The sequence below is a fragment of the Zingiber officinale genome, chromosome 1B, assembly GCF_018446385.1.
Source record: "Zingiber officinale cultivar Zhangliang chromosome 1B, Zo_v1.1, whole genome shotgun sequence".
Taxonomy (NCBI): domain Eukaryota; kingdom Viridiplantae; phylum Streptophyta; class Magnoliopsida; order Zingiberales; family Zingiberaceae; genus Zingiber; species Zingiber officinale.
This window is the reverse complement of record NC_055986.1, coordinates 124,834,954-125,123,311: the sequence shown is the minus strand read 5'-3', so window position 1 is coordinate 125,123,311 and position 288,358 is coordinate 124,834,954. Positions and strand designations below refer to the sequence as shown.

Here is a 288,358-nt window from a genome sequence, read left to right as displayed (position 1 = left end):
TGCAGGTGATGGACGGCTGCGATGAAGCGATGTTGATGTGGCAATCGATTGGGGATGTATTGGATCAATTGGGAGCACTGTTTAAAGCCTGGGCGGAATGTTTTCTCCGTAGATTTTTGCTATCTATTTTCTGCGATTTTCAGTGATTCTTCACGAGCTTTCTCTGATCTACTCACGCTAGTTCTTGAAGGCACTTGGGGAGTTTCTCCAAGGTTCAAGAGGCGACGACAAGCACAAGTAAGCAAGAAGAAGGGTGTATTACATTGTATTTTTGTTTCTTCTTCTTGTGTTCGTGTTTGTGTTTGTGTGTGAGTACTGTACGAGGCTTCTCCGCCTCCGGCTACGACCGAGAAGGAGGTTTTTCATTAGTGGAGTGAGTGTGTCGTGTGGATCCTTGGATTAGTCACCTCTTCTTAAAGTGGATACCAAGTAAATCCGTAGTGTTAGCGTTGTGTGTGTCTTGTGTTTATTTCCGCTGTGCATTATCAAGACGAAGCAACCGACAAGCGCGACAAAATGATATTCACCCCCCCCTCTAGTGGATATCATGGTCCCTACAATTGATATCAGAGCGAGGTCACTCTTCTACGGACTAACTGCCAAGAGAGCAAGAAGTTAGAGGAAGAAGAAGATGGACTTGGGAGGTCCACTTGGATGGGACATCCGAATTCCTCCGCCATACGACAAGGAAGACTTCGCCTTTTGGAGGAATCGGCTGGAGACATAGTTCCAAATGGAGTGGAACCAATGGGTTGTCTTAAATGACCCATTTGAAGCTCCTACGAACAAGAAGGGTAAACGCCTCCGACCTCGGCATTGGACCAAAGAGCAACGAGAGCAATCGGAGGCGGACAAGGAGGTAACGAAAATTTTGCAAAATTTACTACCTTCTAATATTTTGTTGAGTGTAGGTGAAACCACAAATGCAAGTGATCTTTGGAAAAAGATCATTGTCTATCATGAAGACCCTACACAAGCCCAAGGAGTGGAAGAGCCCAAGGAGAAGGGCTCATTGGTCCAAGAAGAGAAGGACCAACCCGATGTTGACACGAGATCAACATCCGAAGAAGAGGAGGAAGAAAAGATGCAATCCGATGTTGACGAGAGGTCAACATTCGAGGAGGAAAAGGAAGAGGTGGAAGAGGAGAGATCTTCCACATCCTCAAGAGATGAAGGAGTGGAAGAGTCCACATCCTCAAGTGAAGAGGAAGAAATAGAAGATGATGTCATCTCTACATTGCAAGAAAAATCAAATGGAGGATCAAGCATCAACCTTACAAGCAAAGGTATAAAGATTTCAATTATTAAAGATAAAAATCATATCATTTGTTTTGAGTGTAGGGAGCATGGGCACTACAAGAGCAAATGCTCCAAATTGGCCAAGAAGAAGGGCCAAGTAATAACAAAGGGCAAAGAAAAGCTCAAGGAGACCAACCCCACAATAAAGTGAAGCAAGGAGCACATTGTGTGCTTCTCTTGCAATCAGAGAGGACATTACCAAAGTCAATATCCTAAAGGGAAGAAGCCAACCAAGGTGATTAGAGGAAGCACAAATCTAGGGGGAGCTTCTAAGAGCAAACCCAAGGTAACCTTTAATAGTGCAATTCCTTTTAGGCATGATAAAATGCATGTTAGAAATAACACTTATCATTTTAATGCAAATTATCATGAAAGTAAGAAGCATGATAGTGTTAAGGGAAAATATATTCCTCCTCATGCTAGAACTACCACACCTAAGGTTAGGAAGGTAAACAAAAATTTAGGCAATAACTCTAAGGATTATAGATATATGCCTAAATATAGAAATGCTCATAGGGGTCAAGAAAAATCTAAATCTATGGATTTAATGATGGAGAACCAAGTCTTGAGATCAAGACTTGATAACTTAGAAAGAACCCTAGCAAAAATGGAAAATATGCTTAAGGGTCAAAATGAGCTTAACCTAGGAAAGTCTAGACAAGAGCCATCCAATGACTATAGAGATTTGGGATACAAACCTAAAGTCAAGAAGGATGTGACTTCCTTTCATAGAGTTTCATATAGCTATGAGACCAACCCTAGATTTAGAGGTCAAGTCAAAGATACTAGGGAAGGAATCTCTAAAGGTTCTTTTGGTAAGACCAATGTGACTAAGACTTTTAAGAAGTCTAACAAAGTCACAAAGAAGGTCACAAGGGAGGTCATCCCTAAAGTTGATCTAGTAAAGGTGACTAAGGCTCCAAAAAGGCCTAATAAAGTCACAAAGAATGTTACAAAGGAAGCAATCCCTAGAGTTGACCTAGTAGAAGTGACCAAGGCTTCTAAGAAGCCTAGAAAGGTCCTTAGGAAGATATCTAGGGAAGTCATCCCTAGTGAGTACCTACAGCATCCAAGAAGCACCGATAGATTTTGGGTTCCTAATAGCATATTCTCTACACCCTAGATGGATTTAGAGAGTGTCAACTCCATTTGGAAAGGTAGTTAATCCAACCTTGGAAAAGTTGACACTTGAGAGCATTTTCAAGGTTATTGTTAACGTTTGAAAAATGAAAAGGATTATACGGGTTACTCTTTGATAGAGTGATATATGTGCCAAAATTTGAAGAGTTGAACTCAATCTAAATTGGCATACTCAAGAAAAGTATAAGAAAATTTGAGTTAGAATTTTGATACTTTCTTAAGGAATTAAGAGAAAACTCATGCTTTAATCAAATGTGATTAAGCCTTGAAGGGCAAAAAGGTGTCAAGTGTGAGGATTTGAAATTAGGTTAAATTGGCACACTTGAGAAGCAAAAGTAATGCCAAATTTGGAATTTGGCATTTTCTTATGGAATTAAGGGAAATATAAACCTTAATCCAAATGGTCACTCTTGAAAAGAGTAACATGTGCCAAATCTTAAGGAATTATGGTTGAATTAAATTGGCACAATTGGAAAAACATAAGAAATATCAAATTGGGGTTTTGGTATTTTCTTAGGGTAATTAAAGAAAAATCTAGGTCCTAATGTAAGATGTTTACTCCGTGGAAGAGTAAAATGTGTCAAACTTTGAGGATTTGAACTTAATTTAAATTGACACATTTAAAAAAGGATAAGAAATGCCAAGTTGAGTTTTGACATTTTCTTAGAAGGTTAAAGGCGAATCTAAGCCTTAATTTGATTTCATTTAATTTTTGAAAGAGTAAAATGTGGCATACTTTGAGGAATTTCTTAATTTCAATCGGCACAAATAGAAAAGGGGGTAAAAGAAATGTCAAGTTAGGTTTTGACATTCCTTCAAGAGATTAGCAATCTAGGCTTAATTTTAAGGTTTTAGCTAAGGTTTAAGGATACTTAGATAGATTATCTAGGTATATTTTATTTATGTTGAAATGTCATGATTGATTGCATATTATATGTCATGACATCATGTGTCGCATTCATTTCTATTATGAAAAATACAAAAATACCATGGCATGTCATACATACATCATGTAGTTATAGAAAATTTTCTTTTGAAAATTATTTTTTTTTGATGTATGTCATGTAACATCATGCATTATGTTAATTTCCTTGTAATTAAGGACAAAAGACATTTATTATAAATGGTAAATATCCCAACAAGTGAGATTATACCAAGTGACATCCTAGGTGGATGATCATAAATTTCATAATGCCTAGATAGATATGCATGATCCCTTAGTTTAGGGTAAAACTTAATATACATCTCACAAAGAACCATAAGGTGACTTGTATGTATTTTAGCACACATTAGATACAAGTGATATGTTAGGATGATGAACAAAACTCAAGATGTTGATTTAGTGCATCTTGTTGAGTTTTAGATTCATCAAAACACATAGTTATGTGTTTTCCAATCATTGGGAAAGCTAATGTACAAGTCATGTGCATTGAGCCCAAAGAAAATGGTTGGATATTGGTTTTGAAAATGATTTTAAAATACTTTTGGAAAACCTTGGTGAAGACTATTTTTTGATAGTGATCATCATTGAATGGTTAGACACAAACTTGAAGAAAACACTAAGGTTTTTTACAAGTTTTCAAATTTGTGTCAATCTTTGAAAATAAGAAGTATTTTCATAGAAAACTATTTTTCCTTGATAAAATATACCCTAAATAATGTCTACATTAATTTTCATGATTTTTAGAACTTTGTAGAATTGTTGGGGAGTTTCTGAATTTCGCTGAAATTGAATTTCAGGAAATCAGAAATCCAATCGATCAGCTGATCGATTGGGATGGGTTCGATCGATCAGTTGATCAATTGGGAAGCCAATCCCCGCGAACAGAAGGTCAGTGAATCGATCAACCGATCGATTGACCCAGAATGGATCGATCAATGTATCGATTCAGAGGAAATGTCTGCGAGCAGTAGCTTGCGGAATCGATCCATGGATCGATTGAAGTGATTTCAATCGATTGAGTCCCAACTTCAATTGATTGGGAAGTCTGATTTTGGCCTGAAAAGCCTGAAAAGCCTGATTTCAGCACTTCAAGTCACTTCGAGTCCCGTTAACCACTCCAAATCCCTTGGAATACATTTGTAAACATTTAGGAGGAGTTTTCTTGATGAAAATAAGTATGGATTGGTTGTGATAAATCAAGGTGAAGTTTAGGATGAGGTTTAGTTTCAATTTCAAATTTTGGAACCTCAAAACTTCAAGTTTTGATTTTTAAGGGTCATTAACCATTTCTAACCTTTTGGAATACATTTGTATACACTTAGGGGGAGTTTCATGATGAAAACAAGTATGGATTGGTTAAGAAAAATCGGAGTGAAGTTTAGGATAAGGTCTAGTTTCAATTCTGAATTGTCGAACCTTAAAATTTCAAGTTTTGGTTTTCAAGGATCATTAACCATTCCTAACCCTTTGGAATACATTTTTATACACTTAGGGGGAGTTTTTAAGATGAAAACAAGCATGGATTGGTTAAGGCGGACTTAAGTGAAGTTTAGGTTGAGGTTTGGTTTTATTATTGAATTTTGAACCTCAAAACTTTGAGTTTTGGTTTTCCTAATTATTTAGGAACCCCAAGTCATTGTTGGTGCAATGATAGAAGTTTGACCATGTTTTTAGGGGGAGTTACTTTTTGAAAACATAAAAATCTTTTCAAAGACCTTGGAAGGGGGTTAAACCTTAGTGATGAATAAATACTCAGGGTCGAGTATTGGGGAGCAATGAAAGATTGGTTATCTTCCTTGCTAGGCTGATAAGTGCTCTCGGATGAGCATTGTGGAGTAGATTACTGCTCAAGGGGGAGCATTGGGTTAATGAAGGGAATCAGACCTTCATTGGTAAAGTGAAAAATGCTCTTGGATGAGCATTGAGAAGAAAATTACTGCTCAAGGGGGAGCACTGAATACAATGAATGAGAGTTTCATTGGGAAGTTGATGCATGCTCTAGGATGAGCATTGTGAAGTGAAGTAGAGCTCAAGGGGGAGCTTTGGAGATAATGAAGAATATGAGATCTTCATTGTGGGGTTGTTAAAAACATGTGAGGTTGTAAACAACAAAGAGTTAACTCTTATGGAGAAGAGTGTATTTTCTTGGTTTGATGTGTGACAAAGGGGAAGAATGGAAGGTTAAGTTAGGCCTTCATCCCAAGAATGGGGAGTTTGCCCTCTAGGAAAGGGAGAGAATGAAGGAAACCTTCATTCATGCCTTGTCATGAAGAGGTTAAAACTATGGGATTTAGCCTTGGCATAAAGAAGAAGTTAAGGCTATGAGATTTAGCCTTGTGATAAAGAAGAAGTCTAGACTATGAGATTTAGCCTAACTTAGAGGTATTGTCAAACATCAAAAAGGGGGAGATTGTTGGGACAATTTCCCTTGGTCAAGTTTGACCAGTTTGACTAAACTTGGGTTGAGTCAAGTTTGAGTCGGGGTTTGAGTTTTGATGTTTGACAATATATGGAGATTGTTAGGGCAATCGTCCGGTTGTGGAGATGGTCAAAGGGTTGACCAGGTAGATAAGAATACAAGTCAAGTGGGTCAAGGTTGATAGGAGACTTGACTGGGAAAGTCCTAATTGGAGGTTAGGCGTATGGAAGTCCTAACTAGAGGTTAGGCGTATGGAAGTCCTAACTAGAGATTAGGCAGTGGTGGAAGTCCTAATTGGAGGTTAGGAAAATTGGAAAGTCCAACTGTGATCTTGGCAAAGGAGAAAGTCCTGGTGAGGAGTCAGACAGTTGGAAAGTCTAAGTGTGATCTTGGCAAAGGAGAAAGTCCTGGTAAGGAGCCAGGTAATTAGAAAGTCCAAGTGTGATCTTGGCAAAGAGTGGAAAGTCCAAGTGTGATCTTGGCAAGTGAAAGTCCTAGTGAGGAGCCAGGCAATTGGAAAGTCCATGTGTGATCTTGGCACAGGTTGTAAGTCCAAGCATATGGTCTTGGCAAGGTAAGTCCTAGTTGGACTTGGCAAGGAGAACTCGATAACTTGGATGAGGCCGAAGGAAGCTCTTGAAGGCAAGGCGTGAAGGATGGGGAGATATCCGAGGGACGCAAGGCTTATGGAGGAGACTAAAAGGCTAGTTTGAGGTTAGTCGAGTGTGGTGGTATAATCTGACAATTAGGATGAGGCCGAAGGAAGCTCCTGAAGGCAATGCGTGAAGGATGGGAGATATCCGAGGGACGCAAGGCTGATGGAGGAGGCTAAAAGGCTAGTTCGAGGTTGGTCGGGTGTGGCCAAATACTAGGCACGGAGACCCAACAGGTCACGGTTGACCGGGAGTTGGGTTGGAGGCTTTGGACTTGAGCTTGAGTCAAGTCCAGGCTGGTCAATCGATTGGGCGATCGATTGAACTAGGGTCTAATCGATCGATTGGTGTGTGCTGCGATTGTGGGAAGGCCCAATCGATCGGTCGATCGATTGGGATGTGAAATCGCGAGCACAGAAGCATTCCCAATCGAGCCATGGATCAATTGGGAGCTGCCCAAACGATTGGTTGATTGATTGGGAAAGGGAGTTCTCGCGCGATCACGAAAACACAGAACGCTTTTGAATCGATCCACCGATTGATTCAAATGTTCCCAATTTATCGGTCGATTGATTGGGATTCGACCGTTGGGCAAGATGCAGGTGATGGACGACTACGATGAAGCGGTGCTGACGTGGCAATCGATTGGGGATGTATTGGATCGATTGGGAGCACTGTTTAAAGCATGGGCGGAGCATTTTCATCGTAGATTTTTGCGATCTATTTTCTACGATTTTCAGCGATTCTTCACAAGCTTTCTCTGATCTACTCACGCCAGTTCTCTAAGGTTCAAGATGCGACGACAAGCACAAGTAAGCAAGAAGAAGGGCATATTACATTGTATTTTTGTTTCTTCATCTTGTGTTCATGTTTGTGTTTGTGTTTGTGTGTGAGTACTGTACGAGGCTTCTCCGCCTCCGGCTGCGACCGAGAAGGAGGTTTTTCATTAGTGGAGTGAGCGTGTCGTGTGGATCCTTGGATTAGTCACCTCTTCTTAAAGTGGATACCAAGTAAATCCGTAGTGTTAGCATTGTGTGTGTCTTGTGTTTATTTCCACTGCGCATTATCAAGACGAAGCAACCGACAAGCACGACGAAATGCTATTCACCCCCCTCCTACTCTAGCGGACATCACGGTCCCTACAATTGGTATCAGAGCGAGGTCGCTCTTCTACGGACTAACCGCCAAGAGAGCAAGAAGCTAGAGGAAGAAGAAGATGGACTTGGGAGGTCCACTTGGATGGGACATCCGGATTCCTCCGCCATACGACAAGGAAGACTTCACCTTTTGGAGGAATCGGCTGGAGACATGGTTCCAAATAGAGTGGAACCAATGGGTTATCTTAAGTGACCCATTTAAAGCTCCTACGGACAAGAAGGGTAAATGCCTTCAACCTCGACATTGGACTGAAAAGCAACGAGAGCAATCGGAGGCGGACAAGGAGATAACGAAAATTTTGCATAATTTACTACCTTCTAATATTTTGTTAAGTGTAGGTGAAACCACAAATGCAAGTGATCTTTGGAAAAAAGATCATTTCCTATCATGAAGACCCTACACAAGTCCAAGGTGTGGAAGAGCCCAAAGAGAATGGCTCATTGGTCCAAGAAGAGAAGGGCCAATCCGATGTTGACACGAGATCAACATCCGAAGAAGATGTTGACTTAGAAGGTACTAAGTTCACTGCCGTTTCCAAAAATGAATTAGGTAATTCTTAATAACTCATCATTGATCTAACCATTTCTATAAGAGTCCTATACTTTCGATTTTCCACACCATTCTTGTTGGGGTGTACCAGGTGCAGTCAGTTAGGATTAAATCTTGTCTTCTGATAAGTGACTCCTAAACTCTCCTAAGAGGTGCTATAAAAGGAAAGATTTAAATTTTAAACTCTCTTTTAAAATCATGGCTTCCACATAAGAAAAGATTTTAAAAAATAAAATCCATTTATTTTATATGGCCGGCCACACCAAGCTTGGGCTCCAAGCTATGACCGGCCACCCTACTTAGCTCAAGCCTTTGGCTTGGCCGGCCCAAGCTTGGGCTCCAAGCTTGCTTGGCTGGCCACCTAAGGGTGGGTAGAAAGTGGGTATTTGGTAGATATAATTCTCTATAAATAAGAGGCTACGATAGGGACCGAGAGGAGGATTTTTGGTTTTGATCTCCCGATGAAATTAAGCTTCTCGTGTTCGCCCCGAACACCCAACTAAATTTCATTAATAATAATTCATATCACTAAAGAATTATTATTGAACTACCACACCAATTTTAAATTATATTTTGGGCTCCTTTTTATCATGAGTGTGTTAATCTCCCTGTGTTTAAGATGTCGAATGCCCACTAATTAAATGAGTTACTGACAACTCACTTTAATTAATATCTTAGTCCAAGAGTAGTACCACTCAACCTTATCGTCATGTCGGACTAAGTCCACCTGCAGGGTTTACATGACAATCCTTATGAGCTCCTCTTGTGGACATTATCAACCTAGATTACTAGGACACAGTTTCCTTCTATAATCAACAACACACACTATAAATAATATCATTTCCCATCTTATCGGGCCTCTTGATTTATCAAACTAAATCTCACCCATTGATAAGTTAAAGAAATAAATACTAGATATATGTGCTTGTTATTATATCAGGATTAAGAGCACACACTTCCACAATAACAAAGGTCTTGCTCTTTTATTCAGTTAGTATAAAAAGAACTTACCTTAAATGGTCCTACTCAATACACTCAGAGTGTACTAGTGTAATTTTATAGTTAAGATAAACTAATACCAAATTATACTATGACTATTCCAATGGTTTGTTCCTTCTCATCTTAGTCGTGAGCTACTGTTTATAATTTATAAGAAATTGATAACATGATCTTTTGTGTGTGACACCACACACCATGTTATCTACAATATAAATTAGTTGAACAACTACACTTAGCATATAAATGTAGATATTTGACCAATGTGATTCTTTATTTATAAAATAAATGTTTATACAAAAGCTATGCTTTTAGTATACACTCTAACATGATTGAGTCATGTGGGTACAATATTGACCTCGAACAAAGAAAGTGGGGGCTCCTATGTTCGGATCAAGAGGACCAAACACCAGGCAGGAAGTCCTAGTAGGTCAGGTGGACTAAGAGGCAGGAAGACCTAGTGGGTCAAGAATCGGACGTGGGAAGCCTATGGTCCTCTGTTTGAGGGAGAATTGTTAGGGTTGCAAGGTTGCAAATATAGTCCCACATTGAAAACACATGGGAAAGATCATGAGTTTATAAGAGAAAAATATCTCCATTGGCATGAGGCATTTTGGGTAGAGTCCAAGAGAAAATCCATGAGGGCTTAGGCCCAAAGTGGAGATATCTAAATTCTTTTCGATCCACTTTTTTTATTATGACAACAAAAGTTCAAAGTTAAGTAAAAACATAGTAAGATCATAGCATACATGCAATATCAAATTGTTCTAGTTATTCAACTTAACTTTTTATTTATTTTTAACTTAACTTTTACTTTTCTAACTCTCCCCATTTGCCATATATCAAAAGTACTAAATATAGAATTGAATAATTAGCTCCCCTGAAGGGCAACTCATACTTGAAATATTAACTTTGATAAAGAAACTTTAGCAAAAATTTTGAATTTTTGAAAATAATTTAGAAAGAAAGTTATATTCACTTAAAGAGTTCTAAAACTTAGTGAAGTACTTTAGCTTTTAAAAGATGTGAAGGAGAAGCCCAAATAAGTACTTTAAAAAGCTTAGCTAGGTATTAAGATTTTTATAATTATATTTTGATAAAATACTCAAAAAAAATTTGATCATAATTTTGACTTTATCATAAATGAGCTTAAAGAAGCTTAAAATTTAGCATTCTAGCTCGAAAAGAAAAATCCCATAAAAACTTTAGTAAAATGTAGTTAAAATAATTTTGTCAAAAAAAATATTTTTAAACTGAGTCAAAATTATTTATTTCAAAAATAAAAAATTTATTTTAACACTAAGTAAAAAAAATTCCAACACTAACTAAAAAATAATTTTTGTTTTTTTAAAAAAAAAATAAGTAAAAAAAAACCAAAATTTCAACACTGAGTAACATAAACGTTTATTTTAAAAACTAAGTCAAAAGAAAATATTAACTTGATTTTTTTTTTAAATCCCTTGTTCACTCCCCTTTGATTAATGCCAAATAATTATGAAAAAGTCCTAGAGTCCAAGCATGAGTAAACAAAACATTTACTTTCAAACAACTATCTAACTTTTAGTTACTAGCTGTTTACCAAGAGGTAGTAGTCTTCACTTGGTTAGTCAAATTAAGTAAATGTTCCAGTTAGTTTGACTAAACATGGATAACTCAATTTGATTGATATAAAGTTTGTATTTATTGCTCAGACTTATGTCAATGCACAGACATAAGCATTCTGAAGTCTAGGCAGTACTCAATACATCTCACACCATTCTAAGTTGTTTCATACACAAGCAAGGAAAACCTAGTGTGCTTGTGAGATGCTCTGGCTGAGAACTAGGGATACATGCTTTCTAGGGAGTAAATGCCTATGCTAAGTCCAAATTTTGAAATACTAACAAACTTGAAATTTTGAAACTATTTTTCCTAGAATTTTAAACTGAATAGACTGAATTAGCAATTTGAGGAAGAATTAAGTAAACTCTATTCTACCAAACACATTCCTATCTGTCTTCTAAGTGCACTGAACTCAAGTTCGGGTAAGGATTTTGTAAAAATATTAGCCAGGTTTGATTTAGACTCAACATAGTTAAGTACAATATAACCCTTAGCTACATGATCCCTTACAAAGTGGTGTTTTACTTCTATGTGTTTAGTCCTTTAGTGGTGAATTGGATTTTTAGTTAAGTTAATTGAACTTATATTATCAATTAAAATTTTTATATTTTTATATTCTAGTTGATAGTCTTTTAAGGTATGCATCATCCATAGTAGTTGAGATGCACATTCTCCTAGGGCTATGTATTCAGCTTCAGTAGTGGATAAAGCAACACAGTGCTTCTTTCTGCTTGACCAACTTACTAGGCACTGACCTAGAAATTGACAACTACCACTTGTGCTTTTTCTATCTAGTTTGCACCCGGTATAGTCTGAGTTAGAATAACCAGTTAGGTCAAAGGTGCAAGTCCTAGGGTACCAAAGTCCTACATTAAGGGTTCCCTTAATATACCTTAGAATTCTCTTAACATTTGTTAGGTGAGACTCTTTTGCATAAGATTGATATCTTACACACATACCTACTGTAAACAAAATATCGGGTCAACTTGCGGTTAGGTAAAGTAGACTTCCAATCACACTTCGATAGTATTTAAAATCTACCGATTTTCCTTCTAAGTCAGAGTCGATTTTAACATTAGTTGCCATTAGAGTATTTATATTTTTTAAATTTTCCATGCCAAATTTCCCGATTAGTTCTTTAGCATATTTAGTTTGAAAAATATATATTTCATCTTTGGTTTGTTTAATTTGTAAACCTAAGAAAACATTGAGTTCCCCCACTAAGCTCATTTCGAATTCACTTTCCATTAATTTGACAAATTCTTTTAAAAATTTAGTGTTTGTCGAACCAAAAATTATGTCGCCTATGTAAATTTGAGCTATAAAGATATCTTTTTCTATGGTTTTTACAAATAAGGTTTGATCTATTTGACCTTGTTTAAATCCTTTAGTTATTAAATAATTTGATAGGCGTTCATACCAAGCCCTAGATGCTTGTTTTAGTCCATATAGGGCATTTTTTAATCTAAAGATATGGTTTGGGTAGTCCAAGTTATCAAATCCTGGGGGTTGACTAACATATACTTCTTCCTTGATAAACCCATTTAAAAAAGAGGATTTTACATCTATTTGGTATAACTTGAATCCTTTATGTGCTACATAGGTCAGTAGCATTCTAATAGATTCAAGTCTATCCATGGGGCATAGGTCTCATCATAGTCTAGCCCTTCTACTTGGCTAAATTCTTTTGCTACTAATCTAGCTTTGTTTCGTACTATTTCGCCCTTATCGACCAATTAATTTCTAAATACTCATTTGGTGTCAACTATGGTTTTATTTATGAGTTTAGGTACTAGTTCCCAGACCTAGTTTCTTTCAAATTGGGCTAACTCCTCTTGCATTGTTAATATCCAGTTTGGGTCTGGTAGGGCTTCTTCTATAGTTTTGGATTCGATTTTAGAAATGAGGGCTATTTGACTTAGGTTTCTATAAGATGACCTAGTCCGAACTCCTAGGGTTGGGTCTCCCAAAATTTGATCAGATGGGTGATTGGTACTTATTCTTGATAATCTTAAATTAGGGTCAATAATTGGTTCTTTTGTTTCTTTAGGTTTAATTTGAATATCTTCATCATCTTCTGTGTTTCTTGAATTAATATTTTCTGTGTTTGGATTAGAATTTTCATTTATTGAGTTAGGTAAGTTATTTTCTTAATCAAAGATCACATTAATTGTTTCTTCAACTTTTAGAGTACTTTTGTTATAAACTCTATAGGCCCTACTAGTTGTGGAATATCCTAAAAAAATTTCTTGAGTTGATTTTGATGTGAATTTACCTAAGTAGTCCTTAGTATTTAGTATATGAACTTTACACCCAAACACATTTAAATAGTTTAAGTTGGGAATTTTATTATAATACATTTCATATGGAGTTTTATTTTGAATTTTATTTATTAAAATTCTATTTTGAATGTAACAGGCTGTATTAATTGCCTCAGCCCAAAATTGATTGTTTAAGTTATATTCATTTAACATGATTCTAGCGGCTTCTTGTACGGTTCTATTTTTGTGCTCTACTAGACCATTTTGTTCAGGGGTTCTAGGGCATGAGTATTTATGTTTATATCCATTAATTTCATAAAATTAAGTAAATTTGATGTTCTCAAATTCTCCCCCATGATCACTTCTAATTCTTTTAATTTTAGTATATTTTTCATTTTCTACTAAGTTACAAAAGGTTTTAAAGATTTCGTAGGTTTCATCTTTAGTTTTCAGAAATTTTACTAAGCAAATCTTGAGTAATCATTAATTATTACTAAGCAATATTGGTTTTTGCTTAGTGAGTTGGCCCCATGTGAGTCAAACAAGTCTAAGTGAAGAAGCTCAAGTATTGAATTAGTCTTATTTAAGTTGGTTAATTTGTGAGTTGACTTGGTTTGTTTATCCTGTTGACACGCATTACAAATTGAATTTTTGGTAAATTTTAATTTGGGCAAACCTCTGACTAAGCCATTTTGACTCATTTTTGAAATGAGTCTAGTATGAGTGCGACCAAGTCTTCTATGCCACAGCTTGGTTTCCTCTTGTTGTGTCAATAGACACTTTAGTGAGGAGGTTGGTAGGTCAATTGTATAGATATTCTTTTTCCTAATTCCCTTAAGTGTGATTTCAAGATTTTCAACGTTTTTAATTAGGCATTCAGATTTTGAAAACGTGACTAAGTACCCTGAGTCACATAACTGACTAATACTTAGTAAGTTAAAATTGAATTGATCAACCAGTAAAACTTTTCGAATATAGAAATCGAAACTCAGGTGGATATTACCTGTTCGGATTACCTTAAGTGTTCCATCATTGTCGAATGCAACTGACCCTAGGTTCTTGAATTTCAACTTAGTAAATTTCAATCTGTCTCCAGTCATGTGCATGGAGCACCCGCTATCTAGCATCCATTGATCCAAATCTTTTTGTTCCTACACAAAGTATTCAATTTGCTTCAATTTGATAGATTCAAGAGATAGTTTGATTGAAATTCACTCCTTAATATCCATCTCACCCAGTCTAGTTTATCAGACATGGTATTCCTATGGGTGATTGTGAGATGATTTTGTGTTTAATTAAGTTAGGTTTAGAATTAGTTACGTTAATTTAGATTGATTGATTTATTAATTAGGTCAATTGATTAAACCTTATTTGTAAAACCCTAGAAAAGACATCTTTATAGCTCAAATTTACATAGACGACATAATTTTTGGTTTGATAAACACTAAATTTTTTAAAGAATTTGTCAAATTAATGGAAAGTGAATTCGATATGAGCCTAGTTGGGGAACTCATGGATCGAAAGCGCTAGAGAGGGGTGGTGAATAGTGCTTGTGGCTTTCACTTTCATTTCAGAATACTATGAGTAAAATACGGCGGAAAATTAAATAATAATTGAAAACACAGACATCAAGATTTACTTGGTCCGGAGCCTGTGGCGACTCCTACTCCAAGGCCCGCGATCGTTGATCACTTTCGGTGGGCAATCACTATAAGCTCGGAAATTCTTTACAATTTCAAGTACAATATTAAAGCAATAATAAAATTTATACCAACAACAAAAATAGTAAACTTGAAGCTTCTGGTCGTCGGCGTCTTGTTACAGTTTTGCCAGATCATCTTTTGAGTAGCACACAGAAGAAGGGTTGTCAAATTGTGTTGTTCTTTAGCTGCTACTCGAGACCTACTTATAAAGCCTGTGGAGGGTGCCTCCAACACCATGGAGGGTGCCCTCAACCCCGCCGATTCCGTAGTGTTGATAAGTCCTGACTTATTCGCCGCTTATCCGTCTGAGGGCGCCTCCAACCACATGGAGGGCGCCCTCCACCTACATCCAGGGTGCCCTCAGCTCCATAGAGGGCGCCCTCTTCCCTGCTGCATGGAGGTGTTCGACTAGTGCACCCGAGGCGCCTCCAAGCTCCATGGAGGGCTCCTCGGGTACTGTTCATCCGAGACTTTACATCTTTTTTGCTCCCTGCAAGATGTGTTAGTCCAAAATACAAAATATATCCTACAAAACAGAGTTAGACATAATACAATAAGGTTAAGATAAATATCTGACAGTCATCAGACTGTCCGGTTCTGACTTTGGATTTCCGTCTAGAAACCCTAGGTCGAATCGACGCCTACTGCTCCCTCACCGGGGAACGCGCCCTCACCTACTCCACTCAGGAGAGTATACCTGTTGCCAGACCAGTCCTCCAGATTGACTGGACTTTTGCTCAGCGCCCGAGCTTTCAGGACTTTCTGCTGGACGTCCGCTCCACGACCCGTACAGTCTTCCACCTGGTTTGCGACACCAAGACTTTCCACCTAGAGTCCTCGACTCTAGGACTTTTGCCCGAAGCCCTCGACACGCCAAGACTTTCCACCTAGGGTTACCACCCCCTAAAACCTAGGGTTACCACCCCCTAGGGTTTTCCACCGCCTAATCACAGCCAGGACTTTTGCCTAAGTACCCTTAGGACTTTTCTGCAAACTCATTCAAACATGTTAGTCCACAAATGACCTTAACTTTGAACCCTTTGCCATTATCAAAACTTAGGTTCAATCGTCGGATGGTTCCTGTACCAACACAATTTTCCTACGTCAAGGTTGATCAGTTTGACTAAACTTGAGTTGACTCAAGCTTGATTCTTGATGTTTGAGTTTTGATGTTTGATCAGTTTGATGTGAATAAGAGTCAAGTATGTCAAGGTTTACCAGATACTTGACTGGGAAGTCCTAACTAGAGGTTATGCAAGGGCAAGACCAACAAAAAGTTGGCAGAAGAAGAAAATCTAAGTGGATCAATATTGACCGACACTTGGTGTGAAAGTCTTAATGAGTGAAGTCAGACAGTTGAAAAGTCCTAATTGTTGGTGCAATATCCCTTAGGTCAAGGTTGACTGAGTTGACCAAGCTTGAGTCTTGGTCATAGTTTCGATGTTTGACAATACATGTAGACACATGGACAATGCAGGTGCAGTTGTTCATATGGGGAGATTCTGATCAGGGACTGATCAGTATGAATGAAGAAGAGTCAAGTAGGTCAAAAGTGACCGGATACCTGACTGGAAAGTCCTAGTGAGTGAAGCTAGGCAGAAGAAAATCCTGGTGAGTGAAGCCAGGTGAAAGTCCTAGTAAGTGAAGCTAGGCAGATGGAAAGTCCAAGTGAGTGAAGCTAGGCAGAAGGAAATCCTGGTGAGTGAAGTCAGGTGAAAGCCCTAGTGAGTGAAGCTAGGCAGATGGAAAACCCTAGTGAGTGAAGCTAGGTGAAAGCCCTGGTGAGTGAAGCCAGGCAAGGGAAAATCCAGATGGATCAAGGATGATCGGACATCTGGTGTTGGGAAGTCCAAGTAGGTCAAAGGATTGACTGGATACTTGGCACGAGGAAATCCAGATGGGTTAAGGTTAACCAGACATCTGGTGGAAGTCCAGGTAAGGTCAAGGGAGTGATCGGATACTTGGCACGAAGAGAAAAGTCCAAGTGGGTCAAAGGGTTTGACCGGACACTTGGTGGGGAGTTCTGGCAGGTCAAGGGAGTGACCAGATGCTAGGTATGATGTACCAACAGGTCAAGGTTGACCGGATGTTGGTTTGAGAGGCTTGGGACTTGGTTTTGGGCAAATACCAGGAGCTGGATCGATCAGTGGATCGATCCAGGCCTTTCCAAGCGAATAGAGAGCCTCTGAATCGATCAGTGGATCGATCCAGAGGTCCCAATCGATCAGCCGATAGATTGGGATGCTGCTGCTTCATGCGATAAGCGCTGGATCGATCCAGGCGTTTTTCCAGAGCACAGAGGTGCTCTGGATCGATCCGTGAATCGATCCAAAGCCTCCCCGATCGATTGGGAGTTTTCGAATCGATCGGGATCCGACCGTTGTGTCGTATTTGAGCTGCAGGCAGGCGTCTCCTTCAACAGTTCTTCTCCGATTCATCTCAGATCTCTCGCCAGCTTCTCCACAACGCTCTCAAAGCTCAGATCGCCAGTTCTTGAAGGATCTTGGAGGTTTTCCAAGTCAAGAGGCGGATCAAAGGCAAGGAGAAAAGTTAGGGTTAGGGTTTTCTACGCTTATTGTAAGTTTGTGCTTGTATTCTTGTATCCCTTCCCTTTCTTTTGTACTGAGAGTCTTGTAGGGCTTCTCCGCCTTCGGTAGTTACCGAAAAGGAGGTTTTAATTAGTGGAGGGTGCGTGAGTAGGTGTGGATCCTTGGACTAGTCACCTCTTGTGAGGTGGATACCAAGTAAACCAACCTTGTTAGCGTTGTGTGATTTGTTTCTGTATTTTCCGCTGCACATCTTCGAAGAAACAAGCAACGACGAGCATCTAGCACGCGACGAGCTATTCACCCCCCCCCCCCTCTAGCTACTTTTCGGTCCCAACACTAATAAATAAAGATAGGCAGATGGAAAATCCTAGTGAGTGAAGCCATGTGAAAAGTCCTAGTGAGTGAAGCTAGGTAGTTAGAAATCCAGGTGAGTGAAGCCAGGTGAAAAATCTTAGTGAGTGAAGTTAAGCAGATGAAAGTCCTGGTAAGTGAAGCCAGGTGAAAAGCCCTAGTGAGTGAAGCTAGGCAGATGAAAATCCTAGTGAGTGGAGCTAGGTGATGAAAAGTCTTGGTGAGTGAAGGTGGATAGTTAAAAATATAGGTGGGTCAAAGGTTGACCAGATACCTAGTGATTGGAAGTTCAAATAAGACAAGGCTAACTAGACAATTGGCACAAGATGGTAAGTCCAAGTGGGTCAAGGCTGATCAAACACTTGGCATGAGGAGAAAAGTGTAAGTGGGTTAAAGGATTGGCAGGACACTTGATGGAGAAGTCCCAGCAGGTTAAGGTTAATCAGATGCTAGGCAATGAGAAGTCCCAACAGGTCACGGTTGACCGAATGTTGGGTGAAGGGAACCCTAGACTAGGGGTGCAAATGAATCGAGCCAGCTTGCGAGCTTTTCGAGTCAACTTGAAAAATATTTGATTCATATTCGAATTTATCAAATTCGAGTCAAACTCGAACATGTTTGAATTTTTTTTCAAGCAAAACTTGAGCCCAAATTATATTGTTTGAATGTTCACAAGCCACTTGCGAGTCTTAATATTTTATTAATATAAGTTAAATATATATTAAATAAATAATGATTTGGTGATGAGGGGGCCACCCAGTGGAGGGTCATTATCATGGTGGAGGTTCAAAGTCAGGGCGGTCAACACCCCGGTATCACCGGGCGGTCGGGCGGCCCACTCGCCCGACTGGGATAGAGAAGGTCCGACCCAACATCATCATAGCTCGGCCACATACCGAGCTTTTGACGCTCAGAGAAGTGTGTTAGTGGAGCACACGCCGAGCGGCCAGCCCCACTCGGAGTCACATCAAACCTTGGAACTAGCCCAGCGGAGCCACGACCGAGCAGATTACATTCAAAGCGGATCTCGAACAGTGGGTGGTTGGCCGAGCGGCCATCCTGCTCGACCCGAGAATGATAGCGTCCGGACAACTGATAGTTGGTCGAACGGCTCACCCACTCAGCTTAGTAACAGACAAAAGGAGGATCTGTGATATCCTTCTGGGAGCCCGTGCCACCGATAGATGGCATGGTCGGAGGCATGGTCAGGCAGTCGATCGTACGACGGAAGCTTCCACTATCACGTCAGAGATATGCTCGGGTCGTTAAGGTATGATGTTAGGAACACTTTCCTGACATGTCTTTTCAGGGGAAGCTTTGAGAAGTGTACATGCCTCGAGGAGTGTGCACGCGCGCTCCCAAAGCCCTATATAAAGGGCCCCAAGCTTCAACGGAGGTATGCTAATTTTTACTGTAGCCACACTGTTACTCTGTTACTCTGCTTCCTTGCTCCCGCATTGACGGTGACTGACTTGAGCATCGGAGGGTCATCGCTAGGGAACTCCTCCTTGGCTCGGCACTGACGTTGCTGTGGTTGCAGGTCTCTCTAGCTCGAAGTCCATGTACGGTCATCATGAGTGCCACGTCCCCTAGCATCCATTGCCTCGACTCTCGGACAAGATTAAATTTGGCGCCGTCTGTGGGAACGCAACCTGCATCCGAGCCGAGAAAATGGAAGACGCTGGACGACTTCATACCGTGGCGCTCACCCCAAGAGAAGCTTGACATGCTCGTATAGGCTCGAGCACAGAAGATAGTCGAGTAATAGCAGTAAAGGGCGCTAGCCGATCGACAGGCACAGCAGGCAACATCGGCATCGATCAAGGGGTCGAGCACCTTATGAGGATCGACTAGAACAACTCTCCATCTGGGGACAAAACAGAGGGTCGACTGGCACCCATGGGGAGGCACCGTCCACCCCAATACCATTCCACCGGGCTCTGTTACAAAAGCCCTCAGAGATCGCGCAGGCGAATCAAGAGAGGGGGTCCTCTTCAGACGAAGCGCCTGTTCGGGACGCACGGAAAGCCAAAACGCCTCGAGGTGACACGCCTCCTGAACGGATCAACCGCCAGATCTCCGAAGCAATATTGCACGATCCATTGCCAAGACACTACGCTCCACTGGTGATCGGAGAGTACAACAGATCGACAGACCCGGATGACCATTTGGGAAAGTTCAACAACGCGGCTACACTTCACCAATACACGGATGGGGTAAAGTACCGGGTCTTCCTCACCACACTCTCTGGATTGGCATAATGCTGGTTCAGGAGACTATTGGACAGATCAATACAAAGTTTCAAGGATTTCCGAATGGCCTTCCTACACCATTTCGCAAGTAGTCGACGCTACCAGAAGACGAGCGTCAGTTTGTTTTCCTTGAAGCAAGGACCAAGAGAGACTCTCCGAGCATACATCCAACGCTTCAACCAGGTAGCTATGGATATCCCCTCAGTCTCATCTGAGACCATGATAAATGCCTTTACACAGAGGCTCGTCAGGGGGATTTCTTTCAGTTGCTTATCAGAAAGTCGCCCCGTGAATACGACCACATGCTCAAAAAGGCTAATGAGTACATAAATGTGGAGGAGGCCTAGGCAACAAGAAGGAAGGAGGCACCAGCCGAACCCTTGGCGCTGACCGAACGCCGACCGCCGAGCAGTCACCAACCATTGAGGGGGCTAAGAGCCGAAGGCCGGCCACATCAGGAAGCAAGGGCGCAAGTCGTGCAGCATGTGGCTTCCGGCCGGCCAAAGACAACGAAAGGCAAGGTATGGACGCCTATATTTTGCTCCTTCCACCAGTCAGTGTCACACAACACACGTGACTGTCGCAGCCTAACGCCGATCACCAGGCCAGCCCCAAAGAGCTATCATTGCCGATCTCCCTCTCCCGACCGATGACACGGGCATCAATCCGTCGGGCAGCGGGAGGATGTAAGAAAATCACCAGAGCGACGACACCATCACCAACAGAGGGAAAGTGTTGATCATCCCCTAGCCTCTCACGAGCAAAACAGGTCATCCACTCGGGAGGAGGAAAACAGAAGCAATGTCGCTCGGGGAGAAATAAACATCATCGTCGGTGGACCGACCAGCGGTGACTCTAACCGAGCCAGGAAGTCATACGCTCGGCTACTGGAGATTCACATCGTAGGCTATAGTCGAGAGAAGGCGAACGGGCTCGAAATCAGCTTTGAACCCCGGGACCTCGAGGGCGTAGAAGTCCTTCACGATGATGCTCTCATCATCCGAGCGGTAATCATAAATTATACCATTCACCGAATTTTCGTTGACACAGGGAGCTCGGTGAACATAATCTTCAAGAAGACTTTCGATCTGCTCCAGATTGACCAAGATGAGTTGCTGCCAATGACGACCCCGCTGTATGGATTCACGGCCAACGAGGTTATGTTGATCTACCAAACTAAGTTGGCCATATCGCTCGGCGAGGAGCCGCTCAAGAGGACCAGGAGCACAAACTTAATGAATTCCGGACAACAGTTTCAACCTACTGCTAGAAGATCAAATTCCCAGTAGACGACCGAGTCGGGGAAGTTAAGGGCAACCAGCTAACCGCTCTGCGTTGCTATGTCGAAATGGTCAAGACCGAAGCCAGGTCCGTTTGGAAGAACTCACGGTTAGAGGTTAGCGCTATTACTGAACAACCTCCTACCCTAGTCTATGAAGAAAAAGAGGAGATTCAAATCCATCCTTACCGAGCAGAGGCAACAACTTTCATAGCGTTTGATCTGGAAGCCAAGCAGAAGGCAGAGTTGATCACCTGTCTACAACAAAACCACGATGTATTCGCGTGGTCAACGCACGAGCTTTCCAGGATTTCCCCGAGCGTCGCACAACACGAACTTCATGTCCAACCGGATGCTCGGCCGATAAAGCAGAGAAAGAGAGACTTGAGCGTCGAACAAAACCTGATTATCCGAGTAGAGATAGAGAAACTGCTGGAAGCTGGCCACATACGGAAAGTTCAATTCCCGAGCTGGCTCGCAAATGTCGTGCTGGTCTCAAAGCCGGACAACAAGTGGCGAGTCTGCATCCACCTCCGGGACCTCAACAAAGCATGCCCAAAGGACTTCTATCCGCTACCACAAATTGATCAGGTGGTAGACTCCACTGCTGGTTGTGAGCTGATATGCATGCTGGACGTGTATCAAGGGTACCACCAAGTGATGCTCGCCCGGGAAGATCAGGAAAAGGTCAGCTTCATTATGGCCGATGGGACGTACTGTTACAATGTCATACCGTTCGGACTGAAGAACGTCGGAGCTACTTATCAGAGGCTGATGAATAAAGTGTTCCAATGGCAGATCGACCATAACATGGAGGTATACGTCGACGACATATTAATCAAATCCCTCCGAATAGCTGACCTATGTACGAATATCAAGGAGACCTGTCAGATACTTATGACATACGAAATCAAGTTGAATTGAAACAAGTGTCTATTCGGCGCAAAGAGCGGGTGATTCCTCCATAACATGGAGGTATACGTCGACAACATATTAATCAAATCCCTCCGAGCAGCTGACCTATGTACGAATATCAAGGAGACCTGCCAGACACTTATGACATACGAAATCAAGTTGAATTGAAATAAGTGTCTATTCGGCGCAAAGAGCGGGCAATTCCTGGGCTACATCGTCACCGAGCCGGGCATCGAGGCAAACCCCAGCAAAGTAAAAGCACTACAAGACATGTCGCCGCCAAGAAATTTGAAGAAAGCCCAATGCCTCACCAATCGGATAACAACATTATCTCAGTTCATCTCCAAAGCATCCAATCAGAGCTTGCCATTTTCAAGATACTGCGTCGAGCCACCAAATTTCAGTGGGATGAGGAGTGCGACCGGGCGTTCGAAGAACTTAAGGAGTACCTCAACTCATTTCCTGTACTAGCTAAGCCAGTTGTCTGTGAGCCCCTCCGAATTTACCTGTCTTCAACCGAGCATGCAGTCGGCTTGGCTCTAGTGAGGCAGAACGGCGAGGAACAGCCGGTGTATTTCCTAAGTCATATATTGAAAGACGTTGAATCCCGCTACACCGGTCTCGAGAAGTTGGCTTACGCGTTCTCCTCAATCCAGAAGCGTTCGGATGGCTAATCAAATGGATGATGGAGCTCAGCGAGTTCGACATACAGTATCAGCCTCGAATGACCATCAAAGCATAGTCCTTGGCAGATTCCGTTACCAAGGTACAAAATCCTGAGCTAGAAGTCGTTTGGAGGATATATGTGGATGGTTCGTCTATTCGGCAGGGGAGCGGGGTCGGCATATTGCTCATCTCCCCCCGAGAGGAGTGGATGCAGTTGTCCGTTCGCTGGACTACAGGGCAACAAACAATGAAGCTGAATACGAGGTGCTCATAGCTGGCCTACAAGCCGCCCAGCATGTCAGAGCCATCAAGGTTCTCATCCACTCGGACTCTCAGTTGGCAACTCAGCAGTTGACCGGGACATTCGAGACAAGTAACGCACGACTCAAGCTTTACGCCGAAGCCTTCAAAAAACTAAAGGCCAACTTTCAGGAGGTCGTCATATAGAAGATCCCCCGGTCGGAGAACCAGGCTATAGATGAGCTGGACAAATTAGCTAGCTCGTTATCGTCGATTGTCATAGCACAGCCGATCGAGCAGGTATCCCTAGTGGCTCATATTGACCAAATAGAGGGGCTTACCTTCCCAAATGATTGGAGGTCGGCATTGACGGAGTTTTTACGGTCGAGAGCTACACCATCCGATCAGGAGGAGGCTCGCTTGTTAAGGAGAAGGGTAGGTCAGTTCGCATTGATCGGGTATCATCTCTACAAGAAGGCCTTCTCTAGGCCTCTACTTAAATGCGTCGGATCAGAGGATGCCAATTACATACTACGGGAGGTACATCGAGGATCCTGCGGAGGACACCTGGGCGGCCGCTCATTGGCAAGAAAGATTCTACTGGCTGAATACTTTTGGCCAACCCTCCAAGAGGATGCCGCCCGGATGGTAGCTACTTGTCTGTCCTTCCAGAAATATCATAGTCTCTCGCACCGACCGACCGAGGAGATGAAGGCGTCAACAGTTTCTTGCCCGCTCGATCAGTGGGGTATGGACATCGTTGGGGCATTCCCCATGGCCACAGGTCAACGAAAGTACCTGTCGTCGCGGTGGATTATTTCTCCAAATGGGTTGAAGCCGAGCCGCTGGTAAGAATAACCAAGTAAATGGTCATGAAGTTCATCTGATAACACATCATCTGTCGGTTTGGCATCCCACGCCGGCTCTTCTCAGATAATGGAAGGCAATTCATCGATCAAAAACTCAGAGAATGGTGCGAAGGATATGGTATTCAGCAAGCATTAACTTCAGTGGCCTACCCTCAGAGCAATGAGCAGACAAAGGTCGCCAACCATGAAATTCTTCGAATCTTGCACGCTCGACTCGACCACGTTGGGGGGAGTTGGGTAGATAAACTACCCAGCGTGTTATGGGGGATCTGCATGACTCCCAAAGAAGGGACCGGGGTGACTCCTTTCCACCTGGTGTATGGCGGTCAAACGGTTGTCCCCGTCGAAGTCAGAGTCGAATCTGATCGGATTCAACACTATAGCGAGGACAACACCGATCAGAGGCTTCTCGAGCTAGACTTAGTGGGCGAAGCTCGCACAAAAGCTGCCAGCCGGCTGATGGCATACCGACAGAGGGTGAAGCAAAGCTACAATCAGAGGGTGATCCCAAGGTCGTTCCAGGTCGGCGACCTGGTATGGAAGAAAGTGAAACCGATCGACGACGTCACCAAATTGGAGGCCCCGTGGGTCAGACCCTTCAAGGTTGTGGAGAAGCTCCGATCAAGCACCTACTACTTGGAAGATGAGCACAGATGACGACTAGAGCGGCCGTGGAGTGCGAACCATCTCTAACCTTACCGAGTGGGGTGAGAGGTGTGTCTTGTAATAGTTAATGTTTTTGCATCCCTGTAATTTTTGCATATAGGGCAAAAGTAAAAAATAAAGGGTTTCAAAGCTCTGTGCCGAGTGACAAGGAAAATCGTCGAGCGATGACGTTAAACGCGTGTCTCTATCGACGGTCGAGCGGCACCCTTAAACCCATGACTTCGTCGAATCGTCGAGCGGCGACGTTAAACGTGTGTCTCCATCGACGGTCGAGCGGCGACCTTAAACCCATGACTTCGTCGAATCGTCGAGCGGCGATGTTAAACACGTGTCTCCATCGACGGTCGAGCGGCGACCTTAAATCCATGACTTTGTCGAATCGTCGAGCGGCGACGTTAAACGCGTGTCTCCATCTATGGTCAAGCGACGACCTTAAACCCATGACTTCGTTGAATTGTCAAGCAGCGACGTTAAACGCGTGTCTCCATCGACGGTCGAGCAGCGACCTTAAACCCATGACTTCGTCGAATCGTCGAGCGACGACGTTAAACACATGTCTCCATCGACGGTCGAGCAGCAACCTTAAACCCAAACCTTAATCAAATCGTCGAGCGGCAGGAGAAGGTATAAACCTTCCTCAAATTCTTTCAATGGCACTTGTATTGCCAAGTGGCCAGCTGCGGAAACACCGCTCAAGCAAGCATCCTCGAAGGTGCTGCCCGTTCGGGGTGATATGCACAAACACCATAGAAGGTTAAGGGCAGTCGTACAAGGAGAATTGTAAAAAAGCAAGTTCTGTTGAACGGGCTAACATTCATTACAAAAACATTGGTGCACCACCGAATGGGCAGACTTACATTCAAAAAGAAAATCTTTTACAGGACGGACGCTCAACCTCACTCTAGGTAATCATAAATGTCATCAGATAGCGAGTCATTTAGCTTGCTGCGATTGATGACGCTGTCCGTCAGCATGGAGGGAAGATGGGCGTCTGCCTTGAGCTGCTGGAGAGTCCCGTCAATAGCCAACTCAAAGATCCGAACGATCCACTAGATGACCTTATTAGTGAATTTGTCCGAGCGAAGGTAAGCCTGCTTTAGTGTTTCAAGCCTGCCCGATTCACCTTCTTGATACGTCGCCAGCTCCAAGCGGGAGGCTTCCAAAGCATCCTCAGCAGCTTTCAGCTCCCCTCGTAAAGAAGCCTCTTCAGCCGAGCAGTAGCTCCGCTCAACGACCAGAAAGTCTTCAACTTTCTTGAGCTTTTGGGTGAGATTCCAAGCCTCCTAGTTTTTCAGCTCCAGATCGGCGATGGCTCAGTTCTTCCTCGCCGTGGCTGACTCGATTTTATTATCAAAAGTGCTAACCTGAGTGTTGAGCCGGCCCAGCATAATTTCTTGGCTAGCAGTCTTCTGCCGCTCGGCCTTGAGGAGCTTGTTGGCCTTCTCCAGGTCGGCTTGCAGTTTGATGACCTCAGTAATAGGCGGCCCTTGGGAGGAGGATGCACCACTCGAGATCTTAATTTTCTTCAGCTCGTCCTCCACAAAAGCGAGCCATTGACACATGGCTACACTTTCCACCAGTACTATAGGAGAACGAAAAAATGTTAACACCGATCAGAGGTAAATCCTGAATGGATAGTAAAATATATACCCCAGTGGACATTTGCAGGTGACTTTTGCTGAGGAGCCCAGGGGGCATCGTCGTGGGTCGTACCCTGGCTTCCTCCCAAATGTCGGCGAGCGGTCCACGGATGAGGATTTTATGCTCGGGAGTGCGAGGTTGGACGCTCGGCTCAAGGTAATCCTCTGTTGGCAAGTGGAGGATCGCCGTCACGGATCGTCGGTCGCTTGGGGCCGATTGGGAAGAAGTTGTTAGGACCTTCGGATAGCGGCTAGAGAGGGGGGTGTGAATAGCCGACCCCAAATTCTCGTTTCTTCCTACAATTTGAGTTAGCGCAGCGGAAATAAAAAGTAGAAACGAAAATGGAGAAGATCAAACCTCAAACGCGACGATATAACGAGGTTCGGAGATGATACTCCTACTCCTCGGCGTGTCCGTAAGGTGGACGAATCCTATCAATCCGTCGGTGGATGAGACCCCGGAAAACCGGCTAATAAAAACTCCTTCTGGGTGGAGAAACCTCGCCACAATCTCTCTTGCAACAGCAAGATCAATGTACAAGAAATACAGCAAGAAGACAAGAACAATATGAATGTAAAAACACTAGTTTGCTTGCCTTCTCATCGACTGGTGATGAAGCAACCACTTCACGTCAACAACAGCAACAACTGATCAGTTGGAGTCCAGCCGAGGGAAGCTCACACGAAGCTTCAGTAATGGAGAGCTCAGCAAAGCTCTGATCGCAAGGAACAAGAAGGAGCAAGAGCAAGAAGAAGTCCAACCTACTGTAGAGGCCCTTGATTTATATGAACCTGCGAAGAAGAAGAAAGAAGAAATCTAGTCGTTGTGTCTCAACGGCTAGACCTGGACCGATCAGGCTCCACCCTGATCGGTCCAGGGTGGATCTGATCGGTCAGGGGACCGATCAGGCCCTACGCTGATCGGTCCCCAGACCGATCCCAACTCTCACAGAGAGTTGGTTGCGATCCCTGATCGGTCTGTGGGTCGATCAGCCTTCTTACTGATCGGTCACCAGACCGATCAGATTACTCACAGAAAGTTTCTGTGTGGTTACTGATCGGTCACCAGATCGATCAGATGACCCAGTGTTTCACTGGATCGGTCAGCAGACCGATCCAATTTCCCAGCCTTAAACCTAAAGCCTTCCTGATCTAGAGAACGAGCTACCGAGCCCTCTCTGACCTAGTCCGGATAACGAGCTACCGAGCCCTCTCCGACTTCCACGTCCGGTCCAGAGAACGAGCTACCGAGCTCTCTCTGACCTAGTCCGGAGAACGAGCTACCGAGCCCTCTCTGACCTAGTCCAGAGAACGAGCTACCGAGCCCTCTCTAACTTCGTCCGGTCCAGAGAACGAGCTACCGAGCCCTCTCTGACCTAGTCCGGAGAACGAGCTACCGAGCCCTCTCCGACTCCATCCAGTTCAGAAAACGAGCTACCGAGCCCTCTCCGACCTCCCATGCCAAGCTTCCATACTTGGACTTTTCCCCGTGCCAAGCTCCCTGCTTGGGCTTTTTTCGTTCCAAGCTCCCTGCTTGGACTTTTCCCTGCTCCATACTTGGACTTTTCCCGAATCAGGTCAACTCAAGTCGGGTCAACCAGATCAACCTTGACCAAAGGTTGCACCCACAATCCCCCAAGTTCCTATTCTTGTCAAACATCAAAATATAACTTCTCCATTCTTGTCAAATATCAAAATATACCTCGAGTCAGGTCAACTCGAGTCGGGTCACTCAGGTCAACCTTGACCTAAAGTTGCACCAACAATCTCCCCCTTTTTGATGTTTGACAAAAACCATAATCAAGTTAGGTTAACCCGATAACCTAACTTAGATTTTCCAATAGTTCTCCAATGCTCTTCCTTGAACATTCCCCCAAACTCTAATGTTCTTCCTTGAACATTCTCTGGACATTCTCCCCCTTTTTGACACACATCAAAGAGAGTGAATCAAGGTCAAGAGTTTCTTCCTAATGAAAGTCTCATACCTTTCATTGAAACCCTTAATTTCCCCCTTGATACTAAAATCAACAATCAACTTAGTGATAATCCCATATCACTCATCATCAGAAATCTTGACGAGTAAAAACTCCCCCTAAAATTCAACTCCTCCTTGACCATTGCACCAACAATGTCTTGGAGAGTTTCAACCCTTTAGAAATCTAAAACACCAACTTCCATAGCTGAAATTTCAGACAACAGTCGAAAATCAGCATTTTGGCACTCTCTGATCGGTCACCAGACCGATCAGGCCTCCACTGGATCGGTCACCAGACCGATCCACACTTCCCTGGATCGGTCCAGTGACCGATCCAGACTTCCCTGGACCGATCAGGATCTTCTTGTTGGAGTGTATACTAAAAGCCTAGATTTTGGTATAAACATTTATCTAGAAATAAGAATCACATTGGTCAAATGTCTACATTTATGATAAATGTAGTTGTTCAATTAATTTATATTGTAGATGACATGGTGTGTGGTGTCACACACAGAAGATCATGTTATCAGTACCTTATAAATTATAAACAGTAGCTCACGACCATGATGGAAAGGAACAAACCATTGGAAGGTCGTAGTGTAATTAGGTATTAGTTTATCTTGACTATATAATTACACTAGTACACTCAGAGTGTATTGAGTAGGACCATTTGAGGTCGTTTCTTTTATACTGACTTTATAAAAAAACAAAGACCTCGGTTATTATGGAAGTGTGTGCTCTTAATCCTAATGTAATAACAAGCACATATATTTGATATTTATTTCTTTAATTTATCAATGGGTGAGATTTAGTTCGTTGAATCAATAAACCCGATAAGTTGGGAAATGGTATCACTTATAGTGTGTGTTGTTGATTATAGAAGGAAACTGTGTCCTAGAGATACTAGGTTGATAATATCCTCAAGAGGAGCTCATAAAGATTGTCATGTTAAACTCTGCAGGTGGACTTAGTCCGACATGATAATAAGGTTGAGTGGTACTACTCTTGGACTTAGATATTAATTAAATGAGTTGTCAGTAACTCACTTAATTAGTGGACATTTGATATCTTAAACACAGGGAGACTAACACACTCATAATAAGAAGGAGCCCAAAAATGTAATTTGGGATTGGTGCGGTAGTTCAATGATAGTTCTCTAGTGGAATGAATTATCATTGATAAAATTAAGTTGTGTGTTCGGGGCGAACACGGGATGCTTAATTTTATCGGGAGACCAAAACCAATTCCTCCTCTCGGTCCCTATCGTAGCCTCTTATTTATAGAGTTCTATACCCACCTATACCCACCTTCTATACCCACTAATAGGGGTCGGCCAAGCTAGCTTGGGATCCAAGCTAGGGCCGACCTAGGTGGCCGGCCCTAGCTTGAACCCAAGCTAGTAGGGCCGACCAAAATAAATTAAAAAGAAATTTAATTTTAATTTTTATTATTATGTGGAAGATATATTTTAAAGAGAATTAAAATTAAAATATCTCTCTTGTAAAAGATCTACAAAAGATTAAAGAAAGAGATTAGATCTCTTTCCTTATTTGTAGATTGGAGAGATGTTTTATTTTTTCTTTAAAAATTATTCACATGTTGATAAAATTAAAATTATAGAAATTTCCTTTTATCAACCATGAAGAGATTTTAAAGAGAAATTTTATTTTTTAAAATTTCCGGAAACAAATTAGGAAGTTTTAATTGTTGATTAAAACTTGTCCTCTTTTGTTTTCCAATAATGTGGCCGGCCACTTGAAATTAATTGGGGAAATTTTATTTTATTTCTCTCAATTAAATCATGTCAAGGAAATTAAGGAAAATTTATTGTAATTAAATTTCCTAATTTGCCTAGGCCAAGGAATATAAAAGAAGGGGTGAGGGTGCCTTCACAAGACACAACTTCTATTGTTTTCTCTCCCTTTTTCCTTGGTGTTGTGGCCGGCCATTACCCTCTCCCTCTCTTCCTCTTGTGGTGGCCGAATACTTCATCTTTCTTGGAGTTCTTGTGGTGGCCGGATACTACTTGGAGAAGAAGAAGAAGAAGGAGAGAAAGCTAGCATCTTTTGGAGCTTGGTTAGTATTTTGATTTTCTTCTTTGGTAAAGTTCTTCCTTTGTGGCCGAACCTTGCTTGGAGGAGAAGAAGGTGGTTGGTGGTTTCTCATCTTGGAGCTTGATCGTTGCCCACACAACGTCCGAGGTTAGAAGAGGAATACGGTAGAAGATCAAGAGGTTTTTCTACAAGGTATAACTAGTAATTTCTATTTCCGCATCATGCTAGTTATTTATGGAAATAATACCAAATACAAGAGGCTTACGTTCTAGTATTTCGAATATGTTTTTCCAAGTTGTGTTCTTTTGTTTCTTTCTTTTCCTTGTGATTTGATTGTTCTCTTTGGTTAACCTAAAGTTATTTTAGGAAATTAAATATTAGCTTTCTATTAAAGGTTTTGTCTAGTCGGTGGTGGTTGCTCCCATATCCAAGAAGGTCATGTGCCTCGCCACGTCAGTACTGGGAACCTTTTATGGAAATTAATATTTAATGGAATTAATAACTTAAGGAGACTTGGGTCGAACGTGTTAAGTTCTGCAGGAGATCCAAGTCAAAACCTAAAAGAACAAATAGATTAAGTTTTGGATCAAACGTGTTAAGTTCCGCAGGAGATCCAAAATTTAATTTAAAAGAACACATGGTAGCTAGGAAAAGGTTCAGATCTTTGTACAAAATTTTTGTACAGTGGAACCTATAGGCTTTCCGAGTAGCACTTCTCTGATCGGTCCATAACTCTCTGATAAGGATTTCTGATTTTTCTCCCGAAATTCAGAAACCCCTAAAAAATTATAGAAAATTCCAAAAATTGTAAAATTTTGAGGATACATTCCTCATAACATATATTATTATAGAAAAATAGTTTTCTATGAAAATAACTTCCATTTTTTAATCTTGATACAAAGTTCGAAATACTTTGAAATAGCTCAAGGTTAATCCATCTTTGTATCAACTTGCTCAATGATGAATGCTATCACTAGAAAAGCTTCATCAAGGTTTTTCAAATCAATTTTGAAATAATTTTAAACCATTCAATTTAGGACCACAATCTTAGGACTAAATGTACATGACTTATACACAAGTTTTCCCTATGATCCTCAATTTCGAATTAGGCTCATCTAGGTACAAGAACTATGCACCTTGATCCTAACTCATCATCCTAATATCTCACACACATCTAAAGTGTATCAAACACATCCAAGTCAATTTTGATGTGAGATATGGGTTTAGGTCATCTTAAGCTAAGTTCTCATGCATTTTCTAAACAACAATTTGATCTCCATATCAAATTATGTTTATATCCTTAAATCAATTTAGTTGATCATGAATGCAAGAGATGATGACATGGCATAAAATAATATCATAAGTGGAAACATGTGCCAATGTCATGATGTCATGTCATCAGGTATGAAACTTAAATAAGGCATGACATATAACTAAACTAAGCATTATCATGACATTTCAAATGATAATAAAATAAATATGATGTCATGACATGGCATATGACAAACAATGTATGGCAAATAACATATAAAGGTATAGAAAATACATAATTCTAGTCTTAGTTGTCATTTTTGATAATTTTGATCATTTTGCCATAAATTCTATATTCATAAATGTAATAGACCTAAAATCATATACTAAAGATTTTTAGATCACTATGTGCCAATTAGATTGACCCTAGAAAACTCCTCAAATGTGGTTGGCACATCCTAATCACCTTAGGAATAATTTTTAATTTCATTTTCAAGGCTTGATTACACCTTGAAAATTCCTAAAATGTCACCTTTTGCCATGAGTAGGTTAACTACCTATCCAATTAAGGTTGGCACACCCTAAACCATCTAGCGTGAAGGAATCACGCTCCTAGGAACCCAATACCTATTTGAGCTCATTGGGTTCACTAAATATTCACTAGGGATGACTTCCCTAGCAACCCTCCTAATGACCCTCCTAGGCTTTAAAGCCTTGGTCATTTGGGACTCATCAAGATCAACTCTAGGGGTGACTCCCCTTGTGACCTTGGTGATGGTCTTCTTAGCCCTAGGTATTGTTCCATAATCGAATGGAACATTATGATAAGCGGGCTTGACCACTTGAGACTTAGGTTTGTGACCCAAACCTCTCATGTCCTTGGCCTTTGATTTTTGACCCTTAGACCCTAGAGTTGACTTCTCCAAATTCTTGAGAGCCTTTTCTAAAGTGTCAAGTCTTGACCTCAAGACTTGATTTTCCTTCTTTAATACCTCAAGCTTTAATTTTCCATTTTTATTTGAGGTATTCCTAGGCATATGTCTAGTTGTTTTGGGATTCCTATCTAGGTTTTTCTTAACCTTAGATGAGTTAACTCTAGGGTTGGCATTTCTATCATTATCCTTATCTAGGCTAACATGTTTGGCACCTAAGCACATGTATCAGTTTCTATGGTTATCATGCTTATCATTATTGACAATTGCAATAAAACTACTAGCATGTGTCTTATTAGACTTGCAAGAATGTGCCTTAAAGGATACCTTAGGGTTTGCCTTAGCTCCCCCCATAGATGTGCTTGGTCTCTTGTCCTTGTGAGGTTGCCTCCCCCTTGGACATTGACTCCTATAATGTCCCCTTTGCTTGCATTGGAAGCACACCACGTGCTCCTTGCCCTTGCGTATCGGGACTCCGGCTTCCTTGACTTTTGGTGCCGGTGGAGTCTTCCTAATCCTCTTTGGACATTTACTTTTATAATGCCCATATTCCCTACACTCAAAGCACATTATATGTGATTTATTCGAAATTAAGTTGCTTGAGTTACCTAGGGTTGAGGATGGATATAAGCTCTCTCCTTCATCCCTTCCGGAGGTAGAGGCTTCTTCTTCTTGCTCCATTCTTGAAGAAGAACTCTCCTCCTCTACTTCCTTAGATGTTGAGTAGCCCTCAACTTCTAATTCCATACCTCCATGATGTGAGCTACTTGGCTCACTTGACTCCTCTTCATGACTTGAATTGGAGCTCTCCTCATGGAACTTAGCCAAGTTGTTCCACAACTCCTTGACATTGTTGTATCTACCTATCTTACACAAGATATCATTAGGTAATGAAAATTCAAAGATTTTCATTACCTCGTCGTTGATTATGGATTGGTGGATTTGTTCCTTCGTCCACTTCTTCTTTTCGAGAGGTTCTCCTTCTTTATCCACCGGAGGAATAAAACCTACTTGTACACAATTCCAATTTACTAGGTTAGTCATAAGAAAATACTTCATTCTTACCTTCCAAAATGCGAAGTCGTCGCGATCGTAGAAGGGTGGAATCGTGACGTCTTCTCCAAGTTGATCCATTCTCTAGCTCGTGCTCCCCCAGGTGTTAATCCGACGAAGAGCGACCTCGCTCTGATACCACTTGTTAGGACCTTCGGATAGCGGCTAGAGAAGGGGGGTGTGAATAGCTTACCCCAAATTCTCGTTTCTTCCTACAATTTGAGTTAGCGCAGCGGAAATAAAAAGTAGAAACGGAAATGGAGAAGATCAAACCTCAAACGCGACGATATAACGAGGTTCGGAGATGATACTCCTACTCCTCGGCGTGTCCGTAAGGTGGACGAATCCTATCAATCCGTCGGTGGATGAGACCTCGGAAAACCGGCTAATAAAAACTCCTTCTGGGTGGAGAAACCTCGCCACAATCTCTCTTGCAACAGCAAGATCAGTGTACAAGAAATACAGCAAGAAGACAAGAATAATATGAATGTAAAAACACTAGTTTGCTTGCCTTCTCGTCGACTGGTGATGAAGTAACCACTTCACGCCAACAACAACAGCAACTGATCAGTTGGAGTCCAGCCGAGGGAAGCTCACACGAAGCTTCAGTAATGGAGAGCTCAGCAAAGCTCTGATCGCAAGGAACAAGAAGGAGCAAGAGCAAGAAGAAGTCCAACCTATTGTAGAGGCCCTTGATTTATATGAACCTGCGAAGAAGAAGAAAGAAGAAATCTAGTCGTTGTGTCTCAACGGCTAGACCTGGACCGATCAGGCTCCACCCTGATCGGTCCAGGGTGGATCTGATCGGTCAAGGGACCGATAAGGCCCTACGCTGATCGGTCCCCAGACCAATCCCAACTCTCACAGAGGGTTGGTTGCGATCCCTGATCGGTCTGTGGGCTGATCAGCCTTCTTACTGATCGGTCACCAGATCGATCAGATTACTCACAGAAAATTTCTGTGTGGTTACTGATCGGTCACCAGATCGATCAGATGACCCAGCGTTTCACTGGATCGGTCAGCAGACCGATCCAGATACCCATAGTGTTACTGGATCGGTCAGTAGACCGATCCAATTTCCCAGCCTTAAACCTAAAGCCTTCCTGATCTAGAGAACGAGCTACCGAGCCCTCTCTGACCTAGTCCGGAGAACGAGCTACCGAGCCCTCTCCGACTTCCACGTCCGGTCCAGAGAACGATCTACCGAGCCCTCTCTGACCTAGTCCGGAGAACGAGCTACCGAGCCCTCTCCAACTTCGTCCGGTCCAGAGAACGAGCTACCGAGCCATCTCTGACCTAGTCCAGAGAACGAGCTACCGAGCCCTCTCTAACTTCGTCCGGTCCAGAGAACGAGCTACCGAGCCCTCTCTAACTTCGTCCGGTCCAGAGAACGAGCTACCGAGCCCTCTCTGACCTAGTCCAGAGAACGAGCTACCGAGCCCTCTCCGACTCCATCCAGTTCAGAGAACGAGCTACCGAGCCCTCTCCGACCTCCCATGCCAAGCTTCCATACTTGGACTTTTCCCCGTGCCAAGCTCCCTGCTTGGACTTTTCCCGTGCCAAGCTCCCTGCTTGGACTTTTCCGTGCCAAGTCTCCATACTTGGACTTTTTCCGTGCCAAGCTCCCTGCTTGGACTTTTCCGTGCCAAGTCTCCATACTTGGACTTTTCCCGAATCAGGTCAACTCAAGTCGGGTCAACCAGATCAACCTTGACCAAAGGTTGCACCCACAATCCCCCAAGTTCCTATTCTTGTCAAACATCAAAATATAACTTCTCCATTCTTGTCAAACATCAAAATATACCTCGAGTCAGGTCAACTCGAGTCGGGTCACCCATGTCAACCTTGACCTAAAGTTGCACCAACAGAAGCCACCGGACCGGAAGGTGGGGTCGTGGGTGCAGGGCGGATACCGGAACGCAAAACCCTTCGTCGGGTTGGGGGCAGAAAGGAGACCGGTTGTGCAACGAGGGTCTCTGGCGGCAGCTCGGCCAGGGACGACGTCCGATCAGATGAAGTGGCCTCCACCGTTGCTGGGATGGCCGCAGGAGACGAAGTGCCAACTCGCTCGACGGCCCTTATAGCCGAGGTGGTGGAACAGGAAGGCTGGTCCACTCGGCATCTCTTGCGCCTAATAAGGGGCTCGCCATCGCCCGAAGATCCGGAGCCCTCAGTCCGGGCGGTAGACTGCGACTCCGGGGTGGGGAGTAGCTCTCCGGCAGCTTCGACGCTAGGCACCCGGTCGGTAGCGCCCTCACCCATAGTGGGCGTCTCCCTTCTCTCGGCAAGCGTGCCTTCATGAGAGCCAACCGACGTTAGACCTCGGCTCGCCAATTCCTTTGCGGCAGCTGCCTCAACCTCGACGTCTTTAATCTTTGAGAAGCCAGCCACCCGCGCTCTCATCATGATTGCGGCTGCGAGAGATAGAAAATAAATCAATTAGACTTAAAAGAAAGGATAAGATAATGGCATACCTAAGTCGCTCGGGAGCTTGGTGCGGAGCGGGCTCAGACCGAAGATGTACATGACACCTTTCAGCAGCAGCTTATGGATATCATATTTTTGACCAGCCAGCATGGAGACAGCATGGAGGTAGTCTGAATGACTCTTGTACTTTAAATCAGGTTGGGGTGGTAGGCTGACCTGCCAGCGGGTTCGGAAGCTAGGCCATTCGGGAAGATGCACAAAGAAGAAATATTCCTTCCAATGTTTAATGGAAGTGGCCATTTTGTCAAAAAAACATTAAGCCGGCCTGAGACTGAAAGAGGAAGGTCCCTAGTTCTAATTGCTTAGGATAATAAAAGTAATGGAAAGCTCGAGGGGTCAAAGGAATGTTGTGCAACCGAAACAGTCCGATGATGCCGCACAACAAGCAAAAAGAATTCGGTACGAGCTGTGGAAGAGGGGCACGGAAGTAATTACAGACTTTGATAATGAAGGGGTGGATAGGGAATCGAAGATCGGCCACAAACTGGTCTCGGAATAGGCATATGGCGCCGATCGCCGGGTTATTGGGTCGATCGGACAAAGAAACCAGAATGATTTCGTGGTCGGAGGGAAGCTCGAAGGCATTTTTGAGGCCCTCAGTGTCGCCCGCGTCGAATCGAGTCTCCGTGGTAGTGTACCAGAGCCCGAGAGCAGGGTCTAACGGCTGTGAAGTGCTAGCCATGGCCAAAATGCGAAGGGAAAAGAGTCCAAGGGAGAGAAAGACGAGTAGAAAACGTAAAGCAAGCACTAGAAGTATTGGGAAGTGAAAAAGATCGGAGGGAGGATTCAGAAAAAAGCTTACAAAAGGAAAATGTCGTCGTCGATGAAATGCAGGAGATCGCCAAAGCATAGAGCACGCACAAAGTTAGCCGTCAAAACTCTCGCAGAAGGCGCAAAGTGGGAGAAGCCGACGTTGTGGCTTTATAAACTTCGGGCTCGGCCGACCGGAGCCGTCCGATCTAAATCACAGGAATCGGAACGCAGATCCAGCCGTAGAATTCAAACCATCAGACATCACATCAACATCTGTCGCTTCAGACATGCGGCAACTACGACGGTGACACGTGGTATTTCCCCATTGGTTCACATTTAATGAGCACCATTAACAGGCGTGGGTGCGTGCTCGGCCTTAATGGGAGTGATTTGCACAAATTCCCAAGAGATTTAGGCAACGTCAACGCTGACCACATGCATTTGAAGACACTGAAGGAGAAAGTCCAAGTACAAACATGCGAAGCGCCGATCGACCTCAAGGATCGATCCTATGGCCGACCGACACTCTTCAGTAGACCGACCGGAGTCCACCCATTATCATGGTCGATCGGCCAACTGAGCTCAGGACTTCTTCTGTCCTGTCAGTCGGACTTACAACCTCCTTCGACTAGACTTGAGGGGGAGACATGTGATGCGGTGATGAGGGGCCCACCCAATGGAGGGTCATTGCCATGGTGGAGGTTCAAAGTCAGGTCAGTCAGCGCCCCGGTATCACGGCCGGTCAGGCAGCCCACTCGCCCGACCGGGACAGAGAAGGTCCGACCCAACATCATCATAGCTCAGCCACATACCGAGCTTATGACACTCAGAGAAGTGTGTCGGTGGAGCACACACCGAGCGGCCAGCCCCGCTCGGAGTCACATCAAACCTCGGAACCAGTCCAGCGAAGCCACGACCGAGCAAATTACATTCAAAGCGGAGCTCTGACAGTGGGTGGTTGGCCGAGCGGTCATCCTGCTCAACCTGAGAACGATAGCGTTCGGACAACTAATGGTTGGACGAACGGCTCACCCGCTCGGCCCAGTAACAGACAAAAGGAGGATCTGTGATATCCTTCTGGGAGCTCGTGCCACCGACAGACAGCATGGTCGGTGGCATAGTCAGGCAGTGGATCGTACGACGAAAGCTTCCACTATCACATTAGATATATGCTCGGCTCGTTAAGGTATGATGTCAAGAACACTTTCCTGACATATCTTCTTAGGGGAAGCTTTGAGAAGCGTGCACACCTTGAGGAGTGTGCATGCGTACCCCCGGAGCCCTATATAAAGGGCCCCACGCTTCAACGGAGGTATATTAATTTTTACTGTAGTCATACTATTACTCTGTTACTCTGCTTCCTTGCTCCCGCATCGTCGATGACTGACTTGAGCATTGGAGGGTCATCACCGAGGAACTCCTCCCTGGCTCGGCACTGACGTTGCTATGGTTGCAGGTCTCTCTAGCTCGAAGTCCACGCACGGTCAACAGGAGTGCCACGTCCCCCAGCATCTATTGCCTCGACTCTCGGACAGGATTAAATAAATTTCAAACCTTTCAAGTAGCTATTTTCAAGCAATAATTCAAATAGTTCACGAACATGCTCGAATATCTTGAGTTGAACTCGAACCCGAGCTCTAATTCGAACTGAACTCGAACAAAAATTTTTGAATTTTTCGAGCTTTAAATCGAGCTCGAACTCAAATATACCTATTTTGAGCCAAATTCGAGCCTTAGATTTTTCTACATATTCGACTCGATTCGATTCGTTTACACCGCTACCCTAAACTTAAGTTTGGAAGTTAGGATTTTGTAATCGATTAGGTTAATCGATTACAACGTGTGTTAAGCGATTAAGATAAAAGGGTAATCACTTAAGCGTAAAGTTGCGAGAAATAGAATGAAGTTAAATCTATTAGAGTAATCGATTCAGCAATCCTTAATTGATTAGGCTAATCGATTAAGGTTATTTCTATGAGAAACAAAATGAAGCTGAATCGATTAGAATAATTGATTCGGCAATCCTTAATCGATTAGGCTAATCGATTAAGGTTGTTTCTGTGAGAAATAGAAGCCATGATAAGCGATTAAACAAGGAGGCTTAATCGCTTACGGACTAATTCTCGCGCGAATAGAAAACTTCCTAATCGATTAGGCTAATCGATTAGGAAGGCTTAATCAATTAGGGTAGTTGATTAAGCTTCAAAAAGTAGTTGTTATGCTGGTTGTTAAAGTGGTAATCGATTAAGGAGATTCTTAATCGATTAAAGCGCCAATGGTAACCCTATAAAAGGGTTTTTTGTGCACTATTTCATCATAACTTTCAATGTTAATTCTTGAGATTTGGGGGAGACAAGTGTTGTTGTATTCCCATTTTCAAGCAACATTCCAAAGCAAGAAGAGTTCAAGCAAATCAAGGTTTAAAGTGCTAAGTCATGTTTCGATTTGTATTTGCATTTGTTTCCTTATTTCGAGTTGTATTTTTATTCTTGAATTTGTACAAGGTTTCTCCATCTCCGAATTATTTTCGAGAAAGACTGTTTTCATAGTGTAGAGGTATGCACTATGTAAATTCTTGAATTAGTCACCTAATTTGAAGTTGATATTAAGTAAATCCTATTTGTTAGTATTAGAGGAGCTTAACTTCGAATATTCCACTTTAAATTATCATCATCGAAATGAGCGAGCTATTCACTTCCCCTTTAACTCCAAAGTATCCCAATAATAAATTGAGGGGGTGTTTGGTTTAGGGGAATAAGAGTGGGGAATGGGAATGAGAATCATTGATTGCCATTGTTAATGTTTGGATTATAGGAATAGGAATACAAATAAGGGAATGAATCCTTGAAATTCGGTAATAACTCATTCTCATGTATCTCCCCTTCAATGAGTCATTATCCTATTTTCATCAATCAAAATATTCCCTTATTCCAAAAATACCCTTGACCTAAAACTAAAATTTTCTCCCTTAATATCAAATATCAAAATATATTTATTTATTTTTTCTTTCATATCACTTCTCTCTCCTTGTTCTCTCTCATCATTTTATCACACACTTTCTCTCTCCTTAATCTCTCCTATCACACTCTCTTTCCTTTTTTTTCTCATTACACTTTCTCTCTCATCATACTTTCTCTCTCCTCAATCTCTCCCATCACACTCTCTTTTCTCTTTTTTTCTCATCACACTTTCTCTCTCCTCAATCTCTCTTGTCACACTCCCTCCTTTTTTTCCTTAACACACTTTCTCTCTCATTATATTTTTCTCTCATCATACTTTCTCTCTCCTCAATCTCTCCCATCACACTCACTGTTCTCTTTTTTTCTCATCATGCTTTCTCTCTCATCATACTTTCTCTCTCCTCAATCTCTCTCATCACACACTCTCTCTTCATTTTTTCTCATTATATTTTCTCTCTCTTCATCCTCTCCCATCATACTTTCTATCACATCATATTTTCTCTCTCATCATGCTCTCTCCTATCACACTCTCTTTTTTCATTTTCTCTCATCACACTTTCTCTCTCTTCATTCTTTCTCATCACACTTTCTCTCTCTTCATTCTTTCTCATCACACTTTCTCTCTCATCATTCTCTTTCATCATATTTTTCTCTCACATTTATCTTTCTCTCACATCTAATTTTTTCTCTTATTTTCCTTTAAGGGTAAAAAAGGAAATTTTGATTTATTCCGATAGAAAAAATGCAACTAACTAAACATTGCTTTTAAGAGTGATATCCATGCTCATACCATTCCTATTCCACAATACATTGATTCTCATTCTGATTCCTATTCTTAGGAAAGAACCAAACACCCCTGAATCATTCAAATATTGCAACTGATATATTATTGAACTATTCTACAGTTGAATTGTTAGTGAATAAAGAAATTGTTCAAAGGCCTCCCGAGAGAGTGGAGAATCGAGCAAGCAACCACAAATAGAAATGACAGAGACAGACCATTATGTTAGACGATGGGAGAGCCAACAATGAATTGATCATTCTTGTCATGTTAAAGTTTTGTGCTACTTTTATGCTATGAGAAGCTCCCTAATGCTATATCTTTAATGTCTCAGCATTCTTCCTAATATATGCTATTTGGTCATGGTTTCTTATTCCTGTGAGGGTGACTTATCACAGTTATGTTCCCTGATGATGACTTCAAATAATGGTTGTTGATTATTTGATTTAGTTTGGACTTTAACCTCAGGTTTCATGTTGTTATGCATTGCATGATCTCAAATTTTATACCTAGATTTGAAGGAAGCTTTAATCCATTGGATTTCATTGTCCTTGATAGTTGACACCAGGAAGTGAGTAAGTCATAATGCATAGGATTTTGGTCTATTGCTCCTGACATGAGATGAAAATTTTATTGAGTGAAAACCTTCCGTGGATTCTTTGCAAGTGGTGGATTAAGTAATATATCTTTTTGATAGAAGACTCGAAAGATAAAATTAGGATATGTTGGTTCTTGTAAAACTTAAGTCGCGTGGATTCTAAAAATTGTATAAGAATTCACATATAGAAATATAAGAATATAAAAGCATGGATCTTCGTTTCATTAATTAAACATGACATTAAAAAAAAATACATAAACATAATAGACAAAAAAAACCTGATTGAAGAGTCATATCCTTGTTTTTAAGGTCGTTGGCATAATTTCTATGGAAGAAGATGCAGCGGAAAGGAAGGTCTTCCAAGGGGCTTAAGGGATGACGGCGCCGTAAAGTTTCTTGTCAATGGGGAATAAGAAACTATGTCAAGATGATCCCCTAAGCTCTTGGGGACCAACCCTATATATAGTAGACTAGGGGTGTCAATTCGGGTGGGTCGGGTCGGGTTGGGTCGGGTTGAGTTTTTTTTTTTTTTTTTAACCCAACCCGAACCCGACCCGAACCCGAGTTCAACCCAAAACACCTCAACCCGAACCCGAACCCGACCAACCCGATCAACCCGAACCCGACCCATATAACCCGAAAATCCGATTCAAAATGACTTTTTGGGGCTATTTTCCCTATAATTCTTCACTTTTATCTCAATACTCCATCATTATCATACAAATATGATATTAATATACATAAAAACATTTATATTTTTAAAATAAAATTTGATTTAACCCCAAAAAGACCCAAAAAACTCTATATTTAAGCCAACCCGGGTCAACCCGGGTCAACCCGAACCCAACCCGACCCAACCCAAAATTTTTTTACTCTTCAACCCTCCAACCCGAACCCGACCCGAACCCGAAAATGCCCAACCCGAACCTGATTTTTTTCGGGTCGACTCGGGTTGGGTCGTCGGGTCAGGTTCATTTTTGACACCCCTATAGTAGACATCTATTATCATCCCATAGATAGTAATAAATACGAGACTATAAATCCATATATATACTGAACATCTATTATCAGCATATAGATGATAATAGATGTGAGACTAAAAGTTCTACACATACAAGGTCTATATCCAACAATCGAACCCAATAAGCCTAAGTTAGATCACTTTAAAGGGTTCAGATCGTATTCACATGTGCAATTTATAAATAAGCCCACCTAATATAAATAATTATATCCAACAATCTCTTACTTGGGCTATATATGAGTTGTATGTGGAATACAAATAAAATTTTAGTTGATATTAAACTTTATGGGTACAAGATACCCCTGCAAACAATCTGGTCCATTAACTTCATTAGTATAGGAATAAAGAGGTCATAGCTACTGTATATGATCATAACAAGCCCCAATAGTAACAATACCAATGTCATTAATGACATATATCAAGATGTAGATGTGTAGAGTGAAAATTACATGAAATGTGATCAGTGCATGCCAATTTTCAACTGGTGTTAAGATGACCTTAAAAGAGATCAGATCATATTTGCAAAATACTTTATACTAAACTGCAATAGCAAATCATGATCTAAACTGTATGATTCCAAAAGAAATCTATATCTTATTTACAAACACCAAATGCTAAATAGCAACAGTAAATAATGATATCATAGTCAAAGTGTTAAATAAACATATAAATTCACATTAATATTTTGAACTTTAAGTACGTACAATAATTAAAATAAATATTTATCTTTATTAATCAACATAGAGCAATAAATACAGGCTCCTACTAGATGAGTTCTTCTTCCATAGGAAGGACTCTCATATCCACAACATGCGCATGAAACCCCTTAGGCACTAAGCCTTTGGTGAGTGGATCGGCCAACATGGAATCTGTGTTGATGTTCTCTACCATAATCTAACAACTCTGAACTCTTTCTTTAACCGCTAGAAACTTGATGTTGATGTGTTTAGATTTCGACGAATTACGGTTGTTCTTGGCATAAAGTTCTACATCTTTATTATCACAGTAAATCCTCAATGACCTGTCAATGCCATCAACGATATGTAATGCTGTGATGAAGTTCTGCAGTCAAATCCCGTGATTGGATACTTCATAGCATGCTATCAACTTTGCCTCTATAGTAGAAGTGGATATTAGCGTCTTCTTGACACTCTTCCAAGATATAGCCCCTCCAGCAAGCATGAAGATATAACTCGAAGTGGACCTCCTGTGATCCAAGCATCCAGCAAAATTAGAGTTTGAATATCCAATCACCTCCAAGTGATCTGATCTCTGATACGTGAGCATATGTTCTTTAGTTCTTTGCAAATACTGCATCACTCTCTTTACCATTTTCCAGTGTGATAGTCCTGAGTTACTAACATATCTGCCTAACATTCCCACTATAAATGCTATATCTGGTCGAGTACAAACTTGTGCATGCATGAGACTTCCCACTGCTGAAGCATATGAGAATTGCTCCATCTCATGTATTTCAATTTTAAGCCTTGGACACTGCTGCAAGATGAACTTGTCACCTCTTGACACAGGTGTGTCACCAGGTGTACAATTCTACATATCATACCTTATAAGCACCTTTTTAATATATGCCTATTGTGAAAGTCCAAGAATGCCTCTTGAACGATCACGATAGATCTGTATGCCTAAAACAAAGGATGCTTCACCAAGATCTTTCATTTCAAAATTACCAGATAGAAATGACTTGGTTCGATGCAGCATAATCTTATTATTGCTCGTAAGCAATATATCGTCCATATACAAAATAAATATAACAAACTTGCTCCCATTGAACTTGACATATATGTTCTCTGGTTGCACCATATATATAGACTCCTCTATGTTTCCATTGAGAAATGTAGTCTTTACATCCATTTGATGTAGCTCCAAATCATAATGAGCTACAAGTGTCATGATTACCCTAAGTAAGTCTTTCGTCGACACAGGTGAGAAAGTCTCCTTGTAAGCAATGTCTTCTTTCTGAGTGAATCCCTTGACAAAAAGACGAGCCTTATACTTTCGACATTGCCCCTTGAATCTTGCTTGATTTTAAATATCCATTTACAGCCAACGAGCTTCTTTCTTTCAGGCAATTCGACAAGTTTCCAAATGTCATTGTCCACCATAGACTTTAACTCTTCTTGCATGACGTTAATCCACCTTCTAGGGTTAGAGCATTATTTGACTTCTTGGAAAGATGTAGGATCACTCTCCAGCCCTATGTCAAAATCATGCTCTTGGAGATAAACATAATCACGAGAATTCGTGGTTCTCCATTCCCTTGTAGATCGCCTTAAAGGCACTTGTGTTTGAGGGGGTTGAGGTACTTGCTCATCAATATGAGGCAATACTTCAATTTCAGTAACAGGTTCGTCCAATTGCATTGGTGATGTCATGGGAATATCTTGGTTCACTATACTCACTGGATGTGTGATACTCATAATGTGTGGTATGGTAACCATACCGTTACTGATCTCACTAGTAGTAACCATAGGAGCATCGCCAATGCTTTCCTCAAAAGATACTTTCCTAATTTTATTACTCCCACTGTCCTCAATGAACTTGACATTTCCCTTTTCGAAGAAGAATCTATTAGAGGGATCATAAAATTTATACCCTCTTGACTTCTCAGAGTATCCTACAAAATTACAACTAACCGTTCTTGAGTCTAGTTTCCTTTCATTAGGCTTGTAAGGCCTAGCTTCAGCTAGACAACCCTAGACGTGTAAGTGTCTAATGCTAGGCTTCTTACCCGTCCACATCTCGAATGGGGTTTTAGTTACTACCATACTAGGTATTCTATTGAGTAGATAAATTATAATCTTGAGTGCTTCACCCCACAAGGATTCTGGTAGAGAAGTGAAAACCATCATACTTCTTACCATGTCTTTTAGGATTCAATTACGATGCTCAGCTACACCATTTTGACTGGGTTTACCAGGCATGGTATACTGAGGCACAATTTCACACTTCGCAAGGTAATCCGCAAAAGGTCTTGGACGTTGTTCACCTAATCCATCATATAACCGTAATATTCACCTCCACGGTCAGATCGGACAACTTTAATTTTCTTACCTAGTTGAAGTTCAACTTCAGCTTTGAAAATTTTGAATATATCCAAAGATTGTGATTTCTTATGAATAAGGTACAGATAGCCAAATCTGGAATAGTCGTCTATGAAGCTAATAAAATATGTGTTTATTCCAAGATGTCTTAGGGAATGGTTTATAAATATCCATGTATTTGATCATGTCTGAAAGCTTAACGCAATGAAGAGATGGAAACGATGGGCGAAGACTTCGGGGGGCAAGTAGATGACGGCTCCGGCGAAAAGGAATCACAATGGATCTGAGAAAACCAAAGCAGATCCCGAAGAAATCTAATCAAAAAATACCTCCCAGCGGTGAGAATAGCAAGTCGAAGCTAGATCGGAGAAGCCCAAAGCCGATTTAGGGAAGACTTTGATGAATTAGAACACCGTGACAAAGAAAACCCAGCTCACGATTCCGACGGATGCTATCACCTCCTGCACACCACGCAGCCAATCAACAAGACGTCAGTGACCTAAGACTGGGGTGGGAATTCCTGGCTAGGCCCTCCAACATTCAAGTTAGTCCCCTCTGTTCCAAGCGAGAAGAAGAAGAAGTATAGTGAATTGGAATGAAACTAGGGTTTCGGTGGTGATGTTGTGCACATACCTAGCCAACGGAGGGGATTCCCCTTTTTATACCACTTCATATAACCTCCGTCGTCATGAAGTGGACCCCGGTTTATTAGAGTTTGTTATGAGATGACATAAGCACCTGCAATAATAGTTTAAGGAATATTTTTTGTACCCCAGATGTACCTTCTTTGTCGTCTAGCACACCTACAAAAGTTTCTAGAAGCTGTTTCCCACCAAATTGCCATATGATTGTATATTATTCATACATCACCGGTATTTGGTTGTTACTGGTTATGTTCATGAGATTTAATGAATGTGAGTGTCTTTATGCCCGACCAGATTTTGCCAAATCGACTTTATACTAATAGCCTCCTAAAGGTGTGTTGGTATATCCGCCCATGATTACACTACCGAGCGAGTTATGTGTATGCTCGTCCGGGCTTATTCTAATGATCGTGTTAAGCCGAGTCTCTTCTAGCGACTTAGGTTCGTATGCCTGCCCGAGATTACACTATCGAGCGAGTTATGTGTATGCTCGTCCAAGCTTCTTCTACCGACCGTGTTAAGACGAGTCTCTTCTAGCGACTTAGGTTCGTATGCCTGCCTGAGATTACACTGCCGAGCGAGTTATGTGTATGCTCGTCCAGGCTTCTTCTATCGACCGTGTTAAGCCAACTCTCTTCTGGCGACTTAGGTTCGTATGCCCGCTCGGTCACTCGAGATTACACTGCCGAGCGAGTTATGTGTATGCTCGTACGGGCTTCTTCTACTGACCATGTTAAGCCGAGTCTCTTCTGGCGACTTAGGTTCGTATGCTTGCTCGGTCGCCCGAGATTACACTACCGAGCGAGTTATGTATACGCTCGACCGGAATTATACTATCGGACGTGTCATGTCTATGTCTGACCGGATGTTTCCGAGCCGAATCCCTTCTAACCGTGTCGGTCCGTATGTCTGCTCGATCACCTGAGCTTATATTACCAAACGAGTCATGTATACGCTCGACCGGGATTCTACTACCGGACGAAATATGCTTGTATCGTGTTGATGCTCGCATGGGTTTCACCTATACAGTCATGTTGGGCCTTATGACAGGCAATCGGTCTTTGCTAGACCGACTATAGAGATTGCTTAGGGATGTACGCCTTTAAACTCAACGGAGCTTTGCTTGATAAGTGCTCATAGGTTTATTGACCCTCTGTTATTTTAACTTGGCCGATATTTTATGCTCGATCATCTTTCTACCACCGAGCGTATCAACACATGCTAATCCTTTGTTTGTTATAATTCGATTTGGCTTATACTCTTGACCAGACCTACATTCTCAGTCGGTATTTCCTGCTCGATCAAGACTTCCTCATTAGGCGTAGGCGCGCTCGCTAGTACTTCACCCATTTGGGTTAGTCTGATCTCATATACCTGTTTATATCATGTGCTCTTGTTATTTTTATCTCGGCTTGTCCAAAGTGGACGACCGAGGTTTGCTTACCGAGTGCATTTGTCTTGACCGAACCTCCTTAATTCCTCTTTCTTCTCCTTATATCTCCTTTTATATTATTACACGGACTCCACTCCTTATAACTCATATCACTACAATGGCTAACCCCCTTATTCCTTTTGTTAGTGGTCTTCCCCTTACACTCTATGCAGACATCAAAGTCTGACATGTCAAGGGAATTGAAAATTCCATATAACATTAACCTTTCTAGGCATTGTTTGGATATATGTCCTAAAAGCCTATACCACAACATGGAAGAATTCTTGTTAGTCAATTTACGTTTCGTACCTATACTATGCATTATCACGTTGTTAACTATAGGAGTAAAGGTGTTTAATTTATATAGCTTATCAACCAAGGAATCATTGTCAACTAACACTGAATTAAAGAAAATACTGAAAATTCTATTTCTAAATGAACAAGAATAACCTGATTTGTCCAAACAAGAAATTAAAATTAAATTCCGTCGAAAAGACGATACAATAAATGTATTTTCTAAATACAGAAAAACATTGGTTCCTAAACAAAGCCTACAAATACCAATCGACTCGACTTTAGCCTTCTTTTCATTTCTTTTATAGATGTATCTTTCACCATCAAGCGGAACTCGGCTCTTGAGACAACCCTGTATAGTGACACTTATGTGAGTAGTAGCACCGGTATCTATCCACAAGTGTTAGTGGGTATAATAGTTAAATTGACTTCCGAACTAACAAAGTTGAGAAGTTTACCTTTCTTTACACGCCAGTTGACGTACTTGAGGTAGTCTTTCTTCATATGATGTTTCTTCTTGCAAAAGAAATAAGTAGATTCCTTATCCTGCTTCTTGTGCTCCTTATGGTCATTGCCTCCAGAATCTGCAGCTTGTTTTCCTTTTCCTTTATTATTGATCCTCTTTCGTTTCTTCCTCGCATTTTGAGAACCAGATGCTAAGTGAGCATGTCTCAATCTTTAGTCTCCCTTTCTCTTGCACACATTGAGCTATGAGCTCATTCAATGTTCACTTTTCCTTTTGAGTTTTATATGATATCTTAAAAGGAGTGAACCGTGCAGGAAGAGACATCAAGATGAAATGCACTAACATACTTTTAGACATATCGAGTTTTAGTGCTTTTAGACTTGTCGCTATATTGGGCATCTCCATAATGTACTCCCTTATGTTTCCTTTACTATTGGACCGCATGGTTACCAACTTTGTAAGAAGTGTGGTAGTCTCGATCTTTTCATTTGAGGTGAATGGGTCTGCTAATTGGTCCAGGAAACTCCTAGCATCTCCTCACTTTGTTATTGAGCCCTTTAGTGGTGCCAATATGAAAAGTTTCATGATACTTAGACACATGCAATTTGATTTCTCCCACAGCTGAAATTCAGCCCTCTGCTCTATAGTGCTAGCACGGGACGATCGCTCCTTAATGCATAGTCTAAGTCCATGCAGCCTAAGACTATGGTTATGTATTCTTTTCATTCAGCAAAATTTGAACCAGTTAGTGTTGAGATGTTATTAATATTGGCAGTTACAGATTGCACTGAAATTAAATAGAGAAATTTATTTAAGCTCACGATTTAACTAAAGCCAAGAACATATAAGTAATATAAAATTATGCAAATAAAATAAAATTTTAAATACATATAAATGGACTCTTTATGAGATACCAAATATAACATAATATGTCTTCCTTTGGATCGACACATTATTTGTTAGCGATACTCTCTAATATAACTCAAACTTTAATTGACTATACAATGTGTCTTCCTTTGGGGTAATCCATTGTGCGCATAATATGATACTTTATATGAATTATATTTTGGTACATAGCTCACAACAACCTTAATCGAGCACATAATATGTCTTCCTTTGGGCCAACATATTTTGTGCATGATCTGAACAAAATAATATCTTGTTCCATAATTGTAAGCTATCTTATACATATATCTGGCATAAAAGTAATCTTTCTTTGGGCAGATTATTTTTAGCATAGATATACGTCTACCAACACAAAATATACTAAATCTGCCTAAGGTGTCTTCCTTTGGGCCGACACAATAGTTCAACTTAGTAGCACATTGTATAAATAGACTCAAGAAAATTTTAGGAACTCAATTCGAATATAAATTACTCAATCAGCTTTAACAGCTTATTAATCGATTGATATCTTATAGTAATTGATTGGTATGATCCAATCGATTATCCCAATCGATTCGAAAACCTATTATATACGACTACATAATTATATATATATATAGAACTCTTCCCTAAGAAACTAAAACTTCTTTTAAATTTTATAATTAAATATTATTATTTAATACTGTTTAGTTCCTTAATCATTACATTAAAATTTATTTAATACATTTTTTTAGACAAAAACATTGTTCAAAACAAACATAACTCTTTCAACATCAACCAGTGCGGAGCAAAAAAAAAAAATACATTAATTTTTTTTCTTTGCACTGTTTATGTTGGAAGTGGTTTTTTTTATTATTATAACTTTAAAAAAAACTTAACATTTTTTTATAACTTACAAAAAAACGTTGTTTTTTTAATGAAACAGCACGAATATTGTTTTTAAAAAAACGATTAATTAAAAAAACAATCCCAATCCATTAAAATCAAACTTAATCGATTAAAATTTACTAATCGTGAGGTTTAAAGTTATTGATAGATTAAAATCTTTAATTGTTTCCGTTCAAAATTTTAGACTTGACAATCGATCACTCGACTATATTAATCGATTAACAGTCATAATTTTACTTAAAATTAGGTTAAACAACGCCAGTTTTCACCGTTCTTCGTGTTCTTCGCTCGAACATAATTTTCTCTTACATGATTTTCGACGATTAAAAATTGTATTATACTAGGAAAATTTAATCTAGTATATAAATAATAAATCGACGAAAAATTTAAACTTTATTGTCATGAAAATGATGAAACAAAAACTTGACTCTAATACTAATTATTGGTTCTTGTAAAACCTAAGCTAAGAACCGTATAAAAATTCATATATCGGAAATACAAGAACATATAAGCATGGATCTTCGTTTCATCAATTAAACACGGCATAAGAAAAATAAATACATAAACATAATAGACAAGGAACCTGATTCAAGAGTCATATCCTTGTCTTTAAGGTCGTCGGCTTGATTTCTGTGGAAGAAAATGCAGCGGAAAGGAAGGTCTTCCAAGGGGCTTAAGGGATGATAACGTCGTAAAGTTTCTTGTCAATGGGGAATAAGAAACTATGTCAAGATGATCCCCTAAGCCCTTAAGGACCAACCCTATATATATTGAATATTTATTATCAGTCCATAGATAATAATAGATACGGAACTATAAGTCCACATATATACTGAATATTTATTATCAACATATAGATAATAATAGATGCGGAACTAAAGGTTCTACACATACAAGATCTATATCCAACAACCGAACCCAATAAGCCTAAGTTAGACCATTTTAAAGGGTTCAGATCGTATTCATATGTGCAACTTATAAATAAATTCACCTAATAGGGATAATTATATCCAAAGGATATACTTAATAATTTTGTCTGTCCTTTAAACAATAAGGACCGGCTTTATGCATATCCTTGATAAAAAAAAACCATTCCTAATCACTTAAAAGTTTATAAACTGATCTTATAATTTACCTTCCTTAATATATTTTGAAATTAAGGAATGAGCCGTAAGGATATTTGATTGTAATTACAACTATAAAAGCCTCCAAATGCAAACCTCCAAGCTTCCTTTGTTCCTCTCACCCCGCAACTTTCTCGCTTTTGCAGTGGTCTTTGCCACTGCTCACGTCCACCAAGGCTCCAGTAAAGAGAGTAGATCCTCTGGACCGCACTTTGCGGTCCAGAGGATGGATCACTCTATTTATTGGTCCATTTGAATGGGCCTCACCTGTTAAATGAACCAATTATCATTTATGGTTCATCCTTTGATCCATAAAGTACAGATCAGAGGATCCCGCCTGCGAGCAAATGTCTCCATATAGCCTTTAATTTCTTTCCTCCTCATATTTTGCACCCTTGCCTTGGATTCTCTACCCTCCCTTTCCCGACATTTTAATCTATTAATGCAGTAGGAGAATCGAAGGACTCGATCCCTATAAATACCAGTACCTGTGAGCTGCGCTAGCTTGAATTCATCACCGGCTGCCTCAAACATGGGGATGGAGAACCATGGCGTCGTCACCCTCAATTCCACCATCGCTCTACTAAGGGAGCGGTTCGAGCAGCTGGAGAGAGTGAGGGAGATGCGAGAAGAGCGGGAGCTGTGCAGATCTCTGACCAGCAAGGGCGGCCAAGTTATTAGCTTGTAGTTGTGGGAGCATCCCAAGTGGCTATTCTCCGGCGCCACGCCATCATGCAGTAGCCATGTGGTCACCACCTTGCTCATTGTTAGCTCGTGGCACCGTAGTAATGGCTCAATGAGCAGCGAAATAGACATCAACACTATAGGATCGTAAAGCGCTAGAGGAGGGTGAATAGTGCTCATGACTAATTCGTTCGTTTTGAGTAAATACGCAGCTGAAAATAAAGATAAACAACCCAAACACCAAGAATTTACTTGGTTCGGAGCCTGTGACGACTCCTACTCCAAGGCCCGCACGTGAAAGTCCTTTTCTATGGGTAATCACTAATTAGTCGGAAAGAGTACAAATATAGTTTTACAAGTAATTTGAAAATTAAAGAATACTGACAACTTTGTATAAGGAAATCTTCAGTAGAATCATCATCGAAGCTTTCGGGCATCGTAGAAGTATTTTATGAGCAGCTCGAAGAAGCGAAAGTTGTTCATGATCTTGTTATGAAGCTCCTGGTCGAAGCCTGCTTTTATAGGTTGTTCCGAGCGCCTAGAACCCCTTCGAGCACCTGGAATACATGGTTCAGCCAATCGACGCGTGCCACAACAACTTGTAAAAAATTTTTGGGTTCCAGGCGCCCAGACCAGTTCAAATACTTTAGAAAACGTTCAAAATATTTTTGAAAAAAGAAGTTCAGTAAACCTTATTTGAAAAAGCAAGTTCAAATACTTTTGAAAATGTTTAAGTTTGTGGGAAAATACTTAACTGTGCTTTTTATCTAAAAACTTTTTTTAAAGGCTAAGTTTTTTTCAAACTAAGTTTTTTTTAAGATAAGTATTTTTCAAGCTAAATAGTTAATTAAGCTTTTATCAAAATATTTTTAAAGTTAAGTACTTAACTAAGCTTTTTATCAAAAAAAAATTTAAAAGCTAAGTACTTAACTAAGTTTTGATAAAGCTAAGTATTTGATAAAGTTTCTTTTTAAAAAAATTCATCTTTTAGGTAAGTATTTTTACAAGTAATTCTTTTTAAAATTAAATTTTTTATCAAAATCTTTTTTAAACCTAAGTGTTTATCAAAATCCTGTTAGAGCTAAGTTTTTCTAACTCTTTTTTTAAAGTAATTATTTTTAAAGTTTAAGTTCAGCTAAGTTTTTATTGAAAAAGCTAAGTATTTTCAAAGCATTTCTAATTTAGTTAGGTGTTTTTCAAAGCAATTATTTTCAAAAGCTAAGTTTTTTTTTCAAAAGTTAAGTCATTTTTAACTCTTAAAAATTAGTTAAGTTTCTTTTTGCTACCTTTCAGGAGAGTTTAAAGTTAAACAGAGTAAATATTTTACTATCTTTATGTAGGGACCGAAAAGTAGCTAGGGGGGTGAATAGTTCGTCGCGTGCTTCGTGGTTGGCATTGCTTGTTTCTTCAAAGATGTGCAGCGGAAATGTACAAGAAACAAAATACAACGCTAACAAAGAGATTTTACTTGGTATCCACCTCACAAGAGGTGACTAATCCAAGGATCCACACACTCACGCACCCTCCACTATGAAACACACTCCTCTACGGTAACTACCGAAGGCGGAGAAGCCTTTACAGACTCTCAATACAAGAAGAAAGGAAAGGATATGAAATACAAGCAAAAGCTTACAATAAACCCTAACCCTAACTTCTCTTCTTGCTTTTGATCTGCCTCTTGACTTGGAAAAACCTCTAAGAATCTTCAAGAACTGGCGATCTGAACTTGAGAGAGAGCTGTGGAGTCGCTGGTGAAGATCGGAGATGAATCGTGTAAGCACTGCTGAAGGAAATGCTCGCCTGCAGCTAAATACGACGCCAACGGTCGGATCCCGATCGATTGGATTGCTCTCAATCGATCGGGGAGGCTTTGGATCGATCAACCGATCGATCCAGAGTGCCTCTGTGCTCTCTGGAATAGCTTGGATCGATCGTCTGATCGATCCAGGGCTTATCGCGCACAAACAGCAGCTCCCAATCGATCCACTGATCGATTGGGACCTCTGGATCGATCCATGGATCGATCCAAAGGGGTTCTGTTCGTGGGGACTCACTCGATCAATCAGCTGATCGATTGGGCATGATCCAATCGATCGGCTGATCGATCCAGATCTGCTGGATCAATCAGCTGATCAATCCAGATCTTGGTTTTTGTCCAAAAACAAGTCCAAAGCCCCCTAAACCAACATCCAGTCAACCGTGACTTGTTGGTACATAAAACCTAGCATCCGGTCACCCTTGACCAGCTATGACTCTCTCACCAAGTGTCTGGTCAATCTCTTTGACCCACTTGGACTTTTCTCCTCTTGCCAAATATCCGGTCAATCCTTTTGACTTACTTGGACTTTCACCAGATGTCTGGTCAACCTTGACCCATCTGGATTTCACCGTGTCTGGCTTCACTCACCAGGATTTCCCTTCTGCCTAGCTTCACTCACTAGGACTTTCACCTGGCTTCACTCACCAGGATTTCCCTTCTGCCTAGCTTCACTCGCTAGGTCTTCTCATCTGCCTGGCTTCACTCACCAGGGTTTCCTTCTGCCTGGCTTCACTCACCAGGACTTTCATCTAGCTTCACTCACTAGGATTTTCAGTCAAGTATCCAGTCAATCTTGACCTACTTGACTCTCCTTCATAATCTCCCCACATGAACAATTGCACCTGCAATTTTCATGTGTTGTCTACACGTATTGTCAAACATCGAAACCAAATCATCAAGACTTGAGCTTGACTCACTTCAAGCCCAGTCAAACAGGTCAACCTTGACCTAGAGAATATTGCACCAACAATCTCTCCCTTTTTGATGTTTGACAATACCACTTGTAAGTTAGACTAATCCCATAGCCTAAACCTCCTTCATGCCACTAGGTAATGAATGCATAAGTTAAACCCTTCATTCTCCTCCTTAGAGGGCAAACTCCCTCTAGGTAATGAAGTCCTAACTTAAACCCTACATTCTCCCCCTATTGGCATACATCAACAACATGCTTCATCCTTGGGCACACATCATAAACATGCCCCCATCTTTGGGCACACATCAACCACAACCTCTCCCCCTGAAGAGTTGCTTATCGTTGTTCACAACTTCACTCGTTGTGATCAACATGATAATAAAGATCTCATACCCTTCATTATCATCAATGCTCACCCTTGAGCATTAACCACTTGAATAACCCAAATGAAGGTCTCATACCCTTCATTTTTTATCAAATGCTCATCCATGAGCAAACTCCACTTAAACAATGAGGATATCCACTCTCTATTAATTTCAATGCCCAACCTTGAGCATTTTCTCTAAAAGAAGGTTAACAACCTCCCAAGGTGTATGAAAAATAATTTTCAGGTCCTTAAAGAGTAACTCCCCCTAAAGACATGGTCGTACCTTCTGTCATTGCACCAACAATGACTTGGAATCCCTAAACCTTTAGGAAACCCAAATTTAGAAGTTTTGAGGTTCAAATATTCAAAATTTGAAGCAAACCTCACCCTAAACTTCAATTTAATCTTCCTCAACTAATCCATTCTTGTTTTCAACATGAAAACACCCTTTATATGTATACAAATATATTTTGAGAGTTTTGGAATGGTTCCCTAGACTAAACTTTGTCCAAAATGCTGAAAATAAGCTTTCCCAGCCAAAATCAGCATCTTCGATCAATTGGAGTTGGGTTCCAATCGATTGAACCCTGCTGAATCGATCCACTGATCGATTTAGTCTTCTTGGATCGATCGGCTAATCGATCCAGAAAGCTTTTGCTCGCGAGAAATTCCTTCTCAATCGATCGGCTGATCGATTGAGGCACTCCAATCGATCCACTGATCGATTGAAGGCCTGAAATTGCTGAAATTCAATTTCAACCAATTTCAGAAACCCCTAGAAAATTCTACAAAATTTAAAAAATCGTGAAAATTTGTGTAGACATTATTTAGGGTATATTTTATCATGGAAAAATAGTTTTATATGAAAATACATCATATTTTTAAAGATTGACACAAACTTGAAAACTTGCATAAACTTTAGTGTTTTCTTCAAGTTTGTGTCTAACTATTCAATGGTGATTACTATCAAAAGATAGCCTTCACCAAGGTTTTCCAAAAATCATTTTAAAAACCTTTTCAAAACCAATATCTCATCATGTTCCTTGGGATTAATGCACATGACTTGTACATTAGCTTTCCCAATGATGGGAAAACACATAACTATGTGTTTTGATGAACTCAAAACTCAAAAGAATGCACTAAATCAACATCTTGAGTTTTGTTCATCATCCTAACATCTCACTCGTATCTAAAGTGCACAAAACACATACAAGTCATCTTATAGGTCTTTGTGAGATGTAAAGTTTGGTTTTGCCCTAATCTAGGGATCATGCATATTTATCTAGACATCTTGTAGATATTGGACATCCACCTAGGATGTCACTTATTGATACACTTGTACCACTTGTTGGTACTTGTTGATAAATGCCATTTGTCTTTAATTTTAAGGAATTAAAAATAATGCATGATAATGTTATGACATACATCAAAATGAAATAGTTTTCAAAAGAAAGATTCCTATAACTACATGATGTATGTATGTCATGACATGGTATTTTTGTGTTTTCATAATAAGGCATGAGTGCAACAATACTCATGATGTCATGGCATATAATGGGCAAACAATCATGGTAAGGTTTAGCATAAATAACATATACCTAGATTATCTATCTAAGTATCTTTAACTTTAGTTAATCCTAAAACTTAAACCCTAGATTGCCCCAAAGTGCTTCAAGAAGGTGCCAAAACCTAAATTGGCATTTCTAATTTTCTTGATTAATTTATGCCAATTGAAATTAAGCATATTCCTCAAGCGTTGGCATATTTCATTTTTCCACAAAAGTAGCACTTTAGATTAAGGCTTAGATTTGCCTTAAATTACTAAGAAAATACTAAAGTCCCAACTTGGTATTTCCTTATGTTTTCCCAATATGTGCCATTTTAAAATAAAATCAATACTTCTCAAATTTTGGCACATTTTACTCTTTCAAAGAGTAAAACATAAATCCATTTCATTTTCAAAGGTTAATAATAACCTAGAGAATGCTCCTTGAGTGTCAATTTCTTCAAGGTTGGGTTAACTACCCTTCTTCTTAGAGTTGACACTCTCTAACCCATCTATGGGGTAGAGAATATGCTCCTAGGAACCCAAAACCTATTGGTGCTCCTTGGATGCTCTAAGTATTCACTAGGGATAACTTCCCTAAATACCTTCCTAGTGACCTTGTTTGGCTTCTTAGAAGCCTTGGTCACCTTTTCTAGGTCAACTCTAGGGATTGCTTCCCTTGTAACCTTGTTTGTGACTTTCTTAGACTTCTTAGAAGTCTTAGTCACGTTTGTCGTTGCAAAGATATTTCTAGAGATAACTTCCCTTGTATCCTTGACTTGACCTCTAGACTTAGGGTTGGTTCCAAAGCTATATGGAACCCTATGGTAAGTAGGTACATCCTTTTTTATTTTAGGTTTGTATCCCAAACCTCTATGGCCCTTGGATGACCCTTGTTGTCCTAAACCTAGATTTTGCTCATTCTGCCTTTTAAGGATATTTTCCATCCTTTTTAGGGTCTTTTCTAGTTTGTCAAGTCTTGACCTCAAGACTTGATTTTCCATCACTAAATCCTTAGTTTTTGGTTTTCCATTAAATCCATGAGCGTTTTTGTTTCTAGGCTTGTAGCTAAAAACCTTAGAGTTCTTGCCTAGACTTTTATCTACATTCCTAGCCCTAGGTGTAGTGATTTTAGCATGAAAAACTACATGATTTTCTTTAACTTTATCATGCCTCCTATTTTCATGGTAAATAGCATTAAAATGATGTAGGTTAGTACTAGCATGCTCTTTATCATAATTTAAAGGGGTAGGCTCAACGAAAGTTACCTTTCTTTTTACCTTGGAGGCTCCCCCTTAACTTGAGCTTCCTCCAAGAGCCTTGACCACCTTCTTCTTCCCCTTAGGGCATTGACTTCGGCAATACCCCTTTTGGTTGCACAAGAAGCACACAATGTGCTCCTTGCTCTTCTTTGTTCTGTGGATGGTCTCCTTGGGCTTCTCCTTGCTCTTTTGTGTCACTTGGCCCTTCTTCTTGGCCAATTTAGGACATTTACTTTTGTAATGCCCTTTTTCCCTACATTCAAAGCATATACTATGGTTTTTATTATTAAATGAACTATTTATACCTTCTTGTGTAGGGGTGGCTTCTTCTCCTTTAGATCCGGATGCTGAGGCTTCTTCTTGATCCGATGATGATTCTCCTCCAATAGATATGTCTTGATGTGTGGAGGTGGAAGCTTCATCATCCTCTTCTTCTTTTGACCCGGATGTAGAAGCTTCTCCTTCTTCTTGATCCGGTGTCACTAAAGATTGCTCCCTCTCAATCCTAGAGGTGGAGGCTTCATCATCTTGTACATGGAACAAGGAGTATGCTCCCTCCTTGTTCCCTTCATTGCATTCCCTCGAAGATGAAGCTTCTTCTTGAACTTCTTCTTCGGAAGTTGACCATCTCTCAACTTCGGAGTCCTCCTCTTGGTCTTGATCCAATGAGTCGCCCTCTTTGGATTCCTCTTGATTCGGTACAGTGGAGGGGATCTCATGGATTGATGTCAATTTACTCCAAAGCTCCTTGGCATCCTTGAACTCTCCAATTTTTCCAAGAATGTGGCTAGGCAATAGATTGACCAAAAGCTTGGTCACTTTATCATTGGCCTCACATCTTTGGATTTGCTCTTGGCTCCAATTGCTTTTCTTAAGAACTTTGCCCTTTGAAGTTCTTGGAGCTTCGAAGTCTTCCATTAGAGCAAACCATTGCTCTATCTCCACCATTAAGAAGTTTTCGATCCTTGATTTTCAAAGATCGAAACTAGTAGATGTGTACGGTGGAGCCACCCTTGTGTCAAATCCAAGTCCATCTTGGAATTGCATCTTGAAGTTGAGCTTCTTGAATTCTTTGACTTTGATGAATTTGCTCAAACTTCTTCACCCTCTAGCTTTTCTTGTTTTGTTTGCCCCTTCCGGCGATGATTCCGGTGAAAAGCGGCCTCGCTCTGATACCACTTGTAGGGACCGAAAAGTAGCTAAAGGGGGGGTGAATAGCTCGTCACGTGCTTCGTGGTTGGCGTTGCTTGTTTCTTCAAAGATGTGCAGCGAAAATGTACAAGAAACAAAATACAACACTAACAAAGAGATTTTACTTGGTATCCACCTCACAAGAGGTGACTAATCCAAGGATCCACACATTCACGCACCCTCCACTATGAAACACACTCCTCTACGGTAACTACTGAAGGCGGAGAAGCCTTTACAGACTCTCAATACAAGAAAAAAGGAAAGGATATGAAATACAAGCAAAAGCTTACAATAAACCCTAACCCTAACTTCTCTTCTTGCTTTTGATCCGCCTCTTGACTTGGAAAAACCTCCAAGAATCTTCAAGAACTGGCGATCTGAACTTGAGAGAGAGCTGTGGAGTCGCTGGTGAAGATCGGAGATGAATCGTGTAAGCACTGCTGAAGGAAACGCTCGCCTGCAGCTAAATACGACGCCAATGGTCGGATCCCGATCGATTGGATTACTCCCAATCGATCGGGGAGGCTTAGGATCGATCAACCGATCGATCCAGAGTGCCTCTGTGCTCTCTGGAATAGCTTGGATCGATCGGCTGATCGATCCAGGGCTTATCGCGCACAAACAGCAGCTCCCAATCGATCCACTGATCGATTGGGACCTCTGGATCGATCCACGGATCGATCCAAAGGGGTTCTGTTCGTGGGGACTCACCCGATCAATCAGCTGATCGATTGGGCATGATCCAATCGATCGGTTGATCGATCCAGATCTGCTGGATCAATTAGCTGATCAATCCAGATCTTGGTTTTTGTCCAAAAATAAGTCCAAAGCCCCCTAAACCAACATCCAGTCAACCGTGACTTGTTGGTACATAAAACCTAGCATCCGGTCACCCTTGACCAGCTAGGACTCTCTCACCAAGTGTCTGGTCAATCCCTTTGACCCACTTGGACTTTTCTCCTCTTGCCAAGTATTCGGTCGTTCCTTTTGACCTACTTGGACTTTCACCAGATGTCTGGTCAACCTTGATCCATCTGGATTTCACCGTGTCTGGCTTCACTCACCAGGACTTCCCTTCTGCCTAGCTTCACTCACTAGGACTTTCACCTGGCTTCACTCACCAGGATTTCCCTTTTGCCTAGCTTCACTCACCAGGACTTTCACCTGGCTTCACTCACCAGGATTTCCCTTCTGCCCAGCTTCACTCACTAAGACTTTTACCTGGCTTCACTCACCAGGATTTCCCTTCTGCCTAGCTTCACTCACTAGGTCTTCTCATTTGCCTGGCTTCACTCACCAGGGTTTCCTTCTGCCTGGCTTCACTCACCAGGACTTTCATCTAGCTTCACTCACTAGGATTTCCAATCAAGTATCCAGTCAACCTTGACCTACTTGACTCTCCTTCACAATCTCCCCACATGAACAATTGCACCTGCAATGTTCATGTGTTGTCTACACGTATTGTCAAACATCGAAACCAAATCATCAAGACTTGAGCTTGACTCACTTCAAGCCCAGTCAAACAGGTCAACCTTGACCTAGGGAATATTGCACCAACACTTTATATATTAAACAAACTTTCTCGCTACTTATTTTATTTTTGATTTATGTCAAAGGAGAATAGAGAAGTTAAAAGTTAAGAGTTAAATATAATTTTTGTGAAAGGGGAGCATAAGGAAGTTTTTTTTTTTTTACAAATTATTATATTTATGCTCATACTAAAATTCCTTTAATTATCGTTATATTTTACTTAACTTTGAACCAAGTTGTCATAATAAAAAAAAGAGGAGATTATTGGTGCGGGAAGCACCAGACGATCGAATATGTGTTTTGATTATGTCAAAGGGGTCAAAGTTAAGTTGTTTTGTGATCTAACAAGGTTGATTTAGCTTGCAAGAAAAGTCCTAAGTGTTCTTAGGCAAAAGTCCTAATGGATTCTAGGCAGGTGGAAAATTCTAGGGGATAGTAACCCTATGTCCTAGGGGGTGGTAACCCTAGGTGATGAAAAGTCCTAGTTGTGGTTAGGTAGGTGGAAAACCCTAGGACTCGATAATCCTAGGTCGTAGGGGGTGGTAACCCTAAGTGGAAAGTCTTGACGGGTCGAGTGCTTCGGGCAAAATCCTAGAGTCAGAGACTCTAGGTTGATATCCTGGTGGTCGTGGACTGGGTGGAAGTCTGGATGGGTTGTGGAGCGGATGTCCAGCATGAAGACCGGAAGCTTCGAGCACTGAGCAAAAGTCCAGTCGGTCTGGAGGATCGGTCTGGCAATAGGTAACTTCTCCTGAGAGGAGTAGGTGAGGGCGCGCTCCCCGAAATGGGAACAGTGTGTCAGTTCGATCTAGAGTTTCGACGAAATTCAAAGTCAGAGACTATCAAATCTCATATTATATAGATTGTTTTATGTCTGGACTAACTTTATTTTGCAGAAAATAAGGGGCTGAAAAAAGTTGGTCCGAGCATTTGGAACTCAAAAATTATCTACAAGATGACGTGGCGTACGTCGATTGACCGAACTACATGTTCCATGTGCTCGAAACAACCTATAAAAATATGCTTCAACCAAGAACTTCATAATAAAATCATAAATAATTTAACTTGGGATCCTTTGGTATAATTAAAATATAAATTTAATCATTTGATGCTTTCCACTAACAGACACTTCTCTTCACCTATAATTATGCTCGTCCCATCAATGGATGTAGTTATGCTCTGTTTTTTAAGTTCTTGCGACTGACTGCAAGGATCTATTGTACTTGACTGATCAATCTTTCCAACTTAGAACGTGGAGAACAAGCGATAAGTGCTCGACGGAGGAAATGGATTTCCTGTCGCCAAAATGAGTAAACGACGGGCACAAAATGAACCGTCGTTTCTATCAGTTAAATCAATGACGCATCTGCCAAGTGTTTTCTGGCGTTTTCTAGATTCAAGCCAAAAATCATCATGCTTCCGCACAATGATTACTGGTATATTTGCCTGGGGCAGGTCTAAAAACAAATGGTTCAGGGTTGATGCATTTATGTCTTTTCGGATGGGTCTAGTGATTAATGTATGAGATGTTATCATAATAAGATCTAGGGTTTGAATCTCAGTAAAGTTGAGGTAAATACCTCCTTTATGTGTTAGTCACTATTCCAAAAACTAGTAGTCGTCCGTGATTTATCTCCTCCGTGTTAGACTTTGGACGAGTTGACGGAGGCGCTAGGAGCGAACATATTTGCCTTTACCACAATGGTTGAATCATTCATAATTACGATCAGATTATAATCGTAATTCAGTTTTAATTAGTTATGATAACTCTCTAAATTTATTTTTTTCATTTAAATTATAATTTAGATCGGAATCAATGATCAAAGGTCGTCGGGAGGTTACTAACGATGGACAAGTAGTTAGATAACTTGATGTCAAGCGGAGGGTGGTCTCTAGATGGCCTCCGATCAATCATCTCAATCCAAATTATAACTTAATAATAAACTCAGAAAAACATCACAATTAATTATAATTTGGTTATAGTTACAATCATAATTACAAATGATTCATGTAATCCTTTTTTTTTTTTTTAATCAAAAGACCTGGGCTCATATTTACTCCAGCTAACGTTCATGCCATCTCTTAAATATATTCCGTCCTCAATTATAATTTATTATAGAATATTTGTAGTGGGTCGAAAAATTAAGATGTTGGACTGTAGAACAGTCCGTCAGTTGCGTTTTCAGACGTTTTAGGATTTACTCTGATCGATTCGAACAAAATCTCTAGATTAACAAACCTAGAATAGCTTTTTTTCCAAATAAAAGGATTTTAAATGACTAATCTCGACCACACTCCTAAAAACATGATCAACATCTTTATCAATCAAAACGAACATGTTTATTTATTTATTTATTTTTCATATAATATATTTTCCATATTAATTTTTTCATTAGAGCACATGCACTTAATAAAAAAAATTAATAAATCCAACCAACTAGCCCTGCTGATTGATCAGTTCCACATAATTTTTCATCAATTGTTAGGATAAATTAAGAAACATTCATAATAGACGATCTAAAAGTCCAACACCCTTTAGTTGCACATCTCATTTAAAAAAAAAATTCTACAAATTAACCATAACTAGAGATTTAATCGTAGATAGCAGGATCATAACTTAGATATCCTATCACTACACTATAATTCCAGGGCTAGGGCACATGCACTTCATAATAAACTTAGTTAGCTTCTTTAATTAGCCCTGGAAGTGATTAGTTTGATCTATGAAATTTTTTCATCAGTCATCATGATAAATCAAGAAGTATTCACAACGGATGATCAAGAAATTCAATATCCTTTGATTATACGTCCCAAGTAATTTTTTTTTACAAATTTATTATAGTTGAATATCCTAAATGATAACTCATAATCCGTGGGCTAGAGTATATGCATTTAATAATCACTATCAAGGTTAGGGATGACAATTTCACCCGAATCCCATGGATAATCTGACATCCGAATATAGAGGAAATTTTTATACCCGATTATAGTAAATGGATATTCGGGTTTGAGAATGAAGGCGGATGTGGTAAAATTCCTACTTATACCCTACCCGATATATATATCATTTTTTATTAAAAATGAAAAAATTTTAACCTATTTTTAATCTTAGAAAAAAAAAGACTTAGTTTGTCTCTGTATCCGATCATTCATACGTATCTCATCTTTTTTTTTTACGGAAAATGTTCATCCGATCAAAGGAGCGCGAATCTGGGAAGAGCTGACAAGTATATTGAAATAATTTTTTTTAAAAAAATGAAAATAATAAGGAGTAATAGGTGATAAATAAGATATGGTCAGATCCGAAATTTCGATGGATATAAAGATAAGTATAAAAGTTAAATACTCAATAAATATAAAAATAAATATAAATATAAATATAATAAATAAAAATAAATATAGAAAATATAAAATTCTACTTAAATTCTATCGATTGTCATCATTCCTATCACGTGGCATATTTATCATATTTATCAAACCCACAATATTCAATCTGTTTGTCGACTTATGAGAGAGCCATGGTTTGGAGATAAGCATGACTCGTCATATAAAATATCTGGAAAATTAAATCATGCATGACGCCATTCAAAATGTCAGTTTATGTATATTATATATAGATTATGCATTATAAGATTTTCCGGTCTGACTTAATTTTATGGAGCTGGAACGGGTTCGTCCGACCCAGTGCTGATTCATCGATCTACCCGTTTTGGATGGTATGTAAGGGCAAAATGGTCAAAGAGCAGCCAGCTGTCTATTTAAGCGAGAGAAGGAGAGCATTCCTGCCGTGTTGGTGTGTCACTGTCCATAGTTGTGGGAAGGGAGCCGTCGAGGCAAGATCACGCCTTTCTCGCGCTCTTCGGAAGAAATGAAGAGAGTTCTTTTTCGGCGATTTTCTTCTTCATCATCTTCTTTTTCCTTGAATTCTAGGAGGGTCTTCTCCCAATCTTCCGCAGTAGCGTCGGCCGATGAGAATGCCGCCGCCGCCGTCCTTGCCAAGATGCCACATTTCGACTACACGCCGCCGCCCTACGATGGTCCGCGGTCTGAGGAGATACTCAGGAAGCGTTCCGAGTTCCTCAGCCCCTCCATGTTCCACTTCTACAAGAAACCCGTGCGTCTTCTCTCTTACCCCTCTTTACCACCTGCGAAGAGCATAGATGGAACGAAATCTTGATCTGTTGCCTGTAAAAAAAAAAGATCGTTTTTTTTGCAATGCGACAAAACTTGATCTGTCGCCAGTTTAAACTGGAAGTGATCTTCTTCTAGTTTGTTTCAAACGAATTGCTAAATTTTTAACAAATTTGTGTTTCCGCAGTTGAACATTGTTGATGGGAAGAAACAATACTTATTTGATGAGGATGGTCGCCGCTATCTGGATGCATTTGGTGGTATCGCTACTGTTTGCTGTGGCCATTGTCACCCTGACGTAATTGAAGCAATAATCAATCAGACAAAACGACTTCAGCACTCTACTGTTCTATATCTAAACAATGCCATTGCAGATTTCGCTGAAGCATTAGCCTCGAAAATGCCTAGGGACCTAAAGGTGCAGTTCTTCTTTTCCTTGGTCATTGATTCTACAAATTTATTCTGTTTCTTTCTCTAATGTGTTTAGATTGAATCCTTGTAACACGGTACAGGTTGTATTTTTCACAAATTCTGGTACCGAAGCAAACGAGTTGGCCATGATGATTGCTCGTCTTTACACTGGTTGCCATGATATTATATCACTCAGAAATGCATACCATGGGAATGCTGCAGGTACAATGGGTGCAACTGCTCAATGCAACTGGAAATTCAATGTTGTTCAGGTACATGTGATGTTCAATATTTAGACTGACTCTATTATCTTTTTTCTCTGATTAAATTTCCTTACTATGCCAATTAATAAATCTGATGACTTAATTATTTATTGTGATTGTAGTAATTTTTGTGTGAATTATAGATTGATAAACTTGTTTTTTAATTTTGTCCAAGCAATCATTGTAAAGAGTGGACATACCAAATTCTTTGACCTTCATTGTTTTTTTTTTCCATTCTGAAACAGTCTTTCATTGCATTGAGAAAATTACTTGTATTGAATTCCAAGTGGCTGTCTAGGATATTTATTGAATCTTGCTTTATTTCAGAGTGGAGTGCACCATGCTTTGAACCCAGATCAATATAGAGGAGTTTTTGGTTCAGATGGAGAAAAATATGCTAAAGATGTTGAAGAGATCATAGACTTTGGTACTTCTGGTAGAGTTGCAGGTTTTATTTCAGAAGCAATACAGGTACTTAGATTATGTTTTTCTTTTACACCACAATCAACTGTGCAGTCTGAGCTCATTTTTTGTGAAGATAGAACATGACTTCAATTACTACATGCTTTCACATAATCTTTCATCTATTCTGACAGTAATTTTTCATTTAGCGAGATGACAAATTCTGCAGCTGAAACTATGTTTTTCACATGGGTTAACATTTAACAGGGAGTAGGTGGAATATTGGAGTTGGCACCTGGCTATTTGCCTTCTGTATATAAAACCATAAAAAAGGCTGGAGGACTTTGTATAGCTGATGAGGTCCAATCAGGATTTGCACGCATAGGAAGTCATTTCTGGGGTTTTGAGGCTCATGGTGTGGTGCCAGACATTGTCACAATGGCCAAGGTTGACTCTTATAGTTACTGTCTGTGAAACTTATTGTTTTGGATTTATTTTTCAAACTTGATTTTGATTCTATCTTCCATATAGTTTCCCTTGGTTTGGTTTGCCTACATGCTATCATGCTGGTTTATTGTTTCAGATCATAAAAAATAAGAAACTTAAGTTGATTTTGGATTTGCTTCATGTGTGCGCGCTTTAGTAAATTTTAGTCCACTTTATGCTCTGAACTATGGCTCATTAAGGACCAAGTAATTGTTTATGAAATTTTGTCAGGGTATTGGAAATGGGATACCCATAGGTGCAGTGGTTACTACTCCAGAGATTGCTCATGTTTTGACTCGCCGATGCTACTTTAATACCTTTGGTGGCAATCCAGTCTGTACAGCAGCTGGTCATGCTGTGCTTAAAGTGCTTGAGAAAGAAAAGCTTCAGGAGAATGCTTTGGTTGTTGGATCTTACTTGAAAGATCAACTCATGGCACTTCAAGAAAAACATGAAAGTAAGTCATTTAATATATATGCATGATATTTGTGATTTAGTGCTTCATAGTGATTTTGGTTCTATGCTACTCTAAGCCACGCCACTAGTTATACATTTAACTGTGCCACATGCAAATTGCAAATAATGAAGAAACAATGGTTTTTAACCAATATACTTATGATGTAGCTTGGAGTTTTCTGGATAAATATTTAGTGGTAGAGTCTAGGAGGGTTTCATGATTGGTTAATTACGGTATGGGTTGACTTTTTGAACTTCTTGAAGTCTTAGTTAATCTTGTTCTCATACAAAGCAAGCCAGACTGGAGTATATAAAAAAGGCCAACCAAGCTAAGGTTTACCGAATCACGGACAAGAAAGGCATAAAAGAATGGCTGTTGTGATTTGATGCATCTATGTTAAGGACTTATTTTTTCAGTTTCCTATTATTCGAGGACAAGGCATTCTTATGGAATGGTGACAATTGAAAATCTGTTTTTGCCATTTATCAAAACGTTATAATTTATCAAAAGGTTGCCATGGTTATGGGCTGACCTGAAATTGACAGACACAATGCCAACGATACATTGCCCTTTGGATCAAATCTACTTAACATGGTTATGTGGTCACCTTAAATGGACAGAAATAAGGCATTTGTTTCCTTTATTATCCTAGTATTTCACAGAGAACCTATTTTTATCTTGATTTCTTTCTCACCCTTCTGTTAGTGTTCTTAGACCTATACTGAACCAACCAATTCGACAAGATCTAATCTGGTCGGTTCATGCTGGAAATTTAAAAGGTTAACCAAATTCAGTCACGAAATGGTTGATACTGGTGAAAACTGATCAAACAGAGATGAACCTGAAAGGATGCTGCTTTTGTATCTGAGAGATGTAAAGAGGATGGCATTTGTTTGGGGATTCCTCTGTTATACTCCTATTTGCGTACACTCGAAAGTCCTTGGTTTATTTTTCCGATGCGGTCATATGATACATTTGTTCAGTTGGTTCTACCTTCTTGTCGTTCTTCATAATTCTCACTGTATTAGTAGGTTTGCGCCAGAGGAAGTTACATCTACGCTCTAGTTTCATTGACACACTGATTGTCTGTTACATTCATGGTTTTTATAATTGTAGTTATTGGCGATGTGAGGGGAAGAGGTCTGATGCTTGGGGTTGAGTTAGTCACTGATCGCCTCAAGAAAACGCCAGCAAAAACTGAAATATTGCATGTGATGGAGTCAATGAAAGGTAAGGAATCCTTCAAACTGCCATTGTAGATGGCATCCTTCTTGTTGGTACATTAACCATTCTCTGTATCTGTACTCGGGTTACTTGTTCTCTGACCAAGTTGGGCATCTTGATAACAGACATGGGTGTGTTGGTCGGAAAGGGCGGCTTTTACGGTAACGTTTTTCGAGTAACACCTCCTCTCTGCTTCTCCAAAGAAGACTCAGGTATGGCTTTTGATGCTAGGCATTCATTTCCGTTCACTCCAATTCTTTTCTTCATTGCCAGTTTTATAGTGACAATGCACATAATCTTATTTGACACAGATTTCTTCGTGGATGTCATGGATATCTCGCTTTCCAAGTTATGAATCCTTTCTTCTGTTCTCACATCTTTCATTGTTCTAATAATATGTGATGGCCAATAAGAGCTGTATGCTCAGTCGGAGAAGATGGGACATCACCTCGTTGCCCCTCGCCTTCGCACGTGTCTAGCCTGTGCGTCCTATTGCCTTAGATTTAGCCGTGCTTCCTGTGTACGCATGGTTGGCAGTACTGGCAAATGTGTTTTGTGACAATGTTGTTTCCCGCCACTTTCACCGCATAACATCACAGAATAGTCGAGTTCCTCATCTAAACTATAAATTCTAAATGCATCAATGTTTAAGGAGTTGGATTCCGTGTTGAACTTTTAATTATTTCGAATGATTTTTGTGAATTTAAAAGTCTAGGGGTATTCAATTTAGATTTTTATAAACTTTATATAAATCTAATGGTATCTGATTTTGTCCGAGAGCGAGTAGACGGATGCTGGGGAGATGACGTTCATGTTGACTGGGTGTCGACCGAAGATAACGTGAATCTCCGACGAGTTGAGCCTGCAACCACAAGTTGTTAGTGTCGAGTCAGGGAGGGGTTCTCCAGTGATGGTCTTTCGACGTTCAAGTCAATCACTGACAGTAGGAGAATGAAGAATGAACTAGAGAAGAAAGGAGCAGCGTAATTGTAGCTACAGTGATCCAAGCATACCTCCGTCGAAGTCTGAGGGTCCTTATATAGGGCTCCCGAGAGGCGCGTGCATGCTTCCCAAGGCGTGCACGCTTCTTAAAGCATATCTGGAAAGAATGTGTCAGAAAAGCGTGTCTGACGTCATATCTTAACAGTCCGGGCATATCCTTGACGTGACAGTGGAAGCTTCCACTGTACGATTCTCTGTCTGACCATGCCGTCGACCACATCGCCTGTCAATGACGCTAATCCCTAAGAGGATATTACCAATTGCTCCCTTTGTCTGTTATTGGGCCGAGCGGGAGAGTTGCTCGCCCAGTCGGTCGTCCGGGCGATGCAACGATCGATCTGAGCGTCCGCTCGGCCGATGAGCTGCTGTCGGCTATACCCCGTTGGAAGAAGAAGTCCTACCTATCGGGTCTGTTAGGATCGGTTGAGCTAGAGGGGGGGGTTGAATGGCTCACTTCTTTTGCTGACCAACTCTGTTTTGCACAGCGGAAATCTGAAGGTAATGCTAACACCGGTATTTACTTGGTATCCACTGTTGGTGCGGGAAGAATTCGACGATCGAACTCGTGTTTTGATAACGGCAAAGAATTCAAAGTTAAGATGTTTTTTAGTCTAACAAGTCTACTTGAGGATTTCAGGAAAGTCCTAGCTGCGGTTAGGCAAAGGGAAAACCCTACGGGGCGGTAACCCTAGGTCATAGGGGATGGTAACCCTATGCGGAAAGTCTTGGCAGGTCGAGGGCTTCAGGCAAAAGTCCTAGGGGGTGGTAACCCTAGGTGAAAAGTCCTGGTGTCGCGAACCAGGTGAAAGACTGGACTAGCCGGGGAAGCGGATGTCCAGCAGAAAGTCCGGAAGCATCGGGTGCTGAGCAAAAGTCCAGTCGATCTGGAGGATCGGCTGGCAACAGGTAAATCTCCTGAGTGGAGTAGGTGAGGACGCGTTCCCCGCAGAAGGAACAGTAGGCGTCGGGTCGACCTAGGGTTTCCGGCTGGAAATCCAAAGTCAGACTCGGACAGTCCGAAGATTGTCGTTTATTCCTTACTATGTTTTATCATATTCTAACACTGTCTTGCAGGGTATTTTGCTCGGACTAACCTTTGTTTGCAGGTGAGGAACCTGCTGGAAAAAGAGTGTCCGGGCGCCCGGGACCAAAGTTTATCCCCTGCGCGACTTCGCCACGTGGAGCATCCTGGTTGGTTGGCCACGTCACACTCCAGGCGCCTGGAAGGGATCCAGGCGCCCAGAACCGCATATAAAAGGAGGGTTGAGGTGCAGCTTTAAACAATAACTTTGAAAAACGATCTTCTGCAACGTGCTGCGAATACGACCATCCTGAAGTGCTGCAAGTACACCCCGACGACCCGGAGCTCAGTCTTTTCGATTCTACATTGTTGTTGGTATATTTTATTATTGTACTTGCAATCTGTAACTATTTAACGGATTTATAGTTGTTGCCCACCGAAAGCGATCAAGGATCGCGGGCCTTCGAGTAGGAGTCGCCTTAGGCTCCGAACGAAGTAACTCCTTCGTGTCTGTGTCTCTTTACTTAATTTCCGCTGCATTAACTCTTACGTTTTACGATTCCGATAATTGAACGATTTTAGCCACGAGCGCTATTCACCCCCCCTCTAGCGCGGTCTCGATCCAACAATTGGTATCAGAGCGGGGTCGTTTTGAATTGGTGCAACCACCTTTCAAAACAAAATTTTTCCGTGGTATTTAAAAAAAAAAAAAAAGGGTCAATTAACATTTAGCTTTATAGCTATATTTTAATTCTTTTATCGAATCGTTTTTTGCTCAAAGTTGGTCAATACCACTTGAGCTCGTTTTTCTGCCTCCAGCATTACTAATCCAAGACTCGGTCTTGGAATAGATCTTCGTGTTTTTGCACTTTTTCAGATCAAAATGTCTCAACAAGAGGGGTTCAGTACTGTTCGTCCCCCACTATTCTCCGGAGATGATTTCGGTTACTGGAAGGGAAGAATGGAGACGTATCTGAAGATTCAGTTCGAAACATGGATGATCATTAAGACGGGACTTCAGCTACCATCCGATGACGACGGCAAACCGACTCCCTGCGAGAAGTGGGACGCCTCTCTAATCAAAAAGGTGGAAGCCGACGCCAAAGCTACCTGCACCCTCCAGTGCGGCCTTACCAAGGAAGAGCTCAACAGGGTCGGCCCATTCACCTCCGCAAAGGAGCTCTGGGAAAAGCTAATCGAACTCCACGAAGGCACTGACGACACCAAGGTAAGTAAAAGAGATCTTCTACTTAATAAGTTATATAATCTAAAAATGCAAGAAGGCGAGACGGGGAGTTCTGTACATGCGAGAATCCAAGACATCCTCAACTCTCTTCACGGAATCGGGCAGAAGATAGAGAATCGGGACGTTATAAGGTATGCTTTAAACTCATTTTCAAGGAATACATTGTGGGCATCAATGGTAGATGCCTACAAAGTCTCTAAGGATTTGTCCTCCTTAAAATTAGACGAATTATTTAGTGAGTTTGAACTCCATGAACAAACTAATGCACAGCCATCCGAGAAAGGGATTGCTTTGGTTGCAGGAACGAGTCGAACACGGGAATCAAGAGGACGGCGAAAAGTTGAATCGGAATCAGAAGACGAACCCGATTCAGAAGATTCAGAAGATGAACTGGCCAGCGAATTTGTTAATCTTGTAAAGAAACTCTACAAGAAGAAGAAGAGCTTCAACAAGAAAGATCTAAAGAAGGCAGTTCAATCCAAGGAGGCTCAACAGAACTCAAAGACAAAGTTCGAAGTCACTTGCTACGGGTGCAACCAAAAGGGGCATATAAAAGCCAACTGCCCCAATCAAAAGGAAGCCAAGAAGCAAAGAAGAAGGAAAGTCCTAAAGGCAACCTGGGACGAATCTTCTTCGGAGGACGAAGACGACGAACTCAACCAAACGAGTTTACTCGCATTGATGGCCCGGGACCAGATCAGCGAATCCGAGAGCGAGTCAGAAGCAGACTCCGAACAAAGCCACGGATCCGCATCCGTTTCCGAAGGGCCAGACTCCGCTGTAAGTATTCCTAGGCTTAATAATTTAGTCAATTATTTACTTCGCAAATTAGCCAAGTCAAATTTGAAAATTAAGTCACTTTTAAAAGAGGTAACCATTCTTAAAGAAGTAACTAAATCAAAACCTTTAACTGAAGATTCAACTCAAGTACAACAACTTGAGAAAGAAAATTTAAATCTGAAAAATCAGTTAAAAGATTTAAAAACTACTTTAGAAAAATTCTCTCTGGGCTCCAAGAATTTGGATCTAATTCTTGGGACACAAAGAGCCGTCTACAATAGAACTGTGCTAGGATATAAAAAGAAATATAAATCTTATTTATCCTTAATAAACAAACAAAGTAGTAAATCAGTCCAAGCATGGGTCCCCAAGTCCAAATTGATCAATCATATTGGACTTGACCAATACTAAGTTCCGAAGGATCAAATATACTACCTCGACAGACCATATCGAGGCCGTGATCCAGGGAAAGCTAAAATGAAAACGATCTTAATTTAAAAATTTGGAATTAAATTAAAAATTAAAAAAAAAATATTTAAAAATTCAAAATTCGAAATTAAAAATCAAATTCAAAATTCAAAATTCAAAATTAAATTAAAAATCTAAAATCAAATTCAAAATTCAAAATTCGAAATTAAATTAAAAATCTAAAATTAAAAAATCAAATTCAAAATCTAAAATTAAAAATCAAATTCAAAATTCAAAATTCAAAATTCAAAATTCAAAATTAAATTAAAAATCTAAAATTAAAAATCAAATTCAAAATTCAAAATTCAAAATTAAATTAAAAATCTAAAATTAAAAATTAAAAAACAAATTCAAAATTCAACAAATCGAAATTGTGAAAAGTAGATAGAGGATCCAAACTAGCTGGCACCTCCAACTGAACTACCCGACAGGGTAACTGAACCTAATTTACCCAGAATGGGTAAAACAAGAGTAGACTACCCGGTAGGGTAATTAAGGATAGATTAAAAAGGGTTGGATTTAACTTGAAAGACAGTACTGGTGAAATTTTTGGATGATAGTACGTTAGGGAAACTTGGGCATCGCATGTCTAGGAAGATATGGCTTCGACCTGGTGCATTTGGCCAAGTGGAACTGACCGAAGCTACCCTTAAATGGATCCTAACTAGTTAGACCAAGGGTTAGTATTAAGTTCAGTGGGTAGGACTATTTGGGAAACCTCGAAGGCATGATTACTTTAATGAGTTCCTTGTGACTCACCATAGCCCAGAAGTTTATCCAAAGAATGCCTACTTGTTAAACCCAAAGCTAAACCTGAATCTAACACAAAGTTAAACTAAACCTGTAAATTGAACCTCAATTCATCTCACATCAATTATAGGATTCCCTGATTGACAATGTAGATCGAGTGAGATGACTAAGGAATAAAATTATCTTTTCAAACAAATTTCAAAATTACTTAAAATTCTTTTCAAAATTAATTTCAAAATTATTTAAAAATCTTTTCAAAATTAATTTCAAAATTAACTTCAAAATTATTTAAAAATCTTTTCAAAATTAATTTCAAAATTATTTAAAAAACTTTTCAAAATCTTTACAAAAATTAATTTCAAAATTATTTAAAAAATCTTTTCAAAATTATTCAAAATTTTTTAAAAATCTTTTCAAAATCAATTTCAAAATTATTTAAAAAACTTTTAAAAATCTTTTCAAAATTATTTAAAAAATCTTTTCAAAATTAACTTCAAAATAATTTAAAAATCTTTTCAAAATTAATTTCAAAATTATTTAAAAATCTTTACAAAAATTAATTTCAAAATTATTTAAAATTTTTTTTCAAAATTATTCAAAATTTTTTAAAAATCTTTTCAAAATTATTTAAAAATCTTTACAAAAATTAATTTCAAAATTATTTAAAAAATCTTTTCAAAATTATTCAAAATTTTTTAAAAAACTTTTCAAAATCAATTTCAAAATTATTTAAAAAACTTTTCAAAATCTTTACAAAAATCAATTTCAAAATTATTTAAAAAATCATTTCAAAATTATTTAAAAATCTTTATAAAAATGAATTTCAAAATTACTTAAAAATCTTTTCAAAAATCAATTTCAAAATTATTTGAAAAACTTAAAATTCAAAATTATTTGAAGACCTTAAATCTCAATCAATAAACATAGTGTCTGCTTCAATCACGCTATCTCCATTAAAAAGAAACCAATTCAACTACTTCATGTGTAGGAATTGGATCAATGGATGTTGGATAGTGGATGCTCCAGACATATGACTGGAGATAAATTGAAGTTTACCAAACTCAAGTACAAGAGTCTAGGATCAGTTGCATTCGGCAACAACGGTAAACTTAAAGTAATCGGAAAAGGTAATATTGAATTTAGTTCCGATTTCATTATTTGAAATGTTTTATTGGTTGAAAATTTTAACTTTAATTTACTAAGTATAAGTCAATTGTGTGACAGCGGATACCTAGTTAATTTCGATAAATCTGGATGTCTAGTTAAAAATATTGAACATCCAGAAATTAAACTTAAGGGACTTAGAAAAAATAACATCTACACAATTGATTTATCAATTTCCTCAATAAAGTGTCTCCTGACACAGCAAGAGGAAACCCAACTGTGGCACAGAAGGCTGGGTCACACACACACAAGACTTATTTCAAAAATGAGTCAAAATGGTCTAGTTAGAGGTTTGCCCAAATTAAAATTTATTGAAAATTCAATCTGTGATGCATGTCAAAAAGGAAAACAAACCAAGTCAACCCACAAGTCAACTAACCTAGAAAGATCCAACACCATACTTGAGCTTCTTCACCTTGATCTATTTGATTCACATGGAGCCAAATCACTAAACAAGAACCAATATTGCTTAGTGATAATTGATGACTACTCTAGGTACACTTGGGTGAAATTTCTAAAAACAAAAGATGAAACCTATGAAATATTTAGTAATTTTTGCAACTTAACGGAAAATGAAAAAGATACTAAAATTAAAAGAATAAGAAGTGATCACGGAGGGGAATTTGAAAATCATAAGTTCACCCAATTTTGTAAAATAAATGGATACCAACATGAATTTTCATGTCCTAGAACCCCCCAACAAAATGGACTAGTGGAACGTAAAAATAGAACTTTACAAGAAGCAGCTAGAACTATGTTAAATGAATATCACTTAAATCATCAATTTTGGGCTGAAGCAATAAATACTGCAAATTACATTCAAAACAGAATTTTAATTAATAAATTTCATAATAAAACAGCATATGAACTCTACTATAATAAAATTCCCAATCTAAACTATCTAAAAGTATTTGGGTGTAAAGTTCACATTTTAAATACTAAAGATTACTTAGGAAAATTTACACCCAAATCTAACCAAGGAATATTCTTAGGATACTCCTCAACCAGTAGAGCCTTTAGAGTATTTAATCAAAATACCTTGAAAGTTGAAGAAACAACTAATGTAATATTTGATGAAGAAAACAATTTACCTAATATAAATGAAAATATTGACACTAATCCTAGAGCAGCAGACGATGATGAAATCCAATCTAACCTTAATGAGTCAGAAGAACCAGTTTCTGACTCACAAATAAGACCAACTAGAATAAGCTCCTCTCACCCACCTGACCAAATTTTGGGTGACCCAAACCTAGGAGTCAGAACTAGATCGTCCTATAGAAACCTTAGTCAGATTGCTCTAATTTCTAAAATTGAACCTAAAACTATAGAAGAAGCCCTGCCTGATCCAGACTGGGTCATTGCGATGCAGGAAGAATTAGCCCAATTTGAAAGAAACCAGGTCTGGGACCTTGTACCTAAACCCATAGATAAATCAATAATAGACACTAAATGGGATTTTAGGAACAAGTTGGATGATCACGGTGATATAGTAAGAAACAAAGCAAGGTTAGTAGCCAAAGGGTTTAGTCAAGTCGAAGGCTTAGACTATGATGAAACTTATGCTCCAGTAGCTAGACTCGAGTCCATTAGGATGTTATTAGCCTATGCAGCCAATAAAGGATTCAAATTGTACCAAATGGACGTTAAGTCAGCCTTTTTAAATGGTTTTATCAAGGAAGAGGTCTACGTAAGCCAACCTCCAGGGTTTGAAGACATGGACTACCCTAATCACGTATTTAAATTAAAAAAGGCACTATATGGACTAAAACAAGCCCCTAGAGCATGGTATGAAAGATTATCTAATTACTTAATATCCAAAGAATTTAACCAAGGACAAATCGATCCTACTTTGTTCGTGAAAACCATAGGAAAAGATATCTTTATAGCCCAGATTTATGTTGACGACATAATCTTTGGTTCAACCAATTCAAAATTCTTAAAAGAATTCGTCAAATTAATGGAAAATGAATTTGAAATGAGTATGGTTGGAGAACTTAATTTCTTCTTAGGTTTACAAATTAAACAAACTAAAGATGGAATCTACATTTATCAAACTAAATATGCTAAAGAGTTAATTAAAAAATTCTGTATGAAAAATTCAAAAATAATAAATACTCCAATGGCAACCAACATAAACATTGACTCTGACCCTGAAGGAAAACCAGTTGACTCAAAATACTATAGAAGTGCCATAGGTAGCTTACTCTATCTAACTGCAAGTCGACCCGACATATTATTTGCAGTAGGTATGTGTGCAAGATACCAATCCTGTGCAAAAGAGTCACACCTAACATATGTTAAAAGAATACTGAGGTATATTAAAGGAACTCTAAATGTAGGACTTTGGTATCCAAGAACTTGCACTTTTGACCTTTATGGCTATTCTGATTCAGACTATGCCGGGTGCAAGCTAGACAGAAAAAGTACAAGTGGTGGCTGCCAGATTCTAGTTGGTCAAGCAGAAAGCAACATTGTGTTGCTCTATCCACTACAGAAGCTGAATACATAGCTTTAGGAGAATGTGCATCTCAATTGTTATGGATGATGCATACACTAAAAGACTATCAACTAGACTATAAAAATACTAAAATCTTTATTGATAATATCAGCTCAATTAATCTGACCAAAAATCCTATACACCACTCTAGGACCAAACACATAGAGGTAAAACACCACTTTGTAAGGGATCATGTAGCTAAAGGTGAAATTGCACTCAACCACGTTGAGTCCAAATCAAACCTAGCTGACATTTTTACAAAACCCTTACCTGAACTTGAGTTCAGTGGACTTAGAAGGCAAATAGGAATGTGTTGGGTAGAATAGATATCTTACTATTATTATTGTGTTTTCAAATTCTAGGAAAAACAGTTTTCAAAACTCCAATTTTACTAGACTTTCAAAAGTTGGGTTTAGTCTAGGATTTCCCCCTAGATATCATGTTCCCCTAGAATTAAGCCAGAGCATCTCACAAAACACCTAGGTTTACCTTGATTGTGATTGAAAAACATAGAATGGTGTGAGATGCATAGGGTATAGCCTGGACTCAAGAATGCTTATATCTGTGTATTAATATGAGTCTGGGCGTTAAATATGCAATAAACATTAATCAAGTTAAAGTTCTCCAGCTCTAGTCAAGTCTATCTGGACCTAAATAACTTAAACTTGACTAACCTAGTAAAAGCTATTGTCCTATAGACAATCAGCAAGTAACTGAAGGTTAGACAGTTGGCAAAAGACACTCAATTTCTATGTTCAAGAATGTTTTGTTCTCTATGGCTTTGATACCTAACATATAAACATGACTTATGCTTGGACTTAAAGACCAACTGAACTTAAATGAATAAACCTGTCCACCTTAACTTCCAAACTCTGTTGAACATTGCTAACTTTAATAATGTACAACCCCTTACACATTGCCCATTTTTTTAATTATGGCAAAGGGGGAGAGTAGCAAAAATATAGTCAATATAAAATTCAAAGTTAAAAATATAAAAAGTTAAAAATTAAGGGGGAGCAAAAGTTAAGGGGGAGCCAAAACTTAAGGGGGAGTATATAGGGCAAAATTTACTTTAGTTACCTTGTTCATCTATACTTAGCAAATTTTGCCTGTGTTTAAAATGACTATCTATTCGCTTGTTTACTTAACTTTGAATTTGTGTTGCCATAATCAAAAAGGGGGAGATTGTTGGTGCGGGAAGAATCCGACGATCGAACTCGTGTTTTGATAACGGCAAAGAATTCAAAGTTAAGATGTTTTTTAGTCTAACAAGTCTACTTGAGGATTTCAGAAAAGTCCTAGCTGCGGTTAGGCAAAGGGAAAACCCTAGGGGGCGGTAACCCTAGGTCATAGGGGATGGTAACCCTATGCGGAAAGTCTTGGCAGGTCGAGGGCTTCAGGCAAAAGTCCTAGGGGGTGGTAACCCTAGGTGAAAAGTCCTGGTGTCGCGAACCAGGTGAAAGACTGGACTAGCCGGGGAAGCGGATGTCCAGCAGAAAGTCCGGAAGTATCGGGTGCTGAGCAAAAGTCCAGTCGATCTGGAGGATCGGCTGGCAACAGGTAAATCTCCTGAGTGGAGTAGGTGAGGACGCGTTCCCCGCAGAGGGAACAGTAGGCGTCAGGTCGACCTAGGGTTTCCGGCTGGAAATCCAAAGTCAGACTCGGACAGTCCGAAGACTGTCGTTTATTCCTTACTATGTTTATCATATTCTAACACTGTCTTGCAGGGTATTTTGCTCGGACTAACCTTTGTTTGCAGGTGAGGAACCTGCTGGAAAAAGAGTGTCCGGCCGCCCGGAATGGATCCGGGCGCCCGGAGTCCGGGCGCCCGGAGGTCCGGGCGCCCGGAACAGGTCCGGGCGCCCGGGACCAAAGTTTATCCCCTGCGCGACTTCGCCACGTGGAGCATCCTGGTTGGTTGGCCACGTCACACTCCAGGCGCCTGAAAGGGATCCAGGCGCCCGGAACCGCATATAAAAGGAGGGTTGAGGTGCAGCTTTAAACAATAACTTTGAAAAACGATCTTCTGCAACGTGCTGCGAATACGACCATCCTGAAGTGCTGCAAGTACACCCCGACGACCCGGAGCTCAGTCTTTTCGATTCTACATTGTTGTTGGTATATTTTATTATTGTAATTGCAATCTGTAACTATTTAACGGATTTATAGTTGTTGCCCACCGAAAGCGATCAAGGATCGCGGGCCTTCGAGTAGGAGTCGCCTTAGGCTCCGAACGAAGTAACTCCTTCGTGTCTGTGTCTCTTTACTTAATTTCCGCTGCATTAACTCTTACGTTTTACGATTCCGATAATCGAACGATTTTAGCCACGAGCGCTATTCACCCCCCCCTCTAGCGCGGTCTCTATCCAACATCCACCTCCTCAAGGAGGTGACTAGTCCAAGGATCCACACCACTCACACTCTTTCACTATCAAAAACCCTCCTTCTCGGAATCACACCGAAGGTGGAGAAACCTTAATAGAAATACAACTCTCCCTTCTCTTCAAAGTAAATATTACAAATACTACAAAGAAGAAGAAGAGAAGGATTACAAGCTTTAACCGGCTTCTTCTTTGCAGGTGAGACTTCAGTACGTAGTGGAGAGGAGCTTGAACCCTTTTCTTTGAATCTTGATCACTTGAGAGCTTTCAAAAGACTTGGAGAGCGATGGAACAGTATAGTTTTCGTTGTATTTTAGTTTTCCAGTTTCTTCCCGTGTTTTAAACGTTGAGAAAACTAGTCGTTTCTCACGCCACCGTCGCCGTGGATCGATTGAGGTTATATCCCAATCGATTCACAAGTATCCGTTGGAAGCCATCGCGTCAAGATCAATGGTGCAGATTCTTTTATTTGACTTGGATCGATTGGGGCAGCGTTTGAATCGATTCAGCCACTTGCTTATGAAATCGCAGCTTCGTGAATCGATCGGCTGATCGATTCAGAACGATTCTGTGCTTCGCACAGAATGTTCATGGATCGATCGGCCGATCGATTCAATCCCTTGAATCGATCGGCTGATCGATTCAGAACGATTCTGTGCTTCACACAGAATGTTCACGGATCGATCGGCCGATCCATTCAGTACCTTGAATCGATCGGCTGATCGATCCAGACGCATTCTGTGCTGCGCAGAACCTTACCAATCGATTGCCTTACCTTCAATTGATCGGCTGATCGATTCAGAGGCAATCTGCCGCACAACTATGTCTAAATCGATTTACCAGTCGATCTCTCACAGTGAGGCTATCACACACATAATCTTGTGACTTGCAGGATCTTCTCTTGCCAAGAATCCGGTCCCCGACCTTCTTGGACTTCTCTTGCCTTGCATCTGGTCTTCTGACCCGCAAGAACTCTTTTTGCCAAGAATCCAGTCCTCGACCTTCTTGGACTTCCCTTGCATCTGGTCTTCTGACCTGCAAGAAACTCCTCCTGCAAACTCACAATGCATGTTAGTTCCACCGTATTAACCTAAACTTAAATAATTGTCAACACATTGAAACTTCCAGGGCATGATTGCACCAACAATCTCCCCCTTTTTGATGTTTGACAATCTATTTAAGTTTAGGCTAGTTTCCAATACAATGATAAATAATGATTGTAGTTTGCTGAAATAATAATTGCATAATTACAGTAAGCTTGATTTTAATTTACTGAGATAAGCATAAGCAATAAGCATGAACTTCAACATAGATCTCCCCCTTTGTCAAAAATCAAAAGCAAATAACTCCCCCTCAATAAGTGCACAAAGCAAATACGATAAATCCGAGGAATGCTCCCCCTAAAACACACATATATCAACAGAACATAACAACACAGAAATGTAGAATCAAAAGGAGAGCTTAGCATAAAAGTATATCATACATTCAAAATGAAAGAGAGTTCACAAAAAAGACTCCAGAACAACCATCCATACAACAAATAAAAACATATCACACAGGAACATAAAACTCGATAAGCTCGTCTCCAGGAGGAGTGGGATCAGGATCAGCAGCTGGAGCGGACGTAGTAGCCGGAGCAGGAACCACCGCAGAGTCAGGATCAGGGGCATCCTCAAGAGGGGGAACAGGGGCGGTGGATGGACCAGACTGAGACGGGTGAACCGTCACCCACGAGCCCACTAAGTCCACTAGTGTATCCAGAGTCCGCTGCATCGAAGTCTGCTGCTGGACCACGGTATCCATCGTGGTACGCAGGCTGGCTACCTCCAGGGTCAGCTCCTCAAGGTGAGTGGAAACCGTCTCCTCAAAAGTCGGAGAAGCTGGCTCGTGGAACTCCTCCTCAGCCTCATCCTCCGCAGGAGCCAAGGCCTGTGCATCCCCCCTATGGCGAGCCCGGGGTCCCTCCCCAAAAGCACGACCATTGATCCATCGAACTCCAGCTGGACCACCAATCAGACCCGACTTCTTGAAAGAGCGGGAAGAAATCCGAGAATAAGCCACCGTCATGTGCTCCAGCCGTCCCCGGGAGACATCTATCTTCTGGGACGCCAGCCAATCTGTGATAAGATGCCCGAAAGGCATATGTATCGTCTGCTGCACAGGCTGGGTAAAATGAATGATGCAATGAAATATGTTCAGAGCGATGTTGATGTCAAGGGAATGACGAATGGCATAGAGAGCAAACATATGAGGTGGTCGTAGAGCGGCTATGGCACGAGAGGCAATGGGGAAAAGACAGTTGATGATCACTTTAAACAAAGCGGCATTTTCAGCCGATAACTCAAGAGAAGAAAACTTAGTGATATGAGCATCTGGCCCATCCGGACGAGGACGACCAAAGAAGAACTGATGCATGGATGCAATGCTAATATGCTCAAAAGGTGGAGGCAGCTCATCGGGAAGATTTGGATAAAAGACAAACTCATTGTTTGAAGGTAGACATTCGAGATAAGATTGAAGAATCTCATAAGAGAAGTCCAGGCTCCGTTTTGCAACACGAGTGCGATAATTTACACCATCTGAAGTGTGTAAATTATTATAGAATTCGGAGACAAGACCTATATTGACGTCCCTCTCACAGGTTAACAAGGAGTCAAGTTTATAATGTTTGAACCTATTATAGGTATCAAAACAAGATGTCCTATAGTATTGCAAATCAACTGATCTAGGGGGTATAAGTTTGAAAGCGTTTTTGGTGAAAGCTTGTTGCATTGCAGCATTTGGAAACCTAGGATCAGTGGGAGGTTGAGGACGTGAGGAAGGTACAGACGATCCTTCGCCCGATTCACGAACCTTCTGTTTCTTTCTGTGGGATAGAAAACAAATGCAAGAGATGCACACGGTTTGACAGTGAACGGGAAGGATAAGCAAAGATTCAAGGGCAATGCAAGTAATGCAATGCATGAGGGATAATGCAATGCACAAAGACACACAAGAAACATATAGATTAGGTCAAAAATAGGAGCAAAAAGAACAACAAGGAGGAGAGCAAAAACTTTACCTAGGGTTAGGGTTTGGAGTCCGCATTTTGTGTGAGGACGCGAAGACGAGGAAAGGAGCTGCCCAGTGCGTCGAGAGAGAACTGGAAGAGAAGTGGAATAACTCCCCTTCGCCGGAGAAGCACGCCGGAGTGACGATCGAGACAGACGAAAACGTCGCCTGGGAAGTCGCCTAGGGCAAGACCGCGTCGAGAGAGAGAAAAAGGAAGAAATAGAATGAGGGGATCGATTCGGATCTAAGGGTTTAAGACGGGTTTTAAGGTCTCGATCGATCGACCGATCGATTGAGAGTAAGTGAATCGATCGGTCGATCGATTCACAATACTTCTGTGAAAATCGAACAAACGGCTGAATCGATCCATAGATCGATTCAGACGCCTTCTGTGGAAAACCGAAAGGGCGTCTCAATCGATCCATTGATCGATCAAGGTGCTCTGAATCGATCCATTGATCGATTCAGATGCCTTCTGTGGAAAACCGAAGAGCGTCTCAATCGATCCATTGATCGATCGAGGTGCTCTGAATCGATCCATTGATCGATTCAGATGCCTTCTGTGGCCAAGTGCGAGCCTCCCAATCAATTGACCAATCGATTGGGAAGCCTGATATTTCTGCACGTCTGAAAAACTTTCAGAACCAAGATTTGGAAAAGCACAACTAATTGTACACTACTTCAAAAATCACGAAATTTCGCATAGACACTATATGTATGTCCCAAATTATAAAAAAAAATAAAGTTTAATAAAAATGAACTCGCCTTAGTGAAAACTTTCACAAAACCACAAATTATTGAAAACTTCAAAGATATGAGGAAGTTTGTATCTACCTGCTTCATAATAATCCCCATCCAATAACACACTTCAACCAAAGTTTCAGAAGTGAGTTGTTATATGGTAAATTGAAAATTTCCAATCATAATCGTAGGGCAACGGGCACATGAGTTGTACACTTGCTTTCCCTATGATTGGACAAATGAATGTTTCATGTGAAAATCATTTTTTCTTGGCCAACTTAATACATCATAACAAGCATTATGACCAAGATAAATGTTCCTAACCTCTCACCCCCATCTAAATCACACAAAGAAGATAACCCTATGTGTTTGTGAGAGGCAAAAATTAAGGTGAAGAACCTAAAATCTTTACCTATAAAGGGACCATGGAGGATCTGATTTAATCAATACAACACATTCCCAATTCTCTTCTAAGAAAGTTAAATTCAACTTCGGGAAGAGGTTTGGTGAAGATATCGGCTAAGTTTGATTTTGATCCAACATAATTTAAAATGATATCACCTCGAGTTACATGATCACGGATAAAATGATGTTTAACCTCTATGTGTTTCGTTCTTGAATGATGAACGAGATTTTTGGTTAAGTTGATTGTACTCACATTATCACAAAGTACTTGAATATTGTTATAGGTAAGTTTATAGTCTTCTAGAGTATGAGTCATCCACAATAATTGTGATACACACTCTCCCATGGCAATATATTCCGCTTCGGTTGTGGAGAGAGCTACATAATGTTGTTTTCTACTTGACCAACTTACTAAAGAGGACCCTAGAAATTGACAGCTACCACTAGTGCTTTTGCGATCCAACTTGCATCCGGCATAATCGGAATCGGTATAGCTCACTAGATCAAAAGTTTCGGTTCTAGGATACCAAAGACCAACATTTTGAGTCCCCTTGAGATAACGAAGAATTCGCTTAACGGCACTCAAATGTGACTCCTTGGCACAAGATTGATACCTAGCACATATACCTACGACGAAAAGTATATCCGGTCTACTAGCCGTGAGATAGAGAAGACTTCCTATAGCACTACGATACACTTTGGAGTCAACTTCTTTCCCCTCAATGTCTTTATCCAACTTAGTATTTGTGGCCATGGGGGTAGATATTTCCTTTGCATTTTCTATTCCAAATTTCTTAAATAGCTCTTTGACATATTTGGATTGATGAATGTAAATGCCTTCTTTTGTTTGCTTAATTTGTAATCCTAGGAAAAATGTCAACTCACCAACCAAACTCATTTCGAATTCACTCTCCATGTGATTAATAAATTCATTTAAAAAGTCTTTATTTGTGGAACCACAAATAATGTCATCTACATATACTTGGGCCACAAACAAATCATTACCATTATTTTTCAAGAATAAAGTAGGATCAATTTTTCCTCTATAAAATCCTTTTGATACTAGAAATGTTGATAATCGGTCATACCAAGCCCGAGGAGCTTGTTTTAGTCCATATAAGGCCTTTTTAAGTTTATATACATGGGTTGGACACTCCAAATTTTCAAATCTCGGTGGTTGCTCAACATGTACTTCTTCTTTTATTACACCATTTAAAAATACTGATTTTACATCCATTTGGTACAATTTGAAGCCCTTGTGGACGGCAAAGGCCAACATCATTATAATTGACTCCAATCTTGCTACAGGTAGCATAAGTTTCATCATAGTCCAACCCTTCTACTTGATTGAAACCCCTAGCAACCAATCTAGCTTTGTTTCTCACCACTATCCCTTTATCATCAAGTTTGTGTTGGTGCAATATCCTTTAGGTCAAGGTTGACTGGTTTGACCAAGCTTGAGTCTTGGTCATAGTTTCGATGTTTGACAATACATGTAGACATATGGACAATGCAGGTGCAGTTGTTCATATGGGGAGATTCTGATCAGGGACTGATCAGTGTGAATGAAGAAGAGTCAAGTAGGTCAAAAGTGACCGGATACCTGACTGGGAAGTCCTAACTGGAAGGTTAGGCAGGTGAAAGTCCTAGTGAGTGAAGCTAGGCAGATGGAAAGTCCTAGTGAGTGAAGCTAGGCAGAAGGAAATCCTGGTGAGTGAAGCCAGGTGAAAGTCCTAGTGAGTGAAGCTAGGCAGATGGAAAACCCTAGTGAGTGAAGCTAGGTGAAAGCCCTAGTGAGTGAAGCCAGGCAAGGGAAAATCCAGATGGATCAAGGATGATCGGACATCTGGTGTTGGGAAGTCCAAGTAGGTCAAAGGATTGACTGGATACTTGGCACGAGGAAATCCAGATGGGTCAAGGTTGACCAGACATCTGGTGGAAGTCCAAGTAGGTCAAGGGAGTGACCGGATACTTGGCACGAAGAGAAAAGTCCAAGTGGGTCAAAGGGATTGACCGGACACTTGGTGGGGAGTTCTGGCAGGTCAAGGGAGTGACCAGATGCTAGGTATGATGTACCAACAGGTCAAGGTTGACCGGATATGGGTTTGAGAGGCTTGGGACTTGGTTTTGGGCAAAAACCAAGAGCTGGATCGATCAGTGGATCGATCCAGGCCTTTTCTAGCGAACAGAGAGCCTCTGAATCGATCAGTGGATAGATCCAGAGGTCCCAATCGATCAGCCGATCGATTGGGACGCTGCTGCTTCGCGCGATAAGCGCTGGATCGATCCGTGGATCGATCCAGGCATTTTTCCATAGCACAGAGGCGCTCTGGATCGATCCGTGAATCGATCCAAAGCCTCCCCGATCGATTGGGAGTTTTCGAATCGATCGGGATCCGACCGTTGCGTCGTATTTGAGCTGCAGGCGGGCGTCTCCTTCAGCATCTCTTCACCGATTCATTTCAGATCTCTCGCCAGCTCCTCCACAGCGCTCTCAAAGCTCAGATCGCCAGTTCTTGAAGGATCTTGGAGGTTTTCCAAGTCAAGAGGCGGATCAAAGCCAAGAAGAGATGTTAGGGTTAGGGTTTTCTGTACTCATTGTAAGCTTTGTGCTTGTATTTTATTTCCCTTTCCTTTCTTCTTGTATTGAGAGTCTTGTAGGGCTTCTCCGCCTTCGGTAGTTACCGAAAAGGAGTGTTTCATAGTGGAGGTGTGTGTGTGTGCGTGGATCCTTGGACTAGTCACCTCTTGTGAGGTGGATACCAAGTAAAATCGCAAGTGTTAGCGTTGTATGTTTTTGTTTATTGTATTTCCGCTGCACATCTTCAAAGAAACAAGCAACGTCAACCACGAAGCACGCGACGAGCTATTCACCCCCCTCTAGCTACTTTTCGGTCCCAACAAGTGGTATCAGAGCGAGGCCGCTCTTCACCGGAATCATCGCCGGAAGGGTCAAGCATAACAAGAAGAGCTAGAGGGTGAAGAAGTTGAAGCAAAATTGTCAAAGTCAAAGAAATTCAAAAGCTCAACTTCTACAATGGAATTCCGAGATGGGCTCGGATTCGACACGAGGGTGGCTCCACCATACACTTCCACGAGCTTCGATTCTTAGAAATCGAGAATCGAAAATTTTCTTATGATGGAGATAGAGCAATGGTTTGCTCTTATGGAAGGCTTCAAGACTCCAACAAATTCAAAGGGCAAAGTTCTCAAGAGGAGTAAGTGGAGCCAAGAGCAAGTTCAAAGATGCGAGGCAAATGACAAAGTGACCAATCTTTTGGTCAATTTATTGCCAAGCACCACTCTTTGCAAAATTGGAGAATTTGAAGATGTAAAGGAATTATGGAGTAAATTGGCCAAGCTTCATGAAGAGATCCCCTCCACTGTACAAGAGCAAGAAGAATCCAGAGAGGGTGACTCCTTGGAGCAAGACCAAGAGGAGGACTCCGAGGTTGAGAGATGCTCAACCTCCGAAGAAGAAGTCCAAGAAGAAGCTTCATCTTCAAGGGAGTGCAATGAAGACAACAAGGAGGGAGCATACTCCTTGTTTCATGTACAAGATGATGAAGTCTCCACCTCTAAGATTGAGGGGGAGCAATATTTGGTGACGCCGGATCAAGAAGAAGGAGAAGCTTATACATCCGGGTCAAATGGAGAAGAGGCTTCCACCTCTACAAGTCAAGCAAAATCTAATGGAGGAGCATCATCATCGGATCAAGAGGAAGCCTCAACCTCCGGATCCAAAGGAGAAAATGTCATCCCTACACAAGAAGGTATAAATGTTTCAATTAAAAATAAAAATCATATAATATGTTTTGAGTGTAGGGAAAGTGGGCACTACAAGAGCAAGTGTCCCAACTTGGCCAAGAAGAAGGGTCAAGTGACACAAAAGGGCAAGGAGAAGCCCAAGGAGACCACCCCCGGGACAAAGAAGAGCAAGGAGCACATTGTGTGCTTCTTGTGTCAACAAAAAGGGCATTACCGAAGTCAATGCCCCAAGGGGAAGAAGATGGTCAAGGCTCAAGGAGGCACTAGTCAAGGGGGAGCCTCCAAGGTAAAGAAGAAGGTAACGTTTATTGAGCCTACCCCTTTACGTTATGGTAAAAAGCATGATAGTTCTAATTTCTATCATTTTAATGCTATTTATCATGAAAATAGGAAGCATGATAGTGTTAAGGAAAAACATATAGCTTTTCATGCTAAAACTACCACACCTAGGGTTAGGAAGGTAGATGAAAATCTAGGTAAGAAAACTAAGGGTTTTAGTTATAAGCCTAGAAATAAAAATGCTCATGGGTTTAATGAAAAACCAAAATCTAAGGATTTAATGGTAGAAAATCAAGCCTTGAGGTCAAGGCTTGATAAAATTGAAAAGACCCTAAAAAGGATGAAAAATATCCTATTAGGGCAAAATGAGCATAACCTAGGTTTAGGGGTACAAAAGTCATCCAATGGCCATAGAGGTTTGGGATACAAACCCAAAGCTAAAAAGGATGTGCCTAGTTATCATAGGGTTCCATATAGTTATAGAACAAGCCCTAAGTCTAGTGGGCAAGCCAAAAATACAAGGGAAGATATCCCTAGAAGTATCTTTGCAACCAAAGTGACTAAGACTTCTAAGAAGTCTAAGAAAGTCACTAACAAGGTCACAAGGAAGGCTATTCTTAGAGTTGACCTAGAAAATGTGACCAAGGCTTCTAAGAAGCCCAACAAGGTCACTAGGAAGGTATCTAGGGAAGTTATCCCTAGTGAGTACCTAGAGCATCCAAGGAGCACCAATAGGTGTTGGGTTCCTAGGAGTATCTTCTCTACCCCATAGATGGGTTAGAGTGTCAACTCCGATTAGAAGGGTAGTTAACCCAACTTTAAGGAAATTGACACTCAAGGAGCATTTTCAAGGTTTTTGTTAACCTTTGAAAATGAAATAGAATTATTATTTACTCTTTGAAAGAGTAAAATGTGCCTAATGGTGGAAAATTTGATTTTATCTTTAATGGCATAAATTGGGAAAACCTAGAGAAATACCAAGTTGGGATTTTTGGTATTCTCTTAGAAATTTAAGGTAATCCGGGCCTTGATTTATGTGTTTACTCTTGAGGAAAAATGGAATATGCCAACGTTTGAGGATATGCTTAATTTTTAAGTGGCATAAACAAATCAAGAGAAATAGAAATGTCAATTTAGGTTTTGACATTTTTTTTTAGCATTTAGGGCAATCTAGGTTTAACATTTTAAGTTAAAACAAGTGGAGATAGCTAAGTGGTTAAGGATACTTAGATAAACAATCTAGGTATATTTTATTTATGCTAAATCTTGCCATGAATGTTTGCCCATCATATGTCATGACATCATGTCTATTTTTGCATTCATGTTTTATTATAAAAAATTCAAAAATACCATGTCATGACATTTATACATCATGTAGTTATAGGATATTTTCTTTTGAAAAATTATTTCCTTTTGATGTATGCCATAACATATTCATGCATTAAGCTTAATTCCTTGTAAGTAAGGACAAATGACATTTAACAATACTTATTAACAAGTGACATCCTAGGTGGATGTCTAATATCTCTAAAATGCCTAGATATATATGCATGATCCCTAGAATAGGGCAAAACCAAAATCTCACATCTCACAAGGACTATAAGGTGACTTGTATGTGTTTTAGTGCACATTAGGTTCAAGTGAGATGTTAGGAAGATGAACAAAACTCAAGATGTTGATTTAGTGCATTCTTTTGAGTTTTAGGTTCATCAAAACACATAGTTATGTGTTTTTCCATCATTGGGAAAGCTAATGTACAAGTCATGTGCATTAAGCCCAAGGAATGTGATGGGATATTGGTTTCGAAAATTATTTTAAAATGCTTTTGGAAAATCTTGGTGAAGGCTATCTTTTGATAGTAATCACCATTGAATAGTTAGACAAAAACTTGAAGAAAACGCTAAAGTTTTTAGCAAGTTTTCAAGCATGTGTCAATCCTTGAAAATATGATGTATTTTCATAGAAAATTATTTTTCCATGATAAAGTATGCCCTAAATAATGTCTACACTAAATTTCATGATTTTTGGATTTTTGTAGAATTTTCTAGGGATTTCTGAAGTTGGCTGAATTTGAAATTCAGCAACTATCAGAGCTCCGATCGATCCATGAATCGATTGGAGTTCCTGAATCGATCAGTGGATCGATTCAGAAGGAAATTCTAGCGAGCAGAAGCTCGCTGGATCGATCAGACGATCGATCTACACATCCTGAATCGATCAGTGGATCGATTCAGAAAGGTTCAATCGATTGGAACCCAACTCCAATCGATCCAAGTTGTTGATTTTGGCTGGGAAGGCCTGATTTCAGCATTTTGAACCTATGTGAGTCTAGGTAACCATTCCAAACCCCTCAAAATACATTTGTATACATAAAAAGGGAGTTTTCATGTTGAAAACAAGGATGTATTGGTTAAGGAAGACTATATTGAAGTTAGGTTGATGTTTGTTTCAAAGTTTTGAATATTTGAACCTCACAACTTCAAAATTTGGGTTTCCTAAAGGTTTAGGGATTCCAAGTCATTGTTGGTGCAATGACAGAAGTTATCACCATGTCTTTAGGGGGAGGGACTTTTTAAAGACATAAACACTATTTTTTTCATGAACCTTGGAAGGTGGTTAACCTTCTTTTCAGAAAATGCTCATGAATGAGCGTTTGAACTTGAAATGGGGAGTGAATATCCTCATTATTTTAAGTAGTATTTCAAATGGTTGAAAAATGCTCAAGGTTGGGCATTTGTCTACTTTGAGGGAGAATGTAGGGAAAATGAAGGGTATGAGACCTTCATTATGATGTTGATCACGACCTTGAGAAACTCTTCAGGGGGAGAGTTTAAAAAGGGATAAAGGTTCAACGAGTGAAGTTGTAACCAATGATGAGTATCTCTTCAGGGGGAGAGATAGTGGTTGTTTGATGTGTGCCAATAGGGGGAGAATGTGTGGTTTAAGTTAGACCTTCATTACCTATGGGGGAGGTCATAGGGGGAGAATGAAGGGAACCAACATTCATACTTTGGCATGAAGAGAGTTAAAGCTGTGGGATTAGCTTAACTCAGAGTAGTCCTAACTTAAAGGTATTGTCAAACATCAAAAAGGGGGAGATTGTTGGTGCAATATCCTTTAGGTCAAGGTTGACTGGTTTGACCAAGCTTGAGTCTTGGCCATAGTTTCGATGTTTGACAATACATGTAGACATATGGACAATGCAGGTGCAGTTGTTCATATGGGGAGATTCTGATCAGGGACTGATCAGTGTGAATGAAGAAGAGTCAAGTAGGTCAAAAGTGACCGGATACCTGACTGGGAAGTCCTAACTGGAAGGTTAGGCAGGTGAAAGTCCTAGTGAGTGAAGCTAGGCAGATGGAAAGGGCAGAAGGAAGTTCTAGTGAGTGAAGCTAGGCAGATGGAAAACCCTAGTGAGTGAAGCTAGGTGAAAGCCCTAGTGAGTGAAGCCAGGCAAGGGAAAATCCAGATGGATCAAGGATGATCGGACATCTGGTGTTGGGAAGTCCAAGTAGGTCAAAGGATTGACTGGATACTTGGCACGAGGAAATCCAGATGGGTCAAGGTTGACCAGACATCTGGTGGAAGTCCAAGTAGGTCAAGGGAGTGACCGGATACTTGGCACGAAGAGAAAAGTCCAAGTGGGTCAAAGGGATTGACCGGACACTTGGTGGGGAGTTCTGGCAGATCAAGGGAGTGACCAGATGCTAGGTATGATGTACCAACAGGTCAAGGTTGACCGGATATGGGTTTGAGGGGCTTGGGACTTGGTTTTGGGCAAAAACCAAGAGCTGGATCGATCAGTGGATCGATCCAGGCCTTTTCTAGCGAACAGAGAGCCTCTGAATCGATCAGTGGATCGATCCAGAGGTCCCAATCGATCAGCCGATCGATTGAGACGCTGCTGCTTCGCGCGATAAGCGCTGGATCGATCCGTGGATCGATCCAGGTGTTTTTCCATAGCACAGAGGCGCTCTGGATCGATCCGTGAATCGATCCAAAGCCTCCCCGATCGATTGGGAGTTTTCGAATCGATCGGGATCCGACCGTTGCGTCGTATTTGAGCTGCAGGCGGGCGTCTCCTTCACCGATTCATTTCAGATCTCTCGCCAGCTCCTCCACAGCGCTCTCAAAGCTCAGATCGCCAGTTCTTGAAGGATCTTGGAGGTTTTCCAAGTCAAGAGGCGGATCAAAGCCAAGAAGAGAAGTTAGGGTTAGGGTTTTCTGTACTCATTGTAAGCTTTGTGCTTGTATTTTGTTTCCCTTTCCTTTCTTCTTGTATTGAGAGTCTTGTAGGGCTTCTCCGCCTTCGGTAGTTACCGAAAAGGAGTGTTTCATAGTGGAGGTGTGTGTGTGTGCGTGGATCCTTGGACTAGTCACCTCTTGTGAGGTGGATACCAAGTAAAATCCCAAGTGTTAGCGTTGTATGTTTTTGTTTCTTGTATTTCCGCTGCACATCTTCAAAGAAACAAGCAACGTCAACCACGAAGCACGCGACGAGCTATTCACCCCCCCCCTCTAGCTACTTTTCGGTCCCAACAGTTTATTCCTAAAAACCCATTTTGTATCAATAATTGATTTGTTGTTGGGCCTAGGAACTAAATCCCAAACTTGACTTCTCTCAAATTGAGATAATTCATCTTGCATTGCTAAAATCCAATCCGGATCAAACAAGGCATCATCAATGGTTTTTGGTTCTATTTGAGATATTAAGGCAACTTGACTTCCTTCATTTCTAAAGTAAGATCGAGTTCTCACTCCTTGAGTAATGTCTCCTACTACTTGATCTAAGGGATGATTTACATGAGTCCTAGTAGGTCTTGAGTCTTGATTTGTTATAATTTCGGGTTCAAGTGGCAAAGGTTCATTTTTCTCACCATCACTTTCTTGATTTTCTTCTCCTTGATGATTTATCTCATTTAGTGTTAGTTTCTCTAACTCAAATTGTAATTCTTCATCGTTTGTTCTTATAGAGTTTAAAGAGGGATTTTCTTCAAATACAACATTTAGTGATTCTTCAACTAGTTTTGATCTTTTGTTGTAAATTCGGTATGTCTTGCTATGACTTGAGTAACCTACAAGAATCACCTCATCCGCCTTAGCGGAAAACTTTCCCAAGTGATCCTTGGTGTTTAGAATATAGACCTTACACCCAAATACTCTAAGATGCTTAATTGTAGGTTGTTTACCAAACCACAATTCATGAGGTGTTTTTCCTAGAAACCTATGTATTAAAGTTCGATTTTGGACATAACAAGTCGTATTAATTGCTTCGGCCCATAGGAAACTATGTAGTGAATATTCATTTAACATGCTCCTAGCGGCCTCTTGTAACACCCTATTTTTCCTCTCAACAACTCCATTTTGTTGAGGTGTTCTAGGGGTTGAAAACTCATGTTTGTAGCCTTTTTCCATACAAAAACTTGTGAATCTATCATTTTCAAACTCACCTCCATGATCACTTCTTATTTTGTTTATCTTATGAGCCTTTTCATTTTCTACTCTATTACAAAACGCAATCAAGGTATCTAGAGTTTGATCCTTATGTTTCAAGAAAAACACCCATGTATATCTAGTGTAATCATCCACAATCACAAAGCAATATCTACTACCATTTAAAGAAATATATTTACTACTATCAAATAAATCCATGTGAATGAGCTCTAAAGCATTTGAAGTACTTACAACATTTTTACCTTTATGAGTAGCTTTGGTTTGCTTACCCATTTGACATGCATCACATATTTTGTCTTTTTGAAACTTCAACTTTGGCAATCCATGCACCAACTCCTTCTTTGAAAGATTTTTGATATTCTTCATGTTGGTGTGAGCGAGTCTCCGGTGCCAAAGTCACGTCTCCTCTTCTTTGGACATGAGACACTTAGAAAACACATTAGTAGCACCAAATAGTTCAACTTGATAAATATTTTCTTTTCTATGGCCTATAAGAACATTGGTGTTTAGTTCACTATGTTTGACTAGACATTGAGATGAGTTGAACTCAACTCTATACCCCGAGTCACATAGTTGACTAACACTCAAAAGATTAAAAGCCATGCCTTTTACTAGTAACACATTTTTTATTACAAATTTCTCGGAAATTCTAATATCTCCAATTCCAATAACTTTTAGCTCACCACTATTACCAAAAGAAACGGTACATTTACTTTTGTGTCTAAATGATGAAAATTTTGATGAGTCTCCCGTCATATGCTTAGAGCATCCACTATCTACGAACCATGTTGTTGGATGCTCCCCCTTTTCGCATGCCTGTTTAAACACGATGAACCAAATATTTTGGTACCCACACTTTGGGTCCGGTAGCATCAATAACAAATTGCTTGGGTACCCAACCTTGAACAACCTTAACCCTTGAAGCATTGTTTCTACTAATTAGGGACATGAATTTAACTTCCTTATCTTGAGATTTAAAACCTAGTCCCGCTTTGTTGTACACGCCTCTTTGAGCTCCTAGAATCATGTCTAAGTATTTTGAGCTTGAAGTAAATTTTACTAGAGCACATCTAAGATCATCAATTTGTGATTTCAATGATACATTTTCTTTTTCAAGATCATCAACATCATTTTTGTCATTTTCATGAAGCATGCAACTTTAACATGGCACAATTTCATTTTTGAGTGATTTCAATTCATTTTGCAATCTTTTAACCTTCCCTTTTGATTTAGCTAGTGCATTGGTTAAGCATGCAATGGTGGCATACATCTTATCAAGCTTGGGAGAAATTACCTCATCATCACTAGATGATGACTCATGAAGACTCCACATCTTCTTCATGACTATCTTCATCTTCACTGTCTTCTACATGACTTAAGGCCATGAGAGCCATGTGCTTTGAGCTCTTCCTTTCATCTTCTTCCGATGAGCTTGATGATGAGTCATCCCATGTGGCTTTCAACGCCTTCTTCTTTTTTTTGATCTTTTCCTCTTGCTTCTTCAATTTTGGACACTCCGTTTTGTAGTGCCCCTTTTTCTTACATTCATAGCAAATTACATCAGTCTTATTCTTAGAATCCACAAGAGATTTACCTTTTCTTTTCTCATCATTGAAGATTTTCTTAACATCCTTCTTGTCAAACTTCCTTGAATGTCTCATCATTCTTCGAACGAAGTTTGCCATTTCACTTGATGATAGCTCTTCATCACTATCACTATCACTATCTTGTTCGGATTCTGAAGATGACTCCTTCTTCTCCTTTTTCTTTTCCTTGTGCTTCTTTTTGCTCTTTTCACCTGCAACCAAGGCTATACCTTTCTCCTTATGGCTTGTGTTAGCTTGCTCATGCAATTCAAGTTCACAAAATAATTCATCCAATTTCACTATTGACAAATCCCTTGAAACCTTATAAGCATCCACCATGGATGACCATAAAGAGTTTCTTGGGAAAGATTTTAAAGCATACCGTATGAGATCTCAGTTCTCCACACTCTCTCCAACTGAATGAAGACCATTTAGGAGTTCCTTGAATCTCTCATGTAGTGAGCTTACCGTTTCTCCATCCTTCATGGTGAAGTTTTGAAGTTGATTTATCAACAAATCCCTCTTTGCAATTCTTGAATCCTTGGTGCCTTCATTTAGTTCAATAAGCTTATCCCACAAATCCTTGGCACTCTTAAAGGGTCCAACTTTGTTGAGTTGTTCCGAGCTTAATCCACATTGAAGAGTCACAATCGCCTTTGCATTTGCTTGAGCCTTCAATTTTTGTTCAGCAGTCCACCTTGATAACTCAAGCATTTTTCCATTTTCAGTTGGCGCCATGAATCCCTCCGTGATTGAGAACCACATATCAATTTCGGTCATGAGATAGTGTTCCATGCGGCTCTTCCAATAAGCAAAATTGCTGCCTTCATAGAATGGTGGTCGTGAAGTACTATGTCCCTCCTTCATTGACATCTTGTAGCTCTTTAACTTGTGCTTTCTTGATGATGAATCCTCAAAAGCAAACCAATGCCCTGCTACCACTTGTTAGGATCGGTTGAGCTAGAGGGGGTGAATGACCAACTTTGTTTTGCACAGCGGAAATCTGAAGGCAATGCTAACACTGGTATTTACTTGGTATCCACCTCCTCAAGGAGGTGACTAGTCCAAGGATCCACACCACTCACACTCTTTCACTATCAAAAACCCTCCTTCTCGGAATCACACCGAAGGTGGAGAAACCTTAACAGAAATACAACTCTCCCTTCTCTTCAAAGTAAATATTACAAACACTACAAAGAAGAAGAAGAGAAGGATTACAAGCTTTAACCGGCTTCTTCTTTGCAGGTGAGACTTCAGTACGCAGTGGAGAGGAGCTTGAACCCTTTTCTTTGAATCTTGATCACTTGAGAGCTTTCAAAAGACTTGGAGAGCAATGAAACAGTATAGTTTTCGTTGTATTTTAGTTTTCCAGTTTCTTCACGTGTTTTAAACGTTGAGAAAACTAGTCGTTTCTCACGCCGCCGTAGCCGTGGATCGATTGAGGTTATATCCCAATCGATTCACAAGTATCCGTTGGAAGCCATTGTGTCAAGATCAACGGTGCAGATTCTTTTATTTGACTTGGATCGATTGGGGCAGCGTTTGAATCGATTCAGCCACTTGCTCAGAACGATTCTGTGCTTTGCACAGAATGTGCCGATCGATTCAATCCCTTGGATCGATCGGCCGATCGATTCAATCCCTTGAATAGATCGGCTGATCGATTCAGAACGATTCTGTGCTTCACACAGAATGTTCACGGATCGATCGGCCGATCGATTCAGTACCTTGAATCGATCGGCTGATCGATCCAGACGCATTCTGTGCTGCGCAGAACCTTACCAATCGATTGCCTTACCTTCAATCGATCGGCTGATCGATTCAGAGGCAATCTGCCGCACAGCTATGTCTGAATCGATTTACCAGTCGATCTCTCACAGTGAGGCTATCACACACATAATCTTGTGACTTGCAGGAGCTTCTCTTGCCAAGAATCCGGTCCCCGACCTTCTTGGACTTCTCTTGCCTTGCATCTGGTCTTCTGACCCGCAAGAACTCTTTTTGCCAAGAATCCAGTCCTCGACCTTCTTGGACTTCCCTTGCATCTGGTCTTCTGACCTGCAAGAAACTCCTCCTGCAAACTCACAATGCATGTTAGTTCCACCGTATTAACCTAAACTTAAATAATTGTCAACACATTGAAACTTTCAGTGCATGATTACACCAACAGGGTCAAGGCTGCATCCACTATTTGGCCGAGCGGGATGGCCGCTCGGCCTTCGTGCCTCCCTGGTTGAGCTTCATGAGCGTCGGAAGCTCGGTGTTTGATCGAGCTGTCGAAGTGTCAGACCGGCCACTCTTCCTGCTGACCATGGAGGTAATTCGCCCGATCGGACGCCCACCTAACATTGACCACTTTGACCTTCTGTCGACCGGACCCTATCTTACCGCTGGATCACCTGCCTCTCCCTCAAGTCTAGTCGAAAGATGCTGGAAGTCCGACTGATTGGACAAGTAGTTTGATGACCAATTGGTCGATCAGCCAATGAGTTGGTTGGATTTTGATCGGCCCGTGTGGGATTGATCTTTATCTGCCGATCGGCGCTTTGAGCCTTTGTACTTGGATTTTTTCCCCATCGCTCTTGGAGGGGTGCGAGTCGGGCGGTCAATGTTGACGCCACCCAAATCTCTTTGGAACACGCGCAAATCATCCCCATTAAGGTCGAGCATGTGTCCACGCCCATTAAATGCTGCCCTGTGGGAGGATGCTACGTGTCGCCGGCGCAGCCGCCGCACGCCCGAGGTGACAGCTACTGATGTGACGTTTGGCGGTTCGAATTCAACGGCTGGATGTGTGCTCCGATACCCGTGCCCTAGATCGGACGGCTCCGGTCGGCTACGACCATCTTTATAAAGCCTCAGCGTCGCCCTTTCTTCCTCTACGTTTTCTTCGTGCTCTTCGACAGTTTGCTCCGACGACTCTCAGCTTCCTCCTTCAGCAGCTTTTCTTTTTGTAAGCCTTTCGACCTTTCCCAATCTCTCCGTTTGTGCGTAGTTTCCATAGCTTTCCTGTTTCCCGTGTCTGCCTAGTTTTTCTCGATCATCTTCTCCGTCGAACCTTTTGCCCTTTTATTTCCCGGCAATGACGAGCTCCTCGCAGCCATCCGATCCCGCTCCCGGTCTCTAGTACGCTACCATGGAGACTCGGTTCGACACGGGCGACGCCGCGAGTCTCATAAACGTCTACGACATCCCCTCTGACCACGAAATAATTTTAGCCTCCTCGTCTGATCGGTCCAATGACCCGCCGATCGACACAGTTTGTTTCTTTCGAGATCAGTTCGTGGTCGGTCTCTGGTTTCCCATCCACCCCTTCATAACCGAAGTCTGCAATTACTTTCGTATCCTGCTCGCCCAGCTCATCCCCAACTTTTTCCGCTTGTTGTGCGGCGTGGTGGTGTTATTCTGAGTGCACAACATCCCACTGACCTCTCAGGTCTTCCACTACTTCTACTATCCGAAGCAGTCCGAGTTGGGCACGTACCTTTTCCAATCTCGGATCGGTCTAGTCTTCTTCGACAAAATGCCCACCTCCAACAAGCACTGGAAGGAGTACTTCTATTTGAGATCTTCTGGACCAAGTGGCAGGTCGGGCTCCCTACTCAACCTGATCTGAAGAAATACAAGATCCGGCTGGATTACCTCCATGCTGCTAATATGCTGGCCGGCCTGAAGTTCGACATCACAAGTTGTTGCCAGAGGGTGTGATGTACGCGTTCAGGCTAAGTCCGATCCGAACGAAGCTCCCGAGCAGCCTAGGTATGAAATTTCTTAATCCTCTTCTCTTAAGTCTAACTGATTCCTTTCTTCTTTTGCAGTCAACATCATGATACGCGCTCGGGCAACCGGGATAATGAAGGCCTAGCAGGCCGAGATTGAAGCAGCCGTAGCCAAGCAGATGGAACGACTTGGCTTGACTCCTGTTGGTTCGCAGGAGGGTACAGTTGGGGAAACCCCAACTGTGGGTGACGGGACAGCTGAGCGGACGCCCAGCGTAGGAGGGGCAGTTGACCCGCGCCCGATCCCAGAAGTGCCATCGGTTGCCCCTGCTGAGGGCTTAGGGTCCTCGGGCGATGATGTGCCGCTCACCCGCAAGAGACGCCGAACAGACGCGCCTTTCCGTTCTGCCACCTCGGCCGTCCAAGCCTCTGCAGGGGGGTACCCCGTCTCCAGCTGCTCCCGTAACAGTGGAGGCCACTTCCTCTAAGCGAACTCCATCTTTGGCTGAGCTGTCGGAGCCGCTCGCTGTTCAGCCGATCACTTCCTTGCCGCCAATTAGGCGGAAGGTAACACGATCCGCTATTCTGTCGGTCCCTCCTGCCTAAGCTTCCGGCCCGTCGGCCTCCGCTCAATCAACGCCGAGAAGGTGATGATCCATCACTGCTACGCTCCGCCTATCGATAGAGGACCTTCTAGCGTCGGGTGACCAGCCCAGCTCTCCCCAGCATCAAGTCTACTGATACGGATATATGAGGAGGGCTCGAAGTGTGATAATAGGGAAGACGAAGGGCATTATTGTCATCTCACTTGCTAAGGGTTTTGAGTATAAGGGGAGCACGGTTCACGCAGAGGGAGAGGGGTCGCCGCTGTGCACAGGAGGGAGCTCCTTTGGTGCGTGTCCGCCATCGCCGGGGAGGAATAGGAGAGGGGTTTTTCCGCCGCCATGATCGCGCGAAAGCCACGACCAGCACCCCATCCTCCACGCCGCCGCCGCCGACTTCTCCTTCCTCACCAGCTAGCAACCTCTCTCTCTCTCTCTCTCTCTCTCTCTCTCTAGCTCACTCCACGCTCTGCTCCGTGGGGAGCTGTAGTCGCCGCCAGGGAGAGCACACCTTCAGTACTACCGCCGTTTCCAGCGGTTGCCGGTACCTCCTGCCGCCACTGCCGCCCTCAGCAGCTGTGGGTTCTGCCAACGGCAGCCACCGCTACCTCCGTTCGCGGTCATAGCCGCAGCGTCCAGCGGCCTTTGCCGCTGCCGAGTCCGGCGGCCATCGTCGCTGTGTATAGCGACCACCGCAGCCCCTCTTGGCGTCTAGCGCTGCCTCTTCTTTTGGTGTCTAGCGCCGCCGCCTCTTCAGGCGTCCAGTTTCGCCGCCTCCGGCGATTACTGTCGCCACCGCCTTAGGCGGCTACTATTTCCAGCGGCCACCGACATTGCCTCCGGTGAGTGTCGCCCCCTGACAACAACCTCCGTCGCCCTCCGGGCAGCCACCGTTCGAGTGCTCAGGTATCGTACTATTTGTCTATTCCGGCCTGCGAGCCGATATGGTGTCCGGCCTTCGAGCCGCTATTGTATTCCGGCCTGCGAGCCGAGGTTGTAGTCGAGGTTGTAATCGGACAGTGCGTCGTCCTGCGAACCTATATCGCGTCCGGCTCAGAGCCACTGGAGACAGCTACTCACCAGGCGGACATTTATCTACTATTCAGAGCCGCGACGACTCGGTCAGCACCACGACCAACTCACTCATCCATCTGAGGGCGCCCCCCTGGGCCAGGGTACGTTCTCGTACTCGGTATCTGTTCATTTTATTGCTATATTATTATGCGGTTACTTATATGTCTGTGGGATTCGCCTCGAGCACCGAGGTACCAGAGACCGGGGGAACCCGGTCGCTGGATACCGGTACAGTTGACCGGAGGAGGACTTCTGACGATCTGGTCAACGTAGAGGACACGTCATAACGGCAGGTTCGTCTTCTCAGTTTCCAGACAGGATCAAATTGGCGCCATCTGTGGGAACGCGCCTGATCTGGAACGTGAAGATGGACGATGCCGGAGAGTTCTGCCATTCTCATGACCCCCGTCAGTTTTCCCGTTATTTATTCTGTCAGTTATATGATTTGCATTAGTTCCTCGGGAGAAGACCCCCGAGCCGATCGGCCGGGTGGATTATATACGAGCCACAGGTTCGATGACGAAGACCCCAGAGTCGATCGGCCGGGTGGATTATATCCGAGCTGCAGGCTCGATGACGAAGACCCCCGAGCCGATCGGCCGGGAGGATTATATCCGAGCTGCAGGCTCGATGACGAAGACCCTCGAGCCGATCGGCCGGACGGATTATATCCGAGCTGCAGGCTCGATGGCGAAGACACCCGAGCCAATAGGTCGGGAGGATTATATACGAGCCCGTGGCTGCCACGGGCTCGATGGCGAAGACCCCCGAGCCGATCGGCCGGGTGGATTATATACGAGCCACAGGCTCGATGACGAAGACCCCCGAGCCGATCGGCCGGGAGGATTATATACGAGCCTGTGGCTGCCACGGGCTCGATGGTGAAGACCCCCGAGCCGATCGGCCGGGAGGATTATATCTGAGCCCAGCGCTCGATGTGAAGGCCCACCGAGCCGATCGGTAGGCGGATTATACGCTCGATGGCGAAGACCCCGAGCCGATCGGCAGGGCGGATTATATACGAGCCACACGCTCGATGGCGAAGACCCCCGACCGTACGGCCGGGGGTATATATAACGAGCCACACGCTCGATGGCGAAGACCCCGGACCGATCGGCCGGAGGTATATTATACGAGCCACACGCTCGATGGCGAAGACCCACGAGCCGATTGGCCGGGCGGATTATATACGAGCCACAGGCTCGATGTAGAAGACCCCCGAGCCGATCGGCCGGGCGAATTATATACGAGCCACACGCTCGATGTAGAAGACCTCCGAGCCGATCGGCCGGGCGGATTATATACGAGCCACAGGCTCGATGTAGAAAACCCCCGAGCCGATCGGCCGGGCGGATTATATACGAGCCACAGGCTCGATGTAGAAGACCCCCGAGCCGATCGGTCGGGCGGATTATATACGTGCCACAGGCTCGCCGAGCCGATCGGCCGGGCGGATTATATACGAGCCACACGCTCGATGGCGAAGACTCCTGAGCCGATCGGCCGGGCGGATTATATACGAGCCACACGCTCGATGGCGAAGACCCCCGAGCCGATCGGCGGGGCGGATTATTTACGAGCCACACGCTCGATGGCAAAGACCCCCGAGCCGATCGGCCGGGTTTGAATTAGCCCTCAGGGCCGTCTAGCCCAGACGTTAAACCGTAGAGTCGAACCGGCGACTATAAAAACCCCGGCCTGAAGACCGTCTAGCCCAGACGTTAAACCGTAGAGTCGAACCGGCGACTATAAAAACCCCGGCTTGAAGACCATCTAGCCTAGACGTTAAACCGTAGAGTCGAACCGACGACTATAAAAACCCCGGCTTGAAGACTGTCTAGCCCAGAAGTTAAACCGTAGAGTCGAACTGGCGACTATAAAACCCTGGCTTGAAGACCGCTGCATGGACTAGTTATCAGATATTCTTTCTCCCCCGTTCGGGGTTGAGCGGTCACCACTGGTCTCGAACCAGCTTTAGATATTCTATCTCTCCCGTTCGGGGTCGAGCGATTATCACTGCCCTCGAGCCAGCTTATCAGCATATAGTATTTCTTATCTCCCCCGATCGGGGTCGAGCTATCTCCGATGGTCGCAAACAAAGAGTATCTCTACGGGTTCCAAACCAGAATATAGGTTATGCGCCCGTTCGGCTCATGACTTTCGCCTCCACGAGCCTTCGATTCACGGGCTACACTTCCGATCGACTCACGAGTGATGCGGTCACTCGGCATCATTCCATTTAGTTCACTCGATTGCTGGGTGGCACCTCACGATCGCCCGTTGACTATTCTTGAGGCTGTGCAGTCAGCACTTTCATAGCTATCCGATCGACATCATTTCGATCGCTCGCACGACAGCGTTCGTCTAGCATCTATCCATCCGATCGGCATCATTTCGATCGCTCGCATGACAACGTTCGTCTAGCATCTATCCATCCGATCGGCATCCTTTCGGTCGCACGCACGACAGCGTTCGTCTAGCATCTATCCATCCGATCGGCATCATTTCGATCGCTCGCACGACAGCGTTCGTCTAGCATCTATCCATCCAATCGGCATCCTTTCGGTCGCACGCACGACAGCGTCCGTCTAGCATCTATCCATCCGATCGACATCATTTCTATCGCTCGCACGACAGCGTCCGTCTAGCATCTATCCATCCGATCGGCATCATTTCGATCGCTCGCACGACAACGTTCGTCTAGCATCTATCCATCCGATCGACAACACTTCGATCGTCCGGTCAATATCTTCGCGGCTACGCACTCGGCATTGGTCCGATTATAGACTTGGTCCGCTCGGTATCGTTACCATCTCCTGCGACACCATTATTATAGCGACCGCTCGCGTGACCTTGTATATTGGGTTCATCGATTTGACTTTGGCATCAAGAGCGGTTGAGCCTTGGTGATGGACTGTCTAGTCAGTCGGACTCGCGCCTCCTTCGACTAGACTTGAAGGGAAGGCTTGTGATACGGATATATGAGGAGGGCTCGAAGTGTGATAATAGGGAAGACGAAGGGCATTATTGTCATCTCACTTGCTAAGGGTTTTGAGTATAAGGGGATCACGGTTCACGCAGAGGGAGAGGGGTCGCCGCTGTGCACAGGAGGGAGCTCCTTTGGTGCGTGCCCGCCATCGCCGGGGAGGAATAGGAGAGGGGTTTTTCCGCCGCCATGATCGCGCGAAAGCCACGACCAGCACCCCATCCTCCACGCCGCCGCCGTCGACTTCTCCTTCCTCACCAGCTAGCAACCTCTCTCTCTCTCTCTCTCTCTCTCTCTAGCTCACTCCACGCTCTGCTCCGTGGGGAGCTGTAGTCGCCACCAGGGAGAGCACACCTTCAGTACTACCGCCGTTTCCAGCGGTTGCCGGTACCTCCTGCCGCCACTGCTGCCCTCAGTAGCTGAGGGTTCTGCCAACGGCAGCCACCGCTACCTCCGTTCGCGGTCATAGCCGCAGCGTCCAGCGGCCTTTGCCGCTGCCGAGTCCGGCGGCCATCGTCGCTGTGTATAGCGACCACCGCAGCCCCTCTTGGCGTCTAGCACTACCTCTTCTTTTGGTGTCTAGCGCCGCCGCCTCTTCAGGCGTCCCGTTTCGCCGCCTCCGGCGATTACTGTCGCCACCGCCTTAGGCGGCTACTATTTCCAGCGGCCACCGGCATTGCCTCCGGTGAGTGTCGCCCCCTGACAACAACCTCCGTCGCCCTCCGGGCAGCCACCGTTCGAGTGCTCAGGTATCGTACTATTTGTCTATTCCGGCCTGCGAGCCGATATGGTGTCCGGCCTTCGAGCCGCTATTGTATTCCGGCCTGCGAGCCGAGGTTGTAGTCGAGGTTGTAATCGGACAGTGCGTCATCCTGCGGACCTATATCGCGTCCGGCTCAGAGCCACTGGAGACAGCTACTCACCAGGCGGACATTTATCTACTATTCAGAGCCGCGACGACTCGGTCAGCACCACGACCAGCTCACTCATCCATCTGAGGGCGCCCCCCTGGGCCAGGGTATGTTCTCGTACTCGGTATCTGTTCATTTTATTGCTATACTATTATGCGGTTACTTATATGTCTGTGGGATTTGCCTCGAGCACCGAGGTACCAGAGACCGGGGGAACCCGGTCGCTGGATACAGGTACAGTTGACCGGAGGAGGACTTCTGACGATCTGGTCAACGTAGAGGACAGTTCACCACCGGGTCAAGAGGATGCGGTCAACCCTCCAGACACGTCATAACGGCAGGTTCGTCTTCTCAGTTTCCAGACAGGATCATCTACATTCGTGGTTGGCTCGCCCGTGTTTGGGAGGAAGAAAGGGCACGAGCGGCGGTGAAGCCCCCTGGCGCTGGCTGATAGTCACCTGGAGATGTCCAGCGGGTAACTATCAACTCATGATTTACCTCTGATCGGCACTAATACTTGTTTGCAGTTCTGGGTGGAGAATATCGTCATGTGCCAGTGATTGGCTTAGGTGGAGGATGAGTTGAAGAAGCTCAAGATTTCCGAAGCTTCCTCCCAGGAGCCGTTGGTCGCTTGCCTGCAGGCCGACCTGAAAAAGACCCAACAACTTCTTGCGGAGGAGTAGCAGAAATCGACCGAGTAAGCTAGTAGGCTTGGCCAGATCGAGGCGCAATTGAAGACCTATGATCATAAACTCGAGTTGGCTACCAAAAGGAAACAACGAGCCATCGCTGACCTGGAGCAGAAAAACCAAGATGCTCGGCAGTTGGCCAAGAAGCTGAAGAAGGTAGAGGACTTCCTGGTTGCCGAGCGGGAGAGCCGCTCGGCTAAGGAGGCGGAGCTTCAGGATCGAGTGAAGCGCCTTGAAGAGGATCTGGGGGCCTCCTGGGCGGCACTGACATCCTATCAGGAGTTCGAACCGGGCCGCTTCGCGGTCTTGAGGCAGCAATACCTCCGCTCAGACTAATTTCTGGAGAAGCCGACCAACCAGATCGTCCACTCGTTCGAGCTAGCCATCGACACTACGCTCATCCAACTGAAGGCGAACAGTCATATTTCTGAAGCTTTGTCCGACAAGGATATCAACCTCGTCCAGCTCCTCGAGTCCATTCCCGACGAAGCTTTTGATTATATTGAGTGAGCGAGGGACTTGTAGAGCGCGTATTTTTGCAAGTTTTGAATGTACTTCTGCCGTTCGACAATGCTTAACCTATTGTCAATGAAATCTCTGTGCTCTTTCTTCATATGTTATCTTTCTGCTAGTATTCGGCTGTGTAATTCTGATCGGCTGTCACTCCCGTACTTTCAATATTGAAAGATTCGCTAGGATCATACCTCCGGGGTTTATAGTCGTCGCTCGACTCTGGGTTTTAACGTCTCTGCTAGACGATCTTCTAAAGCAGGAGTTTAAGATCGCCGTTCGACCGCCGATGGAGATATGAGTTTAATGTCGCCGCTCGACGATTTAGTGCAGACCAAGGTTTAAGGTCGCTGCTCGACCGTCGATGGAGACATGGGGTTAACGTCGCCGCTCGACGATTTGGTGAAGACCGGGGTTTAAGGTCGCTACTCGACCGTCGATGGAGACATGGGTTTAACGTCGCTGCTCAACGATTTGGTACAGACAGGGGTTTAAAGTCGCCGCTCGACCGTCGATGGAGATATGGGTTTAACGTTGCCGCTCAATGATTTGGTTAAAACCGGAGTTTAAGGTTATCGCTTGACCGTCGATGAAGACATGAGTTTAACGTCGTCGCTCAACGATTTGGTGCAGATCGGGGTTTAAAGTCGCCGCTCGACCATCGATGGAGACATGGGTTTAACGTCGTCGCTTGACGATTTAGTGAAGACCGGGGGTTAAGGTCGTTGCTCGACCGTCGATGAAGACATGGGTTTAATGTCGCCGCTCGACGATTTGGTGCAGATCGGGATTTAAGGTTGTCACTCGACCGTCGATGGAGACATGGGTTTAACATCGCCGCTCGACGAGTATTTGGGTAACATTTCATTTATCATTTCAATCCTGCAATCAGAGGGCACAGGAAAAATAGAAGGTACACTTCAATTACATTGGCGCACCTTTCATCCAGCTCGGTACGGCTGGAGGTGGTTTGCGCTCCAAGGACATTCTAGTTGCCGTCCGTCTTCATCTTCTAGGTAGTAGGCGTCCGAGCGAAGCTTCTCCACGACTTTGAATGGTCCGGCCCACGGAGCTTCTAGTTTAATGACATCGCCGACCGACTTCACCTTTTTCCACACGAGGTCGTCGACCTGGAACGACCTCGGGATCACTCGTCGATTGTAGCTCTGCCTCATCCTTTGCCTATAAGCCGTCAGTCGAACGGTTGCTTTGTCATGCGTCTCATCCACAAAGTCCAGCTCCAAAAGCCTCCGCTCGGCGTTGTCTTCGCCGTAGTGCTGTATTCGATTGGACTCGACTCCCACCTCGACCGAGACGACCGCCTCACCGCCGTATACGAGGTGGAATGGGGTTACACACGTGCCTTCCTTAGGGGTCGTTCGGATTGTCCATAACACGCCGGGGAGCTCGTCCACCCAGATCCCTCCGATGTGGTCGATCCGAACTCGCAAAATCTGCAAGATCTCTCGATTGGCGACTTCAGCTTATCCATTGCTCTGAAGGTACGCTACGGAGGTGAAGGCCTACTGGATGCCATACTCCTCACACCACTTTTTGAGTTTCCGTCCGGCGAATTGCCTACCATTGTCTGAGACGTGTCGACGCGGAATGCCGAACCGACAGATGATATACTGCCAGATGAACTTTTGAACCATCTGCTCGGTTATTTTGGCCAACAGCTCGGCTTCGACCCACTTGGAGAAATAGTCCACTACGATGAGCAAGAACTTTCGTTGCCCGGTTGCCATGGGGATGGACCCCACAATATCCATGCCCCATTGGTCGAACAGGCACGACACAGTGGAGACGTTCATCTCTTCGGTAGGCCGGTGGGAAAGGTGGTGATACTTCTGGCAGGATAGACAGTTGGCTACTGTCCAAGCAACATCTTCCTGTAGAGTCGGCCAGAAGTACCCGGCTAGTAGGATCTTTCTTGCTAGCGACCGACCGCCCGGATGGCCTTCACAGGAGCCTTAGTGTACTTATTGCAGTACATAGTCGGCATCCTCTGATCCGACGCATTTAAACAATAGCCTGGAGAAGGCCTTCTTGTAGAGATGGTCCCCGACTAAGGTGAAGCGACCGACCCTTCTTCTCAATAAGAGAGCTTCCTCCGGATCGGAAGGCGAAGCTCCCGATCGTAGAAACTCTATTATAGTTGTTCTCCAATCGCTAGGGAAAGTGAGCCCTTCCATCCGATCGACGTGCGCCACCAAAGATACTTGCTCGATCGGTTGAGTAATGACGATCGGCGAGAGTGAGCTCGCCAATTTGGCCAGCTCGTCCGTCGCTTAGTTCTCCGCTCGGGGGATCTTCTGGATGATTACCTCCTGAAAGTTTGTCTTCAGCTTTTCGAAGGCTTCGGCGTACAACTTGAGCTGCGTGTTACTAATTTCGAATGCTCCAACCAGTTGTTGGGCGGCTAATTGAGAATCAGAGTGGATAAGAACTCTGCCCGCGCCGACGTGCCGAGCAGCTTGTAAGCCAGCTATAAGAGCCTTATACTCAGCTTCATTGTTAGTTGTCCGGTACTCTAGCTGAACGAACAACTGCACCCGCTCTTCTTGTGGGGAGATAAGCATTATGTCGATCCCACTACCCTGTCTGGTGGACGACTCATCCACATATATTTTCCATATTGAGTCGGGCTCAGGGTTTTACACCTCCGTGACAAAATCGGCTAAGGCCTGCGTTTTGATGGTCGTTCGGGGATGATATTGGATATCAAACTCGCTTAGTTCCATTGTCCATTTGATCAGTCGGTCGGATGCCTCTGGGTTAAGCAGGACACTTCCCAGAGGGTTGTTGGTCATCACCACGATAGTGTGAGCGAGGAAATAAGGGTGAAACCTTCGAGCGGCGAGTACCAAGACAAATGCGAGCTTCTCAAGACCGGTGTAGCGAGATTCAGCATCCTTTAATATATGACTCAAGAAGTACACTGGCTATTCTTCGTCGTTCTACCGAACCAGCGCCGAGCCGACAGTGTGCTCGGTCGAAGACAGATAGATCCGAAGCGGTTCACCGGCAGTAGGCTTAGCTAGTACAGATAGTGAGTTCAAATATACTTTGAGTTCCTCGAAGGCCCAATCACACTCCTCGTCCCACTGAAACTTGGTGGCTCGGTGCAGAATTTTGAAGAAGGGAAGACTCCAGTCAGACGACTTGGAGATGAATCGCGACAATATGATGTTATCCGCCCGGTAAGGCGTTGCGCTTCCTTCAAGTTTCTTGGTGGTGGCATATCTTGGAGTGCTTTTACCTTGCTGGGGTTTGCCTCAATGCCCCGCTCGGTGACGATATACCCCAGGAAGTGCCCGCTTTTAGTGCCGAGTAAACACTTCTGAGGATTTAACTTTATTCCGTACGTCCGAAGGGTCTTGCAAGTCTCCTTGATGTCTGCACAGAGATCGACGGCTCGGAGGGATTTAATTAATATGTCGTTGACATATATCTCCATGTTGTGGCTGATTTGCCGCCGGAAGACTTTGTTCATTAGCCGGTGGTAAGTGGCTCCTGCATTCTTCAAGCCGAACGACATTACGTTGTAGCAGTACGTACCATCGGCGGTGATGAAGCTGACTTTCTCTTGGTCTTCACGGGCGAGCGGTACTTGATGATACCCCTGATATGCGTCCAGAATGCATATCAGCTCGCATCCAGCCGTGGAGTCTACCATCTGATCGATCCTGGGCAAGGGATAGAAGTCCTTCGGGCATGCCTTGTTAAGATCCCGAAAGTCGATACAGACTCTCCACTTGTTGCCCAGCTTGGAGACCAACACCACATTGGCGAGCCAGCTCAGAAACTGAACCTCGTGTATATGGCCAGCCTCCAGCAGCTTCTCAATCTCCGCCCGGATGATCGGATTCTGTTTAGTGCTGAAGTCTCTCTTCCTCTACTTCACCGACCGAGCGTCTGGTCGGACGTGAAGTTCATGCTGCGCAACGCTCGGGGAAATGTCAGGCAGCTCATGCGTCGACCATGCAAAAACATCATAATTCTGCTGGAGGCATCTGATCAGCTTGACTTTCTGCTCGGCCTCCAGGTCAGACGCTATGAAGGTCGTTGCCTCTGCTCGGCCCGGATGTATCTGTACTTCTTCTTTCTCCTCATAAACCAAAGTAGGGAGCTTCTCGGTTATGGTGCTTACCTCCATCCGAGGTGTTTTCCGAGTGGACTTTGCCTCGGTCTTGACTATCTTGACATAGCATCTCTGAGCGGCCAGCTGATCTCTCTTTACTTCTCCAACTCGATCTTCTACCAGGAACTTAATCTTCTGGCAGAAGGTTGAAACGACTGCTCAGAATTCATTGAGGGTTGGACGACCCAAAATGACATTGTAGGCTGAGGGGGCATCTACTACGATGAAGTTGGTGGTCCTTGTCCTCCGGAGTGGTTCCTCCTTGAGCGAGATGGCTATCTTGATCTGGCCGATCGGCAAGACTTCATTGTCGGTGAACCCGTATAGAGGGGTCGTCATTGGCAACAGTTCGCCTCTGTTAATTTGGAGCTGGTCGAACGCCTTCTTGAAAATGATGTTGACCGAGCTGCCTGTGTCAACGAATATACGGTGAATAGTGTAATTGGCGATTACCGCTTGAATAATGAGTGCGTCGTCATGCGACACCTCAACTCCCTCGAGATCACGGGAACTGAAGCTGATCTCGGGTTTGCTGGCCTGCTCCCGACTACAGCCCACCGCATGGATTTCTAACCGCCGAGCGTGAAACTTCCTAGCTCGGTTGGAATCTCCGCCGGTCGGCCCGCCAGCTATAATGTTGATCTCCCCTCGGGCAACATTGCTCCTGTTCTCCTCTTCCCGAGCGGACGACCTGTTTCGCTCCTGCCCAGCTCTTGCCGGCTCTGCGCTCCTATGATGGGGCGACCTCGGGGATCACCTTGCTTCTTCTCGTCGCTCGGAACGATGATACTCGTGTCGTCGGTCGGGAGAGGGGGATCGATAACGATAACTCCTAGGCGTCAGTTGGGCGATCGGATTGAACCCGCGGCAGTCGCGGGTGTTATGAGTTGCAGACTGATGGAACGAGCAGAACAAAGGGGTCCATACCTTCCCCTTGGGTCTCGGTCGCTCGGCGACAACATGCTGGACGACATGTGGCCTTGCTTTTTGGTGTGGGCGCACTCCTTCGACTCGTGGTCCTCTTGGCAGCTGCTGGCTGGGCGGCGACCGTCGTTCAGTCGGCGACGATGGTTCGGATGGAGCCTCCTTCCTTCTGGCCATTTGGGCTTCCTTCACGTTTATGTACTCATTGGCCTTTTTCAATATGTGGTTGTAGTCGCAGGGCGACTTCCTAACGAGTGATCGGAAGAAGTCCCCGTCCACGAGCCCTTGCGTGAACGCGTTCATCATGGTCTCGGACGAGACCGAGGGGATATCCATCGCCACTTAATTGAAGCGCTGGATGTAGGCTCGGAGAGTCTCTCTCGACCCTTGCTTCATGGAAAATAGATTGACGCTTGTTTTCTGATAATGTCTGCTACTCGCGAAGTGGTGGAGGAAAGTTATTCGGAAGTCTTTGAAACTTCGGATAGACTCGTCCGACAACCTTCTGAACCACCGTTGAGCCGAGCCGGAGAGCGTAGTGAGGAAAACTCGGCACTTGACTCCATCTGTGTACTGATGCAAAGTTGCGACGTTATCAAACTTACCGAGATGGTCATCCGGGTTGGTCGACCCGTTATATTCTCCAATCGCCAAGGGAGCGTAATGCCTTGGCAGGGGATCTCGCAGGATTGCCTCGGAGAATTGCCGATTAACCCACTCGGCAGAAAGACCAGCTCGGGGCGCTTTGCCCTTTCGCGCATCCCGAATGGGAGCTTCATCTGATGAGGATTCTTGGTCTTGATTTGCTTGCACTATCTCGGAGGACGTTTGAAACAATGCCCGATGAAACGGAATGGGCGCGGGAGGAGCTTCTCCAGAAGTGCCAGTCGACATCTTGTTCTGTCCCCATATGGAGAGTTGCTCCGGTCGGTCTTCTTGCGCCGCTCGACCCCCATAGGTCGACGTTGCTCGTTGCGCTAGCCGATCTGCTAGCGCCTTTTGTTGCTGCTGCTCGACTATTTTTGCCGCTCGTACTTGTATGAGCGCGTCGAGCTCCTCTTGCGTGAGCGTCACGGTGTGGAGGCATCCAGCTTCTTCAATCTTCTCAGCTCGGATTCAGGTGTGTTCCCACAGGCGACGTCAAATTTGATCCTGTCCAAGAGCAAGTAGACGGATGCTAGGGAGACGGCACTCACGTTGACTGGGTGTCGACCGAAGATGATGTGAACCTCCGACGAGCTAAGCCTGCAACCACAAGTCGTTAGTGCCGAGCCAGGGAGGGGTTCCCCGGCGACGGCCCTCCGACGCTCAAGTCAATCACCAACAGTAGGAGAATGAAGAATGAACTAGAGAAGAAAGGAGCAGCGTAACTATAGCTACAGTGATCCAAGCATACCTCCGTCGAAGTCTGAGGGTTCTTATATAGGGCTCCCGAGAGGTGCGTGCACGCTTCCCAAGGCGTACACGCTTCTCAAAGCATACTTGGAAATGATGTGTCAGAAAATCGTGTCTGATGCCATATCTTAACAGCCGGGGCATATCTCTGACATGACAGTGGAAGCTTCCACCATACGATTCACTGTCTGACCATGTCGTCGACCACGCCATCTGTCAATGACGCTGATCCCCAGGAAGATATTACTAACTGCTCTCTTTGTCTGTTATTGGGCCGAGCGGGAGAGTTGCTCGCCCAGTCGGCCGTCTGGGCGATGCAACGCCGGGCCGAGCGTCCGCTCAACCGATGAGCTACTGCCGACTATACCCTGTCAGGCGAAGAAGTCCCGCCTGTCGGGTCAAGGCTGCATCCACTGTTTGGTCGAGCGAGATGGCCGCTTGGCCTTCGTCCCTCCCTGGTTGAGCTTCATGAGCGTCGGAAGCTCGGTATCTGACCGAGCTGTCGAAGTGTTGGACCGGTCACTCTTCCTACTGACCATGGAGGTAATTCGCCCGATCGGACGCCCGCCTAACGTTGACCACTTTGACCTTCTGCTGACCGGACCCTATCTTACCGCCGGATAAGTATCCAAATTTGATTTTTATAAAGTTTTAAAAAGTCATATGGTATTCAAACTCGACTTTTTAAAACTCTATGAAAATCTTTTGGTATCCAAAATTTTAATAGATTTTCATGGATTCTTTTAGAATTCCTTGGATATAAATTTTAACTAATGAGAGCTCTCCAAAAATACTTGGTACAAGTTTAAATATAAAATAAAAAGTCTTCTCCTCACCCTTGAAATTTCTATAGACTTCAAATCATTTTAACTTTTTACGAATAAGTTATTTCTCTTTTCGCTCCTCGATTTTGATTATTTCTTTGAGCCCCGTTCAGAGCCTACCAATACAATAGTACACAGTCCAACTTGACGCATATTCAACAAAGAATTTTCACCACCTTGATCAAATTTAATATTGTTCTCGATGTTATTCCTTCACCACCTTGATCACGTCGGCGGTCTACTATAGAGATTACTTTAGGGGTGTGTTTTACAAAACTAACTATACATGTTTTTTTAACTTTATTATTATTTTTTTTGAATTTTATTATTTTTAGTTTTTTGAATTTTAAGCTTTTCTCTAATTTTTTTTTAAATTTACGTTTTGTTTTTTTTGAAATTTATGTTTTTTTAGTTTAAGTTTTTTTTAAAAGTTTTTTACTTTACGTTTTATGGTTTTTTTAACTTTTACAATTTTTTACTTTAGGTTTTTTTTTTAAGTTTATGCTTTTTTCTTTACATTCTTTTTTTTTTTTTTTTTTTTTAGTTTTTTTTTTTTTTTTTTTTTTTTTTTTTTTTTTTTTTTAGTTTATGTTTTTTTTTAGTTTACCGTTTTTAAATTTTCTTTAATTTTTTTTAAAGTTTACTATCTTTTTTTAAATAAAATTTTTATTATAAAAAGTTTGACTTGTGCCATTTTGATGATTTTTTTTTTTTTTTTTTTTGTTTGTAAAGAGTGTAGTTTTGATGATTTTTTAGTTAAACCAAATAATGAAATTTTATCATCCTATCAGATCAAGTTCATGGTGTCGATTGTTTTGATAAATTATTTGATACTCAAGAATAACAACGAGCAAATGTCAATACATGGAGAGATACAATAGCGAATCAAATGTGGAGCAATGTTTATCATGTTGACAATAACGAAACGAATTTTTCTTTCTCATAAATTCATAAATTTCCATGAAAAAATTTATAAATGTCGGTAAAAATCTTACAAAAAAAGTCTATAGAACTCCATAGAATTGTTTTCACAACTACTCGAGATTCTATACAAGTCAATAAAAATCAATCAACTCCACAAAAATTTATCATAAAAAAAGTCAATGAAAGTCATTCAATCTCTTGATTGAATACACCTCCTAAATTTGACTTATCAAAGCAAATGAGTGTTTGAATCTGACCCGTTTAAATTCAGAATGGGTGAGATATCCAATTAAACGAGATGACTTTGAGTGAATTTATAGATACTAATCCGGTTACGGACAAGGAGTTGAATAAACAAGTTACTATGTAAAGCAAACAATGTATGACAATTCTTGTCTACCATGAAATTTGAATGATGAAGATGAACTTGTCCAATATAATTGAGAGGAAGAATCATTTTTTATTTTTTATTTTTATACTTTTTCATTATCCAACTTCGTTCCAATTGCCAATGAAAATCTCCTTGACCTTGTTCAAGTTTCATCTGTATTCCTTCCTCTACAGCAACTAAAAACAACAATAAAAAAACAAACTTATTGGTTAAGCAAATTAGCCTTAAACATTCGAAGTCAAAGTGTAATTCCATCACAATCCGCAACATGGGCGACTAAGTCGACGCTTTAGAGAATATATATATATTTTTCTTTAAAAAAAGGTTAAATAATAAATTAAGTTTGAAGAAAACACGTGGATTGCATAAAGTCGACTCTTTTTATTGTGAATTAATTAGTAGATGAGCAGAACAGCGCAGCCGACGGCAACAGATAACATTTTAATTGCGGCGTCAAGGGGAAGATCAAATGAGACTTTGCGCTTGATCGGTCCGAAAATGCCAATGGGAACTTTGCGAGGTCGCGTCCACTACCTTCCAATGCCGCGTGCCGACCTTTTCATCCGCCTACGCCTCCTCGTTCCCTTAATTTCTTGCTTGTTTTCGGCGGCATTTTGCGTGTGCTGAATCGAAGGTGAATTTGAAGGTTTTAGCCCTCCTCTTGGATCTCTATTCTTGATCCTCGCGATCTAGTCGGAGGAGCTGCTTAGGGCGAGAAAGAGGCTGAAAAAGGAGCCGCCTTGGATGGATAAGTGGATGCTCTGTGGGATCTCCGTCTTGCTGTTGATTTTTTCGGATTTGGAGCTTTGCACTTCTCTCAATGAAGAAGGTACCTTTTTTTTTTGTTATGTACACTGGCGATTTGGTTCTAAGGTCACTGAGATGGAGTTGAATTCGGAGTTTGCTTCTGTCATTTGATTTTTGAGAAGGTCTTCGCTTGATGATTTGGAACGTGTAGGAAGGGCTCTCCTGGCGTTTAGAAGGAGGATAGAGGCGGATCCTTATGGTGCTTTATCGAATTGGGATGAAGGCGCTTGCGATCCTTGCTTGTGGTTTGGCGTGGAGTGCTCTGATGATGGGGAAGTCGAGGTTTTGTAAGTCACTGGTATTCGTTAGAATAGAATACTTACTCTTACTTTAATTTATGCTGATTTTTCACAATCGTTTCGATGTAGACTAAACATTTTGATGATCCCAGTGAAATGGCTTCTTTCTTTTATGATTAAGAAGTGCATTGATCTACCAACTTGACAATTTTGATGTTGTGTCATCATTCTGAAGGGAGTGTCGTTTTTGCAGGAAACTGAGGGATCTTAATCTCAAGGGGACGCTTGCGCCTGAAATTGGGATGCTCAGCCACATCAGAACAATGTAACAATCTGACAGATACTTTTTGACTCTAGGCTGTCATCACTCCTTCATCTCCTCCTCCTCCTATTATTATTTTTATTCATTGCAATTATTGCTAAATAATGTGCTTACAATCATACTACTTTGCAAGTATTTTCCTATTTATTTTTACTCTATACTACTTGCAGTTTGATGCCTCTTGTGTTAGAAAATTATATCTTGGTAGTCAAACGACTTCTTCTCTAGCAGTATTAACCATATAGACCAAAATATTAAACACAGTCAGTGACGTTAAGTAACCAAGATAGGTGGAAGATTATTGTAGAAGTAATATTTATATGAATTCATTCTGGCAAGTATTGGAGTAAAAATAATTAAAAATCATTTAAAACTCAACCATCTAATTGCAATAGTCTTAGTTAAAGTATAAATTTAAGTAAAAACAATTAAATGAGTAAATTCATCTCAACATATTTTAACAAAAAATGTTGAACCAGGTAACATTGAACTTGGGGCAACTAGCCGGGTCCTACGGAAGTTTCCCACCGGGCACTAGGGTAAATCGGGAAGCGCTCATGACGGTCGGCCTAGAAGCCCAGTTGCGCGCTCCATTTGGAGGAAAAATCCGTACAAATGCGTCGTGGCTAGGGATTGAACCGCGGATGTCTGGGTGACAATTGACGCCCTTCCGCTGCATCGTAGCCCTGGGGGCATCTCAACATATTTTAACACATGTTGTAATGTGTTATCAATAATAGTTTATTGCAATAAAAATTTAATTCAATTGACTATCGAATGAGTATACTTTTATTTTTAGAAGTGGTATATTTTATAACTTATTTCTCTAAAACTTTAATTAAATAATTTTAATCCATATAAACTTAAATTTGGAAGTAAATAAACTAAGTAGATGAAGACTATAGGAGGAAAGCTTATTTGAATTCATCTTGATAAGCTTAGGATTGTATTGGTGCATGCCAAGCGTTGGGACAACACAACATCAAAATTGTACCATTATGATTAGAGATCTAAATTGGCACACCACGCCCATGAAATTTTAAACCTTGGTTGAATTTAACAGGACTATTATTGAATGAGAAGGGTAGTTACCCTCCACATATAGGATCATAGCATGATTACTACTAGAGTAATACTCCTTATTGTGAAAATATATACTCTAACATGTTTTTGAATCTGGAGCTAGATGTTGATTGATGATCATCGATCACACAAAAAGGAAGGTTACATGTGCAAAAATAAAGCATAGTGATCACAACAATTGAGGGGTTTGGATGGTGTGGTGCCTTGGATTCAAGTCAACAATGTGATCCAATCTTCAAAAGAATAGAATTTCCTTAACTTCCCCTGAAACTAAAGATACATAGAATCAAAGTTTGCAAACTAATGGCGATATTATATATGATGAAATAAAGATTATTTTGACCCATTTTTGTAGAATCATAAATCGTAATATAATAGCTAATAGATATTATTTAGACCCTCCGGGCAATAGTGTAGTGGCAAGATGCCTTCTCAGTTTCCAGCATCTAAGGATCCTAACTTCGGTGAATTAACAGATAAATTTTCCTTAATGGGCAGTTAATCTAAGAATGCTGGGCTGATGGACTGTCCTGTTGTGAGTGCTTCCTGATTTACCTAGGTGACCGATGAAAAACTTTCGTGGGGCTAGGTTGGTTATCCCCAGGATTAGTAAGCTGGATACCTAGTGCCAACTTTAAAAAAAATCATAACATATTAACTAACAGGCAAATACTCCATGAAAGGCGTAGAGTATCTTGTAACACTTCCCATATTAGTAAGCCTGATAAACTTCTAATTCATCATTTCATAGTAAATTGCAGCAGATAGCATGTCCTAATTCCTATCATAGTGAAAAAGTTACATGTTTTACATTGTTCACAGAATCACAGGAATAAATTAAAAGTGTATGCGATTAGAGAGAAATCTTGGGATAACCACTAATATAATTGTGCTCTGACATAATGAACTGGTGCTCTATTATGAATTGGTTGTGCTGCATATTAACTGTTTGTTAATCTTTCTAGCAAATTCTGTATTCTTCTTGACTAGTCTTGCTATATTGTGTGGGACTATCTTACTTTCCTAAATTTATAAAACTATCATAGCCTTACACCAAGAAAGTCAGGTCTTAGTTCTCAAATAGTGGCCATTGTTTCATAGTTTCTCCAACTCATCTATTTTCGTGCAGCATTTTACACAACAACTCCTTTTCTGGAGTAATTCCTGGAGAGTTTGGGAGATTGGAGAATTTGGAGTTATTGGATTTGGGTCACAACAATCTTAGTGGGCCACTACCTTCTGAATTTGGAAAAATGTCATCCCTAAAAATTCTGTAAGTTCCAGACTCAACATAATTTACTGTAGTTTTTTTAAAATTATTTTTTGGTAGTAAATCTGTGATCATTACCATGGTGACATACAATTCACTTGAAAACAACATATTTTCTTGTTAGCTATCTGATGGCAACATGGTCTGCAGGATACAAATTGATGAAATGCTGGTCTCATCAAATAGGCAACGAGTTACAAGGTAATACTACTCAACCATAAAATTTGTTATGTAAAGTATGCAACACTAAATTTCATTGTGGCTTATGAATCACTGCTATTGTACTATCTTTGTAAACTAATTCTTGTGCACTTTGCAAGGTTTCTATGTTTCGTGTCTCTTGAGTTTTCTTACATTAACATTTGGGTTAATTGGTAAAGTTAGCTTATCTTTTGTTTTATGTATCTCACACAAACTTTTCTTTTTGAACAGTTCTAACATGTATTTGTTAACCTTGTAATTGATATAGTTCCCCTTTGACTTTCTGTTAACTTTGTTATTTGTTGTCTGAGCTGACCATCAAATGATCCCATGGTTTAATTAGATTATATCCCTGCATCGTTTCACTGTCCTCTAATAGAATAGATCACAAATATTTTCAATTTATGATATTTGTTTTTTAGTCAATTTTTGTTGTTGTAATATAGCATCTATATCCCAATATCCATAGATAAAGCTGATGGTGTATATAGCGTATCACCATAGTGGCAATGCTAGTTTTTTAAAGATTCACTTGCCATTGTTAAGATCTCTTAAAGTTTTATTATTTGCTACCAAATGTTTTCATGATATCAACTATCCCATTGTTCTTGTTTTGTCATTAATTTTGCTGACTACTTTGTTGCCAAGTATGAAATAAACAAATATCCCTTGATCTGCAACACAATGAACATGCTAAACTATTTGCAAGCTGTTTATGGATTTTCTTCTGCAACTAATTTTTCCCAAGAAACAGGATAACATTGGGAACCAAAATTAAAATAATTATGATATGTAAAACAGATGTTCTTAGGTTTAGCTTTTATATTTGGCTTTATGATAGTCATTTGTATTGTTTACAGGAAAATTGAAAATACAACTATGAGGAGGCTTCTTTTTTTCCGTTTTGTATCTTCTTTTTCAAGTCAGAATGCTGCATCACAATCTCAGAATCCACCTGCCTCTCCAAATAGTGATTCTCCTGCACAATCCCCATCATCTCCCTCCCCATCCCCATCCCCATCACAATCAGTATCCCCATCTGCAATACCACTGCTGATTGATCCACCAAATAGCAGCCCACTGCCAGCACTTGCAACTGAAGGTCCAACAAAGCATCGTAATTTGGTTGTTCCTTTAGTAATTGGTGGAATACTACTGTCCATCATTTCCATAGCTACTACATATTTCCTTTGTTATCGTGCCCAGAAGGCTGCCTCTGTGATGCCATGGGCCACTGGATTAAGTGGGAAACTGCAGAAGGCATTTATTACAGGCATGCTTAGTTTGAAAGATTGATATTATTTATTATTATCGTATTGTATTCATAATTATTTGTATTGACGACAGGTGTGCCTTTGCTTAGACGTTCAGAACTTGAAACAGCTTGTGAGCATTTCAGCAACATAATTGGTTCTTTGTCAAATTGTGCATTATGCAAAGGGACACTTTCTAGTGGAACTGAAATAGCAGTGACATCTACTGTTCTCACTTCAGCTGAAAATTGGTCAGACCAAAATGAAATTCACTTTAGGAATAAGGTATCTTCCCATCTTACTTTTCTGATGACAGTCATTTTGTTAGTAACATGTTCCTGAGTAATTCTTTTTGTTCCAGATATCTACGTTGTCAAAAGTGAATCACAAGAACTTCATGAACCTCATTGGTTATTGCAAGGAAGAAGAGCTTTTTACTAGGATGATGGTGTTTGAGTATGCTTCAAATGGGACGCTTTTTGAGCATTTACACAGTGAGTATCAAAATTTACTTTAGTTGATATCTCAATGGTTACACTCTTAACTCCATAAATTGAGTGTAGACTGGTCATGGATGTTGACGGGCAAACTAGAAGAGGGTGAATTGCATCTTGACCTACATATACAAATTATGCTTTCTCTTGCACTTTTGCAAGGCCAAAAAACTACTTAGTATTTTCTCTGGTGAAAGTGTTTTTATTCATGTTAGAGTTAACACAATAGAATAGAATAAATAATAAACAGAGAAGATGAAACAAGGTTATCAATGGAGGGGAGAACATTAAGCTTTCTTCATTAAAGTATATTTTCAGTCTATTAACTTCAGTCCGTTTAAATTATATCTGATCGCTTGAAATTTTTTTAGCTGTGCTGATGTTGTATGGTTTCTATAAATAATTTACAGTCAAAGAAGTGGAACAGCTGGAGTGGTCTGCACGGTTACGTGTGATTATGGGAATTGCTTATTGCCTACAGCACATGGAGCAGTTGAATCCTCCGCTAGTCATTAGAAGTTTGAGTTCCTCATCCATCTACCTGACTGAAGACTGTGCAGCAAAGATCTCGGATCTTGAATTTTGGGACGATGAAAAAAACGTGGAGGCAACTTCTGAAAGTTCAAAGCAAGAGAAAATCACGTACAAGTTTGGAATTATACTGCTGGAGATCATTTCCGGAAGGCTTCCTTTTTCAGAAGATGATGGTCTCCTTGTGCTCTGGGCTTCAAGCTATTTGAATGGGAAAAGGCCTCTCATGGACATGGTGGACAATACTCTCACCTCCATCCATGACAAAGATATTACTGAGCTGGCAGACGTGATACGATCCTGCATAAATGCATCGCCTGAGAATAGACTGACAATGACTGAGGTAGCTGAACGCTTGAGGATTATCACATCTATTACACCAGAGGAAGCTTACCCAAAACTGTCACCATTGTGGTGGGCTGAGCTAGAAATCATATCTCAGTAGGATACGAATTCATAAGTTGACAAAAGCTGGAATAACAATTCTGTTTCTTTGTTCAATTGTTTAATTTTTTTTCTGAAAAAATAGTGTGCGATTGAAAGAATGTCAATTGGTTTGGATTATTATGTTTGAAAATTGTAGATAGAGGATTCTACATCTGAAGCCTCAAAGATAATGTCGACATTTCAAAATCACATGTTGACCTCAACTTTTTAAACAATTCGAATTTAATTTCCTTATTGATTTCAGTTAATTAGGAGGAGTTAATTTGCCTGTGTTCAGGTAGTTTATTGGCATGTTTTAAAAAAGCATTAACCTTTTTCATTAGTAATCTTTTGTTGAAAATAATCTCTCTGTTCATTTAGAGCACGATTTATTCTATTTCACTTCTATCGAGTACAAAATTTGAGGGTGTGTTGACTGGAGACAAATAAGAAAAGAGGAAAGTAACGAGTAAATGAAGCAGATTGCTGATGGTTTCAACTTTAGAATATTGCATTTAAACTAAGAATAATTAGACATGTTGCCCCGTTGAACTTGTGATTCTTCTGCAGCCTGATAAGTGATAAATGAGCAAAATGTTTGTAAAATATAGTTGCTGCAGCTTCAGATGCCAACTTCATATTTTGTCTTGGAATATTAGAGAGGAACAGGCTCATCAATGGCCGCTAGTGATGGATTTAGCTTTTCAACACAAAAATGTTGCTTGATTTCTTTGTCGCAGTGAACCTTACCGTTTGCAATGTTCAACGATCCAATTTAGGTGTCTTCACATTCATTGTGCAGTGAAAGCTCAGAATTACAGAATTAGCTTTGAGTAGTTGCTGATCTCCAATGGAAATGGTGGTGCTGGTCACCTATCAAGCAAGCAACCTGTGGCGTGAGCGCTGGAATGGCTGAACGAAAGGGACAAGGCTTGGCAAATGGTGCCGGATGTTCATAGGTTGGAATGTTGCAGTCACATGGTTCATCCTGCTTGCCTTCATTTTCACCACTGAGGATGACGGAAAACCAGCTTCTAGTTTGTGAATTTGCCATTCACAGGGAGGGAAGCTTACAGTTTGGAAGAACAGTTGAGGATCAGAGAATGGGTGAAACCTCGATGATTCTAATGGCAAAAGACAAAGCACTCGCCCCTCCAACACCCCTACCAGTCTGTCCCATTACCAACATAAAGATAAATCACAACTAAAGAGGCAGAACAACGATGATTCTAACTAGTAACCTTGATGATTCTAACAACTGGATTCCGTGGTCACGATGAGAGACATCATATTCCAGATCCTTGATATGTATAAAAAAACCTATACAATTGATTAAACTGGTAATCCCAATTGATGAATAACACCTGAACAAAATTAATCGAACAATTTTGCAGTATTAATCAATTTACATTTTCTTTCTCTAGATGGATGGACAAAATCAGCAGGGACAGCAAGCAATAAAGACAAATCGTAATCAGAGCTGGAAATCCGATTGAAACCGAATGAAAAGAAAACAATAGTTTACTCTGCGTGAAGAGATCCTATACAAAATACAGCAACCACTCCATATAACGATCATACAAAAGCCTGAGTTTAGACTCAATCGCAGTCAATCACTGCTTCAAGAAAGAATAAGAAATGCATGAAAACACTAACATCAACAGCAAAAGACTTCGACTGCTGATTTCATCAACACCCTCCCAACATCTACAAGTACATTCTAACTTCCGAGTTTACAAGGCGTCACCAAAATCCTCAGTAACTCCCCATAGCAGGCATGCCAAATGGTGGCATGGGAGGCATTCCCATAGCTCCCATTGGTGGAACTGGTGGGGGTCCGTAAGCTCCTCCCATGGCTGGACCTCCCATACCAGGCGGGGCTGGCAATGCAAGAGGCAGCAATTGTGCGTACATATTCTGCAGGTAAATCATACCCAATTTTATTTAACCGTGATGCACGACGACATGGGCAAAACATAAACCAGGAACAAATAGGAAGGTTAGGTACCTGCTGTGCAACCAAATCCTTCTCTTCCTTTTCTTTAGTTTTCTCCTCATTTTGTGCCTCAATCTTATGTTTTATGAGCTCATCAACTTTACTAGTATACTCACGAATAAACTGAAAAGACAACACAGTATAATTATACATATATTGAAAGAAAATCTCTCAATACATGACAAACAAAAAGGACAAAACAAATCACCTGTAGCAGGTATGGGAAAGCAAAATCAATCATATTGTTCATCCAGGCAAGTTCAAGAGCAACATCAGGACGGATCAAGTCATAACAAATGAAGAGGCTAGAAGCAAAGCATTCTTTCTTTCCCTGTGACAAAAAAAAACAAGAAATCCATCAGCTGCGTCTTCTAGACAATAAATAAAAAGATTGAAAAAAATGTATTTTCTCTTGGGTATGTAATACAAACTTTTTACAGCTGCAAAAGGAGAAAAAATCACTTGACATAATAGCAACAAAAAATAAGAAACCATGTAGGGAAACATATAACTAATCCTAACATGCTCATAGTCCACAATATGCAACTAATAATTGCTTATTCAAGTTGTTTATATTGTAATTCAAACTTATCATGCAAAAGAATGTTTCCTCTTTGTACTGCTTAATGAATCACAGAGAAAAAAAATAATAGCATAACTGGCTTAAACAATTTCTCTCAGATACAAAAGCATCTTTTCAGAGGTCTCATACAGAACTAAAATACTTCACCTGTTCGATAAAATAAACAATCAAATTTTCTGAAATTTATCATGCAAAAGAATGTTTCCTTAATCTTAGTGCTGCTTAATGGATCACAGAGAAAAAAAAAATCATAACTGGCTTAAACAATTTCTCTCAGATATGAAAGCATCTTTCAGAGGTCTCATATGGAACTGAAGTAATTCACCTGTTCGATAAAATAAACAAGCAAATCTTCTGATAGTTCACGGTCACCGGACTGAGAACATGTCTCCATTGCATCTTTATAAAGTTTGTCTTTCTTGGACAGTGCAATGGATTGCTTCCATCTTCCAGCTTTCTTATAGATATAAGCAGCAATTCTCCGCATCTCAAGAAGTTCATGTTTTTCAATCTAAATTTGGAGAAGACAAATCTAAGGAGAAAAATCATAATCACACTAATAAGATGTAAGAAAAGGCAACTTTACCCTTTGTGCAAGGCCGATCTGATCAAAGTTGTCATGCAAATCAACTGATTCACGTAATCTGTCATAGTCTTCCTCCTCAACATAAATCTCGTTTAGAGCTTCATTGACAGCAGCCACATTGTTGCTTTGAACAGCAACCATATATGGCTTCACAAGATGTAAGTGGCCAGCCTGAAGAAACAAAGTGTTAGAGATTCAAATCCTAACCCTATACTGACACACCATTTCAGTTCCGAGCAAAAGAGACAGCCAGATTTACTTCTGATAAATTAAAAGAAATGAAGCAATGCAGAAAAAGATTCCAAGGACAAATATGCACCTTTCGCATAATATCTACAACACGAGTGTGGTCCACACGAAGTGCTAGCACATGCAACACATCATTAATAAGGTCAGAATGTTCTTGCAAGTAGAAATGCACAGCTTTATAATAGAGCTCAACATTTGCAACTTTAACAATAACATCTTTGAACTGCATATGATCCCATGCATCAGGAGAATGGTTCATAATAGTGGTAGCTGCATTATCAAATTCATCATACTGTATATATAAATATGTTAGCTCTTTCCAGTGGTGTTGCTCATCACAAACACGTATAAGCTTGGGAATGTTTAATCGAGTTGAGAAAAGTTTAATGTGCTCCATAAGTTTTTCTGGTCTATATCTAGCATATAAGACTCCCAATTCTGTAAATATGCCCATGTGTGCACGTTCCAAACCAAGACCACTCTCCATGAGGGAAATTAACTCATTGAAGCAGCCTCTGTTCTGATAATATTCACTGACCTCTTCCAGGTCATCCACCTAAAAGGACAACATAACATTAGATCTGAAGCAAAATACAGTACTTTCTTGATGAACTACAAAAAGAATGTAGCATTTATATGAGGAAAAGACTACCTGGATAATTATATTCAGAGCACATATTTGAGCCAAGCGGAATTCCTCAGCATCAACACAAGCAAAACAAACTTCCTTCCATGTCTTGGAGCTATTCGCTTTGCGAGCTGCATCAACAGCACCCTGGAACTGCTTCAGCTTAACAAGTGTACTAGCCAACTTCGCCCAGTTGGAAATGAAAGCAAATATGATCTTTGCAGCTTCATACAGAGCATCATCAAACAGTCGGTCCCCAACATTTTGAAGGTTAGCAACATTTGGCATTAGAATAAATTCCTCAATGTCTCCCAGCCTATCAATCTTGGCATAGGCAAATATAAGTTCACCGTCCACTTTTGGCTCTTTAAGTTTTTGCCTAACCATCAACAAGTACTTCACAAGATCATGATAAGCATTGGCATTTTGAGCAGCCTGAATGACATCGTGGAACTGGGTTTCATCGTCAGCACGGATGAAAGACTCAATAGCATCACTTACTAAGCCTTCCCGTAATTGAGCTTTTGCAACCTGGCTCCATACAGCATCTTCCTCAACTCGGAAGGCAAACTCTACAGCTCTATCTATGCTTTGGATGTTGTCCAGAAGAACATTGACAGCCTGAACATTTAAGTTAAATTTCTTGAAAATGGCAAAGGCTTCCTCATAAAGTTGTGCCTCAACAGCCACCTCTCCAACTGCAGGGCCATCAAAATTATCTAACCTATTAATGTAATCCATAACCCTTGGTGGATCTGCTTTAATAGCTGTTAAAATCAGCAGGTTCTGCAAATTGAAGTTTCCACTAAAGGCAGAATTCTGTAGTACAATTTTCTCAAGTAGTTCAATAAGTTCATGTGGAAGATCAGCAGTCATGAAAGCTTTAACAGCTGAAGAAACTTGCTCTGGACTCTTGCTCTCAGGCAATGCAGTAGAAACAACTTGATCAATGAGTTGTCTTCTATATTCATTTTCAGGTTGAAGAACTTTCTCCCATAAATCAGCATCCATCCTTTCGACTACATATCTGTCACCAAAGAAGATAACAAATCTCAAGTGAATAAGCATTACTATAAAGAAAGAACCTCGCGTGGTATACTTCAAATTGTACCTGGCTTGAAGTTTGAACAATGAGTTTTTGTTAGTGACATCAATCAGTTCATCATCACATTGACCTCGCCTGTACGCGACAACTGCAAGAGTAGGATCCCGTTTTTCGCAATATTTACCAACAACACGTGAATCATAGTATGGGTTAGTTGTAAGAAAATGCTCAGGGTTGTTGTTGCTGTCGATAATAATTTTCCCCAAAGCATTATGGACATGAACATCCTGGCTTCCCTCACTAACAAGATGTTCCAGAAATTGTGTGAGCAACCGCAAACGATTCCTGTTATCCATGTGGAATGATAAGTACAATAAATTCGTCAAAGAGCTTACTTCTAAGAGCATAATAAGGGTTAATGTCACATACCTTTTCTCACACTCAGCCACAAGAGGTTCAACAGGAAGGAGAGAACGGACAGAAAGAATCAAGCCTTTGATGAAATCTTCAGGACATTCATCGTCCAGCAGCTGCCCAACAACTAAAGGAGCATTTCCTGGGTTTACCTATAAATATAACAACGCAGAAGAAACACAAATGGCCAGGTAAATAAACCTCAAATGACTAAACCTATAGCAATGGCAGCTAGCTGACCACTAATGATAATAAGACCAAGAATGTAATTTAAAATATCTTACTTTTTGAACATAACCTTCAATGTAACGAAGCATGTTGCTTGTGTATAAATAGTGAGTCAAATCTGGAACAAAACCAAAACGATCACAAACATTGATCAAGGGTCTTGCATCTGGAAGCTTGGCTTCCATCAGAAAATTCTTGGTTTTCTCAGGGTCATAGAAGTTGGATTCTCTTGTCACACGCTCAACCTCTTTTAACTGTCCAGTTTTTGCTGCTGCCTCAATATACTTGAAGTGTATATCAGGATCCTCACTGTTTCAATCCAATAAAAAAGAAAATATCAGCGTTCATCTTATGTTTGCAATGTAGAAGCTCTGAATGCACATAGTAGCAACCTGTACCTGGAACTCAAATAAGATCCCAAGAAAAAGTAAAGTCCTTCGTATGACTTAAATTGCTCAAACAACTTTATGCAAGCATCAGCACCTAATTGTTCAGAGTACTCCTTGGCAGTCTACAAAAAGGAAAAAAGAAACTTGATCTGAGTGAACTAATCAGAATTTCTATTGTATGATTGGCAGGATTAAACATCAACAACGTCAAATCAGATTAGTTCTCCTGAACAAGGGCTACCTGAACAATTATCTGAAGGTTCCCTCTCAAATTAACCAGTAAAAGGTCCTTCATGCACTCTAGAGCCCACTCTCTGGATAAAGTCCCAAAGAACTCAACAAGTGGCTGCAATGAGGTAGCTCTGACTTAATAATTCATATATATATATATATATATATGAAGCTAAGAGACATAATTCAGTAAGCAAATTAACCTGTGGCTCAATGGCATGAGTGTTCACAATGACACGTCTGATATCAGGTAACTCTGAGTAGTGCTGCATCACAATGTGCATTTGATTAATAACTTATACAGAAAACTTGCCAGCAAAAATATTCATGTATTATTCCCACCTGAAGTGCTCGGATATATAAACCTGCTTTTTCACAAAGTTGAGCAATCCGAGGTCTGTCATAGTGGCTAAACATCCCATTAGCCAATATAGCATCAGCAACGTTTGGATATGTCACCAAGTTAATCTCTAAAACCTGCAACAGTTGAGGTTAGTAAGAAAGATTGCAAATGAATAGTACATAATCTTAGACTTACCTTGGTTTGAAGAAAACCATGCTCTGGTAAATTTGGCTTCAATACATCTAGCAAGAAAGCTGTTGCCTCTCGAATCAGATTTCTCTAACAGAAGCATAACCAGCAAGAAAACAGAATCATTTAGCAACCTAGTAGAATACCAACAAAAAAACTAAGCAACATAGAAATGTTATGAGCCATCTCTATAACAGACTTAATAGTTTCTGCATAAACTGTAATTACAATGGAAATCATCCAAACCTGAAGAAAAAGATCTGTGATTGTATTGTAATCAACTGGACAACCTCCCTCCATTTGAGACATCATAAGGGCAAAATTTACAGCTCCCTGAAAGAAAATTTTATTGGGAAATTAAACATGGTAACAAAAGATAATAGGGAATTGGCAGAAATCATTCAAATTACAATAGTAGCATTCTGAATGATTATGCCACAACAGAGCTATATTTGAAGATTATTTTCAGGTTCACATATGAACAAATTCTTACCTGAGGGTCAGTCCTGAGAATTGTCTGAAGTAGGAAAAGATAATCTGGCGTGTAACCAACCTGCAATCAGGGAATAGTTAGTTAAAGCCAAACAATTTAACATTATTATTTGATGTCTTTGATGTATAGCTTTTATTTGGACAAAGCAGGGAGTACAATGGTGGGAAGTATTCCTGAATATAAATATAGTGAATTACAAGAAAAATCTTAAGTGATCAAATCAGATACATAGCACAACAATTCAAAAAAGAAAACAGTACCTGCTTCGAATAAATAAGTATCTTATCAAATTCCCGTTTTTCAGCAAAAGCAGCAACAACTTTTGGTGTGGCCCTTGCTTTTATATAAATTTTCAGTGCAAGATCATTGTCCACGGTCTACATAAAGACAGGTTAACAGTGAAACCAAAAAGGTGCAAGTTATATAATAATTGCGTATGATAGGCTCCTAATTTTAACAGCCAACTATACTTCTGGTGTTTTGTAAGAAATAATAATTACCTTGACAAGATCCCCAAGTTCTTCACTGCACTCAAGCTTGTCTTCAGCCAACCAATTCTCCAAAAGGTTCTTTTTGTTCTGATTGACAACAAGACGAGACAACTCCAAAGATTCAAAGGCATTAAGTTTTCCTCTAGTCAACAACGTTCCAAAGTACTGCAACAGTGGCGGTGTCTGCCCAGGTTGGACAGGGACACTCTGCATGCAAAGCATATGCAGTAACAATGTTATTGCTAAATCCTCGATAATGTGTATGAAAAATATAAAGAGAAGAGAAAATATATCTTTTTGCACAGAAAAGTACAACATTGACTAGGATATGAATTTTAGTTCAACTACTTTCTTCAATTATAAACCATTTATTTACAATAGAGCATTATTAGGAAAACAAATAAAAAAAGGAAGCAAATAAAAATTACCTGAAACTTCGCGACAGTCTCTGGAGTTCGGAGAATGCCTTGTGGAGATTCAGCAGCAAGTTCAGCAGCTTCCTTGTATTTCGTCTGGGAAAATAGTTCTTGAAACCTTTGCACAACCTGGAAACACGACAAAGTAGATAATAAAATCATAAAGCTCGGCTTCCTACAAAAGCCAAAATAAAACACCTCAAATTGCTAAAAGGAAATTATTCATCTTATGCTCATTCAGCAGGAAAAAATATTAACCCTATAATCTTTCTTTTTTTTTTTACATATAATTTTTCTTGAATAATACTCAACTCAGGCTTGATCAGGTTGAATTGAGCAGATGAAGCTTTCAGAAATTTCTAAATTTGTTCATATTAGAAAGATTCTATAGCTAAATAGTCAGCGCTTGTCAGGCTTTTAAAGAATTATTAGCTATGATTTTGATACATAAATTTACTCCTAGTGATTCAAATTAACATCTTTTCAAACATACATGTCAATGCAGGATTTTAATTAGCTTGAGAACATTACTATAATAATAACTCTGTGATTTGTCACTAAATTTAACTAGATTTTCATAATAGCAACTGATTACAGTGCAACATCATCTCTCACAAGGAAATATTTATTATTAAACATATTAAAAAAAGAATAATTTTCTAGAAGACAGAAATATGAATCAAATGCACAAAACTTTAGATTAGAAATACAACAGATACATGAAACACCAACTGGAGCTCTTTCATTTTTACAAAATCACCATGTTTATAAAAAAAAACAGTGCAAAATATAATAATTGACAAGTATTTAAAGGAAACCTGGAGAATAAAAATATTGCAAGTACATCCAACAATGAATTTCAGAAATTTAGTTTCTCAACAAATTACAACTTGAAGTGTCATGAGCAACCAACTACAAGTAATCAACTAAATAAATCAAGACAGAAAAGGGAGGATCAGTTTATGTTAAAAAATTAGCAATCGGTGCAGTACAAGGAAATAAAGTAAGCATTACTGGTGATCAACAAATCATCAACACATAATACAAGTAGAGAGAAAAAAAAAATTAATGGTTACCAAATTCTCTGCACCAGGAAGGTTTCCGCGTTTTGCAAGGTTAACAGCAAGCTCCAAATTGTTCAACTAGTAAAGGTATATATGAATATTCATCAGGCATTTTTTTTTGTTAGAAGAATGCCCATCAGTCATGAAAGTACAAAAAATTAAAAATAATAATAAAAAAAGGTCAAACAAAAAGCTGAAGCAGTTACATACTTGGCCACTGATAAATGGAATAATAGTTGCTTCATTTACAGTAGCACGTAGGACCTGACCCCTTCTATTGACTGCATAAAAACCACCAATATTTGAAGCCTCTGCAGTGAGAAATATTGGATCTGGGCTGATTCGATTTCTGTAAACTGCAGTTGCAGTCTCCAGATCATAAACAAACAATAAACCAAGCTTTGTAATAACATATGTCAAATTGTATTTTTGGGATATCTGCCAAAATAAAACATATTTTGATCAGAGGGATAAAAAAACAACTTAAGTATACTCAAAACACATATATGGAGACAGTTGATCATCACCTGCATTGCTACAGGGAAATCATCTGCAAAATCTGGCGGGAAGAAAAGATCTGCTTGTTTCTTTGTAAATCCTGGCTTTCCTGGTATGGATTATTTTTCAAAGAGAAAAAAATCCATAAAAAGGAAATCGTGCCTAAATCAAAATGCAATGATTCTGCAAATTTTGGTATGTTTCTTGGTTCACAAAAGAGTTTGGCAAAACCAAATTATTTTGCTGGTTTTTGTTTCTCCTTACTTCTTTATGTGGGAGCAACCATTCATTACATCAGATAAATTTTCAATTAAAAAGCCCAGATGAAAGCAAGTAGACACTTATTTGGACACCCAACGGGTTGTCAACAAAAAAGAACACTAACTCCTCAATCAATAGTCCCTGTATTCATAAATACATATGAAAATATTGAAAAATTCTGGTTCTAATGTAGTAATGCTACAAATAATACTTTCATGAAAATGTCTTTGATTTATTACTCTTGTACAAGGTTTAATAGATTTTCTTTTCAATGTTCAGCATTCTTGGCAAAGATTTTAACTTCAAAAAACTGATCTCATATTGATTCTAACAACTAATCAAGTATATTAACAATTAGATATCAGATGAATAGTGAGATATAATCTGAGACCAATACTCGTGCAAGTGACCAAGAATGAGAATCACAATCTAGATACCTGGTTGGGCTCCAAGTTCGATGACATGCAACTTTGAAGTGATTTGTCCAGCATTACTAGTCTTTGAGGCAAAAGAAATTAGAATGGAGGGATTCTCATTCCCAACTACCTATAGAAGAGAGAACCATAAAGTCAAGACTCAAGAGCAAAACAGAAAAAATAGAAATAAATATTAATAGAAGCAGCAGAAACCAGCAAGAAAAGTATAAAGCAACTAAAGAAAGTAGAAAATCAAACCTTAAATGAAGCAAAGGACGCAGCATGTGCTTCAAGAGCCTGACTACGCTGTTGATCAACAGAAAAGAGCTGCATATTTCCTTTCACCAGCTGTGGTCTCTGTAACCAACATTCTGTTCTTTTCAACAAATAAGCAAAGTGCATTGCTAAAAACAAATTATTTTTATAAAAAAAACATTAACTAATTTAATAGAACCACACAGAAGATAATGTAATAAAGGACAGGAAATAGTCAAGAGAAATAGGAATTCAAAATCATAAAAGATAATGATAAAGGTCAATTCCACATCATATCAGAAGAGAGCAAGTGTTGCCAAAAGTTTAGAGAATCTGGGGGGAAAAAACTGGGAGGTAGATATCAAGGGTAAACATCAAGCAATTATTTCTCTTTGAACAAACAAAGTTGATTGTTACTTTATGAATCTCCAATATGTATAATTTACATGCCTCAAAGCTCCAACCTAAAACTAGTCTCTAATTAGATCCTTAAGGTCAGCCCCCATCTTAGTTAATCTAGTCAGATTAAGTTGACAAACAAATATCATCCAATGAAGGTAGCATCAATTGTGTGGAGACTGGAAGCGGCAATAAGGTCTGACGAGAGAGTATGTTTATATTCCAAAATTTTATACTAAAAAGTGAATTGCATAAATTGACAAATATTTGCAATCTACTATAGGGCAGTGGGTGTGATTGAGGATAATTTGAATTATCTAGGTGACTATGTGTCTAGGGGTTGATTCTTGATGTAATAAATTCAACTTGAATCTGTTAAGACTTGGTTAAGTGTGGAGCATATTCATGTTCAGTGGGAGTCAATTAGGGGTTGAATTGTCAAGCTACACCCAAACTAAATTTATTTTTTTGGGATAAATTAAATCAGGATGCAATTTCATTTTAGTATTAGTGGGTTTAACAAGTGCATTATGTTCTAGGATTTATGGGGCTCAATTTGGACTCAATTTGAATGAGTTAGGGCTCAACTAGATTAGATGATTTGGGTCTGATTCAGTTGTATTCTTGGATTCAGATGATCTAGGGGTTTCCAAATTAATTATATGCATGAGGAGTCTAACCCCTCTCTTATTTCCATTGTGCACTAATACCCTATCAACAAAGATTCTTTGGCATAGTTGCATTCTATGTAGTTTCACTTTTTGCCATGAGAAATCAAATCATATGCAGATAGATCAAATACTAACTTGTAGCTTCAGAAAATGCCAGTGATCTCCTATTTCCCATGTTTTCCAAGGGCATTCTTATTTCCCTATGTTTTCTAAGTGAATTCCTATTTTCCCACGTTCTCAAACTGATGATTGTTTATATCATGTTTCAAAGATGATTAAACAGGTTAGATGTTTATCAACATGACATTGGTTCAATTTTAGTGCATCAAAGTGCAACAAAGAAAATCCATACATAGACGCAAGTGTGCACACACACAACAATGTCCACCAATCCTTATTCCATTAGGTGGGGTCGGCTATATCCTACAACGCGAACTCTTACATATTTAGTACTACACCAAGTTCTGAAGATGTATCGATCCTTGCCGAGACATTATAGTCGGACCCTGCAATGCTTTCCTTCCAGGGAACAACCTAGCATTAACACAATAATTTAATGAATTCATTCATTGAATATTTTTCATAGTTTTAACACTGGTTGTTAACCTAATGCAACCCTCCTTTATCTGGGTTTGAGACCGGTCATGACTAGTTCATCACGAGCACACACACACACAAAATCCAGGGTAAAAAAGAAATGTGAAGAATCTCATAAGAGTTTGACTTATTTTACCACTAATAGATTGCTATCATCTAGTCTACTTACAAGGTGGGAAATTTCATAAACCACATAAGCAGCATAGGTGAAGGAAAGAAAGAGTACCTCTGGAGCACCAGGTGCAATTCCAATAAGAACTAGCCATTTCTCTGATGGATCACATCTATAGTTAATTATCTGATTGTTTGTCAAATTAGCTGCCCTATCAAACATCTTAACAGGCTCCGATTCACCTGCAATGCATTCATGTTGATAGCACAAATCACTCCTGCATGAACTAATGGTGCAACTTGTAGGTTATTACTAGAAGAGCTAACTAATGAACAACCTTCTATTGACCAATGATAGACAGAAGTTTGAGTAACCACACCCAGCATCTTTGGGGTGATCCACTTCCAAAATACAACCTGAAAAGTATTTCAGCTTAGATAGATATTATAATCGAGTACCAGAACCTGGAAAAATAATCCAATTATTTGAGAGGAAAAAAAACATTATATCCATCAACATGTATACCTGTTCAGGCATCTGATGAGATTTGATTTTAGTCTTTGCCTCGATGTTGAACACCTGCAAGTGATCCTGAGTGGTTCCAGGGATTTGAGCTGCAAGTTTAATAGATTACAGGTTGTTCATTAATAGCAATAAAAAGGCATACTTGCAAGGATCAAACTCTCGTAAAATATTCACAATCTCAGAAGACAACCATGTGACTTCTGTTTTGATAAGTTAATTATGCAGAAATTGATTTCCATGTTTCTAAAGTATAATTGTTAAATTAGAAACATCCAATTCCTACAAGTAAACGAGAAAGTTAACAAATAAACTTGCAAAAACTATTCTGGTGGTAGCAGCCCGGACGATAGATCTGTACAAGATATATGACTAGTTAAAGAATAGAAAGCTAATGATGATCATCAAATGTGAAGATCAAAAAATCATATAACAAAATCATTGGAAATAAAGTCCATGTTATATTCTTAAACCCGATATCAGAGGAATTGTGTATAGTTATTTTGATGGAAAAAGAAAGCTAAACAAAACCAGGGAAATTATCATGTTTCATGTTGATTTCATGCCACTATATACAGATCACTAGAGCCATTGAAGGAGAGATAAAAGTGGGCAGTGGAGGAGGAGAAGGGGACGAGACAGCAGCGAGCATAGCAATTGCAGAGGCAGGTAGGCGTAGAGAGAGTTAATTGTGAGTGATTCATTATAAATTAATTAGAGAACTTACAAACTAATCAGTGTTTAATAGAGCTTAATGGGCCATTACTTGCACCCACAGGTTGGTGCAGTTGATACCTGCATAAGTGGTTGCTCCAATAGGTCTTGGGGTTAATTCCCTACGGGTGCAAAATGCCTCCCTGACCTCCCCATGCAAAGGCCCATTGCGCTAGGACAAATGCCCCCGTGATTTATCCCCTTCAAGAGAGTGTGAGGCTGCCCTGGAAGGGTTGCTAAGGTGACAGCTTCACCTTTTGCTCCAATTAGAGCCATTGATTTCCAAAAAAATATTATATATGACAGAAACATTTTTAAATGAAAAAAGTACAAATCCATTAAAAGAGATTAGAAAGAGAAAGAACAATTATTCCTAAATTGTACAAGGTTAACATCGAAAAATTCCTTTAACTTCTTGTAATCACCTAGGTGAGCAAATGTTTGTCCTTGAAACAAATAAAGATAAGTTGGTCAACAGATAAGTGTTATGTGCAGGTAGTTGGTCTACAAACTATTGTGTTGATTTTCAGAAATAGATACCATTGAAAGTGATTTTAGCACTAGGTAAAAAAATCATTTAATTAATTTTTGACTAATTGTCACAGAAGCTTCATTTCTTTTCTGACATCTTAATAAACTCATAAAAGGAAGAAAACACACAATGCCCTTAGAGTATAGGAAACTCCAAAATAAGTGCTTATTCAAACAAATAAATCTGAAATAATGTGAATTGATTCGGTGATGGCAAGGAAAATGGGACCTGTGGGATCCTTCTCTAGAAAGTTACTAATAGAAAATGCAATAGCATTTCTTGACTAGGTAAATTCTCAACTTTAGTAAGGGACTCGCTATCAGGTTATGCACGCAAATACCGTTTTTCTGTTAGAAATTAACATTTTCATGGTAGACCAGTGTAAAATATGCCATCTAAATATAACTTTAACGGAATTTTCCGAAATTTTTAGAAATTTTCTGAGAATTTTTCGGAGGCCGTATGATGTAGGTTACGGGGATAAATATTGGGCCCCGGGGGGCCTGTTTAAGCTACCCCATTTAAGCGAGGAAAAGTTTAATTTTTCTTTCTTTTCCTTTTCTTTTTCTTTTTCTCCCGTCGTCGTGCCGTGCCTGATCCTCTTATCCCCTCTTCTCTTCCTCTTCATTGACGAAGCCTCCTCATCTTCCTCTCTTCTCTTCGTCCCTACCCAAGCGCCGGCGATGCTCGAGCCACTGCCGGCAGAGCTCCTTTCTTCCAGATCGCCCTTGCGTGAGTGATCTTCGGCCGAAAGAGGGAGAACCCAAGCCGCTCTTTACCCGTGCCCTAGCTCGAGAATCGCCGCCTCTTCTTCTCTTTCGCCTGAGCAACGCCGACCTCCCCTCCCTCTCGATCCAGCCGCCGGTCGTGAGAGAGCACGCCGTTGCCACTCTCCTTGAGTTAGCCGAGCAGTGGCCTCCTTGATGCCGCAGCAACCACTCGATCGCGCCGGCGACGCTCGAGCTACTACCGGCCGAGTCTCCTTCTCTCCTCTCGTGGTGGACACTGGAGCTCGCCGGAAGATCAAGCATCCAGCCGAACCTTCTTCTTTTGGTCCTGATCCGGCGGTTAGAACACGGGACCCCATAGCGAGGGGTCAACGCCACGTGGAAGTCAAAGGGCCAGGTGGTCCATCGGAGAAGGGTGAGCCGATCGGACTCATGAGAGAAGGGCAGACCGACCGGCCGACCGGAGAAGGATGAGTCGGCCTCCCGACCGGCCGACCGATGAACATCCGATAATAAAAAGACGCCCTGACAGGGATCGGGGTTCCGACGCTCGATTGAACAGTAACGAAGGGCCGAGCGGACGTCATGATCGTCCGAAGGCAATGTAACATACTGCTAGTAGTCCCTACATAACATCTTACCGAAGATCTCCCCAGCATGCCGATGGAGAGAGAAGGCCGGACGTGAAGTAAGTGCCGTCCGGCCAGGCGTAAGAAGAATGTCAGCCGGACGGACGCCCCGTCCCACCGGCCGGACGAACGCCCCTTCCCGCCGGCCAGACGGACGCCCCGGCCTGTGGTCGGTAGAGGAGGACCAGAACATCTTATGACAGCTGTCAAGTCCTATGGCTAGGCCATACTCCAAGTCTGACAACGAGGTGTTCTGTCCGATCAAGACGTCTTGGGCATAGCGGGCGTCGGTAAGCTTTCGGCGGAACACATAGGTATGGAACATGGACACGTATCGTCTCGGTGGGCGTGCAGAGCTCTTTCACCGCCTATATAAAGAGCCTTATACTTCGGAGGGACGCGGAGGACACCTTGGAGCCACTTTTTCACTACTTTGCTCGACTTGGCCGGAGGTCTCCACGGAACCCTTCCCGCCCGACTTACGCAGTTCGCAAGGTTCGTGCAACCAACAAGATCCACGCCGTGAGCGGGGCGCGCCCAGTCCGCTGATTGATTCGGTGGACGAGGATCAAATGGCGTCGTCTGGGAACGCTCCCGCATCCGATCGGAAGAGATGGATGAAGGCGGACGACCACATCGGTGATGCTCTCCGGAGAATCGACGCTCTGATAAAGGCAAGAGTAACTAGGCTCGTGGGAGCGGGAGGCGAAGTAAAAGGATAACGCAGCAGGCCGCCTCCACCTGGGGGCCCGGTGGCCATGGAGGACCGACCGGGAAGTTTCGCCATCCTCCGGCCTTGATAAATTTCGACGAGTACATTGTATCCACCTCACTCCACGGGTATTCGGAATTGAGAAATTGAGTAAGATCTTATGTTGATCGGTAGGTTAGTTTTTATATAGTTTCTTTCGCATAGAATTCATCGTAATTTTCCGAAAGAAGGCCCGACCGAGTAAGAATGTGATCTCAGAGCCAAAGGCTCGACAACGCCACGAGCCGTTCGGTAGGAGGTAATAGTATCCGAGCCAGCGCCGATCTGGGCCCCGTTCGCCGAGGGTAGAATATTCGGTCAGCGCTGACGAGGAAGACCCCCGCTTCGACCGAGTACTGTGTCCGCAGCGCTCGACAAAGAAGACCACGAGCCGTTCGGTGGGAGTATGTTATCCGAAGCGCTCGACGAAGAAGACCCGAGCCGTTCGGAGAGTACGTTATCCGATTTGGGTGAAAGGTGCGCTAAATGTAAATTTATATACATCTCGGTCGCTTATGTCCTTGTAATGCAGGAAGCAAAATTATAAAGATGGCGAATATCTTCGCCGTACCGTGTTAAAAGTAGTTTTAAAGGCCGCCGAAGCACCGACGTTAAAATCGAGAGCGAGCGACGTCATAAACTTCCGAGCGGAAGATCGTCGAGCTCGACGTTAAAAATCGAGACAATGCCATAAACTTCGCGGCGGAAGACCGCCGAGCTCCACGCGTTAAATATCGAGACGAGCCTTGCTGCATAAACTTCCGAGCGGAAGACCGTCGAGCTCCGACGTTAAAAATCGAGAGACGAGCCGGCATCTATAAACTCCCGAGCGGAAGACCGTCGAGCTCCGACGTTAAATATCGAGAGACGAGCCGGCGCAGCGGAAGACCGTCGAGCTCCGACGTTAAATATCGAGAGACGAGCCGGCGTCTATAAACTCCCGAGCGGAAGATCGTCGAGCTCCGACGTTAAAAATCGAGAGACGAGCCGGCGTCTATAAACTCCCGAGCGGAAGACCGTCGAGCTCCGACGTTAAAAATCAAGAGACGAGTCGGCGTCTATAAACTTCCGAGCGGGAGACCGTCGAGCACCGACCTTAAAAATCAAGAGACGAGCCGGCGTCTATAAACTCCCGAGCGGAAGACCGTCGAGCTCCGACGTTAAAAATCAAGAGACGAATCGGCGTCTATAAACCCACCGATCGGAAGGTAGTCTAGTTCCGACGGTAAAATTTGATGGGTGACCGGAGCCTATAAGGCCGCCAGACGAATGGTTTCCTGCGTAAACCTCGGTCGGGCCCGCCGTAACATTGTATGGCCGAGCGGCTCCTTTATAAAATGTACTTGGGGCACAAAAAACTTAAGACCAAGGCAAAAATCAAAAATTGGGCGCTAGAAGAACGAGCAAATAACAAAAGGAGACAATTCATTCACGCCGGCCGGCGGATAGACAAAATTTATAGTGTTTGCCCCGAACAGCATGCATGCAGAAAATTACAAAATAACCTCACAGACACTCATTCTTAGTCATCAAAATTAAAAAGATGGTCGGGGATGGAGCCCATCATGGTCGCCAGGTCTTCGGCAGGGACGGACAGATCGGCAGGAACATGGCCCTTGTTTTCATGTATTCCACCGCCACTTTGATTGCCTCCTCAAAAGTTAAGGAGAGCTTGTCACTAAATTTCTCACCAAACTCGTCCGAGCGGACGAAGGCTTTGCGCACCCCCGCCGATCGACCGGGCTCTCCATCTTGATACTCCTTGAGAGTAGCCTTGGAAGCGTCCAGAGCAGCTTGAAGATTTTGCAGGGCCCCTTCTGCTTTTGTCTGATCGGCGGAGCGACCCTCCCGTTCGGCAGTCAGTGAAGCGTCCAGCTTTGTCACCCGCTGCTCCAGCCCCCGATTTTCTACCTTCATCAGGCTTCCGAGCGGTCGCGGTCTTAATTTCTTTGTCCCGCTGCTTGACTAAGGCTTCGAGGCGGGCAACCTCGCTTGTCAAGCCGGAAGTCTTACCCCGCTCGGCTTCTAGCAATCTCTTGGCCTTCTCCAGGGCGGCCGTCGATTGTCTGCGGTCCCCCGCAGCTTTGAGTTTTTTCAACTCGTCCTCCAGCTCAGCTAATCGATTGCTGATGGCAATCTGCTCCACCCAGTTCTATGAACGGATATGAACAACTTAGAAATTCGATCCACAATAACCAACAAAGCGAGAGAACATACCCCGGTCGCCTGTTGTAAATTGATGTCGCCGAGCTGCCCAGGAGTTAGCGTGGCAATTCTGAGAAGAGCATCCTCCCAAGCCTTGGCGAGAGGACCCGTGAGTGTGATTTGCTGCTCGGGAACCACCGGCCGATCAGCAAACGCCATGTATTCTTCTGAAGGGAGACGCAGGACGGTTTTTATCAACTTTGGGCCGATCGGATCGCCCAAAGAAGCGGCGGCCTTACCGGACGGCCCACCGGTAGAGGAAGAAGGACGTTCGCCCAACCGCTTAAGACGCCGTAGTGTTCGGGGAGGACTGGAGGGCGGCACCTCAGAGGTAGCCCTTGGAGAGCCGCGCGGCGTCGGGGTACTCTCTATAGAAACTGTCCCGGATAACATTGGAGCTTCATCTCCCCGCTCGGACTGTGGCTCATCAGATGGAGTTGGTGTAGATGCTGACTCTGGCCGTCTGCGCTTCCGAGTGGCCAGGGGAACGTCGTCGGCCGAACGACCCTCTACCTCGACTTGAGTAGAGGGTTCTATGTCGCCCGCGACCTCGTCGCGAGAGGCAGGAGCGTCTAAGGCTTCGGGGACATCTTGAGTCCCCTCACCTTCTTCGCCGGCCGGATCAACTGAAGCCAGGCCACGCTCGGCGACCTCCTTATTCTTGGCCGCCTCGATCTCAGCGGCTCTCAGTTTCAGCCGCTCGGTAGCCTTGGCTCGCCACATGACTTCAGCTGCAGAAGCAAAGAATAAATCAGTTAGAACAAAAGAAATGGGAAGATAAGAGAACTTACTCATGCTGCAGGGCAGATCGGCTGGGATGGAAGACAGGCCGAATAGATACAATACTCTCGGAAGGAGCAACTTGTCGATGTGATACCACTGGCCGACCAGCCGGCCGACTGCATGAAGGTAGGCCGGATCGCCCCTGAACTTGCCGAGCTCCGGTTGCGCTGGCATCGCCGTCTGCCATTTGATACGGAAGGCAGGTGGCTCGGGGAAACGTACGTAGAAAAAGTGCTCCTTCCAATGTTTGTTGGAGCTCGGCATGTTATCAAAAACGACGAAACCTATCCTTGATTGAAAAACGAAGGTACCCCACTCGGCTTGCTTTGGGTAGTAGAAGTAGTGGAAATTTTTGGGGTCTAGGGGAATGCCGTTCAGTTTAAAGAGAATTATCACCCCGTTCAGCAACCTTATAGAATTCGGAACTAGCTGGCCGAGCGGGATGCGGAAGTAATTGCAGACTTGCACGAAAAACTTATGGGGTGGAAAGCATAGCTCGGCCAAAAATTGGTCTTGGAAGAAGAGAACGGTGCCGGGCGGCGGTTCATGAGGTCGATCGGCCGGTGTGGCTAATACTATGTGGTGGTCGGAAGGGATGTCGTAAGTCCGAGCGAGACGCAACGCGTCCTCCTCGTCAAAACGGCTCTCCATGGTCGTGTACCATAGACCAGGAGCGCCGCCGGTTGACTGCGAGGTGCTAGTCATGGTCGAAAGACAAGAATGCGGAACCAAAAGGGAAGGTTCGAGCAAGGAATGAAGGGAAACCGACTGAATGAAACGATTAACAGAAAGAAGAAAACATAGGGAGCGAGGAAAAGGGTCTTACGAGCAAAAGGGGATGGTCGACTGGGCCTGGGGGTTGCTGAAGAGTGGAGGGGCAAGGTCGCCGGAGAAGAAAAAGAGCAGAGGGGCGCTGGAGGAGGATGAAGCAACAATGCGGCGAAAAAGGAGTCGCGGGCTTTATATCGCCGCCCGAGAGCAGCCTCCACCGTCCGATCCAGGTCATGAAGAACGAGGTCATCATCCAGCCGTTCATTTCAAACGGCGGCCGTCCCATCAGAAGTGACGCCACCGCCATACACTGACAAAAGCACGATCGCCACGTGTCAGCAAGATACGGGTTACATTTAATGAGCGCCCTGTATCGCACGCAACGCACGTGGTTGGCAGTAGAGAAGAGGATTCGGCATGAATTCCAAGGCAATACAAGGCACGGGCAAGATACCGCCGAACGGATGAGCATCCCTGATCCTGGCTGAGCGGACTAATGTATCAGTCGTTACTCAGTCAGATCGGCAGTCCAGTCAGTCAGACTTCGCCTCATTCGACTAGACTTGAGGGGAATGCAAGTGATCCGGCGGTTAGAACACGGGACCCTATAGCGAGGGGTCAACGCCACGTGGAAATCAAAGGGCCAGGTGGTCCATCGGAGAAGGGTGAGCCGACCGGACTCATGAGAAAAGGGCAGACCAACCGGCCGACCGGAGAAGGATGAGTCGGCCTCCCGACCGGTCGACCGATGAACATCCGATAATAAAAAGACGCCCTGACAGGGATCGGGGTTCCGACGCTCGATTGAACAGTAACGAAGGGCCGAGCGGACGTCATGATCGTCCGAAGGCAATGTAACATACTGCTAGTAGTCCCTACATAACATCTTACCGAAGATCTCCCCAGCATGCCGATGGAGAGAGAAGGCCGGACGTGAAGTAAGTGCCGTCCGGTCAGGCGTAAGAAGAATGTCAGCCGGACGGACGCCCCGTCCCACCGGCCGGACGGACGCCCCGGCCTGTGGTCGGTAGAGGAGGACCAGAACATCTTATGACAGCTGTCAAGTCCTATGGCTAGGCCATACTCCAAGTCTGACAACGAGGTGTTCTGTTGTCCGATCGAAGACGTGCTTGGACTGTAGCAGTATGGCGTCAGGTAAGCTTTCTGACAGACACATACCGAGGTATGGGCTGCGGACACGTATGCGTCTCGGTGGACGTGCAGGAGCTCTTTCACCGCTCTATATAAAGAGCCTTATACTTCGCCGGAGGGACGCGGAGGACACCTTTGGAGCCACTTTTTTCACTACTTGCTTGCCTGACTTGAGCGTCGGAGGGTCTCCGCCGGGAACCCCTTCCCGGCCCGACTTCTGTGCAGGTTCGTCGGAGGTTCGTGCAACCAATCGAAGATCCACGTCAGCAGGCGGAGAGCGTCACGTGGCCAGCGTCCGTTGATTCAGCATTCGGACAGGATCAGGTCCTCTACGACTCTGTGCCCTAGTACGGTTGTCGATTCTTCCTTCGTGGTGATCTTGGTGGTGATCTTGAAGGTAGGTAATCTTCCTAAGCTGTGATTTGGGAATCTAATCGTTGAGTGGTATTGATCTAGGTGATTGTTTAAGGAAACAGTGCTGCAGTTGGTTCCGGTCATCATTATCGTGGACAGAGGATAGCTTCCTTCGCCAGATCCTGGATCACCACCGATAATTGGAGAGGAAGAGCAGGCATCCCCATTTGAGGGCGACTCACAACTCCGGCCACAATTTCCAGCTACCCTTTTTCCGGCAGCAGCATCCCTGGGCAAGATACTTGAATTAGGTTGATTTAGGTTTTTAGTAGTTGGATGACACATGAATTGCCACTAGAATTGATTTAAGTATAGAATTAAATCTAAAATGGAATAACTAGGGTTAAGGAAACTAACCCTAGTTGACCGTTGAGTTATGGTTAATTTGGGTTAAATGTTGGATCTAATCTAAGTTCGGGTTAGATCCGATTTATGATGTTAACAAGAGGGATTAGCTAATCAAATTAGTTATTTCTTTAGGAATAAGAATTTGATTTAGCTATTTGATATTTGTGGGAGTAGCTAAATTAAATGTGTTGTTACAGGACATTGATTCGGGACGAGCACTTCGACATCTCGATTGTTTAGCTCGATCTACATTGGAGGCGAATACCTTGACTTATCTCTTTTGATATGTCATGTTGATATGCGTAGTAGGTTATAGCCTTTAGTAATAATTATGTTTATCATTGCTTAGGTATGTCACTACATGATACCTGTTGCATGCTTTCATCTGTTCTACATTTATGATTTATTATTGCCATGATTATTTATGCTCATTGAGATAGTGACATACCATGCCTTGTGATACACCGGACACATTTACCATATCTGACCCGTGTACTTAGATCATATTATTGGATCTATTTGTATTTTTGGTACATATATTATATGGAGGTGTCAGGATTTTCATGCTTAGTGTCATGCACCATGTTGCATGATTGCATGCTGAGCGATTGATAGCTCCATTATTGTTGAGCACATCGGCAGTTACATGGATCTGCACACACAACTACTCATGGGTTAGTGGTATATCAGGCAGGGTGTGAGGGTGTGTGGCAGTTTGCTCTGTCCGCTGGTCCACTCATGGGTAGCGTGACGTAGCATAGTAGCACGTTAGGGATCCCTCCTCTGGACTGTCTCTCTCTCAGGGAGATGAGAGCATTGCGCTCCCCCACTTATGATTTGGGATAGGAGGAAAGGTGTACTCCGACAGCATCCTGTCCACTCGGTCACTCATTAGCAGCAGTGACGGCAGAGTGTACAGTTGTCATAGCCCTACTACCCACTCGGTCTCACCGTGTGTGAGATGACTGACTGACATCAGGGGTGACCGTGTCATTTGCATTATATGCATGATTGCATTTATTGCTTGTGTTTGTTGTATTTTATTTGTTGCATATTGGATGGATGCATATGTTTGACATGCATATAGGGACATGTTATTTTCGGTCTGACGACGTATCTTGATAGGAGGTTCTGGTGAGTACAGCTTCTCCTTTTATTTCAGTTATGCATTATCCATTACTCCAAGAGATTGTACACATATTTATTACTACTAGTTATTTCGTATTATGCATGTCAGCCCAATACCCGCTCAGGATTTGACCCACCCCGTTGATATTACCATTTCAGGTTGATGCTGTTAGGAGACTCCAGTCGCTAGTCCCCCACCACTTTGTGTCACGATGATTTTTGGTTTACAGACTTGGGTTCCTTGTTTGTAGGATTGTACTCGAGGATTTTATCTACTTATGGTCTACTGCATTTTTTTCCGCTGCGTTGTTTTCTCTGTTGTGTTTTGCGTTTTCCATCGTTGTAGTGGAGTAGGTGGTTTTCAAATATAAACTGTGTGGTTGTGTCAGTTAGAGGCTGAAATATATAAACTGCGTGGTTGTTTAGTTATGTTTATTGTTATTGTTCCGCCCGTGTTGGTCGAGATATATGTGGCCCTAGGGGCTTGTAGTAGTAGTTTCATATTGTCAACTGTACAGGAGAGATGCTGCCGAAATTTCTTCTGGCAGGGACTGCCTGGGGCGTGACAACTAAAATCTGATGGCATATTTGGAGAATCGACCAATATTGTACATGATAACAAATTAATAGGTAATTGCTGAAAAAAGGCTAAAATCTCAACTAGATAAACCAAAATTGGAACTGAAAGTCGGTTAAACTCTCAACAAGATTAAACCCATAGATTAAATAGTAAATAGAATTTGCGACAGCTTAAAGCAGAGTCTAAAATTCTCTCATTCTTCGATTGTTTGTACAATAATGCAAACTGTTTGGACTATAGATCCAACATCCAAGTCAATGATGCATGAAAATGGAAACTAGCTTACCAAGTAAGCAAATCAACTGGCCTAAAACTATACTAAAGTAGATCACTAATGGAATGGCAATCAAGTACAATTTTTCAGCTTACACAGATACCTTTGAGAGCAAGAATCCTGCTGTTGGGATTCATCAGAGCAGAGTCTGCAGTGATCGGCCTCCTCAAAGGCTGCATCGGCATGTTCATGTCAACAATTACAACACTATTCTGCGGAGAGGTCTCCCTTACGCATATGTACTTATCCGATTCCATTGTGACATGCGTGAACGTGATGAATTGAGGATTGATCCCGATGCTCGGAAGCTGAAGATCACAGAAAGAATCATAATATCAAGAAAGGCACGTCGTCATACGCATTGGAAATGAATAACACCAAATTTTTATAGCAATTTCAGAAGATCAACGTATAGCCCAACAGATCCAAAACAAATCTGAGCTATCCTCCCCGAATTCAACTAAGACGCCATTTTAGGAACCAAAATCCAATACAGGAATGAGTGAACGAAAACGACGAAGAAGAAAACAGAAGACTCACCGTCAAGACCTCCTGCATCACGATGGGTGCGTTGGCTGCGGCCATAGCAGCTGGATCTGGGATCCGCTAGACTCCGGCGGGCCGGGAAGGGAGAGAATGGATCTAAAAGCTAGTGCTTAGATCTGGTCGAGTCGAACCCTACAAGCGAAAAAGAGACGAAGCGAGAAACGAAGACGAAGAAACACGACACCAACAGTGGGGAAAAGATCTCAGGCCGATATTATATAAACCGGAAACATTTCAGACCGACATATAGGTGCAAATCGGGAACGGTGTGACGGTGTCAATTTGCACATCTGCCCTGAAAACTTTTAGAAATGCGCATCGGAGCCATGTGATTTTCTTGGACATGGTGCCCGAACAAGCTGGTTTATACGTCAGACACAAGGCAGGTGGACATTTACGCAACACTTCACTAGCTCATCTACACTTAACGTGTCATCCGTAAGTTTACTGAAAAAATGGCGGTGTCTATCTTATCTGTTTTTGAGCAGTTCGGATCCTCTGGACCAGGGAACCCTGGACCACAAACTCCGGTTAAAAAGCTATCACGTGCAATGCGCGTGCACGTGGAAACAACACTCCCGCAGAAACGCGCCCATTTGCTTGCAGCCCTAACTTCTCGCGATTCTTCCACCTCCGCGCTCCGCCGGCGACCAGATCCGTCGCAGACCCTGGCCCCTCCCCGACGCCCACCTCTAGCGTCGGCGACGAAGTGACAGCCCCCTGCGGCCTTTTGGTTCCGCGACTCACGCAGAAACCAACCGGGATCCTCCGGCGGCGACGACACAAGCTCTTCCGAGGCACAACCCTGCCCGCGACCGGCGACGCCCCAAGCTCTTCCGCCGTTAGGGCTGATTTCCCATTTGCTGGTGTGAACAAGTTCGGCCTCCAACAAACGTGAGTAATTCTGGTCTCTGAAAGTTGACTTTAAAGAGACCAACTAGTCTATTGGTTCATAGGATTCATTGGAATTAGTTCCAATCAAATGTAAGACCTTCAATGCCATCTTATGTTACAGAAAATTGATGCTCTTCTATTATTATCTTCACCTTTCCATGTAATCTTGAGGTTAGTTCTTATGTAACATTCGTTTGAATGTTTTGTTTCTGATTTACTTATACTCTCTATTATCTTCACCTTTCCATGTAATCTTGAGGTTAGTTCCATTCGTTTGATGCTCTTCTGTTTTTGTCTCTATCAGTTTTGTACTTTGGTTGCTGCAAGGTCATAGTAACAAGTAGTTTCATCTCCTTTTTCAAATTCAGGAATGATAAATGGCGTGCAAGTAAATTAGCAGTATCACCAATTCTTATAATTAGCCTTGACCAATCCCTTGTTTTGCAAAAGTAATTGAATAGAAACCATTAAATTTTGTTGGAACTTTGAAGTTATAAATAAGCTTATTTCTTTAATGTTCATGTTGAAGTTATAAGAACAGATTTGAAATTCTGATCTTGGTTATGTGAATGATCAGTAGCAAATTAAGGATTGGAATTTATTAACAGGATCAAAGAAATTATCATGGAGGGTGAATCTACAAGTTGTCGTCGTTTGAATTTTGTTTCAAACGAGGATATGTGTGAAGTTGACTTTGATGATATTAATGAAGGTAATAGAAATCATATTGAGAATGTATTGAGCTTCAGTATATCAAATTTTCCTTTTACCCATCTTGCTTTGTTTGTTTGCTTGTATAGGCTTGAACATTGAAACCGATTTGGATATACCACAACTAGGATTGGAATTTGAAGCAGAAGAAGATGCATATCAATTTTATTTGGCATATTCTAAAAAGGTTGGATTTGGTGTAAGGAGAGGTAGAATCCACAAGGATGAATCGGGTAAATTACTTGATAGGGTCTTTTATTGTTGTGCCCAAGGTAAAAGAGGAAAAGACAAACGAGATCTTTATGTCAAAGCAAGTCGTGATGAAACAAGGTTTGGTTGTGAGGCTAAAATGAAGATTTGTAATCGGAAAAAAAGCAAGTTTACTGTGGTACAGTTTGTTAAAGAGCATAATCATTATCTCTCAAGTCCAAATAAAACGCACCTCTACAGAAGTCATAGGAATATATCTTCTTCTGCAGCGATACAGATTGAGATGGCAAGTGATGTGGGAATCCCCCCAAAATCATCTCATGATCTTATGGTGAGGCAAGTAGGTGGGAGGGAGAATTTAGGATTTATTCCTCAAGATTATAAAAACTACTTGCGATCCAAAAGAACAATAAATATGAGAGTTGGGGATACCGGGGGTGTATTGGAATATCTGCAAAAATGCAATTCGAGGATCCTAATTTTTTATGCTATCCAAGTTGATGAAGATGATTTGATTACTAATATTTTTGGTCCGATGCTAAGATGAGAGCTGATTATGCAAATTTTGGAGATGTTGTTTGCTTTGACACAACCTACAGAAAGAACAATGAAGGTCGGCCAATTGCATTGTTTGTAGGCGTTAATCATCATAAACAATCCATACTATTTGGTGCCGCTTTATTATATGATGAAACCAGTTTGACTTTTGAGTGGTTATTTGATACATTAACTAGAGCTATGGGTGAGAAAAAGCCAACTACTATTCTTACAGATCAAGATGCAGCAATGGCTAAGGCGTTATCTTCCAGATGGCCTGAAACACATCATCGTTTGTGCATTTGGCATATTTATCAAAATGCTGCCATACATTTGAATGGAGTTTTTTCTATGTTTAGAGATTTTGCTAAAGATTTTGCCTCATGTATATATGATTTTGATGAAGAGGAAGATTTTATTTCAGCATGGAACATGATGTTAGCCAAGTATGCACTTGAAGACAATGATTGGTTGAGGCGCATGTACAACATCAAGGAAAAATGGGCTTTAGTATATGGACGAAAAATGTTTTGTGCAGATATGACTACAACCCAAAGAAGTGAGAGCATGAATAGTATTGTGAAAAAATATGTCACTTATAAACACAAGTTTTTAGACTTTTTCAGCCACTTCCAAAGGCTTCTTGATGATCGTCGATATGAGGAATTAAAAGCTGATTTCAAATCAAATACAACTGTTCCCTATTTAATGTTTCCAATTGAGATTTTAAAGCATGCTAGTGAAATTTATACTCCTGAGGTATACAAGTGTTTTCAACAGGAGTGGTGCTTATCTCATGATTCTAATCTTGAAATTTGTGAGGATGTTGATACATTTGCAAAATATAAAGTTACTCCTCACAAAAAGAAAAACCATCATATAGTTACACTTGATAAGAAGTGTGAAAAGATTGAGTGTAGCTGTAGAAAATTTGAATTTGCTGGGATTTTGTGTTCTCATATTCTGAAAATATTTACGTGGAATAATATCATGAAGATCCCAAGTGATTATGTATTGAAAAGGTGGACAAGAAAAGCAAAAATTGGATATTTTGGAGTAAATGATTCAATGGCCAACAATGCTAGTTTGGATCCAAAAGTACTTCAAAACATGCGTTACAAAGAGTTGTGTGGGTTGAATGTTCAATTGGTTACCAAGGCAGCAGAAAGGGATGATACCTACATGTTTGTTAAAGATGCTATGTTGAGCTTGTGTAAGATAGTGGATGATAAATTACAAGTTAATGAATCAAATGTCCAACAATTAAATGTGAGCCAAGCATCCAGGGAATTTGATTATGGTGAAGGGAACTCTACTGGAGTAAAAGGGATTAAAATGAAGAAAAAAACGATGTCAGGTAAGAGGTTGAAAGGTGGGTTAGAGAAGCTTTCAAGGAAAAGAAAAGCAACGAGGAAAACAAACCAAGCTTCAACAATTGTAATAGTTTCTATTCTTTAACTTCGCAAATTTTGTTTATTTGGTATTATTTGTTGTAACTAAAATCATTCTATTTTTTTATAACACAGGGTGTAGATCACAGTATTTGCAGTATGATCAGCGTACAATGTGACCGGATCATTCACCAAGTTGGTATTTGTTTTACTTATGTTAATCTAAGATAGTTTATGTTATAACTATCTAAGAATGTATTTTATTTTTTTGTTTTAGCCTATAAATTATGTGCCAACAATTGGTAGCTCTGTTGGTAGTTTCAATATGACTGAGACTCAATTTCCACCATTATTGGCATCACAACTTTCTCAGGTATATATACATCTTAGTTATCACAAGTTTCTTTAAGTCTGAATGAAATGTATAATATCTGTCTAAATCTTGTTGTTTCAATCTGTATGAACTTTCTGAGCAAATTTGACCTACATTGTTGTTTCGGCTTCCTAATAGTTTACAGTTGTTTACTGTTATAGGTGCAATCCCCATTTGTGCAATTTGCTAGACCACCTCGTGCGGATTCCTCTCCTTAGACAGTAACGATCTCGTATGTGCCTATGTCTATTTATATGTGCACCTGAAATACTAGTTAATTTATTGATATGATTTCCTTTCTTGACAGGTTCCAAATACTTTAGGTTCCAACTAATCTATTGTTTAGTTGCTTTGTGAACAGGGAGTTTGGTTCATTAAGAAATTTTAGAAATAAATCTCTGTTTGAACTGAGAACATCCAGCTTTGTGAACAGGCAAGTACTATTTTTATCTCGTTCTGATTACCTTCACAGCTTCCCCTCTTTTGAGTTGATTTATGCCAAACTTCATTTGCACCATCTTGTTCTTTTCGATGATCAGCTTGATGAGACTGAGAAGGAACAAGTTATTGGGACTTATTTTGGCTATCTTCTGGGCATGGCTGAGGTTTTAGTTCATCATCAAGACCCATCAATCGAGCAACAACACTGAGTGGTTTCTTCTTAGACTTTATGTCTGTTGACATCTCTTGAGCTATCAGCATCTTCACTGGTCTTCCAGACATCTTGCTTGAAAAATTCTGGTCAATGTTTTTAGTATTTGTCCTCTTATTGACAATGGAGATGTTTTTATTATTTGTTTGAACACAAGGTCAATGTTACATGATGTTAAAGATGTTATATTAGCTTGGCCTGAAGTTCAACCCAGCTGATGTTAAAGATGTTAAAGATGCACATTATTGATTCTATGTTATGTTATATAATTTGGACCATCGCAGAACTAATGGACTTCTTGATGCAGCATGTTTTTGCCCCTATTGTCTTGTCTTCAGATTAAGCTACTTCCTCCTCTCTTAATTTTCTTTTTGCATGGTTAAGCTACTGATCATGTTTTTTAGAAGAAGAGAAGAATGGAGTATTCATTTGTCTTCTTTTAATAGTATTTTTGAGGACGTCAATTGAGTTTTCGTAACCTTTCTTATCTTCCCTTCCTTAAAGTCTCCTGAGGACCTTTGATCATGTTGTGGATCGGTCAGCAGACCGATCCATAGCCCTCTGGACCGATCAGGATATGTCCTGATCGGTCTGGGAGACTTCTGATCGGTCTGTGGATCGATCAGGGATCGGTCCACAGACCGATCCCCTATTGTTATCTGAATCCCATCTGATCGGTCTACAGACCGATCAGATAACTCACAGAACACTACTGTTTGGTTACTGATCGGTCACTAGACCGATCAGCTAACCACAGTATTACTGGATCGGTCTGCAGACCGATCCAATACCCACAGTATCACTGGATCGGTCTGCAGACCGATCCAATACCAACGGCCCTCTCCGATCAGCTAAGTCTGTGTTTTATGTTTTCTACTATCAACTTCAGAATTTTTTTGGTTAGAAGTTACAGCAAATTGAATAACATGAGGGTTATTTTCTCATGAGTTCTTGTGAGAAACTTGAGTCCTGTACCACCCAGAAACCAAGAAAATTTGAAGCCAAAGCAATTGCTTCAGCAGGGAAGAAGTCGACAGTTTATCCATCTAGCACTGAGCAAATAGCACTGGAGCAAATAAGATGAGCAGGAGTTCTAGTTTGAAGGCTGGCTCATCGGAAGAACTATTCGAGTTGATCTCTTTTCTGTACAATTCCCATGGAGATCAAATAACCAGGAATAGTAAAGGTAGACAAAGTCCCTTGAGGAGGCTACTAGATCCGATAACGAAACCAAAGTCCCTTGAAGAGCTTGCCGTACGACAGTTTTGATTCTGTAAGAGAGTTTGTTCAACTTGATGCTTCCAAGTCTGTTGACCCTTGAGCTGTGATTGAGCAAACAACCATTGCAACACAAGCTTATATCAAACAAAACCGTTGGCACCAAGCATCACACGGACATCAAAAGCAACCATTGCAACACAAGCGAACCAATCAACCCTTGATGAACATTACAGAGATGAGAATAAAATACCGAAAGAACAACAATACAGAATAAATCATTATAAAATTTCCAAACCATTATATAACAAGTTCCACAACATCCATCTTAACAAAAGAACTAATTATCCTATGACATTACAATACCAACATTAGTCAACACTAATTAACCACCTGAACTAATAAATCAATTAGCCTTCAGCTGGTTCTTACAAACAGTTAATCTGTCATATTACAATAACAACATTACTCAACACTAATTAACAAGACCGAACCAACAAAGTAATAAGGTAAACGGCCAAAAGAGTCAGATTCACTATAACTAATATCCAAACCACTGATGGTACATTTGAATTTCCTAGATTATGCTCACGAGAAGCAATGGGTTCACTACCTAACCTTGACTCAATTTTTCCTAACCTTCCACGGCATATTTCACTGTTGTCTTCATCAGAAAAAGTATCGGTTACCACCCACTTTTGCCAGCCATGCTGCCCACATCGATAATACCTTCTTCCGGGATTTTTGCTCGATCTAGAAACACAAACCACTGTTCTTTGTCCGCAATCCCTGCATGGTACATATTCAAATTTTGTATTGTCGATGGAGTTGTAACTTGATGATGCCATGAAATACCAACCTATTAAGCAAACAAGAATTACTTAAGTTCAAATATTTTTTAATGTTCATAGATTGTATGCTAAATAAATTTTAAAAAATAAATAAGCTCAAAGTTATAATTCAAAGTTGTAAACAATGAGTTACTTGATGTTGAGTACAAATTGGAACTTGATGTTGAATTTGAATTCAGTGCTGCAATCTGAATACAAATTATTTCCAATCATCAGAGTTACTTGATGTTGATGTTCTTATAACTTCAATATCAACATTAAAGGTGAAACCTATATTATGCATAAGCAATTAACAGTTAAACTCAAATCAACAGTATAACTTCAAAGTATTAGAATATGTTACAACAAACAGTTAAACAGTTACTCTTGCGTAGCATTCAATCCTACTTTCATGTGCATGCAACAAACACACAAACACAGAATATACACAGATACATATATATCAGGCTAATCACTGTTACAACCACATTCCAATATCATATGACAATCCATAATATATAATAGCACAATATAAAGATGTAAAATGTTTCAAACAATGTCAGTTATATTTTGTTTTTGTAAAGAGTAATTTGTACATGTCTTGTATCATGTAGGGAATTAATCAACAACATTCAACTAAAATTGGCATATGCAGAACTCAAACAATTAAATAGTTAGGAATTCAAGCAAAGACAATAAAATAGAAAACAAGCTTTCGTTGGCACAAACTGTCAGAACGTTGTAAAATCCATAGTTATAAGACTGTGGTTACTTGCAAAAAGTTCCATCAGCTGCGTCTTCTAGACAATAAATAAAAAGATTGAAAAAAATGTATTTTCTCTTGGGTATGTAATACAAACTTTTTACAGCTGCAAAAGGAGAAAAAATCACTTGACATAATAGCAACAAAAAATAAGAAACCATGTAGGGAAACATATAACTAATCCTAACATGCTCATAGTCCACAATATGCAACTAATAATTGCTTATTCAAGTTGTTTATATTGTAATTCAAACTTATCATGCAAAAGAATGTTTCCTCTTTGTACTGATTAATGAATCACAGAGAAAAAAAAATAATAGCATAACTGGCTTAAACAATTTCTCTCAGATAAGAAAGCATCTTTTCAGAGGTCTCATACAGAACTAAAATACTTCACCTCTTTGATAAAATAAACAATCAAATTTTCTGAAATTTATCATGCAAAAGAATGTTTCCTTAATCTTAGTGCTGCTTAATGGATAATGGATCACAGAGAAAAAAAAAATCATAACTGGCTTAAACAATTTCTCTCAGATATGAAAGCATCTTTCAGAGGTCTCATATGGAACTGAAGTAATTCACCTGTTCAATAAAATAAACAAGCAAATCTTCTGAAAGTTCACGGTCACCGGACTGAGAACATGTCTCCATTGCATCTTTATAAAGTTTGTCTTTCTTGGACAGTGCAATGGATTGCTTCCATCTTCCAGCTTTCTTATAGATATAAGCAGCAATTCTCCGCATCTCAAGAAGTTCATGTTTTTCAATCTAAATTTGGAGAAGACAAATCTGAGGAGAAAAATCATAATCACACTAATAAGATGTAAGAAAAGGCAACTTTACCCTTTGTGCAAGGCCGATCTGATCAAAGTTGTCATGCAAATCAACTGATTCACGTAATCTGTCATAGTCTTCCTCCTCAACATAAATCTCGTTTAGAGCTTCATTGACAGCAGCCACATTGTTGCTTTGAACAGCAACCATATATGGCTTCACAAGATGTAAGTGGCCAGCCTGAAGAAACAAAGTGCTAGAGATTCAAATCCTAACCCTATACTGACACACCATTTCAGTTCCGAGCAAAAGAGACAGCCAGATTTACTTCTGATAAATTAAAAGAAATGAAGCAATGCAGAAAAAGATTCCAAGGACAAATATGCACCTTTCGCATAATATCTACAACACGAGTGTGGTCCACACGAAGTGCTAGCACATGCAACACATCATTAATAAGGTCAGAATGTTCTTGCAAGTAGAAATGCACAGCTTTATAATAGAGCTCAACATTTGCAACTTTAACAATAACATCTTTGAACTGCATATGATCCCATGCATCAGGAGAATGGTTCATAATAGTGGTAGCTGCATTATCAAATTCATCATACTGTATATATAAATATGTTAGCTCTTTCCAGTGGTGTTGCTCATCACAAACACGTATAAGCTTGGGAATGTTTAATCGAGTTGAGAAAAGTTTAATGTGTTCCATAAGTTTTTCTGGTCTATATCTAGCATATAAGACTCCCAATTCTGTAAATATGCCCATGTGTGCACGTTCCAAACCAAGACCACTCTCCATGAGGGAAATTAACTCATTGAAGCAGCCTCTGTTCTGATAATATTCACTGACCTCTTCCAGGTCATCCACCTAAAAGGACAACATAACATTAGATCTGAAGCAAAATACAGTACTTTTTTGATGAACTACAAAAAGAATGTAGCATTTATATGAGGAAAAGACTACCTGGATAATTATATTCAGAGCACATATTTGAGCCAAGCGGAATTCCTCAGCATCAACACAAGCAAAACAAACTTCCTTCCATGTCTTGGAGCTATTCGCTTTGCGAGCTGCATCAACAGCACCCTGGAACTGCTTCAGCTTAACAAGTGTACTAGCCAACTTCGCCCAGTTGGAAATGAAAGCAAATATGATCTTTGCAGCTTCATACAGAGCATCATCAAACAGTCGGTCCCCAACATTTTGAAGGTTAGCAACATTTGGCATTAGAATAAATTCCTCAATGTCTCCCAGCCTATCAATCTTGGCATAGGCAAATATAAGTTCACCGTCCACTTTTGGCTCTTTAAGTTTTTGCCTAACCATCAACAAGTACTTCACAAGATCATGATAAGCATTGGCATTTTGAGCAGCCTGAATGACATCGTGGAACTGGGTTTCATCGTCAGCACGGATGAAAGACTCAATAGCATCACTTACTAAGCCTTCCCGTAATTGAGCTTTTGCAACCTGGCTCCATACAGCATCTTCCTCAACTCGGAAGGCAAACTCTACAGCTCTATCTATGCTTTGGATGTTGTCCAGAAGAACATTGACAGCCTGAACATTTAAGTTAAATTTCTTGAAAATGGCAAAGGCTTCCTCATAAAGTTGTGCCTCAACAGCCACCTCTCCAACTGCAGGGCCATCAAAATTATCTAACCTATTAATGTAATCCATAACCCTTGGTGGATCTGCTTTAATAGCTGTTAAAATCAGCAGGTTCTGCAAATTGAAGTTTCCACTAAAGGCAGAATTCTGTAGTACAATTTTCTCAAGTAGTTCAATAAGTTCATGTGGAAGATCAGCAGTCATGAAAGCTTTAACAGCTGAAGAAACTTGCTCTGGACTCTTGCTCTCAGGCAATGCAGTAGAAACAACTTGATCAATGAGTTGTCTTCTATATTCATTTTCAGGTTGAAGAACTTTCTCCCATAAATCAGCATCCATCCTTTCGACTACATATCTGTCACCAAAGAAGATAACAAATCTCAAGTGAATAAGCATTACAATAAAGAAAGAACCTCGCGTGGTATACTTCAAATTGTACCTGGCTTGAAGTTTGAACAATGAGTTTTTGTTAGTGACATCAATCAGTTCATCATCACATTGACCTCGCCTGTACGCGACAACTGCAAGAGTAGGATCCCGTTTTTCGCAATATTTACCAACAACACGTGAATCATAGTATGGGTTAGTTGTAAGAAAATGCTCAGGGTTGTTGTTGCTGTCGATAATAATTTTCCCCAAAGCATTATGGACATGAACATCCTGGCTTCCCTCACTAACAAGATGTTCCAGAAATTGTGTGAGCAACCGCAAACGATTCCTGTTATCCATGTGGAATGATAAGTACAATAAATTCGTCAAAGAGCTTACTTCTAAGAGCATAATAAGGGTTAATGTCACATACCTTTTCTCACACTCAGCCACAAGAGGTTCAACAGGAAGGAGAGAACGGACAGAAAGAATCAAGCCTTTGATGAAATCTTCAGGACATTCATCATCCAGCAGCTGCCCAACAACTAAAGGAGCATTTCCTGGGTTTACCTATAAATATAACAGCGCAGAAGAAACACAAATGGCCAGGTAAATAAACCTCAAATGACTAAACCTATAGCAATGGCAGCTAGCTGACCACTAATGATAATAAGACCAAGAATGTAATTTAAAATATCTTACTTTTTGAACATAACCTTCAATGTAACGAAGCATGTTGCTCGTGTATAAATAGTGAGTCAAATCTGGAACAAAACCAAAACGATCACAAACATTGATCAAGGGTCTTGCATCTGGAAGCTTGGCTTCCATCAGAAAATTCTTGGTTTTCTCAGGGTCATAGAAGTTGGATTCTCTTGTCACACGCTCAACCTCTTTTAACTGTCCAGTTTTCGCTGCTGCCTCAATATACTTGAAGTGTATATCAGGATCCTCACTGTTTCAATCCAATAAAAAAGAAAATATCAGCATTCATCTTATGTTTGCAATGTAGAAGCTCTGAATGCACATAGTAGCAACTTGTACCTGGAACTCAAATAAGATCCCAAGAAAAAGTAAAGTCCTTCGTATGACTTAAATTGCTCAAACAACTTTATGCAAGCATCAGCACCTAATTGTTCAGAGTACTCCTTGGCAGTCTACAAAAAGGAAAAATGAAACTTGATCTGAGTGAACTAATCAGAATTTCTATTGTATGATTGGCAGGATTAAACATCAACAACGTCAAATCAGATTAGTTCTCCTGAACAAGGGCTACCTGAACAATTATCTGAAGGTTCCCTCTCAAATTAACCAGTAAAAGGTCCTTCATGCACTCTAGAGCCCACTCTCTGGATAAAGTCCCAAAGAACTCAACAAGTGGCTGTAATGAGGTAGCTCTGACTTAATAATTCATATATATATATATATGAAGCTAAGAGACATAATTCAGTAAGCAAACTAACCTGTGGCTCAATGGCATGAGTGTTCACAATGACACGTCTGATATCAGGTAACTCTGAGTAGTGCTGCATCACAATGTGCATTTGATTAATAACTTATACAGAAAACTTGCCAGCAAAAATATTCATGTATTATTCCCACCTGAAGTGCTCGGATATATAAACCTGCTTTTTCACAAAGTTGAGCAATCCGAGGTCTGTCATAGTGGCTAAACATCCCATTAGCCAATATAGCATCAGCAACGTTTGGATATGTCACCAAGTTAATCTCTAAAACCTGCAACAGTTGAGGTTAGTAAGAAAGATTGCAAATGAATAGTACATAATCTTAGACTTACCTTGGTTTGAAGAAAACCATGCTCTGGTAAATTTGGCTTCAATACATCTAGCAAGAAAGCTGTTGCCTCTCGAATCAGATTTCTCTAACAGAAGCATAACCAGCAAGAAAACAGAATCATTTAGCAACCTAGTAGAATACCAACAAAAAAACTAAGCAACATAGAAATGTTATGAGCCATCTCTATAACAGACTTAATAGTTTCTGCATAAACTGTAATTACAATGGAAACCATCCAAACCTGAAGAAAAAGATCTGTGATTGTATTGTAATCAACTGGACAACCTCCCTCCATTTGAGACATCATAAGGGCAAAATTTACAGCACCCTGAAAGAAAATTTTATTGGGAAATTAAACATGGTAACAAAAGATAATAGGGAATTGGCAGAAATCATTCAAATTACAATAATAGCATTCTGAATGATTATGCCACAACAGAGCTATATTTGAAGATTATTTTCAGGTTCACATATGAACAAATTCTTACCTGAGGGTCAGTCCTGAGAATTGTCTGCAGTAGGAAAAGATAATCTGGCGTGTAACCAACCTGCAATCAGTGAATAGTTAGTTAAAGCCAAACAATTTAACATTATTATTTGATGTCTTTGATGTATAGCTTTTATTTGGACAAAGCAGGGAGTACAATGGTGGGAAGTATTCCTGAATATAAATATAGTGAATTACAAGAAAAATCTTAAGCGATCAAATCAGATACATAGCACAACAATTCAAAAAAGAAAACAGTACCTGCTTCGAATAAATAAGTATCTTATCAAATTCCCGTTTTTCAGCAAAAGCAGCAACAACTTTTGGTGTGGCCCTTGCTTTTATATAAATTTTCAGTGCAAGATCATTGTCCACGGTCTACATAAAGACAGGTTAACATTGAAACCAAAAAGGTGCAAGTTATATAATAATTGCGTATGATAGGCTCCTAATTTTAACAGCCAACTATACTTCTTGTGTTTTGTAAGAAATAATAATTACCTTGACAAGATCCCCAAGTTCTTCACTGCACTCAAGCTTGTCTTCAGCCAACCAATTCTCCAAAAGGTTCTTTTTGTTCTGATTGACAACAAGACGAGACAACTCCAAAGATTCAAAGGCATTAAGTTTTCCTCTAGTCAACAACGTTCCAAAGTACTGCAACAGTGGCGGTGTCTGCCCAGGTTGAACAGGGACACTCTGCATGCAAAGCATATGCAGTAACAATGTTATTGCTAAATCCTCAATAATGTGTATGAAAAATATAAAGAGAAGAGAAAATATATCTTTTTGCACAGAAAAGTACAACATTGACTAGGATATGAATTTTAGTTCAACTACTTTCTTCAATTATAAATCATTTATTTACAATAGAGCATTATTAGGAAAACAAATCAAAAAGAAGGAAGCAAATAAAAATTACCTGAAACTTCGCGACAGTCTCTGGAGTTCGGAGAATGCCTTGTGGAGATTCAGCAGCAAGTTCAGCAGCTTCCTTGTATTTCGTCTGGGAAAATAGTTCTTGAAACCTTTGCACAACCTGGAAACACGACAAAGTAGATAATAAAATCATAAAGCTCGGCTTCCTACAAAAGCCAAAATAAAACACCTCAAATTGCTAAAAGGAAATTATTCATCTTATGCTCATTCAGCAGGAAAAAATATTAACCCTATAATCTTTCTTTTTTTACACAGTTTTTCTTGAATAATACTCAACTCAGGCTTGATCAGGTTGAATTGAGCAGATGAAGCTTTCAGAAATTTCTAAATTTGTTCATATTAGAAAGATTCTATAGCTAAATAGTCAGCGCTTGTCAGGCTTTTAAAGAATTATTAGCTATGATTTTGATACGTAAATTTACTCCTAGTGATTCAAATTAACATCTTTTCAAACATACATGTCGATGCAGGATTTTAATTAGCTTGAGAACATTATTATAATAATAACTCTGTGATTTGTCACTAAATTTAACTAGATCTTCATAATAGCAACTGATTACAGTGCAACATCACCTCTCACAAGAAAATATTTATTATTAAACATATTAAAAAAGAATAATTTTCTAGAAGACAGAAATATGAATCAAATGCACAAAATTTTAGATTAGCAATACAACAGATACATGAAACACCAACTGGAGCTCTTTCATTTTTACAAAATCACCATGTTTATCAAAAAAAAAACAATGCAAAATATAATAATTGACAAGTATTTAAAGGAAACCTGAAGAATAAAAATATTGCAAGTACATCCAACAATGAATTTCAGAAATTTAGTTTCTCAACAAATTGCAACTTGAAGTGTCATGAGCAACCAACTACAAGTAATCAACTAAATAAATCAAGACAGAAAAGGGAGGATCAGTTTATGTTAAAAAATTAGCAATCGGTGCAGTACAAGGAAATAAAGTAAGCATTACTGGTGATCAACAAATCATCAACACATAATACAAGTAGAGAGGAAAAAAAAATAATGGTTACCAAATTCTCTGCACCAGGAAGGTTTCCGCGTTTTGCAAGGTTAACAGCAAGCTCCAAATTGTTCAACTAGTAAAGGTATATATGAATATTCATCAGGCACTTTTTTTTGTTAGAAGAATATCCATCAGTCATGAAAGTACAAAAAATTAAAAATAATAATAAAAAAAGGTCAAACAAAAAGCTGAAGCAGTTACATACTTGGCCACTGATAAATGGAATAATGGTTGCTTCATTTACAGTAGCACGTAGGACCTGACCCCTTCTATTGACTGCATAAAAACCACCAATATTTGAAGCCTCTGCAGTGAGAAATATTGGATCTGGGCTGATTCGATTTCTGTAAACTGCAGTTGCAGTCTCCAGATCATAAACAAACAATAAACCAAGCTTTGTAATAACATATGTCAAATTGTATTTTTGGGATATCTGCCAAAATAAAACATATTTTGATCAGAGGCATAAAAAAACAACTTAAGTATATACTCAAAACACATATATGGAGACAGTTGATCATCACCTGCATTGCTACAGGGAAATCATCTGCAAAATCTGGTGGGAAGAAAAGATCTGCTTGTTTCTTTGTAAATCCTGGCTTTCCTGATATGGATCATTTTTCAAAGATAAAAAAATCCATAAAAAAGGAAATCGTGCCTAAATCAAAATGTAATGATTCTGCAAATTTTGGTATGTTTCTTGGTTCACAAATGAGTTTGGCAAAACCAAATTATTCTGCTGGTTTTTGTTTCTCCTTACTTCTTTATGTGGGAGCAACCATTCATTACATCAGATAAATTTTCAATTAAAAAGCCCAGATGAAAGCAAGTAGACACTTATTTGGACACCCAACGGGTTGTCAACAAAAAAAGAACACTAACTCCTCAATCAATAGTCCCTGTATTCATAAATACATATGAAAATATTGAAAAATTCTGGTTCTAATGTAGTAATGCTACAAATAATACTTTCATGAAAATGTCTTTGATTTATTACTCTTGTACAAGGTTTAATAGACTTTCTTTTCAATGTTCAACATTCTTGCCAAAGATTTTAACTTCAAAAAACTGATCTCATATTGATTCTAACAACTAATCAAGTATATTAACAATTAGATATCAGATGAATAGTGAGATATAATCTGAGACCAATACTCGTGCAAGTGACCAAGAATGAGAATCACAATCTAGATACCTGGTTGGGCTCCAAGTTCGATGACATGCAACTTTGAAGTGATTTGTCCAGCATTACTAGTCTTTGAGGCAAAAGAAATTAGAATGGAGGGATTCTCATTCCCAACTACCTATAGAAGAGAGAACCATAAAGTCAAGACTCAAGAGCAAAACAGAAAAAATAGAAATAAATATTAATAGAAGCAGCAGAAACCAGCAAGAAAAGTATAAAGCAACTAAAGAAAGTAGAAAATCAAACCTTAAATGAAGCAAAGGACGCAGCATGTGCTTCAAGAGCCTGACTACGCTGTTGATCAACAGAAAAGAGCTGCATATTTCCTTTCACCAGCTGTGGTCTCTGTAACCAACATTCTGTTCTTTTCAACAAATAAGCAAAGTGCATTGCTAAAAACAAATTATTTTTATAAAAAAACATTAACTAATTTAATAGAACCACACAGAAGATAATGTAATAAAGGACAGGAAATAGTCAAGAGAAATAGGAATTCAAAATCATAAAAGATAATGATAAAGATCAATTCCACATCATATCAGAAGAGAGCAAGTGTTGCCAAAAGTTTAGAGAATCTGGGGGGAAAAAACTGGGAGGTAGATATCAAGGGTAAACATCAAGCAATTATTTCTCTTTGAACAAACAAAGTTGATTGTTACTTTATGAATCTCCAATATGTATAATTTCCATGCCTCAAAGCTCCAAACTAAAACTAGTCTCTAATTAGATCCTTAAGGTCAACCCCCATCTTAGTTAATCTAGTCAGATTAAGTTGACAAACAAATATCATCCAATGAAGGTAGCATCAATTGTGTGGAGACTGAAAGCGACAATAAGGTCTGACGAGAGAGTATGTTTATATTCCAAAATTTTATACTAAAAAGCGAATTGCATAAATTGACAAATATTTGCGATCTACTATAGGGCAGTGGGCGTGATTGAGGATAATTTGAATTATCTAGGTGACTATGTGTCTAGGGGTTGATTCTTGATGTAATAAATTCAACTTGAATCTGTTAAGACTTGGTTAAGTGTGGAGCATATTCATGTTCAGTGGGAGTCAATTAGGGGTTGAATTGTCAAGCTACACCCAAACTAAATTTATTGTTTTGGGATAAATTAAATCAGGATGCAATTTCATTTTAGTATTAGTGGGTTTAACAAGTGCATTATGTTCTAGGATTTATTGGGCTCAATTTGGACTCAATTTGAATGAGTTAGGGCTCAACTAGATTAGATGATTTGGGTCTGATTCAGTTGTATTCTTGGATTCAGATGATCTAGGGGTTTCCAAATTAATTATATGCATGAGGAGTCTAACCCCTCTCCTATTTCCATTGTGCACTAAAACCCTATCAACAAAGATTCTTTGGCATAGTTGCATTCTATGTAGTTTCACTTTTTGCCATGAGAAATCAAATCATATGCAGATAGATCAAATACTAACTTGTAGCTTCAGAAAATGCCAGTGCTCTCCTATTTCCCATGTTTTCCAAGGGCATTCTTATTTCCCTATGTTTTCTAAGTGAATTCCTATTTTCCCACGTTCTCAAACTGATGATTGTTTATATCATGTTTCAAAGATGATTAAACAGGTTAGATGTTTATCAACATGACATTGGTTCAATTTTAGTGCATCAAAGTGCAACAAAGAAAATCCATACATAGACGCAAGTGTGCACACACAACAATATCCACCAATCCTTATTCCATTAGGTGGGGTCGGCTATACCCTACAATGCAAACTCTTGCATATTTAGCACTACACCGAGTTCTGAAGATGTATCGATCCTTTCCGAGACATTACAGTCGGACCCTGCAACGCTTTCCTTCCGGGGAACAACCTAGCATTAACACAATAGTTTAATGGATTCATTCATTGAATATTTTTCATAGTTTTAACACTGGTTGTCAACCTAATGCAACCCTCCTTTATCCGGGTTTTGGGACCGGTCATGACTAGTTCATCACGAGCACACACACACACGCAAAATCCAGGGTAAAAAAGAAATGTGAAGAATCTCATAAGAGTTTGACTTATTTTACCATTAATAGATTACTATCATCTAGTCTACTTACAAGGTGGGAAATTTCATAAACCACATAAGCAGCATAGGTGAAGGAAAGAAAGAGTACCTCTGGAGCACCAGGTGCAATTCCAATAAGAACTAGCCATTTCTCTGATGGATCACATCTATAGTTAATTATCTGATTGTTTGTCAAATTAGCTGCCCTATCAAACATCTTAACAGGCTCCGATTCACCTGCAATGCATTCATGTTGTTAGCACAAATCACTCCTGCATGAACTAATGGTGCAACTTGTAGGTTATTACTAGAAGAACTAACTAATGGACAACCTTCTATTGACCAATGATAGACAGAAGTTTGAGTAACCAGACCCAGCATCTTTGGGGTGATCCACTTCCAAAATACAACCTGAAAAGTATTTCAGCTTAGATAGATATTATAATCGAGTACCAGAACCTGGAAAAATAATCCAATTATTTGAGAGGGAAAAAAACATTATATCCATCAACATGTATACCTGTTCAGGCATCTGATGAGATTTGATTTTAGTCTTTGCCTCGATGTTGAACACCTGCAAGTGATCCTGAGTGGTTCCAGGGATTTGAGCTGCAAGTTTAATAGATTACAGGTTGTTCATTAATAGCAATAAAAAGGCATACTTGCAAGGATCAAAATCTCGTAAAATATTCACAATCTCAGAAGACAACCATGTGACTTCTGTTTTGATAAGTTAATTATGCAGAAATTGATTTCCATGTTTCTAAAGTATAATTGTTAAATTATAAACATCCAATTCCTACAAGTAAACGAGAAAGTTAACAAATAAACTTGCAAAAACTATTCTGGTGTTAGCAGCCCAGACGATAGATCTGTACAAGATATATGACTAGTTAAAGAATAGAAAGCTAATGATGATCATCAAATGTGAATATCAAAAAATCATATAACAAAATCATTGGAAATAAAGTCCATGTTATATTCTTAAACCCGATATCAGAGGAATTGTGTATAGTTATTTTGATGGAAAAAGAAAGCTCTAAACAAAACCAGGGAAATTATCATGTTTCATGTTGATTTCATGCCACTATATACAGATCACTAGAGCCATTGAAGGAAAGATAAAAGTGGACAGTGGAGGAGGAGAAGGGGACGAGACAGCAGCGAGAATAGCAATTGCAGAGGCAGGTAGGCGTAGAGAGAGTTAATTGTGAGTGATTCATTATAAATTAATTAGAGAACTTACAAACTAATCAGTGTTTAATAGAGCTTAATGGGCCATTACTTGCACCCACAGGTTGGTGCAGTTGATACCTGCATAAGTGGTTGCTCCAATAGGTCTTGGGGTCAATTCCCTATGGGTGCAAAATGCCTCCCTGACCTCCCCATGCAAAGGCCCGCGCTAGGACAAATGCCCCCGTGATTTATCCCCTTCAAGAGAGTGTGAGGCAGCCCTGGAAGGGTTGCTAAGGTGACGGCTTCACCTTTTGCTCCAATTAGAGCCATTGATTTCCAAAAAAATATTATATATGACAGAAACATTTTTAAATGAAAAAAGTACAAATCCATTAAATGAGCTTAGAAAGAGAAAGAACAATTATTCCTAAATTGTACAAGGTTAATATTGAAAAATTCCTTTAACTTCTTGTAATCACCTAGGTGAGCAAATGTTTGTCCTTGAAACAAATAAAGATAAGTTGGTCAACAGATGAGTGTTATGTGCAGGTAGTTGGTCTACAAACTATTGCGCTGATTTTCAGAAATAGATACCATTGAAAGTGATTTTAGCACTAGGTAAAAAAATCATTTAATTAATTTTTGACTAATTGTCACAGAAGCTTCATTTCTTTTCTGACATCTTAATAAACTCATAAAAGGAAGAAAACACACAATGCCCTTAGAGTATAGGAAACTCCAAAATAAGTGCTTATTCAAACAAATAAATCTGAAATAAGGTGAATTGATTCGGTAATGGCAAGGAAAATGGGACCTGTGGGATCCTTCTCTAGAAAGTTACTAATAGAAAACGCAATAGCATTTCTTGTCTAGGTAAATTCTCAACTTTAGTAAGGGACTCGCTATCAGGTTATGCACGCAAATACTGTTTTTCTGTTAGAAAATTAACATTTTCATGGTAGACCAGTGCAAAATACAACACCTAAATATAACTTTAACGGAATTTTCCGAAATATTTAGAAATTTTCTGAGAATTTTTCGGATGCCGTATGGTGTAGGTTACGAGAATAAATATTGGGCCCCAAGAAAACCTATTTAAGCTACCCCATTTAAGCGAGGAAAAGTTTAATTTTTCTTTTCCTTTTCTTTTTCTCCCGTCGTCGTGTCGTGCCCGATCCTCTTCTCCCCTCTTCTCTTCCTCTTCATTGTCGAAGCCTCCTCATCTTCCTCTCTTCTCTCCGTCCTTGCCCAAGCGTCAGCGATGCTCGAGCCACCGCCGGCAGAGCCCCTTTCTTCCAGATTGCCCTTGCGTGAGTGATCTTCGGCCGAAAGAGGGAGAACCCAAGCAACTCTTTACCCGTGCCCTAGCCCGAGAATCGCCGCCTCTTCTTCTCTTCCGCCTGAGCAACGCCGACCTCCCCTCCCTCTCGATCCAGCCGTCGGTCGCGGGAGAGCACGCCACTGCCACTCTCCTCGAGTTAGCCGAGTAGTGGCCTCCTCGACACCGCAGCAGCCACTCGATCGCGCCGACGACGCTCGAGCCACTACCGGCCGAGTCTCCTTCTCTCCTCTCCTGGTCGGGGACACTGGAGCTCGCCGGAAGATCAAGCATCCGGTCGAACCTTCTTCTTTTGGTCCTCTACGACTCTGTGCCCTAGTACGATTGTCGATTCTTCCTTCGTGATGATCTTGAAGGTAGGTGCTCTTCCTAAGCTGTGATTTGGGAATCTGATCGTTGAGTGGTATTGATCTGGGTGATTGTTTGAGGAAACAGTGTTGCTTGGTTCCGGTCATCATTATCGTGGACAGAGGATAGCTTCCTCCGCCAGATCTTGGATCACCACCGATAATTGGAGAGGAAGAGCAGGCATCCCCATTTGAGGGCGACTCACAACTCCGGCCACAATTTCCAGTAGCTACCCTTTTTTCAGCAACAGCATCCCTGGCTATGAGTTTGAGGTAAGATACTTGAATTAGGTTGATTTAGGTTTTTAGTAGTTGGATGAAACATGAATTGCCACTAGAATTGATTTAAGTATAGAATTAAATCTAAAATGAAATAATTAGGGTTAAGGAAACTAACCCTAGTTGACCGTTGAGTTATGGTTAATTTGGGTTAAATGTTGGATCTAATCTAAGTTCGGGTTAGATCCGATTTATGATGTTAACAAAAGGGATTAGCTAATCAAATTAGTTATTTCTTTAGGAATAAGAATTTGATTTAGCTATTTGATATTTGTGGGAGTAGCTAAATTAAATGTGTTGTTACAGGACATTGATTCGGGGCGAGCACTTCGACATCTCGATTGTTTAGCTCGATCTATATTGGAGACGGGTACCTTGACGTATCTCTTTTGATATGTCATGTTGATATGCGTAGTAGGTTATAACCTTTAGTAATAATTATGTTTATCATTGCTTAGGTATGTCACTACATGATACCTGTTGCATGCTTTCATCTGTTTTGCATTTATGATTTATTATTGCCATGATTATTTATGCTCATTGAGATAGTGACATACCATGCCTTGTGATACACCGGACTAGACATTTACCATATCTGATCCGTGTACCTAGATCATATTATTGGATCTGTTAGAATAAGTAAAAGGGTATTTTTGTCTTTTGGTGTATATTCTCTTTTATATATAAAGGCCTAACTCGTGGTTCTCAAGACACGAGATTTTAAGTTTTGCTTTGAACATGATATCAGAGCCAAAACCCTGATTTCTTTCCCTAGCTTTTCCCTTTTCTCCTCGTGCGACGTCCGTCTCCACAGGACCGCCGCGACGCCATCCCTCTCATCGCGATCTCCTGCTGCAATCTCCTGGTGTCGGTGTGTGCCGGCTCTGCTTTCTTCTCACTGGTTCGGAAATCTCTCCTCTCCTCGCCATCTCCTGCCGCGAGCCCTAGCAGAAGGCGCCGCGAGCTATAGCAGAGGTCGCCCGGCGTCGCTTACAAGATCGAAGCACAGGTACCGTCTGCTGCTGAGCAATTTTCTTAGTAGCAGAGGTCGCCTCCCTCTCGCGCACCACCCACTGCTCGTAGCCGCCGAGCCATAGCAGAGGTCGCGTTCTCCTCTCTCGCCTGTGAAGCACGTCGCGCCACCCTCTTCCATGAGCTAAGGCTTCTCCTCTCGCGCCGCCTTTCCCTGCCCTAGATGCAACCGGCATCATCGCATCCTTCTTTCTCTTACACAGGAGAGTAGGGTTGTTATTCCACATATCAGCAGTTGCCTCTCTTCCCTCTTGCGACGCCGAGCTTCCTTTCTCCAAGCAGCCGCTGTTTTTCTTCTGCCCTGTCACCAGCAGCCCACAAGCTCTATTCATGGCTACGTCCAGCGCACCAAAACCAGATACCTCAATCTTTACCAACCATATTACTGCACCTCTTTCCTTCGAGCAGTTGGACGATAAAAATTATATTTTCTGGGCATCTCACATTGAACTTTGGCTTGTTGGACAGGGTTATGAGACACATCTCACTCAAATTGAAGAAGATATTCAAGTCGCCGATCTTCCTCTGTGGAAGAAAGTTGATGCTCAGTTGTGTTGTATTATCCGAGCCACCATCCATCCATCTCTTAGAAATGTCCTTCGTACTCACAAAACCTGCAAAGTTGTTTGGACACAGGCTCAACAACTCTTTACAAACATCTCTCGGCGCCTCTATCAAGTTTGTGAAGATCTCATGACCATCCTCAGCACCCATCAGATTAAGGATTCAATGTCAACTTATCTGGGTTCAGTCTCTAGCCTTCTTTGTGACTTTAACGAACTGCTCCCACCTGCGGCCAATCCGGTTGAAGAGCTTGAAAATCGGAAGAAATTTTTTATGTCTTTGGCTTTATATGGTCTGCCCACAGAATATTTTCATGTCCGTGATTGTTGGATCAAAAAGAATTTAGATATCTCCATAATGGTATGATATTGTCCACTTTGGGCTTAGGCCCTCATGGCTTTGCTCTTGGGCTCTCCCCAAAAGGCCTCATGCCAATGGAGATATCTTTCTTTATAAACTCATGATCTTTCCCATGTGTTTCCAATATGGGACTATGTTTGCAACCTTGCAACACTAACAATCTCCCCCTCAAACAAAGGACCACAGGCTTCCCACGTCCGATCATCAACCCACCAGGTCTTCCTGCCCCTCGGTCCACCCGACCTACTAGGACTTCCTTGCCTAGTCACAACTAGGACTTCCTACCTGGTGTCTGGTCCTCTTGATCGGAACATAGGAGCCCCCACTTCCTTTGTTCGAGGTTAATATTGTACCCACATGACTTAATTAGACCATAGCTCTTGTGTACAGTCGGCGGTTAAACCTTCTGGCAGTCCGGGCTCTGATACCAATTGTTAGAAGAAGAATAGAAAGAAGATAAAATAGAAGAGTCCGAGTGGTTTCAAGGAGATGACGATTCTTGCGTTCTGCAACCCCATTCTGTTGAGGGGTATGAGGGCAAGACGTGCGATGCAACACACCATGAGATGTTAAGAAGGTACGAAACTGAGTAGACAAATACTCGCGTGCATTATCACTTTGTAAAGTTCGAAGGGAAGTACCAAATTGAGTTTTTATTTCAAGGAAAAAGTAAAAAACAGAATGTTGTGGCAAGATCCAGTGCAGAGGCAGAATATCGAGCTATGACTATTGCTAGTCAAGAACTTATATGGTTAAAACAGTTGCTTCAGGAACTAAGGTTTAGAGAGGTTACACAAATGTCACTCATATGTGACAACCAGGCCGCTATGCATATTGCCTCAAATCCAGTCTTCCATGAGAGAACAAAGCATATTGAAGTTGACTGTCATTTTGTCAGAGAGAAAGTCATATATGGAGAAATATCTACTAGTTTTGTCAACTCAAATGATCAGCTAGCAGATATATTCACTAAATCACTTAGAGGTCCTCAGATTAACTACATATGTAACAAACTTGGTGTGTATGATCTATATTCTCAAGCTTGAGGGGGAGTGTTAGAATAAGTAAAGGGGTATTTTTGTCTTTTGGTGTATATCTTCTTTTATATATAAAGGCCTAACTCGTGGTTCTCAAGACACGAGATTTTAGGTTTTGCTTTGAACAGGATCCATTTGTATTTTTGGTACATATATTATATGGAGGTGTCAGGATTTTCATGCTTAGTGTCATGCACCATGTTGCATGATTGCATGCTGAGTGATTGGCAGCTCCATTATTGTTGAACACATCGCTAGTTGCATGGATCTGCACATACAACCACTCATAGGTTAGTGGTTATATTAGGCAGAGTGTGTGACAGTTTGCTCTGTTAGTACTCAGCTGGTCCACTCATGGGTAGCGTGACGCAGCATGGTAGCACGTCAGGGATCCCTCCTCTCAGGGAGATGAGAGTATTGCGCTCCCCCACTTATGATTTGGGGTAGGAGGATAAGTGTACTCCGACAACATCCAATCCACCCGATCACTCATCAGGAGCAGTGACGGCAGAGTGCACAGTTGTCATAACCCTACCCACTCGGTCTCACCATCGTGTGTGAGATGGCTGACTGGCGTCAGGGTGACCATATCATTTGCATCATATGCATGATTGCATTTATTGCTTGTGTTTACAGCATTTTATTTGCTGCATATTGGATGAATGCATATGTTTGACATGCATACAGGGACATGTTATTTTTGGTCTGACAACCTATCTTAATAGGAGATCCTGGTGAGTACAACTTCTCATTTTCTTTCAGTTATGCATTTTTCATTACTCCAGGAGATTTTACACATATTTATTACTACTAGTTATTTCGTATTATGCATGTCAGTCCGATACCCGCTGAGGATTTGACTCACCCCGTTGATATTACCATTTCAGGTTGATGCTGTCAGGAGGTTCCAGTCGCTAGTCCCCACCACTTCGTGTCGCGACGATTTTTGGTTTACGGACTTGGGTTCCTTGTTTGTGTTGACCTACTATGTTGATGTGTGATGTAGGATTGTACTCGAGGATTTTATCTACTTATGGTCTATTGCATTTTTTTTTCTGCTGTGTTGTTTTCTCTGTTATGTTTTGCATTTTCCGTCGTTGTAGTGGAGTAGGTGGTTTTCAAATATAAACCGCGTGGTTGTGTCAACCAGAGGCTAAAATATATAAACTGCGTGGTTGTTTAGTTATGTTTATTGTTATTGTTCCGACCGTGTTGGCCGAGGTATATGTGGCCCTAAGGACTTGTACTAGTAGTTTCATATTGTCAACCGTACAGGGGAGATGCTGTCGAAATTTCTTCTGGCAGGGACTACCTGGGGCGTGACAACCAGAATCTGATGGCATATTCGGAGAATCGACCAATATTGTACATGATAACATATTAATAGGTAATTGCTGAAAAAAGGCTAAAATCTCAACTAGATAAACCAAAATTGAAACTGAAAGTCGGTTAAACTCTCAACAAGATTAAACCCATAGATAAAATAGTAAATAGAATTTGCGACAGCTTAAAGCAGAGTCTAAAATTCTCTCATTCCTCGATTGTTTGTACAATAATGCAAACTGTTTGGACTATGGATCCAACATCCAATCAATGATGCATGAAAATGGAAACTAGCTTACCAAGTAAGCAAATCAACTGGCCTAAAACTATACTAAAGTAGATCGCTAATGGAATGGCAATCAAGTACAATTTTTCAGCTTACACAGATACCTTTGAGAGCAAGAATCCTGCTGTTGGGATTCATCAGAGCAGAGTCTGCAGTGATCGGCCTCCTCAAAGGCTGCATCGGCATGTTCATGTCAACAATTACAACACTATTCTGCGGAGAGGTCTCCCTTACGCATATGTACTTATCCGATTCCATTGTGACATGCGTGAACGTGATGAATTGAGGATTGATCCCGATGCTCGGAAGCTGAAGATCACAGCAAGAATCATAATATCAAGAAAGGCACGTCGTCATACGCATTGGAAATGAATAACACCAAATTTTTATAGCAATTTCAGAAGATCAACGTATAGCCCAACAGATCCAAAACAAATCTGAGCTATCCTCCCCGAATTCAACTCAGGCGCCATTTTAGGACCAAAATCCAATACAGGAATGAGTGAACGAAAACGACGAAGAAGAAAACAGAAGACTCACCGTCAAGACCTCCTGCATCACGATGGGTGCGTTGGCTGCGGCCATAGCAGCTGGATCTGGGATCCGCTAGACTCCGGCGGCCCGGGAAGGGAGAGAATGGATCTAAAAGCTAGTGCTTAGATCTGGTCGAGTCGAACCCTACAAGCGAAAAAGGAGACGAAGCGAGAAACGAAGACGAAGAAACACGACACCAACAGTGGCAAAAAGATCTCAGGCCGATATTATATAAACCGGAAACATTTCCGACCGACATATATGTGCAAATCGGGAACGGTGTGACGGTGTCAATTTTCACATCTGCCCTGAAAACTTTTAGAAATGCGCATCAGAGCCATGTGATTTTCTTGGACATGGTGCCCGAACAAGCTGGTTTATACGTCAGACACAAGGCAGGTGGACATTTACGCAACACTTCACTAGCTCATCTACACTTAACGTGTCATCCGTAAGTTTACTGAAAAAATGGTTGTGTCTATCTTATCTGTTTTTGAGAAGGCATGACTTACAACCAAATCTCTTGTACGATGACGAGGCCTTCTTTTCTTAAAGTAATAGAAAATTACTCCACTTTGGTCCGTTACCAGATGAGTCAAACAGCCAGGCGCTTGGGGCTTTGACTACAAGTCAACGTATGAATTTGCGACTTGGTCCTCACTCCCAACGCACCAATAACGTCGTTTCTCGATGCCGCGTTATCCGAGCACCCTTTGGTACGCCTGACTTCGCTCTGCCAGAACAGCAAACACGGAGAGCTGAATGGGCATGCTTTTTTGGAGCGAACGGAATGACGAATGAGAGGACGGGATAGTTTGGGTTTGTCTATCCGCGTGGTGGAGCTTTGAGGCTTTATTAAGACGACATGTTGTCGTCATACTTTTCACTCGGTCCAGCGTCGAATCGATGACGTCACACGGCGGAGCGGCGGCGCTCGAGTGCATTGTCCTCTTCCTCGCCGAGATATGCGCCGGCGGAGAGGAGAACCGCTGGGACACCGCGCGCCGATTCATGGACTTCGCCCGGCGACTCGAGTGCATCGTCCACCGCCTCGCGCGCGAGCCTGAGTTGCTGTCCTCCCCGGCCGTCCGCACCGCTCTGGGGGGCGTCGCCGCTGATCTCGACGCTGCTCGACCCACTATATCTGTTTACCGCACCCGGAGTCCAATTTACATCCTGATCCACTGCGTTCCCCTCTTCGAGGTCCTAAGCAGCCGCGCGACCTCCATCGCCGCCTGGCTTGCCCTCCTCGATGCTCCGCTATCCACCCTCCCTGACCTCAGCAAAAAGGTTTCAGACCTCTCCCGGGACATGGACCAGCCACATCACAAGGTGGCATTCTCTCCTTAATGTATCCAACAAACCGATCGGCTACTTCCACTGACAGTAAAATGTGATTTTGATTCAGGTCACAGACACCGAGGAGAGGGTTTATGCAGGCCTCCAAAGGGTTGCGGCGGATGCGAAGCAGAGCTCCAAGGCGGTGTTGAGTGCTACTGTCATGGACCTCGCCCGCGCCCTCGGGATTGATCCGACCGATCACACGAAGCTAGGAGAGCAAATCAAACTTCTGAAGGTGGATCTGTCCGGCCTGAGCTCAGTGGCAGAGCGGCGGATCTTGGTCTCCCTTGAGAAGACGCTTCATGACTGGTCGAGGGAGCCAAGCCTTGCGGGCGGTTTGGTCGTTAGTAGCTTCGAGGAAGAAGCGCAGATTTCGCCCTTCAATAACTTCCTTTGCCCTCTGACGAAGGAGGTGATGAAGGATCCAGTAGTCATAGAGTCTTCCCAGACGTACGAGCGTGCTGCAATCCGTCATTGGCTTGACCGTTGCTCGGAAGATGAGCGTGATCCAACATGTCCTGTCACCGGGCTGATACTACAGTCGCTAGAGCTGAAGCCAAACATTGGTCTGTCTGGTGCAATCGAGGAGTGGGTTAACCGGAATGTGGAAATCCAGATTAAATTAGCGTTGCAGTATCTCGGAGAAGAAACTTCATGCCCTGTCGAGCGCATAGAGATGGTGCTGGATAACGTATATAGGATCTCTGAGGAGCACCCTGCATACCGATATAAGGTGAGGAATTCTGGCATCGTCAATCTACTGGTGAGGCAGTTGAAGGACCAGTCAAGTAAGATTGGCTCAGAGTTGAGGGGGAAAACACTGATGGTGATGCTTAGCATGGTGAAAGATGGTGAAAGTAAGGTACTCCTGATAGGCCGATACACCTATGTTTTACAAATGATCAGGTCTGGCTGTTGCTATACTAACATATGATCTTATTTCTAGGCTAATAAGGGGATGCATAGCTGTGACACACTAGTTGTTTATCAATATGGAAACACTTGCACTAGGGTTCTTCTTTATTCGACGTGAATTGTGTCCATATTCATATTCACTTCTCCATGTTTTCTGTTTGCTGATCTCTAAATTATGCCCATTTACCTTCTAGGCATACCTGGGGTCAGCATGAAAGGACCTAATTAAGTCTCTTTGATGTTTCATGTTCCTCATATGAGGAATGATTCCTCTATTACATTATTCTCCATTATGGAAAAAAGGCTGTGATTCCTGTTCAGCAAGGCCTTTAGATCCTGTTTGACAAAAGCAGGGTTGTAAAGGAGCTGAGCTTAGCTTGAATATTCGAACTTATTTTTTTAACTTATTGAGGTTGTTCAAACTTGTATATTGAAAAGCTTGTGGAACTTGATCCAAGCACGACCTTTTATCAAAGTTCAACTGACAACATAGCTCATTATAATTTAGTTAAATCATTTATATAATAAATAATGCTTATATTATTTCTCATTTTTAACAATTTATAGATAATCTCAGAAAAAAATAGATACAACTTATGAACATTATTGAGCCAAACTCACTAATGTTCAAAATCATGTCTATCTATATGTATTCTGTTCAAACAAACACAAACAACTCTTGTCGAGCTGAGTATCAATTTTGTTCTTGAATATTATATTCATATACTACCCTAGACAAAAGTGACAGGGTTTATGAAAGTGCCTGATTTATCATCGAACCTCTGGTTTTACATTGCAATTCCATGTTGTCCTTTTTATTCAGCAAATAGGTATCTGAATATGGCAAAGCTAAGAATAGGGTCCCTTCTGAGTGACATGCATAATGCATATAATCTGTCAAACTGAAGAAAGCAAGAGTATCTTTGTCATGTTGAAACTTTGTTAATTATTCTCTCTTTCTAACTGTACAATATTAAATGTTTGCATGATTTCCAAATGATTATTCTTTCTAATAGTGTGTTTACTCTTGATAATTATGTTCAGATAAAATATCAGTAGTTTTATGTGATGTTCATGCAGTGAGTTGTTTGATTATTCCTATCTTCGGTCTCATCTTTATTTTGCTGAATTTCTTCCTAGTTATGATAGCATGATTAACATGGGGACATACTGTGTAGCAAATCATGCTTGAAGAGGGTATAATTAAACTGGTAATTCGTAGCCTCATTGGGCGGTCAGAAATGGAAAAGGAGTACGCTTTGAAGCTATTGCTTGAATTCTCTAATGAACTTGATTATTGCACCAAAATAGCACTGGAGAAAGGGGCTTTAGTTCTTCTGTCAAGCATAGCTGAAAATCCAGATTATCCCACATTATCAAATTTGGCTGAAGAAGTACTAGCAAACCTTGAAAAGGTTGAGGACAATGTTCAGCATTTAGCTATGGCTGGAAGATTTCAACCATTAGTGACTAGATTGTGCAGTGGTATGAATCCAACTATTCTACTATTTGATTTGGGTTTATGTAGCTAAAATTATAAATTCTCTCCAATATATGTGATCGTATGTTACTTCTGTATTATGAGATTACAAAAAGGAGATAGGATCCTGAATGCGCCCTATTTTCTCAAACTATTGAGGAGTTCAGATTGCTAATAGCAAACTTGTTAGGCATTTAAAATTATAAATATTTAATTAGCTTTTTTTGTATAACGCAAAAACATGGAACAATAAACTTTCTCTTGACTGTTACCATTGCATTAAAGATTAGTTCACATGTTACAATAATAACCAAGCCTTATCCCACTAGGTGTGGTCGGCTATATGGATCATTTTACGTCATTGGACTCTATCCCCTACTATATCATCATCTATACTTAAATAAATTTTATCTTATTTTATTGTTACTAACAAAGTCTTTTTTTGTCTTCCTCTTCCTTGTTTGATGTGCGTGTTTGTTATAGTTTTGCATTGCCTAATTGGAGCATTTATTGATCGTCTAAGTATATGTCTGTCATCTTAAACGCGTCTCTCAAATTTTCCCTCAATAGATGCAACTCCGACTTTCTTTCTAATGCTCTCGTTTCTTATTTTGTCCATCCTCGTATGTCCACACATCCACCTTAACATCTCCATCTCTACAACTCTCATCTTCTGCTCATGTGCTCGAGTCATAGCCCAACATTCAGCTTCATATAACATAGTAGGTCTCTGAGAGAATTTATTTTTTTATTCTCAATAATAGAAGAAAGAATACAATATACAATTATATACCAATATAGTGGAGCTATTCTAGGAAACTAAATCAATGGAGTTATTCTAGGAAACTAAATCAATCAATAATCAATTAAAACGATACATACAATCATATAGAATAGTGTGAAATATTCTGTATATAATATCATATCTTTCAACACTCCCCCTCAAGCTGGCTTGTAGATGTCTTCCATAGCTAGCTTGTTTACTAGAGCCTCAAACTATTTTTTGTGCAACCCTTTAGTGAGTATATCAGCTATCTATTGAGTAGTTGGTACATATGAAACACAGATTAGGTCACACTCAATTTTCTCCTTGATGAAGTGTTTGTCAACTTCAACATGCTTCGTTCTGCCATGTAAAATTAGATTATGAGCAATTGAAATTCCTTCTTTGTTATCACAATAAACTTTCATTGGTAACGTAAACGATATCTTCAAGTCATCTAGTAATCTCTTTATCCAAATTGCCTCACAAATTCCATGTGCAAGAGATCTAAATTCTGCCTCCGCACTACTTCTAGCGACAACACTTTGTTTTTTACTTCGCCAGGTAACAAGGTTCCCCCCAAAGAATGTACAATAACCTAAAGTTGATCGTCTGTCAGTAGTACTACCAACCCAATCCACATCAGTATAGACTTCTATTTGTAGGTTGTCGTGCTTTCTAAACATCAAACCTTTCACAGGGTTCCTTTGAGATATCTTAATATTCTGTGTGTAGCATCAAAGTGTTCTTGTCTTGGTGAGTACATAAATTGGCTTACCATACATCCTACAAATGCTATGTCAGGGCGAGTATGTGATAGGTAGATTAATTTCCCTACCAACCTTGAAAATTTTCTATTTCAATCACATCTTCAGGTTTAGCAGGATTAAGTTTTAGATTAACTTCAATTGGAGTTTCAGCAACTTTGCATCCTAGAATCCCCATCTCTTTGAGTAGATCTAAAATGCATTTTCTTTGGTTCACAAAGATTCCTTCTCGAGACCTTGCAAATTCCATACTTAGAAAATACTTTAGTGGTCGTATGTTTTTTATCTCAAAATCTCATGTCATCTCTCTTCAAATGTATCAATTCTTCAATATCATCTCCTATTAAGATGTCATCCACATAGACAATAAGGATGGAAATTTTACCTTTATTAGAGGTTTTATAGAACATTGTATGGTTAGCTTGGCTTTGAAAGTATCCATAGCTTTTTACAGCTTTCGTAAAATGTTCGAATCAAGTTCTTGGAGATTGTTTAAGGCCGTATAAAGACTTTCTTAGTTTGCAAACTTTTCTACTGTCGAGACACTCTTGAAATCCTGGTGGCAAGTTCATAAACACCTCTTCTAACACTCTATTTAGAAATGCGTTCTTGACATCTAATTGGTGTAAGGGCTGTTGGACAAAACAATCTGTTGCCGGAGATTTACGAGTATTAGCTGAATTTAAATACATTGAATTAAATTCACTTATTTGTTAAAATAACTTGAGCTGATAATCTCAGGCTGCCAACAGGGGCTGGTTTCTGCTAATTGCTAAGTGCAGACCGAGCTCCGAGTCTGAACAGCAAAGTCCGAGCGGACTTAATGGCCGGGTGGGTAAGCAATAGATTGGCCAATAAGGAAGAGTGCAGAGCGGTCGACCGGGCAGGCCGAGTAGGTGAGCGATCAACCTCGTGTTCGAGTCGCACAGCAGAAAGGCCGACTGGGTAGTAAGGTCGAGCAAGTTCGACCGGACAGAGAAGCTGACTGGGTTAGAGGTCGGTCGGGAGAGCAGGCAGGCCGAGCTATAGGCCGATCGGGAAATAAGATAGGCTGAGCGAGAGGTCGGTCGGGCAATCAGACAGGTCGATCGATAGATCGATCGGGCGAAGCAGATAGGCCGATCGCAGACAGGGCGATCGAACGAGCGGCCAGAGAGGTCGACCGGGCAAGTGGAGAGGCCGGGCAAGCTGAGCTCGCGTGCAGCCGATCGGACGGAAAGGTCGACCGAGTTATCTGTCGAGTGAATTTCGTCGAGCAAGATGACAGGACGGGCGATGAGGTCGAGCGGGCGCTGCAACCGGGTGAGCGATGCGAGCAGCCAGACATGTGAACCGAGGCCTGCGATACGCAGTTTCCTTGAAACAGATTCGCCCCACCTCCGGCTATGCTTTGAAATTTCCTCAGGTCATCTGTTCCTAGGATAGAATGGTTAACCGTGATTCCCACCAAGCACTGATGGTCACGGCGAATTAAGTGGTACCCGAACTATCACAGGCACTCCGTCGAGCAAAAGTTGCACGACAAAGGAGGAGGGAACGTAGGTAGAAAGCTTTTGCTGCTTTTCTTTCCTATGTGCGTAACCTTTTGCATGTGGTCACAGCCTCCTTATATAGGAGCTCACACCAATGGGCAATGTTAATGATCGTTTAATGATCATTATTTGCCAGCTGTGTAACGCCAACGTTTCACTCGGCTGCATTAATCTTTCTTTAATGCATCCGTTACACAAGCAGCAAAAAAGTTTACGTGGCAAAATATTGGTTGTTCCACTTGGATAAATTTTGTCCTGACCGGTTCGGCATTTGGCGCTCGCAGGTCGTGCCCGCACACGAGTCAACATGGTTCAGTGCAATCCGGGCCCTGGATTTGCACCCCCTGCGTACTCACGCGTGAGAGAAAGCCTCTCCCCATGCATTTGTTCACATCCTCAATGCATGTGAATCAATATAAACCAACCAACATACCATGAAACTCCCAATGTTGGACTAAAGTCTCATTCACAATGGAGCCTCTTTCCTTTTCCACCTCTTCTCCATTCATATCACTTATATCCAACAATCCCCCACATGAATGGAGATAGGGTATGTGATAGCATTCAGCAGTTGAGTCCAATATATGATAGGTTGATTTACCCTTTGAACCTTCTCTTATGAAGATCTATTTGCTTACTGGCTGATAGTAGATACGATGTCCTTGAGCTATTCTGTCGTTAGTGTAAGCATTGAAATATTTCACCCAAGACTTTTCCTGATACAACTCAGTTCTCATGAATGGGTTCGTTCTTGGCCATGAACACGCCTGGTTCTGTGAGAAGCTCTAAGAATTGTGCCTCTAATTCTCTTTGAAGCAGACTCACTTATTTCTCACATAAGTGATCCCTCGAGAGTAGTCATCTACTCTTCTTGATCATTAAAAGTCCATCGACTTACCCTGATCCAGTTACTATTCTATTGGGTTGGGCTACCCCACAGTATGTTTAGTCAATGCAAATTCGTTGTCCCTTTGAACCTAGCTTTTGGGATCTCCAGTCAGCATAGGTTGGGTGCCCTCTGCACTGATCGCTGACAATGGCATCAAGCTTATTCCTCGTGATGAGCTTGCAACTAACTCTCTGTTTAACCCCTTGGTTAGTGAATCCGCTAGGTTATCTTTTGACTTCACATAATCAACAATGATAACTCCCATTGAGAGTAGTTGTCTAATGGTATTATGTCTACGGCGTATATGCCTAGACTTACCATTATACAGATGGCTCTATACTCGACCAATTGCTGATTGACTATCGTAATGTATGCAAATTGCCGGCATAGGTTTCGGCCATCGTGGACTATCTTCTAAGAATTGTTGTAGCCATTCAACCTCTTCACCACATCTGTCAAGAGCTAAAAACTCAAATTTCATCATAGATCTGGTTATTACCGCTTACTTAGAAGATTTCCAGGATATGGCTGCACCTTCAAGAGTGAATACATATCTACTCGTAGATTTAGAGTCATTTATGTCAGATATCCAACTCGCATCGCTGTATTCTTCGATCACAGCAGGATATCTCGTATAATATAGTCCATATTCACGAGTATATCTCAAGTACCTCAGTACTCTTGTTATCCCTTTCTCAACACCGGAATTACTCGTGTATCTACTCAGTTTACTTACTGCGTAGGCCAAGTCTGGTTGTGTACAACTCATCAGGTACACTCGAGAGTACTCTATTTGAGAGATACTTTCACCTCGATTTATCGATAGATGTTGACTCGTATCTATCGGCGTTCGTGCCAACGATCACCCTTGGTGAATTTCTCAAGAATCTTGTTCATGTAATGGAACTAACTAAGAACAAGTCCTGTCGTTCTAAGAATTTTGATTCCTAGAATCACATCAGCTAGGTCCATGTCTTTCATGTCAAATCTTGAGTTCAACATATCTTTAGTGGATTTGATTATCTTATCATTACTTCCAATGATAAGTATATCATCTACATATAGGCACAAGATGACATAGTCATTCTCTGCGACTTTCATGTAGACACATTTATCATATTCATTAATTTTAAATCCACATTCCTTCATGACATTATCAAATTTCTCATGTCACTGCTTTGGTGTTTGTTTCAAGTCATATAATGACTTCACCAATCTACATACCTTGTTTTTCTGTCCTGGCATAGAAAACCCCTCAGGTTGCTCTATGTAGATTTCCTCTTTTAAATCTCCGTTTAAAATGACAGTCTTTACATCCATCTGATGTATTTCGAGATTCCATAGACCGACAATAGCCAACAATACTCTAATAAAAGTTATTCTCGACAATGGAGAATACGTATCAAAGTAATCAAGGCCTTCTCGTTGTCGATATCCTTTGATTACCAATTTGGCCTTATACTTACCAAGTGTGTCATTTGACTTTATTTTCTTCTTGAAGATCTACTTGCAACCTAGTGGTTTACTTCCAAGAGGAAAATCCACAAGTTCCCAAGTGTGATTTTGCAAGATAGAGTCTATCTCAGATGCAATTATCTCTCTCCAATGGGGTCCATCAGAAGAGCCTACAGCTTCTGAGTAACTTCGGGACTCACTTTCCAACATGAAAGTAATAAAATCCGATTTATAGGATTTTTCTACCCGAGCTCTTTTGCTCCGTCTAAGCTCAACCTCCATCATCATCTTCACTTTGTGTTTCATATGTCCGCTTTGAGGAGCTAGCATCCTCTTGGGTCTTATACGGAAACACATGCTCAAAGAACGAGATATTTCTCGATTCTATTATCGAGTTCTTGTGTATCTCCGATATTTGTGACTCATACATAAAAAATCGATACGCATTGTTGTTCTGTACATATCCAATAAATATGCAATCAACAGTCTTTGGTCCTATCTTAATCCTTTTCGGATCAGATACTAACACTTTGGTAGACACTCCCACATTCGTAAATATTTGTAGGATGATTGTCTTTCATTCCACAACTCATAAGGGCTCTTATCTATCTTCATTCGGGGCACCTTATTTAAAAGGTAATTAGCTATTAACACAGCTTCCCCCACATGAACTCTAGCAGTCCAAAACTTAATAGAAGAGCATTCATCATTTCCTTTAGAGTTCGGTCCTTTCACTCAGCAACTCCATTTTGCTGAGGAGTATAAGGAGCTGTTGTTTCGTGTCTGATTCTATGTTCAGCACACAACTCAGCGAATGGTGATACGTATTCATCGTCTCGGTGATTTCGAACCACCTTAATCTTTTTATTAAGTTGGTTTTCAACCTCATTTTTATAGAGAGAAAATTTCTCTATAGCTTCATCCTTACTTTTGAAAAGATACACATAACAATATTTTGTGTTATCATCTACAAAAGTGATGAAGTATTTATTACCACCACGTGTTGGAGTACCTTTTAGGTCGCACACGTCAGTGTGGATTAAATCAAGTGGTTCGTTATTTCTTTCAATATGTTTAAAGGATGACCTTGTCATTTTCGCTTCAACACAAATCTCACACTTGTGTTTTGGGTCAAAGTGGAATGTAGGTATGCTTTGTATATTTATTAATCTACACAACACATTATAGTTAACATGTCCTAGTCTACCATGCCATAAATATGAAGACTCAAGCATATAAGTGGAATAACTTTCATTTTTATTTATCTTAGGCCTAATGGCCATTACATTGAGCTTGAATAGCCCATCAGAAACATAACCCCTTCCTACAGACATTCCATTCTTTGACAATACAACTCTGTCCGACTAAAAATAATGCGAAAGTCATGCTTGCTTAACAATGATCTGGACATTAGATTCTTCCGAATCTCTGGAATATACAACACATTGTTCAGAGTAAGATCCTTACCCAAGGTCATCTTCAGCACCACTGTTCCTTGGCCCATAATGTCCGAGGTTGCTGAGTTCCTAATGAACAGCTTGTCTCTAGTGATTTCTTCGAAGTTGTGGAGCAGCTCCTTGTTGCAGCACACATGTCTGGTGACTCCAGTATCAATACACCATTGCCACGAGTTTGAACCGATCAGGTTCAGTTCAGAGACCACAGCGCAAAGGTCGTCCATTTCTGGTCCCTCGTTCAGGTTGGCCTCCTGCTTCTTCGGCTTTCTGCACTCCGAAGATTTGTGACCGACTCTGTCACAGTTGAAGCACTTCCTAGAGAACTTCTTCTTGCTAATGCCTCCTCTAGTCCCATCTTGGAAGATTTGGAGTTCTTCCGTTTCGAGCTTTGACCGTGCTTGACCACGTTGGATTTTTAGAGAGAACAACTTTCTCTCTAAACTCTTGTTGTCTTCTTCGATGCGAAGTCTAATAATGAGTTCCTCCGCATTCATCTTCTTCCGCTTGTGCTTCAGGTAGTTCTTGAAGCCCTTCCAGACGAGAGGTAGCTTCTCAATGATAGCAGCCACCTGCAAGGATTTACTCAGAATCATCCCTTCTCAGTGGATCTCATGCAAGATCACTTGAAGTTCTTCGACTTAGCTGATCATCGTCTTGGAGTCAACAATCTTGTAGTCCAGGAATCGGGCCATGATGAACTTTTTGGCCCTGCATCCTCCGTCTTGTACTTCTTGTCCAGGGACTCCCACAGCTCCTTAGCCATTCTCTTCATGCTATACACAGCGTACAGCGAGTCAGCAAAGCAGTTAAGGATGTAGTTTCGGTAAAGGAACTCAGAATGAGTCCATGCCTCTACTGCACTTATAATCTGCGCATCAGCATCCTCAACACGCTTGGGAGGGTCCTCAGTCAAGAACTGAGCCAGATTGAGCGTGGTTAAGTAGAAGAACATCTTCTACTACCACCTTTTAAAGTCTAGTCCCCTAAACTTCTCTGGCTTTTACCCGTGATTGATTGGCACCGTTTCAATCGGGGCGGAGGAGACCTTCACTTGTTGTCAACATTCTATTCAGTGACCATCTCAACAGAAGCGAATCTGTTTCAAGATTGTTGGACAAAATAATCTGCCGTCGGAGATTTACAGAGTATGCTGAATTAAATTTATTTATCTGTTGAAATGACCTGAGCTAATAATCTTAGGCTGCCAGTAGGGCCTGGTTTATGCTAATTGTTGAGTACAGACCGAGCTCCGAGTCCGAGCAGCAAAGTCTGAGCGGACTTAATGGCCGGGCGAGCAAGCAGTAGATTGGCCGATCGGGAAGAGTGCAGAGCGGCCGACTGGGCAGTTAGGCCGAGCCGGTGAGCGACCAACCCCGCGTCCGAGTCACACAGCAGAGAGGCCGACTGGGTAGTAAGGCCGAGCAAGTTCGACCGGACAGAGAAGTCGACCGGGTTAGTGGCCTGTTGGGAGAGCAGGCCGAGCTATAGGCCGATTGGGAAATAAGACAGGTTGAGCGAGAGGCCGGTCGGGCAATCAAACAGGTCGATTGATAGGCCGGTCGGGTGAAGCAGACAGGGCGATCGAACAAGCAGTCAGAGAGGTCGATCGGGTGAGTGGAGAGGCTGGGCGAGTTGAGCGCGCGTACAGCTGACCGGACGGAAAAGTCGATCGAGTTATCTGCCGAGCGAATTTTGCCTAGCAAGACGACCAGACGGGCGATGAGGCCGAGCGGGCGTTGCAACCGGGCGAGCGATTCGAGCAACCAAACGTGTGAACCGAGGCCTACAATATGCAGTTTTCTTAAAACAGATTCGTCTCACCTTCGGCTGTGTTTCGAGGTTTCCTCAGGTCGTTTGTTTCCCAGGATACAACGGTTAACCGTGATTTCCACCAAGCACTGATGGTCACGACGAACTGAGTAGTACCCGAACTATCACGGGCACTCCGCCGAGCAAAAGTTGCACGACAGAGGAGGAGGGAACGTAGGTGGAGAGCTTCTGCTGTTTTTCTTTCTTATGTGCGTAACCTTTTGCCTGTGGTCGCAGCCTCCTTATATAGGAGCTCAGATCAATGGGCAACGTTAATGATCGTTTAATGATCATTATTTGCCAGTTGTATAACGTCAACGTTTTACTCGACTACATTAACCTTTCTTTAATGCATCCGTTACATAAGCAGCAAAAAAGTTTACGTGGAAAAATATTACCCTGATCGGTCTGGCATTCAGTGCGCGCAGGTCGTGCCCGCACACGAGTCAACATGGTTCAGTGCAATCCGGGCCTGGATTTGCACCCCCTGCGCACCTACGCGTGAGAGAGAGCCTCTCCCCATGCATTTGTTCACATCCTCAATGCATGTGAATCAATATAACCAACCAACATGCCATGAAACTCCCAACGTGGGACTAAAGTCTCATTCATAATGGAACCTCTTTCATCTTCCACCTCTTCTCCATTCACATCACTTATATCCAACAAGGCCCGTTACAATTAGCAGCTACACATAATAATACACGAATAGAGTTTATTTTTGCAATTGGAGCGAAGGTCTCTTGGTAGTCCAATCCATATGTTTGTGTAAATCCTTTGACCTCAAGTCTTGCTTTGTATCTTTCTACTTCTCCATGTGCTCTCAATTTTACTATGAACACCCACTTACATCCAACTGTTTTATGATCACTAGGTGGATCTATAATTTCCCATGTTCCAGTTTTCTTTAGAGCATTCATCTCTTCCATTACTGCTGATTTCCAGTCTGGATGATTGAGTGCTTCCTGAATGCTCCTTGGTACAAACAAGTCAGTAATTTTGGATATAAAGGTTGTATATCTTTTTGATAGCTTACCATAGGATAAATATTTGGAAATTGGATAGTCAATACATAAGCTTTTTCCTTTTCGATTAGCTATGAGAATATCAAGATCAATAGATAGGTTATTAGGACTAGAAACATTATCATAAACAGATAATTTATCTCGACTAGGAATATTTGTTGAAGAAGTGTTTAGAGTACCTGAATCTTCTCCAGGTTCATTACCCAATGTGTTAGATTCATCCTGTGCTAAAGGAGTAGTAGGCTCTACTCTTTTAATGATTCTTTCTCCTCGTATAGACATGGAACTCTGTATTATGTTCCTTTGGAAGTTCATATAGTACTTCTTCCCCTGTGGTAGAATCAGAAATGCTAGACAAAATGGAACTAGGGATAATAGTTTCATTTCTATTTTCACAATGTATAGGTTTTGGTATTGGTAAAGTAGTGGGAATAATATCCCAAAAAATATCTTCTCGTTGGTTCTCCTCCAAAAGAGAATTTTGTAGAAATAAGGTTGATGTTCAAAAAAAGTAGCATTCATAGTTACTTTAGTCTTCCTAGTGTTTGGATTAAAACACTTATAACCTTTCATGTTTGGAGCATAACCCATTAAAACACATTTTTTCAGCCCTTGGATCTAATTTGGACAGTCCTTTACTTAATAAGTAGACATAAACCATGCATCCAAATACTTTAGGAGGGAGAGTAGATATAATCAAGGTTTAAAATTTCGACTCGTGTCAGGATTTCGGTCTGGATCGGAATGATATAGTTTTGGTATCGTATCGTACCGTGCCGATATAGTTTCGGTATTTTTTAAATATAAAATATATTAATTAAAAAATAAAATATTTAACATAAATATTCAAAAAATAAACAATATAAAAAATAATCTTTAAGAAAAGAAAAGATATGAAAATAGATAAATAAATAAATAAAAATTTTATTATAATTTTTAAATTAAAATAAATAAAATATAAAATTAATTAGATAATTTTATTAGGGTTTAATAAAACCTCTTTAGATTATCTCTATTATAGTTAGTAGTTGATTAAAATAATTAACCTAAGTTTAATTTAAAAAAATCCGAAATCCGATACCACTCACGAGCTCACGCGATTTCGCCATTGCCACGGGGTTGCACAACTCCTCAGCCATGGTCGCGAGATCGCGTGACTCCTCCGACGTGATTGCGGTGGTCGTACGACCCCTCTGCAGCAGTCGCAGGGTCGCGCAACGCCTTCGCGGAGGTAGTGGAAGGGTTATGCGACCCCTCCGCTGCTGTTGCGGGGTCGAGCGACTCCTCCGTTGTGGATCGCGCAACGTCGCAGGTGTCGTGGGTTTGTGCTGGGGTTGTGTCGGTGCCAGTCGCTAGGCGGAATGAGATGTTTCGCCCATTTCGACCGTCTCGACAGGACACTTTAAACCAGGGATATAATACGTGTTTTGATTGCTTAAGGCAATTTAGGGGTGTAGTATAGTTTAAAACACGAGTAGACATTCTATTTATCAAGTATGATACAGTTAAAATTGCTTGTCCCCAAAGATATGTAGGAACATTTATAGAAAATATAATTGCACATGCTACTTCCAATAAGTGCTTATTTTTCTACTCAGCAATATCATTTTGTTGAGGTGTATTAACACAAGTAGATGAATGATGAATGTCATTTTCTTTCAAGAAATTTCCAAGAACTTCATTAAAATATTATGTTCCATTATCAGTATGAAGTATTCCAATTTTACTTTGAAATTGAGTTTCAATCATATAGTAAAAATTTTTAAATAAAATTTCAACTTCATATTTTTTGCTTATCAAATAGATCCAATATAGACGAGTATGATCATCTATAAAAAAAGTCACAAACCACCTTTTACCATACAAAGTATTGATTTTTGATAGACCACAAACATCACTATAGATTAAATAAAGCGGTCTTGAAGCGTGATAAGGTCTTGAAGGATAAACAACTTTATGACTTTTTGATAAAATACAATTTTCACAATAAAATTTATAATCATCCAAACCATGAAACAAACTAGGAAATACTTTTTTAAGATAAGGAAAACTAGGATGTCCTAGTCTATAATGCTAAAGCATAATTTGATCCTTAATAGAGATCGAATTAGTACTAGTGAGACTTTGAGTGTATTTTTTGGAGTTGAATCTTCAAAATAGTAGAGGTCATCTATTAGTTTAGCACTGCCAATCCGCTTCCTCGAGCTTTGTTCTTGGAAAATATAGTGGGATTCAAAAAAGATGACACTGCGATTAGAATTTTTGGATAATTTACTAACTGATAGAAGGTTACATGCAAGTTTAGGGACATGAAGAATAGATTTAAGAGAGATGGTTTTAGATAAATTAACCAAACCTTTACCAGCTATAGGGGAATATGAGCCATCTGCTACACGAATTTTTTCATGACTAGAACAAGGGATGTAAGTTTGAAATAAATGAGACAAACTGGTCATATGATCAGAAGCACCTGAATCGATGATCTAAGGGATTAAAAAGTTACATGTGAGAGCTATTGCATCACTACTTGTTTGCGCAATGGAAGCATTAGGAGTACCCAAAAATCCAGAGTTGGATTTCAACAGCTTTAGAAGGTGATTCATCTGCTCATTGTTAAAGGGAACAAGCTCAGCTTCATGGGCAGCAGATGAATGATTGAATCTGCCCTCATGTGATCCCTTCCAGTTTTCTAGTTTACCATGAATTTTCACGCATGTCTCCACTATATGTCACGGCTTATTACAATGTTCACACCACACACGTGTCTTTCCCTCAACCCTTTTTGAAGAGTTCCTATCAGTTTTGCTTTGAGCAGCAAGGGCAGAATTTTCAATCATGCGGTTGGAATTTTTTTTGCCAAGCATAACAAGGCAACGACTTTCCTCACGACAAATCTTGGAAAAGGAAGGGGCTGCTTGCCTATTATCCTGCCTCTAACTTCATCAAACTCAACATCAAGACCAATAAGGAATTTAAAATTTTTATTATCTTCCGACACCTATTTATAATGTTTGCAATCATCCGGTGATTTCCACTCATAATCATTAAATAAATCCAAATCTTGCCAAAGACATTTCAATGAGTTAAAATACTTGGTAACACTATCCTCACCTTGGCAGATTTCTCCAAGTTTCAACGTTAATTGATATACTTGAGATTGATTACCCAAGTTATAATACATTTGATTAATGTTCTCCCAAAGCTCCTTAGTCGTGTGATAGCACATGTAGTTAGAGCTTATATCTTCCTCCATTGAATTCACCAACTAAGTCATCACCATAGAATTTTCAGCATCCCATGTTAGGTAGGTTGGATCCTCGATCTCAGACTGCCTTTTTTCTCCTGACAAATAGCCAATTTTCTTTCTTCCATGAATATACATTCGTATAGAAAGTTTTCTCCATTCAATTTTATGGTGGTAATCTGAATGGAGATTCTGAAGTAGGTGGCAGGGCTGCAGCAACCTTTACCAATTTCTTGGTATCATTGGATTTTTCAGAAATTGTTTCAGACATGGTGGCGAGATGTTGATTTTGGGCGGCTGCAGTAACTTAGGGTGACGTGACTGTAAATTAGGGTAGTGCAGGTAGTCTTTTTTTTTGCACTCTGATATCATGTAAAGGGCAGCCCGGTGCACGAAGCTCCGGCTATGCGAGGTCCCGAGGAAGGATCCATTGTACACATAAAATACTAATTCTTCTCCTAATCATCGTGTCTACTACCTCCATTGATTTATCGGTGAGAGTTCTTATGTTGCATGTTCCAAATTTTAGACTATTAGTTCTTATCCAACCTATGGTGTGAGAACTCTTATCTATTTAACACTACACTCAAGTTCTCGTGGAGATGTAGCGGTTCTTGCCGATACGTTACAGTTGGACTTGCAACGCGAACTCTTGCATATTTAACATTACACCTGAGTTTTGGAGATGTAGCGGTCTTTGTCAAGACGTTATAGATCTTGCAACGCGTTCTTTTCGGGGAACAACCTAGCATTAGCACAATAGTTTAATGAATTCAATTATTAAACATTTGTCATAGTTTAATGCTAGTTAGCAAGCTAATGCAACCCTCCTCCTTTATTCAGATTTGGGACCGGTCATGACTAATTCGCCATAGGCGGAGTTAAGATTAGCTCACATGTTAATTAGTTTAAATGAATTTTAATAATTTAGTCATGTTATTTAAATAATTGTCCAAGGATTCAGATAGTGAAGACATCAAGGCAACATATTTCTGAATGTTAAAGAAGTTTTGTACTTCATATTAATAATTTTGTTTCTTTCAAATAACATTTACTCTTTTTGTTTTTAGGGGCTGAAGATATTAAACTGGAGACGGCAACTCTCCTTGGAAAAATGAGTTTAACAAACATCGGCAAAGATTACATTACTAGACAAGGAGGTCAAATCCTGGTAGATATGCTCTCGTGCAGTCAAGAGCAGAAGAAATCTAGCTTACATGCCTTGGTTAACTTGTCAACACTGGATGAAAGTGCTGCTATACTAGTAGATTTTGGCATTCTTCCAGCACTTACAAATATCCTTTTTTCAAAGCAGCAAGATTTTTTTACTGAGACCAATGAATTGGCAGCATCAACTATCGCTAACATTGTCTCCAAATCTGGACACTGGGAATTTTCTTTCGCTGACAAAGAAGGACATCATATGCAATCAGAATTCATAATGCATAAACTGCTGGATCTTCTGTCTAATTCATCTTGTAGATGTCAAGCTGCTATTCTACATATTCTTTGCGGAATTGTTTCTTCTCCTCGAGCATCAGGTGAGCTTTGTAGAGTTAGACTGCCTTCATATCTAATACTTTGAGGTCATATTGGTGGTCAGAATACAATCATTACAAATCATTTACCTTGATAAGTTTCCAAATTATTATTCATCGTGTTCATAAATGAAATTCCACTCTGTTCATTCTTTTTCTTGCAATAGTACATGTCCATTTCCTGTCAATCATAATATTCGTTTTATTCGTGAATAATATTTTGTAATAAATCCAATCTGTATCATTTTGTTGTCTGATCAGATATCAATTAATGAATGGATATCTCATCCACCATCAACTTAAAAGAGTTTTTTTTTTTTTTGGTTTAATTTCAAAGCCTATTTCTTCCACACTGACAGGACTTTGCCTAGGTCATCATAGAAACTGTTTGACCAAATTTTTCTGTCAATATTTTCTGGTTACATCAAGTTATTTTCTTAATTCTTCTCCTAACTTCTTCAAAACATGACGTAGGTTCTTGATGGTTCAATCCTATTGATTTTCAGCTTTCTTTGCTCTTTTATAAAATCTGAAATTTTGTAGGTAAATTCATGTTCTGGTTATTTCAAGTATATTATTATTTACTTATGTTGATGCAGATATATCAGCTTCTTGCATTAAAAGCAGTGATGGAATTAAATCTTTAGTACATTATGTTGAACACCCAGAGATTAAGCACAGAGTATATTCTTGTAGACTTCTAAGTTTGTTATCCGAAAAGCTGGGGCATGCATTTTCGGAAGAATTCAGAGCTTATGTCAAGATTGTCTCATTGAGGATAAAATTGCTAGATGCTGATAGCTCTCCCGAGGAGACATGCGAAATTGCATGCCTGCTTGCTAACCTTTCCTTCTCAGATGATGAAGTCAAGACAGTCCTTGGATATGATCTTCTGGCATGGACAATAGCTAAGCTCATAGAGCAACAATCAAACTCTTCAGGAAGGAATTCCAGAAGAGGCAGAAGAATTGTGTATGGACTGCTCGGCCTTCTATTACATTATGCGAGGAGTTCTGACCTGGAGATAATTGCCATAGTCCAGAAAAATCAGATCATGAGCATCTTCCTAGAACAACTGAGCAGCCACTCGCATAGCAGATGGAAGCACCAAGCTGCGCTTGGTCTGAAGTACCTTTCTGAGTCCATAAGGGCCTCAGTTGCTACTGACCTTTTGGAACCTCAACTACAGCATGGGCTTTGTTCTCCCTTCCTTTTACTATGTGGAAGAAGAACAATGGCTCCTATCTTATGCCCACTACATGAAGCTCCATGCGACAAATGTAATTCCTTTTGTTTACTAAAAGGAAATGCAATCAAGCCACTGATTGATCTCATGGGCGACGATAATATGGATGTTCAGTTAGCTGCAGTGGAAGCACTTTCCACAGTTCTCCTAGATGTTCAAAGCATTAAGAATGCGAAAGAGGAGCTAGAACAGCTTGGCGTCTTTGATGCTATGATACATTTGTTCAAAGAGGTGCGACCAGGAAAACTCCAAGAACATGTTACACTATTAGTGGAAAAGTTTTTCCAAGTCGAGATGATTGCTATGGACTATTCAAATGATCAAGGTCTTGTGATGGCACTGATTGGAGCTATGAAGTATGGGAACGCCAACACCAAGCGATATGCTCAGGACGCTTTGGCCAATTTGAGAGTTCTATCTGGTGGAATCAAGGTGAGTTCAAATCAAGGGAAAAAGAGAAACAGATAATTATTTCTAGAATGCATCTTCAGGATAACGAAAAGGAATGAAATTTATCGTATTTTAAGTTCAAGTTAGCTCAATACAAAACAACAGCACTAGAAATATTCAAGTATACAGACTTAAGAACTGTTGATCATAGAAGCAATTTTGAGGAGCCTCCTTCCTGACCCTTACATGGCTTCCTTGGCTAAGTAGACCTTTAGCAACTTTTTGTGCTGAGGTGAAGAATCTTGACTAGCAATGGCAGAGAACTGGGGCTTAGAGATTTGTTGAACTGCTTCCATGAGGGTTCTCTGCCACAATGATGAGTCAGTTCCATGCCAAATTCTTTCTGGAGACACATGATAATTTGCAGAGTGCTACAGAAGAGAAATCAACAATTGTTTGGATTTTGCAACGTAGTTGGAACAGACGTTCATGTATCTTAGAAAAGTTAACGGTTTGAGGGAGAAGGGCCATATGATATTTCATCTCTTAATATTATGATTTTTATATCTGTTGAAAAGTAGTATCATTTTAATTTTTTTTAACCATGATTTTATAATTTGATAAAAATAAAAAGGGCACTCTAAATTTTACAAATCATAAAAAATTGCATCTTTTTTTTAAAAAAAATAATGGGTTATCTCTCAAGCATCTCTTATGATTTTATTCGAAAAATATTGGTTGATCTAATACTATAAGGATTAATTTAGAATTTGTACTATGTAGAAATTATCACTTGCTATAACATGTAAAAGCTATTGGATAGTTACTAAACATATTTAGGGTGTATTTAGGATTTAGGATCTCTTAATATTATTATATCAAAATTATTATTTATGTCAAAATTATTTTAACTTCATCAAAATTATTATTTATATTATATTAACTACTTGTTAACTTTTTATATCGTATAAATCTTAAATTATAATTACATTGAGTTGAGTTGATTTTATTTTATTTTATTTTATTTTTTTAAGACATCGATATAATATTTTTTTTAATTTAGGATGTTTACATTTTTATTCATTATAGTTTAAACATAAGAACATCATCATCACTTTACTTAATATAAAATTCATCTTAAATTTTATATTTTATATAATTTTTTTTACGTTAATTATCCTATCCATTTCATAAATTTAGATTATATAAATATTACTTCTCTAAATTGAAAGAATAAAATTTATTATCTAAATATTAAAATATCATTTAATTTGATAAAGAGAAAAAAATAAAATGTATGTATTAGATAATGAAAAGTAGATATTATATAGAGAAAAAAATAATAAAAAATTAAAAGAGAAGAAAAAATAAAATTTTTAGGATAGTTGATATAATATTTTTAATAATTATTTAAATTTAATAAAATAGATAGTTTATTCTAAATTTAAGAGATACTATAAACACACTAATACCATGTTTACTTCAGATCATTGTGGCATATAAAGCATGGATTTCCCATGAATCGATCGACTTTCTTCCGTTAAGTACGGACAGATGGATTTTAAATTCATTAGCGAATCAAATTTAACTCATTTTCTTATCCATTCAAATCAGACGGAACCCACTTTCCATCCGTCATCAAGTCGATCTCGCCACCGCAACATCTCGACGATGGGGCCGCAAACTAGCCCTGGCCTTGCCCGCTGCGAGTTTGCTAGTGAGGTGCAACATCGTCGGGCAAAGCGGGGCGTGCGACCTCGTGGTGGCGATGGGCGACCTCGTCGGGGTCAAGTGCGAACTAGCCGGTGCGAAGAAGTTGACAAGGTCAATCTCCAAGTCTTCGTCAAACTCCATCGGAAACAAACTGCTCTCTGCTCCATAAAAGCCCCCAAATTGGTTCGACGGAGCAGGGAAAAACTGCTCAATGAGAACCACTAAAAGGGCAGCGGTGAACAAGAACTTATCATGGAGAAAGGAGGAAAGGTTGCCCTTGGGCATTAAATCGAAGACCAGGAACTTCTCTTCTTTAGACCCCAAGTAGTAAGCTCTCGTAGGCAAAAGATTCAGATGCCAAATCTTTCTGATCACATTCACCTCGGTCTCGAATTCTTTTTGGCTCTTGGCAATCTTCTCCCTTAGCCTCTTCATTGCAACTTGGCTTCCATCCTCGTGTCGCATTGTAGACTGTCCTGTAAGTGCTCTTCCCCATGATCTTTGTCGTGGCACAAAGGAGGTCATCAGCTGTGAAGACTAGTGGGATGATGCGGCGATAAATGGGGGCCCATTAAGTGTGGGTCAAAGGACGAAGATAGCAATTAACGTGGAGGTCAAAGTCAATAAGGTCAACGTCAAAAAACCAACGGGCTCACCAAAGGAGGGTCGAGCAAATCTCTACTGCACTAGCCGATCGAGCATGAAGTGACTAGTCTGGAGAATGCCCGTACAGCCAAGGTCCAAGTAGAATGCTCATACAGCCCAGATTAGCAGGTTCTCATCACAGAGCAGAGGAGTGTTGGGACAACTGGAGAGTTAGTCCGGTCAGGCGGAACCGAGCCACTATACCTAGTTACCACAGGGAATAATAACCGATGCCGACCTAGCGGAGGTGTCCCCAGCCGAGCGGCTTCCCCGCTCGGCCGAGCAGCAGGATCCTTGACGTATCTCTCAATATCCTTTTGGGAGATAGTGTCGCTGACATGAGGCATGGTCAACAGGCGGATCGTACGACGAAAATTTCTACTATCTTATAAGGGATACACATGCCCTATTAATGCATGGTGTCAGAGGTATTTTCCTGACAAGTCTTTTTATAGAACAAATTGGAGAACGTGTTCATGCCTCGAAGAACATGCAAGTTGCCTACCAGGGTACTATATAAAGAAGAGTCCATACACCGACGGAGGTACGTGTTATTCACTATTCATGCATACGTTTGTTGTTGCTTCGTTTTCTTCTTTCCAGTGATTGACTTGAGCGTCGGAGGACCATCGTCGGGGACCCCTTCCCTGGCTCGGCACTGGTGTTTCTTATGATTGCAGAGCAGAGCAAGATCTATATCTGTAAAATACCAAAAAAAGGGCGAAACCCTCTGCAGTTTTTATAGGTGTGCAGCATCAATAGGCCTGATATGGTTCCATATCAGGCCCAACGTGGGCCTGATATAAACCATATCAGACTCATGTTGGATTGTTTTAGCTGATTTTTTCTATAACACTTTAACACCTCCGGATCAGTCAAAATATGCAATGGACGACACCATTCGATTCCTTGCAACCTCAGAAATTCACAGGACTTGAAATGAGTGCAATCTGAGGTCTCTAGGTCCATCAGTGGGTTTTGACCAAAACCCATTGATGGACCTAGAGACCTCAGATTGCACCCATTTCGGTTCCTATGGATTTATGAGGTTTCAAGGAGTTAAAATATGCTATCAATTGTTTATTTCAGCTTCTCGAAGGTGATATAATGTAATATGGAAAAATATCCATGATTATTGTGTTATGATTTTTATCCTTACTGATACATGTTTACTGTATTATGATTCTTCCTGAAAGTTCGTTAGTGAAAGAAAATCAACATCTTATGCTCCTCACCTATGCCTGCTAACTTAGCAAATGCTGCTTTAGTTGTGTTGCTAAAAAATTGTGTAGCATAATAGATCTTCACTTTCATCCCAAGTTAAAGTAATAATCAATATGTTATTGAAAGATAAACATGAAGACTGATAATTGATGTACAACCCTAGTAAATAAGCATTGACTAGTTGTCGATATTTGATAGGAGAAAAAGAATTAACTTCTGATACATGTTTAAGGTTCAACATAAATTTTTTTACAGATTCTTTCTTATTATATTATATCACCTCCGAGAAGCCGAAATAAACAATTGCTAGCATATTTTAACTCCTTGAAACCTCATAAATCCATAGGAATTGAAATGAGTGCAATCTGAGGTCTCTAGGTCCATCAGTGGATTTCGGTCAAAACCCACTGATGGACCTAGAGACCTCAGATTGCACTCATTTCAAGTCCTGTGGATTTCTGAGGTGGCAAGGAATCGAATGGTGCAGTCCATTACATATTTTGACTGATTTGGATGTGTTAAAATGTTATAGAAAAAATCAGCTAAAACAACCCAACAAGGGCCTGATATGGAACCATATCAGGCCCAACATTCATATCAGGTCCACATTAGGTTGTTTTAGCCGATTCTTTTGATCATATTTTAACACCTTCGGAGAAGTCGAAATATGAAATGGACAGCACCATTGGACTCCTTGCAACCTTAGAAATCCACAGTGTTAGGACCTTCGGATGCGGCTAGAGAGGGGGGGTGTGAATAGCCGACCCCAAATTTGCGTTTCTTTCTACAAATCAAGTTAGCGCAGCGAAAAAATAACAACAGAAACGTAAATGGAGAATTCAAACCTCAAGCACAGCGATGTAACGAGGTTCGGAGATGAAACTTCTACTCCTCGGCGTGTCCGTAAGGTGGACGAAGCCTATCAATCCGTCGGTGGATGAGACCCCGGAAAACCGGCTAATATAAACTCCTTCTGGGTGGAGAAACCTCGCCACAATAACTCTTGCAACAGCAAGATAGAAGTACACAAAATACAAAGAAGCACAAGACAATATGAATGTAAAACAAACAAGCTTGCCTTCTCGTCTGGAGATCCGTTGATGAAGCAGCAGCTTCACGGATGCCAGCAGCAGGGAAGCTCACGCGAAGCTTCAAGAAGTACGAGCTCAGCAAAGCTCGCAGAAGGAACCTGGAAGAACTTACAGAAGCAAGAAGAAGGTCCTGTAGAGTCGCTCGACTCTTTATATAGCTGAACCTGCAAACCTGTGAAGGCAGAAGAAGACACAGAAGACTGAGATCTAGCCGTTGTCACTCACAACGGCTAGGCCTGGACCGATCAGGCTCCAACCTGATCGGTCCAGACCTTCTCTGATCGGTCTTGGGGACCGATCAGGACCTATACTGATCGGTCCCCAGACCGATCAGCACGCTTCACAGAGAGTTGCCCAACTCTCTGATCGGTCTGTAGACCGATCAGGACTCAGGTGGATCGGTCCATAGACCGATCCCCCTCTTTCTTCTCCCGATCTTCTTCGCTTCTGTATGATTACTGATCGGTCACCAGACCGATCAGGTAATTCACAGAAACACACTGTTTGGTTACTGATCGGTCACCAGATCGATCAGTCAACCAGCGTATCACTGGATCGGTCACCAGACCGATCCAGGTTTAGAGCTCCCAGCCCTAAACCCTACCTAGTCCGGAGAACGAGCTACCGAGCCCTCTCCGACTTCGTCCGGTCCAGAGAACGAGCTACCGAACCCTCTCTGACCTAGTCCGGAGAACGAGCTATCGAGCCCTCTCCGACTTCGTCCGGTCCAGAGAACGAGCTACCGAGCCCTCTCTGACCTGGTCCGGAGAACGAGCTACCGAGCCCTCTTCGACCTAGTCCGGAGAACGAGCTACCGAGCCCTCTCTGACTTCGTCCGGTCCAGAGAACGAGCTACCGAGCCCTCTCTGACCTAGTCCGGAGAACGAGCTACCGAGCCCTCTCCGACTTCACATGCCAAGCTTCCATACTTGGACTTTTCCCGTGCCAAGCTCCCTGCTTGGACTTTTCACCAGATGTCTGGTCAATCTTGACCTATCTGGATTTCCCTTGCCTGGCTTCACTCACCAGGACTTTCCAACTGCCTGGCTTCACTCACCAGGACTTTCCCTTGCCTGGCTTCACTCACCAGGACTTTCACCTGGCTTCACTCACCAGGATTTCCCGAATCAGGTCGACTCACCTCGGGTCAACCAGGTCAACCTTGACCAAAGATTGCACCCACAATCTCCCAAGTTTGTATTCTGTCAAACATTAGAATACAACTTTTCTACTCTCGTCAAACATCAGAATAGAACTTTTCTATTCTCGTCAAACATCAAAATACAACTCGAGTCAGGTCAACTCGAGTCAGGTCAACCAGGTCAACCTTGACCTAAGGTTGCACCAACACACAGGACTTGAAATGGGTGCAATCTGAGATATCTAGGTCCATCAGTGAGTTTTGGTCGGATTGTACTCATTTAAGGTCCTATAGATTTCTGAGACTGCAAGGAGTCCAACGGTGCTGTCCATTTTATATTTCGACTTCTCCAAATGTGTTAAAATGTTATTAAAAAAAGCACGTTAAACTTTAATCCGGTGGACCTGATATAAAATAATATCAGGCTCATATTATGCTTTACATGCATGCATATCTCTAAAAGAGTGAGGAAAGAGAAGATGAGAGGAAAGAAAAAAGAGGATGTAAGAGCATCTACAACGCGGCGTTAAACGCCGCGTTATAATGCTACTGTGCATTAACACCGCGTTGCAGGATGCCAACGTGGCGTTCAAAAGCTTGAACGTATTCAAGCAATTGAACACATTCAAGTGTTCGTGGGGTGGGCCAGGGCGGGCCCACCCCATGTGCAAAACTTTTTTTTTTTTTATTACCAACGACACATGCAACGGCTTGTTAACTTTTTTTTTTTACCAATGGTACATGCAACGGCTTTTTTAAATATAAGTTTTTAAATAATGATTTTTTTAAATAACATATTTACATTTTTAAATTAAAAAATAAATAACGTCTAGTTATTTAACGGTTACTTTTTAATGGCTAGTTAACGGTTAGTTTGAAATTTCGACTATAAATATCCATCCATATGTGCACATATTTTCATTGCCACTCACTACTCTTTTAATTTTACTCTCTAAATTCTCTCCCCATCTATTTTTTCAAGTTCCTACCATCTTATTTTCTATCCGAAATGGATGAAAATAATAGGACATTTTTTTACAAATTTCTTGAATTCTACAAACATGTCGCAAGAATATTCATCTTCCCAAAATCCACAAATTCCACCAAATTATCAATACCCACATTCATTTCCCAATATGTCGTTTCCTCCACAAAATCTTCAAAATGTCCAAGGTTTTGGAAATTCAATGAATCATCTGAATTATGCCCCTCGAGGTCCATATCAACCGCTTCCAGCTGAATATTGGCAAAACATGAGCCATCCATATTTCATGCCGTCGGTTGTTTATGGATATGGTACCCCGCACACAACTGGTATGTCTTTCACTCCTTCGATGTCGAATGAACCTGCAACTCCGACTTTTGTCCCGGAGACTCAACTTTCCGACTGTTAATCCCCAATTGAGGTGGTCAATTTAGAAAAGACGGTTTCAAATGCCGAGGGTACAAGAAAGTGTTCAAGTTGGACGAAGGTTGAAGACGAGGTCTTAGCGAGAAGTTTTTTCACTATCAGTGATGATCCAATAATCGACAATGATCAAAAGGCAGATGCTTTTTGGGGACGGGTTGCAAGCTACTACAATGAGAATCTTCCCCTAGGTTCAAACACCAGAAGTGCAAATGTTATACGGTCACATTGGCACAATACAATCCAAAAGAAGATATATCAATTCAACGCAAATTACAATAATATTTATAGTTCATATAGAAGTGGTCATTGTGATGAAGATATATTGAGGTTTGCGTACGAAAAATATCTATCCGAAAACAATGGTGTTGCATTCAATCTCGAACATGTGTGGAGAATTGTCAAAGACCGTCCAATGTTTACTCCACAGTCCGCTGATCACTTTGTGGCCACAAAGAAGATGAGGACCTCAGAGTCGGGAGCAAGCAACACCTCCTCCAACCAAGATATGAGTATAGACCTGGATTATGAAGATACTCGTCCAATGGGCAAAAGGCAGCAAAAAGAAAGGGAAAAGACAAAGTAAAATCGACCATGGAGGATCTGACAGTAAACTACAACAATATTATCACAAAGTTCACTGAGTACACAAGCGTGAAGAAGTCCGAAGTCGATTTGAAACAAAAACAACTCGAAGTAGAGGAGATGAAGGCAAAAGCTGCATTGTCCAAATCTGAAGCTAAGAATCGTCGCTTGAAGTTGAAGGAGTACGAAATATTGAATAAAGACACCTCGCAGATGACAAAGGAGCAGCTTATCATACATTAATGTCTATGCAAGGATATTAGGTCAAGATGGAATATCTGAATTATTTACTTAACGTTCATTTAAGTTGTAATTTCGTTTTCCCAACTTTATAATTTTAGGTGTTCAGTTGTAATTTCGTTTTCCCAACTTTATAATTTCATTTTCCTAACATTGTAATTTCGTTTTCTCACAAACATCTATTTTATTTAATAAATATATTTTAAAAATTAATATTATTTTTGAAAAATAATAATAATAATTTAAAATATTTTATTATAATTAATAATAAAATAAGATTATTAAACGTTTATTTGTTGAACAAACGTAAGATTATTATTTAAAATAATAATAATAATTTAAATATTTTAAAACATATATAAAACATATTTATTTAATATGCTATAATGTTAAAATGAGTAAGTGGATTGTGAGACCCATGAATAGTGAGTATTAACGTTAAAAGGGTTGTGGCTAAAAGAAGGATGTTGTTATAATGAGTATATGATAGTGAGCCCCATGTTTTTTGATGAGATGATAGATGTTATAACGTTAGAGCATTGTGAATGCTCTAAGTATGATATATATTTTTAATTAATTCATAATTTTAAGTACGTTTTTTCATAAATTATCGTATAATAAACGGTAAATTAGAGAAAAATCTCTAATCACAATCACAACTTTACATGCAGTCCTCAATCACAAAAAACTTTGTTTCCACTCCCTGCATACAAAGTATTACTTGTTTCAACTCCCTCATGTAAATTTTGTTAGCTAAATTACCCCTCAGATGTTTTAGGTATAAAAGTTTAAAAACAAGTATAATTCTAGTTAAATTCAATACTTTATAACTAAAATTCAGTACCTTGTACTAGAATTGAGTATATTTTCTATCAAAATTAACCCATATATTTTTTCGGTACAAATAGTCTAAAAATGAGTATAATTCCTATTAAATTCAGCACATTAAACTAGAATTGAGTATATTTTCTATTAAATTGAGCACGACTTTTTTTTCTGCTTAATATAATTACTTAAAAATTTAGCACCATTTACTATTTAAAGAAAATATAGTAGATTTTCATCAAATTAAGTACCATTTAAAAAAAAAATCTAATATAGTTTTCATCCAATTAAGGTGAAAAAAGAATCATACTTAATTTGATAGAAAATATACTGGATTCTAATTTAATGTACCGAATTTAAGAGGAATAATACTGATTTTTGGATTTTTTATATCTAAAAGTATCATGGATAATTAGGTAATATATTTTAATTAGAGAATGAAAATAAAAATTTTTACTACTAGGAATTATATGTAAAATTTTATTTCTCAATAGGGAGTGTATGTAAAGTTACCCTATAATAAACCCCAAACGAAGAGATAAGTGATACATAAGTCACCCTCACAACGCACCTTCCATTCCGGCATCCAGATCTGCTCCAAGTCAAATCGGAACCGACGGCAAATATGATATTCCTGCGTCACTTGCGTTTAACCTGTCCGACCGCATTTTCACCAATCACATTGTTCAAACAACGCGGTTTCTTCCGCCCACCGTCTATAATATTCCTCTCTCCTCTACCCACCGTTTCCGCCGATTGAGCTGCTGTTACTGTTGCCCACATCGCCGCCTCCAGTCGTCACCGACTCGCCGGCTGACAGTTCGACTTTCTGTCGCCATGGATGGAGCTCCCTGTCGCATTCCTCTCCTCATCTCCCTCCTCCTCGCTCTTATTTTACCTTCCATGGCGGAGATCAAGACCCTAGAGATCTCAGATGACTCCCGGTCGATTATCCTGTTTGAGAAGTTCGGATTCAGTCTAAAGGGCACCGTCAACATCAATATATCGGGCGTCTCTGTCGCCTCCGCCTCCTCCGCCCTCGCCGCCGACCAGTCCAACTTCGGATTCTTCCTCATCTCCGACGAGAGCCTCATACAGGCCGCCTACGACACGCAGCAGAATCCTGACTCCAACTCCTACCCCGATTGCATCCTAATGAGCCCTTACGTCTATCTCCTCTTCAACTTTTTGAAGCTTTCCCCACCGCCTCCCAGCGGCGCTTACAGCGACTCCTTCAACGCCCCCCGTCCCGACGAATACAGCCTCTACTTCGCCAATTGCAACCCCGGTTCCGCGGTCACGATGGCGATCCACACGGAGATGTACAACACCCGTCGCGACAACACCCGAGACTACCTGTCGGTCGGCCAGTCCCCGGTGCCATCGATCTACACTTTCTTCGCAGTCGCCTACGCTGCCTTCCTGGCCGTATGGATCTACCTCACTCTGTTCCAGAATCGGCTCTCCTCCCATCAGATCCACCACTTGATGGCCGGGCTTCTTCTCTCCAAGGCTCTCTACCTCGTATTCGCCGCCGAGGACCAGCACTACATCCGGAAGACCGGCACCCCTCATGGGTGGGACGTCCCTTTCTACATCTTCCAGGTCCTCAAAGGCGTCCTCTTGTTCACGGTCATCGTCCTCATAGGCACCGGCTGGTCCTTCCTCAAGCCCTTCCTGCAGGAACGCGAGAAGAAGGTTATCATGATCGTGATCCCGCTCCAGATCGTTGCTAACATCGCGTCGGTTGTGATCGGCGAGACTGGGCCGTTCATCAAGGACTGGGTCACCTGGAACCAGGTTTTCCTTCTCATCGATATCATCTGCTGCTGTGCCATTCTGTTCCCCATCATCTGGTCGATAAGGTCTCTGCGAGAGACGTCCAAGACTGACGGGAAGGCCGCGAGGAACCTCACGAAGCTCACTTTATTCCGGCAATTCTACATTGTCGTGATTGGATACCTTTACTTCACCAGGATCGTTGTCTTTGCTTTGAAGACGATCGCGTCCTACAAATACCGGTGGGTGAGCGTGGCTGCCGAGGAGACCGTGGGCCTTATTTTCTATTTATTCATGTTCTACATGTTCCGGCCAGTAGAGAGAAATCAGTACTTTGCGATCGACGATGAAGAGGAAGAAGCTGCAGAATTAGCTCTTCGTGAGGAAGAATTCGAACTCTGATTGGCAATAGCAAGGAGATATGATTTTTTTTTCACACTTCTTGGTTTGATGTTTACTGATCTCTGATAGTGCTCTTGCTATAGGCTAAAAGAGAACCAAAAAAAAAAAAACTGTAAGGTATTGTACCCTCATTTCTTATGATTGCCACTTGCATTGTTTTCCATACCTTTGTCATCATATACTTGGTTCTCAAGTGCTGTGTATGAAGTTAGATGTTATCTTCAGAAGTTCTATGCTATTATGGATGAACATTTATGGAGTTCCACGAGAGTTTATGGATGAACATACTAACCTTGCTCCTTTATATGTTTTGTCACTACTTTTTCGATAGGCTAGTGATTAGATAATCTTGACGAAGAATCTAAGATAGATTATTAAAGTTAACTTTCACCTTTCAAATGAATGTTAGCTGAATCATGCATTGATTAAAACTGAAGAAATTGACAATTTAATCACAATAAGTCAGTAAACCAGGTTAAATTTGTAATTTCCTAGGTTAGCTCAAATGATGAGTTTATTTTCCTTCGAAAAAAACATATAAACCCCTTCATGCGTGCATGCCGCAATTAAGATTGACTCAAACTAATTCATAAATATTATTAATTAAAATGATAAGTGCGTCAACGTGCAAGTGACCGTTTTATGCTTCCTACTGACCAGGAATTTCTACTTCCCTGGGCTTCAAGAGGTTCTGAGTTTTAGTTTGCAATTGATGCCTAAGGAAATGAAAAATGAAAATGCAAGACTATTTTGCTTTCCCTTTGCCCTTCCCCTGGTTCTTCTTTGATTCCAGTTTAGCTTGTACTCGAGCTGCTGCTGCAGCTTTTGCCTCTTCTCTCTTCTTCTTCTCCTCCTCTTTGCTTGCCGCAATGCTTTCTCTCTGCTTCTTTAGTTCCCTGAATCAGAAAAAACATTCATCGTGTTCAAAGACAAGGATGATTTGAGCTCACGACAAGATAACAGGTAATTCAGCTCATCAGTTCAAAATCCAAAACTCACTGCAGTCGAGCCTTTTCATCCGACACACTACCAAGACTTGCACCTTTCCGGGGACGACATGCTACCAACTCCACCTCAAAAACAAGTGTTGCACTGCATCCATAATAACACTTCGTAGATTTAACATATATCCTAGTCAGAACAACAACAAAAAAAATTAAAGATTTTGGTTCATTTACTTGGGAGGTATTTCAGGTGGAGAACCAGTGATTCCATAGGCGTAGTCTGGTTTGCATGTAATTTTGCATATTTCTCCAACCTTGAAGAAAGATCATATTTCGTTAGATAGTTTAGCGACTACAAGGATTTTAAGCTGAAGAGCAAGATGTTTCCTTAATTAACCTTCATAGTTCTTAAAGCTATATCCCAAGCCTTTATCACAGTGCCACTTCCAATCTCGAATGAGAAAACAGAATTGTCCTCGTGTGTGGTATCAAAAACTTCACCAGTTTCAGCAAGTGTGCCTTCATAATGAACTGTCATAGACCGACGAGCACCATTCCAATTCAATCAATAACCAAAAGGCCAAGGGAGACATTAAAATTTTACATGAGACAATTTTTTAAAAAATTTTGTACCTTCTCAGTCAATTCTCTAAATTTAGCATCACAGAATATATGACACAAATTTCTGACAGACAACCAGTTCTCAAGCAAGCTAAGTTCAGTAAAGATTTATATATATTGCAGTAATGAAACATTTTACTTGCGGAAATGTGGAAGAGAAACAACACAGAGCAAATGAAGGGCTAAACTCGAGTTATTCAGTCAAAATCGATATGGCAGGAATGAATTGCTGCATGTCAATTGCCGCTGATAGTGTTGCTGATCTACAGCAATTGCCAATTATTTAGTAATTTTTCTCAACATCTTCCATTTCCTTGAACAATTCCTTTCCAGACAAAACATTTCCACTACCTTTTTCTTTTCTTTTCTTTTCCTTTTCCTTGATTGTAGGAGTAGATGAGCCGATTGTTGACTCTCAAAATAAGTATCATTCAGGAGGGAAGTCCCCTGCTCTCCTAGGATCTGGATTACTAGCACGGGGCAATTGGATCAGCACAGCAAGCGCCCTCTCACATTATCTAATCCTCAGGATGTTATCTTTAACTGCCCACAAGCATGCTCATTTATAAAAAACTTAATTCAATTCTCTCCTTATTTCCTTTCTCATCCAAGTAAACATGGACAAAGTAAATTCCACTAGCACGAGTTACTTTCAGCAAAAAAGCTCTCATTTTATCTTTCAATATTAAACTTCATCAAAACATTTCACATCTCAAAAAACCAGAGGAAACAATTTCTCACTAAATTGCTCAAGCCGCTCGTGAGCTATTCGAAGCTCGTTAAGGTAAACAAACCAAGCTCAAGCTTCGTAATACTCGGCTCGTTAGCTCGTGAACACGTTCGTTAAGCTCATGAATCAACTTTTAAATTAAAAAAATAATAGTTTTGATATTAAATTTATAGATTTTACACTCTACTTATGAAAAATATAGTCAAATATATTAAATTTATTTATTAGAATAAAATTATAAATATTAATAAGAATATTATAATTTTCTCTAAATATATAATTTAATTTTTAATGAATATTTAAATTTACAATATATACTTATTAAACTCGTTTAGGCTCGATAAAAGTTCGAATAAGCTCGTGAGCCATAAATATATTCGTTAAATAAAGCTCGAGCTCGTCTCGATTATAAACGAGCCAAGCTCAAACATTCAAGAGTTCGGCTCGACTCGGCTCGATTATACTAAAGTATAATTCACAGAAATAAGATAATTTATGTACCATTTTACCAGAGGTTTTTAGCATTACTTCTTTGAAATGAAAAAAATAAAATAAAATCCACATTACTATAGAAGAGCAGAGTTATGATCTTACCATCTACCACAGGAATGCTATCTGATGGTGCAAGTGCATCATCTCTGGGTTTTGTAATGATAGTTTTCAGAACACCACCATCACCTGTTAAATCTACAGGATCATCCATGCTTTTCTGGGCTAGTATGCTGTCAAAAGAAAGCACTTATGAGAAAAAACAATAGAACAAAAACAAATGAAACGCATAAGCACGTGTAAAACAGAGAAGAATTTCAGGCAAGTGAAAAGAATAAGACTTGCAGACATGAAAATTGGGCAGATATATGTGCAAACAAATCATCAACAATAACAGGATGAAGAGAAGATCAGTAATTTTCTTAGTCATATGAATAAATCTATGCAAGTAGCATTAAAAGTGTTCACTTCATCATTCGTTGAGCACTTATCTCATTATCTGGAGTATGATAAGTGGTCAGGAAATATGAAACTCAACAAACTTAACCAGCATAATAAAATATCTAATGTGATGCTACTTATATGAAACAACTACTCCTGGACCTTATCAGATTCACAACTTGAGACAGCCTTTTAATTCTCATCAAGAAATAATCAGCAGTTGAGATGTCGCTTATCATCTCCAAGCATTCTATTGTGCCGTTTACTTTTGCTTTTAAATTAATTTCTTCCTCATTGAGTTCATCTTTGATCCCTATTGTGCCGTTGAGCCTATATAACATGAACAACCATCTCTAAGAGATGACTTGGTTACATAGCAATTTCTATAGTTCTTGTTTATTTTGTTTATTTATTTTTGTGGTTGAAAAGAGTGCTTGATCATAGCACAGCTAGAGATCATGTGCAGTATCTGTCCAGAGCTTGAGTGCAAGCTCTAGATCTTGTCCCGAGTACAAGACACAAGTTTCCTAGTGAGAGGTTTATATGTTCATTTCTTCAAAAGCAACTAGAAATAATTGAAGGCAGTTTAATTGACCTCAGAGTGCTTGATGAACTTAAGCTAGGTATCAATATTGGTGGTAACTATCTGGCGAGGTAGGCAATCAGACAAAAGCATAGGCTGCAAACGAAAATTCAATGGAGCCCCCTTCAACAGTGTCCTATATGGAACCTTCATCTACAGCGAATCAAATCCATACATGCATAACTACTATGATTGGATGATATCTATAGTAGTTACATATGTATGGATATGATCCGCATCGTGAAGGAATAAATATTTATAGATAAGTTTTTGTCTTGATTAGTATTCACATGTAAAGGGGTCCAATTGATTACGGATATAATGGAAGTTCTGACGGATATTGGCCAACCTAATCAGAAGGTGAAGAGTCGTGGACAAGAATCCATGTTTGGCAATCATAACAATAAGTCGAGAAGATCATCTATTTTACAAAGCAAAGCAATCAATCTGTCAAAGTGAACAAAACACCTAGAAAAAAAAAAGGAATGAACGGACTATCGTTTATCATGCAGTTTCATATCCAAACAAAGACAGAATCGGTTAGAATGAAGGTCCATCTCCAAATCAAAGTCACAAAATTACGATCATATATCAAAAGCATATACAACGAGCCAGACAAGAAATAAGAACAGATCCAAGAGCCGATTCATCCCTATTTCCCCACCATCGCCTATCAATTAAAATCAGCAAACGAAGCGCAATTTTCACAAACACAGAGCACAAAGATCAAGCATAACAAAGCTAGGGAGCGAAATAGGGCAAGAGGAGACTGACGAGAGTAGCCAAGAAGGAGCGAATCCAGTTGGGGAGAGATTGTGATCGGCGCGTAACAACAGTGGCGGTGATGGACACTCTGCTGACTTTTGGGAAGTCGCCGGACTGGTGCCGGTGGCGTCCGTCGGATTTACCGATTTGGGAAAGAGAGAGTGGCCAGGCGGCGTAGACGAGGTGACGCCTGACAGAAGGATATATTATCGGAATATTTTCGTTTTACCATCTAAAATTTCCTGATTTTCCGAAATGCCCCTTCGCCGTGGACAGTGCTGCATGGGAGTGCCTCTGACGGGGTACGTCGCCCCTGTCTCAATCTACGCTGCCCGGGACGCCGAACTATCCTCTCCATCTTCCTGACCGACGGGGAGCGGCAGGTCGCGGGGCAGGAATGCCGTGGAGGCACACTCTTTGTCGTCGAGGCCGAGCAGGTCATCATCATCGCCGTCTCGTTGACTAACTTCACTTACGAGCGGCGCCAGCTGGAGGAAAAGCTGAACTCACGATCGTCACGGACGAGGGGCTGGATATGATGGATGTCGCCGGAGTTGAGCAGATCGGAAGAAAATCTAAAGGAGAGAATAAATATTGCTTAATCCTAGACGTATAACGATTTGATCAATTACGGCACCATTATACGTTTGAATTATCATATTGATATATATATCTGCTGTCATCTCTTTAGAGAGGTAGGAGCAGTTTTGATCCCATTGCGTAGCGCAGACCCATATAGCTGATATACCTACAGTGGCGGATCCAGGACCCTCCGGGCGATTTACCCCGTGATTTATTCATGCTGTTGTAATCTATTTGTTTGTCATAGGCCAATAATATTGGGCTATGAATAAAACAAAATTAATGTAAAAATTATTTTTATACTTAATACTATAAAATTTTATTAACATAATTGGGAGAGAGCTTAAAAGAATTGGTCGAGGAGCATCAAATCACTTGAGGCGCCTTGATATATACGAGTGGTGTTTAAATTGGTCGCTCACGTGGGTACTAATTGGTTCATGTTCTATGTTAACATAATTAGAAGTACTAGTACTGATTGGAGGTCAGACAAAAGGAAAATTCAAATCAATTAAAAAGGATCGTACTTGATGATCAAAAATCCTAATAGGGTTAGGTAATGAAAAAGTCCTAGCAAGTTAAGATTGATTGGATACTAGGTAACACAAAGTCCCAATGAGTCACGACTGACTTCGGGATTAGGTAAAGGAACCCTAAACTCTATTAGGTAGAGTGTCTAATCGATTGAGAGTATTTTACGAAAACACAGTGAGGGTCGGAATAATTGAGGCAATTGATTCAGTCTTTCATGATCGATTGGGCTAATCGATTGAGACCTTTGTCGTGAGAAAACATAGACTTAGTGAATTGATTGAGACAATTGATTCAACCTTTCCCAATCAATTGGGCTAATTGATTGGGGCCTTTGTTTCAAAAGTACAGTGATATTGGAAATCGATTAGGCTGCTTTCTCTAACGAAGAGAAAGCTTCTGAATCAATTGGAACACTTGATTAGAAGCTATCGAATCAATTGGTATGACTCACCAATCGATTAGGGTTTTAAAAAAATTATTCTGTAGGTTGATGAACTATCGACTGACGTGGCAATCTATTAAGGGAAAACCTAATCGATTAAGAGGCGAAAAATAATTCGAACATTGTTCATATAAAAGAGGAGCTCGTCTAGGTTTTTCGCAGTCAATTCTTGAGACGTTGAAAAAAAAGTGTTGCTTCATTTCCCACCGATCAAGAGCTATTTCTACGACAAGATAGCAAACCAAGTAATATCTCATTATAAAGTATTTACTTTCAATTTTACTTATATTTTTGTTGTATTTCTCGCGTTCAAGATTACACGAGGATTCTCCATCTCCAAAAAGTTTTCTAGAAGAAGTATGTTCATAGTGAAATTGTGTCATGGTGTGGATCAAAAACTAAATAAATCGAAGGTATCTGTATTATAGAATCTTCACCTTAAATTTCTACTATAAATTATCATCTAAAAAGCGAATAAAACCATTTAACTTAGCTCCTAACACTAAATTCTTATCTTCACCCAAAAATCTACACCAGTTGTAATAATCGGCAGGAATAATATGTATAATCGTGTGAATAAGTCAAAACAATAGACATGAGTCTGACTATCTCTTTATCAAAGAGAGAAAAAAATCAACTATTTATAAATTTCACGTGAAAATTAACAATTATAGTGTTTCATCTACCTACAAGGCAAAACTACATCATCAATAAAAACATGCATGTGTTTGTGTTTTTTATTGAAGAAAGAATTAAATAGACGCAAATGAAAGTATAGTAGAGTGAATTTGATCTCAGCCCTTAGTCCTTGATTTCAATATAAAATTTATTCAAATCTAACTAGTATAAAAATATTTTGTATATAAAAAATTCTATAAAATATCCTCTTTATATATACTAGTTGAACTCACCGATTTATCAAAATTATGTACGACACTGAATTACCATTGAGATATATATGTGTTGATGTATTTACTGTCATGCACTAAAGAGGATAGGTGGATAAATACAATACAATACAATACAATACAGAACAATACACACATGCAGATCTACATACGTATAAGCATGCCTCCGCGCAGATGCTTTATTCCATATCACCATAACCAAGCCAGATAGCTAGATAGATAGCACAAGAGAACATAAACACTTAATTATGAACTAGCCGCCGATCAACCACCGATCGGCTGGCCACCTGTTATTGGCTCGACTATTCGTTCCACTGCACCGGTCTCTCGTACCATATGTCCTTTTCCTTATCGTATGCCATCCCTTTGTTTTTCTCTACCCACCACCCCTCGAGCACTCTCTGCTCAGCCTTCAAATGCCCCGCTGACCTGTTCACCAGCGGCAGTCTCGCCTTCACAAGCTTGGAGTCGTTGTCGAATTCTGTGCTCCAGCCGGTCACGGTGTGTAGAATCACTTGCAGCGCGTGCCACTGAGCTATTTTCGCAAGCAGTTGATCTCCTTCGTAGTCTCCCTTACTCTTCAAGAACGTTGATTCCTCAGAATTAATGTGCAAAATTTTACCGGTGTCGACGTAGCCATCACACGGCGGCCAATAGGCGACAATGTCCTTAATATTGTTGATTCTTAAAACTTTTGTCTTCGGTAGTTTCTCCAAGGCGTCATTGAACGCCTGGTTCCCGACTCTGGGGGCATCGAACGCCACAGCGCATACCTGAATATGATCATTGCCGTTGATCTCGGACAGTCCGCTGTTCGCTATATCAAAAGCGCTGACTATGGCGAGGGAGCCGCCGAGGCTGTGACCGACGCAGATGATGGACGGATTCTGATCTTTGTACAAATCCACGTACTCTTTTATCACAGCTTTTAACTTCTCCTGTGCGCTGGGAATCTGTTCGATTATATTTTTCGTGGTGTAGATGTCTCTCCAGCCTTTCATGATCTTAACATCGCCCTCGCCGCCGAATGGCACGAGAGAAATGTCCAAGTCCACCAACCATTCCAGCGGCCGGCTCGTACCGCGCCACGCGACGTAGATCTCACGGCGGCCAGTTCTTTCGTAGAGGTCGTCGCTGGAGACGGCGACGTAGCCCATCCAGTTGGTCTCTAGGACTATGGTGGTGTAGAGGTAGCCGTCGACGTTGGACAGTACGTCGACTACGTAATCCGCGGTTTCCTTGAAGAAAAGTTGGCGGAGGATGCTGGCAGGAGAGTAGCGGCACTTGCCGACGTTATTGGACTGACTATCGGAAATGAAGGAGTCTCCGGCGATCTGGCAGAAGCTGCCACACCGGAGGAGGTGATCGCGGAGGGCTTCGTCGAGCGGGGACAGGAGGCCGGACCAATTGTTGGATCCGAGGAGCTCCTCCCATGAGGGCGTGGCCGTTGCAGCAGCACCACCATTTCTCTCCATGCTCAACTGATTACTAGCTAGCTAGAGAACTGACTTTGATTACTCAATTGGAAACTGCTGGTGCTGTGAATTGAGCGAAGAGGCCTGGCCACCTATTTAAAATCAGTGAACGACGTCCTTTCTGCATGTGGAACATTACGATAATTAAACAGGGGACGGCGTCCTTTAATTTCTGCATGTGGAACATTAAGATAATGCACAAGAGACGTGTTGCCTTGCGTTCATGCTTTTATATGTATATAATCCAGATGTTTAGATATTTAATTTACACACTCGATTAGTCTGATTAGTCTTGAAGTTAAAGTTGGACTACCTTCACAAATCATTCATCACGATAAAATTGCAATTAATTTTTTCCTCCAAATAAAATGCTCACGTATCATCGCAACTGAGGATACACAGTTGATAATAATTTGGTCTCTTTGATCGAAAATCTGTGTAAATATGAGGAGGCATACACAGTAGGCCTTTGTCAGGTATCTAATTAATTAATGAAGAAGAGGGTATTTTATATCCGTTGATGATAATTTCAAAATCTATTTGAACAAATACTTATGCATATACTAACTGGACCAACCTATAGGGACACATCTAGGTGTAAATGAGTGAAGACGATGTCATTGTATTCTTTCATACATATGAACATAGCAGATGTAATTCTAAAATTCTTATCCTCGCTCTTAAACCTACTACACCAATTGAAAATTAATCGGAGAGAAAAAAAAATCCAACCGCCTATAATTTTCACGTGAAAATCAACCATGATGGCGTTTCATGTCTAGCTTCAAGGCAAAACTATATCAATAAAAACATGTATTATACTTGTGTTTTTTATTGAAGAAATTAAATACACGCAACTGCAAGTACAGTGGATTTGAGTGAATTGTTTGATCTCAGTCCTTAATCCTACCAAATTACAAGGTCTATACTAAAATCAATATAGAAGATTATAAGGTATAATCAAACACTCTTTTAATTCTATGACAATTTATATTTATATATATTTTGTATCAATTTGTTCCCAATATATGTCTAACTAGGTGATATGGTGCATAATGGTAGGGTCTGGTCAAGGAGACGTGGCAGTTAGAAGTCAAGAAGATGTGGCAGTTAGAAGTCAAGAAGATGTGACAGTCAGAAGTCAGGGAGACGTGACAGTCAGAAGTCAATGATATGTGACAGTCAGAAGTCAAGAAGACGTGGCAGTCAAAAGTCAAGAGTACGTGACAGTCAGAATTCAAGAAGACGTGACAGTCAGAACTCAAGGGTATGTGGCAGTCAGAACTCAAGGGTATGTGGCAGTCAGAAGTTAAGGGGGCAGGACAGTCAGAAGTCCAAGAGATATAAGGAGAGAGCCCACACTGGGGCCATCCGATGTATATAGCCAGGGAAGGATCTTCCGATCGAGAAAATAGAGCTGAGGCAGGGGGCGTGGTCAGGACTAAACCTGACCAGGATTTACCGAGCAGGAGTTATCGGGCTGACATACATGGCAGAAGACGCGGTCAGGACCAAACCTGACCGGGATTTACCGAGCAGGAGTTGTCGGGCTGACATACATGGCAGAAGACACGGTCAGGACCAAACTCGACCGGGATTTACCGAGCAAGAGTTGTCAGGCTGACATACATGGCAGAAGACGTGGTCAGGACCAAACCTGACTGGGATTTACCGAGCAGGAGTTGTCAAGTTGCCATACATGGCAGAAGACGTGGTCAGGACCAAACCTGACCGGGATTTACTGAGCAGGAGTTGTCAGGTAGAAATACATGGCAGAAGACGTGGTCAGGACCAAACCTGATCGGGATTTACCTAGCAGGAGTTGTCAGACTGACATGCATGATAGAGGATGCGGTCAGGATCAACACCAACCTGGATTTACCGATTAGGAATTGTTAGGCTAACATACAGGAGCAAACTTATCACTTTCGACGAGATTAGAGGCATAAAGACCGGCAGAAGTGGCCAGTCCAGTTCGCTCACCAGAACTCAATAGGCTAACCAGGGTTATTTCCATCACACCCGGGCGGGATGAAAGGCACTACACGACAATAGGTTAGGGAATCGTAACTATCTGTCAGAGAATATCTACTGTATGGCAGAGAATATTCTAGCAGTTGGGATCACCTATGAGAAAGAACCTTCTTCTCGTCTATAGAGGAATGCCACGTGTCCTCCACCACTCGACAAGCTCTGACACCCGACAACCTCTGACAAGGGTCAGTCTCCAGAAGGTACGTATTGTCATATAAAAAGGAACGTTCTCTCCCTTGCACAGGTACGCTCACGAACTTTTTCGCATCTGTCTTCTACTTGATTTTTCTGCATTTTACGGTTCTTCTGAGGAAAAAGTACCTGACTTGAGTGTCGGAGGGCCTGCTCCGGGGACTTTTTTCCTGGTTCTTGGTCTCTAATGTTCCATGTGCCTGTCTAAGTGTGGGCAGAGAGCTCTCGCATCGTCATCCTTGTCATCACCTCCTGCCAGCGGTTCGCGAGAACCCCTCCCGAAGTACTGTGCCAGCGCAGGGTCTTAGTCACCCTCCGTCAACGCCAGCGACAGCGTAGCCGGCCTTCGTCTGACTCAGATTCCGGACGGGATCACTAGGGATGGCAGCATCTCCAGGTTGAGATGGGTTTGGCCAAACTCGAGACCCGCCCCACCTCCCTTTGGACCTGCCCCGCCTCCCTTTGGACCCGCGAACCCGGTGACCGGGGCGGATCTAGGTCAAACTCGCTAGGTTTATAATTTTTAAAAATACAAATAAAATTTTTTAAAAATTAATTAAACATTAAATTTATTTTCGACATTTACATTAATAATATTTTGTAACAAAAAAATATTATCACAAATTAAAATGTTTCAATTTTGATTCAATTAAAAATTAATTATCAATTTTTATTCAATTAATAATTAATAAAAAAATATTATACGGGGTGGGTCCGGGCAGGCCCCATTAAACTCGGGACCCGCCCTGGATCCACCTTAAGACCCGTTTAGGTGGGTTTAAACTCGCCCCGCCAGGACAGGTTTGTTATGGGGCCGGGTTTCAACCCGTCCTAATGTCATCCCTATAAATGTCTCTATTTAGGTCCGAGAAAAGGGATGGTTCAATTCCAGAGAGAAATAGCTTAGTAGAATTTAGGGGAAGCATAGGTGAACCATGCTTTATCACCATAGATATACCATGCTATTTATCTTTTTCTGAGCTATTGATGATGTTGTATAGTGATGCACAACATGTTGAAAAAAAAGTGAAAAAAAGGGAAAAGGAAAAAAAACAAATCATAAATGAAAAAAAAACAAATGAAAAAAAAATAAAAAATGTAAGAAACAAAAGAAGGAAAAAAAAAGGAAAAAAAATATTTGACATGTTGTGCCATTTTGTATTTCTTTGTGATAGAATTTTTGGGAGAGACAATCTTTATTGTAGCAATATGTAGATTTTATTGTATATCATGAGTGAATTTTTATTGAAAGCTATAGTAGATGTTGTCTACATATTTATTGGATTTATGAAAAAATTTTAACATGTTCTATTTTGAATTTGTTTGTGGTAGAATTTTTGTGAGTGACAATCTTTATTGTAGCAACATTTGAATTCTATTGTATATCATGAGTCGATTTTTATTGTAAAAGTTATAGTAAAGATTGTTCACATTTTTATTGAGTTTTTAAAGCTAGCTTGGAAGTTTGGATGAGAAATATTTTTGGGCATTGCTTACTTGTACTCATCTATGTAACATTCCAATATATCCATGTCTTCCACCATTACCTTACTTAATCTTTCTTATTGTTTTTCTTACACTATCATTTGCTTTGATTCATGTTTTCCTTACATTTATAATAATGTCTTCATTATTTTATTGTGCACTCTTATGTATATAGTGGTGGAGATCAGAAGCAAAGCAATCATATGGTAGTGCATGAATCCATGAGTAGCTTGAGTGAGCTCCACTATTGCATTTATATAATAGGAGAGCCACCATTACTTATCTTGTGATGTTATTTCATTATCATTTTTAGTTTATCTAGTATGGATTGAAATTATCGTGTTTGTCAATTAGTGTATGAATTGAATCCATGAATGCTTGTCTTTAAGATTTGACAATCGTAGGTAACTTTTTTTTCACTATGTTCTAAAGCATGATTGAGAATTGCTAGAGGAATGCATTTTAGTTGTTTTCTTCTTTTGTTGATTTGCTCGAGACGAGCAAGAATAAGTATGAGGGAGTTGATAACTAGCATTTTTATATGATATTTTGGCTATTATACTTAGCATTTTTACCCTCTCGTATGTTTAATTCCGTATTTATATCATATTTTGTGAGTTGATATCTATTTAGAGTCTTGATATAATTTTTCCTATATTTTCTAGGATTTTATCTAAAAGGTGCATCTTGTTTTGTAGGGAAGCATCTAGGCCGTTGATCAGGATCAAATAATCCAAGGGTTCATCAAGAAGTGGAGTTCCAATTCAATGTAATTCCAAGTCTAATTTCAAAAACCCAACCCCATCCTCAAGCCCACTCTTAAAGCCCCTTCCAAAAGCCCAATTTCATCCTCTTAATGGATCTAGATCCCATCAACCAAAACCAAAATCCAATAACCCATTAACCTTACCCTTTTTCTCTCAAGCCCGAACAGGGACCCGAGGAATCTCTACTTGCGATTTTTGGGGTTAGGGCACGCGACAAGCTTCACCGGCTCCGCCTTCCCCCTTCTTCCTTCATCACCACCGGTCAACGGCTTTCCCTCTTCTTCTCTTCACTGTCGCCGGCCGACCCTTCCACAGTTCTTCTTCTTCTTCTTGATTCTAGCGGCAAGTGACAGTAGACTCTTCTAGGCGACGGTAGGCTTCGGCAGTGACTCCGTTCATCCACCTCGCCGGAGGGGTTCTTTGGTGTGATCTCCATCGTTCGATTCCGTCTAGCAAGTGGCAGAGCAAGGAGGCAGCGACGACGGTTCATCCCATTTCACAGCATCTCCATTTTCGATCAACTTACATCCGAGGGGGTTCATCGGTGGAAGATTCGTATCATCCTCGTCATTGTCGAACTGTGCAACAGTCCTGCATAGTGCTATTGTTCATTGGAGTTCGGGGTTCGATCGCCGGGCCCTTGCGTGACAGCTAGGGTAGTCCTTGGTATCGAAGTGGATGAATAGATTGTGGTTTAGATTTCTTAGTTTAATTCTGTTAATTGTGTCAATTTACTTGTGTTGATGCTTTTTATTGAATGCTTGTATCAAACTTAATTCCCCATATTTAAATTGCACATATTATGCTTAATTAGTTTCATGCACGCAATGTGTTTGATCAATTGCTTCAACCATTAGTTAGGTTTAATTTGATGCATTTTAGTTTGTTTAATTCTTACTTTGTCTTGTTCTTTCAATTTTATTAAATTCTAGTTTTGATTGAATGCAATTAGGTTAGGTTAGATTAGATTTCTTTAATGCTTTAGGGTTCGTTAAATGCTTACTTTATTTCATGTTGTTTTGTATTTTCTGTAATTATAGTTAGGTTAGACTTAGCTTTTATTACTTGCATTGTCTTTCATTTATTAGATTAGATTTCATTTAATGCTTTGTCATTTCATTCCTTAGTTTAATTGTGTTGATAGTTAATCCATAGCATAGTGTGACAATGCGTTGTAGATTAATTATTTGCACTTAGTTAGATTTCATTCCAACACTAGATTAGTTTCCTACTTGCTTTGCTTATCATTTGTTAGATTTAGAATCAAAATCTAAAACCCCCATTTTCATATTAAAAATCTCAAAAATAGGAATAGCATACAATCCTAGATTACCATCCTATCGTTGCTTTCGTTGGAAGACGACCTGAGTCATTTCTATACTACATTAGTATAGTTAGAGGGGGTTCAATACTTAAATTCTTTTGATATCGTTTTCACGACGAAATAAAAAATTGGCACCGTTGCCGGGGATGTGTAGCGGTGCTTGGTGATCTTAGGATTGTTTTTCTATTTTCTCCCTTGTCTGTTTCATTGATGGTTGGATAAATTCAAAAACATTGTTAGGGTTTAATTATTTCATATCTTGTATGCATGTGTGATATCTTGTCTATTTTCTATGTCTTTTGATTGTATTTGTATGAGTGTTTTAGGTAAGACCAGGGAATCTGTGTGTTATCAGCAGTTTCAAAGTTTTAGTGTGTTCAAGATCTTAGACTTGATGAGCAACATGGAGAAGAACATTGAAAAGATTCTTAAAGAGCTTTAGGCACCAGACTTGTCAGATGATTCCTTTTGCATCAGATATTCTAATTTGGAAGTAGACTTTGAGTTATGATATATTGTACATTTATTAACGAAGTTTCATGGACTATCTGGTGAGGATCCCAATAGACATCTGTAAGATTTGGAGATAGTTTGTTCTTCATGAAACTCACTTGGCATATCAGGAGATGATGTTAGACTTAGAGCATTTCCATTTTCAGTAGCAGATTTAGCAAAAGATTGGTTGTATTGTCTCCCACTCAACTCTATCACTAGTTGGATTGAGATGAAGAAATTATTTCTGGCGAGTTTCTTTCCTGCTTCTAGGATTGCAGCTATTCAGAAGAGTATTTATGGAATCCAACAATTTATAGGCGAATCATTTCAACAATATTGGGATAGATTTAAAGCACTTGTTGCTAGTTGTCCTCAGCACCAGATAAGCGATCAACTACTAATTATGTACTTCTATGAGAGATTGTATTCCATGGACAAAAGTATGGTTAATGCAGCTAGTGGAGGGGCTCTAGTTAACAAGACACCTGCTCAGGCCAGAGAACTTATTAATATTATGACTGTAAATTATCAGCAGTATGGGACTAGACCCATGATTGCTAAAGATGTTCATTCCTTTGCTAGTGTATTCCCTGTAGGTGATCGGTGGCCGGCTAGAAGGGGGGTTGGATAGCTAGGTCACCCCCAACTTCGATTTCTTCTCTACACGGTTAGTTTGCGCAAGCGGAAATGAAACTAAAACAAGAAAGCAATGAGTAAGAACACAAACGCTAACACGATTCTTTTACGTGGTTCGGAGATTGCTTGCTCCTACTCCACGGCGTGTCCTTGAGGTGGACGAGCCCTTGATCCTTCGGTGGATCAGTCCCCGGCAATCTCCGGCTAGAGCTTTCTCCTTCTCGGTGGAGCAAACCTCTCACAAAGGATCTCTTCCTCTTAACAATGATGAACTTAGGTTTAGGAGGAAGAGAGTAGGCTTGGAAGCTTTTGGGCATTAGTAACCTCCTTCAAGCCCCAAAGCTTCCCTATAAATAAGAGGAGAGAGTTGATCATCATATCAACTCATCTCGGCACCAGTCGACTGCTAAAACATGCAGTCGACTGGTGTTACCGTTGGAGGTAGCCAACGGCTACTTTCCAGCACCAACGGTCATTTACCAGTCGACTGCTAAAACTAGCAGTCGACTGGTGCAGTCGACTGCTAAAACTTGCAATCGACTGATCTACACCGACCGAACGAACAGAACAATTCTGTTCGCGCCCAGTCGACTACGCAGTCGACTGCACCAGTCGACTGCCAAAACATGCAGTCGACTGCTACAGTACTGCTACAGTAACGCTACAGTACTGCTACAGTAAACCCTAAAACTTATGTTTTTACTCCGAGTACAATCTCTCGTGCACTCGTACCCTCACCCTTACGACTCTTTTGACGCTTCCTTTGCAGCTTTAACAGAACTTTCAAGCATACTTTCTTTGGCTCTCGTCCCTCGGATGCATTCAAGCCTGCGGCTCGTCCCCAATGCCATCCTTCGCGTATGCCTCGAAATTGCTTCCCTCGGCCTTTGTCCTCGCTGCCTTGTCCACGGTCCCTCGGATGCATCATCCTTCACCGGACCCGAAGCCATCAACCTGAGTCGCATGTGTATCTTGCGAACCTGCACAACTCAAATACACATATCAAATACAAGGATGAACCTAACTTAAACTCTTTGATACACACATCAAAACTATGATCGTACCGATCAAAACCTAGGTCGATTGCACCAACATTCCCTACCAGGATCTAGTATTATCAGCCTTATCCTCAGTCTTATTAGACTCTTCAGCATGATAGGTATAATTTATTTGCAGGATTAGGGTATAGGAACGCACAACAAGGGATTTCTGAGTGGCTCCAGTATTATCAACCTTACTTTCAGCACCATCAGCTTGAGAAGCATTTTAGGGAGCAGTCACAACAATTTTTGCAACAACAAGAAACACAATTCAAGCTAAGAACACGTTCATTGATACAATTACAATTACATTCAGATCAACCTACTACATCAATTCTCAAGGAGATGTATTATAGAGTTTGTGACATTTCTGACTTTTATTCTGCTACTTTACATGACTCTTCTATTTTTTTCATTGTGATATTGTAGTTGATCCTAATAATATTTTTATTGATGATGTTATTGTTCCAGATATTCTTGATGTTGTAGGTGTTTTTGATGATGAAAGTGTAGGGGAGACCCAAGAATCATTTCCTTTGACTATTCCACCACCACCTGAGCCTTTTATTGTATATATTGACGATGGAAGTGTAGGGGAGACTCAATAATCACTTCCGTTGATTGTACTTGATCCAGAGCCAGATCCTTCACCTGACCAAGATAATGTCGCATTCACTGTTTTAGAAACTCCAGATACCTTTCAGGATGGTAAGATTTTAGAAACTCAATAACCCATTAACCTTACCCTTTTTCTCCCGAGCCCGAATAGGGACGACCTAAGGAATCTTTACTCGCGATTTTTGGGGTTAGGGCACGCGACAAGATTCACCGACGCCGCCTTCCCCCTTCTTCCTTCTTCACCATTGATCGGTGTCGTTCCCTCTTCTTCTCTTCACTGCCGCCGGTCGACCCTTCCACAATTCTTCTTATTCTTGATTCCAGTGGCGAGCGACAACAGACTCTTCCAGGCTGCGGTAGGCTTCGGTAGTGACTCTGTTCATCCACCTTGCCGAAGGGGTTCTCCGGTGTGATCTCCATCATCCGATTCCTTCTGGCAGCTCCACCATTTGGGGTTCAGGTGGCAGAGCAAGGAGGCAGCGGCAACAGTTCATCCCATTTCACAGCATCTCCATTTCTGGTCAACTTTCATCCGAGGGGGTTCATCGGTGGAAGATTCGTATCATCCTCGTCATTGTCGAAGTGTGCAGCAGTCCTGCATAGTGCTACTGTTTATTGGAGTTCAGGGTTCGATCGCCGGACCCTTGCGTGACGGCTAGGGTAGTCCTTGGTATCGAAGTGGATGAATGAATTGAGGTTTAATTCTGTTAATTGTGTTAATTTACTTGTGTTGATGCTTTTGATTGAATGCTTGTATGAAACTTGATTTTCCATGTTGAAATTGCACATATTATGCTTAATTAGTTTCATGCACGCAACGTGTTCGATCAATTTCATTCAGTTCTAGTTTTAATTGAATGCAATTAGGTTAGGTTAGATTAGATTTCTTTAATGCTTTAGGGTTCGTTAAATGCTTACTTTATTTCGTGTTGCTTTTTATTTTATGCAATTATAGTTAGGTTAGACTTAGCTTTTATTACTTGTATTGTCTTTCATTTACTAGATTAGGTTTCATTTAATGCTTTGTCATTTCATTCCTTAGTTTAATTGCGTTGATAGTTAATCCCGAACCACTTTTTTGCCTCCAAGAATTTTGGCCACCAAGGGAATGCCAAAATAGGAAACTTTCTTTTCTTCTCTTTCTCCTCCAAGTAACCGGCCACCAAGTGCTTCTTCTTTTCTTTCAAGTTTCGGCCACCAAGAAGAGATGATTGCCGACCTTAGAAAGAAGAAAGGGAGAGAAGAAGATGTGTGCCTCCAGCCTTAGGGAAGAAAACAAGGTGAAGGGGAGAAGATGAGAGAGACGGCCACACAAGGAGAAGAAGAGAAAGAGGTGCCGACCCTAAGGGAGTAAGGGAATTATGGAGATGTATATACCATAAGGCACCCTTTACCTCTCTTTTATAATCCTTGTTCATGGCAAAAAAGAAAATTTTAATAACAATTAAAATCTTTCTCTTTTAAATTTCCTATTGTGATGGCTACAAAAGGAAAGTTTTAAAATTAATCTCTCTCTTTTAAACATTGTAGATGACTATAAAAAAGGAAAGATTAAAATTAAAACTTTTCTTTTGAATCATGGTTACAAAAAAAGAAAGTTTTATCAAAATAAAAAATTCTCTTTTAAGCATTATAAATAACTACAAAAAGGAAAGATTTTAATAAAATTAAAATCTCTCTTTTAATCCTTTGTAGATAGCTATAAAGGAAATATTTTAAAATTTAAAACTCTCTTTTAAAACCATGTGGATGGCTATAAAAGGAAAGATTTTAACAAATAAAAGCTCTCTTTTTAACTCTATGTGGATGACTATAAAAGGAAAGATTTTAACAAATAAAATCTCTCTTTTTAACTCCATGTGGATGGCTATAAAAGGAAAAATTTTAACAAATAAAATCTCTCTTTTTAACTCCATGTGGTCGGCCCCTTGCTTGGACACCAAGCAAGGCTTCGCCGACCACTACTTGGGCTCCAAGATAATGCTTGGACGCCCCCCTTGCACCAAGCAAGGATGTGTCTAGCCCATTACTTGGGTAAGAAGTGGACTTTGTGGATACAAGGCTTTATAGAGGCTACAACAGGGACCAAGAGGAGGAATTGGTTTTGGTCTCCCTATGAGCTTGAGCTTCCTATGTTCGACCCAAACACCCAACTCAAGTTCATCAATAAGAACTTATACCACTAAAGAGTTATTATTGAACTACCGCACCAATCTCATATTACATTATGAGCTCCTTCTTATTATGAGTGTGTTAATCTCCCTGTGTTTAAGATATCGAATGTCCATTAATCAAATGAGTTACTGACACTCACTTAATTACCATCTTTCTCCAAGAGTAGTACCACTCAACTTCATTGTCATGCCGGACTAGGTCCACCTGCAGGGTTTACATGACAATCCTTATCAGCTCCTCAAGGGGACATCATCAACCTAGATTACTAGGACACAGTTTCCTTCTATAATCAACAATACACCATATAAATAATATTATTTCCCAACTTATCAGGCCTATTGATCCAACTGAATAAATCTCATCCATTGATAAATTAAAGAAATAAATACTAAGTATATGTGTTTGTTATTATATCGGGATTAAGAGCACACACTTCCATAATAACAGAGGTCTTGTTCTTTTATGCAGTCAGTATAAAAAGAACAACCTTAAATGATCCTGCTCAATGCACTCATAGTGTACTAGTGTAATTTTATAGTCAAGATAAACTAATTCCAAATTATACTACGACCGTTCCAATGGTTTGTCCCTATCCATCTTGGTTCTGAACTACTATTTATAATTTATAAAGAACTGATAACATGATCTTCTGTGTGACACCACACACCATGTTATCTACAATATAAATTAAATTGACAACTATATTTAACATAAATGCAGACATTTGACCAATGTGATTCTTATTTCAAAATAAATGTTTATACAAAAGCTTGACTTTAAGTATACATCCTAACAATCCCCCACTTATACTAAAAGACTATGCTGCCATAAATATTGTCATATATCTGATTCTCATTCCCTCAATATGCCCATCAAAAGCTCTCGCCGGAAGGGCCTTAGTGAGAGGATCTGCCAGGTTATCTTCTGATGCAATCTTGGTGACAACAACTTCTCCTCGCCTTACGATGTCTCATATCAGGTGGTACTTGCACTCAATGTGTTTACTTGCCTTATAGGCTCATGGTTCCTTCGAGTTTGCTATTGTACCACTATTATCACAATAAATTGTGATAATTTTGGGAAAACCAAGAATCACATCTAAGTCCATCAAGAAATTTTTAAGCCATACAGCTTCTTTGGCTGCCTTAGAGGCTGTCACATACTCAGCTTCCATGGTGGAGTCCGAAACGTATTTCTTCTTAACACTCCTCCATGTTATGGCTCCGCCTCCCAAAGTAAACACATACCCTAAGGTTGACTTACTATTGTCCCTATCTAATTGGAAGTCTGAATCCGTGTAACCCACAGGGAGCAAATCATCTGTCTGGTAAACTAGCATATAATATCTAGTCATTCTCAGGTACTTTAATATATGTTTTACGGCAGTCCAATGTCCCTGTCTTGGATTATTTTGATATCTGCTAACCATGCTCATGCAAAACAAATATCCGGTCTTGTACATAGCATCGCATACATTAGGCTTCTTACAGCCGAAGCATAAGGAACTGCCTTTATGTCCTCTATCTCCTTTGATGTTTTAGGACACATCTCTTTAGATAAAGGTACTCCATGCCGAAAAGGTAAGAAATCTTTCTTGGAGTTTTGCATACTAAAATGAGCAAAGATAGTATCAATGTATGAAGCTTGGGATAAGTACAACATCTTTTTCTTGCGATCCCTTATAATTTTGATTCCAAGAATATGTCCACATTCTCTCAAGTCCTTTATATCAAACTGCTTGAACAACCATACCCTTACGTCTGACAATACTTTGACATTGTTGCCAATAAGCAAAATATCATCTATATATAGTACAAGAAATACCACCACGTTTTTGTTACTCTTCTTGTATACATAAGACTCATCCGGACACTGAATAAATCCATAAGACTGGATCACTTCATTAAACCGGATGTTCCAAGATCTCGAAGCTTGTTTCAGTCCATAAATAGACCGATTGAGCTTACATACAAGATGCTCTTTGCCCTTCGCAATGAATCCCTCTAGTTGCTTCATATGGATGTTTTCTTCAAGACTTCCATTAAGGAAAGCTGTCTTTGTTGGAGTGTATACTGAAAGCCTAAGCTTTGTAAACATTCATTATGAATAAAGAATCACATTTGGTCAAATTATCTACATTTGTTTGTAATTGTTTAATTAATTTATATTGTAGATAACATAGTATGTGGTGTCACATATAGAAGATGATGTTATCAGTACCTTATAAATTATAAACAGTAGCTCACGACCAAAATGGAAAGGAACAAACCATTGGAAGGTCGTAGTGTAATTAGGAATTAGTTTATCTTGACTATATAATTACATTAGTACACTTAGAGTGTATTGAGTAGGACCATTTGATGTTGTTTCTTTTATACTGACTTTATAAAGGAACAAATACCTCAGTTATTATGGAAGTGTGTGCTCTTAATCCTAATATAATAACAAGCATATATATTTGATATTTATTTCTTTAATTTATCAATGGGTGAGATTTAGTTCGATGAATCAATAAACCCGATAAGTTGGGAAATGATATCACTTATAGTGTGTGTTGTTGATTATAGAAGGAAACTGTGTCCTAGAGATACTAGGTTGATAATGTTCTCAAGAGGAGCTCATAAGGATTGTCATGATTAAACCCTGCAGGTGGACTTAGTCCGACATGACGATAATGTTGAGTGGTACTACTCTTGGACTAAGATATTAATTAAATGAGTTGTCAGTAACTCACTTAATTAGTGGACATTCGATATCTTAAACACGGGGAGACTAACACACTCATAATAAAAAGGAGCCCAAAAATGTAATTTGGGATTGGTGCGGTAGTTCAATAATAGTTCTCTAGTGGAATGAATTATTATTGATAAAATTAAGTTGTGTGTTCGGGGCGAACACGGGATGCTTAATTTTATCGGGAGACCAAAACCAATTCCTCCTCTCGGTCCCTATCGTAGCCTCTTATTTATAGAGTACTATACCCACCTATACCCACCTTCTATACCCACCCAAAGGGGGCCGGCCAAGCTAGCTTGGGAACCAAGCTAGGGCTGGCCTAGGTATAAATTGGGGTGGCCGGCCCTAGCTTGAATCCAAGCTAGAGGGGCCGGCCAAATTAAATTAAAAAAGGAATTTTAATTTTTATTTTTATTATGTGGAAGATATAATTTATTAAAGAGAATTAAAATTAAATTATCTCTCTTGTAAAAGATCAACAAAAGATTAAAGAAAGAGATTAGATCTCTTTCCTTATTTGTAGATTGGTGAGATATTTTATTTTCTCTTTAAAAATTATTCACATGTTGTAAAATTAAAATTATGGAAATTTATTTTTATCAACCATGAAGAGATTTTGAAGAGAAATTTTAATTTTAAAATTTCCGGAAACAAATTAGGAAGTTTTAATTGTTGATTGAAACTTGTCTAATTTGATTTCATGATATGGCCGACCATTAGAATTTAATTGGGGAAATTTTATTTTATTTTTCTCAATTAAATCATGTCAAGGAAATTAAGGAAATTTTATTTTAATTAAATTTCCTAATTTGCCTAGGCCAAGGAATATAAAAGAAGGGGTGAGGGTGCCTTCATGATACACAACCTCTATTGTTTCTCTCCCTCTTTTGTTCCTTGGTGTGGCCGGCCATCATCATCATCCTCTCCCTCTCTTCCTATTGTGGTGGCCGAACCTCTCTCTCCCCTTGGAGTTATTGCGGTGGCCAGATACTACTTGGATAAGAAGAAGAAGGAGAGAAAGCTTGCATCTCTTGGAGCTTGGTTGGTGTTTTGTTCTTCATCCTTGGTAAAGCTTCTTTGTGGCCGAACCTAGCTAGGAGGAGAAGAAGGTGGTTGGTGGTTTCTCATCTTGGAAGATCGTTGCCCACACAACGTCCGAGGTTAGAAGAGGAATACGGTAGAAGATCAAGAGGTTTTTCTACAAGGTATAACTAGTAATTTTTCTTTCCGCATCATACTAGTTATTTTTGGAAATAATACCAAATACAAGAGGCTTACGTTCTAGTATTTCGAATATGTTTTTCGAAGTTGTGTTTTTTTTATTTTCCTTGTGATTTGATTGTTCCTAAAGTTATTTTAGGAAATTAAATACTAGATTTCTATAAAAGGTTTTGTCTAGTCGGTGGTGGTTGCTCCCATATCCAAGAAGGCCATGTGCCTCGCCACGTCAGTACTGGAAACCGATTATGGAAATTAATATTTAATGGAATTAATAACTTAAGGTGATTTGGGTCGAACGTGTTAAGTTCCGCAGGAGATCCAAGTCAAAACCTAAAAGAACAAATAGATTAAGTTTTGGATCAAACGTGTTAAGTTCCGCAGGCAATCCAAAATTTAATTTAAAAGAACACATGGTAGATAGGAAAAGGTTTAGACCTTTGTACAAAATTTTGGTACAGTGGAACCTCTAGGTTTTCCGAGTAGCAACCAACAATTGGTATCAGAGCTAGGGTTTTGCCTCTGTGTATTTGGTATTAGGTTAATTATGCACATGTCATACATAATTTAGGCAGGTTAATAGTAGGATGTGCTAACTTTGTGGATGCAGGATCCAACTATTATGGATTTTAATTATTACGTGAGTGATTGGACCCTTGGACATGTCAAGGGCATTTATATGTGTGTGCATGATTGTATTAAAATACAGCAGGAGCTGTATTTAGTTTTATTAGGATTTTATTTTTGATCTAGATACATGTACATTCCTTTTATGGAATATAGGATCAAAAATGTAAAATTCTATTTATGTCGCGGATCGAATCTTGCAAAGCGTGGAACCTTCTAAGGACCAGAGGCGCAGCGGAACTAGGAGCAAGATGGAGGCGACAGCTAGACCCGGTGGCGGTGGCCAAATATGGCAGCAGCTTGGGATGACAACACACGGAGGACAACTAGAGACAAAAGCCATAATAGTTGAAAATTAGATTTTCTATTTATTGCTTTTATATTGTGCTGTGTGTGCATGTTAGTTTACAAGTTTAGTAGGCTAACATAGTTAAAATTCCTCATTTATAAATAACTAAGTGGGAGAGGGATTTTTAAGTAAATCCCATGGTCTCCATTACTGGTTTGTAAGTGATGCAAACAAGCTTGCGCGTTGGCTCTGAGTGCCTTCCTCCATAACGGATGAGCTTGTTTGCGGATCACTAGAACAGACTTTCATTTTTGGATGACTATAGGAAGTTAATTAAGAGTGTGTGATCTTCCCCAACGGAAGGGGCATAATCTTATTAATGGAATTAGTGTCAAGTAGTGGTATACACTTAGACACATCTAATAGTATCCTCCCCATCGGAGTCACTGCTATTATTTGTGTGACCAAATGATACCAACTATTAATTTTATTTGTCAAAAAGTTAGGTTGACAAGATAATAAAATTAATGGGTTAAAACCCTCCTTTTACAAATGTTGAATTTGTATACGTCCACACTAACGTGGCATACAAAATTCACGGTGTTTTGAGGTGTTGGTTAATTTAAAATAGTATTGTTTGAGGAATCAATATTATTCTAAATTTAGAGTTCTGACCAAAAGTTATTTGTGATTCTTAGGATGACTTTCAACCCACTGTCCATCATACTTCAACAAAATAGACTTACTGGACCTAATTACATAGATTGGAAAAGAAACCTAGACATTGCTCTTACTGCTGAAAGCTATAAATTTGTACTGACTGAGCAGTGCCCTGAAGCACCTACTGGTGAATCTACCCAAGAGGAGATTGAATATCATAGGAAATGGGTAAAAGCAGATGAGATGGCACGGTGTTACATTTTGGCTTCAATGTCAAATGTATTGCAACATCAGCATCAAGATTTACCAACAACCTATGATATTATGAACAATCTCAAGGAACTCTTTGGTCATCAGGATAGGGCTTCTAGGCAAGAAGTCATGAGAAAGATAATGACAGCCACTATGCAAGAGGGTATTCCTGTAAGGGATCATATCCTAAAGATGATGGCTTATCTGAACGAGATATAGATCCTTGGAGGAGAAATTGATGGGGAAACCCAGATCGATATGATCCTCCAAACGCTATCTAGAAGTTTTGAGCAGTTCCGCCTGAACTATAATATGAATAAGAGGATTTATTCATTAGGGGAACTACTGACAGAACTTCAAGCGGCAGAAGGATTATTTCGTCACAATTCTCAAATTCACTATGCTGAAAATGGTTCTACTTCTAAACCGAGAGGAAAGAAGAAGAAGAAACAAGCTGGCTCAGCAAAGAAAGTGAATAAATCTCAGAGTACAGGATTTAAAGATGGAGTGAAGAAGCCGAAGGGCAAGTGCTTCATCTGCAAGCAGTCAGGGCATTGGAAGGCGGACTGTCCTCGTAGGAATCAGAACAACAAAGGTATATCTCATGCTCTAGTTGTTGAAACATGTTTAGCGGTGTTATCTACCAGCACCTGGTGTGTAGATACGGGAGCCACTGATCATGTCTGCAATTCCCTGCAGGGGTTCCAGGAAACCCGACGACTAACTGAAGGAGAGATTACCGTCTACATGGGCAATGCTACTAAGGTGGCGGCTATTGCAGTGGGAGACGTCTACTTATCTTTTAGTAGAAATAGAAATTTGGTTTTAAGAAATTATCTTTATGTACCTAGTTTTAGAAAGAATTTAATTTCAGTTTCTAAACTGTTCTTAGATGGATATTCAGTTTCTTTTAGTAACGATGTAGTTATTAAAAGAAATAAAGTGATTATCTGTTCTGGTGCATTAGTTGGCAATTTGTATACTTTAAATCCAATTTCTTCCATAAAGCAAAACATGGAAATTTAGTTGTCGGGTACCAAGGTTGTCCAGAAAAATGTAGTTCTTCTACTTTAGGAGGTTGTCGGGCCAACTAAATTTAGTTGTCGGGACAATTGTAATGTGGGCAATCAACATGCCAGAACAGATAACTTCCCTCTTTTTCTTAATAACAACTTTGTTATTAAAAGAGGCAGAATATCAAGTTCTTTGAATAGTTTAGAAACTGAAAACTAGTTCTTTCTAAACTTGGTGCGTAAAGACAATTACTCAAAAATCCATGTTTTATTCTTATCAAAAGATAAACATCTCTCACTGCAACAGCTACCATTTTTACAGTAGTGCCCATGTAGACAGTGTTTTAATTTTCATTTAGTTGTCGGGTTTCCTGGAACCCTGCAATGAATTGCGGACATGATTAATGGCATCTGTATCTACACTCCAGGTTCTGGTAGATAACACCACTAAACATGTTTCAACTAATGAATTAAATACACCTATATTGTTCTTAGTTTTAAGAAGACAGTTTACCTTAATGTCCAAGTCCTATTTCCAATCATTACAATTGGGATTACTAAGTCTTTCTTATAGTATGACTACTAGGGGATTGACAAATATTTTAAATCCTAAGAATCACAAAAATACTTGGTCAAGATCAACTCCTTAAAAATCCCCATGAATTTTGTATGCCACGATAGCGTGGACGTATACAAAATCGAAGAGGAGATTTTATTCATTAATTTTATTATCTCGTCACCTTTACTTTATGACGAATAAAATTAATAGTTGATCTGTCTTTGATCAAATATTTGGTCAAAAACTTTTGAATTTAAAAAATATTGATTCCTCAAACAATATTATTTAAATCCACCAACACCTCAAACACCGTGAATTTTGCATGCCACGTTAGTGTGGACGTATACAAATTCAACATTTGTAAAAGGAAGGTTTTAACCCATTAATTTTATTATCTTGTCAACCTAACTTTTTGACAAATAAAATTAATAGTTGGTATCATTTGATCACACAAATAATAGCAGTGACTCCGATGGGGAGGATACTATTAGATGTGTCTAAGTGTATACCATTACTTGACACTAAGTCCATTAATAAGATTATGCCCCTTTCGTTGGGGAAGATCACACGCTCTTAATTAACTTCCTATAGTCATCCAAAAATGGAAGTCTGTTCTAGTGATCCACAAACAAGCTTATCCGTTATGGAGGAAGGCACTCAAAGCCAACGCGCAAGCTTGTTTGCATCACTTACAAACCAGTAATGGAGACCATGGGATTTACTTAAAAATCCCTCTCCCACTTAGTTATTTATAAATGAGGAATTTTAACTATGCTAGCCTACTAAATATGTAAACTAACATGCACACACAACACAATATAAAAGCAATAAATAGAAAAATCTAATTTTCAACTATTATGGCTTTTATCTCTTGTTGTCCTTCGTGTGTTGTCATCCCAAGCTGCTGCCATATTTGGCCACTCGCATCCATCTTGCTCCTAGTTTCGCTGCGCCTCTGGTCCTTAGAAGGTTCCACGCTTTGCAAGATTCGATCCGCGACATAAATAGAATTTTACATTTTGATCCTATATTCCTCGAAGGAATGTACATGTAAACTAGATCGAACATAAAATAAAATTTACATCCATCGATCCTATATTCCATAAAAGGAATGTACATGTAACTAGATCAAAAATAAAATCCTAATAAAACTAAATACAGCTCCTGCTGTATTTTATAATACAATCATGCACACACAATAAAATGCCCTTGACATGTCCAAAGGTCCAATCACACACATAATAACTATAAGCCATAATAGTTGGATCCTGCATCCACAAAGTTAGCACATCCTACTATTAACCTACCTAAATTATGTATGACATGTGCATAATTAAACTAATACCAAATACACAGAGGCAAAACCCTAGCTCTGATACCAATTGATGGTTGCTACTCGGAAAGCCTAGAGGTTCCACTGTACAAAAATTTTGTACAAAAGGTCTGAACCTTTTCCTAGCTACCATGTGTTCTTTTAAATTAAATTTTGGATCGCCTGCAGAACTTAACACGTTTGATCCAAAACTTAATCTATTTGTTCTTTTAGGTTTTGACTTGGGTCTCCTGCGGAACTTAACACGTTCGACCCAAATCACCTTAAGTTATTAATTCCATTAAATATTATTTTCCATAATTGGTTCCCAGTACTGACGTGGCGAGGCACACGACCTTCTTGGATATGGGAGCAACCACCACCGACTAGACAAAACCTTTTATGGAAAGCTAATATTTAATTTCCTAAAATAACTTTAGGTTAACCGAAAAGAACAATCAAATCACAAGGAAAAAAAATAAAAGAACACAACATCGAAAAACATATTCGAAACACTAAAATCATATGCCTCTTGTATTTGGTATTATTTCCAAAAATAACTAGTATGATGCGGAAAGGAAAAATACTAGTTATACCTTTTAGAAAGACCTCTTGATCTTCTACCGTATTCCTCTTCTAACCTCGGACGTTGTGTGGGCAACGATCTTCCGAGATGAGAACCACCTTTCCACCTTCCTTCTTTCTTCTAGATTTCGGCCACAATAAACTCCTCCAAGGATGAAGAATTTCGGCCACCACCAATGCTCCAAGGGATGCTAGAGACGAGGCTTGCTTTCTCTCCTTCTTCTCCTTCCTTGATCCGGCCACAAACAAAAGCTCCACCAAGAGATGAGTTTCGGCCAACAAGAGGAGAGGAGAGAAATAGGGCCGACCACTAAAACCAAAGAGGAGAGGAAAGAAAAAGAATAGAAGTTCATCTCATGAAGGCTCCTCTACCTCCTCTTTTATAATTCTTAGTTTTGGCAAATAAGGAAACTTTAATAAAAATTTCCTTAATTCCTTTGCCATGAAAAAGAAAATTTAATTAATTAAAATCAAATTCCTCTTCTTAATCAACATGGCCGGCCACACAACAAACCTCCAATCAAAAGAAATTTAATTCAATCAAGAATTAAAACCTTCCTAATTTGTTTCCGGAAATTTATAAAAATTTCTCCAATAATTTAATCCCTTCATGATTGGTTTATAAAAAGGAAATTTAATAAATTAAAATCTTTCTTTTAAACATGTGGATAAAAATAAAATTATCTCTAAAAATTAAAATCTCTTTTAATCTACAAATAAGGAAAGATATCAAATCTTTTCTTAATCTTTTGTAGAAACTAATAAAAGAGAATTATTATTTTTTTAAACTTTCTTTTAAATCATGAACATGGTTAAAAAGGAAAGTTTTTACCAAAATTAAAATCAACCTTTTAATCTACAAATAAGGAAAGAGATTTAGCTCTTCTCTTAATCTTTTGTAGAATCTTATAAAAGGAAAGATTTAAATTTTTAAACTCTCTTTTAAAACATGTTATCCACATAAGAAAAATTTTAAAAAATAAAAATCCTTTTTATTTTAATTTGGGCCAGCCACACCAAGCTTGAACCCAAGCTAGGGCCGGCCACCTTGAAGCACCCATGAACCAAACTTTGGCCGGCCCTAGCTTAGTTCCAAGCTAGCTTGGCCGACCCCTTATGGGATGGGTAAGAAGGTGGGTATAGGTGGGTATAGTACTCTATAATTAAGAGGCTACGATAGGGACCGAGAGGAGAAATTGGTTTTGGTCTCCCAATAAAATTAAGCATCCCGTGTTCGCCCCGAACACACAACTTAATTTTATCAATAATAATTCATTCCACTAAAGAACTATTATTGAACTACCGCACCAATCCCAAATTACATTTTGGGCTTCTTATTATGAGTGTGTTAGTCTCCCTGTGTTTAAGATAACAAATGTCCACTAATTTAGTAAGTTACTGACAACTCACTTAATTAATATCTAGCTCCAAAAGTAGTACCACTCAACTTCATCGTCATGTCGGACTAAGTCCACCTGCAGGGTTTAACATGACAATTCTTATGAGCTCCTCTTGGGGACATTCTCAACCTAGATTACTAGGACACAGTTTCCTTCTATAATCAACAACACACACTATAAGTGATATCATTTCCCAACTTATCGGGCTTATTGATTCATCGAACTGAATCTCACCCATTGATAAATTAAAGAAATAAATATCAAATATATGTGCTTGTTATTATATTAGGATTAAGAGCACACACTTCCATAATAACTGAGGTCTTTGTTCCTTTATAAAGTCAGTATAAAAGAAACGACCTCTAATGGTCCTACTCAATACACTCTTAGTGTACTAGTGTAATTATATAATTAAGATAAACTAACACCTAATTACACTACGATCTTCCAATGGTTTGTTCCTTTCCATCATGGTCGTGAGCTACTGTTTATAATTTATAAGGTACTGATAACATGATCCTCTGTGTGTGACACCACACACCATATTATCTATAATATAAATTAATTGAACAACTACATTTATCATAAATGTAGTCATTTGACCAATGTGATTCTTATTTCTAGATAAATGTTTATACCAAAAGTTAGGCTTTTAGTATACATCCTAACAGGAGCCACTGATCATGTCTGCAATTCCCTGCAGGGGTTCCAGGAAACCCGACGACTAACTGAAGGAGAGATTACCGTCTACATGGACAATGCTACTAAGGTGGCGGCTGTTGCAGTGGGAGACGTCTACTTATCTTTTAGTAGAAATAAAAATTTGGTTTTAAGAAATTGTCTTTATGTACCCAGTTTTAGAAAGAATTTAATTTCAGTTTCTAAAATGTTTTTAGATGGATATTCAGTTTCTTTCAGTAACGATGTAGTTATTAAGAGAAATAAAGTGATTATCTGTTCTGTTATATTAGTTGGCAATTTGTATATTTTAAATTCAAATTCTCCCACAAAGCAAAACATAAAAATTTATAACTCATCTTCTAACTCTAATAAAAGAAAAGAACCTTCGGAAATAAACCAAGCATATCTTTGGCATCTAAGGCTTGGTCATATTAACTTAAGTAAAATTCAGAGGCTTATAGCTGATGGACTTTTGAGTTCGTTAGAGTTGGAAAATTTTCCAACTTGTGAATCTTGCTTGGAAGGTAAAATGACCAAGAGGTCGTTCAAGGCCAAGGGGTATAGAGCCAAAGAAGTGTTAGAATTGGTTCATTCTGATTTGTGTGGTCCTATGTCTGTCCAGGCAAGAGGAGGTTTTGAATATTTTGTCTCTTTTATAGATGATTATTCAAGATACGGATACATTTACCTAATGCGCCGCAAGTCCGAGTGCTTTGATAAGTTCAAAGAATACAAGGCTGATGTGGAAAAATGATTAGGTAAAAGTATCAAGACACTACGATCTGATCGTGGTGGCGAATACCTCTTAGGAGAGTTTAGGAATTACTTATCAGAGGTCGGGATTCAATCCCAATTGTCTGCACTTGGAACACCCCAACAGAATGGTGTAGCAGAACGAAGGAATAGGACTCTTATGGAGATGGTTAGATCGATGATGAGTTATTCAGAATTACCAAATTCGTTTTGGGGATATGCTCTGGAAACAGCAGTATACGTTCTGAACTTAGTACCTTCTAAATCAGTTTCTTCTACTCCCATAGAATTATGGAATGGGTGAAAACCCAGTCTAAGACATATTCGGATTTGGGGTAGTCCAGCACATGTGCTGAAACCAGATGCTGATAAGTTAGAATCCCGTACAGAAGTTCGCATGTTTGTAGGATATCCCAAAGGAACGAAAGGTGGTTTATTTTATAGTCCTAAAGACCAGAAGGTCATTGTTAGCACCAATGCCCAGTTTTTAGAAGAAGACTATATAATGGATCACAAGCCCAGTAGTAAAGTTGTTTTAGAAGAACTAAGAGAGGACACGTCTACTTTAGTACCAACAGTACAAGATGAAGTACCACAAGAGACTGCAACACGTGTCACACATGATACACAACCACAGACAGTGCCTCGTCGTAGTGGGAGGGTTGTATGGCAGCCTGAGAGATTCATGTTTTTGGAAGAGTCTTCGGACTTGATCCCGGGTAAACATGAACCTGATCCCCAAACATATGACGAAGCACTCCAAGATATAGATGCAGCATCTTGGCAAAAGGCGATGAATTCTGAAATAGAGTCTATGTACTCTAATAAGGTCTGGGAGCTTGTAGAACCACCTGATGGTGTAAAAGCCGTTGGATGCAAGTGGATCTACAAAAGGAAAAGAGGGATAGACGGGAAGGTAGAAACTTTCAAAGCTAGGCTTGTTGCGAAAGGGTATACTCAGAAAGAGGGAATCGATTATGAGGAAACCTTTTCACCGGTAGCTATGCTTAAGTCTATCCGGATACTCTTATCCATTGCTGCTCATATGGATTATGAGATTTGGCAAATGGATGTCAAGACAGCTTTCCTTAATGGAAGTCTTGAAGAGAACATCCATATGAAGCAACCAGAAGGGTTTATTGAAAAAGGCAAAGAGCATCTAGTGTGCAAGATCAATCGGTCCATTTATGGACTGAAGCAAGCTTCAAGGTCTTGGAACATCCGGTTTAATGAAGTAATCCAGTCATATGGATTTATTCAGTGTCCGGATGAGTCTTGTGTATACAAGAAGTGTAACGGAAACGTGGTGGTATTTCTTGTACTATACGTAGATGATATTTTGTTAATTGGCAACAATGTCAAGGTATTATCAGACGTAAGAGTATGGTTGTCCAAACAATTTGATATGAAGGACTTAGGAGAGTGTGCACACATTCTTGGGATCAAAGTGATAAGGGATCGCAAGAAAAGAATGTTGTGTCTGTCCCAAGCTTCATATATAGATACAATCCTTGCTCGTTTTAGTATGCAGGATTCCAAGAAAGGTTTCTTACCTTTTAGGCATGGAATAGCTCTATCTAAAGAGATGTCTCCAAAGACATCAAAGGAGATAGAAGACATGAAAGTAGTTCTTTATGCTTCGGCTGTAGGAAGCCTTATGTATGCAATGCTATGTACGAGACCTGATATTTGTTTTGCCGTGGGCATGGTCAGCAGATATCAGAGTAACCCTGGACAAGGACATTGGACTGCGGTAAAGCATATATTAAAGTACCTGAGAAGGACTAGAGATTATATGCTAATTTACCAAGCAGACGATTTGCTTCCTGTGGGTTACACGGATTCAGATTTCCAATCAGATAGGGACAATAGTAAGTCTACATCAGGCTATGTGTTTACTTTAGGAGGTGGAGCCATTTCATGGATGAGTGTTAAGCATAAATGCGTTTCGGACTCAACCATGGAAGCAGAGTATGTAGCAGCCTCTGAGGCAGCTAAAGAAGCAGTATGGCTCAGGAACTTTCTAATGGACTTAGATGTGATTCCTGGTTTGCCCAAAATCATCACAATTTATTGTGATAATAGCGGTGTAGTTACAAACTCGAAGGAACCACGAGCTCATAAGGTAAGTAAACATATAGAGCGCAAGTACCACCTGATACGAGATATCGTGAAGCGAGGAGAAGTTGTCATCGCCAAGATTGCATCAGCAGATAACCTGGCAGATCCTTTCACTAAGGCCCTTCCGGCGAAAGCTTTCGATCGACATGTGGAGGGAATGGGAATCAGATGTATGGTAGAAGATATGGCAGCTTAGTCATTAGTATAAGTGGGAGATTGTTGGAGTGTATACTGAAAGCCTAAACTTTGTAAACATTCATTATGAATAAAGAATCACATTTGGTCAAATTATCTACATTTGTTTGTAGTTGTTCAATTAATTTATATTGTAGATAACATAGTATGTGGTGTCACATATAGAAGATGATGTTATCAGTACCTTATAAATTATAAACAGTAGCTCACGACCAAAATGGAAAGAAACAAACCATTGGAAGGTCGTAGTGTAATTATGAATTAGTTTATCTTGACTATATAATTACACTAGTACACTTAGAGTGTATTGAGTAGGACCATTTGAGGTCATTTCTTTTATACTGACTTTATAAAGGAACAAATACCTCAGTTATTATGGAAGTGTGTGCTCTTAATCCTAATATAATAACAAGCACATATATTTGATATTTATTTCTTTAATTTATCAATGGGTGAGATTTAGTTCGATGAATCAATAAACCCGATAAGTTGGGAAATGATATCACTTATAGTGTGTGTTGTTGATTATAGAAGGAAACTGTGTCCTAGAGATACTAGGTTGATAATGTCCTCAAGAGGAGCTCATAAGGATTGTCATGATTAAACCCTGCAGGTGGACTTAGTCCGACATGATGATAAGGTTGAGTGGTACTACTCTTGGACTAAGATATTAATTAAATGAGTTGTCAGTAACTCACTTAATTAGTGGACATTCGATATCTTAAACACGGGGAGACTAACACACTCATAATAAGAAGGAGCCCAAAAATGTAATTTGGGATTGGTGCGGTAGTTCAATAATAGTTCTCTAGTGGAATGAATTATTATTGATAAAATTAAGTTGTGTGTTCGGGGCGAACACGGGATGCTTAATTTTATCGGGAGACCAAAACCAATTCCTCCTCTCGGTCCCTATCATAGCCTCTTATTTATATAGTACTATACCCACCTATACCCACCTTCTATACCCACCCAAAGGGGGCCGGCCAAGCTAGGGCCGGCCTAGGTATAAATTGGGGTGGCCGGCCCTAGCTTGAATCCAAGCTAGAGGGGCCGGCCAAATTAAATTAAAAAAGGGATTTTAATTTTAATTTTTATTATGTGGAAGATATAATTTATTAAAGAGAATTAAAATTAAATTATCTCTCTTGTAAAAGATCAACAAAAGATTAAAGAAAAAGATTAGATCTCTTTCCTTATTTGTAGATTGGTGAGATATTTTATTTTCTCTTTAAAAATTATTCACATGTTGTAAAATTAAAATTATGAAAATTTCTTTTTATCAACCATGAAGAGATTTTGAAGAGAAATTTTAATTTTAAAATTTCTGGAAACAAATTAGGAAGTTTTAATTGTTGATTGAAACTTGTCTAATTTGATTTCATGATATGGCCGGCCATTAGAATTTAATTGGGGAAATTTTATTTTATTTTTCTCAATTAAATAATGTCAAGGAAATTAAGGAAATTTTATTGTAATTAAGTTTCCTAATTTGCCTAGGCCAAGGAATATAAAAGAAGGGGTGAGGGTGCCTTCATGATACACAACCTCTATTGTTTCTCTCCCTCTTTTGTTCCTTGGTGTGGCCGGCCATCATCATCATCCTCTCCCTCTCTTCCTCTTGTGGTGTCCGAACCTCTCTCTCCCCTTGGAGTTCTTGCGGTGGCCGGATACTACTTGGAGAAGAAGAAGAAGAAGGAGAGAAAGCTTGCATCTCTTGGAGCTTGGTTGGTGTTTTGTTTTTCATCCTTGGTAAAGCTTCTTTGTGGCCGAACCTAGCTAGGAGGAGAAGAAGGTGGTTGGTGGTTTCTCATCTCAGAAGATCGTTGCCCACACAACGTCCGAGGTTAGAAGAGGAATACGGTAGAAGATCAAGAGGTTTTTCTACAAGGTATAACTAGTAATTTTTCTTTCTGCATCATACTAGTTATTTTTGGAAATAATACCAAATACAAGAGGCTTACGTTCTAGTATTTCGAATATGTTTTTCGAAGTTGTGTTTTTTTTATTTTCCTTGTGATTTGATTGTTCTTTTCGATTAACCTAAAGTTATTTTAGGAAATTAAATATTAGATTTCTATAAAATGTTTTGTCTAGTCGGTGGTGGTTGCTCCCATATCCAAGAAGGCCATGTGCCTCGCCACGTCAGTACTGGGAACCGATTATGAAAATTAATATTTAATGGAATTAATAACTTAAGGTGATTTGGGTCGAACGTGTTAAGTTCCGCAGGAGATCCAAGTCAAAACCTAAAAGAACAAATAGATTAAGTTTTGGATCAAACGTGTTAAGTTCCGCAGGCGATCCAAAATTTAATTTAAAAGAACACATGGTAGCTAGGAAAAGGTTCAGACCTTTGTACAAAATTTTTATACAGTGGAACCTCTAGGTTTTCCGAGTAGCAACCAACAGTCTTGACATCCATTTGCCAAATCTCATAATCCATATGAGCGGTAATAGATAAAAGAATCTGGATAGACTTGAGCATGGCTACCGGCGAAAAGGTTTTCTCATAATCAATTCACTCTTTCTGAGTATACCCTTTTGTAACAAGCCTTGTTTTGAAGGTTTTCACCTTTTCATCCATCCCTTATTTTCTTTTGTAGACCCATTTACATCCAATGGCTTTTACACCATTCGGTGGTTCTACAAGCTCTCAGACCTGATTAGAATACATAGATTCTATTTCAGAGTTCATTGCACTTTGCCAAGATGTTGCATCTTTATCTTGGAGTGCTTCATCATATGTCCGGGGATCAGGTTCATGTTCACCAGGGATCAAGTATGAAGATTCTCCCAAAAATATGAATATTTCAAGTTGCCTAACAACCCTCTCACTACAATGAGACACTACTTATGGTTGTGCATCATTTGTGACACGTGTTATAGTTTCTTGTGGTATCTCATCTTACACCGTTGGTACTAAAGTAGACGTATCTTCTCTTATTTTCTCAAGAATAATTTTACTCATACGCTTATGGTTCATTACATAGTCTTCTTCTAAAAATCGAGCATTGATGCTAACAATAACCTTCTGATCTTTGAGACTATAAAATAAACCACCTTTCGTTCCTTTAGGATAACCCACAAACAAGCGAACTTCTGTTCGTGATTCCAACTTATTAGTGTCTCCTTTCAGCACATGTGCTGGACTACCCCAAATCCGAATATATTTCATACTAGGCTTATGCCCATTCCATAATTCTATGGGAGTAGAGGGTACTGACTTAGAAGGTATCAAGTTCAGAATGTACATTGTCGTTTCCAGAGCATATCTCCAAAACAAATTTGGTAATTCTGAATAACTCATCATTAATTTAACCATTTCCATAAGAGTCCTATTCCTTCGTTCTGTCACACCATTCTGTTGGGGTGTACCAGGTGCAAACAGTTGGGATTGAATCTCGGCCTCTGATAAGTAACTCCTAAATTCTCCTAAGTGGTATTCGCCACCACGATCAGATCGTAGTGTCTTGATACTTTTACCATGACGTTTCTCCACTTCAGCCTTATACTCTTTGAACTTATCAAAGCATTCAAACTTGCGGCGTATCAAGTAAATGTACCCGTATCTCGAATAGTCGTCTATAAAAGAGACAAAATATTCGAAACCACTTCTTGCCTGGATAGTCATAGGACCACATAAATCAGAATGAACCAATTCCAACACATCTTTGGCTTTATACCCCTTGGCCTTAAAAGATCTCTTGGTTATTTTTCCTTCCGAGCAAGATTCACAGGTTGGAAAGTTTTCTACCACTAATGAACCCAAAAGTCCATCAGCTATTAGCCTTTGAATCCTACTCAAGTTAATATGGCCAAGCCTTAGATGCCAAAGATATGTTTGGTTCATTTCCGAAGGTTGCTTTCTCTTATTAGAATTAGAAGATGTGTTATTAATTTCTATTTGTTGCATCGTGGGAGTTATTGGATTTAGAGTATATAAATTGCCAACCAACGTACCAGAATAGATAACTACCCTATTTTTCTTGATAACAACTTTGTCATCAAAAGAAACAGAATATCCATCCTTAAATAGTTTAGAAACTGAAATTAAACTCTTTCTAAAACTTGGTACGTAAAGACAATTTCTCAAAATCAATGTTTTATTCCTATCAAAAGATAAATAAGCATCTCCCACTGCAACAACCATCACTTTCGTAGCATTGTCCATGTAGACGGTGATTTCCCCTTCATGTAGTCGTCAGGTTTCCTGCAACCCCTGCAATGAATTGCAGATATAATTAGTGGCTCTCGTATCTACACACCAGGTACCGGTAGATAACACCACTAAACATATTTCAACAACTAATGAATAGGATACACATTTATTGTTCTCAATTTTGCGAGGACAGTCCACTTTTTATTTCTAATCAATATAATTGGAACTTGTAAGTTTATTCTCTAATATAACAGCAAGAGGTTTGAAGGTCATTTGAAATTCTAAGAATCACAAAATATTTAGTCAATACTTTAGAATTTAAAATAATATTGATTCCTCAAACAATATTATTTAAATTCACAAACACCTGAAAACACCGTGAATTTTGTATGTCACGTTAGTATGGACGTATACAAATTCAAACATTTGTAAGAGGAGGTTTTACCCATTAATTTTATTATCTTGTCATCTTAACTTTATGATAAATAAAATTAATAGTTAGTTTTTCTTCGGTCACACAAATAATAGCAGTGACTCCGATGGGGAGGATACTATTAAATGCGGCTTAAGTGTATATCATTACTTGATACTTAGTCTATTAAATAGGATTGTGCCCCTTCAGTTGGAGAAGATCACACGCACCTAAATAATAACTTCCTATAATCATCCATAAAGGAAGTTTGATCTAGTGATCCGCAAATAAACTCATCCGTTGTGGAGGAAGGCACTCAGAGCCAACGCGCAAATTTGAATGCATCACTTATAAACCAGTAATAGAGACCATGGAATTTAAATATTTCCTTTTCCACTTAGTTATTTAGAAACGAGGAATTATAACATGCACACAAGCACACAAACACAGCACACACATCACAGTATAAAAGACAATAAATATGAAAACTAATTTTTCAACTATTATGACCTCATCCATAGCTGTCCTCCGTATGCTGCTAACCCTAGCCGCCGCCAACTCTGGCCGTCGACTCTAGGGTTTATATCGTTGCGTCCTTCTTGCTTCCTTTTCCGCTGCGCCTCGAGTCGTCAAATAGCACCACGCCTCGCAAGGATATGATCCGCAACAAAATAAAAATTTACATTTATCGATCCTATATTCTATGAAGGAATGTACATGTAATCTAGATCGAATAAAAATGTAAAATCCTAAAACTAATACAACTCCTGCTGTATTTAATAATTACAATCATACACACACATAAAATGCCCTCGACATGCCCGAGGGTCCAATCACACACAAACATAATAGGGTCATAATAGTTGGAACTAGGATGCCTTCAACCGCAGAATTAATCTATTTGCACATCCTACTATTATCATGTCTAAATTTATGTATGAAAAGTGCATAATTTAACTGAAAACCAAACACACAGAGGCAGAAAACTAGCTCTGATACCACTTATTGGTCGCTACTTGGAATTCCGTTCTGCTTCCCTTGTACAAAAATTTGTATAAGCACAGAACTTTCCTAACAACTTATGTGTTCCTCATGAGTTAAACTTGAATTGGAAACAGAACTTAACATTTTTACTTCAAATTCAACTCATGTGTTCTTCAGTAGTTAAAACTTGGATTGCAAACGATACTTAACATTATAAATCCAAGTTCATCCCATGTAACAGAAGTTGATTAAATATCTATTTCAAGAATTGACTTCCAAGTTAAACATGGCGAGGCACTCGGCCTTCTTGGGTATGAGATCATCCACCACTTCTTAGACAAAGCCTTTTAAAGAAATTGGATATTTAAACTTCTTACAGTAACCCTAGGTTTAACTACAGAGACCTCAATAGAAGCACAAGATCAAAATACTAAATTGAAACACAAAAATGAAACACGAAATCACTAGCCTCTTGTGTTGGTATTTTCAGGATCTATACAAAGAAAAACTAGTTTTGCTGTGGAATTAAGAACTACTTATACCTTTCTTTATAAACAAAGACCTCTTGATCTTCTGTTGTATTCCTCTCCTCCTCTTGGATGTCGTGTGGGCGACGATCTACCAAGATGAAATCCACCCGAACCACTTCTTTGCCTCCAAGAATATCGGCCACCAAGGGAATGCCAAAATAGGAAACTTCCTTCTCTTCTCCTTCTCCTCCAAGTAATCGACCACCAAGTGCTTCTTCTTTTCTTTCAAGTTTCGGCCACCAAGAAGAGATGAGTGCTGACCTTAGAAAGAAGAAAGGGAGAGAAGAAGATGTGTGCCGCCGGCCTTAGGGAAGAAAACAAGGTGAAGGGGAGAAAATGAGAGAGCCGGCCACACAAGGAGAAGAAGAGAAAGAGGTGTCGGCCCTAAGGGAGCAAGGGAATTATGGAGATGTATATACCATAAGGCACCCTTTACCTCTCTTTTATAATCCTTGTTCATGGCAAAAAAGAAAATTTTAATAACAATTAAAATCTTTCTCTTTTAAATTTTCTATTGTGATGACTACAAAATGAAAGTTTTAACATTAATCTCTCTTTTAAACATTGTAGATGACTACAAAAAAGGAAAGATTAAAATTAAAATTTCTCTTTTGAATCATGGTTACAAAAAAGGAAAGTTTTATCAAAATTAAAAACTCTCTTTTAAACATTATAGATAACTATAGAAAAGGAAAGATTTTAATAAAATTAAAATCTCTTTTTTAATCCTTTGTAGATAGCTATAAAAGGAAAAATTTTAATATTTAAAACTCACTTTTAAAACCATGTGGATGACTATAAAAGGAAAGATTTTAACAAATAAAATCTCTCTCTTTAATTCCATGTGGATGGCTATAAAAGGAAAGATTTTAACAAATAAAATCTCTTTTTAACTCCATGTGGATGGCTATAAAAGGAAAAATTTTAACAAATAAAATCTCTCTTTTTAACTCCATGTGGCCGGCCCCTTGCTTGGACACCAAGCAAGGCTTGGCCGGCCACTACTTGGCCTCCAAGCTAATGCTTAGCCGACCCCCTTGTACTAAGCAAGGATGTGTCCGACCCATTACTTGGGGTAAGAAGTGGACTTTGTGGATACAAGGCTTTATAGAGGCTATAACATGGACCGAGAGGAGGAATTGGTTTCGGTCTCCCGATGAGCTTGAGCTTCCTGTGTTCAACCCGAACACCCAACTCAAGTTCATCAATAATAACTCATACCACTAAAGAGTTATTGTTGAACTACCGCACCAATCACATATTACATTATGGATTCCTTCTCATTATGAGTGTGTTAATCTCCCTGTGTTTAAGATATTGAATGTCCATTAATCAAATGAGTTGTTGATACTCACTTAATTAACATCTTACTCCAAGAGTAGTACCACTCAACTTCATTGTCATGCCGAACTAGGTCCACCTGCAGGGTTTACATGACAATCCTTATCAGCTCCTCAAGGGGACATCATCAACCTAGATTACTAGGACACAATTTCCTTCTATAATCAACAACACACCATATAAATAATATTATTTCCCAACTTATCGGGCCTATTGATCCAACTGAATAAATCTCACCCGTTGATAAAATAAGGAAATAAATACTAAGTATATGTGTTTGTTATTATATCGGGATTAAGAGCACACACTTCCATAATAACAGAGGTCATGTTCTTTTATACGGTCAGTATAAAAAGAACAACTTCAAATGGTCCTGCTCAATACACTCATAGTGTACTAGTGTAATTTTATAGTCAAGATAAACTAACACCAAATTATACTACGACTATTCCAATGGTTTGTCCCTATCCATCTTGGTCGTGAGCTACTATTTATAATTTATAAGAAACTGATAACATGATCTTCTATATGACACCACACACCATGTTATCTACAATATAAATTAAATGGACAACTACATTTAACATAAATGCAGGCATTTGACCAATGTGATTCTTATTTCAAAATAAATGTTTATACATGATCCGGGGATGATCCAGGAAGGACCCAGGAGGGCCCACCTCTGAGGAAGCTCGGGGTTTTGGTAGGCGTCAAGGTCAAGGGGGTCAACTAATTGACCAGCCGACCGGAAGGTTCTCCATCGCCGATCGGCCGATAGAGTTCGGTGAGAGACGACCGAGCTTGTAGCGTGCAAGGCAAATGATACTCTAGCCGATCAGCCTCGGTACACCAACTGAACCAATCAAGGAGAGTCTGATCAGACTAGAAGAGAGCCCGGTCAGACTAGCAACCGACAAACAAGAACAATAGGAACGCGTGCCTACATCATTTTGGGAGTTAGTGTCGCCGACGAGCGGCGCAGATGGACAGAAAATCGAACGGCAAGACAGAGAATCGTATGGGAGAAGCTTCCGCCGCCTATGTAGAGATATGCTCGTCCTGTTATGGTAAGGTGTCAGGGACACCTTCTCGATGCTAGCTTTTGGGAAAAGCTTGGGGAAGCATGTCCACTTGAGAAGTGTGCAATCCACCCGTCGAAGCTCTATATAAGAAGGGAGATCGCCTTCCGCGGGGGTACGCAGGATATGTCTCTTGAACCCACTATTCATCACTTCCTTTTTGCTCCTATCTTTGCTTGCCGGTGTGTGACTTGAGCGTCGGAGGGCCGTCGCCGAGAACCCCCTCCCAGCTTGGTACTAACGACTTGTGGTTGCAGGAGCACAGGATCATTCGCGGAGACGAAGAGCCATCTCAGCATTACTTCCCGGCTGCCATCTCCTCAACTTCAGGGCAGCATCAAATTGGCGTTGTCTGTGCGAACTTCAACCTGAACCCAGAAGCAGAAGATGGAGGACGTCGGAAGATCAACGACCGTAACGCTGACGACAGAAGAATTGGAGAATCTAATCCAGGCCGGGGTGGCAAGGGCAATAGAGCAGCAACAGCGAATGTTGGCCGAACGACCGGCACAGGAGCCAACCGTCTCAAGATCCGGCCAACCCGGGGATCATGGTCGCGGGATGGAACCCGCAGCCGACCAGGACATCCATAAAAAGTCGGATACGTACGGACCAGCGCCCAACGCGCCAATCCCCTTTCACTGAGCATTGTTCCGGACACCCTCGGAGGAAGGAGGCCGAGCCCACCGAGACCGGGGCTCCTCGTCAGATGAGGCACCCGAAAGTGATGCCAGAAAGGGAAAAGCGTCGCGAGATGAGGACTCGCCTGAAAGGATCAACGATCAATTCTCAATAGGAATTATGGAGGATCCCCTACCCTGACATTACACTCCATTGGCGATCGGAGAGTACAATGGAAGCACCGATCTTGACAATCACTTGGCCAAGTTCGACAATACGACTACACTGCACCAATACACCGATGGGGTTAAGTGCAGGGTCTTCTTAACAACCCTATCAGGACCGGCGCAGCGATGGTTCACACGGCTGTCGAGCGGGTCTATCCGCAGCTTCAAGGATTTCCGGGCGGCCTTCCTTCACCATTTTACGAGCAACAACCGACATCAGAAGACAAGTGTCAACTTGTTTTCGCTGAAGCAAGGTCCATGAGAAACGCTCAGGACCTATATCCAGCGCTTTAACCAAGTAGCGATGGATATACCAGCAGTCTCTTCGGACGTACTGGTAAACACTTTCACCCAGGGACTCATAGAAGGCGAGTTCTTTTGGTCACTCATCTGCAAGCCACCATGAGATTTCGCCCATCTACAGAAGAAAGCCACGGAGTATATCAACGTGGAGGAAGCACAGGCGGCTCGCAGAAAAGAAGCACCCGCCGAGCCCCACGCGCCATCCGAACAGAGAGTACTGAGGGCCCCGGGCCACAGGAGCGCCATAGTACCCCGAGCTAAGGATGCATGCAGTGCATTTGGAGGCCAGTCAGCAGAAGAAGGGCAAAAAATGAACATTGATGTTCTGTAAGTTCCACCAGTCAGGAACACACAACACATGGGAATGTTGTGGCGACCCCAGTGTTCACCGACCTAAGCCAAGGGAATACCGACACTGGTCACTCACCCCGGATCGGCATCCCGAACGCAAAATCGAACAGAGAACTGGTGGTCAGAGGACGCACGAACGACAGGAACATCATCCGCGGGATCAGAGCCCCACTCGAGTTTTCGCCGAGCGGAATAGACATTCTACATGAGAGGAAGAAAACAGAAGAAACACCTCCCGCGGAGAAATTGGAATGATCTCAGGCGGATCGACTGGAGGAGACTCCAACCGAGCCCGAAAGAACCATGCTCGACAATTATCTATTCACGCGGTGGGGTGCAGCAAGGAAAAGACGGAAGGGTCAGAGATCAGTTTCGGCCCCAAGGACTTGGAGGGAGTAGAGGTCCCTCATGATGATGCGCTGATCATCAAGGCGGTGATCGCCAACTACACCGTCCGCCGGACTTTTGTCGACACGGGAAGTTCGGTAAATATTATTTTTAAGCAAGCATTTGATTTATTGCAAATTGATCGAGCCGAGCTCCTGCCCATGGAAACTCCGCTATACGACTTCACCAACAACGAAGTCTTGCCGATTGGGCAAGCGAGGCTAGCCATCTCGCTCGAAGAAGAGCCACTGGTTAGGACGCGCACCACGAATTTCATTGTGGTGGATGTGCCCTCGGCGTACAACGTAATATTGGGTCGGCTAAACCTCAACGAGTTTCGGGCCATAGTGTCTACCTATTACCAAAAGATTAAATTTCCTATGGAGAACCTAGCGGGCGAGGTCCAAGGCGACCAGGTGGCGGCTCGACGTTGTTACGTTGAAATGGTCAAGTCGGAAGCTAAAGTAGCCAAGAAATGCCCCCGGTTGGAGGTGAACGCCATCAGAGAGAAGCCTCCCATGTTGGTGTACGACAACAAGGAGGAGGTACAAATACACCCGAGCCGGCCGGAGGCTACTACTTTCGTAGCATCCGATCTGCCGAACCAGCAAAAGGAGGAGCTGGTCGCCTACCTTCGAAGGAACCATGACGTATTCGCTTGGTCGACTCACGAGTTGCCCGGAGTCGACCCAAGCATGGCACAGCATGAACTACACGTCCGGCCAGATGCTCAACCAGTCAAGCAAAGGAAGCGCGACTTTAGCGCCAAGTAAGATTTGATTATCCGGGCCGAAGTTGACAAGCTGCTGGAGGCCGGACACATCAGGGAGATTCAATTTCCAACTTGGCTCTCCAACGTGGTACTGGTCTCCAAGCCAGGTAATAAATGGTGAGTGTGCATTAATTTCAGGGATTTGAACAAGGCATGCCCCAAGGACTCCTACCTATTATCACGGATCGACCAGATGGTGGACTCGACAGCCGGGTATGAGCTGATTTGCATGCTCGACGCCTATCAAGGCTATCATCAGGTGCCCCTCGCCCGCGAAGACCAGGAGAAAGTCAGCTTCGTCACGGCTGACTGGATGTTCTGCTAGAAGGTCATGTTGTTCGGGTTAAAGAATGCCAACGCCACCTATCAGCGGATGATGAACAAAGTGTTCCGGAAATAGATCGGGCAGAATTTGGAGGTATATGTTGACGACATCCTCATTAAGTCTCTCCATCTATCGACCTATGTGCAGACGTAGAAGAAACTTGCCAGACGCTGAGAAATTACAGGATCAAGCTCAACCCGATCAAGTGTCTATTCAGTGCTAAAGGCGGACGTTTTCTAGGCTACATCGTCACTGAACAGGGGATTGAGGCGAACCCCAGCAAAGTAAAGGCGCTCCAAGACATGCCACCGCCCCGCAATCTAAAAGAGGTGCAGAGGCTGGCCGGAAGAATCATGGCTTTGTCAAGGTGCATCTCCAAGTCATCCGACCGGAGCTTGCCGTTCTTCAAGATTATGCGGCGAGCAACAAAGTTCCAATGGGATGACGAGTGTGACTAGGCCTTCGAAGTGCTCAAGCAATATCTCAGCTCCCTGCCCATCTTGGCCAAGCCGATCGTGGGGGAGCTGCTTTGGATTTATCTATCATCTACCGAGTATGCGATCAGATTGACATTAGTCAGGTAAGAGGGGGGAATATAACAACTAGTGTATTTTTTGAGCCACATATTGAAAGATGCCGAGTCTCACTACACCGGTCTCGAAAAGCTTGCTTATGCATTAGTTCTCACCGCCCGAAGGCTCCGGCCCTATTTCCTGGCCCACTCCATAATCGTGATGACAAACAGCGCCTTGGGTCGAGTACTGCTCAACCCCAAGGCATCCGGCTGGCTAATCAAGTGGACCACTAATATCAGTGAGTTTGACATCCAATACCAACCCCGGTCAGCCATAAAAGCACAAGCATTGGCGCACTTTGTCACAGGAGTGCAAAACCTGAAGCCGAAATCCTCATGGAAGGTGTACGTGGATGAGTCGTCCGCTCATCTGGGAAGCAGAATTGGCATCTTACTCATATCTCTGAGAGAAGACCGGATGCAGTTATCCATTCGGTTGGATTACTGAGCCACCAATAACGAAGTTGAGTACGAAGCGCTCATAGCCGACCTACAAGCTACTCGGCATATCGGTGCCACCAAGGTACTCCTACACTCAGACTCACAGTTGGCAGCCCAGCAGCTGAACGGAACGTTCGAGATCAATAGCGCGCGGCTCAGGCTATATGCGGAGGCCTTCGAGAAGCTCAAGGCGAACTTCCAAGAGGTTGTCATACACAAGATTCCCCGATCGGAGAACCAAACAACAGATGAACTGGCAAAGCTGGCTAGTGCAATGACGTCGATCGTCGCCAGTTGCCCAATCGAGCAGGTCTCCCTAGTGGCGCACGTTGACCGATCGAGAGGGATACCATTTTCGGAGGATTAGAGGACACCCATCATTGAGTTCCTCCAAGTGGGGGGTCAACAGGGAAACCATGAAGTCGATCGAACTCTAAGGAAGCGAGCCGCTCGGTTCACATTAGTGGGCGAGCAATTATATAAAAAGGCATTTTCACACCCTCTACTCAAGTGTGTGGGTGTTGAGGATGCTGAATACATCCTTCAAGAAGTACATCAAGGTTCCTACGGGGGACATCCAGGTGGACGGTCGCTGGCAAGGAAAGTTATCCTAGCAGGATACTTCTGGCCAACACTCCAGGAAGATGCGAGCCAGGTGGTGGCCACTTGCTTGTCCTGTCAAAGGTACCACAATTTGGCACATCGACCGGCCGTCGAAATGAAAGCGTCCACTGTCGCATGCTCGTTCGACCAATAGGGAATGGACATAGTCAGCCATTTTCCTATGGCGACTGGTAAAAAAAAGTTCTTGCTCGTAGCTGTGGATTATTTCTCAAAATGGGTGGAAGCCGAGTCGCTAGCAAGGATAACAGAAAGTATGGTCAAGAAGTTTATATGGCAGAACATCATATGTCGATTCGGCATTCCTTGCCGACTCGTCTCGAACAATGGGAGACAGTTTAATGGAACAGTAAGCAGGAAACGTAAAATGAACACTAGGAAAACTGCAAGGAACGAAGAGGGCTTAAAGCAATTGGAGAGAGGAAGGAACGAGTGAGCTTACAGGAGAAGAAAAGGTCGCCGAAAATAGGAGCGGAGTGTCACCGGAGCACCAACTGCACAGGAACTCGCCGACAGCCTTCACAGAAAACGCGAGAGGAAGAAGCCGACATCGTGGCTTTAAAAAGCTTTAGCCCGACCGACCGAGGCTGTCCGATCCAGGTCACAGAAGCCGGAGCGCAGATCCAACCGTTGAATTCAAATCGCCAAATGTCACATCAACGTCTGTTGCTTCGGGCGTGCGATGACGGCGGCAGTGACATGTGGCACACACCTACAGGGCAGCATTTAATGAACACCATTAACAGGCGTGGGCGCGTGCTCAGTCTTAATGGAGATGATTTACATGAATTCCGAAGGGATTCGGATAATGTCAGCGTTGACCACTCTCAGTCAAGGATAGAAACTGCAAATTTCTCCAAGTGTGAATGAGCGAAGTACCGATCGGCCTCGAGGAGCAATCTCAGGGCTGTCCGACACCCTCGGGCAGGCCGGTCGTTGTCCAACCAGTATCACGACCGATCGACCAACAGATCTTCAGACTAGCTCGTCCAATCAGTCAGACTTGCAGCCTCCTTCGACTAGACTTGAGGGGGAGGCATATGATCCGGTGATAAGGAGGGGCCCCGGTTAGTAGGGTGGTCAATGACATGGTGGAGGTCAAAGTCAAGCTGGTCAACATCCCGGTATTATCATTCGATCGGGCAACCCCCCTTTTCCGACTGAGAGGAAGAACCGCCGAGCCTACATGAAGCAGACGTTAGCATAGCTCGGCCAGGTACCGAGCTTCCGGCGCTCAGACAGACAAGGTATGTGCTGAGCGGCCAGCCCGCTCGGACTCACATTGGCAAAATAGTGACAACCGAGCAGACTACATGCAAACATAGCTTCTCCGTTCTACATAGTAGCAGAGCCTGGATAGCGAATGCTGGCCGAGCGACCATTTTGCTCGACCCGAGGAGAAGATCGTCCGGACGACCGATAGCTGGCCGAGCGGCTCTTCCGCTCGGCCTGTAACAGACAAAAGGAGGATCAGAGGATATCCTTCTGGGAATCTGTTCCACCGACAGACGACATACTTGGCGGCATGGTCAGACAGAAGATCGTACGATGGAAACTTTCGCTGTCTTGTCAGAGATATGCTCGGGTTGTTAAGGTATGATGTCAGGGACACTTTTATAACACGTCTCTTCGGGTATGCTTTGAGGAGTGTGCACACATCGAAGAGTGTGTGCGTGCTACCAGGGAGTCCTTTATAAAGACCCCCAAGCTTCGACGAAGGTATGCATAATCTCTACTGTAGCTACAGTTACTCTGCAATTTTACTTCCTCGTTTCTTCTACATCGCCGGTGTTTGATTTGAGCGTCGGAGGGCCATTGCCGGGGAACCCCTCCCCGGCTCGGCACTGACGTTGCTGTGGTTACAGGCTTCATTGACGAGGAGTCCACCAATGGTCAATGGGAGAGCCACGCTCCCAGCATCCATTGCCTCGACTCTCGGACAGGATCATATATATATATATATATATATATATATATATATATATTATGGAGGTTGGAATTAATTAAAATTAAGATTATTGGTCCAATTTTAATTAATTATATTGGTTTAACCAAATTAATTTGGTCTAATTAAACTATTAGTTGGTTTAATTAAACTAGGTTGATTCAAATCGAAATCAATTTGGGTTGATTAATTGGGCATGGATCAAATTTGATCAAATGATTAGATTTGTTCTAATTGGTCAGACTTAAACCAATGGTCATTGGTTTAATCAAACATACCTGAATTTGATCAATAAGTCTGAAATTGAATGGACTTAGATCAAACAGTAATAGAACATAAGTACAAAGATCCCTATCCAATTAGATCAGTTCTAATCGTGGATAATGGACCAAGCTTAATTAGGATCTGGACTCCTAATCAACCGATCCAATGAGTCAGTCGACTTAGACTCCTGAAAATCAAAAAGATTTATTTTTCTTGATTTATTATGTTGGTACTATGCATGTATAAATTGAATTAAGCCAGTTTTGTACTGGTTAGTCGATTTTGTGTTGACTTATTTAATTTCAATTTTTCAGATGGCACAAATGATTACCACATTGACTTGTCGCAAAGTGCGACAAAATCAACTCAAGGAGGAAATTCAGGAGATAGAGTATAACTCTACTTATGGAAATGACGGACATATTAGACGGCTTGATGATCTATTTTGGAAACTTGAACGAGAAGAGTTTCCAGTCCTGGACAGTTATAAGATATGGGCTTTGATGCGTTCATTGTCAGAAAATCCTAGGATGATAGCAAACTATATTTGGGGGCATCATCAAGGACATGTCACATATTCAGTATTATATGAGGAAGTGCTTCACCATATAACTGAAGAAGATCCTGAAGAGTTCGAAGAGGACCCAAAAATGATCAAGGAGGATCCAAAAGAGGATCCAAATGAGAATCCTATAGTGAATCTTGAAGCTGTCCTGCCTAAGATTACCCCAAATGAGTCTAGGCTGAAAGGGATAATGGAGGCCACTACACTAGTGGCTGTCTTAGTGGGAGTGGTAGTAGCCTATCTAGTTTACTAGAGTTCTGTTATTGTTATTTTCATTATGTGTGAACAATATTAGTTCATTTCGTTCATGTCAGTCGGTTATATGTTAACAATATGCAATATAAATTTATATTAATGATATGTTTATTTATTTATGTTGTTTACTTGACATGATGCATGATTAGTTAATTTTTATTAAATGATCAGTTTATTTAATTAAAGTAATCATGATTTATTAAATGATCAGTTCATTTAATTAAAGAAATTATGATATTATAAATGATTAGTTCATTAGTTGAGATGTATGTAATAGAATTGATTAATATTGATTTGATTGATCATACGAATTATAAATGAAAACATTGTTGTCACTTGATTTTGTAAACCAACTCAAATTAATATTGAGTCAATCATAAATTGAATGCATATGAATTACACTGAATATTAAATAATGTGTTTATTTATGATAGATTATGGCAACTAAAAATATTATAGCTGAACTCAACAAGGGTGAAAAACTTAATGGGGATAACTATAAGATCTGGCACCTTATGATACAATATGTACTTGGGGAATAAGAAGTTCTGGAGACTATAAATCAGGTTATGGTAGAACTTGTAGATGGTTCCACTGCACAACACAGACGAGATCTTGATGCCTATAAGGCATGGAAGAAAAAGGACTCCACTACAAAGGAAATATTGATTAGTTCAATGGTAGACGACCTAGCTTTTGAGTATGAGTCATATCTTTTAGCTCATGTAATCTGAGTAGCCCTTAAAAAAATATATAGTGGAGTAAGTTTGAGCAAGTTTCGACAGCTGACAATCAAGTTTGACAGCTACAAGAAGCATCCGAATGTATCACTGGTTCAACACCTCAGGGAGATGTTGAACATGATTCAGGAGCTTAGAACTGCTGGTCATGAGTTGACCGATGAACAACAAGTTCAAGCAGTTATTCGTTCACTTCCAGATTCTTGGGAGACCACGAAGCAAATCCTAACTCACAGTGAGAGTATCAAGACTTTCACTGACGTCTCACGCTATGTAGAATTGGAGACGGAGAGAGTTGAATCCGCAAGGATTTCTGGACAACCCTATATGGTCGTAGGTTCTGCTGGATCATCTGGATCCATGAAAAAAATTTGGTTCAAAAAGGGAAGGGAAAGAAGAGGGAATCTGCTACTGTGGGACAGGCCAGCTGAAAGAAGAAATAGGACTCTTCTTGAAATGGTTAGGTCTATGATGGCGCAGGCTAATTTGCCAATCTCTTGTTGGGGAGATGCATTATTAATTACATCCTATATACTTAACAAAGTGCCTTCAAAGTCAGTTCCATCTACCCCATATGAACGTTGGACAGACAAAAAACTAAATTTGAGTAATCTGAGACCATGGGGGTCAGCTGCTTATGTTTATGATAGTTCTCACAAGTATGGAAAACTGAGACATAGGGGTAAGAAATGTATCTTTATAAGATATCATGAGATCTCCAAAGGTTATCTTTTCATAGATGAGCAACTAGATGGAACAATCTCCGAAATAGACTCAAGAGATGCGACTTTTCTCGAAACAGAGTTCCCAATCAGAGATGATGTTGATAAAAATATTCCTCTATTTGAGGAGGATGAGATATTATAAACAAGAAAGGTGTCAAAAGGGATACCAGAGTCTAGTCAACCGAGTGGGAGTGATATGTTGAGTCATGAGTTGACTTCTCAATAGCCCAACTCATGAAGAAGTGTTCGTAAGATCAAATTTAAGAAGAGGTTTGATATTGAGAATGAGACATTGGTTACACTTCCAATTGACGATGGCGAACCTCAATCCATTGAGGAAGCATTGGGATGTAGAGTTAGAGAAAAATGGAAAGCTGCAATGGTTGAAGAGATGGAGTCCATGATTCAGAATCATGTTTGGGACTTAGGCGATCTTCCTCCGGGCCGAAGGGCTATTGAGAATAAGTGAGTTTTCAAAATAAAGAGGAAAATTGATGAATCGATTAACATATACAAAGCTCATTTAGTTGCAAAAGGATATACCCAAATGGAGGGTATTGACTTTGAAGAGACATTTTCTCCCATAGTGAATTTGTGTCAATACGAGTTATTTTGACCTTTGTGGCACATTATGACTTGGAATTACATCAAATGGATGTAAAAATTACTTTTCTTAACGGTGATCTTGATAAAGAAATCTATATGGTTCAGCCAGAAGGTTTCATTGTTGAAGGCCAAGAGCAGAAAGTATGTAGACTTAGAAAATCTATATATGGGCTAAAGCAGGCGTCAAGACAATGGAACATAAGATTTAACGAAGTCGTTTTATCTTATGGTTTTGAGATGATCAATAAGGATCATTGTGTTTTCCTAAAAAAAGAAAAAGGAAAGTATATCATTTTATCATTATATGTTGATGATATGCTGATAGCTGGAAATGACATAGGATATGTGAATGAAGTCAAGAAGTGACTATCATTAAAATTTGATACAACGGATATGGGAGAAGCTGAATACATCTTAGGAGTGAAGATCATAAGAGATCGTCCTAAAAGACTTTTGAGTCTATCACAAGAGTTTTATATAAATAAGATGTTACATCATTTCAGCATGTCAAATTACAATGTAGAACATATACCTATTGTGAAAGGTACTATTTTGAGCAAGATTATGTGTCCTAAAACTCCAAAAGAAATAGCTGAGATGAATAAAAATCATATGCCAGTGCTATTGATAGTTTGATATACACTATGTTGTGTACACGTCCCGATATCAGCTATGTTGTGGGCTTGGTCAGTCGCTTCTAGTCAAACCCAGGACCGAGACACTGGAAAACAGTGAAAAGGATATTCAGATATTTGAAGGCGGCAATATATTATTGTCTCTATTTTCAAGGATCAGATATAAGTCTGAAAGGTTTTTCAGATGTAGATTGGGTTGCGGATCTGGATATAGAAAATCCACATCAGGCTATGCATTCTTACTGAATGGTGGTGCCATCTCTTGGAATAGCAAGAAACAAGCTTGTGTAGCTTTGTCGACTATGAAAGCTGAATATGTGACATGTTCAGTGGTTGTGCAAGAAGCAGTCTAGTTGAAAAGGTTCCTGAAATATCTAAAAATTACTGAGGATAGTGGGAGTCCAGTAACTGTCTATTGTGACAATCAAGTTGCAATAGCTTTTTCCAAGGATCCCAAATATTATAGCAAAGACAAGCATATAGAAATTAAATATAATTTTGTGAGGGATATTGTGGCTAAAAGAAAAGTAATTCTTGAGTATGTCTCTACACGTGTTATGCTTGCAGATCCTTTTACTAAGCCAATGAATAAAGAGTCATTTAAAGAACATGTAAAGTCTTTGGGACTTCGTAGAATGTAACAATATTGAAATAACAATCAGACTTTATGATTTGATTATGTCATTTGTCATAATTTATTCAGTGTATATATTTCATTTGTTATATTCATATAATATCTCGGTGAGCATGTTGGCAGGTTGAGATTGGTCCACTCACATGAAAAATCATCTCTGTTTGTTAAGTACATATAGAGATAAGACCATTACTTATGGAATAACTTATGTAGTTGAAATTAGAGACAGATCCATAAGTTGATGTCGCCTTGATAATTGTGTCAAGATGAGATCATTTATGTATTAATAATGATCGAAGTAAATGAATCCACTATTTACTGAACTTGTTGAAGGTCAGATTTGAATTTATATGTTGAATTCAGAGTTAGACATTAGGTATGTCTAGATCAAAATCTGTACGATGTTAAATTTGAAGACAACATGCGCTCTTTTTAATAAGGAGAATAACATCGTAACATGTGATTCATACCACATGTGCTATTGCGACAATAAAGGTAGTAGGAGAATAGATCCCTGTTTCTCTACTATGTGAGACCTTTGAGATTATATGTTAATCTCAGTTTTTACCTTAGTGATTATTTAGCTATTTACTTGAAGTTCTAATCAGTGTGTGGTACTTTAGCATGTATCTTATGACTATGTATGATTCGATCTATGGAACATAACTAGGAAAGTGACTGATTAGTATGAATAGATTCTAGTTAAAAAGGAAGATTAAATATATTTACATCATTAGATGTTATTCACTGGTCGACCCATTTTTGTTATTTATAGAAATGAATGTGAATATTGGATATGGAACATGCTCTTAACATAATGATCATTATAAGGGATTAGAGATGTTCATATCGATGTAAATGAAAATTATTTAATCTGGGTAAATAGCAAGACATGGATATTTCCAAGATAATGGATGTGTGTCATTGGGAGATTGGATAGATCCTGGATAAAGGCTATGTGCCACCAGGAAAGAGACTATGTGCCATATAGAGAGTGTCTCTAATTTATTTGAGCGGCTAAGTAAAGTGTAACAACTTTGTTAGCATTGATCGCTCAAAGAGCGACTATGTAAGGTGTAACAATTTTCTTAGCAACTATCGCTCAGTGTGCTTGCTGTCGCACGAACCATTTTCTCTAAGTATGGATTGGATGTTCTAATATAGTCTTTGTGATCAAACTCTCAAATAGTCTATGTAACTTATTAGGTCTTTGTGACTAAACTCTCAAATAGTCTATGTGACTTATTAGGTCTTTGTGACTAATTAGTCTTTGTGACTTACCTGAATGAACTAGTTTTAGTGACTTATCTTGGACGAGTAGGAGATGCAGGAAATGGGAACGTGGGAACATGCCCATGTTCCCCACTACTCTTAATGGAAAAGTCCATTATAACCCTAGGTTATTTCCCTTTATAAGGGGTGTGTCCAATGTTCATTCGGAAAAGGAAGGAGGAGAGTGGAGAAGTTTTCCACAGAACGGTGGAAAGAAACATAGAGAGAGGGAAGAATATTTGAGGTGGTGGGATTTGGTTCATGGAATTGCGAAAAGCTTTCCGATCCTGTGATCGTTCTTTCGATAGTGAGTCTTGCCGTCGTCGATTGTAGATCTGTGGGAGATCACTGTAAGCATTTACCGTTTATGCTTTTAATTCATTCTATTCATGCATTTAGAATATCAACATAGACCTCTCCTATCTTTCTCACCCATGACTTCTACTTCTTCCGACAAACTGACCTATCATAACCTATATCAATATTCTTCTCTGACAACATCGCTCCCATTCCTTACATGGCTACTGTGATGTAGATTGAGCTAGTGATGTTGATGGTCGCACTTCCATAGGTGCTTATATTATTTTCCTGGGTCCCAATCCAATCTCGTGGAACTCCAAAAAGTAGGGATTTATTGCTTGCTCATCTGCTAAGGTTGAATATCGAGCCATCGCCTCTACATATATGGAACTGCAAAAAGTTTGATCCTTTCTTCTTGAACTTGGTGTTGCCCTTGCACCTTCTCCCATCTCTATCTACTGTGACAACATTGATGCCACTTACTTATGTGTCAATCCTATGTTTCATTCTAGCATGAAGTACATTACTCTAGATTATCATTTTGTTCGTGAGCTGGTTCAGAGTAACAAAGTTCATGTCTCTCATATCTCGCCCATTGACTAGTCAGCTGATGCTTTGACCAAGCCCCTCTCTAATTCATGCCTTCGTCTGCTATGTTCCAAGATTCTATACACACCCACCATCTTAAGGGAGCCTATTAGAATATATCTTTTAATATTATGCATTATCTTTTGTATATTCTGTTTCCTTTATCTCAGATAATTCTTTATCTGTCTTAGGTTTATATTTTGTATATAAACTTGTCTTGTATTCATTTTTGAGATATATGAAATTATATATTCTCTCAATAGTTTTTACACACATGACTCCCGTCTACCACTCTCACATACATCTAGGTGCCCGGATCACTTTAGGGCGTCCGAACACTATTTTCGGACAGCATATCAAAATCGAGTATTTGAGTTGGGTATGAGTAGAATTCTACTATACTCATCTCCAAATCGGGGCACAATTTTTTTTTAAAATAATCTATTTTTACAAAAAATCCAGAGCTTCTATATAGGGTGTTGGTTCTTTTGATATTTTTATGTTCTTATGTTATTTCTTATACACGGAAACTACAAGAATTTGATACAGAGGATCTCAATAACCAAACTAATTGAATTCCTCACTCGTAAGTCGTAATCCCAAGGAGTAATCGTCCACTATCAATGTTGGGGTCCACACTCATCCTAACATGAGGTATGAGACTATTTCTTAGATGCGGTCAGGGATAAAAGTCATTTTCTCCTTGATAAAGTTATTCTAATGGGTTTGAACGGTAACATATCTCACATTTTTAAATAGTATATTACGTATCTATTATATTAACCATCTTATTAATATACTCATATTTATTTTAATATTAATATTAATTATTTATCGGTCCCATTATCAATTTATTTAACTTTATTCTTTATATCCATTTTTTTAATTTTTTTTTAATTTTTTTTATATAAAATTTACTCATTAACCGTATTTAATTTTTTGAATGCGGTTAATATGTGAGTGTTATAACACTCGTCTACATTAATTTGTAACACTATTTGAGTGTTATAATTCCCACGTATTAACACTAATGTGATGCTCTAGGTCTCGGAGATGAGATGTTAAATAGGGGGAACTAATCTACTAGATAAGGGCATCTTCAATGATTATAGCTCTATAAAAATTATTTTATAGTCTCTTATATACTACCTCAATTTAATATCAAAAATATAAAAACCTATTATTCTTTCTAAAATAAAAAAAACATTCATATAATCTTTTTTTTACTCTATATTGTTAATTTTTTATGATAATCTCAGTTAGCCTGATTGACTAATTTATTCCTAGGTGATCGACCCGGCCCCATGGAATTTTTCCACTAGCCACTAAGGTAAATCAGAAAGTTCACGTGGCAGGCAACTCAGAAGCCCAACATCTTTTGGTTACGTGCTCCATTTGGATAAAAAATTCCTATAAATGCACTATATAAATACACTATAGTTGGGGATCGAACTGCGAGTACCTAGGAGATAATTTGGATATCCTACTGTAACATCATAGCCTCGAAGACATTCTTAATTTTTTTTTATATATCATTAATTATTGGTCACATCTATATTATTAATTTTGATATAAAATTGAGATAAAATAGTAAGTCTTAAATTTCACTACTGTTATGAGACTACGAGATTCAAACTTCACATCCATATAATTAGAACTTTTTTCACTTTTTCATTTCAAAAATCTTTTTAAAAACTTCTGGTTGGAGTTTTTACCTTCAGGCGCTCGACTACTCTCCATTATTTCTTAAAATCAAAGTTGCAGTATAGAGGGTGGACATATGGTATCTCTAGTATAATAATCAGGAGTCAATTCTTAAAAATTGATGACTTAGGGGGTGCTTGGTTTGTGGAAGAGAATGGGATTAGGAATGAGATTCATTGAAGTAAGAATGGGAATGAGGAGTTTTGAATCCGTGGACCCCACCATTCCCATTCCCCCCATTTTACTTGGTAATGGACAAATCCCATATTTGGGGGTTTGAATCCGTGGGCCCCACCATTCCCATTCCAAATATTAACATTCCAAACACTAACTTTCAATCCCTTTCCCATTCCTTATTTCCATTCCCTCCAACCAAGCACTCCCTTAGAATTTACCCCACCATACGCCTATGGTCTATGCTCTTGCATTTACCTCCTTCAAGTTCAAATTATCGATAAAAAATTTTTAGTAGAATCTAACTAGTCATCCTAAAATTAACCTATATAAATGTCAACTACAAAAATTAATAGGAATGGCAAGTTCATGGTGATTGCCTTGCCGATAACACATTGAAGTTCAAAAGGTTTAAAATGCAAATGCATGATTACCGACTAAGCAATCATTAAATTATCTACATTTATTAATTAGCATCGACAATTTTTTTTTAGAGGTGAGTGAGAATGCCCTAGGGAGTAGCGCAGACCGTGGATATATGTTATCTCTGCGTAATGGTTAAAGGTAGATTCTCAAAAATTGACGACTTGGGGTTTACTCCATCATGCGTCTAACGCCTGTGTATCTATATTTACTTCCCTCTATATATGTGGAGCTAACACTAAGGGGGCCATTAAGATAATGGATTTACTTTAAAGGTGAGTGAGGGTCATCCTCATAATTGGCTCAGTAGATAGACGCATAGGTAATGACCGTAGAGGTCGGGGTCCAATCTTGATGGAAGATTTCATCACCCTTTGCTAGACCTTCGCCCATGCATTTACTAGTTTGGATTTTTACATTTACCTCTTTCCATACCCGTAGGATCAACTCTAAGGGGCTATTGATGTGGCAGTTCTGGATTTTTAGAGGTGAGTGAGGGTTATCTCCTGGGACAGAGTGTCATGGTTAGACTTTCCAGTGATAGATCAAGTATCTAGAGTTTGAGACTCAGTTGTGACGTATTATTAGAAATTTTTCTCCTTAATAGGTAGCGAACCTGAAAATTAATGTTGGTGGTTAGGATGAGTCTCCATGTATATTTCCCTGATTTACCTAGATAACCAGTGAAAAACTTCCATAGCATTGGACCGGCCACTCCAGGTTCGATGTTACCTAGTTAATCATTTTTTTTAAAGGTGAGTGAGGGCATGTGAAAATTTTCCATAAGATTGGATTAGTTGCTTCAAATTTGGTATTATCTTATTCATCAAGTTTCTTTTAGAGGTGAGTGAAACATATCATCAGGGTTACAGGGTCGTCTCAAGATTCCTTGAGGCCCTAGGCAAAAAAATTTATTCAATGTGAAAGGATAGGGCTATCATCCAGATACCTACAATTCCAAGGGTAAAATTTTCCATAATTTATTCTCTTATAAAGTATATAGGATCATCCTAAAGGTGTCACTAAAATAGCTACTCCATCTTTTACTGCAATAGAGGTGAATGAGATATGAAATAAAATGAATCGCGTTTAGCGTGACCTATTAGTTGTTGTATCTCACCTGGTTTGAACATGAGCCAATGTGCACCATGTCCAATAGCTAAGCTCCTGGATTTAGACATTTAATTTAAATATTTTTATAGTTTAATTATTAAAATAAAATTGAGTTTTTATAGTTTAATTATTAAAATAAAATTGAAAAATTATAGAAAAATTTTAAAATAATAAATTATTATAAACTTTGATTAATTATAATGTTGACAGAAAAAAATGACATTTTTTATTTTGTTAAAACATTAGAAAATTTAAATTATTAAAATTTCCATTTTTATTAAATTTTTAAAAATATATAATATTAATAATTATTATAAATTTCAAATAAATAATAAGACATATCAAAAGGCTGCGTCAAGCTCGATTGTAATCTTATTTTGATGTTTTTTCCCCAACGATAGGTTGATTTAATCGACTTTGATCAAATGTTATTTGGGACTAATTTTATTATTATAAAAGTTTAGACTACAAGACGTTCAAGTTGTATAAACACATGTATGATGTATTGTATCAAGTTATATAAATTTATTACAATTTAATTTCCGTCAAGCGGTTAACGCGTATTTGGCTGAATACGTGTGTTTACTGAACTTGTAAGTCAGCGTTTCGAGCCTCGCTGTTGTCGCGATTAACATTGAGCGATGAAGACTTTCAGTGTGAAAGAGGGACTTTTTATCCGTGCTCCCTTCAATTTTTTATGTTTTTACTTTTTAATGAAATTAGTTAAAATGCTATTATCCGAGCTCAAATTTTCAGTTTTTTGTTTACTTTTTAATGAAATTAGTTAAAATGATATTATCGTATTTTATATACTTAAAAAAATCTATAAAAATAATGCCATAATGTATAGATAATTTTTTAATGATCTTTAAAAAGTTTAAAAATAATTTAAGTTTGTTTGATGTAAATTCCTTTTGTACCGCAACTAAATTTGGTGAAGTCACATTCTTTCATCTCTTATGTTTCACTGATTTGATTGGTACTGCCAATTTGCAATGCAGTGCAATTTGACAAAGAGGATCTCTCTAGCCAAATTAATTGAATTCCTCGGTATAATTTCAATTAATTTATATGTAAAACAGTTCTACAACTCTTTCACATGCCACACGGAAATGGCAATGCAGTTGCTTCGAGTTTTCTTTCAGTCTGCACCATCAGATCGTCTCCTCTTCAAAATACCAATTTTCTTTGGTTGGCTTTCACAACAGATATGGCAAACACTTCGTTCCACAATAGTTCAATGATAGAAAGACTCTAATTCTACAGTACATTCCTTGTCGTTGGCAACAAGAAAATAGAGTTACAAACATAAATTATCTAAATTAATAGATGAGCCAGGTTAGAAGCAATTTTTTATGATCAGTTGTGGGTGGTCATTGTAATCTCCCTCCGTGACTTGCTGTTTCTAAGGAACTTTAGCCGATGATGCGGCAACAATGACGCTCACCCAGAGTGAGTTCAACTAGGCCTAGAAGCATTTTTTGTGAACGATTGTTGGTCCCGTCTCATCGTAATCTCCCCTGGTTACGTGCTGATTCTGTGGGAAAACAACTTTAGCCAATATGGCACCGCCCATCCAGGCTGAGTTCTTTGATAAATTCTCTGGCATGTATTCTGGGGGCTGAAGGAACAAAGAAATGATTAGTGGAGTGTCCAGATGAATATCAAAATGGGAAGTGCAGATTGTCAACAGATACCTTTATGAGAGATGGGCGGATGGACGAGGAGCACAAATTTGCTTCTTTCTGAAACCGTTCTTCAAAACCTAGAAATAAATAAAATCATCACCAAATAAATCATCACCAAATAAATAAAAAAGAGGCATAAAAGGGCCTAAACTGGGAAGGAAAGAGTAATACATTAAAGTCAATCAAGCTTAGCCTCAATGTTGGTTAAATTTGTTGATCATGAGTATAAATTTGGTGGAACTCAATTAGTTCTGATTGCTGCAAACTAATTCCATATTCATACATCGAACCTTTCCTTGGACCATGTCAGTTATTATATATAACTAATCTCAGATAGATCATGTCAGTGACTTATCATGTATACTTGATTCCTCCTAACTAAAGCATTAATATCATTTCTCACCTTTGTGGTTCTTTATTTGAAAGACGAGCATCAAATAATTGACTCTTCCTGCAGCTTCTTATGATAATTAAAGGGCTCTTCAGGAGGTATGAGAGATGGAATCATGTACACCCCACTATTGGCACATTTTGGGGAATGGGCATAGGTGTGGGATGTGGCGTGGGATGGGGTCCTGGTTTTGGTCCTGAGGTCATTGGATATGTCGGGGCAGGCTGTGGTGTAGGATTCAGCGTGGGCATTACTTTGGCTGGTATCGGTGTTGGCCTTCCCCGCAATGACCTTCTTCAAATCCTATACAATGGTATGTCTCTATCCTTGTCTTGTTTTCCCAAGTGTGACTACCCCCTTATCATTTTATATCTTTACAGTACTAAACATCCATCAATCTTTTGGTTATGAAGCGAATAACCCCCACCACAGAACTAACCTATACCCATTCTGTGCATCTTTTTTATGCTAGTATGTTCAATGTTGTAATCTCTCACTTTGGATATGTAAGAATGGTAATAGTCGATAGGTCATGGTAGCCTTTGGTAACAATATTTTCTCTACTAGTAAATGATCTTGGAATTGATACATTAACCAAACATAGAATAGCAATTTGTTCTCAAGGCCTCCCTAGTAACTTAACAATCAGTGTAGAATAGGAACAATATCTGAGATGTCGACTCCACATTATGTTTTATAACTGCTGCAGTAATCTTCTATCCAATTGGAACTTGTTTAATTCATGGCATAAGTTATGAAAGATAAGAATGGATACTTGACATATGGACTAGAAATGTATGATGACGGATGTTTTCAGCTACTACAACAAAGGCTGCTCCTTTCGACATGGCAAAGTCTTCCACATTTATCATCATGAAGGGCGTCACAGAGGATAGTTTGAACTTTGTTGCACCTCATATATCTTTTTTGAGGAAAGAAACTAGCTGGAGGCTCTAGAAGCTCAAGTCAAATATTCATGTACAGGGAACTGAGTTAAACAAACTTAACACTGTAGTATCAAAGAAGATTCAGTCTACTTTAGAGTGTTTAGAAGCCTTCAAACAGAACGTCTGGCAGCCTCCAAAGCATCGATAAGCAAATTGCAAGTGTTCAATCTTTGGATGTGTGTGCTTCATCTTTGGTATACAAGGCTAATTTGTATGAAAAATTTTAAGTGTAGAGGCAGCAAAATTCAAGATGGAGCTAGATGTTCCATCAATTTCCATCGATCATTGAGGCTTACACGAGGCCAGAACAGTTATTCCATTCCGTATATGTTTGTGCGAGTTGATGAACCAAGTGTATAGGGATTTTTTAAATGAGCTGAGCGAACCAAAGAGACTAAATGGGCCAAACAAACAGAGTGAATTAAACGAGCCAAATAGACAATATGAACTGAAGGGTGAGAGGGGTAGCAAATCAAGTGAGCTGGATGGGCTTAACAGACCCAAGCAAACCAAGTGAGTCGGAGAGGCCATATGAATTGAGTAGCCTGGATGGGTCAAAGGACTAGGCATACCTAGTGTATCAGGCAAGTTGATTAGGCAAGCAGGGGGGAAGGATGAACGGGCTAACAAGCAAAACAGACTAAACAAATAAGGCAAGCTGGATGAGGGATCATATGACCCATGCAATGTTACTTATTGAATAGGTCAGATGAAGCAATATTTATTAACTAAAGTGATGTTTTATAAAAAAAAGGACAGACGGGTGTACAAAGCTCCGACTAATGTGGGATCCCGGAGAAAGATCTATTATACGCAGCCTTACCTGCATTGCAAGGGGCTGAGCGACTCAAAGACGTAACCACTAGGTCACAAGGTAACAACTTTACCATTACACTAAGACTCCTTTCATTGTGAAAATTTATTCTTGTCTTCGTCTCCATTGAAACCAACACAAGAATGAAAATGATCATTCTATTTGATTTCATCAACTGAAATTAAACGGATATATATAAGCAGAAGACGACACCAGAAAGATCCATCAAAGTTGATCATGAGGCAAGCATGGCATAACAGAGGTCAGCAACATCCATTGTAGTTGATTGTGAGGCACGAAGGCCATGATGAGGAGTCTAGTAAGGACTAGACAAGCTTACCATGGTGGCGGTAACGGTGAAAGAGTGCAAAGCTTTGCGTAAAATTAGCAGATTTTGAGGTTGGCAATCAGAAAGGCTCAACTCCTACAAATCTGAAACATTTACCCAAATGGCAGTTTTGATAGTTGAAAGTGAGGAGAAATCACTAGTGCAATCAACTTCCTGCTTGGTAAATCTTGAAACTGGAATTTGATAGAAAATATGATGATGATTAATGAGGATTGAAAGCTTTGAAAGATGGAATCTGAAGGGAAAGGAAGATAGGGAAAAAAGGAAGCAGAAAGAGAAGGTGAAAAGTTTTATTTGTGCCAAAGAAGAGAAAGGGAAAAGATGGAAATAAAATGGAATTACAATATTACCCTCTTCATCAACCATGGGTCTCTTCATCACATAGTCAAGCAATCTCCCCCCATCTCTTATTCGGTTTTACCAAGTGATAGCTCTTAAATCCCATTTATGTTCTGGCATTGTTGATTTTCTATCAAGGCTTTTTTTTGTTACCACCATCACTTCATTGTTATGATTCCATGCTATTCGGAAACACCATTAAGGGAAATCGTATATTATAGCGATTTATTCAAAAGAATACTGGTGTTTTATTCATGCACCAGAAATAAGTTAAATAACTAGTAAGAAGATTGTCATAGGAAATTGCTGAAAATTTAAAATTCAAAGGCAATTTGAATATGGAACAACAGTGAATATATTGAAAAACAAGATAGAAAATCCAAATTAAGAAATAAAGGACTAAAACATTAAGCAACATATTAATTTATCATCGATTCTTACAGAGACTAGAATGAGCACCAACCTGGAGACAGCAATTGAACAGGTGAAACTACCAGAATTAAAAATCAACTTGATTTTGCAGAAATAAATGATTCTTGCAAGAATGTGAGAATGGAGATGCATTGGCTCATAAGGTACCATTCTACTTAAGGTTAAAAGTATTCTGGAATAATGAGAACAGAACATCCAAAGAGCAGGAATGCATACCAGTCATAGATGCTGTACCACCACAAAGCATTGTATTTTCAAGCAATTGACGAAGGTTCTCAGAAGAAACACTTGATATGCTGCGAACCAACTGCTCAACTATCCCATACTCTTCTATACCCAAGATAGATGGTTCAAATAGAGCTTCTCCAACAATATAGCCCCCTCGTCCAATAGTTATAGTCTATCATATGAAAGATGTTGAGAAACTTAGTGTCTACAGAAGTGGTTAGGAAAGAGTGCAAAGGCGCTAAGAAATGGACATATCATCTCTATGACTGAAAATCAACTAGCAACAAACCTGTCCATCAGGTAGGGTGTGAGTCTCTGTTGGGCATTTGTTTTCTGTTTCTTCAAAGGAAGTTTGATCTTCTGCACAACAGGCATATTGCTCTTTCAGCTTCTCCACCTCAGAAATGTCAATCTTGACTAAGGGATTAGATTTCTTAAGTTTTTGTGCTAGTAAATTAGTCAAATCAATTCCACCAATCTGAAATCTTTTTGATGCTATGTGTTGGACAGCACCTTCGCAAACTGGTGCAATGTCTGTTGAGATTGAATGTTCATATTAACAACACAGTTGATAGATAGTTGAGAATCATAGAAACAAAGTGTAGATGCCATTACAAACATTAAAAACAAAACAAAGAAATATTGAATTATCTCAGAATGAATTCAGATTGCTCCACAAGTCCATGGCAGGCACCTAAGAGGGTCTCACTTTCTCAATATGCATAATAACTAGTTCAGTTTGAGATTCAGAGGAATGATTTCAATCTTAAAATCTATTATATCATATTTAAATTCCTATATATATATATGTGTGTGTGTGTGTGTTTGTGTGTGTGAATTCAGACATGAATTTGCACTTTGCAGATGACTTAGGAGACTTTCAGAATGGTGAATTATGGAAATGTGACCAGAAATATGAGAGTACATTAGTAGAAACTAAGGATCTGAATTCTGAACCATTATGGAAATTGAAAAAAAAAAAAAAAAACCCTTTACAATACTCAAGGAAAGGTTAGTAAATAAAATGTATGAACAGACAGCATAGACTCCTCAAAATTTATCAGCCAATATTTGGGAGACTAGACATGTCGTAATAGCTTCCTTGAATCAGAATAAATTCAAAAACAAGCTACAAAAAGATGAGAAAAAAGGTCAATTATCCCCATCTAACTGCCATTGTGGCAGCACTGATTTGTTGCATATTTACATCACTTATAGTGGTAAATAGTTTAGGGTGAGCAAGGAAAACAAGCTTAAGTTGTCTTTTTGCATAAGAATGGACTTGTTGATAGCCAAAAATTTAAAAAAACTAATCTATAAACCAATGAAAATGTAGTCCTTGCAACTATGTATAACAATAATCAGACACTAGCAACTAGTTCCCACTAATTGAATACCTATTTTCCCATGGCCAATATCAACAGTGCATCCAGAGATGCGTCCAACAGCATAAAGTGATAATACCACTTGTTCAGAGGCATAAAAGCCTGAAACATTGAACGTTTCAAACATTAGTTGCACTAGTTGTTCTCTAATAGCCTGCAAAAGCATGCCAATATGTACATGAGCAATAAATAAAATTAAATAAAAAACAGTTAGTTCATTATGTAAGTTCCAGGTGTGGCCAACTTGGATTCAAAACACTATACTAAAACTAGAGAATATTAGCTCATTTTCTCAATGGACGATATTAAACATACATGATATGTAAACAAGCATGAAGAAATGAAGACAACATACCAGCATAATCATTTTCCCAATATATCAAGAAGGAAACTAATACAACAACAACAATAACAACCAAGCTTTATCCCACTAGGTGGAGTCAGCTATGTGGATCATTTTACGCCATTGAACTCTATCTCCTATTATATCATTATCTATAATCAGACAAGTATGCACATATGATGGAGAGTATTAAGTTTTGTCAATATTGTATCAGTTTCCATTGCATAACACATAACCTTAACATTAGAAGCAGAAGTACATGCAAAACATAAAAAAACACTATTATAAAGTTTCTGTGTAGAAAACGTCAAATTTCTAAATTGCATATAGCATGGTTCAAAGTCTCCATCTTGAACAGATACTGCTGTGAACTCAAAATGTACACTGAATACAATTCAATAAACTTGTGTACTGCTCCAATCTGTCAATTAATCAGGAATAGATGGTGAATAATCAGGAAACATACTTTCCTTGAAAACTGCACACAGTGGTTGCATTCACAAACCTTCGGGGTGAAGAGCGGCTCGGCGAACAGAATCTGCCCTTCATCTCCAACCTCCCAACCAAGGTCAATGTAAAGAACATGCCGAAGCAAGTCTTCCATAGCATCCCAGTCTCTGATAAACCCCCTCACCACAGGATCCGCCGTCACCTCCTCAACCATCAATACATCGCCACCACCATCTCCATCCTCCAGCACGCGCTTCATCTTGGTCTGCATTATCTACATCATGCTCCAAAAGAAATCCAAGGATGAGGATATAGTAAACCAACAAACCCACCCGGATAAATACCACCAAAGTCAGCTAAAATTGAATCAAAGCGTTCATATGAAGAAGAAAACGGAAAAACAAATAGAATCGTCAAAATGCTAACCAAGGCGGGATCTTGATCGGGTGAAGCGAAGCCGATCTTGAGCAGCTTGGATCCAGCATCAACTACCACCGCCTCCATCGATTTGGAGCAAGAAATTTATAGCCCAAAGCTTGCGATTCCACAACGATTCTTCTTGGGGCAGTAAAACCCTAGTTCGAGATGCCCTCGCGGGTCACGCGTCGGCGTTGCTCGTTTACTCCCTCTCCTTTCATCAGTTCACTTTTACAATTCTGCCCTCGCATCTTTTAATCGTGCTTGCCCTTTCTGCAACTCTACCCTTGCATCTTTCAACTTGGGGATGCTAGCTTCGAGATCACTCACCATTAGCATTTCTCGAATTTTCATAGCACTAAATCGATGGTCCATATTTAATATTATTTGATTTAATATTTTTTAAATATGAATTTAGTTATCCTTACCGGTATGATTCAACGGTTAATACGATCGTTAAAATTTTAAATGATTTTTTTTTAAATTTTAACATGTCACGTCAATATTATAAAAATTCATTAAAATATTTTAATTTTGAGTGAACTTTTTTTTTTATAATTCTCTCCACATGTAGTTACATGACTCCATACATATTACATCAATTTCAATACAAATCTACTATTCTCTTCACAATTAAAAAAAAACCTGCATATAATTTTTTCATTTAATATCTTTATATAATTTTCATTTGATATTTTAATTAATTATAATCTTTAATTTAATTTATTTATAATTAACAATTAATAAATTAAATAATTTTTAATTTAATATAATTTATCATTTTCTTTAATATTTAATTATTTTATAAATTTAATTTAATTTAATTATAATCATTTTTATATTTTTTTAACTTATCTCAAATATATTTATTTTAAAAAATATATATATATAATTTTAATTATTACTAATTATTTATAAATTAAAATATTATAATTAACTCATCAAATAATTTATTTTTAAATTATTTAAAAATGATCAATTATGTGCATTAATTATTGACTTCACCTTCAAAAGAAAAAACAGATTTGAAAATTCAAACTTATTCTTAATTTAAAATCTCAACCTCATCTACACAATTATAAAAAAAAATTAATGAAATTTTTAAATTTTACAAACGACAAAATTTGGATGTCATGATTCGATGCTCGTTTAGAATATGTGCCGATGCTGAATTTAATGAAAAAAATTAAATTGCATGGTCGGAGGCCAAAGTACTCATAGATAGAAAAAGCCCATGATTCAATGTCTTATAAGGATAACGATGAGGCAGAGTCCATTGTTAAAACCTTATTATAGTATTTTTATGATCCACCTTGCATATCAATGGAAAACTTATATAAGATGAGACTCATCGCCTTCTAGATAGAAGGTAAGAATGGACACCTGCATTATTAAAAAACAAAAATTAATATTGATCTAAATTACATATTCTTTAAATTAATTAATTAACTATTTACTTCAAAATTTTATTTTTTTTTAAAATAAATCTATTAAAAATATATATATTTATATATTAGTTAAATTCTGCACTCACTGTTTAGTGTAATCTTTAAATCCGTAAACTAATTTTTATGATAATTTTTAACAATCAAGAGTTGAATCTAGGAGATCAAGAATGAACATATAAAACATAGAAGAAGAATAAAAAATATTAACTAATCTAATAAAAGTTAATTTAATTAATTTGAATAATCATTAGAGGAAAAAAATTTTAAAAAAAACTATACAATCTATATGTAAATGACAATTTCAAGTGCACAAAAAGGATTCATACTAAAACTTAATTTTAAGAAAATTGTTTAATAGAATTAAAAAAAAAACTTGAAATAGGAAACAATGAACATGCATAACACATGCTTAAAAAACAGCTGAATTGCATCAATCTAAACTAAAAAAAAAATAATAGATGTTTCTGTGCTTAATTTATTAAAGACTTCAGAATTTTGTAGGTCTAAATATCTGCAAATTAAGAAGGGAAATTGAAGGAACATGTAGCTCCATCTTGAATTTTGCTGCCTCTACACTTAAAAATTTTCATACAAATTAGCCTTGTATACCAAAGATGAAGCTCACACATCCAAAGATTGAACACTTGCAATCTGCTTATTGATCCTTTGGAGGCTGCCAGACATTCTGTTTGAAGGCTTCTAAACACTCTAAAGTAGACTGAATCTTCTTTGATACTACAGTGTTAAGTTTGTTTAACTCAGTTCCCTGTACATGAATATTTGACTTGAGCTTCGAGAGCCTCCAGCTAGTTTCTTTCCTCAAAAAAGATATATGAGGTGCAACAAAGTTCAAACTATCCTCTGCGACGCCCTTCATGACGATAAATGTGGAAGACTTTGCCATGTCGAAAGGAGCAGCCTTTGTTGTAGTAGCTGAAAACATTCCTCATCATACATTTCTAGTCCATGTCAAGTATCCATTCTTATCTTTCGTAACTTATGCCATGAATTAAACAAGTTCCAATTGGATAGAAGATTACTGCAGCAGTTATAAAACATAATGTGGAATCGACATCTCAGATATTGTTCCTGTTCTACACTGATTGTTAAGTTACTAGGGAGGCCTTGAGAACAAATTGCTATTCTATGTTTGGTTAATGTATCGATTCCAAGATCATTTACTAGTAGAGAAAATATTGTTACCAAAGGCTACCATGACCTATCGACTATTACCATTCTTACATATCCAAAGTGATAGATTACAACATTGAACATACTAGCATAAAAAAGATGCACAAAATGGGTATAGGTTAGTTCTGTGGTGGGGGTTATTCGCTTCCTAACCAAAAGATTGATGGATGTTTAGTACTGTAAAGATATAAAATGATAAGGGGATAGTCACACTTAGGAAAACAAGACAAGGATAGAGACATACCATTGTATAGGATTTGAAAAAGGTCATTGCGGGGAAGGCCAACACCGATACCAGCCAGAGTAATGCCCACGCTGAATCCTACACCACAGCCTGCCCCGACATATCCAATGACCTCAGGACCAAAACCAGGACCCCATCCCACGCCACATCCCACACCTATGCCCATTCCCCAAAATGTGCCAATAGTGGGGTGTACAGGATTCCATCTCTCATACCTCCTGAAGAGCCCTTTAATTATCATAAGAAGCTGCAGGAAGAGTCAATTATTTGATGCTCGTCTTTCAAATAAAGAACCACAAAGGTGAGACATGATATTAATGCTTTAGTTAGGAGGAATCAAGTATACGTGATAAGTCACTGACATGATCTATCTGAGAAGAATTAGTTATATATAATAACTGACATGGTCCAACTAAAGGTTCGATGTATGGATATGGAATTAGTTTGCAGCAATCAGAACTAATTGAGTTCCACCAAATTTATACTCATGATCAACAAATTTAACCAATATTGAGGCTAAGCTTGATTGACTTAAATGTATTACTCTTTCCTTCCCAGTTTAGGCCCTTTTATGCCTCTTTTTTATTTATTTGGTGATGATTTTGTTTGAATAAGAAGGATGCAAAGATTAACTAACTCATACCATGGCTTAAGTATATGCCATTTTATTATAGGGGTGCGGATAATTCATATGGATGTTTTTACACCTGTGTAAACACAAATTAATCCAAACACACAACCATTAGCTCCAGAGACATCATCTTTGGCACATTGCTTCACCTCAGATTGTGCAAGGACAACTAGAAACCTGAGTATAGAATCCATAAAAAAAGCCTTTGCAGACAATCTGTACAGGCTACCAATCGAAGGCACTGATTGACATCCAAAATGAAAACCACATAACAAGGATGTTCATCAAGGATAATATAGCAAGAAGAAAACCATGTTTCATATGGTAAAATTTCTCCCATATTATAAGATTAAAGGGGAAGCTTCATCATCACTCTCTCCGTCATAAAACATATCATTAGAAACTGGGGCAATACAAAAAAATTTCCCACTCTAAGCAATTAGCTACAGTTACCCTTCTTCAAAATATATAAGATTCCAATGTGTACACAAACGACAAACAAATTCCACCAGTATATCAGAGAAGTCTTCTGGAGAAGTAATCTATCTTAATATACCACTTCGTAAATGATCAAAAACTTCAGTCTTACAGAGCAAGAACATTTTTTTTTTTCAAAAAGAATTTGCAATTTCGGCAAAGTACTTGTAACATTAGAAAGCTGGTAATCTGGTATCAATCTTACCACCGGCACAAACTCATACATATGAGATGATTCCCAAATCTGAACTCAATGACATAAGGTTATAAATATGACATAACAATATAAATAATAAGGGATAATTTACTTAAAAATAACAATTATAAACAGAATAATCAATGTTAAGACAGAACAAGACAAATCTGTGTTAAGAAGAAAACACAAACTCGATGAGAAGGTTGTTAAAGGATAGGACATTATTCATTCCCCATTGACCTCAAAGAATTAGGAATCGTGATATAACTATCATCTATACATTCCCCATTTGTATTATTAGTATCCTTCATCTGTAATAGTAATGGTTGTAGCAAAGGGAACTGGTAAAAATGTATTATCACAGGCTAAAAAAGTAATCTTGGAACGATTGAGATAAAACACGGATGCGGTTCACCTCATAGGAAAGAACAAATCAGGGTGAAGAAGAGAAGCAAGAGGGATCTACTGCTCACCAGACTTAGATCGACATGGAGACCTCTATCCTTGGATTGTACCTGGGTCATGCGAGAGAGTACGCGTATCCAAAGGGGGGGATTGGCAGAGGATCCCTTGCCGCCATTCTTATCCGGGGACAGTGGTTGCCCTGGGGAGCTCAAGCATCTTCCTTTGTTTTTCTTGTTCGGTAAAACCACCCTCGATCATCCTGTATTTTCCAAATTGCCCTCCACCCTCGATTATATTATTTTTAGTAGTTTTAAAAAAAAATCAGTTTAAATATTAAGAATTTTTTTATATATTTTAGATGTTTTCTAAAATTTAATTTTTTTAGTTATTTTATAAATACTTAAATTCAAATTATTGTAATTCAATATTTTGCCTTTATGCAATTTACCTCAAATTTTATAGAGCACATTTTACCCGTGATTCTTTCATTTTATTCAAAAGATGGTGATTTATTTGGTGTATAATTATTAATAAATGCACGTAATTTATTTTGATTAATTAGCTCGTTCCTTAATCTTGCATTTTAAGTTCTTTGAACTAAAATATTTTATTTATCGGCATGTCAATGAACTCGTTGCCTTGCCAAGGCGAATAAACAAACATATGAGCTAAATATTATATAATTCATAGATCTTAATTATTAAATAATACAAATATTTCAATTATAATTTAAATATAACCGTTGCCCTACTTTGTTAAACGCGTCGTACACTTCAACGTAGACAACTCATAGGCACCTAACGCACCAAGCTCTAGGAAGTTGTTCTGTACCAATCGAATAATGTTTTTATGTCATTGAGTTCTTCACTCATTGAGTCCTTCAAACTCCACAAGAACTTCATGTCGAGAGTCTACTAATAATGGCAACTCATAGGCACTTTTTTTTAAAAAAAAATCATTTCCTATAGTCTAAAGGATTCGATTTCCGTTCACGACTCCCGTCCGTAACTCTTACAAACATTCGGACACTCCGCACACCTAGTCAAGTACGAGATCGATATATATATACATATATATATATATATAATTGATATGCTGCGGACCACTTCCTACAGATTCGTTCATGCCCTAAGTGCCTCCATGCATTAGAGGTGCCTTGGATAATTTTTTTTAGCAGCATTGAATCTTTTGGATCAAATCTAAGGGCCTCAATTTATTTTTTTTATTTTTTAAATCTTTTCTAAATCTTGAAACCCTAAATACATATATTATACCCAGTGAATACTTATATATATATATATATATATATAAAAGTAAAACAGTTCTACAACTCTTTCACATGCCAAATTAATTGAATTCCTCGGTATAATTTCAATTAATTTATATGTAAAACAGTTCTACAATTCTTTCACATGCCACACGGAAATGGCAATGCAGTTGCTTCGAGTTCTCTTTCAGTCTGCACCATCAGATCGTCTCCTCTTCGAAATACCAGTTTTCTATGGTTGGCTTTCACAACAGATATGGCAAGGACTCGAGTCATTGAGTTCCATCCTCGAGTTTTTACACTAATCACTCATTTAGGTGGCATTTGATTAAATGACTATGAGTATAAATTTAATAGTAAGATAGAATGAGAATAGAAATGAGAATAAATTATGAGTTTAGTTGATTCCTATAAATCTAAAAATCATTTTTAAATTATCATTCTCAAACTCACAATCCAAACACTATCTTTTACTATTATTCTATTCCCTCATTCCCAAATCCATCAACTAAATAACCCCTTTTATTCTTGTGTGTATTTAGAGGATATTGTATTCTTTTTGCATGCAAATAAGTTGACTTTGTTCCTAGGTAAACGACTAATTACGATTGTACAGATTTATATCTTGTCCAAAAGAAGAAAAAGGAAATGGCAAACACTTCGCTCCACAATAGTTCAATGATAGAAAGACTGTCACGCCCCGGAGGAGTCCCTGTCTGAAGAAATTTCCACAACATCTCCCCTGTACGGCGGACAATCTGAAACTTTCTACATATCCATATATATATAAAAGTGTACCATAGGTCAACGAATCAAATCAAAGGTACACTGAAGGTATAAAACCTAGGTCCTGAACATGGTGAAGCATGGTGTATCACTACCCCTATAAGCATGTATCAACAGGTAAGGAATACATGAGATGCAAAACAAGCAATCAACCAATCATGTAACAGGTATCGGGTAGTGATTAACCGAAACAAATAAGAGAACATAATTATTGCTACTTGTTAAATTCACTACTATGCATATCAAAGACATAAAGTCAAAAGTACCCGCATCAAATATAAGGATCATATCCAGTCCAAATCCGATGTCAAGATATTCGTCTCGCGTCAAAGTCCTGTGTCACCAACATACATACATTTTTATTTAGCTACAACTCAAATGCATAACCAAATAAAAATCCTTGAGACTCAATTAGGGTAAAACCCTAATAAATCTAACCATCTAGTAATCCAATTTATCAATAATTCGATACATGAACCATACCTTAAACTCACAGTCCCTAATAATGATCCACTGCTAGGGATATTGCTGCTGGAATAGGATTAACTGTTGGAACCCAATAAATCACCTGCACTTCACTGTCCGTATCAAAATGAAACTCAAGAAATCATTTCCAATTCGGTAACCAAATTTCCAAAATAACCTGAGCACCTTACCTTCTTTTCACCAAACTACTACTATGATACACAGCCGAAATGGTTGCTGCCAGAATCAAGAGCAACCCCACAGCACTTGCCAACCCGAAATCAGTAGAGCAGTAATGCTACTGATCAAACCTGCAACCCTCTATAAATGGAGAACAACATTTAGTGATGATCCACGGTAGATATAGGACAAGAACATAACACAAGATAAAAATCTAAACCCTCACCCTGCTGTCACACTGCCGAATCACTACTGCCTTGGTTTGGATCCGGCAGCAAGAGGAAATCCGGGGCACAACAACAATCTTGGCTGCTTGTTGCGAGAAGTGGCTCTACACTGTGGCTCACGGCTAATCGGGAAAAAGAGACAGTCTCCAGCGATGGTCGGCAGAGGGACGGCCGTCTGCCGTCGCTAGGGCAGAGGAAAGGAGAGTCGGCTTGATCGGCACTGCTCGGGTCTTGGCTAGCAACGGGCAGCAGTGGAAACTAGGGCTATGGCAGAGGAAGAGGAAGTGGCGCCGGGACGGTGGTGGCGCTAAGGTGCTGCGACAAGGACGGCAATCGGTCGGCGGCGGATCGAGAGCTAGGGCTCCGGTGCTAGGTAGAGGGGAGGTGCTCGGCTTCTGGCGAGTTCGTGAAGGAGAAGGATGGAACCGTCACCGGGCGATTTTGTGGAGATGTGCGGTTAGGGCAGGCGATCGAGAGAAGAGAAGGCACGGGCGAGGTGTCGGGCACGCGAGGCTTCGGCGGGGAAGGAAAGGAAACCAAGGAAAAGAAAAGAAAAAGAAATAGAGAAGGAAAAAGAATTTAGAAAATAAATATTTTCTCGTTAAAATGGGATAGTCTAAACAGGTTTTTCTGGATCCTATTTTTTTATCCCCGTAAACTCATTCATATGGTATTCGAAAAATTCCAGAAAAATTTCTAAAAGTCCATAAAATTTTCTTATCATTATTTTCCATTTTTCGATATCTTACAAAGACTCTAATTCTACAGAACATTCCTTGTCATTGGCAATAAGAAAATAGAGTTACAAACATAAATTATCTAAATTAATAGATGAGCCAGGTTAGAAGCAATTTTTTAAGATTAGTTGTGGGTGGTCATTGTAATCTCCCTCCGTGATTTGCTGTTTCTAAGGAACTTTTGCCGATGATGCGGCAACAATGATGCTCACCCAGAGTGAGTTCAACCAGGCCTAGAAGCATTTTTTGTGAACGATTGTTGGTCCCGTCTCATCGTAATCTCCCTTGGTTATGTGCTGATTCTGTGGGAAAACAACTTTAGCCAATATGACACCGCCCATCCAGGCTGAGTTCTTTGATAAATTCTCTGGCATGTATTCTGGGGGCTGAAGGAACAAAGAAATAGTTAGTGGAGTGTCCAGATGATGAAATATCAAAATGGGAAGTGCAGATTGTCAGCAGATACCTTTATGAGAGATGGGTGGATGGACGAGGAGCACAAATTTGCTTCTTTCTGAAACCGTTCTTCAAAACCTAGAAATGGCAAATCCATGGCTAAGATCCTCACAGCAATATATCGATCATTGAGGCTTACACGAGGCCTTCAGGTACATAGCAAGAACAGTTATTTCATTCCCTATATGTTTGTGTGAGTTGATGAACCAAGTATATAGGGTTTTTTTAAATGAGTTGAGCGAACCAAAGAGACTAAATGGGCCAAACAAACAGAGTGAATTAAACGAGCCAAATAGACAATATGAACTGAAGGGTGAGAGGGGTAGCAAATCAAGTGAGCTGGATGGGCTTAACAGACCCAAGCAAACCAAGTAAGTCGGAGAGGCCATATGAATTGAGTAGCCTGGATGGGTCAAAGGACTAGGCATACCTAGTGTATCAGGCAAGTTGATTAGGCAAGCAGGGGGGAAGGATGAACGGGCTAACAAGCAAAACAGACTAAACAAATAAGGCAAGCTAGATGAGGGATCATATGACCCATGCAATGTTACTTATTGAATAGGTCAGAAGAAGCAATATTTATTAACTAAAGTGATGTTTTATAAAAAAAAAGTACAGATGGGTGTACAAAGCTCCGACTAATGTGGGATCTCGGAGAAAGATCTATTATACGCAGCCTTACCTGCATTGCAAGGGGTTGAGCGACTCGAAAGCGTAACCACTATGTCACAGGGTAACAACTTTACCATTACACTAAGACTCCTTTCATTGTGAAAATTTATTCTTGTCTTCGTCTCCATTGAAACCAACACAAGAATGAAAATGATCATTCAATTTGATTTCATCAACTGAAATTAAACGGATATATATAAGCAGAAGACGACACCAGAAAGGTCCATCAAAGTTGATCATGAGACAAGCAAGGCATAACAGAGGTCAGCAACATCCATTGTAGTTGATTGTGAGGCACAAAGGCCATGAAGAGGAGTCTAGTAAGGACTAGACAAGCTTACCATGGTGGCGGTAACGGTGAAAGAGTGCAAAGCTTTGCGTAAAATTAGCAGATTTTGAGGTTGGCAATCAGAAAGGCTTAACTCCTACAAATCTGAAACATTTACCCAAATGACAATTTTGATAGCTGAAAGTGAGGAGAAATCACTAGTGCAATCAACTTCCTGCTTGGTAAATCTTGAAACTGGAATTTGATAGAAAATATGATGATGATTAATGAGGATTGAAAGCTCTGAAAGATGGAATCAGTAGGGAAAGGAAGATAGGGAAAAAAGGAAGCAGAAAGAGAAGGCGAGAAGTTTTATTTATGCCAAAGAAGAGAAAGGGAAAAGATGGAAATAAAATGAAATTACAATATTACCCTCTTCATCAACCATGGGTCTCTTCATCACATAGTCAAGCAATCTCCCCCCATCTCTTATTCGGTTTTACCAAGTGATAGCTCTTAAATCCCGTTTATGTTCTGGCATTGTTGATTTTCTATCAAGGCTTTTTTTTATTACCACCATCACTTCATTGTTATGATTCCATTCTATTCGGAAACACCATTAAGGGAAATCAAATATTATAGCGATTTATTCAAAAGAATACTGGTGTTTTATTCATGCACCAGAAATAAGTTAAATAACTAGTAAGAAGATTGTCATAGGAAATTGTTGAAAATTTAAAATTTAAAGGCAATTTGAATATGGAACAACAGTTAATATATTGAAAAAACAAGATAGAAAATCCAAATTAAGAAATAAAGGACTAAAACATTAAGCAACATATTAATTTATCATCGATTCTTACAGAGACTAGAATGAGCACCAACCTGGAGACAACAATTGAACAGGTGAAACTACCAGAATTAAAAATCAACTTGATTTTGTAGAAATAAATGATTCTTGCAAGAATGTGAGAATGGAGATGCATTGGCTAATAAGGTACCATTCTACTTAAGGTTAAAAGTATTCTGGAATAATGAGAACAGAACATCCAAAGAGCAGGAATGCATACCAGTCATAGATGTTGTACCACCACAAAGCATTGTATTTTCAAGCAATTGACGAAGGTTCTCAGAAGAAACACTTGTTATGCTGCGAACCAACTGCTCAACTATCCCATACTCTTCTATACCCAAGATAGATGGTTCAAATAAAGCTTCTCCAACAATATAGCCCCCTCGTCCAATAGTTATAGTTGTTGGATCGAGAAGCGCTAGAGGGGAGGGGGGTGAATAACGCTCGTGGCTATTTCGTGCTTCGGAATCGTAAATCGTTCGAGTAATAAAGCAGCGGAATAAATAGAAAGAATCACACAAACACAGAAGGCACAGGTCATTTACTTGGTTCGGAGCCTGTGGCGACTCATACTCCAAGGCCCGCGATCGTTGATCGCTTATTGTGAGCAACAACTATATCCACAAAGAGTTTGTACAAATGTAAATTACAATAAGTTCAGTAATTAAAGAAAACTTATACCGACGACACAATCAAACAATATCGGAGCTCCGGGTTGTCGGGAACTTGAAATAGCACTTCAAGGTCGTCACGTAGGTAGTATGTTGATGAAAGATTGATTTAGAATTCCTGTACTGAGCCTCTGCCTCGACCCCCCTTTTAAACAGTGCTGGAAGCGCCTCCAAGCCTGTCCGAGGCACCTCCAGGCCGCTGAGTCGCACGCGTAATCAGCTCTGATCTGATCGCACCTTATCCCATTGAAGGCGCCTCCAAGCTGCTCCAAGACGCCTCCAACGCCTGGTCCAAGGCGCCTCCAGCTTCCTCCGAGGTGCCTCCGGCTCCTCTGGACAGCTGGCTTCGGCTTGCACCCGAGGCGCCTCCAAGCCCCATAGAGGCGCCTCTGACACTGTTCATCCGAGGTCAAATGTGCTTCTTTGTTCCTGCAAAATGTGTTAGTCCCAAACACAAACCCTGCAAAACAAAGTTAATACAAAAATATGATAAATGATATCGATAGTCATTGGACTGTCCGGGTCTGACTTCGGATTTCCAACTGGAAACCCTAGGTCGACCCGACGCCTACTTTTCCCTCTACGGGGAACGCGTCCTCACCTACTCCACTCAGGAGATTTACCTGTTGCCAGTCCGGTCCTCCAGACCGACTAGACTTTCCGCCTAGGGTTACCACCCCCTAGGACCTAGGGTTACCGCCCCCTAGGATTTTTCTCCACCTAGGGTTACCACCCCCTAGTGTTGGTGCAATATCCTTTAGGTCAAGGTTGACTGGTTTGACCAAGTTTGAGACTTGGTCATAGTTTCGATGTTTGACAATACATGTAAACACATGGACAATGCAGGTGCAGTTGTTCATATGGGGAGATTCTGATCAGGGACTGATCAGTGTGATTGAAGAAGAGTCAAGTAGGTATACTTGACCAGAAGGAAAATCCTGGTGAGTGAAGCCAGGTGAAAGTCCTAGTGAGTGAAGCTAGGCAGAAGGAAAGTCCTGGTGAGTGAAGCCAGGTAAAAGACCTAGTGAGTGAAGCTAGGTGAAAGTCCAAGTAGGTCAAGAGAGTGACCGGATACTTGGCATGAAAGAAAAGTTCAAGTGGGTCAAAGGGATTGACCGGACACTTGGTGAGGGAGTCATAGCAGGTCAAGGGAGTGACTAGATGCTAGGCATGACGTACCAACAGGTTAAGGTTGACCGGATGTTGGTTTGGGAGGTTTGAGACTTGGTTTTGGGCAAAAATCAAGTGTTGGATCGATCCGTGGATCGATCCAGGGTCTGGATCGATCAGTGGATCGATCCAGACCTTTCCCAGCTAACAGAAGGCCTCGGGATCGATCAGTGGATCGATCCAGAGGTCCCAATCGATCAGTGGATCGATTGGGACGCTGCTGCTTCGCGCGATAAGCGCTGGATCGATCCGTGGATCGATCCAGGCGTTTTTTCAGAGCACATAGGCGCTCTGGATCGATCCGTGGATCGATCCAAAGCCTCTCCGATCGATTGGGAATAATCGAATCGATCGGGATTCGACCGTTAGCGTCGATTTAAACCGCAGGCGTTCATTTCCTTCGGCACCTCTTCACCGATTTATCTCAGATCTTCACCAGCTCCTCCACAGCTCTTCTCAAGCTCGAGATCGCCAGTTCTTGAAGGTTCTTGAAGGCTCTTCCAAGTCAAGAGGTGGATCAAAGCAAGAAGGAGAAATTAGGGTTAGGGTTTTGCACTCATTGTAAGCTTGTAAGCTTGTATTTCTTGTATCCCTTTCCTCTCCTCTTGTATTGAGTCTTGTAGGACTTCTCCACCCTTGGTAGTTACCATAAAGGAGAGTTTCATTAGTGGAGGGTGTGTGTGTTGGTGTGGATCCTTGGACTAGTCACCTCTTGTGAGGTGGATACCAAGTAAACCAACCGTGTTAGCGTTGTGTGATTTGTTTCTGTATTTTCCGCTGCACATCTTCAAAGAAACAAGCAACGACGAACACCGCGAAGCGCGACGAGCTATTCACCCCCCCCCGCCCCCCCGCGTTTAGAATTTTCCTCCATTTAGGGTTACCACCCCCTAGGACCTAAGGTTGCCGCCCCTTAGGGTTTTCCTTCACCTAGGGTTACCACCCCCTAGGACCTAAGGTTACCGCCCCTTAGGATTTTCCTTCACCTAGGGTTACCACCCCCTAGGGCCTAGGGTTACCATCCCCTAGGGTTTTCACCTTGCCTAACCGCAGTTAGGACTTTTGCCTAAGTATCACTTAGAACTTTCCTACAAGCTCCATGAACCTTGTTAGAACACACCACATTTTAACTTTGAACCCTTTGCCATAATCAAAACTCAGGTTCGATCATCTGGTGTTCACTACACCAACAATCTCTCCCTTTTTGATTATGTAAATCTTGGTTCAAAGTTAAGTAAAAATAACATTAAATAGAAGTTAACCATGAGCATCAATGCATAAATAAAATTTAAAGCTTATGCTCCCCCTATGTTTAATTTCTTAATTTCTTAACTTTGACTTTTCTCTCCCCCTTTGACATAAATAAAAAACAATTAAGAAGAGAGAAAAATATTCTATTTAATTTTAAACTCCCCCTGAAGGGTAGCATCGTTAAGTACTTAGATAAAAATTTGATTAAGTACTTAGCTTAAAAAGGATTTTGTCATAAAAACATAGTCAAATCCTTTGCTTAAAAGAACTTAGTCAAATTTAAAAAGCTAAAGTTGAAATTCTTTGAAAAATATTTAACTAAATTTTAAATGCTTTTGAAAAATACTTAGCTCAATTTATAAGGCTTTTGAAAATAATTGTTGTTTTGAAAACTGTTTTTTTAAAAAGATTTTGATAAACCACTTAGCCTTGCTAGAATAAACTTTCCTGTAAAACTTTTAGCTAATAGTAAATTGTTTTGACTTTGAAAAGTAACTTAGCTAGTTTTTGAAAATTTGAAAAAAAAAAAATTATCAATAAATTTTTCAAACAGAAACAATTAGTCAAATTTGAGATAGTTTTGAAAGACCTTTTTTTTTTTTTAAAAAAAAAAAAAGAAACTTAGCTAAATTTTGAAAAGCTTTTGAAAAATATTTTGTTAAGTTCAAAAAGCTTTTTCAAAAAAATACTTAGCCAAAAAGAAACTTCAGCTTTGAAGATGATTGTTTTGAAAGGTACTTAGATAAATTAAAAATGCAAAAATACTTAGTAATTTTTCCTGAAAAATAATATTGTTTAAAAGAATTTTATGTAGCTTTCTGAAAATAACTTTGTTTTAAAAAGAGTTTTAAGTATAAGATGATGAAAGGTTTAAAGCTTACTTATTTTTTTTTTAAATTGGATTTGCTTTAATTTTTTTTTAAAGAGTTTAACTTTTAAAAAATAATTAAAATCACACAATTTATTTTAAAGAAACTTAGCTTGACTCCACTCACTCCCCCTTAATTAATGCCAAAATAAGTCCTTAGGGTCATAGAATTCAAGCATGAAAAAAAATATAATATATATTCCTAATTTTCCATCTCACTCATTCTAGGTTATGAAACTTGTTTAGATAATGAGTGAGTGTGAGATGGAATTAATTTAACTTTATCATTATTTAAATATATAAATTTGTAATTTCAGTGATTTTTTAATTTAAAATATGTTACAAATTTATTGAGTTTGCAATCCAAATTTTGAAAATATGATTTGAGAATTAAAATTTTGTAGATAATGAATTTAAATTTTGAAAAAATAATTGATACTTTGATTGAAATTAATTAGTCTTTAGAAAATAATTATCAAAATGTTTTTTAAAAGATTTTTTTTTTAAAAAATGATTTTCAGAATGATTTTTAAAGTGATTTTAAAATAATTTTTGAAATGATTTTTAAGATGATGTTTAAAAGACTTTTCAAATAATTTTGAAATTAAGTTTTAAAAGGTTTTTAAAATGATTTTTAAGAGATTTTTAAAATGATTTTTAAAAAGATTTAAAAGGCTTTTTAAAAAATTTTGAAAAGAATTTTAAAAGGATTTTCAAAAGAATTTTTAAAAGGATTTTTAAGAGATTTTTAAAATGATTTTTTAAAAGAATTTTTAAAAGAATTTTTTAAAAGAATTTTTAAAATGATTTTTTAAAAGATTTTTAAAAGGATTTTTAAAAGATTTTTAAAATGATTTTTTAAAAGAATTTTTAAAAGGTTTTTTAAAAGATTTTAAAAAGATTTTTAAAATGATTTTTTTAAAAGATTTCTAAAAGGATTTTTAAAAGATTTTTAAAAGTATTTTTAAGAGATTTTTAAAATGATTTTTTAATAGAATTTTTAAAAGGATTTTTTTAAAAAAATTTAAAAGATTTTTAAAATGATTTAAAAAAAAATTAAAAGGATTTTTAAGATAGTTTTAAAAGAATTTTTAAAAGGATTTTACAAGATTTTTAAAATGATTTTTTAAAATATTTTTAAAAGATTTTTTAAATAATTTTTTAAAAGAATTTTTAAAAGAATTTTAAAAGGATTTTTAAACTGATTTTTAAAAGATTTTAAAATAAGTTTTTAAAATAATTTTAAATAATAATTTAATTTAATTTTTAAGTTAAGTTGAATTTTGATTGTTGATTTAAATTGAATTATTAATTAGATTTGAATTATTAATTATCAATTTAATTTAACCCTTAGTCATCTCACCCGATCTAAATTTTAAATTAGGGAATTCTATAATTTTGTGAGATGAATTAGGTTCAATTTTAGGGTTTGGTTGAACTTTGTGTTAGATTCAGGTTTAGCTTTGAGTTCAACAAGTAGACATTCTTTAGATAAACTTCTGTGCTATGGTGAGTCACTTGGACATCATTAAAGTAATCATGCCTTCGAGGTTTTCAAAATAGTCCTACCCATTGGACTTAGTACAAAACCTTGGTCTAACTAGTTAGGATCCATAAAGGGCAGCTTCGGTTAGTTCCACTTAGCCAAACGCACCAGGTCGAAGCCATATCTTCCTAGACATGCAATGACTAAGCTTCCCCAACGTACTATCATGCAATACTTCATCAGTACTGTGAGTCATGTTAAGCCTAGCCCATTTAAATCTAACCTTAATTACTCTGCCGGGTAGTCTACTTTTGGTTACCCTTGTCGGGTAGATTAAGTTTTGGAGGTGCCAACTATTCTGGAGCCTTCCCTTGGATTTAATTTCTAAATTTTATTTAAATTTTAATTTGAATTTAATTTTAATTTGATTTTTGACTTAATTTGAATTTCAAATTGAATTTTAATTTGAATTTTAAATTAAATTTTAATTTTAATTTAATTTAATTTTTATTGTTTTTCTTCTAGCTCCCCCTGGATTATAACCTTGGTATGGTCTATCGAGGTAATGTATTTGATCCTTAGGGACCCAATATTGACGAAGTCCAACTTGATTAACCAGGTTGGACTTGGGTACCCATGCTTGGACTGATTTACTATTTTGTCTGTTTACCAAGGACAGGTAAGATCTATATTTTCTTTTAGTTTTATAACCTAGCCCAGTTTTGTTGTAAACGGCTCTTTGTGTCCCAAGAATTAGGTCAAGCTTCTTGGAGCCCAAAGAGAACCGTTCTAATGTATTTTTCAAATCCTTGACCTGAGTTTTCAGACTGGAATTTTCTTCCTCAAGTTTTTGAACTTGAGTTGGATTTCTAGTCTGAACTGGGTCAGGCAAGGTTTTGAGGTCTGTCACTTCTTTAAGGACTGCTACTTCCTTTAGAAGTGACTTGACCTTAAGGTTTGATTTTGCTAATTTGCGTAATAAGTAATTAACTAAATTGTTTAATTGAGGAATACTTACAGCGGTGTCAGACCCTTCGGAAACGGATACAGATCCGTGGCTTCGCTCGGACTCGGCTTCCGACTCACTCTTGCTATCTGTCTCGTATTCGGACTCAGTTTCCGCCACAGATGCTAGTACTGGTAGTGCGAGGAAGCTTGCCGGTTCTTCTTTGTCAGTCTCGGATTCGTCTGAAGACTCGGACCATGCTGCCTTCATCATCTATTTCTTTTTAGCTTCCTCTGTCTTGTTTGTACCTGCAACCAACGTAATACCTTCCTCGACCGAAGTAGTATCATACTGTTCATCTAATTCAAATAAATCGTCTATTAAATTATGCTTACTTGCTTGGGTACCTTCGTGTAACTGAATCAGATTCTCCCACAGCTCCCTGGCGCTTGAGAATGGGCTGGCACGATTCAGCTCCTTATTCGTTAAGCCGCACTGAAGTGTATAATACGTTGCTTTTGTGTTTGCTTCTACCTTTTTGATAAGGTTCGCGTCCCAGTTCTCGTACGGTAGTGGCTTGCCAGCGCCGTCAATTGGTAGTTCAAGCCCGGTCTTGATGATCATCCAGACTTCGAACTCGGTTTGCAGGTACGACTCCATTCGGCCTTTCCAGTAGCTGAAGTCTTCGCCGGAGAAGAGCGGTGGACAAGAGGTGCTATAGCCTTCTTGGAGAGCCATTGAATCTTGCACGAAAAAGTGAACAAAAAACTTGTCCCAGGACTTAATCCTGGATTAGTAGTGTGGTAGAAGGATAGAAATAGAAATTCATGAATTTCGAGAAAAAATAATAAAATATTATTAAAAATATTATTTCAAAAGTTGCCAAATTCGATATTTTATCAATACTAATAAATCGTGAAAAGATGAAAATAAATTTTTCGAAAATAATTTTGAAGGGAAAAAACGAAAGGCGTAGAGGGGGGTGAATAATTTTACCCTATACGAGCGAGAAAATGATGATAAAAATACTCGAACGATAGTTGTACCAATTTAGAACAACCCGCTATGATACTAATTGTTGGATCGAGAAGCGCTAGAGGGGGGGTGAATAGCGCTCGTGGTTATTTCGCGTTTCGGAATCGTAAATCGTTCGAGTAATAAAGCAGCGGAATAAATAGAAAGAATCACACAAACACAGAAGGCATAGGTCGTTTACTTGGTTCGGAGCCTGTGGTGACTTCTACTCCAAGGCCCGCGATCGTTGATCGCTTACTATGAGCAACAACTATATCACACAAAGAGTTTGTACAAATGTAAGTTACAATAAGTGCAGTAATTAAAGAAAACTTATACCGATGACAGAATCAAATAATATCGAAACTCTGGGTCGTCGGAAACTTGAAATAGCACTTCAAGGTCGTCACGTAGGCAGTAGGTTGATGAAAGATTGATTTAGAATTCTTGTACTGAGCCTCTGCCTCCACCCCCCCTTTTAAACAGTGTTGGAGGCGCCTCCAAGCCTGTCCAAAGCGCCTCCAGGCCGTCGAGTCGCACGCGTGGATCAGCTCTGATCTGGTCGCACCTTATCCCATTGAAGGCGCCTCCAATGCCTGGTCCAAGGTGTTGGGGATCGGTCGGCCGGCTTGAAGGGGAGTTGGATAGACGGCGCCCCCAAATACTCGCTTCTTTCTACAACGTTAGTGCGCAAGCGGAAATGCAAACAAAGCAAGTAGAAAGCTAAATACTAAAGGAAAGAATGCAAACCAAGTTACACGATCATTTACGTGGTTCGAAAATAAAGCTCCTACTCCACGGCGTGTCCGTAAGGTGGACGATCCCTATCCGTCGGTGGATTACTCCCCGGAAGATCTCCGGCTAGCTCAAACCTCCTTGTGGGTGGAGAAACCTCACCACAAACTCACCAAGACCTCTTGGACACAAGGGAAACTCTTGAGCACTTGTAGACTACTAATTAGACCTTAACCAAGTCTAATTTCGTCAGAGATAACCAAGCTCCCAAGCTTTGGTTATATAGGCCGCGGGTTGAAAACCCCGCCTACCAGTCGACTGTCAAAACATGCAGTCGACTGCCCTCAGTGGAAATTCGATCGTTACATCCCAACGGCTCGATTCCATACGAACAGAGACATTCTGTTCGCTGCCAGTCGACTGCCCCAGTCGACTACACCAGTCAATCGACTGCACCAGTCGATTGCTAAAACATGCAGTTGACTGCTACAGTACTGCTACAGTACTACTACAGTAGCGCTACAGTAAAACCCTAAAACTAGGATTTTACTTCGAGTACAATCTCTCATGCACTCGTACCCTCACCCTTATGACTCATTTGACACTTCATTTGCAGCTTTGACCTCTTGCCTTCAAGTCTACTTCTTTTGGCTCTCGTCCCTTGGATGCATTCAAGCCCGCGGCTCGTCCCCAATGCCATCCTTCGCGTATGCCTCGAAGTCGCTTCCCTCGGCCCTTGTCCTCGCTGCCTTGTCCACGGTCTCTCGGATGCTCCATCCTTCACCGGACCCGAAGCCATCAACCTGAGTCACATGTGTATCCTGCAAACCTGCACAACTCAAATACACATATCAAATACAAGGGTGAACCTAACTTAAACCCTTTGTCCAAACACCAAAACACGTGGTCACACAGACCATTGGGATTGCTCCAACAATCTCCCCCTTTTTGGTGTTTGGCAATACGTTTAAGTTAGGGAAAACAAATAGCAAAACAATATGCTAAAAACAATTGGACTTACGTTGCCAAGGCTACACACTTGGACTTACACCGCCGAATGGACTTACGATGCCAAGGCTACACACTTGGACTTACAACGCCGAATGGACTTACGATGCCAAGGCTACACACTTGGACTTACAATGCCGTAATAATGCACCATGTATTTGAACCTATCCCAAGGCTCCCCCTACACCTACGCTCCCCAATGAGCTAGGATTTTTACAACAGGCTTTTTAAGAACCTATCCCAAGACTCCCCCTACACAAAGGTACTTTCAGGTTTTCCCAACTAAACTTTACTTCTCCCCCTTTGCCTAACATCCAAAAAGTTCTCCAACAATATCCCAATTATTGAAAACTTGTCATCCAAATGACCCTAAACTCATGTATGTATCCGCCATGGATCCCATACATCTATATGAGCTGACCCGGTCAAAATCCAGTGCTGAAAACACTTTTAGACTGGTATCAGTCGACTGCAAGAAGTACCAGTTGACTGACCCCATGAAAACGAGCTTACAGAGACATTCTGTGCTCATGAACAGTGTTACCAGTCGACTGGTAACTGTACCAGTGGACTGGTACACTATTCATGAAAAAATCAACCTTTTCTGGCCAACTTCAAAAATGCGCCAGAAATTCCACAGACCTCCAAAAATCCCCAAATTTTGTGGAGAGGTCTATTATATCAATATCTACTTGGGAAAAATATATATAAAAATATATCTATCACCAATCCCAAG

General features: G+C 40.2%; 12 protein-coding genes and 1 long non-coding RNA gene across 21 annotated transcripts; 7 read left to right on the top strand and 6 right to left on the bottom strand.

Moving 5' to 3' along the window:
- Positions 1 to 23,492: 23,492 nt before the first annotated feature.
- On the top strand, positions 23,493 to 24,501 carry LOC122041838. The gene is made up of 3 exons (XM_042601672.1): positions 23,493 to 23,623; positions 23,760 to 23,823; positions 23,971 to 24,501. The coding sequence occupies exons 1-3, from the start codon at positions 23,493 to 23,495 to the stop codon at positions 24,499 to 24,501; spliced, it is 726 nt and encodes a 241-aa protein (XP_042457606.1).
- Positions 24,502 to 63,906: 39,405 nt separating this feature from the next.
- Positions 63,907 to 68,152, top strand: LOC121977134 (alanine--glyoxylate aminotransferase 2 homolog 3, mitochondrial-like). The gene is made up of 9 exons (XM_042529680.1): positions 63,907 to 64,236; positions 64,441 to 64,671; positions 64,766 to 64,936; positions 65,255 to 65,398; positions 65,597 to 65,776; positions 66,047 to 66,272; positions 67,389 to 67,502; positions 67,622 to 67,708; positions 67,808 to 68,152. Exons 1-9 carry the CDS (start codon positions 63,991 to 63,993, stop codon positions 67,849 to 67,851), a joined length of 1,443 nt encoding a protein of 480 aa, XP_042385614.1. The 5' UTR covers positions 63,907 to 63,990; the 3' UTR covers positions 67,852 to 68,152.
- A 30,013-nt stretch (positions 68,153 to 98,165) lies between these two features.
- On the top strand, positions 98,166 to 99,217 carry LOC122041828 (predicted GPI-anchored protein 58). The gene is made up of 2 exons (XM_042601660.1): positions 98,166 to 98,378; positions 98,870 to 99,217. Exons 1-2 carry the CDS (start codon positions 98,166 to 98,168, stop codon positions 99,215 to 99,217), a joined length of 561 nt encoding a protein of 186 aa, XP_042457594.1.
- A 14,376-nt stretch (positions 99,218 to 113,593) lies between these two features.
- On the top strand, positions 113,594 to 120,066 carry LOC121977116 (protein MALE DISCOVERER 2-like). Of its 3 annotated transcripts, none has more exons than XM_042529657.1 (9): positions 113,594 to 114,014; positions 114,144 to 114,279; positions 114,485 to 114,556; positions 116,766 to 116,909; positions 117,057 to 117,107; positions 117,968 to 118,380; positions 118,455 to 118,645; positions 118,722 to 118,854; positions 119,265 to 120,066. In XM_042529657.1, exons 1-9 carry the CDS (start codon positions 113,930 to 113,932, stop codon positions 119,828 to 119,830), a joined length of 1,791 nt encoding a protein of 596 aa, XP_042385591.1. In that variant the 5' UTR covers positions 113,594 to 113,929; the 3' UTR covers positions 119,831 to 120,066. The 3 variants fall into 3 exon arrangements, with proteins under 3 accessions (XP_042385591.1, XP_042385599.1, XP_042385609.1); XM_042529665.1 differs by having other exon boundaries at positions 114,115 to 114,279; XM_042529675.1 differs by having other exon boundaries at positions 114,115 to 114,290.
- Positions 120,067 to 121,314: 1,248 nt separating this feature from the next.
- LOC121977096 (clathrin heavy chain 1-like) lies at positions 121,315 to 170,752 on the bottom strand. Of its 2 annotated transcripts, none has more exons than XM_042529624.1 (30): positions 170,536 to 170,752; positions 170,100 to 170,304; positions 162,773 to 162,861; positions 162,585 to 162,663; positions 162,362 to 162,489; positions 160,472 to 160,570; positions 160,235 to 160,343; positions 159,564 to 159,643; positions 159,245 to 159,472; positions 159,047 to 159,112; positions 157,989 to 158,105; positions 157,568 to 157,765; positions 157,328 to 157,444; positions 157,068 to 157,127; positions 156,821 to 156,907; positions 156,581 to 156,664; positions 156,385 to 156,519; positions 156,246 to 156,308; positions 156,059 to 156,163; positions 155,827 to 155,939; positions 155,485 to 155,737; positions 155,216 to 155,352; positions 154,853 to 155,131; positions 153,766 to 154,768; positions 153,184 to 153,669; positions 152,865 to 153,035; positions 152,604 to 152,789; positions 122,016 to 122,138; positions 121,820 to 121,930; positions 121,315 to 121,728 (listed from the first exon to the last, which is right to left on the bottom strand). In XM_042529624.1, exons 1-30 carry the CDS (start codon positions 170,578 to 170,580, stop codon positions 121,567 to 121,569), a joined length of 5,118 nt encoding a protein of 1,705 aa, XP_042385558.1. In that variant the 5' UTR covers positions 170,581 to 170,752; the 3' UTR covers positions 121,315 to 121,566. The 2 variants fall into 2 exon arrangements, with proteins under 2 accessions (XP_042385558.1, XP_042385548.1); XM_042529614.1 differs by lacking the exons at positions 152,604 to 152,789; positions 152,865 to 153,035; positions 153,184 to 153,669; ... (22 more) ...; positions 170,100 to 170,304; positions 170,536 to 170,752 and adding exons at positions 122,716 to 122,901; positions 122,977 to 123,147; positions 123,296 to 123,781; ... (22 more) ...; positions 144,000 to 144,204; positions 144,437 to 144,636.
- On the top strand, positions 148,350 to 148,987 carry LOC121977109. The gene is made up of 3 exons (XR_006110732.1): positions 148,350 to 148,380; positions 148,463 to 148,558; positions 148,720 to 148,987. It is a non-coding gene; the product is annotated as an uncharacterized LOC121977109 (long non-coding RNA).
- A 580-nt stretch (positions 170,753 to 171,332) lies between the features above and the next one.
- On the top strand, positions 171,333 to 190,957 carry LOC121977102 (U-box domain-containing protein 43-like). The gene is made up of 5 exons (XM_042529639.1): positions 171,333 to 171,861; positions 171,938 to 172,732; positions 173,964 to 174,270; positions 188,277 to 188,747; positions 189,344 to 190,957. Exons 1-5 carry the CDS (start codon positions 171,436 to 171,438, stop codon positions 190,456 to 190,458), a joined length of 3,114 nt encoding a protein of 1,037 aa, XP_042385573.1. The 5' UTR covers positions 171,333 to 171,435; the 3' UTR covers positions 190,459 to 190,957.
- Positions 190,958 to 199,805: 8,848 nt separating this feature from the next.
- On the top strand, positions 199,806 to 201,696 carry LOC121977085 (protein CANDIDATE G-PROTEIN COUPLED RECEPTOR 7-like). The gene has a single exon (XM_042529603.1). The coding sequence runs from the start codon at positions 200,090 to 200,092 to the stop codon at positions 201,431 to 201,433; it is 1,344 nt and encodes a 447-aa protein (XP_042385537.1). The 5' UTR covers positions 199,806 to 200,089; the 3' UTR covers positions 201,434 to 201,696.
- Positions 201,697 to 202,005: 309 nt separating this feature from the next.
- LOC121977076 (peptidyl-prolyl cis-trans isomerase FKBP20-1-like) lies at positions 202,006 to 206,199 on the bottom strand. Its single transcript, XM_042529591.1, has 6 exons — positions 206,016 to 206,199; positions 204,323 to 204,450; positions 202,775 to 202,908; positions 202,612 to 202,691; positions 202,433 to 202,525; positions 202,006 to 202,329 (listed from the first exon to the last, which is right to left on the bottom strand). Exons 2-6 carry the CDS (start codon positions 204,429 to 204,431, stop codon positions 202,179 to 202,181), a joined length of 567 nt encoding a protein of 188 aa, XP_042385525.1. The 5' UTR covers positions 204,432 to 204,450; positions 206,016 to 206,199; the 3' UTR covers positions 202,006 to 202,178.
- Positions 206,200 to 208,774: 2,575 nt separating this feature from the next.
- Positions 208,775 to 209,947, bottom strand: LOC122041820 (phospholipase A1-II 5-like). The gene has a single exon (XM_042601650.1). The coding sequence runs from the start codon at positions 209,945 to 209,947 to the stop codon at positions 208,775 to 208,777; it is 1,173 nt and encodes a 390-aa protein (XP_042457584.1).
- Positions 209,948 to 261,356: 51,409 nt separating this feature from the next.
- LOC121977064 (actin-related protein 7-like) lies at positions 261,357 to 268,263 on the bottom strand. 2 transcript variants are annotated; one of them, XM_042529580.1, is made up of 7 exons: positions 267,980 to 268,263; positions 267,609 to 267,827; positions 266,773 to 266,914; positions 265,665 to 265,735; positions 265,364 to 265,547; positions 261,885 to 261,952; positions 261,357 to 261,808 (listed from the first exon to the last, which is right to left on the bottom strand). In XM_042529580.1, the coding sequence occupies exons 1-7, from the start codon at positions 268,055 to 268,057 to the stop codon at positions 261,656 to 261,658; spliced, it is 915 nt and encodes a 304-aa protein (XP_042385514.1). In that variant the 5' UTR covers positions 268,058 to 268,263; the 3' UTR covers positions 261,357 to 261,655. The 2 variants fall into 2 exon arrangements, with proteins under 2 accessions (XP_042385514.1, XP_042385504.1); XM_042529570.1 differs by having other exon boundaries at positions 265,665 to 265,909; positions 267,980 to 268,258.
- A 1,593-nt stretch (positions 268,264 to 269,856) lies between these two features.
- On the bottom strand, positions 269,857 to 276,028 carry LOC121977041 (cadmium-induced protein AS8-like). 5 transcript variants are annotated; one of them, XR_006110725.1, is made up of 6 exons: positions 275,487 to 276,028; positions 275,272 to 275,401; positions 275,099 to 275,193; positions 274,882 to 274,949; positions 270,854 to 272,205; positions 269,857 to 270,351 (listed from the first exon to the last, which is right to left on the bottom strand). XR_006110725.1 is itself a non-coding variant. In XM_042529551.1 (6 exons), exons 4-6 carry the CDS (start codon positions 274,885 to 274,887, stop codon positions 270,074 to 270,076), a joined length of 531 nt encoding a protein of 176 aa, XP_042385485.1. In that variant the 5' UTR covers positions 274,888 to 274,949; positions 275,099 to 275,193; positions 275,272 to 275,401; positions 275,487 to 276,028; the 3' UTR covers positions 269,857 to 270,073. The 5 variants fall into 5 exon arrangements, 3 of the variants coding, with proteins under 3 accessions (XP_042385485.1, XP_042385476.1, XP_042385467.1); XM_042529551.1 differs by having other exon boundaries at positions 270,854 to 271,100; XM_042529542.1 differs by having other exon boundaries at positions 270,854 to 271,100; positions 275,099 to 275,183.
- A 384-nt stretch (positions 276,029 to 276,412) lies between these two features.
- LOC122041813 (actin-related protein 7-like) lies at positions 276,413 to 285,135 on the bottom strand. Its single transcript, XM_042601637.1, has 4 exons — positions 285,006 to 285,135; positions 278,691 to 278,891; positions 276,691 to 276,758; positions 276,413 to 276,610 (listed from the first exon to the last, which is right to left on the bottom strand). The coding sequence occupies exons 1-4, from the start codon at positions 285,133 to 285,135 to the stop codon at positions 276,458 to 276,460; spliced, it is 552 nt and encodes a 183-aa protein (XP_042457571.1). The 3' UTR covers positions 276,413 to 276,457.
- Positions 285,136 to 288,358: the final 3,223 nt, after the last annotated feature.

What these genes read in the sequence shown, in the direction of transcription:
- LOC121977041 (XM_042529533.1), bottom strand. Translation starts at nt 272,681, where the DNA reads ATGACCCAGGTACAATCCAAGGATAGAGGTCTCCATGTCGATCTAAGT. An exon ending in TCCATGTCGATCTAAGTCTG is followed by an intron (nt 271,101 to 272,630) that starts GTGAGCAGTAGA and finishes CTCTTCCTGCAG; the next exon opens with CTTCTTATGATAATTAAAGG. An exon ending in TTTTCAAATCCTATACAATG is followed by an intron (nt 270,352 to 270,853) that starts GTATGTCTCTAT and finishes GAATGTTTTCAG; the next exon opens with CTACTACAACAAAGGCTGCT.
- LOC121977116 (XM_042529657.1), top strand. Translation starts at nt 113,930, where the DNA reads ATGGATAAGTGGATGCTCTGTGGGATCTCCGTCTTGCTGTTGATTTTT. An exon ending in GCAGAAGGCATTTATTACAG is followed by an intron (nt 118,381 to 118,454) that starts GCATGCTTAGTT and finishes TATTGACGACAG; the next exon opens with GTGTGCCTTTGCTTAGACGT. An exon ending in GCTTTTTGAGCATTTACACA is followed by an intron (nt 118,855 to 119,264) that starts GTGAGTATCAAA and finishes AATAATTTACAG; the next exon opens with TCAAAGAAGTGGAACAGCTG.
- LOC122041838 (XM_042601672.1), top strand. Translation starts at nt 23,493, where the DNA reads ATGCCAATTACATACTACGGGAGGTACATCGAGGATCCTGCGGAGGAC. An exon ending in AAGAGGATGCCGCCCGGATG is followed by an intron (nt 23,624 to 23,759) that starts GTAGCTACTTGT and finishes CCATGGCCACAG; the next exon opens with GTCAACGAAAGTACCTGTCG. An exon ending in GGGTTGAAGCCGAGCCGCTG is followed by an intron (nt 23,824 to 23,970) that starts GTAAGAATAACC and finishes TATGGTATTCAG; the next exon opens with CAAGCATTAACTTCAGTGGC.
- LOC122041828 (XM_042601660.1), top strand. Translation starts at nt 98,166, where the DNA reads ATGATGTGCCGCTCACCCGCAAGAGACGCCGAACAGACGCGCCTTTCC. An exon ending in TGCCGCCAATTAGGCGGAAG is followed by an intron (nt 98,379 to 98,869) that starts GTAACACGATCC and finishes CTCTCTCTCTAG; the next exon opens with CTCACTCCACGCTCTGCTCC.
- LOC121977085 (XM_042529603.1), top strand. Translation starts at nt 200,090, where the DNA reads ATGGATGGAGCTCCCTGTCGCATTCCTCTCCTCATCTCCCTCCTCCTC.
- LOC121977102 (XM_042529639.1), top strand. Translation starts at nt 171,436, where the DNA reads ATGACGTCACACGGCGGAGCGGCGGCGCTCGAGTGCATTGTCCTCTTC. An exon ending in TGAAAGATGGTGAAAGTAAG is followed by an intron (nt 172,733 to 173,963) that starts GTACTCCTGATA and finishes CATACTGTGTAG; the next exon opens with CAAATCATGCTTGAAGAGGG. An exon ending in TTCTTCTCCTCGAGCATCAG is followed by an intron (nt 188,748 to 189,343) that starts GTGAGCTTTGTA and finishes ATGTTGATGCAG; the next exon opens with ATATATCAGCTTCTTGCATT.
- LOC122041820 (XM_042601650.1), bottom strand. Translation starts at nt 209,947, where the DNA reads ATGGAGAGAAATGGTGGTGCTGCTGCAACGGCCACGCCCTCATGGGAG.
- LOC121977134 (XM_042529680.1), top strand. Translation starts at nt 63,991, where the DNA reads ATGAAGAGAGTTCTTTTTCGGCGATTTTCTTCTTCATCATCTTCTTTT. An exon ending in TCCACTTCTACAAGAAACCC is followed by an intron (nt 64,237 to 64,440) that starts GTGCGTCTTCTC and finishes GTGTTTCCGCAG; the next exon opens with TTGAACATTGTTGATGGGAA. An exon ending in GGAAATTCAATGTTGTTCAG is followed by an intron (nt 64,937 to 65,254) that starts GTACATGTGATG and finishes GCTTTATTTCAG; the next exon opens with AGTGGAGTGCACCATGCTTT.
- LOC122041813 (XM_042601637.1), bottom strand. Translation starts at nt 285,135, where the DNA reads ATGAAGGCAGCATGGTCCGAGTCTTCAGACGAATCCGAGACTGACAAA. An exon ending in TGGTACAACATCTATGACTG is followed by an intron (nt 276,759 to 278,690) that starts GTATGCATTCCT and finishes TGCCATTTCTAG; the next exon opens with GTTTTGAAGAACGGTTTCAG. An exon ending in TCCACCCATCTCTCATAAAG is followed by an intron (nt 276,611 to 276,690) that starts GTATCTGCTGAC and finishes TTGTTCCTTCAG; the next exon opens with CCCCCAGAATACATGCCAGA.
- LOC121977096 (XM_042529624.1), bottom strand. Translation starts at nt 170,580, where the DNA reads ATGGCCGCAGCCAACGCACCCATCGTGATGCAGGAGGTCTTGACG. An exon ending in ACCTTCAGATAATTGTTCAG is followed by an intron (nt 155,940 to 156,058) that starts GTAGCCCTTGTT and finishes TCCTTTTTGTAG; the next exon opens with ACTGCCAAGGAGTACTCTGA. An exon ending in TTGTTCAAACTTCAAGCCAG is followed by an intron (nt 154,769 to 154,852) that starts GTACAATTTGAA and finishes CTTTGGTGACAG; the next exon opens with ATATGTAGTCGAAAGGATGG.
- LOC121977064 (XM_042529570.1), bottom strand. Translation starts at nt 268,057, where the DNA reads ATGGAGGCGGTGGTAGTTGATGCTGGATCCAAGCTGCTCAAGATCGGC. An exon ending in ACACCCTACCTGATGGACAG is followed by an intron (nt 265,548 to 265,664) that starts GTTTGTTGCTAG and finishes TTCATATGATAG; the next exon opens with ACTATAACTATTGGACGAGG. An exon ending in TGGTACAGCATCTATGACTG is followed by an intron (nt 261,953 to 265,363) that starts GTATGCATTCCT and finishes ATTTATTTCTAG; the next exon opens with GTTTTGAAGAACGGTTTCAG.
- LOC121977076 (XM_042529591.1), bottom strand. Translation starts at nt 204,431, where the DNA reads ATGGATGATCCTGTAGATTTAACAGGTGATGGTGGTGTTCTGAAAACT. An exon ending in TAGCATTCCTGTGGTAGATG is followed by an intron (nt 202,909 to 204,322) that starts GTAAGATCATAA and finishes GGTCTATGACAG; the next exon opens with TTCATTATGAAGGCACACTT. An exon ending in TAGCTTTAAGAACTATGAAG is followed by an intron (nt 202,692 to 202,774) that starts GTTAATTAAGGA and finishes TCTTTCTTCAAG; the next exon opens with GTTGGAGAAATATGCAAAAT.